This window comes from Leptidea sinapis, chromosome 44 (genome assembly GCF_905404315.1).
Source record: "Leptidea sinapis chromosome 44, ilLepSina1.1, whole genome shotgun sequence".
NCBI classification, from domain to species: domain Eukaryota; kingdom Metazoa; phylum Arthropoda; class Insecta; order Lepidoptera; family Pieridae; genus Leptidea; species Leptidea sinapis.
Window position 1 is genome coordinate 982,063 of NC_066308.1, and position 288,358 is coordinate 1,270,420.

Genomic DNA, 288,358 nt, shown 5'->3' on the forward strand with positions numbered 1-288,358 from the left:
AAAATTGCTAAATATAATAAAAATTGTGTTCGTGTTTATAATAAGTGACCGAGTAGCATTAAAAATTTAAATTCTAGATTACTTGAGAATAAGCTATATAGTTGGCTAAATGTTAAGGAATGCATGGATAAGATATTACGTTCTAATTATTATACATATATAGATTCTGATCGAATAATATTAAGTTAAATATTTGCATGCTAGGAATAGTGCTAGCAAAACATATAAGTTCATTATTATAATATTTCAATACCATTGTATACTATTAATTATTGCAAATAAATATATTATTACTAGGTGACCGGGCAAACGTTGTTTTGCCATATAATTTATTTTTAGTGTTCGACGGTTTTTTCTCCGACGTATTTTACAAAGATAACAACTATGAAAAAGTATTTTTAGTAAAAATATAGTATATATATGACACTCACAAAAATTTGAATATCTATTGATAACAGAAAGTTTTCAAAATTGGTTTAGTAGATTCAGCGATAAACTCGGGCAATGCTCTTGTGATTCCTCCGGTGTTGCAAGAGAATATGTGTGGCGGTGATCACTTAATACCAGGTTGCCCGTACGCTCTTTAGTCCTCCTTTTTCGTAAAAAAAGATTATCCTCTTAAAAAATGGTGATAATGATTTTAAATGAAAGAAAGTATTATCTTGCTTGGTAAATTTTTCAATGATTTGTATTATTATTCTACCATTCGGGATGGAGGAAAATCCAACAAATTAAAAAACATGAAAATCAGTCCAGCCGTTCTGCAGATAAAAATGTTCGGAAAACTATATTGTGTAGTGTATGTTAATTTCTACTAAGAATTTTTATGATGATTTTACCGATATATATAATAAACGCTATAGTTTGTAAGGATAAATAGGTCGGATATATGTTTATGTTGATTGATAATAATTCATAAGGTATAGGTAGTTACTGAAATATATTCCTATGTCCTCCTAAATTATGTTAAACGATTTATTTCAGTCAGCACGAACATGCAGATTTTGCGATTGGCCTTAGGAAAAACATGGCTTGTCCAAATTTATGCCTGCTTCTTTTAGGGTTTGACCCTGCGATTTGTTGATAGTCATTGAAAATGCAAATTAATAGGATCTGCAGGGATTTAAAATTAATAACCCCTCCATCCGCAGCCCTCCGGTTGTCCGCAAGCCCGTCCATACATTCTTACAAACTTTCGTATTTATAATATTAGTGGATACTTCTTTCAAAAGCCAGAAGATAAGGCTGAGATTTTCACAGGTCCATACATCCAGGGATCCATACATTCTCACAAACTTTCGTATTTATAATATTAGTAGATAGTTCTTTAGAAAGCCAGAAAGAAGGTAGGGCTGAGATTTTCACAGGGTTGTAAGATTAAGTTAAGTATGTATCGATGTACCTATATATTATATTGACCGGCAACATAAAGTATCAAATGCCAAATTTGATTAAATAATGTGTATAACTTGTTATGTACTACACTATAAAAGTAAGTAGAGGTTTTTGACTGTCCCACGGGAACTCTTTAAATATCCAGGATGAAAAGTATGTATGGTTTTGACCGGTAATATAAGGTATCAACATGCCAAATTACCAGTATTAAATTATGTGCCTAAGTTGTTGTGTACTACGCTATATAAGTAAGTAGAGGTTTTAAGTGTCCCACGGGTACTCTTTAATTTTCCGGGATTAAAAGTGTCTTAGATGTTGACCGGAAATATATAAGGTATGAACATGCCAAATTTTATTAAAAAATGTGCATAAATTGTTGTGTACGACGCTTTTTAAGTAAGTAGAGTTTTTTAACTGTCCCACGGGAACTCTTTAATTTTCCGGGATGAAAGTATCTAAGATGTTGTCCGGGGATGTATAGCCTCATCATGCAAAATTTCAATTAAATCGGTCCAATAGTTTCAGAGATTAGCCCGTACAAACTGGCAAATAGACAGAGAAATTAGAAATTAAAAAAAAAATCGGGAATTATTTCTCTTTTTACATCTCCCTGACTCGGTTTTGATCATTTTTTTTCTTTTTACAGAAATTTGATCTCTACAGATTTATTTTAAGTAAAGATATCGATTATTAGTGTACCAGACAAGAGATGGACGCAATACTTTATATAAGACCTGCACTTAGTTTAGATCTAGCATGTGGGGCTTGATGTTTTATTATTGCCAATCAATATTATATTACTGGCAATCAATCGAGACATCAACACCTAATACTAGGTGAGTCATTAGGGAGAGTATTTTCGAAGATACTAATTCTACGAATATATGTATATATAATATGGAGAGACCGTAACATCACGCGAAAATCTAAAACCAAATTGTGACTACATTAGTTTTCTCTTTATTCAGTTATGGAGCGGATATCTGGATACTGAAAAAGGCCGACAAAGACCGAATTGACGCCTTTGAAATGTGATGCTACAGAAAAATGCTACACATTCCATCGACCACATTTCGCACCAACTATTCTGAGAGGGCTTAGTGTCAAAACAAAAATATTGCTCGTAAAGAGGGTCACAATCTTGAACAGCAGATGGTGACAGGCAAAGTGGATGGCAAACGTCCCAGAGGATGCAGTCCCACGAAATGATCGAACCTAATACGATCTTCTCTGAACATCAACTTTCACAATGCCCTTCATGAAGCTAATGATCGCAGCAGATGGAGGGAACCGTACGGGAGAAACAGTAATGAGGAAAACGACGCGATCCTATGCTATATCCTCCTCACGAAGAATGGTTTATTTTAGTGATTAGAGCAAACCTGAATCTTCCGGTGGTAAATTGAACAGGGCTCAGTTTACTCTATTCCTATACATTATCAAGGTCTCGTCGTGTGTTTGTTACAAATCAATAATGTGCTCTTTTTAATTCTCCAAATGCATTCGATTATTTTACCGTTATCTATTGACCTTGCTTGCAAGTTACACTATAATCAGTTCCAGGTATTTTTACATTGTAATACCAGTAGGAGGTTCCATAGCACAGGATACCCGCTATTATCGGTACCACATTGGCGCCTATTTATGCCGTGAAGCAGTAATGTTTATGCAGTATTGTGTTTCAGTCTGAAGGGTACCGTAGCTAGTGAAATTACTGGGCAAATGAGACTTAACATCTTACGTCTTAAGGTGACGAGCACCATTATTGTAGTGATGCTCAGAAGTTTTGGGTTTTTCTGAGCAGCACTCTATTGTGTCAGGCAGGGCGTATCAATTACCATCAGCTGAAGGTCCTGTTCATCACGTCCCTTATTTTCATAAAAAATGTTATAATAATATTTGTAATCTATTTCCATTCAGACGATCAATAAATTAAAAATGAAATAATTACCTACAATTTTTTTATTAAACTCTATTTCACGAGTTAAAACCAACTATTCCCCGAAATAATTATCCCACTTCTGATTTTAGTAATAGTCGTTAGAAACGAAGAGTCTCGACCAACAAGTAATGGGGCTCTAGATCACATAAAAGTGCTTATTCAAATGCTAATTCTGTGAGTTGGTCACAAAATCACTTTTACTTGTGTCTTAAATTGAGATAATTATTATTATTTTGTATAATTTTATTGTTATATAACATCAACTGTTTGACTCATATTTTTTGTTTAAAGAACAGAATGTTTGTTACTATTTTCCACGCAATTTATATTTTATTAGAACGTTCCATGTACCTTAAGAAACAGTTGTCGAGTTCTGTGCTTAGCAACATTTTATTTTTATTTGCAAAACAATGAACACCGATTGGTGCATTAGCGATAATATACGTGTTTAATTAGAACATTAACGATCTGGAGAAATATTTACTAAACAACTCATTGCCCTCGGTAGTAGAAAAATTCATGATGATGGTTCGACTGGGTGTACGTATTATATTTCCGGTCGATTTTTGTCATTTTACTGAAATAACAATCAAGCCCATTGAAAAGGTCTTCCCAAACGTCGCTCAAAATTACAAAGCTAATTATTATAACGTTAGACCAGGGTCGATAATTTTTTAAACCAAAAAAATATAATAGTTGGATTAAACCTCTTGGAAAGGCAGAGAATATAACAAAAATGAAAGTAAAAATAAATTACAATCGATCTGAGGTCGGGAAGTTGTTGTTTGAATTTGAAAGTGTGAAAACAAAAGCTGTAGATCTTTCTACTACCTACAGCTTTACTGTTTAACTTTTTTCCATAAAACTCGAAGTTTCGCCGGAAATCGAGGTGAACTGTTTAAAACCCTTAAAAACTCCCCTTTTTTGACTTCCCAACCCCAGTTAGCCTATAATTTAATTTTCTTTTAATTTTTGTTATATTCTGTTTCTTTTCCATTGGCTTTCATCTTACTATTATTATTGTTTTCACTTTTTATCATTTTCAAAGACTACAGCATTGGTCTACGTGCTATCGTCATCATCAGCATCAGCCGGAATATGTCCACTGCTGGACAAAGGCCTCCCCAAAAGATCTCCATGACGATTGCTGCGCTAGTAGCTGCGTAGTTGGCGACCACGTCACTGGTTGAAAACCTCTGTCTTCAGACATTGCAGTATTTGGGACGAGACGATCTTACGGAGCTTTCCTTCTACAGTAATTTCCAATGCAGCTTGCATCCATCTTTTAAGTATTTGCGGCGTTCATCTTGAACTCTCATGTATGTCTCATCATGGTTCTCTCATGAATGTTGCCTGCTCCCGCGTTGGGGAACCGTCAGCTTAATTTGTTAACGCGCAAAGTAATTAAACTAGAAATATTGTGCCATAAAAGATTGGAATGAGTATCATCAAGTATAAATTATTGAAGTCTACGAAATGGACACCTTATTTTTGTAAGTAATTGTTGTTTATTCTTAAAACATAAATAACGGGATCACTCGGAAATACGTTATATTAATTTAATTTTAACTATTAATTTTTGACAGAACTTTTATCAGTCGGAGGCTCCTTTGCACCGGATGCCGGCTAGATTATGGGTACCACAACGGCGCCTAGTAAGGGCGCCGTAGCTACTGAAATTACTGGGGAAATGAGACTTAACATCATATGAGACATAAAGTGACGAGCGCAATTGTAGTGACGCTCAGAATTTTAAGTTTTTTCAATAATCCTGAGCGGCACTGCATTGTAATGGCAAGGCGTATCAATTTCAATCAGCTGAATGTCCTGCTCGACTCGTCCCTTAATTTCGTAATAAAAACATGACGTCTGTCCGGGCAGCTAGACCACAAATAATTATTAACTCAACATCGTTTTAATGCTATATATTTGAAAACGCACACAGTGATAACAACATGACAAATATTGTGACTGTTACATCTATAAACTTTAGCATAACACCTTAATCTACTTAACACAAAACAAAATATCAAAACAAATACCAATACTTTCAAGTATTACATTTCAATTAAAGTTATTTATTTTTATATAGTTATACGTGTTTACATGAAAAAATCTGTATAATATTAAAATAAACAATTTCATTTATGTTAGATGACATAGTCGTAGGTATATTTTTCAAGTAGGCCGCTGATTAACACTACTGTTCTATTACATATATTGTGTCTGTGGTATCTTCTAAGGTATAATATTAAATTAATGCTAAAAACAATTTGTAACCAAAATTTATGAACGATGCGGGATTCGACGAGGGATTGGATGAGCCAACCGTTCGAGTCCCGTATGGTTCATAAATCTTGATATGCCTTGTTAAACTCTCAGGTTGTCGCTCCATGTACAGGATCTTATTTACAGTTGCTAACCTGCTCAAGCCAAATAACTCAAGCTTATTAGGAAATTGACTTGAGATGTCACTCTTTTAGAAGTGAGTTAGAAGAGCGCTCGGACGGAACCCGAGAGATCGCGGATTCGAGTCCCACTGTGATTATAATTTTGGTAACAAATTTAATTTAATGAATCCCAGAAGTGAGGGGTATCATTTTAAGAATAAAAAATTGTTTAAATAATATAATTATGCTATAAATATCCATTTGCATCAACAACAAATTTTACAAGATTCATCATTCTGCTTTTTAAAAAAAAGCTGTAAAAATCCGAATTCAATACAAATGAGTAATTTGAATCATCACAATTAAATAAGTAACCAAGATATTCATTATTGTTACTGGCAACATTAAGTCTATAGAAAGTATTGAGAACATTTTGAACTTGAACGGACGAGCGTCGATGTATGCGATGAATCTCTTGATTTTCTCTTTTTCCTTTTCATCTGAAAGAAGAAAACAGAATAAATCACAGAAGACGATGGCCATCATTTTTCATAAATAAAATAACATGTTAAGGTAAATTAAGAAAAGAATAATTTAGCATTGTATACTTAAAATATTTAATTTAACAATAACACGTCTGCTGATTATTGTTTGATTTGGTATAAAAAACATTTTCAATAATTGCAATTAAAAATGTATTAAATTTGTTACGAAATTCGATTGTACATATTATAAAGATATATTAAAATGGGAAGACCTAATATAGTGTTAATACTGTCTCGGTTCTCAAATATTATAGTTTGAAACTTAGTATACAGTTATATATTTTGCAATTGATTGTTTTATAAAAGAACTTAGCATTGAATTTTCATATAATATATTTATACTTAAAAACTACGATAGACGTGACATATTAAATCCATGTATAAAATTACCAGTAGTACTCAAAAGCAGGTTATAAAGCATCTTTTTCATTTTATTTGTTTCATTTAGAAGCATTGTTCCAAATATTGCTGGTATCATATAGTTATGTATTGCTTCCAGAATAATAGTAAAAAAATCAAGACCGTGATCCCCAAAACTAAAACTCTGAAAAGAAACGGAATATGACGTTTTACTATAAATTATGACTATATTACTTTAGTTGTATAACAACTAACACATTATATACTACCTGGTAATAATATCTCTGGGTCTGACGTCGATGACGTCACATCGTCGCTTGTTACGGTGTGCAAAACAAGCATCACTGCGATATTATTATTAATAAATAAACAATGATTTATTTTTTCTATATTATTGATCGATGTAAAGGTCTTGTGTTGTGATGCTGATTAATAAAATTATAATGATGAAAAATCAATGAAAGAATCTGGGTCTTAACCTCTGGGCTAAGAAAAAAAAAGTATTTATTTTTGAATTATATACATTAGAACTAGTACAGCGACAAAGAACAATAGAATCTACAGAAGTATTAACTGTAAAAATCAAAACGTTACAATGAAAACTTCAAAAAAAAAACAGTGATGGCATGAAAATACACTACATACAAGGTCTCAAAACGTCGGGTCAACTAAAATAAAAAATGTAACTTTTACGCAAAAATCTAATGTAAAGACATGGAAATGGGCCGGACACATGCTGAGTGATAAAAATAGAACGAATGAATAAAAAGAAACGGATAAGAAATAATATTTGAAGTGGTAAGGGATGGCAAACGAAATAAAGGGCGACCAATGTGATGTTGGGTGGATGATCTCAAAAGATTTGCCGGTCCAGTATGGACTAACTTGCAAGAGACAGAGATAGGTAAAGTCATTGGAACAGGTATTTGTCGAAGGAGAAGCTGTTGTTGCAAAACCGATTGTCAGTAACAATTGTACATAAAATTGTCAATTATTGTAAAACAGCAATAAAGGCTTATTTTTTAAATTATTTTATATGGACAAAAGATACTAGCTTCTTAGACAAAATTATTTAAGATTTTTTGTTGTTATTTACATATATATCTTTATAAGTTACGTGTCACTAGTTTTTATTTTACTAAAATTCTGTAATTTAAAACCTTCTATCAGAATGTCCGAGGCTTGCGTATAAAAACACATAGCTATGACAGTCAAATTTATTAAAAAAATTATGTATTGTAATATTGGTTGAATCATGGCTCAATGACAGTATTTTATCACATGAGTTATTTGACGACAGGTAGACGATGTACAGAACAGATCGAGTAAGCTGTAATTTTTACGATAGAAAAGAAGGAGGGTTTTAATGGATGTACAAATTAAATATATCGAAACGCCTGCGTTTTTGGGAAAGTAACTGTGAGCATATATGCGTCTCCCTCGATTTTTTCTTGATCTAAATCTCGAAACCGATTGAATCAGTGTGCCGTATACTTACTTACCACCAACAATTAATCAGAATATGCTGGATCACTGTTTATATAAATGGAATTCTGTATTACTATTTACTTTAACAATAATTCTTAACTTTGTCATAGTGGGTGACTCTAATTTGAGTTGTGTAAATTGGTCATTAATCTGACAAAAAAAATCTATACAGTTCCGAATTTGGGTCAGCATTTGGTTGACTTTACTTATTTATATAAACTTAATCTATTGATGTTATCAATGAAACAGTTAGAATCTTAGACGTAGTGTTAACATTTTAATTGTGAAATTTCTAAATCATTTAACCAACTAAGTAGTGTTGATCTTTACCATCCCTCGATAAAAATTGTATTATCCTTAATCAAAGAAAGGAAGCTTGACTTTATGTGAAATATTCTTAAGCCTAATATTGTAGTAGTAGTCGTAGTCTCATCAAGTCTCTTAAAGAGAAATATACGATAAGGTGGCGCTACATACTATATAGTAATCTTATGGATACAATAGCTATAAAAATTTGCAGTGATCGTGTTAGTTATCTTGCAAGGATTAATTATAATTTCTATACTTATAATATCGAACAAGGTGTTATAAGAAATAGTAAGTTATTTTTGACATTTGCTAAACAAAAAAGGAGTGATTAGAGCTTGTACCCGACTAATATGACTGACGGAGTTACAGAAAGGTCCGAAGGCATCTTGATTTGCAACTTATTTACAAAACAATTTTTCCTTGCAGTCAATAACAATCAAACTATTACCTCTGTGATTGAATCTTCCTCATATAGCCAAATGGTTAGTGACTCTGACTACTAAGCTGGAGGTCCCGGGTTCGAATCCCGGTAGCAATCATTTATTTGATGAATATGAATATTTGTTTCCGAGTCATGGATGTTTAAATATGTATTTATGTATGTTTAAGTAAGTATATCATATATATATACATATACACATATATATATATATATATATATATATATATATATATATATATATATATAGTAACAGTATTTCTGTTACAGTTCCTACAATGACTAGTGAGGAAGTACAAAAACTTTAACAATAAAGGTACTGATCCCAATAAGGGTGCAGGTCCAGGTGGCATATCTCCATAATTTATTGTATCTTGTGCTTCAGCTCTGGCTGTACCATTATGTTCTATTATTAATGAATCACTGGTCTCTGGCACTTTTCCGGATTAATGGAGATCAGCTATGGTGGAACATATACTACATACAATACTGTATATAAATCAGATAGTTCTAATCTGACATTTAACTATAGATCCATCTCAATTTTGTCTACAGTCGCTATGGTTTTTGAATACGTTGTTTATCCTTTGATTCGGAACCATATTAACAATCATCTCTCCTCATATCAACATGGAATTTCCAGTTCCTGATCTACATGCACAAATATGGTATCTTTTACTGAAACTATAATCAATGCAACAGACAAAAATAAGAAAATAGATGTAATATACTATACAGATTTTAGTAAGGAGTTTGATATTGTCCCACATGATATTCTTTTATGTAAATGATGAGCATATAGATTTACTGTATCTCTTATTGCCTGGCTGAATATATATCATAATATATTTACAGGCTCGCTCGTTCTGTTTTGCTGTTAATGGTTTTCAATCCAATGTTTGTAAGATTACATCTGGCATACCTCAGGGCTCACATTTAGGTCCCATATTGTTTAATATTTTTATTAGTGATATATTCAATTGTTTTTTGATATTTTCTGTGTTTATATACGCAGAAGATTTCCAAAGACTTCTGATACCCCTAGTGATTCTTTTCTCTTTAAGATTACCTAGAAAGACTTATGCAATGGTGTGAAATTTATTATTTATAAATTCCTTCTTAAAAAAAAGCCCTTCCTCTAAATGACTACATTGGATGAACGTCGGGAACTTCTGGATCTTCTGTTTGCTTATAAAATACTGAACGGCTTTATTAACTGCCCCAAATCGCTAAATTAATTTAGCCTGAGAGTTCCAGTAAAAATTCCACGAATTTCCACGTAAGCCAATTACTCCACTTTGTCCTCCACTTCGTTGAACGATACTTGGTACCAATGCCCTATTCCCACGTTTATGTAAAACTTTGTTGATTCCTTAGACAAATTCCGCAAGACCATTTGCACAAAAATTGATAATCTTTAATAATGTTATAATTGCTAAATTAATGCAAATGTGTACCTACTCATTTCTTTATTGTAAAAAACTGTTTACTTCTTAATTTATTCAGTATAACACTTGAAAATTAATTATTGCTGTGCATGCTGTGTCACTACATTTAGATCGTAGGTCTTAGTTCTATTTTTTCTATTTGTGTGTATTAATGTAAGTTACTGTAAATTAAGCTAATAAATAAATAAATTATGTTTGATAGGTTCAAGTTGATACTGAGGTCTAGTATAACTGAGTAAATACAGTACCTACTAAGCGTCACAGAGCAAGAGTATCTGAATGTTACTTAAGTTCAGCGTCGCCCTATTTTTGAAAATTCCTTCTATATTTATATTTATGATTATTTGGGAAACTTACGGCCAGCTTACCATCATAACTTAGGAAATAATTGAAATTAATGGTGTCTACTTAAAAGTTTCCACATATATGTAAAACTGTTGTTATAATTTAATATTACGCTTTAAAACTTATCTTAACTAGAATTATTTAAGGAAACTGGAGAGAAGAACTTATTAGATAAGGTTATTTTTTGATTTGGTGCTAGATGTAGAAAATATCTCTAGATCTACTTCATAATTGAAGTCGTTGTAACTTCAGCAGGATCTAGTAATGTAGCTATTTGCACGATAGTAACACCTCGCCATGGGAGTATGAAAAAGGATAGGATTACCTAATGGAAAGGCATGAGCCACTAGTCCAAGCATTTCAAGGCATTCGAAGTCTGTTTTATTAACAATAAGGCAGATGTCTAAGGCCTAGCCTTAAGTGAGTAGCAGACATCTGCTACTTGAAGAGACACTAAGCCACAAAATATGTGTCTTCTCAGTGTAACATCCAACTAAAATTAATATAACAAGTAATTAATATACATAATAAAACTCACCAAATTAATCTTGATTTCCACCAAAATAGCGTAAACTATTGCAATTGTAATAGGTATGTTAAATATTAGTTTTATGAACAACTGAAAACAGTTAAAGCTAGTTAATAATATTCCAATAGATCAGAGGGCTATGAAGCTGGAAAGTGCTGCGAAGGGGTAATCTTCTCATTACTGGCTTAACTTAATTATCATATGAGGGGCTTTTTCTCTGACTTCTGAAGCAAAGTATTTTTGAGATCTCAACGATATTTGTGCATGGTATTAATATTAGGTGATAGATTTGTGTTTTTAATCATATAATACAATATTACCATAAAATCTGCGATAATCTTGCAATGCTCTACAACATCAATCAATTCCTTATACAACAAGTTAACTGTGTCAATATTGTGAGTATCCTTAAAAAACAATCTTATATTCCGAAGCACAATATACGCCGCAAAGTAATATATTATTACAACAGTGCTAGAGGCATGGACTGTAATACAATTACAATACTTATAAATTATTAGAAAAATCGTTTTAGGGGTATTTAAATCATGTGGAAGGAAAATTATTATTATGTAAAAGAGATTGAATAACAATAATCCATTTATTTTTGAAAAAATGCCATTGGCTCCTGTTTTCTGTTCAATAATATTTAATGTTTTAAAATAATAAGCCAGTGTCGTGTCTTTCATCGTAATAGACAGAATTTTTAGAACAATTATTATTGTGACGATTTCCGCTTGTGTAATAAGAAGAAAGCTTAAATCCAGAAGGAAAATATTCAGACAAATATAAATCAATGGACAAGCATAGCGTAATGACACTTGAAATATTTTCTGTAAAAAAGATTTATGCTCAAAGACTCCAAAGTCCACCGAAAATATTATCTCAAACACCAATAATATGAATTTGATATATTTAGGTATTGGCTTAACAATAATTTTATTGTTTATTTCTGGCTGCCTAAAGCAATTCATTGTATTACTTTCGTTCACACTGGCCACTAGACTAACCTAGAAGGACACTTATATAAATTAATACCACAGAAATGTAATCAGTTGAATCACCATAATGGCAGCTTATAAAATTTCCTCACACAACTCATAAGCGAAGTATTGAGCTAGTGCTGTACTCTCGATATGTTAAAAAAGCAGTTATTTCGAAACTGAAATTGATTTTTCTTATTTATGTCACAAGCTAATATGAGTACATTTACATGAAGTCGAATAATTTGTGAAATAAATAAAATATATTTCAATTATAATTATTATGTTTGACTTAATAAATATTAACATTAAAAACTATCTTATCTGGACGTCCCGTGAATGTCTTTGTGGATCTATGTGGCAGGGAAATTGGTCGAAAAAATTATCATATCTAATTTTTTACACTTTCTTTAGATAAAATGAGCAACTCAATTAATATGAGCATTAAATTTACTGTCATGTAATTATTATTTATAAAAACCTAAGATACGACTGGACATCGATTACGCTCGTGTTGAATGTGTTGGTAATTTAAATGCACTTCAAATTGAAATATCTGTATTTTACAGTTTCCACTAATTATAATTTGGGAAGCGTTACCCTTTAGAATTCACAATAAGTAATTTCCCCTGGAACTGAGCACTCTGGCTTATATAGGGCACGACCGTCTACCGTAATGATGCTACCAACTGTTAGTTGGCACTACAGTAGTGCCAAGTAACTTACACGAATCAAGTTATCTAAAGATCTGAATATAATATGCTATTATAGTTATTTGTATGTATGTATGTATGTCTGTATGCGAAAAGACTTTTCCCCAACTCATTATTTACTTCATAACACTATGTGGTTCACAATCTGAATATCAAAAAGAACCCCTGACTTCTTGTACCAGAAAACTAAGGTCATCGCCGTGACCGCGGTCCAATGGCGTATAGCTAGCATCAGCTGTGCGGCGGCTCAAAAGAATAAGGCGGGGCCTCTCGCACCTTTGTATGCCGCTGTTCTTTGGCTGATGCCGGCAATCGCGGAAATTAAATCAATACATGAATGAATTGGGTGTGTAAGCGGGGAAAAATGAAATGGCTGCAGGCCTAAGTGTTAAATTTTTTATAATTGGGTATGTTAATAATCTTTTTTTTTTCAAGATATAGTACAGGATTTTATAACAGCCTGTTTATAGGTAGAGAGGCAGCTGTCACACGCTACCTACCTTGTGTCTCGCTTTCACTCACGTCAGTGTACGAAGCTGGCGTGGCTCTCTATTTCCTTCTCTACTCTAAGCATCCACGCTGACATCTGCAAAATACATTATTCCATAAAAAAACCCTGTCCAGTCCAGTAGAAGTAGAACGCAGGAAACAAAATTATCAGTAGGGGATTGTTGTACGTGATTGTTAAATTTCTATTATTTACTAATAATTTTTGGAGGACGAATTTCAATTCATTCTTGGTGTAAATATATACAATAACTTAACAACAACTTAGATGCGTATATAATATAATTAAATACGAATAGCCAAAACAATAGCATTTACTTCTTTTATACCTGAATTACTTTAAAATACAACTACTAAATGATAGTTGTAGTGAAAACTTGTTACAGTGGAATAGTTAAACTAAATGATAGACTGAAAACAAAATATATCCAATATAAAAACTAAAGATACTCAAATTATATTAAAATTAGAAATGTAACCAATTTTGTAGTTGGGCCAGCTTGCTATTATTGTACTTCTTACTAGTTCCAAAGAGTCATTCTGAGTCATACTTAGGGCTCTACACAATTTTGTAATATAATAAAACTTTTATAATGCTGTCTGTGGTGACATCAATTAAATAAACAGTCATTACAGCCATTCTACTGATTATGTATCTGTGGTTTTAATTTACGTAAGTGTTTTTCTAGATAACCATTACCATTATTAGGTACCATTTGGCTCTAAAACAGCTGGTGTATTAAGAGCGGCAAATGCCCTGCGGATGATTTCATTAATGCTGGCGTGACGACTGATACGGCCTGCCGATTTTATGCAAGATAGCCCGTGACGCCCAAGAGCATCTACCTGTGCTTTTGATTTTTGATTTTTTTTTTGATATTTTTTTACATTACATGTCTCTAGCACTGATGTAATTGTGTATTACTTTACGTTGTGCTTCAGAATATAAGATTGCTTGTTAAAGATATCTCGTAATATATTAACAGTTGACTTCTTGTATAAGGATAGATTGGTGTCGTAGAGCATTGCAAGATCGTCGCAAACTATATGGTAATATTGTTTTCTATTATCAACAATAATAGATTAACTTTTCAAGTTTTTAATGTATGATCAACAAATGTACCACTTACCTATTCGCAAGTGAAATACCACACCTCGTAGACATTTACAATTCTGTAGACGCCACAATTACTTTACTTCAGTGCAACCTAAGTCATAGCAAAAAGTCTCTTAAATGATAAAAAATAATCAATTAGTTAACACAGAGATAGGGAAGTATACGCACTAGTATATTAATAGTATTTTTAATTTATATGATACGCCTCCTGACAGCCGGCAAATAACAAACAAGAAAATAAAACACACACATAAAAATACCAAAAAAATTTACTAAATCGCTAATAACTTGGGCATTCGATGTAACAAAAGACACATTCTTCCTTCATTTCTTTAGTAGCGGGGCGTTCAATCAATCAGTCAGTTATTTATGTTTTAAATAAGGTACGTAGGTACACATAGCCCCGACCTAGTACCATGTGATTTCTGTATTTTCCGCAAAATCAAAGATTTGATGAGAGGTTTCACTTTTACCAAATCCGAAGAGGCAGTGATAGCGTTCAATCAGGACGTAGAATACATGCCTTGAGATCTGTGGTCCACCTGTTTTAAAAAATGGTTTGATCGCATGAAAAATTGCTTAAAATGTAAAGGAGAGTATTTTATAAAGCAAAAAACATAATATTTTGGTTATAACATGTTGTTTTTTTTTTAAGTTACGCAAAACTTTTAATGTGACCTACGTATGTGCTTAGTTTTGTTTCCGAAAAAATGTCTGCCCATTACGTTGACACTTTTGTAATCGAATCAGAACTCATCACAATAACACTAACATCAGTAAAGGTTAAATTAATGTAATACGACCTGCACCATATCACTGAAGACTTATATTGTTATAGATTGTGTGTCGTTTATGTGTCCACGGGTAACTAAAGCGGAACATGACAACACAACCACTATTTTAATACTGCCCGGACAGTGTCCTCTTTTTTTTGTCAGTAAAATCATCTATCCAGCATCAGCAAATACCACCTTCGAGAGCAACAAATAAGCAAGGTCTTATTATAATGAAAATATTTCTGTAGTTTAGTTTGTAAACAACAAATAAATATCGTTTGAAAACAAATTAACGCAACCATTTGCCACCTATCAAATGTTACGAGTAGTATTTATAGCTCGTTTTTATTTCCTTGTCTAGTTAGACAGCTAGCTAATTTACTATAACATTTCACATCCATTTTTTAATTTAACAATCATGAATACTTATAATTTAATAGTTGAATTGGTTTTCACGCAAAGTAATTATATTATTTACTATATTTTAGTAATAATACAAATTATTGAAATGTAATTTTAAGATTAATGTAAAATAAATGGTAATGCAGTAATTATACCAAAATATTACTATCCCCGAAGTATTACCTTGCATCTTTACATGAGATTTTCTTTTCATATCAAAATTACGACTAAAACTAACTAGAAATAAACTATTCATTAATTAATAACAATAAACACCTGTGTCCTCTTCTTTTTCTGAGTAAAAACATCTGCCATCTCCGAGAGTAACAAATAGTGCGAAACTTTACATTGACAACTACGACTAATACTATCTTGACTCCTGTCAACCGCAGTTCCCCTGGAAACGTGCTCTGCAAAGTTCATGCAACTTCGGGTTAGGTAAACTAATAATAAAAATGTTACGTTTACCCAAAATCCTAATCTAAAAACACAGTTACTTAACGTGTCATAATCATTCAAAAAGGATTACATTTAAATACTTTTTTCAGGATTATGACACGACAAACATTCAAGTTTTGCTTTAATAAATAAAATTTATAAAATACTATATGAAACCTATGTTATTAAATATATCACTTGTATTATACTCGAGCACAACCTATACTGTAATCCACTGGCCGTAAAAATCCGCTTCCGTGAAGCATCAAGTACTCTTGTATAGAAGAGGGTGTCCTAATGCAATAAGTCTAAAGATTGTGCTCCTTAAAATATTCATGAGTTGAGAATATTATACAGAGGTTGAATTAGAAATATGTTAGAGATTACTTATGATAACAGAGCCTAGCGTTATATGCATATATTAAGATTAATAGGCACTAGTTTCAAAATTTTCTGTAACAACTATTCCAAAGTCATTCAAACTGATCTACTAAATAGTATTTAAGCATGATAATGTACATTTTGTCCTATTATATTAAGCGCTGAAGTTTCCGTCCATATTTCAACACAAATAGTAGAACAACAGAAACTATTTTTATCTACAACTTGCAAATTTAAATAATATCGGTGAAAGATTTTGTTTTACCTTCAAAGTCTAATATATAATAAGACTAGAAATGGTCATAACTATAAATTAGTATGAACTACTTACATAATATCTGGATACTTGAATCTGTAAAAAGTGAACATACTTAATCATCGCGATGAATCACTGACAATAAGCTAAATGCCAATTTTTTAATTCAACAATCACAGGATGCAGTAATTTTACCAAATTATTACTTTCCCCGAAGTTTTACCTTGCATCTTTACATGAGATTTTCATTTCATATCAAAATAAGACTAAAACTAACTAGAAATAAAGTATTAATTAATTAATAATAATAAACAGAATTTATTGTTGTTCTTGAACTCACTCTGCGATTATAATCTTAATAATCAACATCATTATTATCATCAACCGGATAATCAGTCCTGCGCTGCCCTCATTCAACGTATGCCGGTAATTTTAACCAGATCGTCAGTCCATCTTGTGAGGCGCCTACCAACACTGTATCTCCCGGTACGTGGTCGTTATCGAGGATTTTACTGCCACACCATCTGTCCGTCGAACTATGTGCGCTGCCCACTGCCACTTGAGATTCGCAATCATGATGAACATTTTGTGTATTTAAAAGTAAAGAACGTTATATACAGGATGGCCCACCCAAACCGGTCAGTAAGGGGATTTCAAAATATATAAGATATAGAAGAATACCTTCTAAGGAACCACGATACCGATTTTAGAGAAAACAAAAACGGCATTCATAGATTTTCAAAAAAAATCATACACGACTTGGGAATCAAACCTGGTCATTTTGAAAAAAAAAAAGACATTTTTGTTTTATTGCCATATTGATAGTGTAGGTTGTAAGAAGTGATTGTTGCTCTGAAACCTTGTGTCTAAAATCAAAAGAAGTTGCTTTTTTAAATATTATTTTAATTATTTTAGTAAATGTTCAAAGTGGCTGAAGGGTGTAGGCCGTGAAAAGAAAAGATTGTAAAAGGATCAAACTTGATTTATTTAAGTATTTTGGGAGCACACAGAAAAACGCAGCGAGTCGATGGTCAGTCGCTGGCAGAGAGCATAGACGTTTGACAGGAGTAAAGATAATACAACACCATAGACAAACCACCTACTCCGTAATGCTTCGTTTACACTTCCAACACTGGCCCTTAAACGAAGCATTCACAATAACTTACAGTTATATTTACTTTATTACATTGTGTACATGATATTATGTTATGGTCATTAAACATTAATACAATATTCAACATAAATACATAATCACCAAACAATATTTCACCTAATACATAAGCAAAATCTTAAGTTAAACACATAATTCAACCATAGAACATACTCTAATAATTACTTATGAAAACTTAAACTAAGTTATTCTTAGACAAGCCCAACTGATTTACATTTTTTTTCAGTTTTATACTGAGTTAAGGGCTTAGTTAATATATCAGCCATCATGCTATCCGTCGACATATAACACAAATTAACTATACCTTTATTTATAATTTCCCGAATAAAATGATGCCTTACATGAATATGCTTTGTTCTTGAATGATACATGGGATTAGTACTAAGTTTTTGTGCAGACTGACTATCATTATATATGGAAATCTTACAATTTATACCTAAACATTCAAACAAAAAAGATCGTATAAATAAAGCCTCTTTACATGCATCCGATAACGCCATATATTCAGCCTCAGTACTAGACAAAGCAACCGTTTTTTGCTTCCTACTTTCCCATGATATTGTTGAATTACCAAGTTTAAATACAAAACCTGAAAATGATTTTCTATCTAGTTCATTAGAAGCCCAATCCGCACTAAGTTCCATACCACTTTTAACATAAGTAAGACAATGATTAATTGTACCTTTTAAATAACGCAGCACGCGTTTTGCGGCTTTCCAGTGAAGTTCACTATAATAATCATTAAATTGACTTAAAATACTAACAGCATTAGCTATATCAGGCCTAGTACACACTACAATATACATCAAACAACCTATCAATTCTCTATATGGTAAATTTAGACCATGATTACTATTACATTTCTCAAATTTGCTGGTTTACAATCTGTCATGTTAAAACGGTCTAACACCCTACGAATGTATTCTGACTGATCTAAAGAAAACATACCATTCTTTCGACATAGTCGCATACCAAGGATGTGATGGGCTGGCCCTAAATCTTTCATCTCGAACTGAGTCATTATCTGCTGTTTAATAAAAAAATTCTCTTTATGGTTATTAGTAAACAAAATAATATCATCAACATAAAGAGCCAAGATTGTCATGGTGTCATCATCATGATTCTTAATGAATACACGTGGCTCTGAGGAAAGTTTTCTAAAACTCATTTTGTTTATCAAAACAGTATTAATCTTTTCATACCAACTTTTAGAAGCCTGTGTGAGACCATAAATTGCTTTATTCAAGCGATTAACCATATGGGGCTTTTTTTTATCTATAAAACCTTCTGGTTGTTCCATGTAGATGGTTTCCTTAAGATCACCATTAAGAAAAGCTGTTTTTACATCTAAATGATCTATCTCCATATTTTTCTCTGCAGCTAAAGCAAGTAAAATTCTCAAAGTTGAATACCTTACAACTGGCGAATAAGTTTCAAAGTAATTAACACCATGTTTCTGTGTTTATCCTTAAGCAACTAATCTAGCCTAGCCTAGCCTATATCTCAAAATTTCTCCAGTTAATCCTCTCTTCCTTTTGAATACCACTTTACATTTGACAGGTCTTTGACCCTTAGGCAGTTCCGTCAATATCCAGCAGTTGTTATCAGCAAAAGATCTATACTCATCTGACATAGCGGCTCTCCATCTCTCAGAATCTCCACCCTGCAAGGCCTTTGTCACCGTCTCTGGTTCACCACAACACCAGCTCGCACTGGCTGAGTATGCAGACAGCTCGGCCAGAGATGATTCATAGTAAGATTCAGCAGAGTCGGAAGAGTCTATTGTCGTTTCACCTGGAATGTAAGTTTCATCGAGCGGATCATCTGATTCAATACTGCTCACAGATATTGGGCCTATTTGTGTAGGCTGCCTGCGACTGACCACCGGCCTTTCCCGTTGTGACCTTATAGTAATATTTCCATCAGATCCCGCTTTACTGGGGCTCCCCCTGTCATCACATGGAAATACAGGTCTACTAGGTGGATCAGATGGGTCAGACTGACATGGGTCTGAGGATTTTTGTGTAGTGACACTTCTACTGTGTCCGTAGGTTCTGGTGTGACTGATTTGTAAAATTCATTTTCCAAAAATGTTACATTCCTAGCTTTTATGCACACCTTAGGATTAGTTGGATTTAGTAATCTGTATCCTTTGGTCTAATCACAATATCCTACAAAAACACATTTATCACACTTTGCATCAAATTTCTTTTTCTTCTCAGCTAATGCATATGCTAAACAGCCAAAAGTTCTAAGGTGAGTCATATTTACCTTTTTATTTGACCATTTCTGCTCAGGGGCAGTGTCCCTCACCGCTTTGGTAGGCGATCTGTTCTTCAGGTACACAGCCGTATTCACAGCCTCCGCCGAAAACCGCTGGTCGAGACCGGCATCGAGAAGTATGCATCGTGCTTTCTCTACGATGGTGCGGTTGGCTCGCTCTGCAACACCATTCTGCTGCGGCGAGTGAGGCACTGTGGTCTGGTGGCGAATTCCATACTTCTTTAGAAACTCCTGAATGTTATTATTAATATAATCTCCACCATTATCGCTGCGAAGAACCTTGACCATCTTCCCTGTCTGATTTTCAACTAGGGCTTTATATTCTCTAAATTTATCAAAAGCCTCATCCTTTGATTTAAGAAAATATACATAGGTCTTTCTACTGTAGTCATCAATGAATGTGAGGAAATATTTACTTCCACTAAAAGATGCTTGAGGCATCGGACCACATAGGTCTGTATGAACTAACCCAACTAAACTGTTACCTAGCCCTACTAAGCGACTTCTTGGGAAACGGCAGCCTGGTTTGCTTTCCCTGTACACAAGAGATACATGATTTGAAAGTTGAGTTATCAAAATCAATACCAAGAGCCATACCTTTTAGTAAATCCATACTACGCCTGTTCAGATGTCCCAGCCTCCTGTGTCACACCACCTGCAACCCCCGGGACTGAGGTGCCGACACTACCTGCTCAGAGTTTGGACCTGTGGACGAGCTATAACATTCCTGCCTAAGTTGAGGCTAATCTAAAATGTAAACACCATTTGTTTGTGTAGCTTGAGCGACAACCTCATCCCCATCTAAAATCCTACACAAATTGCCCTTAAATGATACAGTAAGACCCTTTTTGGTCATCACACTAACAGATAATAAATTCACTGATAGATGAGGAACATACAGTACATCACTTATGGTCCTTAGTAGGGGAATTTCTACCTTTCCTCTACCCGATGACATCAATGTTTCACCATTTGCAACTTTGACAGCAATAGGAGATTCACTCACATAATCAGTTAATGAATTGAGGTTATTACACATATGATTTGTCGCTCCGGAGTCCACATACCAAATATCACTGCCTAAATTCACTGACATCGCACAAAACAAACTTTTATTCTTCTTCTCTTCCTTCTTTGCTCCCTCAACACAGTCCTTGAATCTGTGCCCGGGCTTTTTGCACCGAAAACAGCGGATAATCTTATTCCTCGGTTTACTCACAGCTAAAGCCGAATTAGTGTCATCTTTCTCAAGCCTCCGTTGATACTCCTGTGTTAACCGGGATCTTACTGACTCTGTGGTGAGCTTCTCTGAAGAGTTTTCCAAGGTCATTATGAGCGGGTCGTAGTTGGATGACAGCCCACTCAGCATAATGACAGCCAGAAAGTCATCCTCCAATCCAGCACCGATGTCTTGTAGCTGCTGTCAGACGTCGCTTATTTTATTTAAATAAGTCTGCATGTCCGTGAATCCTTCTAGTTTTAATGCGAACAATGTGCGCAACAGCCCTAGGTGCCTCGTTAGACCTTTACCTTCGTACACATTTTCGAGTTTTTTCCACGCCTCGTTTGCAGTTTTTGCGTTTCTAATATGTGTCAACACGGGGGGCTGCACGAGCAAACAAATACGCGCCACCGCCTTGAGTTGCTTTTTGTCGTCCACACCTTCCGTTTTTTCAACGGCGTCCCACATATCCTCGTGGATTAGTAACATCCGAACAAGGAATTTCCATGTGGAGTAGTCTTCCATACCTTTAAGTTTGTCAATTGTGACTCGCGATATCGACTCCGCCATTGTTGCGTAGTTGTAGATTTCACCGCCGATATGTTGAGGTTATAACTTACTTGTTATTTAACAAAATATGGATAACTACTATTGCCTGACGGGCTGGGCCCATAACCTGAAGGGTGTAGGCCGTGAAAAGAAAAGATTGTAAAAGGATCAAACTTGATTTATTTAAGTATTTTGGGAGCACACAGAAAAACGCAGCGAGTCGATGGTCATTCGCAGGCAGAGAGCATAGACGTTTGACAGGAGTAAAGATAATACAACACCATAGACAAACCACCTACTCCGTAATGCTTAGCTTAAACTTCCAACAATGGCAACCATTTTTGCGGTAATAGTCAACTCGTTTAGGTAACGATTTTGTTATGGTATTTTGTACTTTGAACTTGTGAATTTGGGTTAAAATAGTCTCTATGGCTATTTTTAGATCTTCAGTGGTGTCGTAGCTAGTTTTGTAGATTTCGTCTTCAACGTAACCCCACAAGAAATTAACTAGTGGGGTTAAATCGGGTAACCACGTGGGCCACATGATAGGTCCGGTTGTTCCAATCCATTTTTGTTGGAAATGATTATTTAAAAAATCGATGGCGATCCGACTATTGTGTGCTGGTGCTCCATTCTGTTGGAAATACACTCGTTCTCTTTCTTCTATCGACATATCTCTCATGACATCTAAAACATCTTCTTATATTTCGATGAATTTGAATCTGTCCAAACGTCCATCATAGATTTTAAAGAACATAACTTTATTGTGAAGAAATCCAACCCAGCAGTTAAATGAAAATCTAACTTGACGTCGTCCTTCATGCACTCGTAAGGGGTTTTGACGAGGCCAATAGTCATGATTTTTGCGGTTGTACATCCCGTTATAGGAAAATAATGTGTCATCAGAAAATATTAGGTACTTTAAAATAATTCTGTCTAAATTTATCTGCTCTTTTAACCAGTGACAAAATTCAAGTCGCCATCATCACCAGGCCTGATCCAAACATCCATTTCGATAGCACCTGAATTTGTGTTTTTTAGGATTCGTTGAATAGTGGTACGTCAAACGTCAGGGATATCACGTTCTGCATCACGAGTGGAGGCATCTGGTGAAGCTTCGAAATACGTTAAAACATTTATTTCCATGTCAGTGTCATAACTTAGTGGACTTCTCTGTTTTTGTTTCTTAAAGCTTCCATAATTATTTAAATCGATAACTATTTTCGGAAATATCTTGCGAGTTGGTAAAATCCGTGAGGGATATTTCATACGATACCAATCTAGTGCACGGGTGCAATTTCTGTTATTTTTAAAGTAAGCTTCTAATAAATCTAAATTCTCACAATTGAAATTTGGTAATCCAGAAGTTCACGTTCCATTTTCAAATAACAGCAAAAAACATATTTTTACTGGTACGAAGACATGAAGCATTCATTTTTTAAAATTGAAATTCGGCAATCTTAGAAGTTCACATTCCATTTTCAAATAACAGCAAAATAAAATCTTTTTACTGGTATACACAGACAACATGACGATTGGTTATTGCCTACATTTTTATAACGAGTAAAAACCGACAACGTACATGAAACAATGTCAAATAAAGCAATTTCTTTTAATTTTAGACACAAGGTTTCATAGCAACAATCACTTCTTACAACCTACACTATCAATATGGCAATAAAACAAAAATGTCTTTTTTTTTTTTCAAAATGACCGGGTTGGATTCCCGAGTCTTGTATGATTTTTTTGAAAATCTATGAATGCAGTTTTTGTTTTCTCTAAAATCGATATCGTGGTTCCTTAGAAGACATTCTTCTCTTATATATTCTGAAATCCCCTTACTGACCGGTTTGGGTGGGCCACCCTGTATATTAACTGAGTAAAGGACCGGTATATGTAAAGAGTTGCTAGGTGTCTTACTTACATAATATTTTAAATATGTTGAGACAAAACTGTAAAATATGGTAATAAAACTTCATTTGAAGAAAGAGTGATACCACGATGAACGTAAAAACTTTGTAAAATGAATTTTCCCCGCAATTATTAAAGGTAAATCTACGTGTGAAAGCCTAGTCATTTTATATTTTTATTATTGCTATCTTTATTCATAGAAACCCTAAGTCCTTTAAGACTTTTCTTTAAGTCGTTAGTCGAAGAACGGAAACGCAGGCATCTGTGATTTTGTATTCCATTTTAGACTATTTTGTCTATTGATCAGGATTATAATACAATATATTTCACGTAGATAGTAAAGCAACACTAACTTTCAATTGCTTTATTACAGTGATGTAGTTCAATATTGTTATTATTATCAGCGATAATATAGTCAAATCAACACAGATTCAATGTCGTTAATAAATGGTTTTGGCTTAACTTACTTACACTTATGCAGATAAGACAAATATATGAAATTTTCGATGCGCAATCTATCATCAACGCAAACTAATCCAATAATGTATGCCCAATTATTTGGAGCACTCCCACTGATAAACAATGCACGTGGTCCTCTATTAATATTGTAAGAAAAATTAAATGTCTGGGTATCGTATACGATGAAACTCTTAATTTACGCCTTGCCTTACCGCCTGACGATACAGTAATTTCAATAGCAAAGGCGCCCTAAAACCGAATGATTGCTTGGCTACAGAAATATTCACAGCTATCTAGCCCTATCCAGACGGTATTCCTAAATTATATTTCAAGAAGATATTGTACTAAATTTAATATATATGAAATATTAAGTACCATAACACTTTACCGAATGTAATCTACTAAAAGAGTAGATTGCTTGAGTACTTAAAATAAGTTTGTTGTAAATTCTTGGTAAAGTTCTGTCTGTACAAGAGAGGACGGCTAACTTTGCTACACCGTTCTTTCTCAACAACTCTGTTTTAAAAGCTTCACCAGTTGCGGTACGATTTCATAGAATTCATTGCGAAACTAGATTAATGAAACTTGTAAACGAGTCTGGAAATCTTTTTCACTTATAGAACACGGTATTGAACAAGTTAATTCAATGTGAAATACTTTTCATGTTTTCTCATTTAAATACGATGCTAATTGTTTCAATTTAAATTCCATTGTTTTTATTTGAATCGAATATCATATATTTTACTATCATTTTTTAAATTTAATCTGATTGTTCCATATTATTTTTTTTAACATCCACAACTGTCAAAATAATAATATAAAACATAATCTTCTAAACAAATAATTTTAATTCTCTAAGCAATGGTATTTTATATCAAACTGGTTTTTATTATTGCTTTTTGAAATTGCGGTGAATAATTTCTCTTTAGGTTCATTTTAATTTCATTCTCATTAAAATTTTCTCATTATTTTAAGTTACCTACAGCGAAACATTGTCTATTTAAAGTTTTAGTAATTATGTTAGATTCAGTTTATGTATAATTATGTTTCAGTATGAATTTCAAAGCTGACAATGAAAGAGCTAATACAAACCAGATAACCAAGGAAGAAGATGAGCAGTTGCAGTGTAATGATTTAAATATAAGCGCTTTTTTAAGTCTCGGTATTAGAGTTAATTCGGAGTAACATGGAATAGAGTGGCCTAAGATAGGCAGGAATGGAAAATGTTGGAGGAGGCCTTTGCAGATCAGCAAACAGATCTACAAAATATAATTAAGTAATAGAATAAAATATATTAAGTTTAATTTAGCTACAAAATATTTTTGTATATCTATATTCAAAGTATTTAGTTCTTAATACTTTGCAAAATAGATACTAAGTTGGTCTAAATAAAGGGCATTATTAGTATTATAATATCAGAGTTAGTTCAGGAATGTTCAAAACAAAAGTATAACGTTATTCAAAAGAATTGTTAAAAAGCGTTTGTGAGGTAAAAGTAACTATAACATAAATGACTTTCTTAAGTATACCACAGATCGGAAATGGAGCTACCGCCCTCAGGCTACTAAATTACTTAAATTGTACAAATATTACTTTGTAAACATATTTTTTCGATGAGAAAAAAAGCCCGCTTAGTTCTTTGCGCCCATTCTTCTCAGGTCTTAGGCATTCGTTTTGGATAAGTGATGTCACATCATATTTTGAATAAAAATATCTGAATTTTAATAGTTTGTGACTTATTCAAGACTCCTAATGAACGAACTCATTACAAGTGTAGAAACTCGATTCTTAAATTGATTGGTACAAAACTAAGAGTATAAGACAATTTAATTTCGTGAAATGTCAGAAGCACAAAACTTTGTTGACGATGTGTTTTTTAAATTTTTCTTCTTAAGTCAATGATTCCAATACCGGGTCACAGTTCTGTATGATTCACCATACAGAACTGTGACCCGGTATTGGAATCATTAAGTTATGATTTATCCAAAAAAAAAAAAAAATAATTAACCACTTGATAGCTGAAGGATCAAAGAAATCGTTACATTTTGTGAGAACTGGGAATTACTGCAACTGTTAAAGCACCGTATTTTGAAGTGTTTTTGTTGCCTCACTTGATTATACTTTTTGGGTTGCTACATTTCATATAAGATGTGTCCACGTATAACTAATTCTGCTTAAGAAAACTATGGAACAAACGAGAAAGAGTACGTGTAAGAGCAAAAGAAAGGGATCTCCCCTTCCCCTACTGTATAAGGCCTGATGCGACCGTTGTCGCGGACAGAAGGTAATCAGCAATAAAGAAGAATGATAGTGAAGCTCATAAAGTGTGGCTCACTCGTTGACTTTTATGTTCGTAACAAACATTAAGTTAATTATTCTTGTGTTCACACACTGTGCGGTGAATATGGTTTGTTTTATTTATAATAAGAAGATAGCTTCGTTTTATTCAATTTAATACATTAACTATTATGATGATATAGGTTTTTTAATTAAAGTCATAGGATTTGACGTGTTCCTTTTGTGTGCCTTACCTTACGACCTTTAAGAGGTTGTCTCTTAGAGGTACAGATAGATATCAAGCGAAATACATAAATGTATGTTTCTTTTTGCTTAGCTGAAGTTATACATTATATTTTATAGCATAATATATATTGCTGCCTTTGAAGTACATAGGAATCTTGAGGGTTTCAAGGAAGGTATATCCCTAAATAATAAGAATCAGAATTCTAAGAAAATTTTCTTTATGAAGCATTAGACTCACACTCGATCAAAATCAAGCTGTGGAATGAGCTTCCTTGTGCGATGTTTCTAGGACGAGACGTCAGGGGTACCTTCATAAAAAGCGCGTACACCCTTCTAAAAGGCCGGTAACACTCCTGTGATTCCACCTGCTCAACCCCAATATTTGCATATTAGGAAATTGGCTTGAGATGTCACTCTTGTAAATCTAAACAATATGTTATGTTTTAAAGTGATAACTCACTTCTAGGATAAATACACAAATAAAATTTGAAAAACAAAATTTTCCTGTAGACGAAGCCACAACCTGAGAGTTGAACAAAGCAAACAGAATTTTATAACGAGGCGGTACTCGAACGGTTATTTCAGTTGGTTAGAGCACCGGCACGGAACGCCGGAGGTCGTGGGTTCGAATCCCGCATCGTTCATAAAATTTTGTTTTTCAAATTTTATTTAACTGTCTGCTTCACAAACGCTTAAAGAACATTTTTATCGATTCAATATGACCTAATTCTGAAGTATGTACAAGGTGAGAAGATAATTCTAGCTATGCTACGTATATTCCAGTCTAAGTAATATGGACATATTATTTTTAGACTTTTTGACTGTCTTATTACCCTATTTGAAAATAATTTATAGTTAATTAATTTAAAGAAAATTAATTATTATCTGCTCACGGCGACTGTTCCGATAAATACGTTCGGGAGCGCTTCTTCCAAAAATAAACATTTAAAACTAACTGAGAGAACCGATATAATTTAATTAGCGTATTAAAACATACAAAAACAATTTTAACAAAAAAACAACAGACCTCAAAAAAACTATTCCAAAACAATAAATATAAAATGCACTAAAAAGAAAATAAAAACCATGCCACTGCCAGATCTGGACTAAAGTGCAATGGGACCACACGGAAAGCACCAGATTTCAAATAAAAAAAGAATTATCAAAATCGGTCGAGACTCATTAGAAAGTTCTGAGGTATTAAACATAAAAAAAATATACCGACGAATTGAGAACCTCCTGCATTTTTGAAGTCGGTTAAATAAGGCATATTAATTTTTATAATATTATACTCATTATATAATCCATTATACTCAATTATAATATTTAATAATTTAATCACTTTCATATTTTGATCCGAATGAAATGGAAGTTTGCGGGAATTTGTGTCCAACTTTACTTGTAATAAGCCCCTGAAAACATTTGTGCTCCTTCGCGATATATGACCTGATTTAAAGTTTTTCTCATTTCTAATTTTTGTTTTAAGGCGTTATGAGCTCTGTTCATGAGATATTATATAGCTTAGAAAGAGTTTTATCTCTGAATGATCGCTCAATTTAGTTCGCTACTTTTGTATCTATGGAAAATGTGTAAAGAAGAATAAGATTTCATCTAATTATGTTTCCCCTTATTGTAATAAGCTGTAGTGTGTTCTTGAATTATACTATATATTAACTCAAATATGTAATAAGAATTTTGCAAGGATGGTGTTTGACCAAATTCGATCATTAGTTAATTAATAATCTAATTAGCACCAGCAAGTTGTACGAATTTCAAGAAACCGCAATGTAGCTTTATAGACAATGCTAGCATAAAGAAATACAAGCAATGGGAAAAGAGTATGGGCGGTGCTGAAATTATTTGCAATTTTTAATATTTTTTTCATGATTTATTGCAGTATTTACAAAAATAATAAAAGAGAATCTTTTCAGCATATAATACAATACAAGAATACAAGACCAATATCTACAATAAAATTTGTTTAACACTGCTGAACATTCAAGAAGTGAAATGAGTGATAATAAATGAACTGCTAGCGACGGCAAAGGCAAAAAATTAACATGCAAAGAAATGTCTGCGCTGTAGAAAATCGTCAGATGGTAAAAATCTCTCTCTTAAAAGTTTTTCTTGCCCATTTTAACGACCAATGTAAGGAGGGAAAGAAAATGAAACCTTACTTTTCTCTCCAGAATACTCACTCCATTTATTCAAAAGTGATTTAGAATTTTTGTGTTAATTTTCGAACGCCTAAAATATGAGTCAATAAACTTTCGTTCGTTTCAGCTTCAGCAGGAAATTTCAATTAAGATATCACCATATATCAGAACTCATATAGAAATCAGGGTAACATGAGAACTCGTGTAGGATAATTATATTTTATAGAAAAGAGCTACAAGAGCTTTGCAAAGCTTTCACGCACGTCCATTTATATCATAAAGCTTCATCATACGATGATAAAAGACAAGTATATTATAAAGCGTTTTATACTTTATAGTGCGATGAATAGTTTAAATTTATAATCAAGTTTACTTTAAATTTTTACAAAAAAAAAGAGCGCATAGTAATTTAAGAATCGAATACCGGTATGGGCCAATGTTTTTATGACGAATATAAGAATCATAATGCTTATAATATGTTTATTGTTTTAATGATATAAAAAGCTGGTACCCATAGAAAATTATATGTCGTGTATGGAGTGAGATAATTTGTCAGTTAGTGCATCAATAATTTTTATTATATTATATAGTTATCTCAATTTACATTATACTGAAATGTCGTTGTAAAAAAGAAGACATAGTATTTATTCATTGAAATGTATATGAAACATTTTGGCTTTACTAAGGGAAGTGTAACTATGTATGCAAATGTTGAGCTCAGTCTCGATCAAGAATATTTTTGACGCCTGGTAGGAAACACGGAATGCACTTGGTTATCTTCTGTGATTTATCTAAGGCTAAGGCACGCGGTCTTCTGATTTCACATTTAAACAAAATAATTCAGAATGTCAACGTGAATGGCAAGACATCTTCTTTGGCTCCTCTCAGTATGGGGGTACCCCAAGGGTCTATTATTGGACCGCCCCTCTTTATTATCTATATAAATGACCTAACTTTATAAGAAAAAAATAAGATAGTATTGTTTGTGGATGACACTTTACACACATCAAAAGTAGAAAGAAATGAAGTCAAGTATGATGAAGGAAATGATGTCCTATCTGATATCGTGTAGGTCTGGTTTAGTGCTAATTACCTAATATTAAATAGCAAGAAAACGAAAAATATTAAATTTATGTGATAAAACCGGTGGAATCTCCTATATTTTTTTTTGCCCTACTTTAGATACCAAATTGCAGTGGGACCCCCATATAAGGATTGCTAAAAGACTTCTATGTGGTAAAGGTTACTAGAACATAAATTACTTTCTTCATGATACCTCAGATCGGGAATGGAGCGATTGCCGTCAAGCTATATACTATAAATTTGATTCTCAGGTCTGAGGCATTTGGTTCCGAATGGGTGGTTGTTATTGACTTTGAATATATGATTTCATTTCCTATTTTGAATAAAAGTATTTATGATTAAAATACACATCTACAACATACTAATGTCCAATCAGCAAACATTCAAAATTATTTTATTATTATTTTTAACACAAATCACACCAATGCTATGAATATTTCAGAGTGCGTATTTCAGTAACCCATTCCAAGTATTAAGTCTTAATTCAGCAAACAGTATTAATGATTCCTGAAATAATTCATTATGAAAATAGAAGGAAAATCAATAAACCAGATCACTATCAATTCATTTGGCCATAATTTATTTACACAGATTTTGTTAATGCAACTGTCACTGTAGACGAGCCCTAATTTATCACTATGTAGGAACTTGTTAGTTTTGATTTATTTTAGGCACGTACTGATAGGAGGACACTTTGTATTGTCAATCATAACAATCTTGATCTATGTTTAATTATATTATATTTAATACGTCAACGAATATTTTACCAGTGGGAGGCTCCTTTGCACAGGATGCCGGCTAGATTTTGGGTGCCACAACGGTCACTTATTCTGCCCTGAAGCAGCAATGTATAAACATTATTTTGTTTCGGTCTGAAGGGCGCCATAGCTAGCGAAATTACCGCAATTAAGGTGCCGCTCAGAATTTTTGAGGTTTCTCAAGAATCCTGAGCAGAACTGCATTGTAATTGGCAGGGCGTATCAATTACCATCAGTTGAACGTCCTGCTCGTCTCGTCCCTTATTTTCATGAAAAAAAAATCAAGTATCTATACTCTGTGCTCAGATCCGTTTTAGGGGTCCGTACTATAAAAATTAATTATAGATTACGTTTAGTTTGAGTCTTTTAGTCCACTCAAAACGCTGTAAATAATACTCATCATTTGAATGTATAGAAATACTTGCTTTTAAATTTTATGCAGCGGGAGATCTATAGAGACTAACGCTTTTTACTGAATACTCGTAAATCTATAACGTGCCTTAAAGATATTCGTTTAAAACCAATAATAGCACCAATTATGATGAAATTGATGTCTTTATAAATAATTAACTTACTTGCCTCTTTTATAGTAGCAACATTGAGAAGACCTTTTAGAAAAATCTGTTCATATTCGAACAACACGGAGTTTCAAAAATAACTTAAACGAGTCAACGAGTAAACTTTTGATGGTTGTAGAATAGCGACCGCAGCCCTTGACTGAAATATATTTTAAATATCTGTAGAAGGATCGCGAGCACTGGTTTTATGGAATAGGAGGAAAGATAAAACACTTTTCGATTTGTGTTCGTTACAGTATGTAATAAAGCTATAAGAAAAAAAACCTTTTTTAAAAACAAGCTTTTATGTAATTAATTAATATAATTACTTTCTGTTAATTAATAAAAAAAAATGAAAAAAGCGTTCATTCTATTATTTTTAATAGAAAGACCTAAAAATTTAAAAAAAAAATACTATATTCGTCTACGTCACAATAATCCCATCTCGTAAGTGTTAGACATTTTTATTGAAATCTAAAACTTTACACCTTGTATCAAATGTTTCCGTTTTAAGTACATACCCACCCTATTTTTTATTAATTCATAAATGCGTGCTACATTGTGATGGAACATTAAAGAACACTTATAATAATAACACATTCATTATTTTTCTTTTGCAATGTCATTGAAGCACGCATTTATTTATAAAAACTGCATATGTGATGAAAACAAAAAAAAAATAACAGGTTGCAGAAGTGAAAACTGGAACATTAACGGTGTAAATTTTGCTTTATTTATCAGCATAAAAATACTAGCATAAATGTGGTTAAATACAATATTCATTTATTGCGCTATCGTACATTAAAATAACAATTTATATTAGATAAAAAATTTAACTATTATAGTGTTTTTACTTACGTCTTACAAATTTTCGATCAGGTCATTTTATACCCATCCCAAGAAAAGTGCTCAACGCCGCTAAGAATGTTTTCACTTCAATAAGCTACTAAAACCAGACTAATAGTACAGAGCTCCGTATCTGCATGTTTATAGTCAATGTTGATATTAATATATCAACACAACTTACGGTTTGTTGACAATCTAATTTGAATCCTATAACCTGTCATTAAAAGTTCATTTTCCATGATTTCAATGACTGTCTTACAAATTTTCTATGAGGGTCACGTGTCCTGACGCGAGTTTAACATTTTATATCCATCCCAAGAAAAGTGCTCAACGCCGCTAAAGAAGTTTTCACTTCTAAAATGCATTTAAACAATACTATGTCAGGCCGACAGCTGTTCTAAATGACCCATCATTTATAAAAATATTCTCAATGGATTGAGACAACCCATTTCGAATAAATTTATTTCTATCCTTGGGATGATCCTATTGCATGCAGTTTATCGTATTCATAACCATTTAAAAGATATTAATAAATCTCGATGGAGTTTATAGATTCTTTTTTATATTTCTGGCATGCTTAAAAACTTTAAATAATAAATACATGGTATTCTGACGTAACTGCTAAGGCCATCTCATACGTAACTATCTAGGAATATGTTCATTCGACAGTTCATCACGTTGCTGGTGTTCGTATAGTAAAGTAAGTGACCGTAGGTAAACCATATTCATGTGGTTCCTATCAGAGGGTTACGTTTCTGTCGATATAAATCGATATATCTATAATAGTGCGCATGCAAAGAGAAATGAAGGAAAATGAGTATGGATAATAAGTATTAGTTAATTGGCGCGAACAGTAGTAATTTATATGATATTATATGACATCTGTTGCACATAAACAGAATAATATAAATAGAGTTAAAATATTTTCTTTAAATCTATTTTTAATTTAAACATTTTATTCGTTTTATAATTTATATTATTCTTAACTACAATAGGAGGGGTTATTTCTAAAATATTCTCATTTATCGTCATTAAAGTGTACGGGTCCGCACGAAGCGTGCTATAAGATATAATTAACTTCTTGCTCGGGTCAAACCTCTGGAAAATACTGCAGACTGAAATAGAAGTTGTGGTACTTTTAGGGATTTAAATGTTTGGCTTTAAACATTATTTAAATTAAGTTAAACATAACCTTGAATTAAATATAATCTTCTTATAGTCTAAATTCAATAAATCACACTTTAACAAGGGTGAGGTTTGATTTGAGGGTGTATACTGTATATTATTATGTATATCAATTTTAACTGTAGAACAGGCCAATAAAGAAATAGAATTTTTAACTTTTTATACAATAATAAAAATTTGAAAATAATTAATTTCAATTTTTTTTTTATTATTGATTCAAATTAAGGGCAGTCTTATATATGTCGCAGTGAAATGATAATAACAGAGATTTGATCAAATCACGGAGTATGTTTAAAGAACACCACGAGTTTATCATTTCTCTTAACAAATCTAGTGATTTGATCAAATGCCAGAGTTGATTCCCTGAAATGACAATGAGTGACGCGACTAGAAGAACATAGGATGTAAAAGCGAGCGAAGTGAGCATCAGGCTGGAGTCATACCCCGACCTGGACAGGGTAGATTAGACCATTTCATTTTTAGATTTCACCATTTCATTTTATTCCATTTGTGTTTTTTTTTTTAATAATGTAGGGCCTGACTGTTTTGATGTTAGGTTACATTAATTTGATTTTCAAGAGACTGGTGCGTTACCTTTTCATAGGAATGGGGTAGTGAGCCAGGGGATAGAGGACATCACCTTCCCTCCCCCTTCCCTTCTCACCCCCTTTTACCCGCGTCATGAAACTAAATTCTTACCAAATTATGTCTAAGTCATACCAAATACACCTAAAATAAACACCAAAGAAAATACTTTTTGTCATTTCACGGAACCAACTCTGGCATTTGGTCAAATCACTAGATTTGTTTCGAGAAATGATAAAACCATGTTGTTATTTTAACATCCTCCGAGACTTGATCATATCACTGTTTTTATCATAACTCTGCGATATATACATCCTTTGCGCCCTGCGCTGCAACCCAGGTTCTATACTGCTTATATCTGTAGATGTATATTGTTATCATCGTAAGGCCGGCAACGCTCTGTCATTCCTCTGGTCTTGCAAAAGAGTTATGGACGGCAGTGCTAATAGTATTTATTAACCCATACTATACTTTGTCCTTCAAATCCTTAGTAAAAATAATCATTATTGATCGTAGACCTCTTTTTTTCCAATGGTCGGCGATCTTGTGCCTGTTTCATGAAGTTCTGAACGAGTTGTAATTATGTTGCCTCATATGTTGTGGAAGATTCTGTGGATTTAATAATATAAAAATACACTCACCAAAAATTAAAAAGGACTCGTTTGAATTTCACGCCCACAATATGTAAATATGGACCTGTGTTGTTTTCGTAATATTCCATAAACGTTTCATACATTTTTATTGAGTTCGTTTATTGGCGATCGTTCCACGTTATGTGGGTCAGGGCTTGTATATTACTTTTTAATTAATGTTTCCTTTAACTACAAATGTAAAACTATATAAGACTAACAAACAGATTACGCAACCATATTTTATCACGTGTCCTGTTTTTGATTACTTCATTTACTTGTTAATCGTAGTGTTTTTAATATTTATTATTTACAAAAAATAATACAAAATCTATGTTTTTTATTGGACTGTCGAAAAATCTTTGAGTGATATAATATTTCTCAAATAAAAAATCATAGACATAGACATAAGTATGGCTGACTAAAAATTTTATTTAAATTGCATATACTTATAATAAATATACTATGAGCTAATGGGAAAATATTATTTTGGGAAGGGGACCAATCTTGGATTATCACAAAGTTAATATTAATAGAATATTATTAGTCAAACACATACTTTAACTAGTTTTGTTAACATTAAAAAAAACACCGCCTATTTAAAAAATATCATATCCATATTAATATTTTATTAAGATAAGTTATATATGTAGTAGTTAGTGTGAAGAAATGATAATAATGTATTTATAAGTATTTGTAACTTTGTATTTCTTATTTTAAACATGTTGCCACTTTATTATACTTCTCGATTCTTAGTTAAATCAACACGTGATTTCCAATTAAATATTCAATTGCTTAGATTAAAGATTGGTCTGAAGCGAGAAGACCAGTGCACTGTTATGTAAACGTTGTTTTCAACAAACTAACACCGATTTTGTAGTAACCAATAAAACATTGTCATTATTGTTACATCTGCATTTGTAACCATATTCACCATGCTCCCGCGTAATCCAAAATTGCAACACAATTATTATTGGAAACTAGTAGTATACATAGAAGTATTTGGTACAGTTTGTTTGTTTGTTTAAGCAACTCGCAAAACACAACATACTAACTGTGGAAAACAGGACTCCATTGCAAATTTACTTCGTATTCAAACTTATAGTTGTTGTGTATGTATGTCGCCGTATAACAATAATGCTTATGCTCTCATACTTGCATTGTCCTCTGTTATGTTTAAGATTGTAAAGGAATGTGTTCATATTTAGTTGCCTATTCACATTCAAGTAAACGTAAAGTTCAGATAAATAATCATACAAGTACTATTTGATTCTTTGATCAAATACTTATCATAATCAACAAAAAAATTGGATTTAAATCGATATTTATTTTTTGATGTTACATAACTGTCTTATTTTGAAAACAGCTTGTAGTGAATGTGATTTCAAGATAATGATAAACAAACGTTAGCTAAAAGCTAGTTGTTAAAGTTATAAAACTCATTGTAGTGTGAGTGAAAGAGAAAGAAGCATTATGTCATCTCTAGTGCACGTGCGATCGTGATACAGTCAGTCAAAGAGAATATAAATACAACGTAATAAGAGGTGGAACTGCCTAAGTAAAAATTGAAATTAAGTTTAATATGAAACGTGCAGAAATTAAACATAAGTTTGAAATAGTAGTAATTACAGTATTGCGATTGGCCATCGTAAATCAGTCACCCTTACTAGCTAACGGGAATACGTTGAAATACCAATAACCCTGTATTTTAGTATATCGATTGTAAACTGTGAAAACAAAATTGTCTGAAACTGGTAGAAAATTTCTAGAGAGCTGTGAATGAACCCACTCAACCAGATGTTGAGTGGTCGCTCCTCGAAGATGGAAGTTAGAAGCACCAATCGGTTTTCAATTCACCAAGAGTTGCGAATGACTTCTTATTTATGTTTAAAATTATTAGTAATCATAAAGTTAATTTTAATGTACCTCAAAAATCTCTTAGACATAGCCCTCCACTTGGTGTTCTTAGCAATTATAGGCAAAACTCATATATGGTGCGCGCGTGTAGAACAGTGAATGATGTTAGTAGATTAATAGATATTGACATATTTGCTACAAGCATTTCCAGGCAATGCAGTGTATAAACCTCAACTTTTCTGATTAAGTATAGTTTTTTGTTATTTAATCTTTTTAAAGTATCTTTATTGTCATGAATTTGAGCCGAAATAGTATTAATGTACCAATACCATATTTTATATTACTTCTATTAGTGAAAACCTGTAATTGGTAAACCTGTAACCTGTTAATGTAAGTATCTGTCTACTTAAGTATCTATAGAAATTGTATTAGCTGTTGGTTTTCTTTCAATAAAATAATTAAAAATAAATAAATTAATTAACAAACCAATACTTAGTTATATTGTGAAAACAATTAAAAGCAAAGGCAGCCCGAGTTTATTTTTCTTGTTGGACTAAACGAACTGCAAATAACGATCATTTAATCATGGTATCAAAATTTCAAAGCATAAGTATTTATTTAAATGAAATGTCATTATTATAAAATTTTATTATTTTATTTGTATAATTAAATTTTTTTACATCTTTGGCGACTAGGTCCCGGGTTCGATTCCCGGCGGAGCAAAAATTTACATGATGAATATTGATGTTTGTTCTCAAGTCATGAATGTTTGTATATTATATTAAATAGTGCGCAAAAAAAGAATGCTGGGAGAGTTTCTTGCACCGCTTCTACTCTCTCTCTGTTAGAAATGACATCAAAAAGAGGTAAACCAATTTTGAGGGAATAAATGATTTTCATATGTATTTATGTATGTTTAAGTAAGTATATTGTATTCAATATATAGTTATCTTGTGCCTCTAGTACAGGCTATGCCTAGCTTGGCTTTAGCAAGATAATTTGTATTAAAGTTTGTCGATGTTATTTATTATTTATATATTATTACATAACTAGCTGATGCCCGCGATTTCATCCGATAAGATAAAGGGTTTTTAAAGGTAGGCCACCTTTTTTTTTTTACTTATTTTATTGGCCAAGTTTTATTTACATAATATGAATGGTAAGCCTTGGTTTGCGTATATTTTAGCACGATTACCAATTGGCTGGATCTGTTACTGCTGGGACTGATCTATCAGGGTTTGGCTTTTAAATATTGATATCTCACCTGTAAAGTGTAAGAAGTCTGAAATTCAGTATGTTTGAGATAAGTGTGGGAAATTGTTACATAAACGATAGCCCAGAAACCCGATAAAAGAGAAACATGTCAATAAGAATATTTTGGTTTCAAACTGTAACAAATCGTTTTTTTTTCTTTTGAAACACTTTTCTGAATTGTTACTCTTTGGAACTGAGGTATCGATAGGACTCTTCTTCCTCTTCTGGACCATCCAACAATGTAATCTTAAGAAAACCTTAATAATATAGCCCAGCAAAGTTCCTTACCGATTTTCTTCCGGTGCTGCAATGGCAAAAAAACAAACACACATATCGCATTTACAATAGGAAATAAAAATAGTGTATACATTATTGATTACATAGAGTAGGATTTGTAGGTCATCCCATGGGAAGTCTAAATTTTTTCCTCTGTTCTTAATATTATTAGGATTTCTTGCGAACGATCAGAAAACCTCATTTAAGTTATATTGAAATCGGTCCATCCGTTTCAGCGTGAATAAGGAACAAAAAAAGAAAAACACACAAACTTTCACATTTCTAATATGAGTAAGATATGATAAAGAGACTTCACTTATTAAACCTTTTTATGCTAGAGATGGAAATTCGTGATATTTCTCCGAACATTGGAAGAGTCTTGAGGCAGGTTAGTAATTTTATCGCAGCCCTTCTCCGAGTTTCGACTTCTTTAATATTTTCCCTTTTACCTATGACAAGGAATCGCGGCAGTTTTATGTTGCTATTTTTATTCGCCAGGTTATTATCGTAATAAAATATGTATTATGGTTGATATAGATAATATGGTAATGATGTGATCATATATGATATAAATTTAGCTGACCCAGACGTTGTTATGTACCTACATAATAAATAAAATATTTTTTTTATAAATTTGTCACATATATTTCATACCATCCAGAATTATTTCGTAAAATATGCTTCCTGCTGTTATAATAAAATTGTTTCACAGCAGGACTGTGAAACCGTGCATCAATAAATTCGCTCATAGAATATATGTCCATACAAAACATGTATTGGAAATAAAAAAAAATAGAATTATAATAAAGATAATAACATAATAAAATAAAGATATATCTTATCTCTCAAGTAGCACTTAACTGTACTCCATGAAGTAATCCTGGACGAGGGAGTGCTACTGCAACCAACATAAAAATATATTATAAAGGTTAAAGTTATTTTATTTTTTGTAATCGGTAGTTAAATGCACGCATAATAAATATCTTTATTTATTTACGGTGTGTACAGCTTACAGTTTGATACAGCCACTGTACTTAATAGTTTGTTGCGCCCGTTCTACTCAGCCCTGAGGCATTCATTTTGGAAAGGGTGGTAGTTTTTTTGACTTTCAATAAGTGATGTCACATCCTATTTTGGATAAAAATATTTGAATTTAAATTTTGAATTTGAATTTAAATAACCAAACTAAATACGAAAGAGCTACTAAATTCCACCATGACTTATACCTAAAATAATACTGTGGTACCATCAAACTCCGCAATATAATGATTTATATGAGTATGTTATGGAACGAGAATTTTCTCCTTAACATGATATGAAGTGGACCAAATTCTCCACTTAGTGTTAAATATCAACATCTGGCAAAAAATCTACAGCAGCGTTTTGTGGAATGGCCCTTAATAAATTGCTCAATGTTCGGGCACTCAGTGGCTTTAAATATGCTTTGGTTAACGGATACTCGTGTGAAAAGGATATTATGATTAAATACCTCACGTGCTTGTAATACATCGACATACAAACTTTAAACCGAAACTAAATTACCCCTCAATTACTAACCGAAGCAAACATATCTAATTACGTTTTCGAGATTTTGATAAAGTTGTTCCATTAAGGAGATAATAACATTACTCTTACTTTTAATGCATCTGAACATTTTGACATAAAATATAATATTATCTTAGTACACATCTGTACTATTTATTACCTAGAAGGCAATTTAAACAAAACAAATCTTAAAACTATATTTACAATACTATGATTACATTAAATTAAAACTATCATTACAGTGGAGTGTACTAAGAAAAAGCAGCATTTCCACGTTGGATAGCTAGGCTGATTCGTTGAACGAAGTAGCTGCCAGCATCGCTTGAGTTTCCAGTCCTTATTGAGGCGCGAAGATAGTATAGGTAATAGAACTTTGTACATTCTCCACGCCTCTGGGCCAAATGGCACATATATGTAAGACTCACTGAGGCCGACACATTTCCGACGCTTGCTGTCTTTGGCAGTCGCAGCAGGAGCCCTACCACAAACTTATCTTTTTTACCTACGAAAATATACTGTGCAATACTTAATTCTACATCAGTAAATACAAATACGGTTTATGCCCAACAATACATTAATAATATGATAGTTTTCAATTAATCTTTAAGTTGACTTAACCCACTACTAATTGATATTGTCTCAAAGTTTGTATTGTCAGTAGGCTTATAATTTCGCAGTAGATAATGAAAAGACAATAAGCCAACTTCGTGCAATCGAAATTGATTATCCATTCTCTAACTTATCTAAAACTATATTTAAATAAAGATTAACTATCGCAAATATAATACTAATGTTTAAAACAAACCTGTAATTTATATAGGGTAAAGAAATTTATTATTTTATTTAAATGTTTTTATTTTAAAATCGAATATCTGTATATTTAATTAACCAGCTTACCCGACAGATGCTGTTAGGCCAATAAGAAATGATAAGCATTAATATCGCATTTGTGCAAACGGCTTTTACATTACCGTTCAATAATTGCCAATTTCGAAAATATAAGAATGGATATAGTATGTTATCTTTTAAAGATACACGCAGACTTTTCTGGAGACCAATTCCGTGATACATTATTTTGTTATATCTCAAAGGGTTTAGACAGCATTTTTTATTCAAAGCTTCTAGACTGCTTATTACTGACATCTCCAACAAATTTCGTAAATATACAAAAATGTATACAAAAACTTAACAAATTATATACTTAAACCATCCTCGAGAAACACGCTATCCATTGGTGAAAACAGCGTGAAGATAGGTGCAGACGTTTTAGTTTATCGCGAACAGACAGACAGACAGTCGCTGCGGAGGACTTTGTTTTTAATATGTAATGATAAATGTTAATAAGATAATTTACTCAACATATCGACGCAGATATACAGATATTATACTATAGTATAGCGGGATCAGTAATAATTTTATAATTACTCTATAAATTGTCTTTTGTTCAATTCTGTATGTGTAATGGCCAGATTTATTTATTGGTATTGGTATTGGTAAAGGGCTCCTGTTTCCGCAATTCGACCGCTTAATTGGGTCCATTTTGCGTGCAGTGTTGGCCAGTCATTCCAACCAGCCCAGCTCCTTCCAGAAGTTCAGAACACTCCTGGGGTGTTCGCAGACTTCCTGGAGCGACCTTGTATTTACTAAGGTTTGTGCCCGTTGGTTGGCCACCCCAGCACATTCCAGGATTACATGAGTGACCGTTTCATCTTCGGTTAGACAGCCCCTGTACTTAGGACTGTCCGTAACGCCGATTGTAAATAGGTGTTTGTTCAGTGATGTGTGACCCGTTAGGGTGCCGACCATAATTCGGATGTCGTGTCTGTTTAGGCTAATAAGTCGACGTGTCAGTTTGGGCGATAGTGCAGGAATCGCCTCTTTCGACTGTCTACAGCCTGAGACATTTGTCCATCGGGTTCTGTGTAGGTTGTTGGTGAGAGAGCGTATCCATGACCGCATTTGGCTGAAGGGTAGCGGCAGGACTGGCCCTCGGCCAGCCACTTGCGTTTCCGACCCCCGCCTTGCAAGTTCATCCGCTGCATCGTTCCCCAACGAACCGCTGTGGCCTTTGATCCATTGCAGAGTTACCCAGTTGTTAGAGGCAGCTCGTTCTAAGGATCGGTGACACTCGTCTATCAGCGCTGAGTTATAGGTGTTGCTCCCCAGCGCAGTCAGTACCGCCATACTATCGGATAGAATACGGATATAATATCCGTGTATTTTCCTTCTTAGTATCGCGTCAGATTTATTTAATGAGGTAATTCGATTCGATGGATCAAATAGCTCTTGGGCTTGGCACGTCTGCATGCTAAGAGAAACATTTTCTCACAAAATATATAATACGATCATAAAATCCTACTTGTTTTGTATTCCGGAAAGATATTTGCGCTTGAATATTCGCAGATCCTTTGTTCGGTCAAGCATGAATGTTTCCATTGTGAGATTCACTATTGCACGCACTGGTGACCAAGTATTGGATATTGTTCTCAGCGATGTATTTTTTTATGGAAAAGGAGGACAAACGAGCGTACGGGTAACCTGGTGTTAAGTGATCACCGCCGCCCACATTCTCTTGCAACACCAGAGGAACGACAGGAGCGTTGCCGGCCGTTAATGTAGATGTACGCTATTTTTTTTTAAAGGTACCCATGTTGTTTCGTCCCGGAAACACCGCACAAGGAAGCTCATTCCACAGCCTAGTAGTACGTGGAAGAAAGCACGTTGAAAATCGCACTGTGGAGGACCACCACACATCCAGATGGTGGGGATGATATCCTAATTTAAAGCATGTCGTGCGAAGATGGAATTCGGCGGCAGGAAACTGGTGAAACAGCTCTTCAGAACACTCCCCGTGATAAATGATGGTAGAAGACACACAATGAAGCGACTTCTCTACGCAACGCCAAGTGATCCAGAAATTCACACAGCACTGGGTCCCCGACAGTTCAAGTATATCAACGGAGCTTCTATAAAATTCCTAGGCAATATATTAAAACCTAAATGGCCTTACAAATAAACTTTGCATAAAAGTTATACCTGCCTGAAAACAAAGATTATGCAAAATGCTTACGAAAAGACTTTTTAAATATGATTGGTTTATTCGGACGTGTCACGTTTCCCGCGTTTATTTGCAAGGCTGCTGGACATTTGGAAAACTTCAGAATTATCATTATATTGATAGAGTTGTCAGCGGTATATACAATATTTAGTATATTATTGGTTTATTTTCAGGTATAACTTCATACAAAACTCAAACGTAAAGCCGATTAGTTTAGATATATATGATATATCTGATAAGATATATGATATATCTGATAAGATATATGATATATCTGATAAGATATCTGATGCGATATATCTATCTAATATACAATAAAATAAAGTTACTTATGTCATCTAACTTTAAATTTGTTAATGCCGACACAGACGATGCAAATCTATCGACGAAATGTTCCAGCTGTGTTGCATTAGCAGTGGCGTGCGGTTTGTAATCAAAAATAGTGTCTAAATACGCGGTCGCCAAAACCCTCTTAACCTATCCACTAGAGACTAGAGCTTGAAAAATAATGTAATAATTATAAGGTGACGGAATTATATCTGAATACACTGACATCGCTTTGCCAGTTAACTTACCAATCAAATAATATAATTTATCTTTGAAAGTGAGGGGTTATCGAATAAAATGCAACGATTAAATTTCTCTGAATTACGCTAGAAATTTTATTTTAGCTTGGTAATATGGTTAAGTGCAGTGATCGCCACAAGGCCACAAAAATAAAACACACCGCTGTATTTCTCGCATATCTTCTTTTCTAATGTTGTTTTGTTATTCTTAATAAGAAATGTTTAAGTAATACAAATATTGTAAGGAACTTGACTTTTTTATGACAATAAGGAACAAGACGAGCAGGACGTTCAACTGATGGTAATTGATACACTTTGCACATTACAATACAGTGCCGCTCAGGATTCTTGAAAAATCCAAAAATTCTGAGTGTCACTTCAATTGCGCTCGACTCTTTGAGACATAAGATATTAAGTCTCGTCAAGTAATTTCTCTAGCTATGGCGCCCTACTAACCGAAACATAACAATTTTTGCACATTACTGCTTCACGGCAGAAAAAGCCGCCGTTGTGGTACCCATATTCTAGCCGGCATCCTGTATAAAGGAGCCTCCCACCGGTAACTTTATCGTATTAATATCGTAGTTATTTACGGATTATATTATTACGGTTATTTACGGAAAGCATGTGGCTTCTCAGTTAAAAAAACTCTCTGGGGAACAATGTATAATAGCACAGGAAGAAATTCAGAGAATAATATCGAAGTGTAGACTAGCACATCTAGAAAAGAGAAGAAGAAACGTCAATATCTACCCAAATACCCACTTTTCTATGAGGGCGGAGTCCAGCTTCTACGACAAACAGCGGCAACAGTAGCTCCTTAGGTTTTTATCCCACCCAGTCTACACAGACAGCTGTCCCCAGTAGCAGCTCTATGGGAATTTACTTTTCATCGCCAACTGAAGGTCCAAGATATGTAGATCCCAGTCAGGTGATCATCAGTGCCGCCCGTACTCCTAATAACGTTGAGTGGGAAATAACTTAATAACAACTTATGTTATTGATTATGCTTTTGATACAGCTTAAGTACCTACTTTTGACTAGATTATAATGATTTATGTGTGATTGTTTATTTTTTGATATTTTAGTACTTTTTCAATAAATAACTTACCTTAATCTGTGTTTTCAATGACTCATATATTGCCCAGCACACTTCCGGTATTAAATTAGAAATAGATGGTATCGAGACACGATAAAAGTGAATGAGATTTCGAAACGACATGTCAGAAGCCAAAAATGTCAGCGTGATTTCTAGTTTCACTTTGACTGGCAAGGCGTCTCTCATAAATGTGTCTTGACGCTGAATGGAGCTTGATAACAACATAAGCAATTCGTCGAAGTTGTTTGACGTCATTCTCAAAGCCAGTTTATATTCCCGAGGATCTTCAATCCTCAACTGGTTTAGCAACATAGCAGAACCTCAATTTTTATCTCTATCATCTATCCATTTTCTCACCCAAACTCTTTTCTGTTTGGATAATTCTTTTTCTAACATACCAGTTACTTCTTGTATCATGACAAACGTAAATTTTCTAAACAAATTACTAAGTTTTATTTCTTGCTGTTTTCGATAATTTATTTTTCCGCACTGACTTCACAAACGTGAGTAAACCGAAAGAAATATCCTCGACTACCGACGAAATACTGACTGCGTCTGAATAGCACGAGTCAGTTTTCGGCGCCAGCACTGACGACAGTTACTGACCCTGTCTAAACTTGCCTGTACTCTTGCGCAACCGTTTTTATAAAATATTACGCGGTCCTTCCGGGGTGGGGTCGTTGACCCGCATAGCTCGGCTAGTGTCTCAGCCATGCCTGTGTCGAACGTATATGTACCGCTATAGATAAATACGTTCGAGTGAGTTTTGCCTAAAGTGTTGGGAAAACCTCGTCTTAATGTCAATTTACAAGTCATCAAAACTCGTCAGCAACACATTTAAATGGTTGGGTTTTGGCACAACTTTAATTTATTCACATTTAAAATATAAATAATCAGGTAGTATACCTATAATATGAATAGTTTACATTTGATTCCTGTGGTATTCTTGCTAGACTGCGCCTAACTTTGGACTAGTAGGGCTAATTTTAAACACAAGCTTACAAAATATTAGCTTGAAGACGATCTGTTATTAATAAGTTTTATTTTACCTATCTTTTTAAGTAAATAACTGAATATATATACCACACCACACGTGTACGAAAACTCACAAATACGAAACAGTTGCAATTAATCTTCTTTTAAAAGCTCATTGTGCTGTGGAAAATCTATTATCGCGATCATCCTTTGTAATTGAATTCTTTGTTCACTGTCAATTGATGTAAGATGCATTGCTTGTGTTTCATTTGGTATGGTATGACTCACGGACTAGTAAAAAAATAAGGACTCCGGGTCACCTTACATAACAGTGCAGCACTAAAACAAGCCGATTTACGTGTAAATACAAAGCCCCACGCACACAATTACACTACTACAGGCCGATAGGCGGCTTATGAGAATTGTCATCGTCTGTGACAGATCAGTTTGCGTCTCAATAAAATATTTCATAAAAAGTGTAAAAACGATACTTTATAAGTATTTGTGGCCATATATCATTATTTAAGGGAGAAAAAATTAGCATAACGGTGCGTTACTTGCTAATATCACGGCGCGGAGACCTTCTTTTTTTACTCGTTCGTGAAAAAATTAGTTTGCTTTTAAAATTAAATTATAATATTCAATATTATTTCAATATTCTCTACGACGACGATTGATCGATCTTTGGGGGAGAGCTTTGTCCAGCAGTGGATGTAGTAGTAGTGGAGTGTCATATTTTTATAAATCAATTGCAAAATCGAAGTATCAGGTAAAGACAACAGTTACTGTTGGTGTATGCTACAACAACAACCAATAGTAAAACAAAAGCAGTACCGACCTAATGAAACAGGCTTTTCGAAACTGAAAACATCTCGGAAGGAGTACCTACTCCTAAAAAACTGCCAGTCTTTTTGTAATATATGCATAATTTGAATAACATTATAACACACTTATATAACATGGTATTTATAATAGAATACAATTTGTTCTCTGTATGATCCTCGAAAGTCATTAATTATTAAAAATATGTTGCTGTGCTTTCAACAGATTATGAATGGGTCTTTTAAATTATGATACCGTAAAAGGCGATCCTAAGTATTTTTATAAAGAACTATAAATAAATTATTACGCGTTACAGAGTTATAGTTTTAGTATAATTTTTTGTATAAAATCTATTTGAAATACAAATTTAATAATCATAATAATATTAGGACACGAATTGATTTGCAGTTATATGAATAATACATGAAGAAGTATTGTAAGCTATCTCGAGACAAACATAATATGCAATAATTAGCAAACGCATTTAGGCCAAGCATTGATTTTTGAATTAAGAATTATTTGAATTATAAAAAGACATATAAACTAAATATGTTTATTACCCCGAGTCCAATAGACGCAATCTGTAATTTAAAATACCAAAGTGATATTTAAATTTAATAAGTTTATGGTTTTAGAAATTGGTTGTGGTGTACAAAATTACTGTGTCGTGTATTTAAACATTATATATTTGAAGATATCATATCGACCATGTTATTTACAACAACCATAATACTTAATTCTGTACTATGAAATATATAGAGGAAATTGTACAATAAAACTACAACCATGTCTCGTGATAAATAAAAGGGAAAATAGGAAGTCGAAATTCTTAGAATGCGCTGTGAGTAAATTATAGCCAGCTTTAGGACTCTTTCAATTTTTTGTGAAATATCACAAGCTTCCAACCCTTGTTTAAAGAAGGTTTTTTAAGTACATTCTCAATATGTTTATGTTTATGATAATTAAAATCTCAACTAGAGACCCGTAATAATACTACGCACAATAAGTTTTCGACAAGGTAAACAGTAGTTCATTATGAAATTAGAGGAAAAGAACAAAAAAGAAGTATTGTAAAGTATCTGCCATAAGGTAACTTACATCTGACAGTGTAATTTAAAACACTATTTTAAGGCGTACAATTAAAACGTCGTCTTCAATTGTTACTTAACTTACAATTACTTCTCATATTACTTCACTTAATAAACGAAAATGGTATTAGAAGGCAACTATACTGGGGAACTGTTGAAGATCAACTGGCTTGCTGATCGTTTATGTTAAACACGTAAGTAATCGATTGACAACTTACTGAACAAGGAGGAGGTTAAGTTGTCAGGAGGCAGATTAGAGACAACCAACATTGTCTATGGAATTAAAGTAAATTAGACTTATGGGTTTAATATTTGTAACACTATTGACCCCTGTCAGGAATGTCAATTGATTTGATGTTAGATTTAACATGAAATCACTTACATGACAATTTTACATAAATATAAAATATATAATAATTTTAGGTTACTATTACTAAGCATGCAAAACAAAGTGAACTATTTCAAAAATGAAGGTACATAAAAATTGCTCAACAACATCAATATATTTTATATTTATACGGAATAAGAACGACAGGATGTGGCTAAAGACTTATATATATAACAGTTGAAGTAAACTAAAATAATACTTACGGTTTGAACAATAGCAATAGTGATGTTAGTCGAAGCAAATGCCAGACAGAGCATTGTTGAATTGCTTCATATTTTCTTGCTAATTATTAGTGAAGTTTTCATTTCTATCTTTAAGATTTTAAAGTTCTTTACAAACTTCTTGGTACCTGAGTACAAGGTAGCTGAGTCACCGTGGGCTGCCCTGAAAATAAGCTTGCACAGCATTTTTATCTAGTTTTGTGAGGCTAACTGTCTTCTTCTTGTACTAATAACTTCATGAGAACGAAGTTAATAATTTAATCACCCAATGCTTTTATCCGGCGTTCTAAGTTTCTCTTGTGTTGAATATTTCTTGTTGTCATTGACGCAAGTCTTCATTATCTATGTAACTGAAGGCGGCATTGTCTTTGTTCGTCACTCGCTTTTTATCATTCTGAAATGCATTCTAATAGTTCGGATCTTCTTTTGTAATGTCAGCAATATCAAAACAGTGAATAAAGAGCTAATTTTAGGGATCGTATAGTATCCGATACCTAATTCGAATAACCTAACCTAAACGAACCTAATTCAAGTTAGAATATTTTTATTTAAAACAAGATTTTAAATCACTTATTTACATATTAATAATAATAATTTCTTTTTTATTTGCGAAAACTGCCACCAATTTTTTTACAAGTACAATAGATATGAACAATTAACATTATATATAGAAAAGAAAAAATAACAATAAAAATGTTAAAAAATAATAAAGAAAGAGATATTAATGCTTTAAAACATGGAAGGATTATTTCATAACTAGAATCATAACAAACGAAGCAGCAGCGCAATTCGCAAAAAGGAAAGTTCTCAGCAAACGTTAGGACGTATTTTCCTAGCACTGATATTATGAACTTCCTAGATTTTTTTCCGTGCAAGCTATTTTGGCAGTAGTGTGTGAAAAAATAATTATAATATTTAAATATTTATCGTATCCTATATCCAAAAAACAAAGCTCAGAAATTAATAAACTTATAAATCTGAAAAGAAAATATATATTAAGTAGTGATGTGGATATTCTAACATTTAGATTTAGACGAATATATAGCTTGTTCCTGGTATTTATTTATCAATATCATATTGATAAAATTTTGTGTGATTATTTCCATAAATTATTCTACTAATGATTTTTTTATGATCTAGGTTATAAATTTCACGAATAGCCTTCTTCTGCAGCACAACTATGGTATTTATATCGGCTGCGTTGCCAAATAATGTCCTACAGGATATAAAAATATGAAAATATTTAATAATAAATTGTTGATAATATATAATAATAATTATAATTGCCTTATATTTTATAACACGTTTGCTGCAAAACTAAATAAACAGTCTTCACTATGGAAGTACCATTGTAGATTTGAATCAAGAATAATTCCTATAATTAAAGTAGGTTTTATTACCTCTCCGTTTATAAATACACTGGCATTGGCCTTTGGCATGGTAAATTTTATATTTAGTTTCCCTGCTATCTAACAAAAGGTAAAACAAATTAAACTTAATCAGTTAAACAAAGAGTAAAGATTGAACAATTTTTAAATTATTATATTATGTTACTTCGTTTCTTTTTCCTTTATATTTGAGTGAAGTGATATACGCAAACAATTCTACCTTTTATTTTTTTCTACAAGGTTAAGTATAGATCATTGATATAAGTAACTAAAGAAGAAAAACGGTCGAAAAATCGACCCTTGGCGTATTCCTACAGAGAGGAATCAGCCATTCACAATTATTTTGCTTATGAGTTTAAATGGTCATATTAGATACGTGCAAATTATCTAGGTAATCGGTAGCCCGTGATTCAATTAGAATCACGTAGAATATAATTATTATGTCCATACAAAGATAATACAACAACAACATACAAATACAACCATTAATATGTTGAAATAGGCGAGACTATCCCGATTACCTCAGTACAAGATTAAAGTAATAGCAAAATCTCAAATTCAATCAATTTAACAAACACATTAACAAAAAACCAAACTTTATTTTAACTTTAGATAGGGTCTTAAATATTGGTGCGCAATGGGTTTTTAATTATTATTTATGTTAATGGTATGTTTTTGCAATTAAATTGCCAAATATAATGCAGAGTGTGCTCTGCACATATTATGTGTAATATTGCGAAGTAAAACGAAAATTAACAGCATTTTTGAAGGATGTAATTATCATTTTTATTATTTTTGAAAACCTTTCTATATGCTGATACAGTACTTCGAACAATATCAAATACAATATGAAGCTACAAGAAAAGCTTACGAGACATGAATATTCTCCGAGTGAACAAGATGACGTGAGACGCATTTGAAATGGCAATGATTTTCTTCAAGAAAGCTGAACTCAATATCTGTCAACAAAAGTGCTCTACAATATTTATATTTGAACTGAAAAGGAATCAGTACTTCTCACTGTCTTTTTTTAATATAAGTTATATAACTCGTATAACTAAAATAAAATATTGCATGTAATAAAAAAAACACTGAAAAATTATGTGTTTCAAACATTAATTAATTGTTCATGTTTCTGGTTTATCCACAGAAAATCGGTGGCTAGCTTAGCACATATTCTTCAATACACAGTCAGTGGACTGAAGCACTAAGTAAATCTTTAGCTTCACTTATAAGCTAGTATCCCTAGATTACGACTTACTTTAACATTGCTTTATCCCGCATACATATATTTATATGAATTATTTAATGATGTAGTTTTACAAATGTAAGAAACGGTAGGTCTGTAATGTAGGTATGTTGCTCTTCAAAAGTTATGTTAATATCGTTTGCTTTAAATAAAATAATGATTGAAGTAGTTATTAAAAATTTAAGAAACTGTAGTTCAAAAGTGTGTAACTCCTGAAAAAGTACGTCTATAAATAAGTGTTTGTGTTATATAAAATAATTAATGATGTAGCTTTAAAAATGTAGGAAACTGTAGGCCATTAATGTAGGTATGTTACTCTTCAAAACTTATGTTAATATATATATATATGCTTTAAATAAAACTATGAAGTAGATTAAAAAAAAATAAGAAACTAGGTAAATAATTTAGATGGTATGCAACTCTTCAAAACTTATGTCTATAATTAAGAATTCGTGCTATATAAAATAATTTATGATGTAGCTTTAAAAATATAGGAAACTGTAGGTCCATATTTTTATAAGTGTTTCTCAGCTAATATAGTTATAAATGACTGTTTGTTTCTGAATAAAATAAATAAATAAACATATCCTCCTAAAGAAACAAACGTTCAACAAAAAAGATAAAACCGAAAGTAACTTGCTAAAATACAGCAGCTTCAAACATTTAAATGATCTTGATCACGCTATCATACATGGAATAGACGTTTGATAAAGTCCATCAAAGATTAGAAGCCTTCTGGAATGAATGAATCTGCATGGTTACTTTACTTGCTACACTGTACTTGCTCATTTTGACGAATATAACCTGATATTGTAGCTAACAACATGCTGTGTTGAATAAGTAGACTGATCTGTTGGCCGAAAGAGCAGCCAGTGCTTGGGTTTTCAGTGGCCCTATTGAGGCGCGAAGAGAGAACCTTGTACATTCTTCGCTCCTCTGAGCCCCATGTAATACGCGTCTCAACATATTTGCGACGTTTTCTGTCTTAGGCAGTAGAAGCAGCAGCACTAGGACCAACTGCTTGGACATGAGAAGGAGTCAGAGTGGAAGACAAGTCGCGTCCAAACCAGCGCCCTTTCCCGTAACCAAGCCACTAGGGTCATTCCATACAGATGCTTGCCACAGCATAATTTTTTGAAATTGTATTTAACTATAAAAATTTAAAAACAGGATGAAAACAAAAGTATATTTCATCATCACCAGCCGAAAGACGTCCGCTGCTGGACAAAGGCCTCCCCCAAAGATTTCCACGACGATCGGTCCTGCGCTGCCCACATCCAACGTATCCCGGTGATCTTGACAAGATCGTCGGTCCATCTTGTGAGAAATACAATAAATTCTTTCAATATAACAGTAATAATTAATATTAAGAGTTATTATATTGTATAAAACTTTAGTTGGATCCCAACTACCATACTAACCTTAACTTCCTCTGGTATAACTTTAAATCTTTGTTTTAAAATAAAATAAAATAAAATGTTTCTTTATAATAAAATTCAATTACTTTAAACTAACATAAAAATTACGTTAAGTTACATAAAAATCCATTATTGAATTTAACCTTCGCCTGCTACCGAAACATACTCTCATACTGATTTGAGTAACTACTTCTTTAATATTATATCAAAATTCAATACATAGTGCTGAGCTACTTTATACAATTTGGAGTGAAATTGTGTGGAATAATAATGGAATATCCACGCTCCTAAATCAATAAATTGCGGAGAAAATTTGTTTTTGTGTATTGGATATGCTTCAAATTCAATCGACACGACGCATACGAATCGTAACTTTTTGATCAGGGCGAGAATACGGAATCAATTTGCCACGCGGGTCCAAAGGCTTATCTATAATATATACAAAGTTATAATAATTTACAAATGATTTTATTTAAGAATAATTAATGAAAACAAATGTGTTTCAGAAACGTATTCAATGCTTGTGTAAGGTTTCATATGAGAACACTAATCAAACATCAAGACGGCATCAAATAGGTATTTAAAGACTTACCATATTGGAAGAGTTACTTCTTTTAGATCGGTATTCGTCGCACTTAACACATAAATTAATATAATTCCCCTTTCCATTCCATTGAATTTTATAGTATATTTATAATAGTATTATTATAGTATATTCAAACAAACTTGGGCTCGTGAGATAAACACCAGGAAGCAATCTCTCTCTGTGACTTCCATTTTTGGTCAAAATATGTGAAAAAGATTATTTTTATGCCTAACGAACACATATTCTTATAGATTTTGTAATGTTTGTCTGTTAAAAGTGCTTAAACCTTAAGAACAGCTTGACGGATCTTAGTTTTAAAAACTATCGACTAGGTTTCTTTTTCATGAAAATAAAAAAGTGATGAGACGAGCAGGACGTTCAGCTGATGGTCATTGATACGTCATGCCCATTACAATGCAGTGCCGCTCAGGACTTTTGAAAAACCCAAAAACGCTGAAGGGCACCACAGTTGCGCTCGTTACCTTGAGACAAATGATGTTAAGTTTCGTTTGCCTAGTAATTTCACTAGCTACGGCGTCCTTCAGACCGAACCACAGTAATGTTTACACATTACTGCTTCACGGCAAAAATAGGCGCCGTTTTGGTACCCATAATCTAGCCGGCATGCTTTGCAAAGGAGCCTCCCACTGGTCAAAGTTAGGTGAACCCATTTTGATGATTCTTTTTTTATTTGAAAGCTGGTGCTTCCCGTTTGGTACTTTTTTCCAATATTGGCCAGTTCTGACAGTGGCATCCATGAGAAAACCATATAAGTTATAACCTTGTATGTGCGCGGCTAATGGACGAATAACTCAATATCACGCCAACCGATTTCGATTATTCTGTTTTTATTGAAAAGAACTTCAAGGGTAGTTTGATGAGAGTTTAGTTAGGTTCAGATTATGGGCTCCATGACAAAGTAACGGAACACTTCAATTCATAGGAGGAAAATACGATCCGTATGTGTCACCTAGCGTAACCTCGTTATGTTCAAGTAATTGTCGTAGTCGAATATGATGATCAATGGAACTCCTTAAAAGCTTAGGCATTTCTCCCTGACTACATTTGTTTCATTTGAATGGCGCTGTCTCATATGAGCAGCACGTTTAATAGCTCTACACATATTCAGACAAATCAGTTAGTGTTTTTCAGATTCACTAAAAATTGTATTCGGTGTCCTCCTTCCGCGGCCCTGTTCTCTCATCTCGCCTCGTCACAGCAAGCGTGCGACACAAGCACATCTCACCTATTGCTATATATACAGTTACAAACCTGTATGTTGTAAGGTATACCAGAACACCATTTAAAAAAAGTTATTGAAAACTCTTAACACCGTGATTCCGTTTCACACAATGATATAGCTGAAGTTTTGAAAGCGTATAAAAAACCACAAGTGATTAAATTTTCGTAAAAAACTTTCGTGAGAAATTGTAAGCTTAATTAGTAAAATGACTTTACTCTCGATTTATCTGTGTGATTACCGTGGAGACCATTCGGACGTCCTTCATCAGGGTGAGTGTAGAGGGTTCGCGATAACATCCCGTCTCTTAGTGCGGACTTGTGCTCGTAGTGCGCCGCTGAACAGGCGGTGCGCGGCGGGCGCGGAGTTGCCGGTGGCGATGAATAGCACGGTATCACTGACACTATGTCACTAGTGTCCACGGGTGCAAAAAATGCACTAACAATGTCCAGTACGTGATCATCGGGAGACGGCTACACTCACCCTGACTGAAGGACCTCCGATTGGTCCGAAACCGGTAAACGGTACCCACACCGATAAATCGTGAGTAAAGCCGTATTATTAAATAAACCACAAGTGGTATTGAATCAAAAGTACAAAACAATATCACAAGCATTTTGCTGCAACTGTATCTAGTTAACGCGACATCGAAGTTGACAAAATGTAGCTCCGGGCTATTACACAATGTCTTGACCCACTTGTGTTGGCGGTGTAAAACAATACAAGAAATATATTTCGTGGAATAAAATTTACCATCTTTTTGAAAATGTTTCAGTTTAAAAACATTGTGTCAGTTTAAGGGATGTTTTACACTTTTAATGAATGATTAAGGAAAGTATAATGTATTACGGGATAAACTAAAAATTATTTATTAGATTTTGTAGTGTATTATTTGATAGGCTCTAACAGTCTACTTAGACGTAACTAAGTAAGTATACAGGTAAGTTATGTAATTGCATCGTAACACAAGTGGTAAAGTCCTTAAAGCTAACGTCAAAATAACCCGAAGCAGCTGTACGCCGAGGAGCGGTAAAATTCAAGACCATAATCTCACTTCCTACAGCTTTAGTAACGAGTTATTTATTATCACAATCTTCTTGAACCAAAGAGCGGTTGTTTTAACGTGATACAAATTATTATTAAACGAGATCTCGTCTACACAGTCATCCATAATGGGCATTTATTTTCGTAGTATTAAAGACACCATTGAAGTAAAAGTAAAGTAAAGTTAGCATTTATTCATGAAGTAACATATGTTAATAGTAAGATAACAAAATATAAATATGATATCATGAAAGGGACACCAACTCAGCATTTTTGGAATTGAAATTAGAATCACCCCGATTCCAACACTGATTTTCAGTAGGTCGACCCGTTGACAGCAGCCGTAAATAACACGGTTCCTTTTGATAAACTACGTTTTAAAAGTCTTAAGAATAGTAGAAGAAAATAAAAAAGATTTTTGAAGTTTAACTGGAGTTTTAAAATATTTTTTTTTTATTTAAGTGAAAACTTCTTTAGCGGTTTTGAACACCGGCTTTCTTGGGATGGGTATAAAATGTTGAACTCGCGTCAGGACACGTGACCTGATCGAAAATTTGTGAGACAGTCGTTCCTTTTTATGCCTTTAAACCCTTTTGTTTTTCTAGTAGATAAGATTTCAGTTTGTATTTAAAAGAGAAAAAACTTTCTTGATCTCTAATGGGTGGCAGCAAATTTTTCCAGCATATAGAGGCGCTGTATTTAAAGCTACCCATAATTGGTGCGTTACCATGTAGGGGCACTTGCAGGAAAATAGGGCCGTGATGCGTCAGAAAACTCTCATCTGAGCCGGACATCTACTTAAGCCTTTATAAAGGTAAAATTCTATTCTATATTTAACCAACCTCGTTATTTAAAAAGTAACGAGGCAAAATGTAATTGTCTACGAAACTCCTCCGTCGTTATGTTGTTGGTGTTCATAGTATCATTACAAAATCTTGTGCAAGCATTTTGTACCCTTCGTATAAAGGATTGATATGGCGAGTTGTGTGATTTAATTTGACTTTTTAAATATAATTAAGTAACGTTAGTGACGTAACTTACATAATCTTTCTAATGACAACCCTTAATCCGAACTAGCGAATCTAGCCTGAAACCACATCCCTTAAATAAGAGATTTGCATCTTTGCATTGATTCATCACTATAATATCCTAATTTAAGTACCTGAATGTTAAAAATTTTGTCATGAACTTCTTCATCGTAAAATTTATATGATCTTATGATGTTGTACCGCTAGGACTTAATGTACACTGGCTTTTGTACATTTTATTTATATTGTTATGATAGTAAAGATATTTTAAAATTGAAATTTATTGATATCTCTAGAACCATTAGGCGTTCAGACTTGAATGTAGAAATATTCCTTTTGCCGAGTAGAGGTCGGATAAGAGCGGATACATCAAAGTTTCACCCGCAAGGGCGTTTGCGGGGGGTTAATAAACATTTTCATTTTAGTTCATTTTTACACTTAAGCACAGAAGTGCCGTAGATTAATACGTATTACCGGCATAGTATTTTTGGTGCTTATAGCACCCACGTCAGAGCAGCAGCTAGTTTATAATATAGTGTAAACATAAATATATACAATAAACAGGAACCCTGAAAATGTATTAAACATGATGATGACAACATGACTTTCTTAACACCCCAGATTGGGAATGGAGCTACCGTACTCAGGTTTTTAATACTAAATTTAATTGTATTTAATTGAATTGACATAATTTTATTAAAAATTAATGAGAAACCCGCATATAAAACATACATAGTTTAATTTTTCGTCTGCTACAGATCTCATTCACATGAATTGTATGGATGGTTTTATATTTATTTAATTCATGAATAGTTTAAATCTAAGTTGTAAACATTTGCTCCAAGTATGAAGGTTAATAAAATACAAAATACTTACTGACGATATTTGATCCCAGTGTCTTTCTTACTTCTTGTAATATTATTTTTACAAAGTTTTACTACTCAACCCGGCATTTAAGTTTCAATTAATGCGTAATAATTATTAATTAATTAGTAATTAAAAGCAAAGCGTAACAGAACACGTCAACGTCACACATTGTTCGAGACTGGTTCGAGTACACCCACTTGGGCGTAGTATTAGTTGCCACACTTTACGACTACGTCTACGTCTACGCAGTATCTAGTTAGAGTGCAGTGAAGACCAATTCTAATCTCAGATCTATATCTAATTTAATGCAAGATTTAAAAAGAATTTGTATTTTATAATTGTCAAATTATTATTTCTGTTCAATACAGCGTGCTAAAATTTTACCAGCGAGTAATTGACAACCGGCTATGATAGAGCGCGCCTATTACAATTTTGACAGGCTCTTAAAAACGAAATGGAATCTCGTTTGTTATCACAGTTGAAACGATAGTCCTAACGAGTTATTGATGTTACTTAAAAGATATATGAATGAATGAATGAAAACTTTATTAATAACAAACACAAACCACAATGAATAATAATAATTTAAAAGTATTGTATAGCAGTTATTGCTATCAAAAGGAGTTGACTCAGCGTCATGCTACGTTGGTATAATACCAACACAGCGCTCATTTTCAGCAGCCCCCTGGTGACCCATTGAGTAACTACTATGTTAAATGATAATTTTATTTTAATAAGGTTCGTATATTTTTCTTTTAAAGATGATAATTTGAAATTTGGTACCACTGATCAGAATATAGGTACATAAATATTAAAATAATAGCAATTTCAGAAATATTGTCAACAGAAACAAACAAAAAATTCAATCCCATCATAAAATTATATCACTAAAATTACACTTAAAATTACAATTAAAACTGGCGAAAATAATTTAAAAGAAATATAAATAAAAAGTAAATAATTGTATTGCATTTTTTGTTTTTTTTTTTTTTTTTAAACCAAAGTAATATTTCGTTTAATATTGTATCATGGTGGAAGGTTTATCGTCAGTCGGAAAGTTATATATACAATACGCCTAGGGACCATCAAAATAGACTATAAAGTATACTCCCAACTTAAAGGCCGGCAACGCATCTCTGGATCTTTTTTTTATGAAAATAAGGGACGTGGCGAACAGGACGTTCAGCTGATGGTAATGCCCATTGCAATACAGTGCCGCTCAGGATTATTGAAAAACTCAAATTTTGAGCGGCACTACAACTGCGCTCGTCACCTTGAGGCATAAGTTGTCAAGTCTCATTTGCCCAGTAATTTCACTGGGCACTTTAGACCGAAGCACAATATGCTTACACATTACTTCTTCATGACTGAAAAAGACGCCGTTGTGGTACCCATAGTCTAGCCGGCATCCAGTGCAAATGAGCCTCCTAATGGCGCCTGTTGTTCTGGGTGTCCACGGGCGGTTGCCTCAACACTCTCCATCTCGTGAGCATCTTGCCCGTTTGACCCTCTTATATAAAAAAATCGTCGCTAATATCCTGACTCAAGTGTAAAAGTAAAAATGTTTTAGTGTAATTTCATCAATTCGCAAATAAAACCAGCCACAAACATTCGTCTATCGTTTTGATTTTCATATCCGGGGTTTTCATGAATGCATTTGATACAAGAAATTCTACATGAAAATATCTGCATACGTTGCTATATTTTGTATCCGTTCGGCTACAAATCCTGACGTTTTGATTGTCGAAGCTTGCGTTTGGATTTTCAATTCAGAAAAAATCCTAATCCAACACTCTGGACATAATAGTTTCACATATCTAGACTCGGCATACTCACTCACACACTAACTTTAATTTCTTTTGTTTGACTCTCGCACTCATAACCAACACATACTCTGTTGAAGACAATAAAAGCGACGTTTCATGTCTTCATAAAGCCTCTTTCTGTTGGGCAAAAACAGGCCAGGTTTATTACTTTAGTGTGCGAGACAGCAAGCCTACACTCGCAATACATTAGACACTTTAAGTGTGTGAGCGTTTGCTGAAAGTAGACTCATGACGATAAATATGTTCTGTCTGCAAAATATATTTTTTGTTCCCAGGGTATAGGAAAGTGAGGTCTCTATTTATTGTAACTACTCCGAATCTATTTCTACACCCTTTACCAAAGCTAAGTGTGTAGAATGATAGTATATTCCGGTAAGCAATTTGTTTCTGATCTTTTATATCAATAGTCATCGTAGTAATTTTTCGGGTCTCCGGTTTCACTTTCTGTTTTAAGGTGCAGAAAATTCTCATTTAGCTCTAAGTCCGTAGCTTAACAACAATTCTTAGTGGCGGTGCTTGCGGCTGAACAGTTTCATGATATCTTTAAAGTTACTTGATATTTTATAAATAATACTCCAAAATTTCACTATGTTATTATTATTATAATATTATAATTTAAAATTTCCTAAGACAGAATGTTTCATGTGAAATCTCTCTTCAATTCTTTAAACCGATACAATAGTATCAGAGCTATGTTTTTTACAGCAGCAAGAGGTTTGGTGACACCATAGTCAAACATTGCAAATATAATTAATAGAGCTAATAAAAAAATACAAATTCCTCCAAATATTTCACACGTAACAATACAAACAGGATAATAAGGCTCATCAGGTATGAAGTGCTGATAAATCATAATTGTGACACCGAGACGACTGTAAGTGGTTCATGCTGTAAGCTTGACTTAGTGAGGGACTTTATATAACTGATAATATAATATATTTCTACATCATAAAGCAATGTCTTTTTTTATGACGATAAGGGACAAGACGAGTAGGATGTTCAGTTGATGGAAATTAATACGCCTGACCATTACAATGCAGTGCCGCTTTCTTGAAAAACCCCAAAATTCTTAGCGGCACTACAATTGCGCTCGTCTTCTAGATACATATGATGTTAAGTATCATTTGCCCAGTAATTTCACTAGCTACAGTGCCCTTCTGACCGAAACAATAGTGCTTAAACATTACTGCTTACACTATTCTGTTATTTCAATAGACTAGAGCTTTTGGAATTATACTTCATTTGGCGCCTGAGGGTCAACTAGAAAATTTGTAGCATACTTAAGCTATATAAACCATAACGTATAATAACGTATAATAATAATAAGCCATAAAGTATATACATAACTCATATGTCCACTCAACCACAACCAATGGACGAGAGTAAATTAAGTTTCAATAAGTTTAATCTGGAAAATAAAAATAAAATTTTGATTTTTATTTAATTGTATAGATAAGTATATTGATATTTACATAAACGTTATTTAACTTAGTTATGCGGAATAATAATATTTTTATTAATTGAATTTAATACCTTATTACAATATTGTTCTTTCTACATACGTAGCAAAGAAGGTAGCATTTTTATGCTACCTTCTTTGCTACGTAGCACATAAAGTTGAACGACACGTAGGATACACCGTAGCACAACGCGTGGAACAAAATGAAGCACAATTGTAGCGAAAACAGCACGAAAAATTTATTTGAGGATTTTTCTTTTGCAAAGAAATATAACAACTTGCGTGACAACATTAGTACACAATATATACTTAATTTCATGTATTTTTGTAGAAGTTGAATGAAATAGTAAATATGTTTAAAACTTTTTGTAAATATTCCACTTGGTTAAAATGCACTGTATAATTATAAATGGCGAGTGACGGTCTGCGCATGCCCATTGCGCCGCTCGGTCGCGTAATTCACATATAAATAAGAAAGACACTGGGATCGCATATCATTAGTAAGTTTTTTGTATTTTGTTAATTTCAATGTAAAGTAACACGAAGCGTATGTTAGAAAATTTTGAAAGATGCCTTTGAGTGTCAAGATGCCAAGCACACAAGCATCTAATAGTTGCCGCAATTAAAAATCTATTGTTCTTAGGTAGTGCGTTATCTAGTTGTAGATCAGCGGAGATAAATCCGTAATCTGAGGTTAAGACATTAAAAAGAAAAAAAATTAAGTAAAAATTGTATGGGTTTTATTTGAAGGATATTATAATAAGATCCATTCAAATTCAAATTCAAATATTTTTATACAAAATAGGATTTATAATCACTTATTGAACGTCAAAATCTACCACCCATTCAAAAGAGACTGCCTCAGACCTGAGAAGAATGGGCGCAAGAAACTCAGCGGGCTTTTTTTTTATATAAAATATGGATTACAATGTAATATCGTACAATAAACATTAATAATTAAAGAGCCTGAGGGTGTTCGCTTTAATCCCAGTAACCTTTCCCACACAAACGTTTTTTAACAATTCTTTTAAATTTCGTAACACATTTGTTTTGTACATTTTCTGGGATCATATTGTAGAAGCATATACATCGCCCAACAAAAGACTTACTAACTCGACCCAACCGAGTAGTAGGCATAACAAGTTTATGTTTGTTCCTCGTGTTAACATTATGAATGTCACAGTTTCTAGAAAATTCTTCAATGTGCTTATGAACATACAAAACATTATTAAAAATGTATTGAGAAGCAACAGTCAAAATGTTTATTTCTTAAAATTTTTCTCTTAATGATTCTTTAGGACCTAGGTTATAAATCGCGCGAATAGCCCTCTTCTGCAGCACAAAGATAGTATTAATATCGGCCGCACTGCCCCATAACAATATACCATAGGAAATTATACTATGAAAATAACTAAAGTATACTAATCTCGCCGTATCTATGTCAGTTAACCGTCTGATTTTTTTAACCGCATATGCTGCAGAACTAAGCCTATTTGCCAATCCTTCAATATGGGGGCCCCACTGCAATTTGGAATCAAGAGTAATGCCAAGAAATATAGCAGACTCCACTGGTTTTACCACCTCTCCATTTAATAAAATATTCGCATCTACATTTTTGACATTTGGCGCGGTGAATTTAATATATTTGGTTTTATGATTATTTAACAATAAGTTATTGGCGCATTGAAGACATTAAATCTTTGGAAAACCACTCAATCCCCACACCCAGAGGTTCTAAATGAGGTGATTGAAAAGGAGCCTCTGCTGTTGGCAGTAAGTGATAGATCTCCAAAGGAATACATATTCGATAAGAGATACAAAATACAGCTGCATGAAGAACTGAAAGAGGACCTCAGTACAAAAAACCTCAGGATTTTCACAGATGGCTCAAAGACAAGGTCGGGCACGGGATACGGAGTGTTCTCGGATGACCTAAATATAAGAATAGCTGCATCACTAGGAGCTCATAACACTGTCTTCCAAGCAGAATGTATGGGTATCATAGAAGCAGTCACTGCTACTTTGACTCGAAAGGTAAAAGACTACTCCATCCGCATCCTTTCAGATAGCAAATCAGTACTACAAGCCCTACAAAGCCACACTATCACCTCTAAGCTAATATACAACTGTCACCAATGTCTGAGGGAGTTATGCGAAAATAACAACCAAGTAACTCTTCAATGGATAAAGGGACACAGTAACTCACGAGGGAATGATGCCGCTGATGAATTGGCCAGGAGAGGCTCAGCGATGACAGCAAAAGGACCAGAACCAACTATCCCTCTCCCGCCTAGCTGGCCTACGAAGGTAATACGCCAACACACCAAGGAATTACATAATAAGTACTGGATGAACGTAAGTGGGTGTAGACAAGCAAAAGAAGCTCTACCACAAATAGACCCCAAGCTCTCTCGCAAGCTAGTAAAACTTCCACGACCTAGGTTACGGAAAATAACTCATGTACTAACGGGTCACGGCCCTTTTAACAAGCATCTGTTCAATATAGGTGTCACCGACAGCCCACTGTGCAGAGCCTGCACGGAGGCGGACGAAACGGCCGCACACGTCATTTTGGAGTGTAGGAGTGTGGCCTCATACCGGGCCAAACACCTGGGGTCACCGAGGACTCTCCCCGAGGTCATGGGTGACATCAGAGGTTTGATACATTACCTTGAGGAACTAGGGTGGCAGGATTAGCCGCCCTCCTCACCACGCAAAATAGGCGCGCTGTAGTCGTCGAGTTGCGGATAATAGCCCGTGATAACCTATAACCTATAACCTATATATAAGTTATTGGCGCTAAACCAGTACACGATGTCAGATAGAGCATTGTTTACTTCGTCATATAAAAGTTGGCTTCGTTTCACTTTGAATATAAGTGAAGTGTTATCCGCAAAAAATACCTATAAATTGTGTTTTTTTTCTACAAGGTTAGGTAGATCATTTATATAAATTAGGAAGAGGAAGGGTCCAAGAATAGACCCTTGTGGTACCCCCATACCGAGAGGAGTCCCAGGAGATCTCCTGCCATTCACCTCGACCCTCTGAATCCTATTATTTAAATATGAGATCAGAAGATCGAGTGCAGATCCTCTTATACCATAGTGGCATAGCTTCCTGACCAGCGTTGAATGTTGAACACAATCAAAAGCCTTAGATAAATCACAGAAGATACCAAGTGCATTCTGTGATTCCTCCCAGGCCTCAAAAATATTCCTGATGAGTTCAACACCTGCATCCGTAGTCGAGCGTCCCCTAGTAAAGCCAAATTGTTTTATATGAAGTAACTTATAAGTGTTAAAGTGAGTAAGCATTTGGCTTAAAATAATTTTTTCAAAAATTTTACTAAGGCTCGGCAACACCGAAACAGGGCGATAGTTATTCGGGTCAGAAGTGAGTCCCGATTTAAATATTGGTGTAATTTTACTATACTTCAGAAGGTCAGAAAACACGCCATGTTCAATACAGCTATTAAAAACTAGTGCTAGATATGGTGCTATGACGTCAATAACAGAACTTATTATTTTTACAGATATGCCCCAAGTATCAGCAGTTTTTTTCATTTCTAAGGATCTGAAAGTTTTAATTATTTCTGCGGGGCTAACAACACTGAATTTGAAATTTTGTTTATATTCCTTAACATTTTCCAAAAGAAGTGACTCGGCAACACTGGTGGAGGAGACAAGGGTGCTTGAGATAGAAACTGGAATTTCAGAAAAAAATTTCTCAAAAGCAGAAGCTACTTCCTGCTCAGAGTGGATTTTTGTATTGTTTATTATTAGATTATATTCAAACTTGCAGTCTTTCGCTCTTCCAGATTCCCAGTTAATAACTTTCCAAGTCATTTTTATTTTATTTGAAGCATTTTTAATTATTCCTCTAATATGCATTGATTTAGCAATAGTACATACTTTCTTAAATAATTTTGAATAATTTTTCACATATACAAGGAAAGATGCATCATGATTGATGATCTCTCACTATATAATTCATATAACCGTTGTCTGCTCCTATGAATACCAGCTGTTGCCCAGTTGTTAAATGACAAGAGACCACCCGAGTTGACTGTCTTTGAAGTAAATATAGAAGCAAACTCTATTTTAAATAACTTACCATACATCTCATTTGGAGTACTGTTATAATTCAAATACAAGTTTGAAAGTTTTTCTGAAACATTGCCTCTATATTTCTCCATTCGCCTATTGTTTACCAGAACAAACATAAACTTTTTAGTTGAAGTACATTTGTTCCCTTCAATATTAAAAGAGGCTAATTGACCAAAGTGGTCTGAGCTCAGTTTACTAATTATTGATTGAGAAATAGGTTTATAATTAGTAAAAATATTATCAATACAGCTTTTAGAGGTGCTGGTTACTCTAGTAGGTTCTAAGAAAATATTTGATAAATTATATGATTTAAACAAAGATTTGAATCTAATATTTTGTGGTGGATTTTTCTAATAAGTTAATATTCAAGTCACCACAAATCATAATATATTTCTTAGATTCTGATAATTTTGATAGAACCTCCTCCAATACACTCTCAAATAACTCATATAATGCATCGGGGGGTCTGTATATACTTACATCAATGGCACACTCAAGCTCTGCACAGGCTATTTCAATGGTACGTTCAACAGAGAGGCCCACAATATCTTTACGGTCTTTGAATTTAAATGATTTACTTATAATTATAAGAGAGCCGCCACGTGTTGCCTTTTCTGTGCTAAACACACTTGCCACCCGATGAACACTGGAGTTAAAAATGAGCTCATATTTTCTAAGCCAGTGTTCAGTAAGACATAAGATATCAATATTTTCATGGTTCATTAGTAACTCCAGTTCCAGTTCTTTACCTTACAATTCTTGCATATTTTGGTGCATCAGGTTTATAACTTTACAATTATTATGTTTACTATTACTTGTACATTGTGTATTTATATTGCTAGAGGAGTCCCCTATTGTCTTATTGACTAATTTAAATAATTTGGAACATATTCCAAACCAGAAACTAAACTATAAGACTGCTCAATAGAAGCAGTGTTAATCAAATAATTACTTTGCTCAATAGGAGCAGAGTCCAACAAGCTATTACACTGCTCATTAGAAGCAGTGCTAATCGACTTAATAACCTGCTCAATAGAAGCAGGGGACCGGGTTGCCAAATTATTGGCTGAGTTATAAAATAAATAAAAGGATAGCGATTTAGCTATCTGTCTTTTATAAAAATTAGATAGGTGTAACCTATCAAATGTCAACGGTTTACATTTATGATTAATTATATTATTAATATCAATTATGTGTATGTTACTACATAATAAATTACCATGATATGTCACATAATTTGAATGAGACAATAGGGTTAACATATTATTCAAATTGTCTCTTGCTTTGTTTTCCTGTGGCAAATCCTGTATGAATGGCGGTGTGAATATTATAAGATTTTCTATTTTTAAACTATTTAACTCATTGATAATTTAAATTAAATTCAGTAAATGTAAATTCAGCATGAAAGTTGTTTTGGAGCTAAAAATACACGTATCACCCAGGGCGACGCTTAATTGTTCATAACGCAGAAAATTCAATCAGAGGTAGATTATTATTATAGGAATATACGAACGTCAAAAGCCATTTATTAATACATTGTTCATAAACAATAGCTTTGATGTCGAGCTCAGGTTTACTTAACTTTTTGCCCTTGCTTCAGACTTGATGAGTTTCTCAAAGTAATTGTAATTAGAATATAATTTTGTGAACACCCTGTTCTTAACTATGAACGCCCGCTTTAAAGTCAGGAGATTCAAACTGCTATCAATTGTGTTTACTTCTGTAGTTTGTGGAAATTAATGAAGTAAAGTAATGATAAGGGGACGCCTGGCACGAACCTCCACATGTGGGTGCAGGTGTTGGTCTATAAAGTAATGACAGCTACACATACCTGAATGGAGAACCTTCCTCCTTGGTTAATCCTGGTAGCATTGGCTTAAAAGGTATAAAATTCATTTATTTTCTCAAAATTGATTCCTTAAAAATTCTTTTTGATGTCATTTCTAATACTACTACCGCTTCGAAAACTAACAACTAGTTCAAATTGAATAAAATTTGAAATATTATACTGTGTTTATACAATTTCTGCTTGCTTTGATAAAAAAAGAAGCACAATGAGTTTGAGAGTTTTCATACCTTTTGGAATGGGTTTTTGACTCTCAATAAGTGATTTAACATCATATTTTGAATAAAAATATTTGAATTTGAATTGCTGACTGAAAATTCAGGCTTCTAATTTTATGCACAACCACGTTATAGGAGATCTAAAATGGCTTGAACTGCTTCGAGAAATGGATGGTACTGTTGATGTTTTTGCTCGACTTGGCGGGGGTACTACCGTGCCCCCAAATGAAAAAATCATAGGTTTACGGGTGTCTTACAGATTAATTGTTAGCTAAACTACCGACAAAAAATATTAATCATAGATTTATTTGACGATGCGCTTTTGACAAGCCTACACACGACTCGTGCTAAGCCTGCGTGAAGCAACTCTAGTAAAGAAGATGTTCTACGTACTAAGCGCCGCCCGCTCCAAGTTTTTGTCTCGAGTAACAGATCGAGGTAACAGATAGAGAGCCGATCTATTCTTGTTATTATTCCAATATTGCCTACATTTTTGTAACATACATTATACTTATCACATAACACATTGTTTTTTAAAACTTTATTTTTCCTCACCTTTTGGCAATTTTATATTATCTTACATAATTATATTTTATCGTCAATATAAAATATAATATATAACAACCAAATTGTTAGTTTAAATTCAAAATAATATTGCTTTTAAGACAAAGTTGAACAGAAATTGGAGGTCATATGAGATCAGTAAACAATATCGGAAACAATTGATTGGTTGTGTTTGTGCTGCGCCCCGCGGCACAAGTCCGGTGCAGCTCTTTGTGGACTATAATGAAGTTTCAGCGGTTCTTCGGTGTTCTTTATGAACTAAATTAAAATAGAGCTAAAGAATTACTTCTTTAAAATATAACGGATACTTTTTATTATACCACATTATATTTATTTATTTTTAAGTCTATTAACGATAAGCCTGAAGCAAGTATTCTGTTATGTTCTTTCTCAATCCAACCTAAAATATGAAGTTTTACGAATAATTTATTCTGACGTTTGAAAATCTTTAAAAAATAGAATCAGAATAAACTATTATTTTATTATAATTCAAATACATATTATATTATAATGCGATTTATATGTTGTTAAGCTTCAAAGTATAGTCATACTTTGCAAAGTCTTGAATCCAAAAATATTTGGCCATTTTATCAGAATTTTGGTCTCAATAGACCACCGCCGCCCAAGAATCCCCTCGTATAATAGAACCTTTCCAGTCTGACTTAACTTAGCCATAGCACCATTTCATTTAATATGTGGTGATAAAATATTTAAGTGACTATAACTAACCACATTACCGCGGAATGCAAGTAATACCATCAACTTGATCTGGTGATGAAGCTAGAAGATGTATCTGATGTTGATGATGTGATATGAATCTGATATTTACCATGTTTAGTTAACAATGTACAATATAACAACAACCGAACACTGCAGGAAAACTACGATTAAAAAAACCGACTTGAAAACTCAAAAGTATAAAATAACTTAATAAAGATTTAACTTAATACACCTCTAATGCAAGTCTTATACCATTAATTTTAATAAAATACTATGTTTTGTATGTGTACCTATTTATAGGGTTTTATTCGGTCGTTTTTTTTAAACGTAGTGATTTTTTGCTTTTTAGTGTCATTTATTAGGTAACTTAGCTATTAGATTTCGTTGCTTTTTATTGACATGTATTAAAAAGTTTTTTTTAAGTAGCTATGGGTTCGACCTACGAAAGATTCTGCGTGCCTTAAACAATATAGATCCCTTATTTCACGTTCTTAACACTGAAATATCCTGAAGCACGTTCGTTAGCTATGAATGACAGGTAGCCTAAGACCCACTTTTCGGAAAACGGGTTAATAATATTAATATATAATCAATTTAAATTAAAACTCCTAAAAAAGTAGTACACAAATTATAATAACATCATCCACGTAAACTAAACTATTCATAAAAAATGTTCATAAAATGAAAACTACTAGGTCTAACTATGTCAATTTATATATCAATTTATCAAACAAAAGAATCATAAGTTTCAGAATAATCGTACAGCAATACATACATAAAAAAATACCAACCGAATTGAGAAATTCCTCGTTTTCGAAGTCGGTTAAAAATAATTAAAAGGACTCTTCGTACTTTAAAAGCACAAATTCAATTTAAAATTAAAATTTCTACTCGTAATTTGTCAGTATAAAAATACTCAGAAGTGATAATATTTTGAAAATCTAATCAGTACCTTTTAACAGTTACAATTTATACAAATTAATGAACCTTTGATCAATCTGTAAACAAACAACTCGAAATAAATATTAATTAAAGCGGAAAAGCCAATTGTGTTCAATCGAAACGAATGTTAATTAACGATTCAATTAACTAATATGTTTTAAAATGATCAAAGCACTTTGATCGTAACTATTTATCGAAAAATTATTTAGTTCTGTTGGTTTTATTTGATTAAAACTGAAAACATTTACTTGCTGCAAACGTATTGTAAATAAATTTTACTAAGGCACAGTCTATAATATAAATGTATAATAATCCCGTACCATGTTCAAAGTCGATAGAAACTCGAACCGCGCGTTAGATTAAAATGAAATTTCGTAACAATTTATACAATCAGTACAACTTTGAGATATAATACTTTATATTCTGATTCGTAAGGTACCAATTACTACCTATAAAAATAATCTCACTGCTTCGACCAGTATCTGTTCTAGCCATAAAAATAGCCAACCCGATATGGACAACTATTTTTGTAGAACATGAAAAATTCAAGTGAACAGTTACGAACAACATCATAATTTCTCGTCACACAATTGATGGTCACAATCTGACCGGATTGCTTTTGCAATGACGTACCGACGCGTTCTCTTGATCCGCAACAAATTGAGATTAGCCTTTTTCCACAATAGACCATTCGTGGCGATCGTAGCTTCCTGATTATATTGTAGATAAAATAAAAATTATTGCATTGGTTACATTAATAAAAATCGCAAGAGTACTAGTATTATTTATATTTTTATTATACCAATAAACAATTACAGTCATTAATAGAAATATCTGCAAAATACAACACACGACACATAATATAAATAATTTATTATGAAAGTGATTTACTCTTGCTGGAGAATATTTGCAATCTTTTAGATTTTTACTTAGTGAGGGTTCTTCATCCAATATGAACTTCATAATATAGAGATAGATAGTATTATTGATAACCTTAAATCTGAATCAGCCACTGGATACGACAATATCCCTACAAAATTTTTGAAATCAGCTAAATCCGTTTTGATCCCAATTATTACACACCTAAGCAAGATCTCTTTACAACAAGGAGTATTTCCATGCGAATTGAAAAAATCAATAATACATCCAGTGGACAAAAGTGGGCCTAAAGACGATGTAAACAATTACCGCCCAATTTTTGTTCTTTCAACTATATCTAAAATACTAGAGAAAATTATTAACAAACGTTTACTAAAATATTTAGAGACGTATAACATACTCTCACCATCTCAGTATGGCTTCCGTAAAGGTGTAGGCACTGAAGACGCTATACAAGACTTAACTCAGAATATTACAAATCAACTTGATAATAGAAACAAAGCTCTTTGTATTTTCCTCGATTTAAAAAAGGCATTTGACACCATCTCAGTTTTTCAAGAGGATGGGTCTCTTGAAAAAACTTGAAAATATAGGTATAAGGGGAACTTTTTTAAGTTTAATAACGGATTATCTACAAAATCGCATACAAAGAACGAAAATTAGTGATGATATAATTAGCTCTGATGCACCTATACTACAATTCGGAATACCGCAGGGAAGTGTATTAGGACCAACTTTATTTTTAATATACATAAATGACTTATCTAACTTTAAATTAAAAAATGAAAGGGTATTTTCCTACGCTGACGACACCGCGTTACTCTTTCATGGAAGCAGTTGTGCAGAAGTATTTTCCACAGCTGAGTTGGGATTAAACTCAATGCTTAAATGGTTACAATTAAATCTCTTATCTCTTAATTTAACTAAAACAAATTATATTACTTTTGCCATTCGTAATTCTACATAGCCTAATAAGAGCATGAGATTAGCTGCTCCCTGTTGCAACTTATTAAGTCCTATTAATTGTAAACGTTCTCAAATAGAAAGAGTAAATACCACAAAGTACTTGGGTGTGATTATTGATCAAAATTTGTCATGGTATCCCCAGTTAGAACTTGTTGCTAACAGAGCTCGGAAAATGATATGGATATTTGAACGCCTGCGAAATGTATGTAATAGAGCGCTGCTAACTTATATTTATAAAACTCTAGTGGAATCCGTTCTCCTATACTGTATAAGTGTATGGGGTGGAACCTTTAAAACAAAATTTCTACATATTGAACGTGCACAACGAATAATAATAAAAATCATATATTCCAAAAGTAAATTCTATAATACTAGCAAACTTTACCATGAAACATCATTACCACTTTAATATATATATATTGTTAATATTGTTAAGATGTTATATTTATGTAAGTTCTTATGTTTACGTGCATATATATATGTGTGTTTGTGTGTGTGTGTAACATAATATGTTTCAAAATCAGTAATAATAAGTAACTACAATGTTTGATATATTTTACATTTTTACTATAACCTTTATTAATATCAAAAAAAAAATGTACATGATCCTAACTCCCATATTTATGTAGTCGTCCGGCTGCGTACCTGCGGCTAGCATGATGCTAATATAACCTGATCCACATTGAAATCAATGACTTATTTCGCGTGCGATCGCACGGGCCGCCGGGCCGTCTAGATAACTGGTTTTGTTTGTTTAAAAACCAATTCGCTTGAGTCAACAACTTCCTTACTTTTAGTTTTTAATATTGTTTTGTATAACTTGCAATGAGCGATTCTCTCCTAACACAGATAAAGAAATTTTGAATTTGAATTTGAATTGAATAAATGGTTAAAATGAGAAAAAAAAAATTAAAATCCATGAATATATTAACCATCAAACAAATTTCTGTAATAAAAAAATATGTACAGAATGCACATATAAAAAATCTATGTCATTGAAAAGTAGATATCTTCTAGAACAAAAGTAAAGGTTTATTTTGCTTAGCAGCGGTGGACAAAAGTTATCGAGTTTTAAAGAAGTTGTGTAACTAAGGCAAAAATCTTTGTTAAGTATATGTATAGATAACTGGATATAAACTAATTTTGTATTGTGTACTCGTGAACGGGTGCTGCTTGTGGTGCCTTTGTATTTGTTGGATGCAATTACTAATTGTGACAGTAATCACGACCATCATGTTCACGAAGTATCCTTACACAAACAATGAATTCGAGCACTAAAGTTTGATTCATCCAATATACCATAATTTATATGAATACAATTAATTCAAAGGCCATATTGTATTCACAGACACTATAAAATATAAACGTATACCTAATAATATTATATTATAACACAATATAACGAATGTATACCTATTTTAATATTTAGTATTTGTCATTTTGACAGTCGAAGGTTGAGTGCTGCCAACATAAAAATTAAATAGTCTATATATATAACTATGTTTAGATTATCTTATTTTATTTAAATCGATTTGTTGATAAGATATGATTGGGTATGTATCTTTATCAACAAAAAAAAATAATTAATTATATAAAAATTGGGCGATAAACAGGCCCGTCTGCGTTTCAGAAATATGTATCGGATATTAGTTGACTTTTTTTATATAAGAGGGGGTACACGGGTAAGAGGCTCACGAAATGGGGAGTGGTGAGGCAACCACCAATGGACATCATGCGTTGACAGCCTTTAAGTTGGGAGTGCGCTGTTCTTGAAAGAAATAAAGTTGCATTGATTCCAGAAAACAGCAGCAATTAGTGATTCCTCAAAATGGCTGTACGAGGCAAGACTTGCAAAACGCACGGTTGTGGAATGCCATACGTCAACGGCATTCTTTCCCAAGTGACAACAAAACTGAACGTCGCTCGATATATCGACGCCAAGTATGCCGTTTTCAACGGTAGGTTTGACTCCAAGGAATATATATTGTATTATATTAAATGCCGTAAATTAAACACAACTTGTTCAAGTAAGTTAACATTTAACCTTTCGTTGAAAGAATCGCCGTTTATGAACCAATAAAAAATGACAAAATACATTTAAGTATAACGATCCTCTTAAAATTGCATTATTTCTCTCAACCTATATTATTTACTAGAGGTTTGTCCGGAGCAAGAAATTAATTAACGCTCCCTGATGTGGATAGCCACATGCCGTCCTTATTAGATCTTCTGCTGACTACACACCCCGATAGTTACCAGGTATTTGTCGACGCCCCTCTCAGAACGTCCGACCATTGCCTGGTCAGGAGTGTAGTGCCTATCCGACGCCCACGTCGTAGACCACCAGCGACCCGCTGCGTTTGGCACTAAAAGTCAGCAGATTGGGATAGGATGCGTTCCTTTTTTGCATCCTACCCTTGGGGCAGGGTTTGTTTCCCTTCGGATGATCCTAGTACCTGCGCCGTTGCAGTAGCCGATGTGATACTACAGGGCATGGATATATTATTATTTTATACCAAGCTCTGTAGTACCAATCGGTGGCAGATCACAACCTTGGTTCGATGCGTCAGTTAAAGCAGCATCTGACTACAAAAAACAGGCGAATCAAACTTGGGTTGCGGCGCTGGGCACAAAGGATCCGAACTGCACAGTTCTTAAGAGGAAATACAACCGCGCCTCCAGATTTTTTAAGCAGCAAATCGCCCGTGCAATATCAAATCACGTCGTCAAAATCGGCGAGCAGCTTTCTAGTTACCCGACCGGAACACGCAAGTTCTGGTCGTTGTCGAAAGATGCTCTGGGTAACTTCAGCCAGCCGTCCATGCCATCGTTGCACATGGGGAATAATACCCTGGCCCATACAGCAAAAGAGAAAGCCGAGCTTCTGTGCGCTCTTTTTGCCACCAACTCGACTCTTGACGACAACGGAAAAACACCGCCGACCATCCCGCGGTGTCAGAGCTCTATGCCTGAAGTACAGTTCAGACAGAAAACTGTTAGGCGAGCTCTATTTTCGTTGGACGTCAGGAAGTCGAGCGGGCCGGATGGCATTTCTCCAATCGTGCTTAGAACTTGTGCCCCTGAGTTGACGCCGGTGCTAACGCGTTTATTCCGGCACTCTTATTCCAAAGACGTAGTCCCTGACACGTGGAAGTCAGTCCTTGTCCAGCCGATCCAAAAAAAGGAGACAGGCAAACTACAGGCCTATTGCTATTACCTCCCTGTTCTCCAAAATCATGGAGAGCATAATTAGCCGTCAGCTCTCGGTATACCTAGAGGGTCATCAGTTGATCAACGACCGACAATACGGCTTTCGCCATGGTCGGTCAGCAGGTGATCTACTGGTATACCTAACACATAGATGGGCTGCGGCTATTGAAAGCAAGGGGGAAGGCCTGCCAGTTAGCTTGGATATAGCGAAGGCCTTTGATCGTGTATGGCACAAGGCGCTCCTCTCATAACTTCTATCATTTGGGCTTCCCGAGCTTGTGCAAGTGGACCTCCAGCTTCCTCACTGGACGCAGAATACAGGTCGTTGTCGACGGACATTGCTCGAACCCGAAGCCCGTGAATGCTGGAGTGCCCCGAGGCTGTGTGCTATCTCCTACGCTGTTTCTTTTACATATCAATGATATGTTGGACACCTCCAACATTCATTGCTATGAAGACGACAGCACCGGTGAATCCGTATACACGGGCCATGCAGGTCTCTCTCGGGAAATTGTCGACCAGTGCCGGAAGAAACTTGTGTCTTCTATAGAGTCCTCTCTTGAGAAGGTCACGAATCAAATCAAATCAAATCAAATCAAGTCATTTAATTGCATAGATTGAGTGGGTACATTGGTGTTACATTATAATCATAGGTGCTAACAATCTGCCGGGTAGGCATGCAAAAATAATATTTTACAATTCTTACTCTAAGTTTACCGTGAAAAACATACAACATAAAAACCAAATTATTCATAAAAGTCTATCCACCATAATATTATAAAAATGTGAAAAATAAAAATTTGCTTACTAAAAATGTTAATTTGAAATATCTGAATTAACTTATTCTAATGACTATACATTCATGTCTGTTAAATATTCTTTAACTGAATAATATTTCTTCGTCATTAAAAATTCCTTAATTTTATTTTTAAAAGAGTTAATATTTAAGTTTTGGTCCGCTAATGATGCTGGTAGTTTATTATATAGCTGAGGAGCCATATTAAATATACTCTTACCAAAAAGTGAACGGAATGGGGTACATTTAACCGTGTCCAATTTAACTCCCAGAAGACTCAAGTTTTAAGCGCGTTTACCACTAAAAAAACCCATTTGTCGTATCAACGCTCTTCGACAACACCTCCCTAAAAGCCTTGCCGTCATTAATAGAGCACGGCAATACTTCAAGCCGGCCCACATTCTAGCGCTGTACAAAGCGCAGGTCCGGCCACACATGAAGAATTGCTGTCATCTCTGGTCTGGCGCAGTATCAGCTCTATCCATTTGACCGCGTGCAACGCAGAGCTGTTTAACCTGATTCCTGCCGCCGAATTCCACCTTTGCACGACACGCAACAAGTTAGGATATCATCCCCGCCATCTGGATGTGTGGCGGTCCTCCACAGTGCGGTTTACAAGGAGCTTTCTTCCACAAAGCTGTGGAATGAACTTCCTTGTGTGGTGTTTCCGGGACGATACAACATAGGTACCTTCAAAAAAAGCGCGTACACCTTCCTTAAAGGCCGGCAACGCTCCTGTGATTCCTCTGGTGTTGCAAGAGATTGTGGGCGGCGGTGATCACTTAATAACAGGTGACCCGTACGCTCGTTTGTCTTCCTATTCCATAAAAAAAAAAACTTAAAGCACGCTCCGTACACTTAGCTAATTTACTACAAGCGAGAATGTTTTAGAAAATATTTATTTTAATTTATGCGCACAACAGATTTACAACTCACACATAATAAACAAAGAAATTAACAGCTTAATATACAATCTTTCACTCTAGACTAATGAAATATAATGAAATTTCATCCCCCCATTCCCTTTGAATTTGTGATAAGTTTCTAAACCCAATAATAGATTCCCACCCCACCCAAACCCAATAAAACTTTGTTCATTTTGGTAATTATGAGCTTTTTTAAGGAAATTTATACATCAAGAGACTAGTCGAACGAATAACCATTAACCTCCTCTCGAACCACCTTAATTACCCAATGAATAATATCACATTTTTACATTACCACAAGTTAGGCCTGAACAATATGATCCACTGGAAACAGATTTTATATTTGTGATGGGCGATGCATTTCATCAACATACTAATTAATTCTTTAAGCCGGAATATATTGAAATACTTGTAACATGAATTATCAAATATTGCTACATAACAAGGCTATTATTATTGACAATAAAATGTGCTCAGTAATAATTTAATTACACACAGTCAATGGTAAGCCACAAAATATAAATAATGATAATGATATTTAGGGTTTACCACATTGTTAATTAAAATTTTAATAATTTGAGAATACTTTCATAATTTGTTATTACTAATATATAATTTGGACTAGGTCGTAATACCATTTATCTACCTACACACATGCTTTAAATCCTCTATTAAAGATTCTAAAACAGTTAGCTTATTTCCAACATTAAAACACCTAATGTTCTAATAACCATTACATCATCCAAACGAGTGTTGTAATGAAATTCAGTATATATATCCTCCGTTTTAGGACTGGCTTTTTTAATGTTAGTAGTAAGCTAACTGTTTCAGAATCTTTTATAGAGGATTCATATTATGACTGTAGATAAAGTCTTGTATGCAACTGTTGATATTGGTTATTTAAACACTCATGTGATACTATTTATGTGCTTCGCCTCGTGTGATAATAGTATTATATTCATGTTTTAATACTGCTTCTTACACAACAATTGCATAAATAACTATTTTGTGTATTAATTGTAATTAACGTATTCTTGAACTAACTTTATTTTGTTAATTTTTAGTTTTTTAATAATTTAAAATGTAAGTTTCATCTGAATTACAAAATAGGTGTTATAGCGATTATAAGCTTATTTGTTTTTATTTTGTATAAAAAAATGCTGTGAAAATATTAAATATTTGTAGAAATAGTAAACCATTTTCATACTTTCTGAAGTCAATTATTAAAAGTATTGTAAATATAGTTATAAGATTTCTTTAGTTTGAATAAAAATGTATAGATATGTCAATAAATTGACTGCGATTAACAGATTTAAAGCTGAAGAAGCTATTTCAATATTCAATAGGTACCTGAGGTAGCTACCTAAAAGTTACTGATATTATAATATTGAATATTGTGAAAAATCCTCATCTTAACGAAATTCTTATTAATAACTATTTAAAACAAGTATGTCAACAATATCCAAATTGTAAATATTTGAATTCAAATGTAAATTATACTGGATATTATAATGCTAAAAATAATTATATTAATAAAGTTTGCAACAACATCAGCAACGAATTAGAAAGTCAGCATTATAAACAGGAAGTTTTGGTATGCAAGGATTGGTTAAACTAAAATACAAAAATAGAAGCGTTAGAAACCAAAAAGAAATGTCTACACAAGTTGATAAAACGATATTGTCAGTTAAAAACTATTGTAATAAAGCGACTCAAACAATTAATCTAGAAAATAATACACGAGCTAATTTTTTTCGACCATAAACCATGTAAGGAAATGTATCTCTTGCACCAAAACATTGCTGGTGTTTTAAATAAGCAAGAATGGATTGAGCTAGCGTTGTCTGAAATAGAAGTAGATATAAGTATCATTTGTCTTACTGAAACTTTTATAAAAAGGGGAGAAGAATCTAATCTCATACTGCAAAATTATGATGTCGTTTCGACGTTTTGTAGATTGAATGAAAGACGAGGAGGTAGTTGTATTTTATTGGAGAAATCTCTAGATTACAAGATTTTCGATCAGTGTACTGAATACTCAACCGAAAAAATATTTGAATGTTGTGCTGTTGAAGTAAGAGCGATAAATTGCTACATTGTTTGTATATACAGGACACCAAACTCAAATATTACTTTATTTTTTGAAAAATTAGAACTACTTCTCCATAACCATCAATAATAATAAAAAGATTATATTAGCCGGAGACCTTAACATTGATATATTAAAAGAAAATCAGATATCAAAATTATTTCAAAATCTATTAAGTAATTTCAATATTAATATAAATATAACGGAACCAACTCGACAACAAGCATGTCTAGATATAATAGCGACAAATATTCCTACAGCAGAAGGCAAAGTAATTAAACTTTTTCTATCGGATCATGAATCATGCCAACTAGTAAGTTTACCGAAAATATTTATAAATAAACCGAAAAATTGGTCTATAAAAATTAGGGATTATTGTCAAGAGAATATACATAAATTTAATATGTACTTACAATCTCTAAATTGGATCGATGTATTAAATGACCCACTCTAAATAATTCCCAGAGAAAACTGGCAATTCTATCTTAGGCAGTTTGACTTGAAGATGTTGTGTACCTGAACCCATTGGTTGCTTAACTGAAGTGTTTGTTTTTTTATTCATTTTTCTTAATAGTTCCCTAAGATCAGATTTATAATCTATGTACAATTCATTTACGGTTTTGTATACATTTTTAGAAGAATAATCAGTTTTTTCTAAATCTTTAGGTGTTAAGGGTGAAACAATTTTCATATGATTATCAGAGAAGTTTGACCATTCAGCTTCTAAATTTTCTAGTCTAGTTTCTACATAGGAAATATTTAATCTATCTTTAGGTGATTTCTTAAAGTTTACTTTAGCCTTATTGATAGTGCAATGTAAATTAAGCTGAACGTTACATAAGCTTCCATGTTTATATTAATAAATTTTTCGGAAAAAATTACAAGTTGAAGTTAAAACCGAAAAATTTTACAAGTGTTTGAACATCTTCTTGTACCGATAGAAAATCGGGCATAGGTTCCCCGTCACACAACTTTTTGCAGAATTATTCTAATTCCTAAGCACATGCACATTTAAATTTACTAAGTCTAAATCTTTAGTGAATTTTTCTGAAGTTGAAATTTTGCAAGTTAATATTAATTTGACTTCTTAGTTAATCTTCCTTTAATCATTAATGTAAATAACAGAATGTACTCACTTATAATAGTCCACAACTCCACACACTAAATTATATGCCAATACCTCTTGCTGACGTCACTGACAGATGCACGTTACCAAGGGGGGGTGAAGTAGATGATTCCTCCCGAACCGCTACTGCCGCTTCGTCACTCGCCGCTGCACGTCACTTCCGCCGGGCGCCGGTCTCTGCTTGTCCGCACCACAAACACAGCTCACTGGTTTCCCGTAGATTTTCCGTCACCGGTGAAACGTCACCAGTTCCTCGTTCTTCACTTGCTGGAAGATCTCACAGGTGGACTAGTTTACACTAGTCCGTATCCGCTCTCAAGGACCATGTACAAGTCTCAAAAAGGTCTCCTATGTTGGTGTATGAATACTATGAAATCAAACACGCTATAAGGATCTGAATCTCAGTCTGATGTTCGAGTCTGAGTTTTTTTTTTTTTTGAGAGGAGGAAATACTGTTACGTAGTTACGCCCCGGAACGGGGCGTAATATGTCGGACTCGAGTGTCCGCGTAAACGGACACCCCATACCGACTAAAACCTCCTCTGTGCTGTTAGCAGCTCTGGCTTTCACAGCGAAGTAGGACGTGGGCCGTGGAGGCCGCAAAGACTACGCAACAACAGTCGCGGGGCGTCTCCTAAGGAGACTCGAACCTCAGACCGGCTGTGTGCTTGTGGGAAGGAGAGAGAATGAAAATGAAGATGATAAGAACACACTCGCCGGCGAGTGTGGTGATGTTTTGTGTAATGTATGTAAGTGTGTATGTATGTGTTTATGATTGTATGTATGTGTGTTTGTGTGTATGTACGTAGTGTAAATGTTTGTGTGCATGTATGTTTGTGTTTGTGTCTGTTTGTGGAGTGTGTTTGTGATTGTGTAAGTCGTGTATGTCAGTCCGTCAGTCAGTCCGTGTCCGAGTCTGAGTCTAAGTCATTACAGACCTAACTAAATATAATAAAATAGTGTTAGCGCGTTTTATAATATCAAGCCTCATAGTGAGCGCCATCTCTTGAGAGTTTTATGAACTAAACTCTAAACAGCACTATTTGTTAGAATGCATACAAAAAAATATATAAATCTTTTAAAATTTGTGTCCATTTATATTTGGAGAAATCCTTTTTTGTTTTGTTTGTCGTAACCACTTAAAAGATATCAATAAGAAAAAAATATTTTTATTAGATTGTGTCGTGAAAATTATCACCAAACATCTTTTACTTTTTACCTCTCTCCTACAACAAATTAGGGTACTTCATTGTCCTTCTTGCACATTCTATCTACTACCTGTAATTGACCCCGACAGCCAGCACTACGAATGTAATAATAGTACTACATAGTAATTTTATCTTAACCGCTATTTCGTGGTAAAGAAGAACCATCAACAATTTTGAATTTTTCAATGTGAGACAGCACACTTTTAAATTTTCTCAATATAATATAGGACTTCGGTCTCTAAATATTAATTATCTCGATTTCTGCATTCTTATGTATATGAACAATTATTCTGTCCACAATAATTGAGAAAGTATATATTCTGTTGTCGTCAGTTTCCAAGTACTTAATACCATGTTGGTTAATATTATTTTGTAATATTTACTAGATATCTAATGAAATTGAAATTATTATAATGTATTTGTGCACAATAAATGAATAAATTCTGTATAAATTTTGTTAAGACACAAAAACAAGGCCGGATATCAAATCTATCATTTCGATATAAAATCATCCCAAGCTCCGTTATATCTTAACGGCGATCTCATAATCGCTTGAGAGGAAAATAAAAATGAGAGAAATTTAAAAAGCTGTAAACCGCGTAGTGACAAATGTTCTCGAGGGTCCATTCCAAGTTATGTTGGACACAAATCCTGACTGTCACAAACTTCCGTCCATTCGTATTTCATTTAGCTTCGCCTTAAATGACAGTGATAAGCGTTATTAAATGTTATTTAATGTAGAACACACTGTGACAACCGAAAGTTTCTCCTTAAATGGGGGGCGCTGGTTCTGGTGTGTTTTTTTCTTTAATCTTCTTACAATAAGACTATAAGGGTAACATATGTTTAAGAAATATCATTGATATCTACACTTTCATTATATACCTATTTAAAGCCCCAGTGCCAGCCACTGTTCATGCATTATCTCTAAAAAAATTAAAATGTTTTATTAAAAAATGGCTCTGTCGTAAATCCTATTACTCCACAGATGAATATCTAACTGATCGGACAGCCTGGGACTAGATTATGATTATTTTATAGCAAGAGCAATAACAGTACAATATTGTATATTTTTATTAAAAAAAGCGCAAAAAAAGAATGCTGGGAGAGTTTCTTGCGCCGCTTCTTCTCTCTTAGAGTGCCATTTATTCTGAGGCGGAAGTAGTATCTAGTATATTAGAAATCACATCAAAAAGAATTCAAAAGGGATCAATTTTGAGAAAATAAATGCCTTTCATGCCTTTTAAATATATAAATTCGAATTTATAATATAATCACTACTTCGTTTTAATATAGACACTAACTTGAATTAATTGTATTTGTAGGTTTGTAAATTTGTTTAGATAACAAGTGTTACTTATAGAAAATAATTTTATGTTATGTTTAAAGTCAACCAAGGAACGACATGTACTCGTATGTTGTCAACGACTGCCTTATTGAAATAATGGATCATAGCTTAGTAGCTTAGATTTCTTCGGTTGGCCTTAAACGAATGTAAATTTCCTCATATACCACTCTTAAACTACTATTATCTTTTTTTTGTCATATAATAATTCATTGCCACAATTGGCAATAATAAGACCTCAATATTGGCATAACGTGTGACATGAAAATATTTATACAAAGTAAATATTAATAAAATCATACTATTTTAAGTGTCATTGTATAAATATTAATATAATTCATATAATCAAATGCTTCATATTAATAATACTTATTATAGATTTTGACAGTTATTAAAACTTCGAAATAAAATAGCGTGAACTGCAGTTACCCTCAGCCATTTTCAGCAATCGCACGGACACTTTAACAAAGTGACTGGCATATCGCGAGTTCGTAGCTGTCATGCACACTATAGTAATAACCCTGCCCTGTTGTTATGCCTTGCCTAACAGAAAGAGGCTCTATCTAGACGTATAAATTATCTTATAATCTAAGTAAAATATTATCAAAAAAAAATATAAAGTCCCTTATTAATTTTAAAAGTAATTGTCTAATAAAATATCAATAATTGATCTGTTATTTTTTTAAACAATCTGGTAAGTTAGGCGATTGATATTCTGCAGTTTCATTCTTATATTTTAAAGCAACACCACAACTATTTTACTGCAAAACATATATCTGCTCAAAGCCACAAAACGTTGCTCCGAGCTATTACACAATATCTTGACCCACTTGAGGTAACTTCAAACAAGTGACAAGAAATTCGTAGTTCACGTGAAATCGAATTTGCTATCTTTCCGAATGGAAAAATATTTATAATGGGACTTTACTGTTGCATTTCCTGTTTATGAATGTAGATAGTCATAGGCCGCTCTGTTTTTCGATAAAATAAAATACCATAACTAAGTTGTTTTCTTAGCCAATAAAATGGCCACACATGGAGTATTGCTGTCATCAGTATCAGCTCGATCCATTCGACCGCCTGCAACGCAGAGCAGCTCAAATTATCGGGGTCCAGTGCTCTGTGAACGGCTGGAACTGGCCGAATTCCACCATCGCACGACATACCACAAATTAGGAACACCACACATCATCCCCTCCATCGGAAAGTGTGGCGGGCCTCATGTGTGCGGTATTCAAGGAGCTTTCGTCCACGCACTACAAAGCTGTGGAATGAGCTTGCTTGTGCGGTGTTTCCAGGACGAAACGAACTAGGTTCCTTCATAAAAAGCTTGTGCACCTTATTCATAGGCCGGCAAAGCTTCTGTGAATCCTCTAGTGTTGTAAAAGAATATGGGCGGCGGTGATTACTAAATACCAGGTACCACCCGTACGCTCGTTTGTCCTCCTTTTCAGTAAAATAAAACGCATTGATTGTAAAAGGGCCTTAACAGATTTATACAAAATCAGACAATGTAATCTCTTTCAATTCTTTCGGCCGAATAAAAAAACAAAGGTTTAAAAAGGTTCATCATATACAAGAGTAATAAGCTCAATGTTTGTTACGGATATAAGGGTCAACAAGTAGCCATAATTTATGAGCTTCTGTAACATTTTGTTTCATTGTTTATTTAACAGTCGATTTGTGGTAGCAAGTAACATTTATATATCTTTTTATTTATTTATTTAAAAAACCTAAAAAATAGAAACATAATTTATAGACCAAATCATTAGACTAAATCTTAAGGCTGATGATTGCTATTTTCAGTCCATTTATCCGTAGCCTACGCTAGGGCTGTCCAAATATCCTCGGACAAATAATAAAAAAATAGATAAAAGTTTTGATAAAAAATTTAAATTTTATGTATTATGACATCACTAAGATTTTGCATGTAATTATAATATAATATTACAATTACTAAAAATATACTAAATATATTAACTTATACAATATAATATTAGCAGGTTACAAATTATTCTATTAATATTATCATAACTGAATGTTGGTACTAATTGGAATGTCGAATAACCACAACGCTAAATTTATTTATTATTAGCTTTCTTTGGATTATCATAATATACATAAACGAAAAAATATATGAAAAAATAAATAAAGTAAAAATATGTAATTGTTCTAGACAAGGCGAATAGAACTCTCAACATGTGAAAGGATTATCTATACCATAGACTTTAATTATACTATCGTATAGACTACGCGACAGCCCAATAATGTGTGACTAATTTTGATTTGTCAGTGTGTGCGTTAGCTAGTGTTTATTATTCAAAATACTTAATAGCTAATGCCAAGCGTTGGTGACTTTTAAAACTAGTCAATCAAGAGTGGTTGTAGTAATAAGGTAAAGCAAACAACTCCAACTTACAGAGAAGGTACATAATAATAATAATAAGCCTTTTATTTCATGCAAAAAAGTAGCATACATACATACATAGTTTACAAAAGAAAGTTTATACCACTTTGGTACTACCTATTTTTAACAACTCGTCTGCCCATCTCGTGTGGGGTCTGCCTCTGCGACGTTTGCCGATTGGACCTTTCCACGTCATTACCCTGTTGGTCCATCTCTCGTCCTTTCTCTTCTTCTCGGCCTAACTACGTGCCCAGCCCGCTTCCATTTAAGTTTTTTAGCGTAAGTTAGAGCAACCATCACTTTGGTGGTTTCTCTAATTTTTTTGTGACGAATTTTTTGCGTCTTTTTAATGTTGAGCATACTTTGTTCTATACCCCGTTTTCAGGTAGAGAGAAGGTACATAAAGAAAAAAAAAATAAGAGCAATAAAATTTTAGTCAGATACGCTATCCATATTTTACTATATAAAACTTTGAGGTATACAATGCGTAGTACATAGAAAAAGTGTTTATAGATTACTTATTGAAATTACAGAAAACAAAACTTAACTATATATTTCGAACACATACCTACCTGAATTGAAGGAACAAGTTTTTTTTTTTTGAGAGGAGGAAATACTGTTACGTATTTCCGCCCCGGAACGGGGCGTAATATGTCGGACTCGAGTGTCCGCGTAAGCGGACGCCCCATACCGACTAAAACCTCCTCTGTGCTGTTAGCAGCCCTGGCTTTCACAGCGAAGTAGGACGTGGGCCGTGGAGGCCGCAAAGACTACGCAACAACAGTCGCGGGGCGTCTCCTAAGGAGACTCGAACCTCAGACCGGCTGTGTGCTTGTGGGAAGGAGAGAGAATGAAAATGAAAATAAAGATGAGAAGAACACACTCGCCGGCGAGTGTGCTGATGTTTAGTGTAATGTATGTAAGTGTGTGTGTATGTGTTTATGATTGTATGTATGTATGTTTGTATGTGTGTAAGTAGTGTAAATGTTAGTGTGCATGTATGTTTGTGTTTGTGTCTGTTTGTGGAGTGTGTTTGTGGTTGTGTAAGTGGTGTATGTCAGTCCGTCAGTCAGTCCGTGTGTTAGTGAGTGAAGTGAAACGATTACAGGACGAGGACTAACGTCTCGTCGGGTATCAAAACAATGTGTGGTGTATCTAGGGTGCGGGCCGCTGGCCATCGTCAGAGTGACGAGTGCCAGTGGTTTGCGGTGGTTGATCGCGCCTACGCCTACGAAGGCGGTGTGTGCGTGTGTGTGTCGGTGTTTGTGTGGGTGTCGCGTTCGCGATGGTGATGTCGTCATCCGGGTCTTCCGTTACGTGTCTGGGACGTCTTATTCGGTATAGACTATGGTGAAGGGGGGTGTACCCGCATGCCTTCCTAACCAAGATGTTGGGATGGTTAGGCGCCTTGTCAAAGAAGCGTCGCAAGATCTCTTTAAAGTGTTGAGCTATCGTCGGAAGCTCTAGGTCGCGGTGAAGGTCAACGTTTCGGATGAACCACGGGGCTCCGGTTGCCATGCGCGTGAATTTATTTTGAACTACTTGCAAACGACGTAAGTAGCTCGGTCGGGTGTGCGCGGAAACGACGCTTGCGTATGACAGTATGGGCCGTACGATGGTTTTGTACAGCATCACTTTGTGTTTGAGCGGAAGTTTGCTTCGCCCACACACAAGTGGATAAAGGCGACTGAGGACAAATCGGGCTCTATTGCATACCGTATCAATATGTTTTTTGAAGTTCATATTGCTGTTGAACGTGACTCCTAAGTATTTGTAATCCTTCACCCACGGTTTGAGTGTTTCATACAATTTAATGACGTCGGTCGGTCGTTTTTTAGCGCGGATGCTATTCGCGTTACCGAAGAGTACCGCTGCACTCTTGGTGGGGTTAACTTCAATCCCGCCATTTTCTGAACCAGTTGCCTAGTTCATCGACGGCGGCTTGAAGCACTTTAATGTTCCTGCTCAAGGTTGAGCGGTTCAATAGAGCGGAGCCAAAGTAGAGTGCCATATCGTCAGCGTACTGAGCGAGCTGGACACTCGGAAACTTGGGAATGTCGCTCGTGAAGAGCGAGAAAAGAGTGGGAGAGAGGACTGAACCCTGTGGCACGCCAGACCTGATGGGTCTGGGTGAGGATAGGGTGCCCTCTACTCGATATCGGAAGGAGCGATCAGTAAGATAGGCTCGTATGATGCGCACGAGCCTGTCTGGCACTCCCAGTTGATACAGCTTGAATACTAAGCCGTTGTGCCATACCTTGTCGAATGCCTTCGCGACATCGAAAAACACGGCTGCCGTGGTAGCGTGAAGTTGACGCCGTACGAGAATGTACTCGGTGAGTCAGTGAGCCTGCTGAGGACACGAGTGAGCGGTTCTGAATCCGAACTGTATGTCGGGTATCAGGTTTAGCTCCGCGATGTAATGATTAAGACGCGCGAGAATTAATCTTTCGTAAAGTTTCCCGATCGAGTAAATTAAGCTAATAGGCCTATAGGTACTCGGATTAGCTTTAGGTTTATTGGGTTTTGGGATACCGATAACAATGGAATCTTTCCATTGTTCGGGGAACGCGCTATTAGACAATAGAATATTAAAAATGGTAACCAATAAAGTGATAAGAGTCTAGGGTAGGATTTTAAGAACCCTACTGTTTATAGTGTCGGGCCCCGGGGCCTTCTTGGAGTGAAGCTCCTTAATGATTAGCTTCACCTCTTCGTAAGAGGTGGGTTTTATTACATCGCCTGAAGGGCTCAGAGCGGAGCGACGTTCAACTTCACGATCAACTTCGTCAACGTGTGTCGGGTCGGCTGCTGCATTTGGAGAGCACTGACTCTCGAGACTATCGGCGAGGCATTCAGCCTTCTCATCGTCATCGAGCGCCGGCTGCAGTCCCGGTCTGTCCAAAGGAGGCATGACAGTGGGCGGCTCCTGTTTGAACGCGCGAGGCAGCTTCCAGAAAGCCACATGTGATGGCTTAAGGTTGCCGAGCAAGCGGTCCCAACGTTCACCGCGGAGTTCTGCGATACGTTCCCGTACCACCCGCTGTAGGTAGCGGAGGTGGCGCCTATTCTCGACCGACGGATACCTGTCGTAAAGTCTAGTGGCTCTGTGCTTCTGTGTGAGTAAGTTCCTGACCTGTGGAGGCAGGTTTAGACGATGCGGTTGCATCGTCGAAACCTGCCTGGAGCAGGCCTTGATCCTATTCTGTATATGTGACGTCACATGAGAGATAGCACTGTGAGCCGTGTCGACCGAGTCGATGACGTCCGGTATAAGGTCAAGGTCGTCGGACTTGATAGACTCGAGATCCTTTTCCAGCCGTTGCCAATCGATCACTGTTTTTGTCGGTAGTTGAAAGTTGACCGGTGGGCCTAGATTTAGGACGACGGGCCGGTGGTCTGACTCTTATTCGTGAAAAACCTCGATTGAATTTACATTGAGCGTTACGTTCTTAAGTAACGCAACGTCTAGAAAGTCGGGTCGGTGCGCGACGTTATCCGGATAATGTGTTGGTTCGTCGGGTGCTATTACTGAAAAGTTCAGCGTGTCTATCAGCGAATCTAATAAGATTCCGTTTCTATTTGTGGCTCTACTGTTCCAGCTGGAGTGTTTGGCATTAAGATCGCCACTCACTATGACTGCAGCCCCGTGGCCGAGGAATGCTTCTACATCTGTGTATAACACTTTTTTGTTGGGCGGAAGATAAGCTGAAATAACAGTGATCGGCTGGTGATTCGCCATACTGACCCGGATGGCAGAGGCCACGATGTTAGTGAGGACCGGAGGATCTATAGGTATACAGTGTAGAGACTTTTGAAAATAAATGAGGTGCCGCCCATACGGGTGGTGCGATCATTCCTGACTAAGTTATAATTAGCGATACGCGGATCGCGTATACGTGGTTTTAGAAATGTCTCTTGCACTAAGAATAGGTCTAACTGATGTTCGTGAGCGAGCTCCTTCACCAAGTCTAGTTGAGGCTTAAGGCCTTGGGCGTTAAAATACGCTATACGGAGCGTATGTGGTTTAACCCGTCCGCTTACGTAATTAGGCATCGCGAATGTTTTTATACTTTCGCCCTATATCGGTGAGGGCACGGAATATTTTGCCGTTGTCTGCCATAACTTGCAGGAGCGACGGTGGGTCGTCCCGGACAGCATCGAGCCTGCTGGCCAGGGCTGTGATTTCATCAATGTCGAACAGCTCTGACAGTTCGAACATGAAGGCAAAGGTGCTGCCGCCTTTGTTACCTGTTGCCGCGGACGCGGGCGCCGGTGGCCTAGGTCGCGGGACCGACGCCGCCGGGCGGGACGCTAGCGGTGGCCGGAGGGGCGCGGGGCCCGCGAGAGTGGCCTCTGTGGCAGCGTTGGCAGCCGGAGGAGACCTCGCCCAGGCGTTTACCTTCGGAGGCGGCGCAGGTTTGAAGGTCGGAGTGAACTCTGCTCTGCCTTGCGGCTGGCGGCGCCCTGGGTGACACTTGTGTTTGGGTGCCTTGGGACACCCGCGATAGCTCGCGGGGTGCCCCTTCTCCCCGCACAAGACGCAGGCCGGGGGCTCCGCGCATTGCGCTGGTTGAGGGCACTCCGGCGTTCCGTGTTTTCCGAGGCACTTCACACACCTCGGGGTGTGTTCGCAGTTGCGTGCCGAGGGAGTGGAGCCAGTCGTGGCCGCGGCTTTCTTGGCGGGTGTCATCAAGAGAAGGCCATTCGCGACCGCGCTACTTCTTGCGACTGACGGTGATGAAGCCGTCAGCATCCGACAGAGTAGAGCGGTTTCCGGCTGGGCCGGTGAAGCACTGGAAGCCTGAGGGGCTTCCGTGCGGTCAGGACTGACCGCGGGGACCTTAGGGGTCGCCTGCGCGTCAAAGTACGCCTGAAGGACAGGCGGGCGGGCTGATCGGGTGATCACCTTTCTTGGTTTGACCGAGGCCACGGAGCTTGCGTCGGAGTCATTTCCTAATTCCATTTCGGATTCCCCGTCGGAACACGAAACGTCGGATGACGAGTTATATTTGTTGGATTTCGCTTTTTTGATTTCAGAATATTTATTATCTCAAAAAGAATACAAATTCACTTACTGAGATACTTAAACTAACATGATACATATATTGAGCGGCAAATCGTTATATACTATACACAATTTAAGACGTTATATTTAAAGTTACAATAATTACACAGAGTTACAATAAATACTAATTAGGTAGATACATTAATAACGAAATAGGTGGGCAAAGTAGTTTAGTTGTACACTTGCACATTAATAAATTACTATTAATAATAATAAAGTATGCAAAATTAAAAGAAATTAATAATAATAATTAAGCCTAAGACTTAGCTTTGGTGGATGTCGAGTGGCTGGGCCGGAACCCCGATACACGCTGTGCAGGCCCCCACGGAGAAGACACACACGGCACGATCTGCAACACTCACAACACACACGATTAGCGTGCAAAATCGCGAAACACAGCACAGGTGCTAACTAACACGATCGTAAAACCGGGTAATTAACACAGATAATAACTAAGCTACGTTCCGCGAAGGAACGTAACAGTTGTGAGAATCAAAGAGTCCCGAACAATAGCGCGCGATAACAATAGCTAGCCCAGGTGGCCTGAGCAGATAGTGCGATAACGCAGGTAATAAAAATATTCGAAGGAGGACAGATATCGCGGCACGTGTGCTCGCGTTGCCTGCCTGAATCGAACTGAAGGAACAAGTAATGCATTTTATTAATTTTAGACATCATGATAGTACGTACATGTAGTACGTAGTATTTACATCCTCATTCTCGAGTACTAGTTTTTTTAAATTAAATTTATTTTTATGGATTTTTATTGAGTATAAATTCCGCTTAGTTAGAAAAAAAGTAACATGGATATATTATACTTTTTTAAATGTTCGTTAAAAAACACACTTTTCTTATAATATTAGTTGATTTCATAACACGAAAAAATAAATTAAATCCCTATCTCGATCACAGTAATGCTTGATTTAACAATCTTCATCTCTTGAAATTTACTTAAATATGAAGCTCAAAGAAAAGTAAGTTGACTTTATTTATTTGCAGACTCTATTATTTAAATTATATATATAATTATTTATACTTATACACCTACGGCCTAACAAATAATCTTGGTATAAAGTTATAACTGATGATAAACTAAGAAAATGCAAAATGTTTAAAATATCGTTGACGACACTGTCAATACAATGATAATTCTGAAGTTTTCCGAATGACAAGCTGCCTTGCAAATAAACGCAGGAAACGTTATACGTCCGAACAAACCATTCGTAAGCAAAATGTCTATTGTATACATTTTACATAGTCTTGGTTTATGCTTAGTTATAACTTTATGCCAATTTTATTTGTAAGGCCGTTATACTTTAACACATAAAAAAGTTACATGGATGTTTTGTTTTGGGCACTTATTATTTTTATTAATTTAATATATTCTACAAGACTAGTTTTTCCACAACTTGAATATTCTCTTAAAGAAAACCATCTAATTCGAAATTGTGCGTTGTTCTAAAACTCTATAACTCGAATTTTTCGGCGTCTCCCTTGAATTTTTACATACAGACGTACTATTTTATTCTTGCTGTTTTGTATATCATTATATTTTGATGAAACAAACGCCAACAAACAAACTATAATGCGTTGCCTTTGAAGGTTTCGTATTCCTCAAAGTATTTGAGAGTATCTGTATTTGCAGCGAGTTCGTTCATTAGCTTGAATAAATCGTAAACTTTCCAAAGTTAATTACTAACCCGAGTCTTAAATTAACGTTTATACCCAAAACATTACTCTGTTTGCTCATCAAGTTTTCTTGCTGACTGGTTTATATTAGATCTTTGACTATAAGCCATCTCTAAAACTACCAGAAGTGAGTAATGTAATCACTAAAAGATAGAGAAAGTTTTTCTCAGTAAATAACCAGATTAAATATGCATGATTATGCACCATAACATATTTAAAACAGATTTTATAATGAGTATAAAGGAGTATAAAGTATATATTATTGTGTTTATTTCAGTAGGAAATGCATAATTAAGAACTTATTTGCAACACTTACTCTAACATCCCAATTTTTTTTAAAAAACGGGTGTAGTCTTGAAGACAACTTGAGTCTTCTGGGGGTTAAATTGGACAAGGTTTATTTAAGTGTCGAAACTTGAAACATTGCAAAGCTGCAATGCAGACTGCATATGCGGTTTTGTATTGTCAAACCTTTCCATATCTTATAATATAACGCACTTATAACATTAAAAATGTGAAATGCTCCAATGATACTTATTACTCATTCATTTAAGAATATTTACATGTAATCTTTGATAAGTAATAATGCTACGACACGGCAAGACAGCCGTCACAAAACTGCCAATATCTACTTGAGCCAACAAGCAATAAACGGGGTGCGTGTCGACATCCTTGCTACAAAACAATGTGTACATTTAATAGATATTAAGACGCTACAAACATAAGGACATGACGTTACCTGTTACCGTTATATAGAGTACCTACATGATGCTATTTTAACTGAATCACAATTTACGGGAAAATACCTCAGGTTATACTGTAGATTATTTATTCAGAATCTGATAAAATAAATACTAGGTATTCAGCGAATGAGAAAAGTTACTAAGGATTTTTTTTTGGAAGAAGTAAATGACCGAGCGTACGGGTCACTTTTATGGGATTACCGCCGCTCATATTCTACTGGAACACCAGACGAATTACAGGAATATGCTTCCTATAAGTATACGCGTTCCTGTTGTCATCTACAATTTTTTTTTTTGTGTGTTAATAATATTAAGAACTTTAAATAGGATGATACTAAAGTAGTGCCATGAGAACAAATAGAAACGTATACTCTTTATAAATAGTGTGGCCATACCGTGAGATGAGTGTTGTTATTGGAGGGTACCAGTCAAATACTTTTATTGCGACATCTGGTGTTCCGCAGGGTTCCAATCTGGGCCCCACGTTGTTTGGTATTTTCATTAATGACATAGTCAAATGTTTTAAGTTTTGTCAATTCCATCTTTATGCAGATGGCCTCAAGATGTATAGTGAAATAAATAATATTGAAGACTCGATTAATATGCAACAGGATTTAGATAGACTTTCTAAGATGATATTAAAAGAAATTAATAATACCAACGATCTTTTAAAACTATATAACTATGCAATCGTAGAAACCAATAGATCTCTGTTTTTTGCATGAAATTGTAAATGGAGCTATTGCCCGAACTTATTAAACAGAATAAGGTTAGCAGTTCCAAGACAAAATGCACGGTCACATATTAAAAATAAAATTACTTTTATGCCAATAATTACAAAGAGTAACCTAGGTAGGACCGCTCCTATTAACAGAATTGTAATGTCCTATAACAATATATTTAAAATAGCAGAGTTGGACATATTTTGGAACTCTGCATCGATTTTCAAGCGCAAAATTAAAAATCATTTAATTAAATAATATCATTAGTTTTTTTTTTCGTATTTAATAATAGTTGCAGTTGTAGTTGTTTATTAAGAAATTTAGATAAGTAGTAAGTAAACGAAGAAATTGTCATATTATGTTAATAATGATTTTAAGCACTTGTAATTTAATTAAGTAATTAATTGCATGTCGAGTTAGCCCGTAAATGGGGTATAGGATGTTAAATAATATAAGTAATTAATGTGTAAATATACCATAAGGTAATTAATACATTGTATACAACGTGGGCTTCCTATTAAATAAATAAAAAAAAAATAATAAATAAAAATAAAGTTCTGTTTTAATGGAATAATGAAACTTTAACAAAACTTGCAATTTATTTGCAAGAATAAATAAAAATTATTTATATTTTGAACTGGCCTCTTCGTAACCACGATTCACTAATATGGGATTATGCACTATTGCCACTTGCAAAGCCCTTATATTTGAGTGCAACTATCGTGAATAACTTAATTGATATTGATTATGGTTAATAAAACTTAATTTCTTGCCTTAGCAATCTTAATTTGACTGTCTTAATACTCGTATAATATGAAATAGGTTAATAATGGATTTAATATTTATTTCATTTTAAATACAGAACGTCATTGAACGACGGACATAAAAAGTGGGTAAAATCGGTTTTTCACCTTGAAAATCCCCATGAAGTAAATATCATCAAACTATTGGAGAGGTTTCCAAGATTCTTATTCTTGGAAATCTGTTACAATACATGGATATTAAACTGTTTGACACAATACCAAAAGCTTTTGTCCTTCGTCCTACGATCAAACACTTCAATATCTCGCTCGCCGTGGTTGTGATTTTGTAGCTCACGTGGCCACCTCTTCGATTTTGGCTTCTTTTGTTCATTGAGGCCCATCGTGGGATGGCTATAGGGATGACCGCTTCCCTGACGACAATGACATCCGGATGTGGATGCGGCGGTGTGGTGGCAGCGACGCGGACGGTACCGTGCTACCGAGCTTCTCCGCTCATGACCCGCCTCTTCTCTAAATACCCGGTAAGATGTATTACTCGCCATGTGGGGGCCCTCATAGGTAATGAAACTGGCAGGATCTGTCAGCAGCCGAGGGCACTAACTTAGCTGGCAATCCCCGCTCTCACTTCTGCTAACGGCTAAGCCTTTTAAAGCAATTTCATCATATTAAAACGGATGGGGATGAATAATGGTGTAAGTATTTACAAAGAAATCTATTCAGTAAAACTTACTCGTGGTATCAAATGTCTTTATCACTTAATTATATTAAAGCCAAAAAACGTTTCGATATAAGAGATGTTCACAAGATGCTGACGTAAAACCACAAATAAATTTAGAAACTGGCCGGATGCCACAACGCAACGCGCCTCGCCTAGGATCATATTGATATTATTGAATTTTACTTGCTCTTAAACATAACAAAACCCTTTCAACCAAACACAATATAGATATAATAAGAATCAGGAAAACCTTGGACATCATTTTTTTATTGAAAATAAGGGACGAGACGAGCAGGACGTTCAGCTGATGGTTATTGTTACGCCCTCCCCATTACAATGCAGTGCCGCTCAGGATTATTGAAAAACCCAAAAATTCTGAGCGGCACTACAACTGCGCGCGTCAGACTTCAGACACTTCACGGCAGAGATAGGCTTCGATATGGTACCCATAATCTAGCCGGCATCCGGTGCAAAGGAGCCTCCCACTCCTCCTCATTCCCCTCCTGTTACCTGTACGGCAGCAAATTATACTGCTCTAGACACCGTCCGAGCCTGTGACCCCATATAAAGTTTGTAGCATAATAAAAATATGTTAAATTTAAAATTAATTAAGTATAAATATTGAATATTGATGTGTGATAAAATTTTAAAGCAATATTAAGCTGGGTCAAGCTTTTGTTTAAATTGAAAAGGCAATATTCCAGTGACCCTCAATTAATAAATTTGGTTTAATAAAAATTAATTTATATATATTTTGACTTGCCATGGTCCTGTTGAGTAACACAGGGTTGTTGTCAATTAATTACGATTTGGTTTCGAATAAACGTAATTAATACGTTGGATGAGGGCAGCGCAGGAGCGATCGTCGTGGAAATATTTGGGTGAGGCCTTTGTCCAGCAGTGGACGTCTTCCAGCTGATGATGATGAAACGTGATTAAATACGATCATTAGAACGTGTGTTTCGATCCTTTTTAACTTCTAGTAGACTTGGTTTTACCAAAGCTTTGTGCGTTTAATTTTCCGAATTGAATGAGCCATCGCTGATATTTTATGAGCATTATCAATAATTAACTCGTTTTTTTTAGCTTCGTATATTCTTTGATTAACGAGATTGTTACACATTTTTATAAAACACTTTTTAAAAGATTAAGTGCGTGTTATTGTAACTGTGTATTTACATTAGTTTTTACGTACAAATTACATTTTTATTATTATTATAACTAACCAGATGCTTCGTGACAAGTGTGCTACATCGTTATTATTGTTGCTTAAGAAATCAAATTTCATAATTCACTAAGTTTTTCTTGTTTCCCTACGTGCAATGTTGTTATATTTATTTGTCTCTAATGTCTCCAATATATAACGATGTACATCACAGTGGATAATAATAAATAAATAACGGCGACCTATTTAGCCAAGTGGTTAGCGACCCTACCTACTAAGGTAGAGGTCCTGGGTTCATATCCCCGGTAGGTGCAAATATTTGTATGATCAATATGGATGTTTGTTTCCGAGTCATACATGTTTATACGTATTTATGTATGCTTAAGTATATTGTATTAAATATATCGTTGTGTTGGAACCTATAGCACAGGCTATGCCTAATTTGGGGCAAGACAATTTGTTTGAAAGTGTGTCAATATTATTATTATTATTACAATATGGACGTCTACTGATTTATTTTTACCAAAAAAGGCAAAGGCGACTACACTATCAAATATTTATTGAAACGAACGACGGTTGATGTATTGACAATCTAAGTGTGACAGATGGCAGTTGTTTTACGTTATATAAAAACTGAAAACAACTACATAGCTAAACGTGGTTTCGCTTCACTGTGACTCGTAGATAAAGCAACAATATGCAAATAATTTTGCTATAAAATGTTCGTAAAATTAGAATGATAATTAATGGCAGACGACCATACGGCCTAGTGGTTAGTGAAGCTGCCTATTGAGCTAGAGATCCCGGATTCTGATGTTCTGATGTTTTTTTGCGAGTCATGTTTAAATGTATATATGTATGGTTAAGTATGTATATTATATTAAATATATCGTTGTCTTGTACCCATAGTACAGGGCACAGGCTATGCCTAGTTTAGGGCAAGATAATTTGTGTAAAAGTATGTCAATATTATTATTATTATTAGGTATAATAGTTAGCTAGATAGTAAAAATATAAACATGTGTTACATAGTTCATAACATTTTAAAAATATATTACTATTGACTATTTTATTCATCAATTGCAGAGATATTAACAACACATCTCTTGAACCCTGGTGTGGTGGATGTCCATGGATGGTTGCCCCACCACTTCCCATCATACGAACCTGTTGCCTGTTTGCATCCACTTATTTAAAAATACCTCTTTATTCTTCTAATACCGAATTTAATCGTCTGCCATTTATCTGAAATATTAACTCATGTTTAACATTGCTTAAAAAACCGTTAACAAATATATATTTCCTTATTTTATTTATTAATATGTTATTCATTAAAGCTTTCTCTACTTCTTCTTCATTTATACATTAATTAAGACGGAACTCGACGACATTTTTACAAACGGATTCAAAGTTCTCACATTAGATATATTTAAAAATATTGTTTTATGACACAGGGACTACATGTATATGCAACTGTAATACGTAACAATTTTATATAATTTATACGTTTAGATAGACTGTAACAGCTGTGACCACATCAAAAAAATTGCGTTACTACTACTTAACTGTTAGTTTCTATTTTCAGCAAACGCACGCATACAAAGTGACTGACTTATTGCGAGTGTAAGATGTAGGTGTCATGCACACCAAAGTAATAAAACTGGACTGTTGTCATGCGTTGCCTAACAGCAAAAACCTATCTAAAGTCAAATTTAAAAATAAACTAAGTTAACTTTCTACGCGCCAATTGTTTTATATAAAGTGACATAATATAATTAAAGCACTACTTAGTCACCCGGAAAGATATCTTGAATGAAGCTGAAATGAAAATATTTATTAATTAAAATCAAGACAATACTTCCAAATCAACCCAATTCATCCCATATTCTTCAAATGATATTAACTGCAGCCCAACTGTTGAGACATCCCCAGTTGTTATTTCACAAATATTTTGTAAAATATCAACCATCTCGTTAAATCTAGTCGAGTCACGTACATAAACGCTATTAAGTTAAAGGATATTGGAAATTGATTTTGGAGCAAATATTTTCCTGTAATCTGTGTACCTTTGATGAGAAAATTATACCCAAAGAGTTGCTTTACCTATTTAGTCAGTAATTGGCTTGTATGTAACTTCACAGGAATTAGCTGATAATCTTTAATGTGCAAAAAAATTGCAAAAAACTTTCTATAGTTATACTAGCTGACCCGACAGACATTGTTCTGTACATAATAAATAAAATACTTCTTTTTCGGAATTTGTGAAAAATATTTCATAATATCAAGAATTATTTCGTAAAATATGCTCCCTGTTTGTATAATGAAACTAGCGGCCCGCTCCGGCTTCGCACGGGTATAAAATAAACAGCCCATGTCATTCACTAAAACAAATAGGGAGAATTGCGGCCTCCGACACGCTATTTATGGGCACGCTCCCGCCGCTCGACATCACATTAGAAACCTACAAAATAAAAATATTTCTCCACTATTTAATGGATGTTATTATATATATAAACCTTCCTCTTCAATCACTCTATCTATTTAAAATAAACCTCATCAAAATCTGTTGCGTAGTCTTAAAGATTTAAGCATACATAGGCGTATAGGGACCGAGAAAGCGACTTTGTTTTATACTATCTAATGATTGTTTCACAGCAGAACTGTCAAACTATGCGTCAATAAATTCTCTCATAAAAAATATGTCCAGACAAAGCAAATATTGGAAATAAAAATAATTACGGGTCCGTAATCGAAATAAAAACTATCCTTTCTCACAAGTTGGACTAAACTGCACTCCATGAAGTAATCCCGATTAAAAAATGGTCGCTAGTTTAGTAGTTCACTGGAAACAAACATTAGGACGCTGGATTTATATATATTAAAATTATATGAGAGCTATGAGCAGGCGTTTGCCATAACCAATTGAAATAAAATAAATCTTTATTGAATTGAAACATTGGTAAGCCATTAATTAGATAACGCATTGTGAAATAGCCAATTTAATTTTTTTTTTTTACAAAATGTTTTCTTTTTGTACATTTTTTTATTTAGATTTTTCAATTTGGATCAAAGTTTCAGGCTTGATTATAAAAGTAAACGCAAGTATATTATGTGTGGCTCTATCACGAATAAATTTACACAGATTTATTTTATCCCAAAAAAATATTTAATAGCCTATTAAACCAAATTTCCCCTGGTCAAAGTCGCAGACATTTAGTGAATGCTATTTTTAGCAATAATTACTTTTAATTTCATAGGAGCCTAACTGTAAATACATAATATTATTATAATCACAAAATATAATCACATAATACACTAAGGGGCAGTAACTATTTGACTATTAGACGTTTAATCTATAGTTTTCATATTGAACTAGAAAATGATAAATTAGGAACGAGTTTATTATATTAGAAACATTGAAAATTTCCCGCCATTGCACATATATTTTTCGAGGTTACTATTAAATCACAAAAGTGGAGTGTTTTTTAATTAGCATTTTAATTAGCATTGTAAAATACTGATTGTTTATCCCACGATGGCTTACAGCAAATATTCCGGCATGTATCTCTTGATAATTGTACACTAAATTATGTACATTAAAATCAATGTTTTCCCTTTGTTCACATGGCGACAAATAAGAATATTAATAAGTCAGATTTATCTAAATATATAATTTAAATACAAATGAATGTATATTCTTATTAAATTGTAATAAAAGTTTAGAATACATCAATTTTTGAAGTGTTAACTTCTTTAGCGGCGTTGAGCACTTTTCTTGTGATGGGTCGAACACGTACGCCTGAACACGGACACGTGGCCTGATCGAACATTCGTAAGACAGTCGTTGATATTATGAACGAAAGATTTATACTTCTAACTTATTATAGTTCGGCTATTTAAACTTTATGATCATACGGTCATTGGACCAGTGATTGACTAATTGTGATTGCGAAGCCGAATTACTTTTACAGTTTATTATGAATCAAAGTTAATTTTATTGAGAGATCAAATTTGTAATGTATAATAATTGTAATAGTTCTAAAATGTTAAATTTTTTATGTAATTTAAACAGTTATTTTTGTGAACGATAGCGCAATAAATGAATATTGTATTTAACTACATAATTGATAGTACTTTTATACCGATCAATAAAGCAATTCATGCGAAATTATAAGCATCCCAAAATATTCACAAATACACAAAAATGTTCAAGCTCTCACTTCACTCCCGGAGTGCAACCTGCAATTTCATGGAATAGGTTTCTATGGTTATCATGATATAGTTCGATGGATTTCATAATAACTGGTGCACATACCACAAGCACCTTGCACAAATTCTCTTTCCTCTTTTAACATCGAGCTCTAGTTCAACCAAACTGATAGTAACATGAGTTGAAGCTTTTTGTTTTCTTTCACTTTGATCCACACGGTGAAACGGGCCGTATTAAGATATTATTCTATTATGATGAATTAGTAATTTATTTCTAGAATATTTTTTTATAGAATAGCAGGACAAACGAGCGTACGGGTCACCTAGTGTTAAGTGATCACCGCCGCCCACATTCTCTTGCAACACCAGAGGAATCATTGTAGTGTTGCCGGCCTTTGAGGAAGGTGTACGCGCTTTTTTTGAAGGTACCCATGTCGTATCATCCCGGAAACACCGCACAAGGAAGCTCATTCCACAGCTTTGTAGTACGTGGAAGAAAGCTCCTTGAAAACCGCACTGTGGAGGACCGCCACACATCCAGATGGTGGGGATGATATCCTAACTTGTGGCGTGTCGTGCGAAGGTGGAATTCGGCAGCAAGAATCAGGTTAAGCAGCTCTTCGGAACACTCCCCGTGATAAATGCGGTAAAAGACACAATGAAGCGACGTCTCTACGCAACGCCAAGTGATCCAGCCGTTCACAAACCACTGGGTCCCCGACAATTCGAGCTGCTCTACGTTGTACGCGGTCAATTGGATCGAGCTGATACTGAGCTGAATGTGATAGCTTTATTGCGAACATGAGAGGAGAAATCAAAATATGAAGAGAATATTTATTTCATTTAGATCACTTCTCTTCAAACAATTGTCTTGAACTCAAATGAAACTATAATATAATTTTATTTAATAATACGTAATTTTTTGGCCAAATGTTGAAAGAAGAGTAACGCATTATTAAAAACTTATTTCTTCTAAGTAACTTCGCAATTGTATATAATGTATATAAGGTTGTTTAGTTTTATTACATTTATACTAAACATGTAAACAAGTCATTGTAACAAATTCCCAACCCCTAAACGCAAATGTCCAAATATAACCATTCTGTTTTCCTATTTAGCGCCAATCAACACAACCTGTTAATACGAAGTTATTAATCTGCTCAATGTTCATAACTGCAAGCTACCATTATTGCTTGCCCGATGACGCTTAATTAGTTCATGTATACATACGAAAATAACCCGCGGCTCCGTTTGTTTAGATTTCATTTACATTAATTTTTACACTGAGGTTTAATTTAATCCCTACTAATATTATAAATGTGCATGTAAATTTGTTTTTTAAGCTTTTACGCTTATACCACTGAAACGATTTTGATAAAATTTAGTACAAAGATAGACAAGAGCTTGGGAAAGGACATAAGCTTGGCTGGTTTGAAACAGGTCTTGGGGATTTGTATGAAAGTTCGTCATTATCGAAGATAACACCATGAAACTTAGTACTTAGGCATTCGAAAAGAAATATATAGATGATTCTAGCGTTTTTAATATTTACACCTGTGTAGGGATGACAAAAGGGGATGAAAGTTCTACAGTTGGTAGCTTTTAAAAATGTATTAACCACAGCAGTTTTAGTGTGTTATTTGCAAAGTGAGTATATCAAAAAATATAACATGCTGCCCAAAGTACCTTTTACTTTTTACCTAATTCGCTGGTGAACGCTAGTTTCTTATAAAAGTAGTAGGTAAAACAAATAGCTGGAAACATACTATTATTACTCATCTGTTTCTTTTTTTGAAATTTAAGCTATTTAATGTCATCGAAATAAGCCAGATTAGTACTAGACTATTTATAGTACAGCAAAAGAGGTTTAATAATATGTTCACACAATAGTACTTCATGCGAAAAGACTTTTCCTCTATGTATTTTATAAATAAAAACGTTTAATAAATTATTTTATAAAGATCCAATAAATGTTCTATTTCACTGAAATGAAGTGGTATTATTCAAGAGGGAAACGTTTTATTGATACTAAGTAAGACACGGGAAATGCATCTTTGCATTGCCCATTAACAAAGGAATTCATTTGCAACTAATGATAGCGATAATAGATTATTCTACAACACAATGAGCTTTTAAAGAAGATTAATTGCAACGGTATCGTATTTACTAGTTTTTATTACGTGTCGGCCACAAGTTCCTAGAATGGGGAATCTACTTTAAAGAAGCATGGCTCCTCACCAATGGAAGTTACGATTTGTAGGCGCAGAGTGAAAACTTGCGGCGCAACATATAGAAGTGGTATCTTCACTTACTTGGACTCGTTGAATATGGCGCTGCGCAGAATGGCATCATGGCGTAGTTGGTCCATTTACATTTTGCCCTGAAGGGCATGGAGTGATCATTTATCCTTCCTTTTTTTCCTTTCCTTCTCTCAGCCCTCATTGGGTGGGGGTGTGGGATCGCCTCATAGATAGTATTAAAACTTCGCTGAAGGTGATCTTGAATGAGCGCGCAACGCGACAAGAGACTTTGCTTACTTTAATAGCGGATGTGGAGAATCTAGTAATTAATAGTCGTCCCTTATCTGACGTTCCGGTCGAGCGTGACAGTTTTGAGTAGATATTGGGTTATCACTTAGAGCAGACAATGTCTTAAACTTACATTAGTGTGCACTTGAATCTGGGCTAGACGACGGTCAGTCTTCAGCTGTTATAAAGTGCGGAACTTTGACTTTAAGCCAAACATTGGTAGTTCACGCCTTTTTTTAAATGACAATAAGGGACGAGACGAGCAGGACGTTACAATGCAGTGCCGCTCAGGATTCTTGAAAACTCAAGTTATGCGCGTAGACTTTGTCATTTTGTTCCTTTGGAGTTATGAGCGTAGACTTTGTCATTTTGTTCCTTTGGAGTTATGAGCGTAGACTTTGTCATTTTGTTCCTTTGGAGTTATGAGCGTAGACTTTGTCATTTTGTTCCTTTGGAGTTATGAGCGTAGACTTTGTCATTTTGTTCCTTTGGAGTTATGAGCGTATACTTTGTCATTTTGTTCCTTTGGAGTTATGAGCGTAGACTTTGTCATTTTGTTCCTTTAGAGTTATGAGCGTAGACTTTGTCATTTTGTTCCTTTGGAGTTATGAGCGTATACTTTGTCATTTTGTTCCTTTGGAGTTATGAGCGTAGACTTTGTCATTTTGTTCCTTTGGAGTTATGAGCGTATACTGTGGCAGTGGGCAGGGTACATAGTTCAACGGACATAGACGGGTATCAAAGTCCGTTGTAGTGAGCAATACTAGCTTTATGAAGCTGAAATAAGTATGATTCATCAGTTTATTGCTTAATGTATATATTTCATCATAAATATCTGTATTTTACATGCTCGTAAAATTAAAATAGCCTAACAAGTACAGTCATAAAATCTGAATAAGCTCAATGCCATAATTTTAACGTTCGCTTTTCAAAATCACATTCAGTAATAGTATAATAATCATATAAAACCTATTACTGAATAAGATAAGTTATATAGCAACAAAAGAAAGCTAATAGCCATCTAGCTGAATGGATAGTGACCCTGACTACTAAGCTAGAGGTCCCGGGTTCGAATCCCGGTAGGTTTATATGATGAATATGGATGTTTGTTTCCGAGTCATGGATGTTTATATGTATTTATGTTTGTTTAAATAAGTATATTGTATTAAATATATCGTTGTCTTGTATCCATAGTACAGGCTATGCCTAGTTAATTTGTGTAAAAATTGTCAATATTATATTATATTATACTAGCTGATAACCCCATGACGTCGTTCGCGTACGTATTTTTACACTTTGGGTTACATTACTAGACCTTTAGTAGGGATCGCTAATTTTTTGAAAATGTTATATATAACACTCGGGGATAATGTAGCTTCCCAACAGTGAAAGAATTATTCAAATTCAAAGCCTATTCAATGCAAACAAACAAACAATCAAATCTTTCCTCTTTATAATATTAGTATAGATGACATATCTTAGGACTATTCTTGTTACTTAATATATTTATATTTAGAAAAAAAACCATTAGTAATTTTGTGGAATAATAAGTACCAAAACAACTATGACTACTATACTATATATATATATATATATATATATATATATATATATATATATGTATATATATATATAATAGACTATTACGAACTATACACCTAGCCCTCCTGAATATATCAGTCAAATTATTATCCACCTGTCTATATAAACAACATAAGTAACACACAAATCGCTTTTTAACAAATCCCCCGTACAGAGGCATTTCACAACTGAATAGGCTCGTTAGTCGTAAAGATAGTAATTCTAGTCATTATGACGTATTTATAATACGAATAGTGTTTTAATAAATAAATGTAGATAGATGTTTGGTCATTTAAAGGAGTTCCTTCAAATGAATTTTATAATAACATAGGCTAATGTAGATAAAAATTGTTTTGATCGTATGAACCCCACAAAGATGTGTTACGAGCAACAAGAACTGTTTCCACTGTGATATAAGCCATCGTAAATGTTAATAATATTAGGTCCGTATTGAAGATGGCGTTTCATTTTCATTACGTGATCCATTATTAAGTATATTGTTGTCACTTTTAAGCAGTTATGAAGACAGTGACTACAATGCACTTGATAAAATGTATAAGTCATCTGGAAGACTGCCGTCGTGCGCTTGTTAGTACTAGACGTGTATCTGTAATTCTGGAAGAAAAATATCGATAAATGGTGAAATATCTTCAAAAAAAACAAAAAGAGTTATATCAGTGTGTTCAGTAGATAAAAAGCTAACGAAGTGTTGTTAAATAGTAATTAAATAGTGAGTGAATAAGTGCTAAAACTTAAAAACAGTTTCGAAATATTCCGTTTCTGACGTATAAATTGACCTCAGTGAACAAAGGATTGGACTTTGGACTCATTAGTAGGTAATCATTTCATTAAAAAGAAATCTTAATAAGTTGATACAAATAGACAATTTTAAACCCAACTAGTAAATTCTGAGTGGTCTAGTGGCTTAGGCACAGGTTATTGGATGATCCGTTGACACCGATTTGTGAGGACGCTCGCGAGGATCGAATCTCTGCTTAATATTTTTTTTTTTACTCTCTTTTATTTTTTCTCTTTAATATAATATATTATATAGTTTTTCTAATTTTATTGTTATTTTAACGAAAGTCAAGGAACGTGGAATAGACATTGCTCGTTTGGTTTTGCACTCGTCTCAGTTCTGAAATACTTCTATGCGATGGCTTCACAGAAGACTTGTGCTGGGTGTCAAAATACTCTGCCTAAGAGGGAATATATAATTTGTGTCACATGTAAGCTGGGATATGATCTGCTTTGCGCAAACTTGACATCTAAGCACTTCCATCAAATGGATGCAGAAAGTAGGACTAAATGGATTTGCCAACAATGTCGCAGTAAACTACCAAAAACAGGCAATTTGAATACTCCTGTACGTACAAGTAATCATCCTATTGCTTCTAAGAAAGATTACATCCCGAATCCAGGTGAGGAGAGTAATGTCACCATGAGAATAAAAAATAAAAATACTAATAAATAAAAATAAAAAAATAAAAAAGAAAAATAAAAATAATTATAAAACAGGAAATAACTGACAGCATTAAATCTCTAGTATCCGAACACCTAGCGAACCTAAACTTTCAAGTGTCTGGGTTCCAAGAATCCCTGTCATTTATCAGCAACCAGTACGATACACTTATGCAGACTGGTAAAGAGAAATCAGAAACAATCAATAAACTGGTGTCAAAGAATGAAAATTTAACATCACAGGTAAAAAACCTGACTGACAGGCTAGGACAGATAGAGCAAAACATGCGCGTTTGTAATGTTGAGATTACGGGCATTCCCGAACACAAGTCGGAGAACCTCCTAAACACTGTGGGACAACTCGGTAGAATTGTTGAGAACCATATTGCTGAATCTGACATACTACATGTTACAAGAGTTGCCAAATTAAACAAGGAGAGCAATCGTCCCCGTGCTGTCATCGTAAAGCTTCGTAGTCAGCGACACCGCAATGAATTGTTGGCTGCGGTGACACGATTCAACAAGAAGAACAAAGATTGTAAGCTCAACACCGAGCATCTTGGACTCGGAGGACGTCGAGAGCCCGTATTCGTATCTGAACACCTAACGCCTACAAATAAACATCTACATGCCGCAGCCCGAAAGAAAGCCAAGGAGGCTGGGTTCATGTTTGTGTGGATACGGGATGGAAGAATACTTGCAAGGAAAAACGAGCAAAGTCATGCTATTCATATTAAAGACAACGAAAGCTTGAAACTATTGATTTAGTTTAGCTAAATTGTTTATAGTAGTTAATAGAAAATCTTAACAAAATGGCTCTAAATATTTATTATCAGAATGTGCGGGGTTTAAGAACCAAAACAGAGGATGTTTTTACAAATATTCTGATTAACAACTACAACGTAATTGTATTTACTGAAACGTGGCTCAATAGTCATGTTACGAGTTCGGAATTTATTGATAAGCGTTATACCGTTTATAGGAGAGATCGATTGTGCTCAGAAAGTACTAAAAAAGACGGAGGGGGAGTGTTGATCGCTGTTTCTAATCATATTCCTTCTTCTAGTCATTCAAACTGGGGGAGCGATGCAGAGGACCTATGGGTCTCAATTGATATAAAAACAAATAACGTTGTCACCAAAATACTAATTTGTGTAGTATACCTTCCCCCACCAGTGAAGCTGGAAAGCCTTACTCGATTTTTAGAGCACACTAACGATATTTTAGACAAAACAGATCAAGTTATAATATTGGGTGACTTCAACTTGGGCTTTGTTGGTTGGTCTCGCAATTCAGATGGTGGTTCATGCAGTGCATCTAATTATAGTTCACCACAGGGTATAGCACTCACTGACTTCATGGCACTAAATAATATTATGCAAATGAACCCCGTCTCAAACGAAGATGGCAGAGTTCTGGATCTTGTTCTAACCAACTGTGTTACCTTAAAAGTTTCTAACTCCTTAAATATTATAAGTAAAATTGACCGAAAGCATCCTCCCTTATTTATTACTGTACCGAAACTAATACCACACTTTCTTAAACCAGCACAAAATCCACGACACAACTTTTTTAAGGCAAACTATGATCTAATCTTAGCTCACCTGAAGGAAATTAATTGGTCACAACAGTTCGATAAGTGCCAAAACGTTAACGAGATGACAACTGTATTTTACCGTATTTTAAATAATACCGTGGAAACATACGTCCCTGTTTCGAAGCCAAAAAAAAGCAGGTTCCCTCCATGGTTTAGTAAGTCTCTGATAAGAATAATCTTGGAAAAAGAAAGTAAGAGAAAAAAGTATATGAAATACAAAAACCCACGCGATAGGTTGGAGTATGAATTACTCCGTGAGCGTAGTAAAAAAATAATAGACGCATGCCTACAAAATTATAAAAAACGAATCGAGGGTAATATTATCAGGAATCCTAAATATTTCTGGAACTATATTAAGGATAGACGAGGTGGTCAAACTACTATACCTGCCGAAATGACCCTTGATGAGGTAACTGCTAACACTGGTACAAAAATTGCAGAATTATTTGCTAAAAATTTTTCATCAGTATTTAGTAACGTAGTATTACCTGACAGTCTAGAGTCCGCAGCGCATGGTCTGCCATTTTTGAATGTAATAAAATTCAGTGAACGTGAAATTAAACGTGCCATTAAAAATCTAGACGGTTTCAAAGGTGCCGGCCCAGATGAGATCCCTCCCGTATTTGTAAAGCGCTGCGGCCCTACTCTTGCTCTGCCACTGTCCCTCCTTTTCAACAAGTCTTTACATGACGGGGTATTTCCTGAATTGTGGAAAAAAGCTAAGATCGTTCCAGTGTACAAAAAAGGTGACAATAAAGACGTCAAAAACTACCGTCCTATATCCATACTTTCCTGTATACCTAAACTGTTTGAATCCCTTGTTTGCCCAATTGTCACGCGCCACTTGGAAAGCCTGATATCAGATTGTCAACATGGGTTTCGAAAAGGACGTTCTGTCACAACGAACTTGGTGTCGTTTATGTCCCATCTCAGTAATGAAATAGATAGTCGTCAGCAAGTAGACTGTGTGTACATGGATTTTTCGAACGCTTTCGATAAGGTGTGTCACTCGCTTCTTGTAGATAAATTGAGAAGGTCTGGTGTGGGCGGTACCTTGCTAGAATGGTTTAAGTCATACCTAGCAAAAAGACTTCAGTTTGTGGTGCTAAACGGTCATATATCACATGAGTATGTTGCGTGTTCAGGAGTACCACAAGGATCCCACCTGGGCCCTGTTCTCTTCTCGGTGTTTATAAATGATATTACCTCTTCTATACATCGCTGTAAATACTCACTTTTTGCCGATGACTTAAAAATATTTAAAACTGTTAGTTCGAATAATGATGTGGAGCTCATCCAAGCTGATCTTGATGCAATAAATATGTGGTGTAAATTAAATGGTATGGTTATTAACACAAAGAAATCTTATCACATAAAGTACACAAAGAAAAAAATACAATTTCCATCATCGTATAATTTACAGTCCGAAAAGTTACAAGAGGTAACTGAGATTCGAGATTTGGGCGTGACAATGGACTCACAATTGAAATTCAAAGTACACATGGATATGACAGTAAAACAAGCAGCCAGGATGTTAGGTTTCCTTAAAAGAAACACAAAAGGATTTGTTTCTCCTCAAACCAAAATAATTCTTTATAACTCACTGGTTCGCAGCAAATTAGAATTTGCATCAGTTGTGTGGAGTCCCCAATACGCAGCACCTTCTCAACGTTTAGAGAGACTACAAAGATCCTTTACTAGATACTTGGCATATCATAGTTCCGGCATCTTTCATAAGGCCACCTACGACCAGCGGCTGAAACACTTTAAAATGTTGTCACTCTACAATCGCCGCATAATACTGGATCTAACATTTCTCAAAAAGCTGTTATCAGGACAGACAGCGTGCAGTGAATTGTTGGATAAAATAAATTTCAAAATCCCGCACAGATATCCACGAAATCCGATTACTAACATACTTGTGGAACCAGTAAGTAGGACAAATGCCCTTAAACATTCTCCATTATCAAGAATGTGTTCTGAGTACAATCGATTTTTCGCGTCCATAAAAGATTTTGATATTTTTCATGATACAGTGACAATTCTGAAAAAAAAACTAACCACACATTTCTGTCTGTAAATAATAATAATATATTAGTTGATATTCATACAAACTATTTCTTCGTTATATTGTATCTATTATTGTTAGTAATCTGCTTAAAATCCATGTTAAATTTGTAGGTCGAACTGTATTTTGTATTTAAATTAATATCTTACAATGAGAGTGGTGTATGCACCAGTAACTGGCATTCATACCAGATTATAAACCTATAAGACCATAATTATTTTTAATGTTTTGTATGTAATGCTGTTGGTGTGTCAATAAATAAATAAATAAATAAATAAATAAGTTGCATTTGAACTGAGTTTAATACGCCCCACTCTATCGATTCCAGCTGAATTTACGTTGGTACATCTAATATTATATACTATTGACAGTGACAGGTGGACAGGATCAAGATGTCTATAAAGCGCGAAGTCTCCCTAGCGTCGACACAAATACGTAAATGTATTTTCTTCCTCTCCAAAAAGAAAAAAAGCGTCGACACACTTCCGCTGCAATCGTTGACGAGTTAGGTCATTACTCTACCCGATTACTGTACGAATATTAGTCATTGTGTCATTATTCGTACTTTATTCTTAGAAGCTTAGAGTTAATTTCTATGAAAGTTTTGTTTCGGTTTTCTATTTAATTTTACAGTAATTATTTAGGTGTTAACATATTTGTGAATTATTAGTATGTGGTATAAAACTTTGTTACAAAAAACCCCTTTTGATCTTATTTCTTAGAATAAAAGAAACACCACGAGGCAATATGGCAGACCCCAAAATATGGAATAAAATTTAACATTTAATAACATTATTTATCGTCTATAGTTGTTTAGTCATTGTTAGTCTGTCATATTAATGTACGACAAATTTTAAGGTTTAATAACATACATACCAGCTATAATGAAATAAATCAATCTTCAAACTCTATAACAAAGTTGAAACAGTAGCATAGTTAACTAAGAATCGAATGATTTATCACAGTTCCAAGTAAGTCTCCTCATGCAGGTGAGAGACATCATTTTAAATTGATATGTATATATCGTGTTTACGAATATTATTTAGAGAGTAATGGTTGATAATTGACGTTGATAGTCGTGTGTGTAAAATAGTAATGATCTCCTAATAGCAGGCACAGCGAACGAAATCAATTATTAAATTAATTTAGTCGAAAATTGTGCAACTGTGTTAGTGTTTACGGGAGCAAATACACATAATATATTAACAGTATTTAATAATAGAGCTGATATGATTTAATATGGGTTAGCAATAAAAAATCATCTTTTTTCAATGAATTCAGAACCACTGCCTGGAATTATTTTTAATTATCAATTGTAAAATGTCCATACATTTTAATACTGTACCCATATTAATACAGGCCTCTCTTGCTGTAGTTATTCACTGAAATTATATGAAGTTGCATCAACTGCTACGTCATAAAATAATAAAAGACTTGATTTAAGCGAGTGAAGCGACAATTTAACAGGAGCGTGTAAATTGAAGCTTGGCAATCTGTAGAGTAAAGGTAACAGGCAATTCAAATTGTCCCTATTGAAAAACGCTGTTACTTAAATTATTCTTGTTCCATATACATGTAAACATAATTCAATGTAATTATGATGCGTGTGAGATAATATTACATAGTTTAAATGATATTGGTATATCATCCACGTAGATACAAACTTGTTTCTATATTTTGATGACAAACATGGTTGCATGATCGTTAATTGCAGTCTGATTGTACCAATAATCCAAAATAAATTCGGTTGAATTTTATCTTACTTTAATTTGAACTTTTTTTATGCTATTACCTCATGATTAGCTTATTTTTTGACCAGATCGTCGGTCCATCTTACGTTGTCGGGGGCTAACCAACACTACCGTGTACGGTCCTTCCGGTACGTGGTCGCAATTCGAGAGCCTTACTGCCCCAACGGAAAAGGGTGGAGGAGGGCAGCAGTACTGATCGTCATGGTGTTCTTTGGGGGAGGCCTTTGTCTGTCAGTGGATGATGGATAGTGATACTGAGGCTTATTTTAACGTAGTTAGTGAAATTACTGAACAAACAGACTTAACATCTTAAGTCTCAAGGAGTCCTGTTATCCACAGTTAGTATGTTGTGCAACATTATCTTTCTATTGGATAACATTGCAAGTTTTGCAAGCTTAGATAATTAATACGTCTAGATAGAGTCTCTTGCTGCTGACAACCGATAAAAACAGGCCAGGAATATTAGTTTAGTGTGCGTGATAAGCTACGTCTGACACTCGCGATTTGTATGAAACTTTGTGCTAGTGTTCGTGAATTGCTCAAAATAGAGGTTAGTTCTAAACCAAATATTTTTCAAAGTTTTCATAGATATCGTAGTCTATGTAGACGTATAAATGATCTTTGTTTGCGAGTTTCTAAGAATAAACTAATTGTACTAAAATTTCTGTAACAATAGTCTGAAGAATAGTACTTGCTAATATATAGTTGTTACTTGTGAATAAACTGTATAAAAACTACATTTTAAAAAACCGACTTCAAAAACTGAAAAGTATCAAATAACTAAAACATTTAATTTAATTCACCTCTTATGCAAACCTTTGCCTTCAATATTAATGAAATACTATTATTTATATGTGCTACCTATTCAAGTCGTCATCAAGCCCTAACAAAATAAAACTTTATATTATAAGCAACTTACTTACTGTAAATATTTAGGTTGTCTGGCTACGCGAGTCTGTCTGGTGGGGTTGTTTTATTCTAGACGAAGCTTTACCGCTCAGTCACGCGTGGCGAGTGTAGGTACCTACTATTACATAAGACTTGGCACCGACTTCAATATGATATATTTAACAAATTTTTCATATTTCTTTACGACACATTATTTTTACCAAGAATATATTACTGTAGCAAATAATATTATAAAACTATTTCAATATTGTTCCAACATAAAATCCTTTTTTTTTTGTAATACAGGATGTATTTCAAAGAAAGTGGGAAGAAGCTTAAGGCAGGTAATATTTTTGTCACATACCTCCGCGTTTCCACGTCATTAATATTTTACCTTTTATTTGTTGCGGGGAATGTTATAAGTTTTCTTTCGCTATTTTTATTTTCGTTACATTTAATCGCATGTGAGCAATATGACAAAAATAGTTAATGATATACATTTACTTAGTCAAAAATTGTAATGAATTTTGAAAAGGATCTATTGCTAAAACTTTAAAATCAAAAATATATTGATATTTATAAATGATGACGCAATTATATTTGTGTAAAAGTATGTCAATATTATATTATTAATAGATTAGTAATGATTATATTTAAAATTATAACTCACCAACACTGTATTGAAGCTGTATTGGTACTAGTGAAACCATTTGAATTTAATCATAATACTCCCTTTTTTACAATTCAATTTGAAATAATTTATAAATCAATTTAGGTTTTAAGTTTTGGGCTTGTTCAATGACGTTCTATACATTTTAGACAATTCACGTCACACAAAAACAAAGCCGAAATATGGCACATGCCACAAATGACACCATAATAAGCAACAACTGCTATGGAGAGTTTCTTGCGCCGCTTCTTTTCTCTCAGAGCGCCATTTGTTTCCGAAGTGGTAGTAGTATCTAGTAGTTATTAGAAATGACATCAAAAAGAATTCTAAAGGAATCCATTTTGAGAAAATAAATGCCTTTTATGCCTTTTTAAATGTCTTTTATATCTATACAATTCTGCGTTTACTCCAGTTGCTAAAAATATTATTGGTCAATAGGCAGCAATGTAATGTAATAAGAGTATTTTTATATATATTAAAACACGGTTTTTATTTATCATAAAACATTGATACCTCTACAGGTTCCTGATGGAGACTAAAACAGACGGCCAGCTAAGAGTTTCTTTAACGTGTCCTCTTACTTTACGGAAACTCATAAATATCTGAATTTCAAATAAACTGTTAAAACACTTTTCATTAAATGTTTTTGTCATTTTAATGTTTTTATTTAATGTAATCATAGTATTGTAAATATAGTTTAAAGTTTTGTTTTGTTTAATAAATTTACTATGTTGTTATGTTCTTAAATAAATATGCATATTATATTATAATACATATTTTCTCCTATTTTAATTTGAAAATGTCTTTTTGAAAATAAATTACAGTATGATCTGCACACTAAAACACATTTTAAGGGCTTATTATCACTTTACTCACACCTACGGTACAATAGGAAGAAAATATTTTTTATGGATTCGATACGATTGAATCGTTATCATATCGTATATCGTTTTCGGTTTGAAGAAAATCAATTTGCCATTTGATGTGCTAGCCACTGGCTTATATTTGGAAAAATTATTCATAATGTGAATTTTCATACTACATTACTTCTACATTAAAATAGAGCAATGCTTTTTTTGGTTAATTTCTTTTTATTTGGTGCTGTAAAAGAGCATCAACAAGGTGATCACCATCAGGTACCGGTCACCTCAAAGTATCGTATGTTTGTCCTCTTGATTCATAAATAACTACTAAATAAATATAGGATTTAACTCAAAGCTAATATTATGAATATAAAATATTTCATTGTTTATTTATTTGATTGTATTGAATAAACTCGAAAACTTTTTCTTTCTCTCACCTTTAGTTACCTACATTACCAGCAAATGAAGAAAAGAAAGAAATATTTATGTTGACGATTCAGAAGCGCTTAGTTTAAGCCTATTTTAATAAAGTTTATTTGACTTTGACTTTGAATGATATAAAATGAATTTAGCTTTTTACCGGTGCTGCTTTACCACTGGGAGGCTCCTTTGCTCAGGATGCAGGCTCGATATGGATACCACGACGGCGCCTATTTCTGCCGTGAAGCAGTCATGTGTAAGCATTACTGTTTCGGTCTGAAGGGCATTGTAACTTGTGAAATTACTGAGCAGAGTAGACCTAACTTATGTCTGAAGGTGACGAGCGCCATTGTGGTGCCCTTCCGAATTTTTGGGTTTTTCACGGATCTTGGGCGGCACTGCATTGTAATGGGCGGGGTGTTTCAATTACCATCAGTTGAACGTCCTGATCATGTCATACCTTATTTTTATAAAAAAAACTTACAATAAAACTGGATATCTCTATATTATATTGCAATTATGATAACTAAGTAAGAACCTAAGTTATCAAAGATTTACATCTACAAATAGATCGTGATATCTATTTTATGGATAGTACATAACAAGTCTTATCCGTTGTCTTTTAATTCGACACCTATTTTGAATTTGTTAAGTAAAAATCTTGTGCATGAAAATTGGAAGGCGGCAATATTCTTGTATGAAAATATTTTGTATTCTAAGGGATAATACGCCATAAACTTTTACGAAACCGTGATAAAGGCTTCATACGTTTATCTAAAGAGTCCCAAATAGAAACAGTCTTAGTGGAAATTTGTTAAGGCTTCTCGTAAATAACCTTAGCCAGGCTTGGGTTTTAGATTAAATACTATGAAAATAAGAAAATATGTTAGGTACTAATTATTTCAATAAAATATTATAATAATTATTAAAATATTTTAAGTTTCCTTTAGTGTTAATTCTCTGGCCATGTCAACATGTCCTGAGGATGCCTTGTGTAGAGGTGAAACACGTGTCGAATTGCTTAAAGATAAATATTAGCGGAATTCACACTAAAGAAAACTAAAAATATTTGGATAGTTATGGATTTTAATTGCTTACTATACGACTCTGTGTATTGTTATATAAGTTTTTTCGTAAAAATTTGATGTAAAGATATTTTAATAGATATTCTCTGAGGACTACGAAATCTGACCTTTGGCCTCATTTTCTTAATATTCAGATTATAATCATAGTTTTTGATAGTTTTATTATTAGAGTTTATCTATCAACCATCAAGTGATACCTACCCGTACCTTAATAGTAGATATATTCGAATAACCAAGTATAGACATCACAAAATAAATTATTGCTTTTATATCGATTTTTTCTCACGGCAATAATTTATAGCAACTCAAAAACTGCTCGACAGTCCTCGATGAAAACAGTACAGCATTTTTTTAGTTATGTACATATATACCTATGATGATTATATAGATTCATGACGCAAGCAAGAACAGAAACAACACAACTTGAATTACTTATTAATTTTATTAACGTTTTATGTTTCTTTATTATTGACTTAAAAGATTGAATTACTTATTTTAATTGATTATTTTGTGCTATGGACATTATTTGATTTTATATAGCATGACTTTTTTTGTATTATTTTATCATTATTTTTATATCTTTAATTTAAAATCTAATTTTATTATTTTAATTGTATTTCTGGGACTACTAGGTTGTAAACGCTTTGGGTAAAACTGTAAGTTTACAAGTTTATATAATAATAAATAAATAAAACAACAACATATTGTCATATGTACTTGTGTAATCTGTTTGTTGGTCAAATATAACATTTATATATTTGTCGGTGAAGGACACATTAGTTTGAAAGTAGTATAGAAGCCCCCATAGCGTGGACCTATAGCCAAAAAGAACATCAAATAAAATTATATGAAACATTTGTGGAATATTACTAGAACAACACAGTCCCAAATATAACGGATGTACGATTGTTACACATAAAATAAACACGCTTATGTAGGTGAATATATTTGTGCGCATCGTGACCCATATTATGTACAAATCAAGATGATCAAAAAGCCTGAAATTGATAATTTTTTTATTGAGATTAGGACGAAAAACGAGCGTACCGGGTCTCCTAATGGCAAGTATACCAGTGGGAGGCTACTTTGCACAAGATGCCGGCTATATTATGAATAGTACAACGGTGCCTATTTCTGCCTTGAAACTGTAATGTGTAAGCATTTTTGGGTTTTTCAAGAAATCTGAGCGGTACTGCATTGGAATGAACAAATCGTAACAATTACTCTCAGCTCTTTCATAAAGTAATCACCGTATTGCATGCTCTTTTGCAAGACGGATGACAGGAGCGTTCTCTGCCGAAGGCAGATAGTGTATGTGTGTATAGTGACTCTAATAACTCGAAAAACCATTTAATTATAATGTTTAATATCTATGATATAAGTATTTGTTATTTTAGATACTTTAATAACCTTCTATTATAATATAATAATATCCTAATTCTTAAGCGGAGTCTTAATTTGAATAATTTTGCGAAAATATAATTGTCGGTAGGATAAATACAAACATATCTTATTAATTTTAGTATATCTACTAGTTTTATTGCAAAATCTTTTTATTTTACGAGCAAGTTAAAAAAGGAGCGGAGGTTATTAATGGATGAGATGAATCTGGCGTGTGATTTAATGAAAGTTGTAAAATAAATCAGAATTAATTACGCTTTCAAGAAATTTCAGGTTAAATTAACACAAAGGTTCGAGAGACACTTATAGCCGTAATAATTAGACCACCTATTTGTGGAGGGTTTTAATTGGCCTATATATAAACATGTAGATATATGTATTTGTATTGACGGCTGTAAGGCACCCTATGAAAATAAAATAAAATGAAAATAAAAATAACGCTAAGCAAAGTGAAAATGTTAGTTATTAGCATGGGTGTAATTTGTTGGCACATACGAGGCAAAATCGAATGCTCTAAAGAAAAAAAAATAATGTAATAAAAACCTTTCTTAGGTGTGGGGTTCGAATCCACGCTCCAATTACTAGGCAAATGAGACTTTACCTTTTATGTCTCAAGGTGACGAGCGCATTTGTTGTGCCGCTCAGAATTATTGGGTTTTTCACGGATCCTGGGCGGCACTGCATTGTTATGGGCGGGGCGTATTAATTACTATCAGCTGAACGTCCTGCTAACCTCGTCCCATATTTTCATAACGGCACTGCATTGATTACAATCCCATTACTGCCAGGCGTATCAATTACCATCAGCTGAACTTCATCCCTTTAACTGAATCCCTTACTGTCAAAAAAAAAACAATAAACACCATTTTACCCCTACTCCGCAGTCAGCTGTAATGCACAATGCGATAGAAGGATGAAGGAATTACAGGCGGTTTGTATTAAATATTTCACTTTAAAAACATTCGACAAGTACTTTAGATATCGATTTTCATATTCAGAAACATTCTGCTTAACTAAATTACCATTGAATGTTCGAAATAAATGGTAGGGTTTCAAATCAGAGCTTAGACACTGCGAGAGTAGCATAATATTGCTAGAATTATTTCATGATTGCTGTCGTTAATGATATTTGTTACCTAGTAACGTAATATTGTTGCAGATTATTACAGAGATAATATAAATAGTAACACGTTAATGAAATGACTAATAGCATTAATTAAGAGCAGAACAAAGCCAATTATTAGGGATCCAGTTTACACAATGGACTGATTACAGCTATTCACTCATGACACCGTGGACACAATCAGCGACTATAAATCATTAACGCTTTGAATTATAAGTTATCCTCATCACTTGTACAATTTAAGTTATTACACCTGAATATCTAATTCACCAGTGGAAGGCTCGTTTGCACAGGATGCCGGCTAGATTATGGGTACCACAACGGCACCTATTTCTGCTGTGAAGCAGTTACTTGTGAGCATTACTGTGTTTCAGTCTGAAGGGCGCCGTAGCTTGTGAAATTACTGGTAAAATGAGACTTAACATATTATGTCTCAAGGTGACGAGCGCAATTGTAGTGAAAGAAGTTATAGTCCCTTATTTTCATTAAAAAATTTTTTACAACATTTCTTAAAATCGTATAGTAGAAGATAAATTACTAAACAGAACATATCGACAAGCGGTTGGGATTGTTAGTATAAAACATAATATTGTGTTCACCATTAGTTTCTGGCACATTTATATTATAATGATTTGTATAGTAATAAATATTAAATATGTTGTGAAAATATTTTATAGATGTTACATCCAATCCAGTTGTATAAGTTGACTCACTAAAATTGTTCACGTAAATTTAATTGGATCTCGGTAACAATGTTTGCGTCCGCACTCTAAAGTCTGTTCCAACATTTATTTTATAGTTTTTATTTTGTTTCCGTGAATCTGATTTATATTTCTCTTTGTGTATTCCTAATAAGCTGAATATAACTTACTTTAGCCTAGGTCGAGTTAAAAAGAGATAACAAATCTTTAAATACATATTTATGTTTTAAATTATATTTAAATATAATTATAAATATAAATATGTAATATATATTTAACTTTATAATTGCTATGCATTATTATTAAATAATTACTGTACAGAGCCTCACCGATGCACTGAGCAACTGACAGCAGTGCATAGTATTGTTTCAATATTTTTGTTTTAACAAACACTAATGTAAATAAATAAAATATATACTTATACTCTATATCAGTATCGGTATTTACGAAAACATTCTTTTTTGAATTGATTTCTCTTTTAGTTGTGAATGTAATAATGATTTAATATTACAAAGAGACGGATCTATTAAGAGTAGAGCTTGTGGTGTACAGTAATTATACAATATTTGAAAGAATTATTTTACATTAATACGTTTGTTAAATTAATTCAAATTGGGTCAGAAATATTTTTATAAAATAAATTTTATTGAAGATTGAAGGAGGTTCGCCTTCTTAGCCATCTTTTCATTTTAGCAGCTGTCATGTGGAAAGCTGTTGCAAAATACAGTTAAATACATAAAATTAATTCAGAAGAATGAATGACTAAACACTTACATATTATTATTTAAATATCTATTTATTTTTAAGAATTATTGTTGTTAAAACTTTAAGGAACAATTAGTGTGGAATAGCACATTACGATACAAGTACGCAAAGTAGGTCGTTCCCGCACGAGCGAAGCGAGTGCAGGATACCCTACGAGCGCACATTCCCGCACGCTCAGCTATATTCCCGCACGCTCATGTCAAAGTGTGGGAAAGTGAAAAATCGAGATGAGCAAAATCGAACTTTGCGCACAATACTAGGAAAATGAATTTCATTTCCTTTCCTCGTGAATGGCGTAGCGTTGTAGTCTCGCTGACATCCTCGTACACTGAGTTAACAACGTCGATAGTTACGATGTGTTAGGTAAAACTATTACGTATTTTGTTATGACTAGTTTATTATAACATAATCGCTATATTTTCGGCACTATGTTATTTGGACTTATTATTAGTTGTTTATTCTGTTGTATTATTATTTTCGTTCCTCTCTGCATCCCATACGATACGATGAAATAGCCTAAGTACGGTACTAAAGTTTTGACGTGCACTATTTACATTTATTTAATTTATCAAGTATGCGTTCCTCTGTTAAATATGATGTTAATACGATTACTATTGATGCTTATTTATTAATAAGCATCAACAGTAATTGAAAATGTAATACCACGTATAAATCACTCCTAATTAATCCTTTATTATGAAGAACGTCCACACACTTCCAACCAATAATGCCTCACTTAATATGGCCGCTGCCCTCGCTCTGCCAAACATCCCCCCCCCCCCTTAATTACTCACATTACTGCTTTCTAATTGCCAATTTTTTAAAGTATTAAAATGGATATAGAATGAGAGGTAGACATATGCCCTCGCGGACTTTTCTGTTGGCCTATGTAAGATACACAGTTATATCTTAAAGGGTTTATAGACAGTGTTTTCGTTAAAAGCTCCCAAATGGCATATTATTTTCCAACATCTCCTACTAGTATCATTAATGCATACAAAAATGTAGAAAAAAATTTAACAAATCATTTTAAAACCTTCCTCGAGAAGCACATTATCTATTGGTGACAACATTATGAAAATCGGTGCAGTAGTTTCTGAGTTTATTGCGAACAGACAGACAGACGCAGCAGACTGAGTTTTATATTATGTAGTGATAGTGATATAAGTGTTTGCTTGTACTGATATCAGTATAATATGGTACTCCAAGATATTGCAGAATTGTTTGTATTTTATTATAATATTTGAATAACAAATATACTTACTAAATGGTTTGACAAATAGGTTTAATTGTAGTAAATTAAGCAAATGGGTAAGAGTATTGAGTAACTAATGAACAAGGTAGGAACGATATTTAATTCTTAATTTATATAAGTACATACAACATTTTTTCTTACGAAATCCTTTAGTTACTGAATAATATTTTAATGTCCTGGTACTTGTGACTCGCTTGTATTCGTTCTGTTGAAATGTTTACATGAACTACATCCCGCGTATATTACATTGGCGACGGTGCTTGCTTCCATTTCATTCCAATTTCACTGCTTTTAACTGAAAATCGACACGACATTGCCAACTCAATATTCAATAAGCTCAAAATTTTACTAGAGACAGTATTTCATATTCTTTAAACTTCAATATACGCTTACAATATTTAGAATCATCATGTGAGAAAGTCTCTAAACAAATCTATTTGGGGGCTGCAGCCGATTTGCTTACGAATAAATATTGTAAATGGCATAAAAGACATTTATTTTCTCAAAATTGATTCCTTTAGAATTCTTTTTGATATCATTTCTAATATACTCTCGTATCTATACTACTTCCGCTTCGGAAACAAATGGCGCTTTGATAGAGAAGAAGAGGCGTAAGAAACTCTCCCAGCATTCTTTAACATAATTATTAGACAATTAAATCATAAATCGAATAATACGTGTACGATATAAAACTAGCAACTGTAATCCCGTTTATAAATATTAAATACATTATAAACTTAGTTACTAATATTTATAAGTATTTCACATTTTCCTACAGACTCTGTTTCTACATAATTAACAGACTGCTTCAAGCTTGTTTTAATGTTTGGTTGCTGTCGCCACCACAATATGGCGTCGTGGGCACAAGGTTGCTTTAGATAAGGCGAAGGTAGTGTTTACTGGTCCATGCTTCTTCACTGGTCGTTTTTCTCATTGCTAGCTCTCCTTTTTATCGTACCTGTAGTACCGTTAACAGTAGAGTTTGCAGGTGGTGGTTTCTTGCCACTTCTTTTCATTACGCTCAACCTTTTGAGAGGTAGTGAATGGTAAAATTATTTTGGACATTCATACGAGTAATTTCTTTCTTTATGTCGATGTACTCTAAATGCTCGAAAAAGGTGTTGCCACACTCAATTTAAAAGTAATTGATTGACTTGTTTTATTAGAGTATTAGAGAATATAATAAAAAGTTTTTCTTAACCTTATAACGATAAAAAATGTATTGAAAATAAATATTTTCACCACAATTCAATGTGGTAAGCCGAATATTGTTATCCCGCAAAAATATCCCCTGCATTTTTTAAATAATATGTTGTCCCCCAGCGGTACGTATCCTCGTCAAAATCAAATCAAATCAAAATCACTCTATTCATGTAGGTCACGGAAATGAAAATTATGAATGTCAAAAAATTATTTTTCATTATTAAATTTACCGTCATTACGTAAAGTAAAGCTAATGAGAAGAAGTAGCAAGAAACCCATTGCCAATTACAATATATTAATATGTAAAGTGATGCAAAAAAAATACTCAAAACGTCAAATAGTCACCGCCTTACACGAGTAAGTCAAAAAATTAAATGTAAATTAAAACAAAACAAAAGTTATTGAGTACAGTAGCTGCATCAACCACTCACACGATGATATAAAATATATAATAACCTTTAAGAATCTGAAGTAGAGTTTCTGGTATCAGGATCATCTTGCCACGACAAGTAGCGCCCGTTCACAAACATGACCCATGCCTTACTTGAGTAACCCTGGCCTCAAGTGAATCCGTGGGCGGTTTTAAATACAACAAATTTTAATAATAGTATATTAACCTTCGATCAACAATAATTAACACACTTTTACATCTTATCTATTCTAGTAGTATCTAATTCTAGTAGGCTTCATAAGATACATAATAGCTTTAAGGGTAAATGTATACACTTCTACAATAAAGTCCCAGCCACTGTTCAGGCATTGTCTATAAATAAATTTAAATGTTTTATAAAAAAATGGCTCTGTCGTAAATCCTATTACTCCACTGATGAATATCTAAATGATCGGACAGCCTGGGACTAGATTGTGATTATTTTATAGCAACTGTACAATATTGTATACTTTTATTGAAAAGAGCGCAAAAAAAAGAATGCTGGAGAGTTTCTTGCGCCGCTTCTTCTCTCTCAGAGCGCCATTTGTTTCCGAAGCGGTAGTAGTATCTAGTAGTATAAGAAATGACATCAAAAAGAATTCTAAAGGAATCAATTTTGAGAAAATAAATGCCTTTTTATGCCTTTTTTATCTTACCCCAAACTAGTCTGTACTATGGGTTGCAAGACAACGGTATATTTAATACAATATACTTACTTAAGCATACTTAAATACAAATAAACATTTAACTAGATGTAACAATACGTTACAGAATGAACAAACAGCTTTATATTATTACTACTGACATTTCAGGTAGGCTGTTATAATGTAGATCTATTACAAACACTCCGTGATCAATAAAGGCATAAAAGGCATTTATTTTCTCATAATTGATTCCTTTAGAATTCTTTTTGATGTCATTTCTTATACTACTAGATACTACTACCGCTTCGGAACCAAATGGCGCTCTGAGAGAGAAGAAGCGGCGCAAGAAACTCTCCCAGCATTCTTTTTTTTGCGCTCTTTTCAATAAAAATAAACAATATTGTACAGTCATTTCTATCGCAATAAAATAATCACAATCTAGTCCCAGGCTGTCCGATCATTTAGATATTCAGTAGTGGAGTAATAGGATTTACGACAGAGCCATTTTTTTTATAAAACATTTAAATTTATTTATAGATAATGCCTGAACAGTAACTGGGACTTTATTGTAGAAGTGTATACATTTACCCTTAAAGCTATTATGTATCTTATATAAATTGAAGCTGACAAGTACCTACATCTTGATAAATTAGGACTCGTCCACAGTGACAGTCGTATTACCATAATTTGTGTAAATATATTGGCACATTAATTGATATTGATCCGGTCTATCGTACGTCGTTCTAATTTCATTATATTGTATTAATTCAGGTAACGTTAATGTTGTTTGATAAATTATGGCAAAATACATTTACTAATTGGGCGCTTCTGGGCCCCACGGGTCAAGTGTCTCGACACCAAACGGCACAAAGATGTAAGACTCACTGAGACCGACATATTTGCGACGCTTGCTATCTTCGGCAGTCGAAGCAGCAGCCCCAGCAGCAACTGACGTAACTTGGACATGAGACAGCCCGTGACGTCCTAGAGCATCTATCTCAACGCCACATCTACATTGTTATAGTTGCATGATTACGTAGTGGAAGTTATTAAAGTAATTAGTTGCAAGTGCCAAATAATAAATAACCAATAGCTCTATCCATTCCAGCCTTGTAATACCAAAATTTTTTGAATAGTAAACATCCGAGAAGTCCATGTCAGAACCAACTTAAATTACATTACCATCTTCGTTACCACCGAATATTAAAGCTATGGGATATAATGGATGTCATTGAAAGCTTTATAAAGCATCTATTAAGCTCTTGATAAGCTCTATATGTAATGTAATTATCCCACACGAGCCCTACACATTACGCTGATTTCTTTGAGCGGAAAATATGTTCTTGGAATATTTTAATATTAATAACAGAGTGTACGTATATAGAATGTGAACTTATAGTACGTTAGGTAGTTATTAAGAAAAATGTGTTTTAAATAATTATGTAATAGTTATATTATGCAACTTTTCATTCACCACGTTTAGAGGTTTTTTAATCAGTTAACAAATTGAACGGAACACAATGGAATTTTCTAGAAACTGTGAAGAAATTCATAAGAATTGTTAAAAGACGTTTATGTGGTGAGGGTTACAATAACATTTATGACTTTCTTCGTACAGTTTAGGAATGGAGCGACCGTGCTCAGGCTACACATAAAATAAATTTTACTATCTCGAAATATCATTTAAAAAAGTGTGTAAAAAATGTTTATATATAAATGATGTTACGTTTAAAAAGAAGGCTTACTATATTATAGTAGATTATATAAATGAATGGTTCTTGTCTGGTTCTCCGCAGGCCATCTGTTATTGTATACCTAATACATATTATATTATATAGGCTAAGTTGTTACGTGACTTAAAAGATGAGCTGGGAGTTCCTTATCAGTTCTTCTCTCCATCTCTAAGCCTCTTTACGAACTGATGTAGCTTCATCCCGTATACCAAGTGTTGTTGCAATATGTTATGTTATTGTCACTCTCAATGGTAAATAAATATATTAACTATTCTATTCTTTACTATATCCACTGCAGTTACAATTTCTTAGATCAGCGTAAAATAAACTTTTGTTCGTAAAGTGTAAAAACACATATTAGAATGTATCATAAAATTGATTCTTTATTGTTTTCGTTTGACGGTTACTGTAAATTTCTCCAGGTATAAATTTTTGCTAGTACCAGGGGTACATAATATTAAAGAGTACTATGAACTCCGACGTTATATTTATTATCCAAGGCACTAACGATTTAACATACAGAAATCATGCTGACACACTCCATACTTATAAGATTATTCTTATACCAGGTAAGCTTGAATTATCTTCTCACCTTGTCCCTACTTCAGAATTGGGTCACAATGAATCGATAGAACTGCTCCTTAAGTATCTTTGAAGAAAATCAGCGCTACGATATCAATCTGATCTTTATATAATCTGTTGTTTTATCTATTGTTTTTATAATAAAACTAGCTGTTCCCGCCCGCTTCACTGGTCGAATCCTAAAAGGAAATTAAATAATTAAAGAACATTGGGATTCGAAAAATAAGCCGTCCGTAAAGTCCGTAAGTAGCCATAAACCATATAGGATATATTTCGTATCGAACGGTGGTAGTTTCATGTCGATACGATCAGTGGTTTAGGCCTGAAAGAGCCTCAAACAAAGACCATTTTCATTACATATATAGATTATATTTTCAGTATGTTTTACCCCTAGAGCATCGCTAACTCTGATGGCAATCATCGTCCATGGACATCTGCAATAGTACAGGTCAAGGAATGTTGCCAACCAATCTCTAACTTATACTATGATGACTTGAATCAACAGAGGACACAGGTTTGCCGATATAATTTTGCAATATAAAGGAAGTTTATGGTGTTGCCTCCTTGACTATAATTAATATATAATATAATAATAATGGCTTTACTTTATTTACGGTATGTGTGGATTGATACATCTACTGTATTGTACTTTAAGTATGTACTCAATAACTATAATTATGTTTTTACTTATTAATTTACATTTTTTGACTTACTCTTGTAAGGTATTTAGTAATTGACGTTTGTGTATTTTGTTGCTTCAGTTTGCATATATTGTAATTGAAATGATTTCTTAAATTTAATTGAAACTAAGAATCTACAATACCATTCTGTTTTGAAAAGAGCAACCTTAGAGTTTCTGACTCGTTCTTCTCTGAGGAAATCTGCCTTCAATTATGCAATGCAATTTACCTACGAAATAAAAAATAGTTGTGTTTGTTTGTTTCTTAAGTGATCACCGCCGCCCACATTCTATTGCAGTTGAGTTGCACAAAAAACTCTTTTCTTATTCGATCAAAACTATTCAATACACAGTTCCTACAACAATACACATTCCTAAAATAATAAATTACAAAATAATAAGTTAACGGTTCTAGAATAATGTTTTAAAGGGAACAAGTATCAATGAAAAAGTTTGATAGAGAATTAAAACTAGCGCGGTCAAGTCTCTTTTTTGTCAATAATTGTTTTCATAAATTCAATGGACTATCTACAATAAAACAGAATGATAGTAAAGCTCATAAAGTGTGGCTCACTCGTTGACTTTTATGTTCGTAACAAACATTTAGTTAATTATTCGTGTGTGCGGTATGTATGGGTCTGTTTTATTTATAATACATACATTCCTTTGTTATATCATTTCCTTGAATCTCCTTCAGTCAACTTTACTTCAGTGTCATTATAAAAACTTAAATAAGTTAAATAAAACACTTTTTTAAATATATCTACCGAGGCTTCCCAGTACGTAGTCAAGGGTAGAGATGGCAAAAAATTGTGGTGCATTCACTGACCTGTGTAAATACCACTGGATAGGTTGTTCCATATGTTTCACAGCAAAATTTTTTTGCCTATTTGAAGCGCCACTCGCGAGCGTCCACAGAACTAATTTTGACGTATAATGCAAATGGCGAAGGCACGTCTCTCTGAAGTTTTTTTGCATTTTGAATAAATTTTGTTCGTTTTCCGTGTTATTTATACTTCAAGAATCAACGTAATAAATTATACATTTTTTTTTATTTTTTTTTCATTGTTGTATTTTATTAACTTTTTAAGATAACGAGTAATATTGATACATATTATTATAATGTTTACATTGGACCGTTTTATACGTTACATGTAGGAAATAACGTAACGTAAAAGTAGTTTTTTTTTATTAAATAGGAAGCCAACGTTGCTCACAATAATAATCATTATTCTAAAGCGCATTCTTAAATATAATTATAGAAATTGTATACTTCACTTACAGGCTAACTCAACATACATAGCTTAGATAACTACAAAAAAAAACACAAAAATATTAAAAAATAAATAAAACAAATAATGCAATACAATATTAAAACTATAATGTATAATAGTCAATATATTAAAAATAATGAAAAAAATAACATAAATTTTTATTACAAAAATACTTTCATTACCATAAATAAACAATAAAAATTATCCCAAGTAATTGAAGTTGCACAAATTTTAAGGATGGCTTCAATTTATAATTTCATTATCAATGGCCTGAGCTCTTCTCGTACTGAACAGAACTATTGAAACTCACACAAGAGCTTTTATAATATTTTTATCGAATAATGACTCCATTTCAGTTTCAAGGGTCATTAAATATATTTTTTATAATAGACTTTGGCTTTCAGTAACAATAAGTACTGCACAGTACAATGTGGAACTGTTTTGATTGCCTTGCTTTAATTTGATATCTATATTACTTTTAATGTAATTAAGTGTCTTAATCACTGAAATACACACATCAAAAAAGTCTAAGCAACATGCATGATATTACAGAATTACCATAAATATTAATTAATTTCTAAGTCTTTATTCACTCAATAATAAAATAGGTATGTAAACTTTTTTGTTATTGATGACATACTGGCTGGTTGTAAAAAACGTTTTTTTTTTTCATAAAATTAAATGAAAGGTAATTTGCTTGAATTAAAGTGCGTATTCATTGCTACGTAGTCTTGATTTTATAATTTTACCTACCATTTAAATAAAGTTAGCGACAAAATTGAATTGGTAGATATCTAAGAATATTCTTTACGTCATGGAGCGACGTCATTTGACGGCAAATGAATTGCAAAGAGCTCTAGGGATGTTCGAAGCGGGAAGTAATCAATCTCAGGTATCTCGGCATTTTGGCACTCATAGAAGTGTTATTTGTCGTCTTTGGCAGCGCTATAATAATACAAGGGAACCCGCTGAACAGCATTCAGGCCGTAAAAGGAGTTCAACCACTCGGCAAGACCGGTTCATACAACTGACTGCAAGACGCCAGCCGATGTTAATCCCTCGAAGAGATAAGTTTGAGGCTATAAAATTCAAGTGGTGTTGATGTAAGTCCCCAAACTGTGCGAAATCGACTGCATGAGTACGGCCTACGAGCTCGACGCCCAATTAGGTGCCCACCGATACGTAACGGGAATCGAGCTAGTCGTAATGAATGGTGTAGAGAACGCAGAACATGGAACCAGGAACAATGGGATAAAATTATGTTTTCCGATTAGATCCGATACAAGAAAGCTCAACAGTTATGATATGGGCGGTTATTATAAAGAACAGGCGAACTGAGCTCATTTTTGTAAATGGAAACATGAACACTGAAAATTACGATGAGGATATTCTCAGACCTTATGTCCATCCATTTGCACAAACCTTTGGCTCCGATTTTACTTTAATGCATGACAATGCGCGTTCACATACAGCTCGGCGAACCAGTCAATACTTGGCAATGGAGAACGTTCGGGTATTTCCCTGGCCTGCACAATCTCCAGACCTCAACCACCCCGAGCACGCATGGGACATGCTCCAGAGACGTTTTCTATTCCATTGGGAGCGAATACCGCAAGATGACATAAACAGTCTCATTAATTCAATGAATAATCGTTGCCGACAAGTTCTGAATAGCAGGGGAGGCCATACTTTGTATTAAATTATCCTATTCTTTCACAATAAATTCATTTTCTTTAGAAATTTCATTTTATTAAAAACATGTTTAGTTGCTTATGAACCTTAGTTTCTACAGTATATTCTAATATTGTTAATTTCTGTTATTAAAAGAACTTATAAAGACAACAGCTGTTATTTTTACATCATAGGACCCTTAATAATATTATTTTGTGAAAAACCATCCTAAAATTTAAATAAGTACATGTTGCTTAGACTTTTATGATGTGTGTAGTCGTAACGGGGACGTAATTCCTGAAAAACGTTCCAAGACACAAACATCACATTTTAAGGAATTCGTGTTTAAAGTTTAATAAATAATATTAGTTTTTTCCATACATATGGGTTGGGCTACTAAGTCATGATGTCATTTAAAGAGTGACAGTAGGACTGCCATATTTGTCAGTCCGTTAATATGAATCACGTGACCAGTTTTGTGTTCTTAACTCAATATCGACATGATTGTGGTTTGGAACGTTTTTCTAGAATTACGTCCAGTTATGTACCAACATAATATATATATATATATATAAAGTATTATGATAATACAAGCTACATAGAATCATGAAATAATCTGAAGATGCCTGTGAAACATGTTATTTACTTAAGTGGCCGTTTTTTATGCAAAAGAGTATGTTATATTATTTGTATATTGAATATTAGAGTATATTTTTGAAGTAAAACTTCTTTAGGCGCGACTTGGGGGTAATACAGAATTTTTTCTGACAGAAGTAACGCTCAGTACAAAAGTTAATTGAAAGAATTTTTTAAGTCTTTATAATTGAATGGTTAATATTTCAAATTGCTCAATATTTTTTAAAAATCTCTAAGTGTTTTTATTATTTATTTATTACTACTATTGCAATAAATAATATATACGTTGGCAGAAATTTTCTGACATTCGTTAATTTGTTTTTGGTTTTTGTTTTTCGTTTCCATTTTTAATTCAGTCTATCATAAGCACCGAACATCGAATAAAGATCCGATTTTGAAGTCACACAGTGAAGTAAATAAATAGTAGTTAAAAAATCTAAAAAACATGCTCTTTATAGAATAATTTTTAGTTTGGTTTATAATATATTATAAAAGCGTGTTTTTTTAAACTTGCACTTTATTTGCATTGTTGAAGTAAAAATTCTCTTTGGTAATTGAAAATTTCGTAATACTAGATAAATCGGTTAAAGGTAAAGGTTGAAATTTGAAATTAACTTCAATTCCTGTCATATAGACGATAGACGAAAATTATTTGAATCAACAAAATCTTAGGAAAATGGAATAATTTTATCAAATTAATGTATTGTCTTCAGTCCTCGATAAATCTAGGAAGTTTGAACCAAATCTGGCCGTTTAAAGTGGCTTAAATCGCACCTAAATGAGTCGGTTACCAACAAACATACATACAAGTAAAGCTAATAAAAAGCGTGAAAAAATAACACTTTTGCCATTTAATTTTATATTGGCAACCTACGATTCGTACAATATAGCTTATAAGAGAAGAATCGGCTAGTAACACAACAATTACACTTATATTAATTGAGCACCCATTATTGTCATCTGCAGCAAAAGGGCCTTAAAGTACTTAATATTATGAACTATATTGATATATAATAATTTAATACAGAATTAACTTAATAATTCAAACTTGTTTTTACAAAAAATCATTCATGATAGTTTTATTTAAAGAAGATACGAAAATTAAATTACTCGTCAGAACGCCACAAGTGCCTCCATTTAAAAGCCAAGTTACACTTGACTCGGCATAGCTGGTCGCTTGATTAAAGCCGGTACAAACCGCTAGATCAAGGTACATTAACGCATGTAATAAGACCGCGATGATAAAAGATTTTAGCCGAATGAATGTTGTACTATTAAACGAAAAATTATTAATTTATTATAAGTTTTAATTGACTTGACAATCGCATACCTTTACCAGTGGGAGGGTCCTTTGCACAGGATACCGGTAAGATTATGGGTACCACAACGGCGCCTATTTCTGCCGTGAAACAGTAATGTGTGTTTAGATCTGAAGGGCGCCGTAGCTAGTGGAATTACTAGCAAATGAGACATAAAATCTTATGTCTCAAGGCGACGAGCGACAGCACGTATCAATTTCCATCATCTGAACGTCCTGTTCGTCTCGTCCCTTAGTGTCATAAAAAAACCTGAACTTGTTTGAAAAGCAATTGAGTGCTTCAGAAAAGGTCCAACTATTATAATCTTGTTATAAGACCGTTTCTTCTGTGTAAATAACCAACGTATATCTTTCAAGCTGTTTTGTTAATTGTAGTGCAGTATTCTTCAGGCACTTAAAGTAATACCTAGATCATTATACAAGTAACCTATATATATTTCTGCATCCTTAAAGCAGCATTAAAGTGCTTAAAGCTAACGCGAAATTAACCAAAACTGCTTGTATACGAGACGTGGCGGGGAAATCTCGCGAAGTACGCAAGATTAATTCCCTCTTCCTATACATTATGTCCGGCGTTCTTCTACAGTGAGGCTTTTAAAAAAGTCTCTTCCACGAAAAGCGTCGTTGTCGCAATAGGTAGAACCGTTGACTCTCACTCCCGGTTCCATCTTGCCCGTCACTTACCAATGCGTGCACTTATTTTCATAAAAAAAATGCACACAAACTATATATATGTTGCTATACATTGGTTGCCATTAAACGTCCTCTAAAAACTTTACTTCCGCGAAATGAAAGTTTTGTTTACTACTGAGATTTGAAAAAATGCCTTCTAATAGTTTTTCTCCACGAACCGGGCCTCGTGAAAAATGACATTCTTTGCGCAATTGCATCGAAATGTATTATTATTTACCAGTGAACTCCCGCTGCATTCGAAAAAAGTTGCGAAATTTTCAGACTATCATTAAAAATAACAGATTTCATTATAATAAACTAGCGGACCGACAGACGATGTTCTATTAAAAAAAAAACTCTCGCCGATGGAAGTTCGTAAAATGTTCATAAATTTCTTGTGCGTCGAAAATTATCTAGTTGTTGATCTCTGAGGTTTACTGGCTGCCTCGCTTTACTCTTGTGATTTTCTGAATCACAAGAGAGTCGTCACACAACGTCGAGACCATACTAACGTGGTGTATTTTACCTGCAATTTCTTGTTCTTCGTCAGTCCAATTCGCAATGTTTCGGATCCTAGTTGCATTACGTCTATGTCGGGAAAGATAGCACAATAAGCTAATAGAAAGTCGAAACAAACACACCCATCCAATGACATTCTATACATAAGAACGTCATTGCACCCACCAGTTAACTTGAATAACATGACGTGCACTGTCAGTTATATTTTATTACTCATGTAGCGTGAAACTAAAAAACAACTTCATTGAATTCTTTCTATTCTCGAGATGTCATGAAAATGTCAATCCATACAAATTGTATGAGAAAATAAATGTTTTTATAATAATATTTTTCTGTGATTTTTTTGATATTTTATTACTTATTATCCTATTTCAGACTAAGAGAAACCCAAAAAATCAAACAACAGAAAAAATGGTCTAGCCGTTCTTGAGTTATAAATGGTGTAACTGACACGACTTTTGTTTTTTTTTTGTTTTATATATATATATATATATTTAATCGATTTATTTTTTGTATCATCCCTAGCCCTACATTTTATATCTTAGTATTAATCAATATATATTGTTTTCATAACTTGTTGTTATAACTCAAGGCACGGCAGTCGGCACTATCCATAATTAATAAAAAAATATTTTCTTTGTACGAAATATCTCATCATTGGATAGTTCTTGTTTCAAATTTGATCTGACAATAATAATTATCAGATGAATAGTTTAATGTGAACGTAGTGTTTAAATTGTCTTTGGTTTAATGTGTTAAAAAAAATTCACATTCACCATTAAATCACATAAAATTACATTCACAAAATACATAATTGAAAATGGTAGTTGCCGTGTGTATAAAGTTTACTTTGTGTAGATTCAAGTACAGAGAGCGTTAAAAGACACTTTTTCAGGACACGGAAAGTGCATTTGCTGTTCCATCATAAACGTTTCTTTGTGGTTACTATGTCGACTCAGTGATGAACCTTTATTCGATTTATTCGTTTTCATTCCACTTTTATTGTTATATTGGATATAGAATTAAACTAAAACATGCCTCAATGTGACCTCATGCAAATGGATAAGAACTTTATTATGATAAACGATATATGTAAGTCAGACATATATATATGTATTATATATATTACCTCTACGTGTGTAACGATGCTCCTACCTCGGCCCTCACACCGCAACTCATTTCTAAAGAAGCTCGCACAGGATCTTTTTGGTTCTGTACCACAAATAATATTTTTTAAATTTCTTATTTAGAGCTCTAGCGTATTAGTACTTATGCTTCCTTATGGGAGCAATTGCAGACAGCATAGGAAAAAAAAGGCAGAATAAATGACGTAGAAATGTGATATTTGCAAAAGAGCATGCAACCTAGTGAATAGCATTCAGGTCTGTGGGACGAGGAGGTCCGTAATCTTTGCGAGACATAACTTGTATGTTTGTAAGTAACTCATGTATAAAAATGTAATAGTTATTTAGACATAACTAGATGAGAAGATATTGTTGTGTCTTGTTTAAGAAAAAAGGCTGTGCCAATAATTAATCTGGTACATCCTAATTTCGAATCGTGGCAACACTCAATTTAATTTTCATTAATAAGCAAAGCATTAGTATTAAATGGAAAAGTAGGCTGTGACTTGATGCGTTTCATTAATTTTCCGGGAAGTCCACATAAGGTCTATATTGAAATCCCTTTCTCCTATATTGAACCTATTTGACTCATCTCATCCCATGTTACGGTAATTAGAATGGGTCGATCATATTGTTCAGGAGCCCTTCACGTTTTGAGTAAGTCACCTAATGTCATTTTAATGTACTCGATATGAAGTTAAAAGTTATTTCCTCTCAAGTAAGTAATGCAAATAGTTCGTCGGCCAACTACTTCAATTGGACATTTATACTATCTCAAGTTGGTTGAGTTGCAAATTCTTCATAGAAAGTTCTTTAACTAATTTAAAGCTTCTGTGCTGATAGTTATTTAATAACAATCTTCCTAACTATGACCATTATCTTTCCTGAGACTTTGTTCTATATTTATAATTAAAATGGATGATACATAAAGTAGGTTTGTATCTAATAAAGTTGCAAATTATTAGGTCAAAAAAATGGCTGCGACACTTTTCTACGTCCGATTTATTTGAAAATTTGCACTCGAATCTAGGACCGAGGACAAGATCATTATTTTGGCTTTTTATCCTGACCGGAATCACCAGGATATTAAAATGTCAGTATATTATATAACAAATGGAATCATTGAATATGATTTTCATTTGATGACGTTTTGCTTCATGACTAGACTAACTAGAGACTTAATTAAATAATGTGTCGTGGGAGTTTCAACGCCGCGCCGCGGACAATATAGTTAATCAAAAGGCAATGTATATTTTCATACCAATCTCTTTTGTATCACAACAATCCCGGCCTTAAGGGTATGATAATTCAAAAAGGAATCCCATCCTAGTTGGTGGTATTCTGTACCATTGGCATGTAAAAGTCACTACTCTAAACACGGTTAATCATTTAAAAATTCGGAACTTGTGTTTCTGAGTGTGAGAACATAACTGTGTAACTATCATTTTCGCTAGAATTTCCATATAATTATTGATTTCATGACAGATACATTTGGATGGGAATACAGCATCATACGATATCACGGAATTAAAACTCAAAGTGAGGCAACCTGTTGAACCTTGGCACTATGTGTAGCTAGGCTATAGGCTCGTTCCAAAAATTACCGCCATATTTAATTCTACTGTCTAATGTATTCTGTACGTCACTACTCAATGTGAATGTAGTCGCTTACCGCCATTAAGCCGGTGTTTGGTGTTATCGACGTTAAAAAGTTTTGATTTTGTTCAGAATTTGTTAGTTATTTTTTGTTAAATAATATGTAATAATTAATAATTAAACGGATAAAACGGTTTTGGTGACGAATAGTAAGTGTAATTATATAATGTGTCCTAGGTACATCATAGTACTGGCCTAGGTACATAGGGTATGCTGTGTCTTGACCACAAATCTCTTATTTCGTTTTTATTATTAAAACACATGTAAGTATTAAATATACATTTTTAATATTTGGGTGATGAATAGCCAAATAATTGACCAATCAAAATATGTAAAAATGGTTTGAGTACAGTTCAAAAAATGAGAGTGTGCCGTATGACATAAATGGATGTCGTACACAATTTATGCATAATATGAACTGCGGGTACCAAATGGAAAACAATCAACCGCATACGGGGCCAGAGGGCATGCAGTGGCCATCTCCTAAACTAACATAAAGAAAACGTAAACTATAATTATGTTTTAAATATGTTCAGTTCTAATATTAGAATTTTATTTTAATTTTCTTACGGAAATGCTTTTGCCGCAAGACCTATTCACTATTTCTGTTGTATAGAATAAGAAATACATTACGAGTCACCTCAAACTAATACGTACCCAAGTAAAATAATAATCTGTCCCATATATTGAAGTACATGAATAATTTTCATTCAGTCTAGCTTACGTTTCAGGTCACAGGTTTTCAACAAGCTATGGTCATCATTTATGAAGCTCTGAGGACCTCTTGCTACAATCCTCAAGAGGTCATTACTGACTCACCAAGATACTTAATGGAGTAAAGGAAAATTATTATTCACATACTTAAAGATATGATCGTACTTGATAAAATTCAATCCTAAAAGAAAATTTTCCACGTAAAAGTTGATGCACAAAATATTTTATCGCGCTTTTATTTATTATCTCCAGGTAACTTTATCTTTTGAAAAAAGTCGGTTAGAAGACTAACATAAACAAATAAAAAAAAAAAAACGAGATAAAATCATCACAAAGAGCAGTGGAACGAAGCATCCTAAATCTAAAGAAAATACAAAACATTTAAAAACGAAATTGTAAGAAAAATAACCTAATACAGATGCTCTTGAATATGCTTTAAAACAAAAATGGCAGCCGGCAGGAAATATCTGCAGAGTAAAAGACAAAAAATGGACGCTGAAGGTAACGAAATGGAAGGGGCCGATAGGAAAAAGACAAGTCGAAAGAACCAAGAGACGGTGTTCAATGACATAAAAGCGATAGGGGGAAAGGAATTGATAAAAACAGGACAAGATAGAGAACGATGGAAAAATATGTGGGAGACTAAGGCCCAGATAGGGGTGAGTATAAAATCAATAATTAGTATTAACTGTACTAACTTTGTGTACTTTAGAATTAACAAAAACATTTTGTAAAAAGTAATTCGGACTTAATAAAGCTTTATAGTGTAATCACAGACACTGTATAGAATAATAGACCTAAACATATAACACATGAAATGAAGTCTGTTAATATAGGTTGTGAAAAAGGTACCTAAAAGCTACCATACATTCATTTAGTAATACGTGTATACAGTATACGCTTGACTAGACGAGTTTATTTAATAGACTGAGTAAGAATACTTTAATCTGAAATCTGCCAAATATATTGTCTTCATTTTTTACAAAACACTAGCCGTAGTTATGTTGAATAAGACATAACTAAGGCTATCAGATATTTATGAGTAACGAGCCTATCCACGTGTGAAACGCCTTAAATAGAGATTTATGGTACGGAAAACTTTTGTAACATACGATGGATATAAAATATGATTTGTAACTTTGTACAATATTCGTATAATTTTGGCTATATATTACAAACTGTAATTTTCATAATGCTAAAAAACAGCAAAATATTATCAGAAAGCAAATCGCAAGACTGAAATTTTGTTCCAAATTGGGCTCGCTAATAAAAATTATTCTAATTGTTAATCCAGCTAGGCTGCAAGTAATTTATTTATTTATTCATGTATAGGAAACAAACAGTATTATGCTACTTAAATATTAACAAATCTTAAAACTTACACTTTCACCAGTGAAGTTTCCAACAATTTATACGACACTTTTAGTTAAAAGGTAAGCAACGGTAATATAAAAACCACAAAACAAAAGTAATACAAATTAACAACTAATTACAAGCTATATAAGTTACACAATATAAATTTTAATTTTAATTTAATAAGTATTAAGAAAAAAATGTAAGAATGGGGTTAAAAAAATCAGTAATTATTAAAATTATCACAAACCAATGATCTGAAAACATTTAACTTTTCATGAAATATGTCAATATGACTGTATGCTCTATTATAACAGCTACATGCCCGAATTATAAACCTGTTCTTTCCATGTACTGTTCTCGCATAGGCAACATCTAATACATCTTTACATCGGGATGTAGGCCTTCTGCAGTGTAATCCTATTTTACTTAATAGAAATGGATAATATATTACTAATTCCAGCTTTTTTATATAACAGGAGATGATGTTTTTTTAACAAGCCAAAACATATAATATTATAACATACATTCAATAAACATACTCTGACCTTACAAAAACCTAGTTTTTATTTAAATTCCTAGACTTAAACCTTTATTTTGTCATCATGTTTATAAAAATAATGTACCTGGTGTGCGCCATTCAAACAAAATCCATTCAGCGTCTGCTAGTTTAAGTAGCAGGCAACACTACATTCTAAATTACAAACCTCCAAATTAATACTGTTACAAAAATTTCCTTATTCTGCATCTTATTGCTTAATCGAAATTTATTAAAGATACAAAGTGAATAGTTTACATTAATATTAATAATTATAAAGAACACCTGCTCGCTCAGGAGCTATAGACAATCTATCTCAGGAGATAAATGGTAGAGGCTCTGGTGTGCACGATCTCGTAGATAGTAGACATATTACGAATTAAGCTGTGGATGTACGGTCAAAATAATTATGTACAAGTGAAACCAGTTCAACTATTCCATCTGACAATAATGATACTGTCAGATGAATAACATAACAATAAGTATCACAATACTAAAACATAATCACCGTTTATTTTTCCATCACACTATTAATACGTTGAATGAGACATAACGATGAGAGTTATGATATTTATGACTAACGAGCCTATTCACATGTGAAATGATTCTAAATGGAGATTTATGAAACGGAAAACGGCTACATATGCTAGCTATAAAATGTAATTTGTAGACAAGGAATATAGCAAAAATCGATTACGGAATAATACATCATCAGATAATATTTTTATGGGATAAGATAAATATGCGTATAGATAACCTGATTTTTGAAGTGAAAACTTCTTTAGCAAAGTTGTGATTTGAAAGTCGATGAAACGAAATAGCGAGACATAAATTCATTAGGTTTAACAGATGATCATAGCTGAAGAAGAGATTATCTTATGTATGATGACGCGAGTAAAACTTATTAATTATTAAATTCTGACGTCACGCACCCTTCGTATTACTAAATAGACACCAGTAAAACATAAATATGGTGATAGGATGTCTTTCATAGCTGTCGAAATCATGTGTCATCCTAGCAAAATGTACCAGGACTTCATATGCAGTTTATAGGTTTATGCACAATGCAGGTTTCACTTCTGACATGTGTACTTTTAACGTACGAATTTTTTTTATACTAGAGGAGACAAACGGGCAACATGCTCACGTGATGAGAAATGGTGAGGCAACCGCCCATGGTGGCTCGAATTTGAGCCTTACATAGGTTCAACTCTCTAGAGTGACGCTACAGGATCGTATTTTACAAATGAAACCTACTCGGCCCTAATCATCTCTCTTTCAAATATAAATAATTTGCTATCTTAAGTGATCCACCTCACTTCTGAAATTAAATATACATGCCGCATCATCAATCAATTAGTAAAAATTAAATTTGCGCAAGAGGCGTTCGGAACGCGGCGGCGACTTGCTGGAGACACGGTGCGGAAGCAATAGTAATCGCATCCGAGTGCGAACATGAAAGGGGATTCGTGTTTGGTGTATATAATATTATATTGTTTTTGTGGTTTCTGTCTGACCGTCCATCTGTAACACTTCAACATTATTATTGTGTGTGTGCGTGTATTTATAGATGTGTAGAATTGAGCGAGTTTAGAATGAGGACTATCTGGTCGTTTGGGCGCAGTGTTCTTGATTTTGTCTCGTTCGTCCAGGTTGACTGGTAGAACGAAAAGGGACATCAAACTTGATGGTTTAGGTCAAGGAGAGTTTGCCCTCTATCGGTTTGAAAGGTGGGCTCACACAGTGCGCACGAGCGTGTCTGATAGGCCTAGTTTGTACAGCTTATATATTGAGCCAATGTACTATACCTTGTTCAAAACATTCACGACACATAGAACATTTTCCTCGAGTTTATAAGTGTTACTTGGCTTGACTAGATTTGAGAGTCTTGGTAACCAACTTCACATGGATTGTTTTAGGGAGATTATTGTGAACGAAAATGTGGTGAATTTTCTCTTGCAGTGCGATCTTTCCGATACATCATTCAACCATTAATGAAACAAAGATATCCGTAAAAAGTTGGCTAACTTTTGTGATAAAATGTCGGAACTCCTAACATCTGTCGGGAATCGTAACATAAATTTCTGTTATAGCATATGCGTTGCGACCACGAAGAAGAAAGATGTAAAAACGCCAAGTTTACTGTTTTACGCAAACGACCTCCGTCAAGTACTAATTTATTGTTAATAAATAATACTTAAAATAAGTAAAGATAAAATACTACAGAAACGAGGTAAACAATAAATTCTTTTGTTTATTTTGCGAGCATATTGTCAAGTGGTGTATCTGTCTTTCGAGCAACAGTTTGCGGGTCCAAACCTCGCTTAGATACTTTTCTGTATATATCTATATACATCATCTGATCGTGGTGGGTATGATTAGAGTAACATTATTATTAAACCATAAAAAAATATGGTTTGATTTATATATTATATATAAATTAAACCATAATATTAAACATAGCATCATAATCTTGAACTCAAGAAATGGCTTTTTTTCCCTCCCGTGTTGCGTTTACGATATTTTACCAAAAAGAAAGTTTGCTTTTTTACACTGTTTTCCGGAATAAACATGGCACTTTTCGGCCCTTTGAATTTGTTGACGCACGTAGTTGTTAAATTCTCTTTGGTTGACGCATTATAACGTTTTGTTACAAAACTTAATTTTACTTTTTCCGTGGAATTGTAATAAAATAGTGTTGTATATAATACGACGACGTGATAATTATGTTCATAATTTCGTTATATACATACATACATATCTAACATACACGGCTGTCTCACAGAAGTGTAGCCAGATATGACACAAATCTGATGGAGGTCGGCTTATTGCGGTCTTAATCTTAGCTCTCTTACGTAAGCTGGTGCTCCTTGTCAATACATTTCCGATGTGCATAAATCAGATCGGGGAATGCCAACCACGGTGGGTCTTATCCAACATTTCTTTAACGTTTGCGACATTAATTTAAACAGTCAATATATTAAATGAAATTCCTTTATTCATTTAGTTTTAATTTGTACGCTTGATACCAAGTATCAAAATTGACTTTCATACATCACAAGACCTCCCGGTAGTCTCTTGAGAGACCGAGACTACTAGTCTTGTTCTGAGAAGAACCTGTAAGAAACTCAGCAAGTTTTATCCTCCCTTTACAGTTTACTTTTCAGTTTTAGGTTCAGTTTTTTTTTTTTTCTTTTCAGTTTCAATACATTTTTATCGACTTTAGATTCCTGAACTTTATAATACGAATTCTTCATTAAAATTTCCTGAATATGAAGCTTAAATTTATATAACGGAAGTTCATTGAGGCTGGATATTATGTTCGACCGACGGTGACCGCTGATGTCGGTCAATTGAAGCGGGTACCCGTACGCGCTGACCATGCTTTGTTCAGTCCCCAGCTGACAGTAAACTTGATTGCGGAAAGGTACACCCTTTGCGATGAAAAATTAATGCATTTGTAACCTCTTTAATAATATGTGCGTACTATTCACACAAACGATTACGGAATAAACGACGACAAAGATATAGTGTTTACCCAATTATTATAGAGCTCCTAATTGAGAGTGAAATTTATAAAATGTCATGAGTGTGTGAAATCTCATGCAAATTGCCAGTGGCATCGTGAATCGGTTATACTTTATCAAGCCACTAATTCTAAGACAAAGGTTAGAGTTAACCAACTGCGCACTGCTTTGACCAACACAAATTTTATTGTGGCATTGCATATTATTGCTACTTACTCGGCAAAGCTTGAGCCTGTCTGCAACCAACTTCAACAAGTGGATTTAGACATTAATTCAGTGAATGACCACATTTGCAAAATCATTAAAATAATAGAGAGGGTCACAGACAAACCGCATCACAGGATTTTTTTTTGTAAATGCGAATTGTGTAATTACTGCCTACTAATTATTGTGAATAAAAAAATGATTTCCAACAGACGGCTTTTTATTTCAATAATTCCTCGAGATTCCCAAGGGGTGTGCATCCCCTGGCACCATCCTGCCGGTGCCCATGGGAGCAGCAAGTCTATTTCCACTTCTGGTGATTACATTGTGATAATCACTATTCTTCATATACTCGTATACTTGTTTCCTTCCACTCTACATAACCAAAGTTCAAAATTCTCCTCTCTCGTTTTAATGTAAGTAATTTGTTAAAGTATCAGAGACATGTAAATCACTACAAAATAAGACAGAACTTTTAATCTAAAATATCATAAGCACAAAATCGTCAAAACTTTCGATAAACCTTAAATTTTCGATATATTCCATTCGAAGTTAGAGGCAAATGTATTTTTCATGTTCTGGAGGCACGTTCGTTCAAAGTTTAAGTCTTACTTACACTTATTGTATTGATACAGATCTCCAAACATAACCCTACTTTGTTTTTAGAACTTTATTTTACTGTTTATGTGATGAAGAGTAACTCATAATAACTCGAGCAGTAAAAGACATTAGTTATACCAAACAAATTACCTATACAAATAAACAATCAACTGACTGTAAGACGGAAAAAACTCAATTCATTTACATATTTTATGTTTGTTTCCTCAAGTCTGTCTTTATGAACCAGTCTGATTCCATAAAAAATCAGTTATTAAGTATATATATTATGTCTACATGTAAGTCATAAATTCTTTTAATTTTAAATTCCAATTCCAATTCAAATTCATAAATTGTTATTCAAAATTTAAGGATTTTAAATTACTTATTGAACGTCAAGCCCGATTTCAGAAATGATGATATTTTATTAACGAAGATGGAAAGTTTTTTCTATAAAAATTCATGTTTTCATTCATGCTAAAACATTATGATACTTTTGAGGAATGTGACTCATCTCATTGAAGTCCATAGCTCCGACTATTTCTGTTACTAGTCGCTACTCGCTGGTGGCTCCCTAGAAAAAACCTCTCTGTTGTGTGTTACAACTAGCGCTGGTAATTCGATATAAATATTTATTGATATGGACTATATTCGATTATATTATAAACGAGGAATTAATGTGAGACCTCTTAGATCCCTACCTCAATGTACAAAATTGGGCCAAAGATAAAATAGTGACCAAATTTCCTCACCTCTTCCTGCCTCGGATCCAACACCTTAACTTCCAGCTTGATGGATGGCACTCGTAGCTCAGTTGAAGTGCGTCACGGACGTTAAAAGGAGACTTATGAGTCGAAACCGTTACGTAAGAGGCAACAATAGAACAAGGGGGTTTTCAGAGTGTAAAGTGACAGCACCTCTTCTTCACATGTGGTCGGACGCAGACTTTCGACTCCTGTGTGATTGTTCGCACAAGACGGTGGGCGTTGACAGCAAAAAATATAACTTTACAGTCGCTTCTATCCACCACCGTCATTTGCACATTGATCGAACAATCTCTGTCATACTATTTCTAGAATCTTCAGCGTTCAATTGCAGCGTTTTAGCGAGAAGAAATTCGATTACAATTCTTTTTAACACGATGGTAAATTGTGGTAAATTTTTGATAAAATATTTGAATATAAAAAACAGCTTCGACCTCCGAACATTAATATACAGTAATAGTTCACTAACTAACGCTCCCGCTATAAATCACAGACCGAAAAGTTTTTCCAATAGACAGCTGTTTACTGAATGCAAAGGTTTTTCTCGTATATTATATGTATCTGCAAATGGAAAGTCGAATAGTAAAGTTTTTGTTTTCGCTTGACATTACCTTCTTAGTATTTTGAATATGAAATTTTAACCGACTTCAAAAAAGGAGGAGGTTCTCAAAACTTTCGACTGGGTGAACCGATTTTGATAATTCTTTATTTGAAAGCTGGTGCTGCCCGTGTGGTCCCATTGTATTTTGGTCCAGATCTGACAATGGCATCCATGAGAAAACCATAAAAGTCTTAAATTTTCTATACATACGTATAACAAAGTAAATGATAAATTTACGAATAACTCAATATCACGACAACCGGTTTCGATGATTCTTTTTTTATTGGAAAGGATATACTTCAATGATAGTTTGTTTAGGTTCTGACTACGCAATCCATGACAAAGTAACGGAACTCTTCAATTCTTTAAGAGCAAATTAACGATACTCGGCCGAATCTTTATTATGCTATCCGGATATTCAAGTCATCTACCATAACATAGTTATGGTCAAGTAATTGTCGTAGTCGAATATGATGATCAATGGGACTCCTTAACGACTTACAGTAAGGGTGCGATCTGTGGCAGAATTTCTGTCTGTAATTGCAAAGCACTTACGTTCATTGCTGCACTGAAAAATTTAGTATATCGACACACATTTAGATAAATTGTTAGTTAGTGTACTTCAAATACACTAAAAATCATAAAACAAATTTTTTTACAAAAAAACAATCAAATTCAAAAACACTATCCCAAATCAATAGATATTATATGCACTAAAAAGTATAAACATAATTGCGTATTTTTATACAATCTAATTAATTAATCTAATTCTAGTTACGATTATTTTAATTTTTGGAGTCGGTGTCATCCAAGATAGGTTTGTTACTACATACATAGTTATAGGTGAGATGTGCTTGAGGCGAGAGCGGGAAGGACACCAATTCTAAACATAACAATATTTGTAACTAGAATAAGATTAATTAATTAGGTTGTATAAAAATACACAATTATTTTATACTTTTTAGTGTACATAATAATTAATGTATTGGAATAGTGTTAATGAAGTCGGTTGTTTTTGTTAAAAAAAATTTTGGAGTTTATTGCGCCGCTTTTTCTCTCTCAGAGGGCCATTTGTTTCCGAAGCGGAAGTAGTATCTAGTATATTAGAAATGACATCAAACAGAATTGGTCATGCATTTTCGGGCCGTCTGTTTGTATATACGCTAATATATTCTAAGACTATGATAGTGTTGATAAGGACTATTATTTTATGAGTACGTTACCCAATTTCTGTAACATGCAATTGAAACAAACTTTCTTTTCAACACATGCGTATTATAAAACAAATATTTTTCTTTATCTTTCGATGTCAAATTCTAGTCTTCTCGATAATAAATTAAAATATTATCTATAAAATATTAAAGGTCAATAAGCTTATGGCATGAAACTACATTACTTACGAGTATCGAAAAATATAGCCCTGACGTTGCTCCCTCAGATTTCCACCTGTTTCGTTATTTGTTATTAATTAACGGTAGTTGTTACCTTTATTATCTAAGTGTGTTCTGTGATCGGTGACATGTATAAAAAACCGATATCGGCTAGTAATACACTCGAAAGATTATAGATAGATTTGGAAATACTAGATATTTTATGAAAGTGACACTAGACACAATACACTAATAAAACAGCTATGCAATTCTCTAACGTAACCATTCGTGGCTGTACTCGACGGCGAGCTCGACGTCGAGCTCGCTTTCAATTCGACGTCTACCGTACCGATGTGGAAATTCATATTCACAAACGCATGACAGCTCGACGTCGAACTGGAGGTTGTTGTTGTACCGTTCATCACTGTTCCCTACAGCCGTTTTCAATAACCTATCTATCCATAGTTTTACTTACTAGAGGTAGAGAAATCTATCCTTTTGCGCTTACTTACATTTCGATAACCTATTTACAGATAACATTGAACTATTACTATACTGGACATAATTATGGATAGATAAGATCTTGTCATTAAACGGTGACAGCAATGTATCCGTAAGTTAAACTAAAGATAGATAGGTTAGAGTAAACTTCTAATCGGTAAAAATCCAGTTTTTTTTTCTAAGGTCATTAAATTAAAACTGCTTTGTTAATCAATTTTTTTCCTAGTAAATAATACTTGTAGTTTTAGGTATAGGAAACAGTCTATATTATAATTTTCTTTAATAATTTTTGATTAATGTTGCAGAATGTCACCGTACCCTTGCTTCTAATCTCAAAAATATTAAGGTATCACGGAGGAGGACGTCTAACCTTTACATCTAACCGTTAGATGCTGTCTTGATGTAGAACAAGATTTTTTTTTGCCCATAAACCTAACGGGGGGTCTTCTTGTTATATTCTAGATACTGAAAAAAAAGTTTAAATATTATTCTTTTACTGTATTTTGGTTTGAGCTGACGGTCTTGTTACCAATGTCTAAATAAATAATCTAAAACCAAACGCATGCAGTTGTTGCACGCAAGAACCTGTGAATACTAAATAATAATTATGATGACATACATTCACTGATCCCTTAGTCTCATATGTCTGACATTGGAAAAAGTCACATTCCTATATAGTTTGGGTTAATTTCCGTTTATTCACAACATTATTCCTACCAAATCGTGTCGACTCCATAAAGGCCCACATTATCAAAAGCCCGTAAGGCCGACAGTATCTACCTTTTACTTAATTTCTCTGTGTGGTTGCTATTATATTTTACAGCCTTTAATTAGATTCCTTTATTGTGAACAGAGGTTGTAGTAATAAATTTACAAATTTGAATTTTGTAAGGCATTACAATATTGTGTAGGTATTATTAGTATAGAAGTCTTCGTCGGATACAAAAGTAATAGACGTTATTTGTCAGTCTTTGTACGTGTAAAAAAATGTGTAAGGAAGGCTGTAAATTCGATGAATAATCTGACAAAGTCCTAGCTACCATACTCTACAACAAAAGAAATAGTTAAATACCTACTTACTTCGTCTATTTAGGAACCATGATAATATTTACGTATTCATAACCTTACCTGGTTTATCTAATTTATTATCAATAGCCAAATTTCTTTACTTTTAGTTTTCTCTATTTAGGAAATAATTCGTCGTATCCTAGAACAGAACTTTTTCTGTTCAGTGGTCGTATCTATGTCAGTTAATTTTCTAATCTTTTTAGCCGCGTATACTGCAGAACTTAGTCTATTAGCCAATCCTAAATATTATGGGAGCCGCATAACTTTGAATCAAGACCCAAAAATATAGCAGATTCCACCGGTATTATCACACACTTAATTAATAAAACACTCACATTTTTGACATTTGGTTGGATAAATTTTATATGTTTAGTTTTCTTGCTGTTTAATAATAGATAATTAGTGTTAAACCAGCACAGGATGTCAGATAGAACGTCGTTTGCATCATCATATATAACTTAGTTTTTTTTTCACTTTAAGTTTAAATATGAGTGAAGTGTCATCCGCAAATAATACTACCTTGTGTTTTTTTCTATAAGGTTACGAAGATCATTTATATAGATAAGGAAGAAGAACGGCCGATGAATAGACCCTTGTGGTACCCCAATACAGACAGAGGAGTCCCAAGAGATCTCCCGCTATCATAACACCTTCTGAATACTATTATATAGTAACATAGCTCCCTGACCAGCGTAGAATATTGATCACAATCTAAAACCTTAGAAAAATCACAGAAGATATCAAGTGCATTCTGTGATTCCCCCCAGGCATCAAATATATTCTTGATTAACTCAACACCTCTCCTGAAATTCTTTTTTTCCGGTATATGAATTTTCTTTTTTTATCTACAGTAATAGATTGGGAAAAATAATTTAAAACTAATTATATACAAGAAAGGATACTCAGAGTTAAACAAATTTTCGATAAATTTCACACCGTAAAGGCACCTTGAAGCTAATGCGAAATTAAGCCAAAACAGTTGGTATACGCGTTACGACGGCGAAATTTTGCAAAGTTTACAATTTCACTTCCAACACGTCTACGTAATGAGAATTTTACTATCACGATCTTCTTGAATCTAAATGCAGTTGTTTTACTGTGATTCTAATTAATAATTATTTATTCTAATTAGCTAAGCACTTAGTCCTGCAGATAAATAACTATCTTGTATCTAGTGTTGTTATAAATACACCGTTATATTACACTATTCAATATTTTCACTAGACTACCACTTAAAACTTTCGCTATCAAACGAGTAGCTATTCCAATAGAAATATATTTTTTTACTAGATCCATTCGGAAAGTCCATTCGTATTGATGTTATAAGTAGGCCGAAACTGCGTCATTAAATTCATACAAATACGAGGCTAGCGTAGAAAAGTTTTATGCATTAGCAAAAAATATGTATCATACTCTACCTGCGATTCATATTTAGCTTTTGTATGTTTGGCTAGTTGAATTATAACTCTCAAAGTTTATCAAGAATATAAAATGGGGCCTAAGCTTTATTACAAAATTTATTCTTAATAAAAACCTCAGTGGGTTTTTTCCGTTTTCGTGTAATCGCATAGATTCAATTACGTTCATTTGAAATATTTTCGTTTGTAACTCTAAATATTTGAAATAATAATTATTGGCTGGTGAAGATAATGGTGGGATTTATTCACAAACTATGTGACAGCCATTTAAATAGTATGTAGGAATCGCTATAGACGTGAACAGATCTCCCCCCATGGTCGGTGGTACGTGAACCCAGAATTAAAATAGCCAAGAATCATGATCTCTATCTACGGTGGGGATTTGTTCCATACGGAATCTGTAGTCTTTTGGATGTGCTCAAGGAGCCGTTCAGTCTCTGCGTTACCGCTATGGGACCTATACTGATATTTGTATATTCGCAGATGGTCATCACAGTCTCAGCGAAACTAGAGAACACAAAGATCCTTCAAGGATACTCAGACGTCCAGAACAGACATCCCCCTTGACTTAAACACACACACCAGCCCGTGGTGTTAAGGATTTTTCCAGTTTATAAACCGGGCAGGAGGTAGAGGTAAGATGATTAGCCAGAGAGGATATCTATATCTCGGTCAAAAAAAGCAAGGTGTCTCTAGATGGAAGTGGACAGCATTTAAATTAGATCGAAGCTATTAGACGTAGCTTCAATTTCTTGCTCTAAGTGCCCCGAGTCAGCACAGATTTGCCCCCTCCAGAGAATGCGGGGCAGCCCCGGCATCCGCCATTAGGTACAAGTCTAATCGTGGACGTCCAGGGACGAATGATCCAGGACTGCTTAGGCTGCTGCTGTAATGTGCTCTGGGGGACAAGCCCCCGGACATCCCACAGATCGAAAGAAGGACAGCGGCAATGCTGTTGTTTCACCTAAAACCTGATAACATGAAAACACAATAGGATTAAATTTTCTTGATGCTAAAATTCATAAAGCTTTTATTTTGTGGTATCAGGATATACATTATCATTTGTTAAACACAAAACAAATCTGTGCTCAAAATGTATCTCTCAGTAATTGGCAGGCAGTTATGATAGAGCGCACCCATTATAATTTTGACAGGCTATTAAAAAACAAAATGGATTCTCCTTTGTTGTTTCAGGAAAATCGATAATCAAACAATGTTATTGTTGTTAGGAAAATATTGTAAAACAACAAAGTATGCAATAATGCCACGTAATTGTATCAAAAAATTAAAACTAATAATATCCTTAGAAGTAAAATAAAAGACCAAGTTAAGTTCTGTTAGTGTGTAGTTTTTTTATTCAACAAGATTTAAGAAATTTTATTTTATATACCACCACGAATACCACCTATAACAATAATTACATACAGGTAAAAAAATAATAATATATCTATAAATTGAATCTTGTACCAGATCTTCTCATGGCCAGAATTAAATATTTAAAGTGATAAAAAAGTATTAATAAAGTGTCGTACAACAATTACTTCGATTAATTCCAGTGTCGCTTTACCAGCCTACCTATCTTCTGTCCATAGATCAGCAAATCTCATAAGTAAAATTTAAGGGAATCCCCTTCAAAGTTTGAGATTGCTGGCATGGAAGAAGCTAGAAACACTTTCTTAATTGCATGCCCAGGTCAAAATTTTCCTGTTTCCAAATTCACACAGGTGCTGGGACGACATAAACTGCTAATTGACTTTTGACAATCTTTTGAGCTGTTGTACAGGTTAGGTCAGCGCGTGCTAGGCATTTGGCCGTGGGTATGAGGGCGGCTAACGGCTTCCCGCGTACCCTTCGTCAATAAGAAACATTTCTAAATGAGACTTTACATCTTATGTCTCAAGGTGACGAGCAAAATTGTAGTGCAGAATCTTTTCTCAGAATTTTTGAGTATTTCAAGAATGGGTAGAGCGTATCAATTACCATCAGCTGAACGTCCTGCTCGTCTCGTACCTTATTTTCATAACAAAATACACGCAATAGAGAGAGCAACAACAGTAAATATATTTTAACAAATTTGCTACGCATACTGGTTCTGAACTGTTCAAGTTTTCAAGCTGGGAAGTACAAAAGCATGTAAAAATACCATACCGGGTAAAAAGCAAGCCAAGTGAATAACGACTAGGTTAGCTTTTGTTCCATTCGCGTGACTCTTGTGTTTGTACCAAAAGCTTTACCAATTTTTCGGTAATTACCTATATTGACTTTTGCTAAATTATTTCACCATGAAAGTTTATTTGGCGTAACTACAACATTAGCTTATTAATTGCCAATTTATAATGTTAATCGGATATGATATGAGGCATAAACATTTAGGACTATCGTTTTGTTTAATATCACCTATGTCTGGTGACAAAGTTTAGTCTAAAATATTTTATTTTATTACATAAAAAATATTTGGTTTATTTTATTGGTTCAATGGAAAACAAAACGTATACATAATCCACCTGATATTCTACTGAGGTGTGGAAAATACGATTATTGAAACATAATATTATCCAATTTTATGCATATATAATTCTTTTAAATTTCGTATAGCACAATGTATTTATTAATATCGGATATCCATTTTAGAGGAATAAGATTTACCTGTTTTATTATTTACCACCTCTGGGGTACCGGTCTGTCAACAATTTGCTCTACTTGTCCTGGGTGCTTCGCATCATATGATCTGTCCATCTCCACTTGAGCTAGTCTTTTTCTTGATAGCACATCAGTTTATTTTTAAATTAATTTCATTGTGCTTTTTTACTACAAGAAAGACTTCAAAAAATCTTAACTGACCATCAGTATATAATAGGCGTACATATTTTGATACAATGATCTTCAATGATATATATAATGAAAATGGTCTTTGTTTGAGGCTCAATCACGCCTAAACCACTGATCTTATCGACATGAAACTACCACCATTCGATGCGAAATTTATCCTTGATAGTTTATAACTATTTATTTTTATTGTATTTCTAATAAAATTAATAAATATAATTTATTTCCTTTTAAAATTCGCCCAGCGAAGCGGGCTAGAACGCCTAGTTCTGTATAAAATAATTGACGATCATATTGATTCAGACATACTCTTAGAAAAAGTGAATCTTCATGCTCGATCTCGACTTGCCTTACCCTGTGATAAAACAAAAATTTTTCATGCTTCTTCTACAAATAATAATATAATGTAACATTATACGTGGGTTACACTGAAAATGTTTAGAACTGGCCAGTTAGAAACATTGCTAATGAAAACTTTTTTTGAATTTCATTTTTAGAATTCTTTGGTAACCTAATCTAATATATTGCATTAATTTGTCATTTGTTTTCGTGAATTGGCGGCAAATCTAAAACTCTTGTTACATGTGAAAATGAACCTAACTCGAAAAAATTTTCGGTCAATGATTTATTATGACTTTCGTTGTGGGCTTACTCAACAACAAAGCTATGATAGGCTACGATAAGCATTCCTTAATGAAGCCCCATCTTGTGCCACTATTTACAATTGGTTGAACGAGTTTAAGCGTAGACGTAGCAATCTCAATGATGATCCGCGTGAGGGACGTCCTTTAACAGCGACTACTAAAGATAACATCAGTGCTGTGCGAAGCATGATAGAGGAAGATAAGAGAGTGACCTATCAGCAGATACGGGCAAGCCTACGCATTTTTATGAGTCAAGTTCAAAAAACATTACACGAACACTTAGGCGTCAGTAACCTTTGTACCAGATGGATTCCCCGTAATTTAACCGTCGACCAAAAACACCTTCGCATGTACTAGTGTCGCCAAATGTTAGATAAGTTCAACGGCGGTGACTCAAATGCTGTATTTGATATCGTCACAGTTGATGAAAGCTGGATATATTGCTACGAATCCGAAACCAAAAGATAATCAGCTCAGTCGGTGTTTTCTTTCGAGGATCGGCCAACTAAGGTAAATAATGGAAGAAGTCAATGAAAAAAGATGCATGCCTCATTCTTCGGTCGGAAAGGTCATTTCGCGACAGTTGTGCTAGAAGATGGAAGGACAGTTACTGCAGACTGGTATGTCAATCGCTGTTTGCCTGTTGTCTTGGAAAAAATTCGACAGCAGCGCCCTCGAAGCAGAATCCTCCTTCACCACGACAATGCTTCAGCGCACTCCGCAAAACGGACTGTTGAATATTTGACTATGGCACGTGTCGAGATACTGAGTGATCCGCCATAGAGTCCTGGCCTGACACCCTGCGACTTTTATTTATTCCCAAGAATTAAAGATAAATTCGACGTATTCGCTTAAGAAGCCCTAGAGATAAGGTGAAAGCGTTCGTAAATGCCATAGAAGAGACCCCTAAGGAAGAATGGGCCCATTGCTTTTCTCAGTTGTTCCATCGAATGCGACGATGTGTAGAAAGGAACGGAGATTACTTCGAAAAACAATAAACGTATTGTCAACTTTCCACATTATGCCGTTTTTCATTTTCTAAAAATTTTCAGTGTTGCTTTTAAACCTAGTTGCTCATAACCTTAGATATAATTTGAAATGAAAATAATCTAAAATTAAATCATTTAAAATGTTACAGCAATACCTTCAGCAGAAAATTAAATATTAAAAATAAAATTACTTTTAGACCAAGAATTACAAAGAGTTACCTAGTTAGGCCCGCTCCTATTAACAGAATTGTAATGTCCCATAACAATATATTTTTTTAATAGCAGAATTGTACATATTTTAGAAGTCTACGTCGATTTTCAAGCGCAAAATTAAAAATAATTTAATTAAATAATATCATTAGTTATTCGTATTAGTTAATAGTTGCTGTATTTTAAATTTAGTTTATATAAAGTTTAGTTTTTTGTTTATAAGTTTTTTTATACTTTTGTTTAGGTTACTACTTTATAAAGTAATTTGGATAGTAAGTAAACAAGGAAATTGTCTTATTTTATTAAGTACTTGTAATTGAATTAATTAATTACATGTCGAGTTAGCCCGTAAATGGGTATGCGATGTTAAATAATATAAGTAATTCATGAGTAAATACCCCATAAGTTGTACACAACGTGGGCTTCCTATTAAATAAATAAATAAAACCTTTCATGAAACCCTATAAAGGAGTCTGTACATAAAACGGTTCAAAGACTGGTTCGCATTTTACGTAATTTATGACAGTGATTGATTTTACTCTGTATGAACTTTAACGAAACTAATACAAAAGTTAATATTTGTCAAAACTTACTCAATTTCTTCTTTCACAGAGCAATTTGCTCAGAACAACGAATAAAAATTAAACCCACATTGAGCTTTAGCAGCCGCCGCATTTCCCGAAGTAGGAAATTACTTTATTCAAACTTACTATGTTACTGTTAAAACACAAGCATATTATAACAACAAGTATTAAATACAATGTTAATATTATCATTTGGACTCAAATTGAATTTTAATACACACAGGCTCATGAACATTTTGTAGCAGGTTACCTTAGTTTTAAAGACCACTTGTATTTTCAACAATATTCTCGCTTGTCGTAATTTAGCGAGCGTGCGGCGCTTGCTAAATTAATTGCCACACGATCTAATTAATTTCTCAGTTCAAACCTCTCGTTTACACTGAACATACTGACATACAAATAAATAAAACCTCCCGCAATAAAATTAGAACTCCATATTGAGTGCATACCTCGAGTCCGTATGTCTATATTGTCTATAAAAAATATAATTATTTTCCAGACAAAATTGGAAACGTAGACAACGAAAATGAATTTAACAAAATATTAAAAAACTAATTATATAATAAAAGTGCTTCTTTGCTATAAATGATTTTCTTAACGACTTAAATAAAAATAAATAAAATTCAAATTCAAATTCAAATATTTTCATTCAAAGTAGGATGTGAAATCACTTATTGAAAGACAAAAAAACTACCACCCATTCCAAAGTGAATGCCTCAGGCCTGAGAAGAATGGGCGCAACAAACTCAGCGGGCTTTTTTTTTTTCATCAAAAATATGGGTCTCCCTACTACGGTCTGCTGTTCAGACCAAATTGCGATACTTAATACTACCTACCTTGTAAAATTATATTGTTTTTACTACAAATGTTATATTTAAGGACTGTATTTATGAAATTGCAATAAATTTAAATTGAAAGTTCTAAGAAATAAAAACTAGATATGGCTTTTCTGGAAACACCCCATTCCTTTCTTACCAACGCGACCGTCGCTTTCGCATGGGTATCGTATACCTATGTTCTTTAGAGATCTTTTAGACGGCCATTACAAAGCAAATACTGCACCATCAGGGTTCTTTGATGTTTGGAATAGAATGAGTCGCAAGGTGCCAGATTGAGACTGGGTGACTCAACGCCCGGCACAGTCCAATATTAGACTGTCCGTGTGGCATGACAACTGGCAAACAAGTTTTAAATTACCAGTCTGCAGATTTCTTCCTTTTGTATTCCGGGACAACTTTCACGATTAGTCCGTCCGTAGAACCCGACCGTCAGGCATTTGCATCAAATCGACAAAGTAAAAGATTTAACTGATCCACAGAGGCTCGCGAGGAAGTTTGTCGGACATAAACCGGTCTAGCAATAAACAAATTTTGGGAGTAACTGTGACGTGTCATCAAAAGTGGATTCTCTAGAATAATCTCAAGCGAACGTTGCAATGGCTGACTTGAGGTTACAAACTCCGCAGGAATCCCAAATGCTAAGCTTATCTATCTATCTTTAAGCTTATCTTTAGAAAAATTATGGTGCCTGTTTAGACGTCCTCCTCCAGTCCAGTGTCCTGTATTTCGAAAAATGACAGCAAATCTTGCTAAAAAGTGCCAGTAAAAGTTACGTAACGATACGCATAAGATTATAAGTTTAAGACATAATATTTTATGACTCATAAGCACCGTAATTTCACTAGCTACGACGAAATTCAAACTGAAACAAAATAATGCTTGCACACTACTGCTTAACGAGAGAAAAAGCTGCCACTGTGGTGTCAGCCCTTCGGTGTCCTGTGCTAAGAAGACTCCCACTAGTAAAACAGACAGACAGTACGGAGCAAAATATTAATATGATGGGATAATATGATCGGACAAGGTCGCGGACAAAAGTTAGTCATTCACAAAAGCCATTTATTTTTCTTGAGTTTAATTCTGTTGTCGAAGAAATCAGTACAACCACTTGAGAAACAACTGGCGCTCTGATAGAGAGAAGACGGCGCAAGAAACTGTCCTACTATTATTTTTTGTGTTCATAATTCCGATTTCACACCATGTATTATATATATTTTACCAAAAACTAACAATAATAAACTAAACCAGCGTCTCTGGAGATCCCTTTAAGAAGACACAATATATTTATCATTTAAAATTTCCAAAATAAATACTTATTTTAAAAACAACAACAAAAACATATAGATATACATTTATATATATATACAGACGTATCAAAACAACTACTCCATAATTTCAAATTTTATAAGCATTGGTGCTTCAATTAGAAACAAGCAGTGTGGTTCGCTGAAATCTACGCTAAAACCACTCCTGTGGGAAGCCTCCTCCTAAAGCCGAGTCTCGAGTTGCCAAAGTATTAGCGAGCACTATGCTATCTCCTCAGCGCACTTGTGCATTTGAGATTGAGGTAAGCTCTATTGAATGAATGTAGATATTCGCATATCAAACGAATACCGTATGGACTGTGGGTCGAGTTCAATTGCAATTTGAATTCAATATAGTGAATATTAGGCAAGATGGCGGATCACCAATTCTACGTTTCAACTTACCTAAGATGAAGTGATATATGGGATACCTACTACCTACGTATTAGATATCGGCCCACTGTCAGGTTTCGTACTATAACGGTTAGTTAACCAATTGTTTGTATGAATTAAGATGCTACAACATTATTTATGTCCGCTGCAAATAAACAACGTGCCCAAGTCATGACCGGACTGGGAGCGATTTCTTAGAAGATTTTATTTTAATACACAGCACAGATCAACGCAACAAATTAATTATCAAATCTGTATGCAGACAAAAAGTTTATTTTCTTATCGTTTCGTTATCATTTATCTCTTATTACCACAGATTAGAAGACGGCCGCGAATACGGTAACTGGTAGGTATGACACAATGTCCCCCCCATATGTCCATGTCACCCCCACGGACAGATGGCCGTTGGGTCAGCAAGGTCCTCGAATGGCGAATATGTACCGGAAGACGAAGTGTTGGAGTGCCCCTCACACGATGGAGTGATGATCTGGTCAAGATCGACGGTTGGATAAGGACAGCGCAGGACCGATCGTCATGGCGTTACTGGGCGAAGGCCAGCAGTGGACGTGTTCCGGCTGAAATGAGGTTCACACATTAGGTCACAGAAGTATTCTCTGTACCTCTTGGAATAAATACGCATTTATATTATATATAAGCACATACATGTTACGTTTAATTCTAACGTTTTGGAGTTACAACTCTTCTTTACTACAATCAAAACATCTTATTCGAAGTTACGATTTATCTTACGGTTCGGCACTTACTTTGATAAATATCTGCTCATTCTAGCGAAAAACTTTTATTAGATCTGTAATATTTACATATCTGCCATAGGTGACAAAATATCAACAAATGAGAATCTAAACAATTTCCAATTCTATGAGCTGAACTATTCATCATTAACATTAATGTATCCTATCTCTGATCTATCGTATTTTCTTGTTGCTAATGAGTTATGTAAATTGTATTCGTTGAAATCACCAAGGATAATTGTTAGGTATTCCTTTACGGCCGTTTTCAATTACGTATCTCTAGTTGAGGGTATATGCTATCATCGTTTAATGAGAAGATCTTATCTATCCATAGTTATGTCATGTTATATAGTTATGTTATATTATAGTTATGTCGATAGGTTATTGAAATGTAAGTAAGCTTAAAAGGAGAGATTTGTCTACCTCTAGTAAGTTAAACTGAGGATAGAGAGGTTATTGAAAACGGCCGTTAATTATGTTGATGTTCGTTGCTAAAATTACATGGAGATACCTTTTTTATGGATGAGGAGAACAAACGAATGCCCGGGTCACCTGATGGTTAGTGATGATGATTACCGCCATCCACGCTCCCCTAGTATGGCGTCTTTAGTGATGAAACGGTAAAAAAGGATAAGTATTGCTTTTATTTTCACCAAAGTAACTTTATTTACCTTGTTTCAGCTTTTGTAATATGGCGGGGTCACAAAATACACACATCAAAAAAGTCTAAGCAAAATGCATGATATTACAAATTTTCCATGTATATTAATTAATTTCTAAGTCTTTATTCACTCAAAGTGCATAGGTATGTAAACTTTTTTGTTATTGATGACATACTGGCTGGTTGTAAAATAAATTTCGATTATGTATTGTTTTTTTTTCACAAAAATAGATGAAAGGGAATTTGTTTGAATTTAAGTGTGTTTTTATTGCTACGTTTAGTCTTGATTTTATCATTTTACCAACCATTTCAATAAAGTTAGCGACAAAATTGAATTAATAGATATTCTTGCCCTGTACTTTTCCCAGGACGTAAAAAGAATAGGGGAGTCCCAGGTCCATGGGTGTCGTAAGAGGCGACTAAGGGCTTTTTAGAAGTGGGAGAGTCACGCTGCCGTCTTTTGACGTCAGCACAATCGGGCCAGGCTCGTCCGGGTTACCACACTCGCACAGAATACCGGCGTGAAGTAGCGGCCTAGTGCCGCTATGTTTCGCATAGGTTAGTGCCGAGGACCGCTGGCCATACCCCCCCCCCCTCCACCCGAATATGACAGCGGAACTTAAAAAGATTTTACCCCAGGAGGGTATCGGCTCTACCAGAGTCGGAGAATCCCTCCCCGAGCACTCTAGCTCAGGCTACCCTTCGTATTCTGGGGAGAGCACAGAAACGCGCATGACCAAGGACAAACGAGGCAGTAACACCACGGCACCCCGCTCCACACTCAACGTGAACTTTTGCAATATCACTCCAATTTAAACGCCATCCACTACCACCTTGAGACGGCGCAGCCGGCCTTGTGTTTCCTTACGGAGACGCAGATATCTCGACCTAGCGATACGTCATACCGGGTACAAAATTGAGCACAATTTTTTGCCTCATGCCGGGGTATGTTCCGCGTAGATTTAAAGGACCGCGTCCACATCTATGCGTGTGTCTACAGGTCCCATAGTGGTAACGCAGAAACCAATCATCCCATGGGCTGCGTTCAAGCGGCAATTGACAACGTGCTTGCACAGATCCCCTCCGCTGAAATCGTAATCTTGGGTGATTTCAACGGGCACAATGCCGAATGGCTTGGATCACGTACCACAGACTACGCAGGGCGATCTGTGCATAATTTTGCATTGGCGTATGGTCTGTCCCTATTGGTCGAGTCGCCAACGCGGCTCCCGGATGTGGATAGCCACATGCCATCCTAATTGGATCTTCTGCTGACTACACATCCCGATGGTTACCAGGTCTTTGTCGACGCCCCTCTCGGAACGTCCGACCATTGCCTGGTCAGGAGTGTAGTGCCTATCCGATGCCAACGTCACAGACCACCAGCGACCCGCCGCGTTTGGCACTACAATTCAGCAGATTGGGATAGGATGCGTTCCTTTTTTGCATCCTACCCTTGGGCCAGGGTTTGTTTCCCTTCGGTTGATCCTAGCCTGCGCCGTTGCAGTAGCCGATGTGATACTACAGGGTATGGATATTTTTATTCCAAACTCTGTAGTACCCATCGGTGGCAGATCACAGCCCTGGTTCGATGCGTCAGTTAAAGCAGCATCTGACTGCAAAAAACAAGCGTATCGAGCTTGGGTTGCGGCGCTGGGCACAAAGGGTCCGAACTGCACAGTTCTTAAGAGGAAATACAACCGTGCCTCCAGATTATTAATCGGCAAATCGCCCGTGCAAAGTCAAAACACGTCGTCAAAATCGGCGAGCAGCTTGCCAGTTACCCTTTCGACAACGACCAGAACTTGCGTGTTCCGGTCATTGTCGAAAGCTGCTCTTGGTAACTTCAGCCAGCCGTCCATGCCGCCATTGCACATGAGGAATGAGACCCTGGCCCATACGGCAAAAGAGAAAGCCGATCTCTTGTGCACTATTTTCGCCTCCAACTCGACTCTTGACGACAACGGAAAAACACCGCCGACCATCCCGCGGTGTCAGAGCTCTATGCATGAAGTGCAGTCCAGACAGAAAACTGTTAGGCGAGCTCTGTTTTCGTTGGACGTCAGGAAGTCGAGCGGGCCGGATGGCATTTCTCCAACCGTGCTTAGAACGTGTGCCCCTGAGTTGCTGTGTGCTGTCTCCCACGCTGTTTCTTCTGCATATCAATGATGTGTTGGACACCTCCAACATTCATTGCTATGCAGACGACAGCATTGGTGATGCCGTATACACTGGCCATGCAGGTCTCTCTCGGGAAATCGTCAACAAGTGCCGGGAGAAACTTGTGTCTTCTATCGAGTCCTCTCTTGAGAAGGTCGCAGAATGGGGAAAACTGAACCTTGTCCAATTTAACCCCCAGAAGACTCAAGTTTGCGCGTTTACCACTAAAAAAACCCCATTTGTCGTATCACCGCTCTTCGACAACACTTCCCTCAAAGCCTCGCCTAGTATCGGAATACTGGGTCTCGAAATCTCGAGCGATTGCCAATTTCGTGGTCATCTGGAAGGCAAAGCCAAATTGGCTTCAAAGAAACTGGGCGTCATTAATAGAGCACGGCAATACTTCAAGCCGGCCCACATACTAGCACTCTACAAAGCGCAGGTTCGGCCACGCATGGAGTATTGCTGTCATCTCTGGTCTGGCGCACCCCACGTATCTGCTCGATCCATTTGACCACGTGCAACACAGAGCAGCTCGAATTGTCGGGTCACAGTGCTCTGTGAACGGCTGGATCACTTGGTGTTGCGTAGAGACGTCGCTTCATTGTGTGTCTTCTACCGCATTTATCACGGGGAGTGTTCCGATGAGCTGTTTAACCTGATTCCTACCGCCGAATTCCACCTTCGCACGATATTCCACAAATTAGGATATCATCCCTACCATCTGGATAGTGCGGTTTTCAAGGAGCTTTCTTCCACGTACTACAAAGCTGTGGAATGAGCTTCCTTGTGCGGTGTTTCCGGGACGATACGACATGGGTACCTTAAAAAAAAGCGCGTACACCTTCCTTAAAGGCCGGCAACGCTCCTGTGATTCCTCTGGTGTTGCAAGAGATTGTGGGCGGCGGTGATCACTTAACAACAGGTGACTCGTACGCTTGTTTGTCCTCCTATTCCATAAAAAAAAATTCTTTACGTCATGGAGCGACGTCATTCGACGGCAATTGAAATGCAAAGAGCTGTAGGGATTTTGCAAGCATTTTGGCATTCATAGAAGTGTTATTTGTTGTCTTTGGCAGCGCTACAATAATACAAGGGAACCCGATGAACAACATTCAGGCTGTAAAAGGAGTACAACCACTCGGCAAGGTCGGTACATACACCTGACTGCAAGTCGCCAGCCGATGTTTACCGCTCGAGAGATGAGTTTGAGGCTACAAAATTCAAGTTGTGTTGATGTAAGTCCCCAAACTGTGCGAAATCGACTGGTGTAGAGAATGCAGAATTTGGACCCAGGAACAATGGGATAAAATTATGTTTTCCGATGAGTCGCGATTCGGGTTTAGGCCTGATACAAGAAGGGTGCGAATGTACCGTCGGCCCGGAAATACTGAAAGGCTTAGGTGCATTTAGGAAGTTCATCCATACAGCGGCTCAACAGTTTTGGTATGGGCGGGTATTGTGAAGAACAGGCGAACTGAGTTTTGAAGGACTTGGACGGAGTGACAATAACGCAACAGCTAAAGGATTTGCAACAATTCCATTGGGAGCGAATACCGCAAGATGACATAAACAGTCTCATTAATTCAATGAATAATCGTTGCCGACAAGTTCTGAATAGCTGAGGAGGCCATACTTTGTATTTAATTAACCTATTCTTTCACAATAAATTAATTTTCTTTAGAAATTTCGTTTTGTTAAAAAAAAGTTTAGTTGCTTATGTACCTTAGTTTCTACAGTATATTCTAATATTGTTAATTTCTGTTATTAAAAGAACTTATAAAGACAACAGCTTTTATTTTTACATCATAGGACCCTAAAAAAAATATTTTAATAATAAAATACGTTATAATGTGAAAAACCATCCTAAAATTTAAATAAGTATATGTTGCTTAGACTTTTTTGATGTGTGTATAAGAAATACAGAAAAATACATGGCAACTATTTTTTATGGAAAAGGATGACACACGAGAGTACGGGTCACCTGGTGCTAAGAGATCACCTACCTATGTATTTAAAATTTATAAGTACCAACAATTCATCGCAAAATATAACACCAACTATCAATTCAACAATGTACACCAAATTGGCGATATCATAAGGAATATTTCCTACATTGACATATGGCAACTCCGTATCGATTATAAAGTAACTCAATCATAAAGTAACACAGCAAGTATATAAGTAATATAATAAGTATATATTCATGTTTTAATGTTCATATTTTTATACAAAACATATCATATAATATGTAAGTTCACTAACGGCAGAATATTAGAGACACCTAACGAAGGTATGTTTTGTAGCCACAAGTAAAAGCCAAGGGCTATTTTATTTTCTCCTCAGTGATAATAAATCATTAATAAATCGTCCTCCTCCAACTACTACTACCACAAGCTTATGTCAAATCACTGCACCTTTCATACTAAACTTAATTTCAATTTTTAACCAGGCATTCCCACCTCTTATTTACATCCTCTTTGAAATAGACTGAATGACATATATTGACAGATGTAACTTAAATTTACTCATTGTTTTATGTAACATTCGTTATTTATACAACCCGGATATTATAAGACCCTGGCTTTTACTAAGTTACAAGTGGATTTATTTACTTCCTTCCTTACGAGCAAAAACTACGCAGTGTTTTAACAGAGAGAAAAGAAAGCTTCTTCCATTTGACCGCATACAACGAAGAGCGGCTCGAATCATCGACGATCAAGTCATCTCCGATCGGTTTGATTCTCTAGCATTGCGTAGAGATGTGGGTTCTCTCTGCATCTTCTACAGCATTTATCACGGGGAGTGCTCAGAGGAGCTGTCCGGGTTGATTCCAGCGGCCGAATTCCACCATCGGACATTACGTGCAAAGTACTATCCGCATGACGTAGACGTCTGGCATTCCACAACTGCGCGTTTTGTTCGAAATTTCGCCAATTTGCCATTTTGTGGAATCAACTACCGGCAGCGGTCTTCCCGAACAGATACGACTTAGGGACCTTCAAGAAAAAAGAATACTCCCACCTTAAAGGCCGGCAACGCATTTCTTGACACACCTGTTGTTGCGGATGTCCATGGGCGGTTGCCTCACCTCTCCCCATCCCGTGAGCCTCTTGCCCGTTTGCCCCCTCTCATATAAAAAAGAAAAGGAACGTTGTCGAACTAGTGTTGAGCGTATAAGGAAGGTGTACGCGCTTTTTTGTAAAGGTACACATGTCGTATCGTCCCAAAAACACCGCACGAGGAAGCTCATTCCACAGCTTTGTAGTACGTGGAAGAAAACTCTTTGAAAACCGCACTATCCAGATGGTAGGGATGATATCCTAATTTGTGGAATATCGTGCGAAGGTAGAATTGGTCGGCAGCTGAAACAGCTCTTCGGTACACTCTCTGTGATAAATGCAGTAGGAGACACAATGAGGCGACGTCTCTCCGCAACGCCAAGAGATCCAGCCGTTCAGGGAACTCTGGTTCCCTGACAATTCGAGCTGCTCTGCATTGCACGCGGTCAAATGGATCGAGCTGATACTGGGGTGCACCAGACCAGAGATGACAGTATTAGTTGCCGCACTTTGCGACTACGCTTGCGTTATCTAGTTGCAACGCAGCGGAGACCAATCCTTAATCTAAGGTTTAACTATTAAAAATCTTAAAATTGGGGTATATCAAGATTGTCTTTATTATTGTAAAATGAGATTCATGAATTTCAAACTGATTTTTAAATATATTGCCTTAATAACTTTTCTCATCAACTGAATACTTGTGAAAAGACGAAATTTTTGTTTCGTCTTTCGATGTTCATTTTCTCTCATAATTATTACATTATGTAGGTACATTACTGGTAATTTAATTAAATACATAAAAATTGTAAAATTTATCAAATAGGTAAACAGAAAATAATCTATTCAATTGTACTATAAAAGTATTTAATTGAATTTAACTTTTGTTTTATATAAATACTCGTATTAAAACCTGATATTTTTTAAAGTTAGTTTGTTTGGCTCGAGGAATAATGTCTGGGACTGTATTAAGGTTTCCTATAGGATCGCTGGATTTTGGCTCGTTTTTTTTAATTTTAATTTAAAATTAAACTTTTTATAAATTTTATCTATTATTACCAGATATATTTATCGTTGTCAATCATTATCAGACCGCAAATTTCAATAGATAAAAAATATTTTAATATATTGGTAAGGCTGAAATTCCTACAGAATGCATTATAGATTTTTACAAACCCAAAATTATTTTCCATACAAAAATTCTATTGTTAAACCTACAGGCAGACTGGTTTAAAAATTGCTTGGTCTAGAAATGATCGCCAATTAAATATCTGAGTCAGACCTAAACCATTGAATTAATTTGTAGCCTTATACGGTTTCACAATAATAATTTATTGTTGCACAAAATTTATAAAATAATTATTAATGTTAAGTATACTTATGAATCTTATAAGACAAAAAATATCTCTGTTGTATATTAAAATTTGATTTTTCAATCAATTATTATATAATAATTATATAATGTGATATCACAAAGAAATGGAAGCATCGATAACCATCATCATTATCATCATCACTGCTCATTTTCATAGTTACAATCTGTTAAAATATTATGAAGGCAAATAAATTTAATAGGAATTTTTCTGATGGTAGTAATTGCTCTCCAACGAACCATACGAAATCATATTTGTGATAAACAGCGATGGATAGGGATATGGATAATATCAGAGAATTATCAAATAAGGTAAAATAAGCATAAATGATAAAAGCGTTGTGCCATAAATATCTTAAATTTAATATTTTAAATATTTTAAATAGCGCACCATTGATGTCCTCAACATCATCAGTTTTCTCTTTAAACTTACTCAGAGCAGAAATATAATCTGTACCTTTTTTATGGCAATAAGAGACGAGACGAGCAGGACGTTCATCTGATGATGATTGATACGCCCTGCCCATTACGATGCAGTACCGCTCAGGATTCTAGAAAATCCCAAATATTCTGAGTGGCACTACAATTGCGGTCGTCAGTTTGAAACATAAGATGTAAAGTCTCATTTGCCAGGTTATTTCACTAGCTACGGCGCCCTTTAGACCGAAACACAATAATGCATACACATTACTGCTTTACGGCACAAAAAGGCACCGTTGCAAGGCATCCTATGCAAAGGAGCCTTCCACTGGTAAAGTTAATAATAATACTAATAATGGTAATATCTACAAGCTTTAGTGATAATCATAATATCACTTACAAACATTAATAAATTTAGCTTATCGTTAAAACATCTCAAGATGAAAACAAAGCGCCTTAATTTTTCTCATTAACTTAATAACAATGTATTTCTTCTTGTTGAATGAATAATTCCTACTTAAAGACTAACTTCCTGTTATTGATATAATAATATTTGCTCTGTTTTGTGAAAAGAATAAAAATATTTAGATATTGATATAGAAATGATTGCTGACCACGTTAAAATTTGAAACTGATAAAGAGCCATAGCCAAGATATTTTAAGCAGTCTAAATAAATCACTATCTACAATTTTTTTATAATAATTATAATGACATGAAATCAGCCTATTCAACAAGAACTTTTTTAAAGAAGTACAAATGAGCGATGATGTGAAGATCATATCACCTGATGATATGTGATCACCGTCGTCCACATTCTCTTGAAACACCGGAGGAATCACCGGGGCGTGACCTCCCGATAGTCTGTCGCCTATTTCCCGAGAGAGACCTGCATGGCCCGTGTATACGGCATCACCAGTACTGTCTTTTTTTTTTTGAGAGGAGGACATACTGTTACGTATTTACGCACCGGAACAGGGCGTAATACGTCGGACTCGAGTGTCCGCGTAAGCGGACACCCCATACCGACTAAAACCTCCCCTGTGCTGTTAGCAGCCCTGGCTTTCACAGCGAAGTAGGACGTGCGCCGTGGAGGCCGCAAAGACTACGCAACAACAGTCGCGGGGCGTCTCCTAAGGAGACTCGGGCGCCTTGTCAAAGAAGCGTCGCGAGATCTCTTTAAAGTGTTGAGCTATCGTCGGAAGCTCTAGATCGCGGTGAAGATGTACGTTTCGCATGAACCACGGGGCTCCGATTGCCATGCGCGTGAATTTATTTTGAACTACTTGCAAACGACGTAAGTAGCTCGGTCGGGTGTGCGCGAACACGACGCTTAACGACAGTATGGGCCGTACGATGGTTTTGTACAGCGTCACTTTGTGTTTGAGCGGAAGTAGCAGTGCTGTCATCCAACATACCATTGATATGCAGAAGAAACAGTGTAGAAGATAGCATACGGCCTTGAGGCACTCCAGCGTTCACCGGTTCGGGCAATTACCGTCCACAACTTCCTGTATGCCCAGTGAGAAAGCTGGTGGTCCACTTGTTTGAACTTCTTTTGGCCTTAATAGAATAATTTTAGCCGAATATGGAAATGATAATACAGTTGAAATTTGTAACAAAATTAAAAATAAACGTTGAAAGTAAATCAAACATCACAGCTTACAACTATGTAGTTCAAAATTTACTCGCTGTCTCACAATAAAATATGTAATTTTAAACCAAATTTTAAAACGCTGGCTTTATTAACAGTCTTGAATTTCGCTCAATCGTAACCAAATTGTATCTAATTTAAAAACAAAGCTGTGAAAACCGAGTTAGTAGGTACAATTATTGCAAAGCAAATTAATTTATAAATGTGCTTAACTTAACCCAGCCCTTTAAAATGTCCAAACTCTTTTTTATATTATGTAATATATAAAATATTTAGATTTCAACTCATATTAATATAAGCTTACCCTATACCACAGCGGTGTCGAGAAGCAGCTTAGCTTGCCGAAGAAAACCAAGGATTTCTTGTTTCTTTATTATGTTTTTTTAGGTATATTATAAATATCCGACAGGTTTTGTTATCTTTAAAAGTAAATAAAGTACAATAATGACACTGTTATCGTTATGGCATCCAGCCAGTTCTTGGAACGATATCTCCACCGAATATTCGTATGCTAAGTTTCTTAAATTTCTTTGTGGTTTTATATAATCATCTTGTGAACATCGTTTACAGCCAATTGTTTTTTGGCTTTATACTAAATGTAAAATATAATGAAGTAAATGATAAATTCGTGGAAATATAAATATATATTTCTTACATTAGCTCGAATTGGTCTCTATAAAACTGATAAAATTTACAACAGTCATAATTTGGGAGTTAAGAACCGAGCTGGCTATATGAGCAGTGCATTTTTCCGAGGTGTTTTTGTGAGTGCCTTTTGTCAGGAAATACAATACTCATAGTAGATACAGCATTTATTCTTCTTAACAAAACCAATCCTTACCCTAATAATAAATAACAGCTTTTTAAACAAATTTGTACTTTCAAGAGGTTGTTTCACTTCGAGTGCGCGAAAAGATCTCTCTATATGTTAAGAAATTAGCCGGAAATTACTGAATATCAACGCATTCCTTTTTTTCGGTACTCATGCACGTCAAATGATACACTTATTTAATTTAATGAAAATTATATTCTCATACTTATTATCATTAAATATTAATGTTAAAAGTATTTTATTTAATTATGACACTAGGAATTTCTAGAGTTGCGAAGAGTGCATAGATCAGAATAGATTAGATAGTTCCTTTATTTCAATTATACAAAACTAATGGCCAGACGTATTATAATATATTCATATATCTGTTCTCAAGGCACTTTATTTTGAACCTGTTGAAAGCTTTTTAATATCAAATCACAAAAACATTCACATATTACAAGATTTCGTTCGCTCTTTATTGAAATTGATTCGAAAATAAGTAGTTATTACAAATATTATATATATTTTTCATGTAGGTACTAATTCTGTCAGATTCCACATGAGTTTCTTAAAATATAGCCTGAACACTTTTCTCGTTCATTGTGATTGTATTAAAATATAATCATCTACTCTCTTTTTGGTTAAATGGCCCTTATGTTTGTAGTCTCGGTATCTGTTAAATGTGGTCATACATTTCTTAGCAAGGATGTCGACACGCACATAACCGTTTATTGCTTGTTGGCTCAGTCTGCACTGTATCTATTGGCAATACAAAACCGTAAATGGGGAAAGGAAATGGGTGTTTATTACAGCAGTGGCTTATAGTCTACACTTCTACAGTTACAGCACGCTCCGTGATATATAATAATTCAGAATATTAATTCTTAAGGATGAAATAAAAATATTAATTAGTGGAAGTAATATGAATAATAAGTATGATCGGAGCATGCTGTGTGATAAAACTCGAACAGTTGTAAGTGAACACAATTTAAATATCAATTACAAATAGATTTACTAAATATAAAAGTTTAATTTACACTAACAATATAAGACGTGGTATTTGTAATTAATATGTAAATTTTATACTAAATTTTGCGTTGAAAATAACTCAAAATTTTTGTTTGTATTAATTCATAATCGTTAATCCATAAAATTCAAGCCAGACAGAGCTGGGGGATGCCAGCTAAATTGATATTGAGGTTTAAATTTGTTTAGTTTTGTGTTCGTAAAATAAACGACAAAAAGGCACATGAATCAATTCATTTGATACCCTCATCAAGGTTATACATAAGAAAATATTGTCCACCATCTAAGATCTGCTGCAGTGTTCAATTTATATATAAAATCATTTTATTTATCGTATTATCAGTGGGTGGCTCCTTTACACCGGCTGCCGGCTAGATTATGGGTACTACAACGGCGCCTATTTCTGCCGTGAAGCAGTAATGTGAAAGCATTACTGTGACTTCAGTCTGAAGGGCATGAAAATACTGGGCAAATGAGACTTGACATCTTACGTCTCAAGGTGACGAGCACAGTTGTAGTGCCGCTCAGAATTTTTGGGTTTTGCTTGATCTTGAGCGGCACTGCATTGTAATGGGTAGGACGTATGAATTACCATCAGCTGAACGTCCTGCTCGTCTCGTCCCTAATTAAAAAAAAAAAACTTTCAGTAAATGCCTAGCATGATTGAAGATGAATGATGATGAATTAAAGTAGATTTAGAATGATGATGTAACTATGTTCGAATTCGTTCATCATTGGAACAGTGAACTAAGTTTTTTCTATGAAAGTTAAAGCTTGTTGCAAAATATAACGTCGTTTGCATTGAAATAGAGAAATAGTAGAGTTGTAATATAATTGTACTTATCTATTTATGTAGAAGCTTTAAAATTAATATTGAAGTGATCTTTATGGCGATTGCTCGATAATTATATTAATTAGTAAATTATTTTACATTGTTTGTGCAATGCAACTCAAAATTAGGATACACAGTGCCTATTTATTTGTAGAAATATGTGAGTAACAAGCACAGCAATTCTGATCATATAAAATACATGATAGGGTAAGGTATACACGAGAAAATCTGCTCCAACCACAAACTTAGTATAAACAAACACTCTCCTCAATATCTCGAGACTAGTTTTAAAATGTTCATGTGTTTTAGTTTTACAGATATGTTAGTGAAGTAAAGTGTTTTGCTTTTGGCCAATCCCTACGAGAAATATTGATAAACGGCGTCTAACACATATTTTTTAAATTTAATATAATCTTTAGAAAATAGAGTGTTTACTGAGTATTTACAGGTAATTTAAAATACGCAGATATTGTATAATTACTTTAGTAAATATTATGTTCTACGAATATATATATATATAAAGATATAATATAAATACTTTAGTGAATATATTCTACGAAAATAAATATCACGAAAGTAGTATTTAACTACACAACTTTACAATCAAAGATCTAATATAAACCAATCAGAAAATTAACTTGATGAGCAAGCAGAGTTGTATTTTGGGTATATACATTAATTTAAGACCCAGGGCACTAATTACCTTTGGAAAGTTTAGGATTTATTCAGGACTGCTAATGAACAAACTTGCTGAAATTCAGAAACCCGATTCTCAAATGCTCTGAGGAATACGAAACCTTCAAAGGCAACGGACCAAAATGTGTTGGTTAAATTTTTTTCATTACAATATAACATAAATAAATTAATTATAGCAAAATACATCAGCAATCAGTAATACAGTATCATTTATGTAAAACCTTAAAGTTAGGACGTCAGAAAAATAGCATTAAAGAGTTTTAAAATTCTTGGGGTATAAAATAGATGACGACCGATTCTCAGATCTACCAAATATATCGCACATAAAATTTATCGTACTACAATAATAATTACTATTGCGTATCTGTCTATGGAATATCATAATATTAAAATTGCTGAATATAAAATAAAACTAAAAAAATATGTCAAAAATATATTTCGGGGTTAACCCTTATCATTTAGGGGTATGAAAAATATATGTTGGCCAATTTTCAGACCTACCCGATATACACACAAATTTCCAAATTAATTAGCTTAGCCGTTTCGGAGGAGTTTGGTTACAAACACCGGGACACGATAATTTTATATATACGAGATTAAATCAATATATTATATCTTTGAGGTAGGTCTTAACAAGAAACATTTAAATTTGAAGCGATGAATATTTTTCGTTTAATTTTATGTAAATTCAAAACGTAAGAATTGGAAATTTCTCATTCATGAAATTAATTATACCTATTTCTAATTATAGACTTTCACTAAACACTTTAATTACCTTCTGTGTTATCTCAGCTCATCGACAAAAAATCTAAAGCTTTTAGAATCGTTCCCGGAAATGCAAAATTCACGTGAGACGTGTTAAAATTTACAAACAGTCTCAGTTTCTTGTAGCACTGCTTTTACGACATTAGTATAATGAGTTTTATTTTTTTTTTAAGAAAAAGTGACGAGATGAACAAATCTTTTACCTGATGGAAAGTAATACAACCAGCCCATTATAATGCAGTGCCGCTTGGGATTCTCAAAAAATTCTGAGTGGAGGCGCAACTGCGCTCGTGACTTTGACACATAAGACTTTAAGCCTTAACCATTAATTAAAAATTAAAAGTAGCCAATAATTTTACTTGTTATAATGCCCTTCAAACCAAAACACATCAATGCACACAAACACAGACAGATTGACATTTGACAGCTGATTTTTTTTGTGCATTTTTATATTATTCACTGGATTCATTCAAATGATAGTATATATTTACGGAAAAATAGTCTCGATAATTTGTCTAAAAGCCCATCATTTTGTTAATTTGATTTTTATTAAAATCGTATTAAATGCAGCTTATGTTGATATTTAAAACCAAAGGGTCATAAGAACATAGAGCATTAACAGCTTTGTAGTTTATCTATAGCAATACAATAAACTGATATCTTCGTGAGCATTCACAGAGAAAAGCTCAACTAATTTTAGTTATTTCTGTAAATTCCTGACGCAGTTTTGGTCATTACCGCTCAAGTGTTACTGCTTCTGGTAGATGCGTAGGGTGGTTTGTTTCCTTCTATAAAATATGATGAGGAAGGCGATGTTTGATGCACGTGAACGGGAGATGCCCAAGGGGTAACTGGTCCATTTTGTCACCACGAACGTTTCTCATGCTCATAAAGTATGGCTAACTCATTTACTCTTGTATCCTTGACAAACATTGGTTTACCTAATTATGTTATGTTCTACGCAATGCGGTGTGGACTTTTGCCCATACAATTACAAAATGAATTGCAGATTTTGATCACTTCTTCGATAGTTTTAAAATTATTAGCTGCCATTGTTCTTTCTGGAAGGATTTTTTTTTTATTTAAATAAATTGTTTAATTTTTTTTAATATGGAAAATATATTGTAACATAGAGTATTATTTGTAATTTAAATAACTTAAACGGTTAAGTCATACACACCGGCATGAAAGCCAAGAAGATTCCACAGATTAAATTAATGTTTTATTCCTGATTTGAAAATCTTTTAGCGGAGAGACTTAGTAAGATGTTCTACCGATTCACTGTGACCTAATTCTGAAGAAAGGCCAAGGTGAGCAATTAAATAAGGCGTTATTTTGTGGAAATCCATGATTATCTAAAATTTTATGAATAATAATATCTTGAGTGTTAATTCATAACATTTTACATTAACAAAAAGCAGCTTATTTGAGTATAAAATGATATATAATCATCTTAGGTAATTAATACCTACGTCTAGATAGAGTATTTGTATGACACTTTCTGTTAGTTGTGCGTGAATTGCTCTAAATAGAGGTTACTTCTAAATATAATATTTTTTCGACGTTTTCACAGCTGTCATAGTCCAGAACGTAAATGAAAGTGTTGGCAAATGTCAAATTAAGCAGGAATTCCACGATCACATCGACTGTAGGTACATGTACTGAAGGAGAATAATTTTTAACTTTTTTTTAGAGTTTCAACGGTTTATATGAGGGAACATAAAGTAAATGGTAAATGACTGTTTGAAATCGGTATTTTGTTAATTTTTTTTTCAGTAACCTATCCGAATAATTTAAACACATGCACACGATGCAATGATAGACGAATGTAGGTACTATCGAGACATTATTATATTTTATTAAAAAATGGCTCTTTCCTAAATCCTACTACTCCATAGCTGAATATTTAAGGGATCCGATAGCCTGGTACTAAATTACGATAGCAATGAGAGTAAAATTTTGTATATTTCATTAAAAAGAGCGCAAAAAAGAATGCTGGGAGACTTTCTTGCCACTTCCTCTCTCCGAGGGTTCCATTTGTGTCCGAAGCGATAGTAGTATCTAAAATTAGAAATAACATCAAAAAGAACTCGAAAGGAATCAATTTTGATAAAATAAATGCTTCTTATGCGTTTTATAGAGACATTTGTATCTGGGGCACCAATTGACTTTCAAAATTCTTATGCAACACTTACTGTGTATTGTGACAGCGGATATTCTCTGTGTGTGACCCAAACTTTGGACACATCCTAAGTCGAGCCACTTGTTCACGTTCGGTTAGCGCAATAGACGCTGTGCCAATATGAAGAGCATGCTTAATTAAGAGTTGTGGTAAATAGAGTTCCGTAATTTGTAACTACCATCTGGAAGACAGAAAAAATTGTATTATAAAATTTGAAAACAAAATTTTAGGAACATGAAGCTACAACCTGAGGAGAGTGGAACAAAGCATACAAGGTTCATCAACGATACGTCACTCGAACGTTTGGCTCAGTTGGAAGAGCGCTCGCACGGAACGCGAAATTTTGTTTTCAAATTTTATTTGTAGAGTACCAAATTGTATAGCTTCAAATAGATTAATATGTATTCTACGATAGATGTTCCGTAAAAATGGTAAATTGATTCACGCGTGAAATACGAGGATTTGTAGTCACTTGTTTGTGGACCGCCATCACAAGTGGGTCAAGACATTGTGTAATAGCCCGGAGCTACGTTTTGCCAACTTCGTTGTCGCGTTAACTAGATATACTTGCAGCAAAATAGTAGAAGTAGATGTTGGTTTCGAATACTAGAATAAAACCGCAGAATATAAATTGCCGCACTTACCAACTATTATTATGATTTGAAATTCCGTAGACGAAAATTTTCAAATTATAAGTACCGACATGATATTTATTCTTGTTATTGTAACTAACGTAAGAAAACGTATTATTAATGATAATTATACTTATGTATTTAATTTAATGAAATAATCAAATGCCCAAAAAATAAAGTAATTTATTAGTCCCCATGGGTTAATATGCTTAAATTATACCTACCAGTATTTTCTATTGATTTGTAACTTAATCTAGTAGGCTTCATACACTTTCATAATAAAGTCCTAGCCACTGTTCAGGTATTATCTATAAATAAATTTAAATGTTTCATTTAAAATCGCTCTGTCGTAAATCCTACTACACCACAATATTTAAGTGATCGGACAACCTGGGACTAGGTTATGATTTTTTAATAGCAATAACAATGACAGTACAATATTGTACATTTTATTAAAAAGAGCGAAAATAAGAATACTGGGCCTGGAGTTTCTTGCGCCGCTTCATCTATCTCAGAGCGCCAATTGTTTCCGAAGCCGTAGTAGTATTAGAAATTACATCAAAAATAATTAAATTAATGTCTTTTCGTTATTAAGACCCTCATTGTGAGAAGGTAATATGAAGATTATGGAATGCGCCAGAATGTCAATGTGTTCCATATTTAAATAACATTTAATAACGCTTATCATACTATATTATTATTATAATTGGTAAGCATTCACATTATGTACAAAATGTTAAACTAAGATGGCGACTGAAATATTTGCTATCAAGCTTATTTTTATGATTGTGGTTTTTGAGGATGTTTTAGGCTTAGTTTCAATACTGTTACATATGTCTTCTGTGGTATGGTTATACTTGGAATAAATTGAAAATAGAACAAGAATGTTGTTGACAATTAAACCGAATATTGCCTTCACTCTTCTGTTAAATCAAAATACGGTCAAAGTAATTTTATTGTAAAAACTTTTTATGAAGATAATGGAAAAGGTCCGAATGTCAGTATCGCCCTCTTATTAAGAAATAACTTTCGTTTGACACAGTGTGTTCTACATTAAATAACATTTAATAATGCTTATCACTGTCATTTAAGGCGAAGCTAAATGAAATACGAATGGACGGATGTTTGTGACAGTCAGGATTTGTGTCCAACTTAACTTGAAGTGGATTTGTCACTCCGCGGTTTACGGCTTTTTTAATTTTTCTCATTTTTATTTTCCTCACAAGTCATTATGAGCTCGGACTTGAGACATTATGTAGCTTGGGTTGCTCTTATCTTTGAATGGTGGATTTTTTATTTTAAAGGGCTTGCTTTGTGTCTCCACAAAATTATAACAGTAAAAAATTCTATGCACTAATATAATATTATAGAAAACTCATTATTTAGAGGTCTCGAAATAAGCCTGCTTACATTAGAGTTACAAACACGGTGTTATGTACATATTTATTAAGTATCGGTATATAAGTTGTCATAAATGGTATAATTTATTAAAAAGAGCGCAAAAAAAATCTTGGGAGAGTTTATTGCGCCGCATCTTTTCTCTCAGAGCGGCCTTTGTTTCCGGAGCGGTGGAAACGTTAGAAATGACATCAAAAAGAATTCTAAATTAATCAATTTTATAAAATAAAATGTCTTGGAAGAAAATACATATAAAACTTAAGCCATTGTAATTTCTTCTGTCGCTGATAAGCTATACGTCCTCCCATTGACAGACAGCGTGTACGGATACGGTGAATTACCGTCGATAAGTTTATTGGGACAGAAAAGTCAACGATAGTTACGATTTTTATCTCAAGAAGGCCACAACCGGAGATCGACTGAATATTGGAAACGGCCGTTAGTTGACACTTACTGGATTTTATAAAAATATATACTTATTAATATCTGAAATAATCAATATTAAATAAAGTATAAAGATAAATTTATTGTTTACATAGTTTTTGCTTAAGATTCATTAATTTATATTTATATTAAATAGATGTCTTTGAATGAATATCCCATTAAATTCATAATATATAATATGCTTAATAAAGTAACAATCAAACACTTTATTTATTTAAGAAAGATCATCTTTATGAGTTAATGGGCTTCTGTTGATTGATTTCCTTCAAGTACAATCAGATTTATTAAATCCATTTTGACAAACAATTAATTGGAATGTACATTTTGAAGGCGTTATTAAGGAACTTTCTATTCTCGCTTTTCATTCTGATTAGATATTGATTTTAGTAAAGTCCTTATATTTATTGAAATTATTTATTATAAGTTATGCTAAGGGAATAAGTAGTATACCGTCAACAGGTGACAAGTTATAATACAATATATAGTGGGAGCATTTAGCTATGACGTATCTTTGTTAAGGGTTTTACAACAGCTTTGCACTACTTGATTTTCGTTATGAAGGGTGCCGGAGCTAGAGCAATTAGTGAACAATAGTAACATAACGTGGGATTAAATATACAAATTACATTTATGTGCCAAAATTTATGAATGATGCGGGGTTTGAAACCCACCTTTAGGAATACGGTTAAGCGTCCTTAGATAAACGTCCGAATGAATTATCCATAAATATTGGTATGTTTCTTCAACTCTCCGTAAATTTTGGTTACTGTATTTAATTTATATTATATTATCTTTCACTTCTACGTCATAAAGCACAATATGGAACGTTAAATTCGTACTTCAGTAATCTTCATTTAAGCCTTGAGGAATCGAGCGGAGCTAGGTTAACTCTCTCGCACAAGATCGACATTGTATTAATTCAGAATTAGAAGCATTTTTAATTAAAAACACAATAGAATTTAGTTTACAAAACTATGTGATGCCTAACAGTATTGGTGTGCAATTAATACATTTTCGTACTATTTTTTATCTAGATTGAAAAATTAGCACGGCTCCATTTATACAAGTTGGGGGTATTTTGATGATTTGTTTTCGCACAGTCTCTAATAAATAGAAATGTAAAGAAGAAAATATATTTTCTTCTCATATTCTGTACATTAATAATTATTTTTTGTAAAAATATAAGCTTTATATAAACTGTTAATAAATGGTTACAATTACGTGCAATTTTGGCGATTTCTTGTGATAGCGGCCTTGTACAACCTCTAAACATTTAGTGCATTCTAGTAAATAATATGTTAGATCTGACTATATTGAACACTTTTTTGTCACTTGGAAAAAAAATTGTTTTTCTTGATGAACAGTGGTAAGAAAATGTCGTTTTCTGTACACCTCACACCCGTGTGTACAAATATCCATAATGTTCGGAAGGGTAGGCGAGACAGCATAAAAAAACTAACGAATTAACTCACACTCCATAACACTAGTAGTTTTCGTAACAAACTTCAAAACTAGATAAAATAAAACTAGATAGTAGATTTATGGAAAAGCATTTGTAATACGCATCATATCATAAATATGTATCTTTCTACCAGCTTCTACAAAATCTCGTTGGTCAATTATTTAATAGACGCTAATTGTAGCCAATAGTTGAACGCCTACGAACGTACTCATAAGTAAATTCATAACATCACAATATGGTCGTATAGTAATCAAGCGTGGGTAGTGGGTACCTGGTATTCGTGAGGTATCAGCGAGTTACGTTTAGTAAGCACGCGATGAATGACGATCATTTGTTTCAGTTTGGTTCCATTAACTAATGCTAAGAAATGGTTCGGATCAAACCTTAACCCTAACAGATGTAAAACTGAGCGAATCCGACTCAAAGCTTGTTTTATTGAGGTCAAAGGGATACATTTACATATCCGTGTTGAGAAATATCTTACAAAGGAATCGATGCTTTTAGAACTTGCCTAGATATAACATATTAATAAGGATTGGCGATGCGAAAAAATTTTTACAAAAGTGTTTAGCTAGATAATTATTTACTGGAACTAGGCTGTTTATTTAAATATCTATATTTCATTTGGCTGACTTAAAAAGGGGAGGGGCTTGATGTGTGCCTTTTATTAAATCTCGTTTTCCCAAAACTCATTAAAATGGTCAAATCAAAAGTCAAATGAAGTATGTTCCAAATCAAAAAGCATAAGAAATGTATCATTAATTATAATAGAGCTAATGAAAACAACCGCAATTCCTTTGAACCTCTCAATGATATGTAGTTTACGGATATCTTCACAAGATAATTCAGCAACAAATATTTAGTTAATAATAGAATTTAGAGGTCCTGTTGAAAACCATTTTCCATTGAACTGATGAATTGAATTGAATTGAACGCGGTCGATAATGTTAAGCACAACATTTCCAAGAGAAATTGTGTTAATTGGGAATATATTGAGATGTACTCTATCGTTAAGCATAATATAGAAATGTGAAGTCATGTTAGTATGACTACTACCACTAAAGTAAGTTCTACTAGTGTTTTACCTTTTAGTTACCTTAATCTTTACATTTAAATATTTTTACTAAAGCATAATTTTAAGTCTTTCTTTACATCAAATACAGATCTCAGAATATTACATAGACAAATAAACGCTTAATAAACCAGAAACAAAAACTTTATCATGGTGAGGTTAATCATACGAAATATAGCTATGATCAACGAGCGAATATCCCTCAGCCGACTGAGTTGAGCTTGCCTGTGTTAATGTAGTTTAAAGAAAAATATATCTTTCTGGCTTTATTGTATTGTAGCTTTGTCGAACATACTAATTACGATTTACGCTATTAGATTGAAAGGAGTATCCCACGACCCACACTTCATATACTGTATACAGTACAAGATGGCCACCAACTGACAAAGACTACATAGAGTGATGTACCATAGAGTGGAGTGAAGTTGCTCCTACAACAACCTGTATCAGTGTTACAGTGTCGACAGCTCAATCTCATTAAATACCCACAAAATAATGTGCTTAGCACGACTAAACAGCTTTTCACTTCAATTATCGAATTTGAACTTTTGATATAAAGTTGAATGACAGATCAAATTAATACAAACTTATTTAGATACAAAAAAGTTTTAATTTTATATCATAGTATAATAAAGTACTCTCATTATTCAATCATTAAATGATTTTTTCAATAATTAGATAAGGATTGGTCTTCGCTGCTCTCAAACTGGACACTGCAGGTGTATTCAGAAAGTGCGGCAACTAATACTACGCCCTCAATTAGGCGAAGTCAAGCCAGTCTCGAACAATGTGTGACGTTGACGTGCCACATGTTCTGTTAAACTTTGCGAATAATTGAAACTACAATGCCAGATTGCGTAGTAAAACGTTGTAAAAATAAAACTATAAGAAATAAGAAAGATACTGATTTTGTTGCCGTAATAAAAAAAGCTTTTTTCTTTGTAGTGCGGTATCTAGTTGGAGCGCAGCGGAGACCAATCCCTAATCTAAATTTCAATTTGCAAGTCGTTTATTTAACTTTTGTCGCACCAACGTACACAAGTTAGTTCGAGTCTAATATAATATGTTTCCGGCAGAGAATAATATGTTTTTCATCTATATATTTTAGATTATAAAAGTGAAGTAGAGCGAAAAAATCAAGATACGAACTTGTATAGTATTCCCGTATTGGTAAAAAATTATCTAAATGAAGAGCAATAACTTGCAAGTGAAGTAATGGTATCCTAAATAGTAAGCTTTAAGAAATTAATTGTTTCATAGCTCAATATACGTAAACCACGACTTAAACCACGGCTGTATGAGTTAGATTAAAAATCTCAAAATAAAACATAAGGAGCTCGTCATTCATATATTATATTTATTGCTGTACGTTGAAACGGAATGAATTTTTCATGTCCCCGGGGAAAGATTGTACAAAGTGAAAGTCTTGCACTTGCTGCATTGATACTGAGATTTTTAATATAACATTGATATTTCTTTACTTTTGTATCTAGGAGCCTGTATTCGGATAAATATTATTAAATCCAAGCTTTCTTTTAAACATTGGAGATTATCATACTTTTCTATTGTTAGTTAATACGAGTCCACTTAGTCTAATATAAATAATCTTATGTCTCAAGGTGACGAGCGCAATAATTGTAGTGCCGCTCAAAAGTTTTGTGTTTCAAGAATCCTGAGAGGCACTGCATTTCAATGGGTAGGGCGTATCAATGACCATCAGCTAAAACGTCCTGCTCGTCCCTTAATATCATAAAAAAACATTTCACAATAATTTTGGTTTACATTTTTTTATGACAATAAGGAATGAGACGAGCAGGACTTTCATCTGATGGTTATTAATACGCTCTGCCTATTACAATGTAGTGCCGCTCAGAATTATTGAAAATTCCTAAAATTCTAATCAGCACCACAATTGCACTCCTTAGACATAAGATGTTAAGTGTCGTTTGCTTCTCGTTCATTAGTTACGGCGCCCTTCAGACCGAAACACTATAAATGGGTGCCGTTGTGGTACCCATGATCTAGCCGGCAATCTGTGCAAAGGAGCCTCTCCCTGGTATAATTTACTAACTTATTGTGGGTGAATTGAGACTTCAACAGATACTTTTTTGAAATAAGTTTTAGATATTGACTTATTTTGAAAAAAAAAAAAAAAAAAACTTGGTGGATCAAATCTGGTTCACTTCTAAATTGCGCATATGGGGGTTAAAATTATCGCAAATAGTCACTCCTGTCGCCTCCTAATGTAGGACGGAGGAGAATGTAATATATATATTATTCGTCGGATTATCAATAACCCTATACATATCTTAATTCATCTGTTTGATGGTCATGAACTTATATTAAATTAATAAATTTTACCATATATTTATCCATCCAGTTTATTTATTTATCACAAATGGAAAACATACACTACGTCAAACTATTCTGAAATTAGGCTTAAAATAAAATAAAATTTCAACTAAGCGATTTGTGTTTAACTTCTAAACAATATAATTAGTTCTGAAATAATCAATATTAAAAAAAGTTTAAAGATAAATATATTGTTTGCATAGTTTTTGCTTAAGACTCAGTAATTTTTATTTATTTTAAATGAATTTCCCATTAAATTCAAAAAATATAATATGCTTAATAAAGTAACAATAAAACACTTTATTCATTTAAGTAAGATCATCTTTATGAGTTAATGGGCTTCTGTTGATTGATTTCCTTCAAGTACAATCAGATATATTAAATCCATTTTGACAAACAATTAATTGGAATGTACATTTTGGAGGCGTTATTAAGAAACTTTCTATTCTCGCTTTTCATTCTGATTGATATTAATTTTAGTAAAGTCCTTATATTTATTGAAATTATTTATTCTAAGTTATGCTATGGGAATAAGTAGGATACCGTGAACAGGTGACAAGTTATAATACAATATATATTGGGAGCATTTAACTGTGACGCATCTTTGTTAAGGGTTTTACAACAGCTGTGCACTACTTGATTTTCGTTATGAAGGGTGCCGGAGCTAGAGCAATTAGTGAACAATAGTACCATAACGTGGGATTAAATATAGAACTTACATTTATGTACATGTATGTATGAATGATGCGGGGTTTGAAACCCACCTTTAGGAATTAAGCGTCCTTAGATAAACGTCCGAATGAGTCAGTATCCATAAATCTTGGTATGTTTCTTCAACTCTCCGTAAATTTTGGTTACTATGTTTAATTTATATAATATTAGCTTTTATTTGTACGTCATAGAACACAATATGGGATGTTAAATTCGCACTTTAGTAATGAGTAATGATAGTTCCGCTCGATTCCTCAAGGCATTTAAGCCTTAAAGGTTACCTCTCTAGCACAAGATCGACATAGTTTTAATTCAGAATTAGAAGAATTTTTTATTTATTACAAACATAATAGAATTTTCTTCACAAAACTAACAAAACTATCTGATGTGAAACAGTATAAGTGTACACTTAATAAATTTTAGTACAATTTTATCTAGATTGAAAAATTAGCACGACTCCATTTGTACAAGTTGGGGGTATTTTGATGTTTTGTTTTCGCACTGTCTCTAATAAATAGAAATGTAAAGAAGAAAATATATTTTGTACTCACATTCTGTAGATTGATAATTATTTTTTGTAAAAATATAAGCTTTATGTAAACTGTTAAGAAATGGTTACAATTATGCGCAATTTTGGCGATTTCATGGGATAGCGGCCTTAATGGTTGAAATCATATTTACAGGCTCGCTCGTTCTTTGTCGTTGTTAATGGTTTTCAATCTAATGTATGTCAAATTACAACTGGCGTCCCTCAGGGCTCACATTTAGGTCCCATATTGTTTAATATTTTTATTAACGATATATTCAATTGTTTTTTGACATCTTCCGTCTACATATATGCTGATGACTTAAAATTCGCAGACTATAGATTCCCTGATTGATTGTAGGCTTCTTCAGGAGGACTTGGAAAGACTTATGCAATGGTGTGAAATAAACGGTGTAAATTTAAATAAGGAAAAATGTTACCAAGTAAAATTTACTCGAAAATCGAGCAATATTATATACAAATACCATATAAAAGAACATTCTTTAGAGACTTTGGAAGTTATTAAGGTTGTTGGTGTAACTTTCGATAAAAAAATGACTTTTCTTCCCCATTTAAAAAACATAGTAAAACGTGCTTCTAAAATGCTTGGGTTTGTTATACGTAACACAATAATTTTTAAAAGCTTAAAAATAAGAAAGCTCCTTTATTTCAGTCTGGTTAGGAGTATCTTGGAATATTGTTCAGTTGTCTGGCGTCCTCACTATGCTACGCATATCCTAAGACTGGAGCGTATTCAGAAGCGATTTCTGTGGCATGTGGCATTTAGGGCCGGTAAAGCCAAGAAAATTTCTTCTTACAAAGAAAGGCTGGCCATCTTTAAAATGACCACTTTGGATGAGCGTAGAAAACTTCTGGATCTTCTGTTTACTTATAAATTATTGAACGGCTTTATCGACTATCCCGAATTGCTAAGTAAATTTGGTCTAAGAGTACCAGTAAGAATTCCACGTAAGCCTATTACTCCACTTTGTCCTCCACTTCGTCGAACGATCCTAGGTACCAATTCCCCAGTCCCTCGATTATGCAAAATTTTAAATTCTTATAGCAAAGCGGATATTGATATATTTGCTGATTCCTTAGCCAAATTCCGCAAGACCATTTGCAGCATCATTGGTAATTTTTAATAATGTCATAATTGGAAAATTGATGTAACTGTGTATAACTCATTTATTAATTTAAAAAAAAAATAATTTGTAACTTATTGTATATAATACCTAAAATTAATTACTTCTGTGCATGCTGTGTTTATTTGTAAGTAATCACTACATTTAGTTCCTAGTTTTTAGTTCTTCTTTTTATATTTGAGTGTATTATTGTAAGTGATTGTAAATAAAACTAATAAATAAATAAATGGTACAACCTCTAAACATGTAGTGCATTCTAGTAAATAATAAGTTAGATCTGATGATATTGAACACTTTTTTGTCACTTGGAAAAAAATGTTTTTCTTGATGAAAAGGGGTAAGAAAATGTCGTTTTCAGTACACCTCTCACCCGTGTGTACAAATATCCATAATGTTTGGAAGGGTAGGCGAGACAGCATAAAAAAACTAACAAATTAACTCAAACTTCATAACACTAGTAGTTTTCGTAGCAAACTTCTTGCTTTTGCTTATTAAGATCAAAGGGATACATTTACATATCCGTGTTGAGAAATATCTTACAAAGGAATCGATGCTTTTAGAACTTGCCTAGATATAACATATTAATAAGGATTGGCGATGCGAAAAAATGTTTTACAAAAGTGTTTAGCTAGATAATTATTTAGTCGAACTAGGCTATTTATTTAAATATCTATATTTCATTTGGCTGACTTAAAAAGGGGAGGGGCTTAAGATGTGTGCCTTTTATTAAATCCCGTTTTCCCAAAACTCATTAAAATGGTCAAATCAAAAGTCAAATGAAGTATGTTCCAAATCAAAAAGCATAAGAAATGTATCATTAATTATAATAGAGCTAATGAAAAGGACCGCAATTCCTTTGAACCTCTCAATGATATGTAGTTTACGGATATCTTCACAAGATAATTCAGCAAAAAATATTTAGTTAATAATAGAATTTAAAGGTCCTGTTGGAAACAATTTTCCTTTGAACTGATGAATTGAATTGAATTGAACGCGGTCGGTAATGTAAAGGACAACATTTCCATGTATTCTATCTTATAGCATACCACATAAATGTGAAGTCACGTTAGTATGACTACTACCACTAAAGTAAGTTCTACTAGTGTTTTACCGTTTAGTTACCTTAATCTTTACTTTTGAATATTTTTACTTAAGCTTAATTTTTAGTATTTCTTTACATCAAATACAGATCTCAGAATATTACATAGACAAATAAACGCTTAATAAACCAGAAGTAAAAACTTTATCATGGTGAGGTTAATCATACGAAATATAGCTATGATCAACGAGCGAATATCCCTCAGCCGACTTGAGTTGAGCTTGCCTGTGTTAATGTAGTTTAAAGAAAAATATATCTTTCTGGCTTTATTGTATTGTAGCTTTGTCGAACATACTAATTACGATTTACGCTATTAGATTGAAAGGAGTATCCCACGACCCACACTTCATATACTGTATACAGTACAAGATGGCCACCAACTGACAAAGACTACATAGAGTGATGTACCATAGAGTGGAGTGAAGTTGCTCCTACAACAACCTGTATCAGTGTTACAGTGTCGACAGCTCAATCTCATTAAATACCCACAAAATAATGTGCTTAGCAAGACTAAACAGCTTTTCACTTCAATTATCAAATTTGAACTTTTGATATAAAGTTGAATGACGTTGCTAAGTACTCTCATTGTTCAATCATTAAATGATTTTTTCAATAATTAGATAAGGATTGGTCTTCTCTGCGCTCAAACAAGACACTGTAGGCGTATTCAGAAAGTGCGGCAACTAATACTACGCCCAATTAGGCGTACTCAAGCCAGTCTCGAACAATGTGTGACGTTGACGTGCCACATGTTCTATTAAACTTTGCTAATAATTGAAACTACAATGCCAGATTGCGTAGTAAAACGCTGTAAAAATAAAACTACAAGAAATAAGAAAGATACTGATTTTGTTGCCGTAATAAAAAAAGCTTTTTTCTTTGTAGTGCGGTATCTAGTTGGAGAGCAGCGGAGACCAATCCCTAATCTAAATTTCAATTTTCAAGTCGTTTATTTAACTTTTGTTGCACCAACGTACACAAGTTAGTTCGAGTCTAATATAATATTTTTCCGGCAGACAATAATATGTTTTTTATCTTTATATTTTAGATTATTAAAGTGAAGTAGAGCGAAAAATATCAAGATACGAATAAATATCATAATCATGAAATAAATTATCATCAGCTAAAACGTCCTGCTCGTCCCTTATTATCATAAAAAAAAAATTTCACAATAAGTTTGGTTTACATTTTTTTATGACAATAAGGAATGAGACTTGCAGGACGTTCATCTGATGGTTATTAATACGCTCTGCCTATTACAATGTAGTGCCGCTCAGAATTATTGAAAATCCCAAAAATTCTAATCAGCACCACAATTGTGCTCCTTAGACATATGTTAAGTGTCGTTTGCTTCTCGTTCATTAGTTACGGCGCCCTTTAGACCGAAACACTATAAATGGGCACCGTTGTGGTACCCATGATCTAGCCGGCATTCTGTGCAAAGGAAAATGGTAAAATTTACTAACTTTCTTGCTTTTTTTGCGTTGTTAATTTAAATTAAAACTGAATTCAATAATATTGAAGATTTTAACTTAATATTAATACTTAACTAAGAATTTTACGCCTTAACTTAATAAAGGACTTTTCTAACGTATAGATAAATAGTTAGCTAGACTCATTGAGTAGAGTAATTCACTTAGCAATTATCAAAAATGGTTTATTATTTTAAAAAACCAGTAAGCTTACAATCGCTTTTAAACCAATTTATATTTTAGAATTAAACTTAATTTTGTATTGTTTGTTTTATTTTATAACTTCTGAAGTTAGTAATAATATAAAAAATCAAACCTAGAATAACGAATTAAATATTTAAAAAGAAGTAAGTAGAAGGTATTATTAGCCTAGTCCTTATTACATTTAAAAAAAAAAGATGTAAGATTCATTGAGACCGACATATTCGCGATGCTTTCTATTTTCGGCAGTCGGAGCAACAATCCCAGCACCAACTGACGTAACTTGGACATGAGAAGGAGTGCCGACGCAAATCGCGTCCCAGACTCTGCTTCCCCGTGCCCAAGCCAACAAAGTCATTCCGTCAGGATGCTTGCCATCGCGGTGGGTAAACCATTTGGCTCTAAAACAGCTTAATTCCTTTTAATACGATTTAAACTGGTGCAGCATATTTTTAATTTAATTTATAAAGTAGACGGGTATTTTCTAACACGTTCTCGTTTGTAGCAATTTAGCGAAGTGTTTTGACCCGCACGGAGCGTGCTATAAGATCTAATTAAATTTCTTGCTCCGGTCAAACCGCAGGTAAGTTACAGGTAAGAGAATATATGTTATTTTAAGTGGTTTGTAATATATATATATAAATTTGATGTTTCATACAATGATGTTCAATAATTAATAATTTGTTTGCAAATCGGCAGTGCCCCAGGGCACTAGATATTCAGATACACCAAAACAGAGAGTGCCGTACGGCACACTATTCCGTCACCAAGTTGTGACACTTATTTTGTACATAAGATGGTTTGTTTTGCACGGTCTTATAGCTTGTTGCAAAAGCTTTCAGATACATTCACTCAAATCATCCCAATTATAAGCAATCACGCCGATGGATGTCATACCGTGCGATCAATGTTTCCCGGAACGGAAAGGTTATCAAAAATACTTAAGAACAGTTTGTTACTTTCAAGTAATATCCCTCACTTCTGGGATTAAATGTACAAAATTAATTTGTACCAAAATTAATGTGCGCTGCATCTCTCGATTCCGCCTGAAGCCCTTACCAACTGAGCCAACTGCACGAGTAACGCATCGATCATAAATCTTATTAAATAAATTCTTTATTGCAATTTATTTACTTTTACTTTATTATATTTGCATTGGATATTTTGGAAGCAGTACTCCTTTTCACAGATAAATATCGGATAATAGTTCGAACACTCCCTCTATAAATCACAAACCAAAAACTTATTCGAATAGACATCTGTTTACGAAGCGGAAAGGTTTACGTCTTTTATATGAAAATTATATTCTGAACTTACTTATTCTCATAGAGAAATAACAATTCAACGATTTGAGTTCCATGTGGCACAACAATTTTCACCACAGTCATCTTAGATTTCAAAAATGATCCCAAATTCGTTCTCTGTACCCTCGAGAACCTCGGATACGATATCCATATTGTTGAAATCATAATTTTGCACGGCGGCCATCTTGGATTCCAAAAATGATCTTAAATTCGTTCTCTGCAAACTCGAGAACCTGGGATACGATATACATATTGTTGTAATCATGATTTTGCACGGCGGCCATCTTGGATTTCAAAAATGATCTCAAATTCGTTCTCTGTACCCTCAAGAACCTTGGATTCGATATCAATATTGGAATCAAAAATTTGCGCGGCGGCCATCTTGGATAATAAAAATACAAAATGGCGCGTAACCGAAAATCGTGATGATTTGCTATAAAATTTCTCTCATACGTCGATAAAGAAGCTTCACTTCAAAAACATACCGACGTATTGAGAACCTCCTCCTTTTTTGATCTCGGTTAAAAAGAGTGGTCGTTTATGTTCTCACGAGCTCAACTTTTTCCAAACATATGGTAGATTCAGTAATTTAAAATAAATATTTATAGTGACTATTCAAAGCGCTTAGTTTAAGCCTAATTGAATTAAGATAATTTGATTTTGACTTTGAATACTTACAGCATCATGTGGTGTCGTACATTATCGCCTCCTTTCAATATCCACCAAAAAACACAAAAAGCGAACCCAGCGGAGGAACTAGGGGTATATAGTACTTTCATAGCTGGCAACATATTTTTTTAATGGCGTCTTTTTTTTTTACAAAATATTTTGCTGTATTGACGAATGTATTAACTTAAATTAATAGTTGTGAAATAGTATTTATGTGTGAAATGTGGTTTTCTTATCATATTTTTTATTAAAAGACGCTTTGTGACACCCTTTCACTGCACAGTTAGTAATATTTCCATTAAATTTCGCGCACTGATTGTTCTGGAAGTTAACAGAATGACACTGATGCAACGGGAAGCGTATGTGGTCATAAACGTCCACATTGAAACTGCTTCATTTCGCTTGGGCCAGAGCAATATAAAAGCAGATTGCATCTTATAATCATTCATTTGTATATATTAATCTCGTTATTAAGTACCTACTGTACAAATTATTGTTAATCAACACATACTCGGTAGCTGGTATATGAACACAGCAACTGTGAAAAACGAAGTTCATCCTAGTTCGATTCAACAAGTGACCACTTTCGCGATATCAGACCTGCCTAACTGGATTGTTTTGTCTTGATTTTCCAACGCAGCGGTGAACAGCTTGGGCGTTATGATATTGTCTTGTCGGAGTCCCCGCTGCAGTCAGATAGGCTTCGAGATCTGATCCTGGAGACGGACTGACATGGTGGCATTTCCATACAATTCATCGCTTCGATATATTCGTAAGCAATGTGACACCTCTGGAGAGACCATCGCCCAGGTCTCGATCGACTGAAAGGCTTTCTCATAGTCCACGAATGCCAAGTATAGAGGCTGCACTATACAATGTTCTAAACTATTTGACCAGCCAGTAAGTAGTAATACTAAGTTCAGATTTGAAGTATAAAGTGTATCTTTTTATTGTTTAGTCAATAGTATCTAACAACGAATTTACCGATATGCAATACAGATTTGAAATAATCTTCCCTGTAAATAAGCGTTCTTAATTAAAGAAGGATTTAACTGAAACGAAGCTCTAAATTGAAATTATTTTGTCATACACACATTTATGAATATACATATTAAATGAAAAATAATCAATGGAAATATTTTATTAAATTTTTCTTGATTTAATTTTCGCTTTGTGTATGATTTTTAAGCCAATCCCTCAAACCATCATCAGCTAAGTTGGTAAAAACCGCAGGCATATATTCTTCACAATCTTGTAGAAAAGACGTCAATCCAGCGACTTTCTTGGTTGCCGTGTCAAAGAGGGGACCCCCGGAATCACCCTGTATAGAAATAAAAATATATTTAAATACCTAACAGAAAATCTAATGTAATTACAGTCACCGTGTAATTTTCAAAAGTCCTAAATCTCCAGATAAGATTATTGTATAAGATTCAGCAGTACTAAGTATATTTGACAGTGACATTTAATTTGGCTGTTATAACAATAAATTGCTCTTATTTTATTGTATTATATGCCCTGTTTCACAATGAACAAGAAAAATTACGAATAGGCTACTTGCAACTCATCTATCGAATAAAGATATCATTTGTGTCTCACAATGTATCAAAAGTGTTATCTAGCAGATAAGCGCCGTTTAAGTTATAGGATGGATCTAGAATTATCATAGCTATTTGCCGGGTTCTGGATAACCTGACAGAGTGACTTGCATTTGACAAAATAATGTCAATTTACATAATAGTAGGGGAGCCCTAGAGGCTAAATAGGGCTTTACTTGAGCGTCGTGATTACATATTGCACTGAGAAGGATTTGTGTACATGTTAAAAAGAAAAAAAAAATATTTGATTTCTACGTGATTGATACGTGTTTTTGATAACAGAAAAATATTTATCTTAATTTTCTATTTAAAAGACTGACGATTACGATATGGCCAAAAGCTATGACAGATTTTACAGAATACAAAAAATTATGCAAGTGGTTTATCTTAATGACCTTGTCATCCTGACCCATAATTTGACATTTATATATATGTAGGGATTCCCTCAATCTGACGGTTTGAAAGATTTGGTTTGAAACTTTCCCATTTCCTTATGTCACGCTCAAATTGTCAAATTATTGAAATGCACATTTTTCTGCATAATATAATTAACTTATCTTAAAGTACTTAACTATCGTGGGAGTACTTCACAAGATGATAGTTTGCCACACTTATGTTATTCTGACGTGGTCAAATAAATCACAAAATCCCCGCCTCCTCTACTATAATGTTGGTACATGGTTTGTTTATGTTATGACTTACGGACAATATTATGAAAGGCTCATGACAACTACATAGTTGACATTCTTAAATTTCGTTACACGAAAATGCAAGACAATTATGTCATAATTGATTTTATTGTGAAAAAAATAAGAGAAGTGCGATTTAGAGATATTTTACAAATAGAAAACTGTAAAATATGAAAAAAAAAATGCATTAAAACTCCTTAAGAATGACTTGTAACGTTACCTTGTAATGTATAATTCGCGACGAGCACCGCGTGCTTCACTCGACTGTCGGTTTTTTAGCGAATCCCTTTGAATGTTACATTACAAGTCAGTCATTGCACCGTACACGTCGACAGATCAAGTCGCAAGCGCAATTCATTTGGTTTTACACTCACGATTTTCAATGAGTATAATGCAGTGGGACAACGAAAACACACTTTTATTTATTAACAATTACAAAAAGAAAACAATTTTATGGGATCCCGGGAACTCAACTTTTTTTTTGTTTCTTGGAATATTCATTAAATTCGTACCACCATTTTCGTTTCTTTTTTGGTGCAAATTAGATATCCAATAAAGGTTTGTTATTTTCTTCTTTTTCAAATAACAATACCGTAGTAAAATTCATGAAGCACACACAACCTCTACATCTGACATGACTGTATATAGTAGTGAAGTTGTGTGATACACAATCTGTGTTATTTGGAACATTTATTTAGTAATGAATTTATCTAGCCTATGACAATTGCTACCTTACTTCTACGTTGAGAAATAGCCTCTAATGGCCGTCTTCAATAACATTTCTCTAGTTACGGATATATTACTGTCACCTTTTAATGACAAGATCTTATCTATCCATAGTTTTGTTCCATATAGGTAAGACGTTAGACGAAAGGTTATAGAAAAGTATGTTATCGTAAAAGGATAGATTTGTCTACCTCTAGTAAGTTAAACTAAGGATAGATAGGATATGTACGTACGTGTACGTACCACCATTTTGGTTTCTTTTTTTGGTACATATTGGATATCCAACATAGTTTTATTATTTTCTTCTTTTTTAAAATATCTTAGTAAAAATCATGAAGCACGCACAACCTCTACGTCTGACATGGCTGTATATAAACATAGTGAAGTTGTGTGATATACAACATGTGTTATTCGGAATGAATTTATCTAGTCTATGACAATACTTTTCTTGGACATTGTGAAAAAGCCTCTAAGTCAAATGCCATATGTTGATAAGCTCATGGGTCATAGAATGGTGATTTTTTTTTTATGGAATAGGAGGATAAACGAGCGTACGGGTCACCTGGTGTTAAGTGATCACCGCCGCCCACACTCAATGTAACACCAGAGGAATCACAAGAGCGTTGCCGGCCTTTAAGGAAGGTGTACGCGCTTTTCTTGATTTATGTTTATATTCCAGCAAACGTTACTCGACTCTACCACAACAATATGTGAACTTTTCGCAATAACAGTTCTGTCTGTGATAGATCCCATTAGCATCCCGAAAACTTTATTTTTAGAAAATTAGCGAATGTCCTGTAAAAAAACGTTTTAATAAATATAAATATATGTTTACCCGACACACATTAGAAAATTCAGCCCAACGATCTGAAGGAGGAGCAGCACAGACCATTCTCGGTGTTAGATATTTTTCGTAGTCTTTTGAACATTCCTTATAATTTACTTTCTCAAGAAAGGCTGACTTTAAATACGCAGAGGGTGCCCCGCCTTCCTGAAAACCATATGCGCTTATAAAAAAATACTTATTGAGAACCTAAATCTTAATATATTTGTGTTAGTACCAGAGCTATGTTAGGAGTCAGGACACTTAACGAGCCCAAGTGATAAAAATATATAACGAATAATAAGTATTTCTTACAGTTGTAGAGCCCCATCCAGACACTGTGCAGTTTGTACCATCAGCAAGCTCCTTTCCCCGTTCGACGAAGGTGGCTTTGGCTATTTTAACACCATCAAGCTTCAACTTTTTTAATAATTTAATGAGTGCTATGTCATAATCAAAATTAGTATTCTTTCCAGGATTGTTATATTTTTCATGCACGGTATAGGTTCCATTCATGTATGGATATTTCTGTAATAATATATAATATATCAATCTATTGAAACTGAAAGCAAAAACAATATAATGTTCCTAATGAATTATTATTATAACCTTCTTTTTATGTTTGTCAATGTAAAGGAAGAGCTTAGTTTTGTTGAGCTTTGAAAAGTATTTTTGATATTTTTACTTACTTCTTCCGAATCATACCAACTGTTAAATCCCACTCTTATTTGAACTCTTTTGATACTAAAACATAAGAAAAACAATGAATTTCATTAAAGGTAAATACTATACTATATATATTTTTGGCTAGAACATGAACTGCAGTCTACAAAATGGGCAAAATAGAACAGAAATATTATAAAAGCCACAAAGATCAGGCCAATCCTAGCGCTTATCTCACCCAAATTTTTTATATTGCTGAAACGTGGACATTGCAAGAGGTTGAAGAAGCTTTACATGAAAATGTGGTGCTGGAGAAGGATACTTCATGGATCGAATTTCGTGCCAAAGTTTTGATACGCTAGGAACTAAAATCAAACAGCGTTTATCTTCCATAGTACACTCTTGTATACTCGCCATCTTTGGACCACATCGAGAGGAGGCAGCTAGTACATAGAACCTTCTTCACAATCAAGATCGCTCTGTCACGAGCGTATCTGTCATAGCGATGAAGATATTATGTACGCATTAGACATTTTCATTTCGTGGTATTGACATATCAATATGAGATAGGCAGGGGGCACGTAGCAGAGTTAATACAGAGGTGAATTGACTGAATTGAGTCTTGAAAAATGTTAAGTTTAATAGTTTGGAAAAAACGCATTAGAACTACGCGGAATGACGATCTTTTGGTTTTTTCATCTTACTTTATCTGCTTAACCAAAGATGTTTATTAAGAATAGCTGATACGTATGCTTAAAAAACTAATAAAGGACAAGTTATTAAAAAAATACAAAAAATGGAACATCAGAGGAATTCTTCTAAAAGAAAACAGTTAGAAAGCACTTTATCGGTACAGCAAAAATACGGGAGTGCTGGCAGAAGTGCAAACATGAACTAGCATTTATGTGGTTTAATTCATTTATTGCGCTATCGTACACTAAAATTACAATTTATATTACATAAAAAAGTTAACACATGAGAACTATTACAATAATTTTACTTTTTAGACTTTCTCGTGTAAGGCATTGACTATTTGACGTTTGAGTATGTTTGTTGCATCACTTTATATAGCATTAAGTTGAAATAGCCGAACTATAATTACTTAGAAGTATAAATCTTTCATCCATAATTTCAACGACTATCTTACGGATCTTTGATCATGCCACGTGTCCTGACGCGAGTTTAACATTTTATAGCCATTTAAAGAAAAGTGTTCAACGTCGCTAAAGAAGTTTTCACTTCAAAAACTAAAATAACATAATACCGTTGGGCAAAATCAAACTAATGTTGGGTCTGTCGGTTATTTTTTATATCGATTATATTTCATGACGGTTACAAGGCTCACAGATTATTCAGTGGCTCTTGATTGATGATGATTCTTGCAAAAAATATTTTATATCACTTAATTATAGTTTCCCCATCCCAGACCATATTAGTCTGGCCGGAGGGCCTATCGTGCCACTCAGATAAAACGTTCTCGATCACATTTTGTGCAATCCTAGTTAAGACTAACTCGACGACAACAGTGATGACAAAATTGAGAACTAAAATGGATAATTAAAATAAAAACACATACTTTTGAAGACAATGTGCGGCAGTCACAATATATTCTTCATTATATATGACCCCTCCACAAGTATTCTTATCTGTTAACACAAAAGCTTGAAAAGGAACTTCTTCAATTCCGATGTATTCCCCACCCACGATTTTATTAGCTGTGGTATCACCGCCTGAGTGGCCGAACACATCTGAAATAAATAAAATTGGTACATTTTGGTATATACAAACAACTCAAGATTAGCTTGAATTGGGGAAGAAAATTTTGGTAACCTTGAACGAAAACAACTTGGCATAGTAACACAAGTAATAATAATTGTCTCCCCCTCATAGTTTAACAAATTAAACGCTGGATGCTCTTCAAGTTAACAATGTAAAGTATGACAAATAAAATATACCATCAGATCTATTTATACCATATATTTACTTTAATTAAAGGTGTAGTCTTGCATAATTTAACAAAGTAATTTCCCTTCCACTAATTACTTTTAGAATTAATTAAACATTTCGGCACAGTTGACATATGAAACAGTATGGAAACCAATTCATGTTTATAAAAAACTTTCTTACACGTGCGTACAATCCATTAAAGCAATAGCGTTGTCAGGTTATTTTTTCTAACCGACCTTAAAAAAGGAGGAGGTTCTCAATTCGACTGCATTTTTGGAACGAAGTTCCTTATGGGGCGTTGCGGAGCGTAAAAAAGTAAAATGCGTAAGATTTTTATGTATAGTGTATGTATGATGGCTATACGGTGTCTAATGCAATATTATAGACTACATGATGACTTTTATGTAACATTTTAAACAACATTTACTTGAATGTTTTTCTTAAAAAATTTTTTTTTTATTTTTTTTTAATATTTCGTTGAAATATTTTATTTGAAATATTGACGGGAAACTTTGAAATATGTGTTTATAATCTGTGTCCGTTGAAATTAAACTTCAGACACTTCACTCACTTCACACAGTCTTACGAAAATCTACCCTGCAGTCATCCTACGAATATGTCGAGGGGGGCAATTATTGTTTTCGTGAGTGTCAATTATTAAGAACAATTAACATCTCTTTCGAGATACAAGATGGTGGATATGATTTTTTTTATTAAATCACTATAGGTATCATTTTTGAGGTTTTCGGGAGTGTCAACACCGAATATGACATCTATTTTGAGATCCAAGACAGCGAATGTGACTTTTACAATATATTCAAAATGAGTATCATTTGCGAGATTTTCGGGAGTGTCAAACCTAAACATGACACCCATTCCAAGATCCAAGATGGCAGATGTGACATTTTCAATGAAATCAATATTTCATATAATAATTTTCGAGATTTTCGGGAGTGTCGGTGAACACACAATTTTATTTCAAAAGCCCTGCATTATCGGTACCCTCAAGAATCATGAAAACAACCCCCATGATAAAAAAGGTTGATAAAATCGAATTTCATGTAGCTCCAACTTGGATTTATATTTTGACACCACTATCAGTTTTAACATCCTTAAAAACTATGAAAACAAACGAAAAAGTTGATAATTTTTTGCATCTACCATCTTGAATTTTCATTTAGACAGCACTAGCTGGTTTTGGTTTCAACACCCATGAAACACAATATGTAGGTAACTATTTTTGGATAAAATAAATAAATATAAAAAACATCCTCGAAAACTAAACCACACTCATAAAAATAATTGATAATAAATATTGCAGTCACCATCTTTGTTTAACATTGTGAATTATGTTCACGAATTTACTATAATCGATCTCACTGACTTATAAATTCGCATACCTATTAATTATTATAATAATATAACAATAAATCATTCTTATATATTCCAATATTTAGAGTTTAAAAAACGAAATCAGGAGTTTTGATGGAGCCGAGTTCAAATGGCCGTATACCATGCAATACGGTGGCATTTTTAAAAAAATCGTGGAAACAAATAACAACGTGACACTCGTCTTGAAGCTGACACCCGCTACTGCAAGACCGTGAAAACCACAGAACAGAAAAAACTAGTGAAAGGTGCATCATGCCATTTTACTATGGATACCGATGTCGCCAAACTCACATTTTTATCTATTAAATATGTAAAACACACACTTAATTCCAGCTTTATGATAGGCCTAAATTCACAATCACGAAAAGACAAATTTATTTACATCAATTACGCTAATCTCATATTCATAAAGTAATTATGACAACCTCAGAACTTTTTATTAAATTGCGAAAAATAACATAAAACATAAAACTTGAAGTAAAAGAAACACTGTGACCATAGATTTGACTTCTGTCAAAATACCTAGTGTCGTACGAAAATGAATAAACATATCGATAAATTATTGGATAAGTTAGTGAAAACTAGAAATGAAGTAATCAGGGTTGATTACTTTATACATACATTTATGCAGGTAATATACTTTATATTACCGATAAACTACGTCGTAAGCTAAAATAATAATAGGCCAATATTTTATCTTAGGTATAGTTTTATTTGGATGGACCGAGTCTCTCATCATCCTACTGTATAAGAAAGGTGATAAATATGACATAGGAAATTATCGCCCTATAAGTCTTATGTCCAATGTATATAAGATTTTTGCTAAGATCATCTTAAAACGGATTGAAAGAACCCTAGACGAAAACCAACCTATACAAGCAGGATTCCACAAAGACTACTCAGTGATCGACCACATTCACGTAGTGCGTCAAATTCTGGAGAAATACAGCGACTACCAACTCACATACTACATCGCATTCATTGATTATAGGCAAAATGGGAGGCGTTACTAGAACAAGGAATTGAGCACAATTACATTAGATTAATAAGAAATATATATTGCTGCAGCAGAATCCAAGTAGAAAAGGAAAGTACTCCTTTCAGAGTAGAAAAAGGCGTAAGGCAGGGAGACCCTCTATCTCCGAAATCATTCCCCGCAGTACTAGAATCAATCTTCCGAAGACTCAATTAATATCGACGCTCAACTGCTATCGCACTTAAGTTTTGCTGATGACATAGTGTTATTGGCAAAAACAGCATAAGACTTAACCAGAATGATAAAAGAACTTGCGAGAAAGTGAGAGAGTAGGGTTGGCAATGAATCCAGAAAAAACTAGGAAGATGACAAACGGGTACAAATATACTTTATATCTAGGAAACACTGAAATCAAGTATACAGACGAGTACGTATATCTAGGGCAGCTCATAAGTCAAAAAGACCCTTTGCAGAAGGAAGTGGACAGAAGAATTACAAATGGCTGGAAGACATACTGGAGGCTAAGAGAGGCTATGAAAGATAAAGAGCTCCATATAAACCTAAAAAGCAAACTTTTTAACACCTGCATACTACCTGTCCTTACGTACGGGTGTCAGTCATGGTCCTTAAATCAGGTCACCTCAAACAAACTAGCAACTTGCCAGTGTGCAATGGAAAGGAGTATGCTAAACATTAAAAAGTCCGACAGAGTAAAAAAAATCGTCATTAGAATCAAAACAAGAACTACTGATGTAATAAGCAAAATCAAAAGACTCAAATGGCGATGGGCTGGTCACCTGGTAAGAGGACACGACAAATGGAGCAAAAGGGTGACATGGTGGTACCCAAGGGAAGGCAAAAGGAAAAGAGGCTGACCACAGAAAAGGTGGGACGTTGACGTTAGACAAGTGGCAGTAGTCACATGGAACAGAGTTGCTCAAGAAAGAAAGGAATGGAAAAGGTTGGAGGAGGCCTTTGCCGACTGGCAAACAGATCTAGGAAAGATAACCAAGCAACAAATATTAGTTTAAATTTATTCATATCTATTAAGTTTAAGATTTTAATGCTAGTCCTTTATATAAGTTTAAAAATTCATTGTACTAAGAGATCTTAATTAAAGGCTATATTATTATTATTATTTATATAGTTTTGTTTGCACAATGATGGATGCACAATGTTTAGCTCAATTCAAATAAAATCAAGACAGCGTACACGAATAGTCTTGGAAAGTAACAATATCAGTATTATATTTACTATTTATTTTTATAAGTGTTCATCGTTATTCTCTATCAGCCCAGGGGCCAGTAAGACATGAGATTACATAAGTTGTACAGCTTCAATACGATATGCACGTGCGGAAAGAAAATTTCCAAAACAAGCATAAGTAATGGTTAATAAAAAGAGAAGCTATAAGTACTAATGAAGAATTAATAATCTTATTAGTCTTATGATATTTTATATTACGATGTCCATATGCTACAATGATGTCAAACATTCTCAGAATTCATGGTTTCGATTTTTACAAAATTCTATGACGTATTTCCTCTACTCAATCTTACTCGTATCGATGGAACCTCAACATATGCCAAATATTAAAATTTAATTAAAAAATAGTTTGTCTATATTTTTAAAATTAACGCTTATTGAGTTTAAGTGGAATCTTTCACACATATTTTGTTACATAATAATTACCTGTACCTTGAATTTATCGTAGTCTCTCTTGTACATAATGACCACAAACATATTATAACATTCTGCTTACTTACACCCTTATCGCGTGATGCATAGAAAAGAGTAATACTTAAATACAATTTATAAAGATAACATTTATTTCGATAAAATTATATTGATATGTACATATATGCACTTGTTGAATAGCAATATTTTGTTATTGTTTACATTAATTATTCTAACAAAAAATGCATCTATTAAAGGTAAATGAACCATACGTCGTAATATTATGGTTCATTTTGAATTGTATATTTTGCACAACACATAAAAAAATTAATTGTATTTAAATCGCAAAATTATGATTACCGATGATAATCCCTTCGTTGGACATATTTTTATTGCGGCTATGGTTTCTACAGTTCAAAATGGCACAATAAGGGATATTTGTATTTTTTTAAAAGATAATAATGCTTCACTTCTTAGCTTCACTTGACATTAAATGACTGGTCTCACTTGAGTCTCGAGTAGGTACATTTGTACACAATAGTGGCGACAAAATAACGCCCACATGCCACTTCAACTAGTTTTTTCTGTTCCGTGGTGAAAACCGCTTAGGGGCCTCGTCGATGCGCATGTGTGTGTGTGTCATTCGTTTGCAGGTAGTTTCCGTACTGGTACATAATAATATGTCTTCTGTGATTTTGGTGTTCACATAATTTGTATATTAGTTCTGTAATCAAATACAAAAAGAAACTTAATTAAACTCTTTCGTAATCATAAATAAGTGACGTACTTACCAATGGAAACTTTTCTTTATTGTCGCAAGAGTCAGTAAATTACTTTTAAATAGAATAGAATTTATTTTCAACTCAATCAAATACAGAAATAATACTCATATTATTATGTGTATGAGTTTGTGTGTGGGTCAACAGAAACCTCAAATGAACACAGTGAGCTATGAAATATCTATCTACGTAGTGTAGGCTTGTCGTCCACTCTACAGTTGTCTAGTTCGGTAAGCAAGAAAGTTTAAAAATGCTAACAAGGACCATAAGCTAAACACATAACATATGGGGTTATCTCGATAATAGAAGCCAGTTTATATTGAGCACAAAAAAGTGTCAAAAAATCTTCTTTTCGCTAACTATACAAGCTACCAGTAAAAGTTAATACTTAAGTAGTAATTATCTACTTTGTAAATTACGCTACTCTTCATTAGACAGTTTTTTTAATGAAAAGTATATGAATAGATACGTCAATGTTCATTACAACATTAATATTTACAAAAAAAGATAATCATTCCATCCCTGCAATGGAATGAGACTGAAACGGAAGTAATATTACGCGTTTTTTCATTGAATTTTTTTTTATTGAATTATAAAAATAAGTACTCTTTATGCCTTTGTTCTGTTTGAAAAATATAAAGTGCAATCTGGTCAGAAGCATTAAATAACTATTCTCTCTTGTTAATTTTTTCTTACGGCGGAACTATGAGTTGTTACGGGAAAATTACTTATCTAATTAATGAAAGCATATTATTTTTGAAATCATATAGTTCTTATAATAAAAAAACAAACAATGCTGTTTTTTTATTTGACAACATAAACCTATCAACTATTTTAAAAACCCCAATGAGATAAAATCTCATTATTAACGGTATATTTGGTCTGAAATGAACTCACAGAATTCAAAAATATTTATTAGCTGAATGAACTGCTGACATGGAATAAAAATAATAATAATATTAAGATATATTAATAATTATATATAACACATTATATATCGTTGATTAAGTATACTACGTTTAACAATTATGTGTTCTGGTCTCCCGCCGCTATTTTTATGCACGAAAGCAAAATTGAAAAGACCTGGATTGAATTTGATTTATTTCATGATTTTTTGTATGACAAAAATACGTAAACAAGCAATCATAATAGCGATATCGTAAGATAAGTGCTATAATTACCTTGTTATTCAAACTGATTCGACAAAAACCTGCTTTCAATGGAAATACGCTTTAATTAAAATATACTGTTATCTCAATTTCATTACGGCCTCTACGATATTAAAACAAATGGAATGTACCCTTATTATTTGAAATGAGAATTAAATAATGTAATGTAAATAAGTTTAAAAGTTAGTTTGTTCATTTTAGATAATAAGTATACGCTTCAAGTGAGAGTTCCGAGTGAGACTAATTTTTATTGAGGTGCAGATTTTTTTTAATTCGAGAATAATCGAATGCAGGTAAGAAGTAGCACTTATTTATCAGTAACTAGATATTGGTATATCTTGACAGTTTTCTTATGCGTTACCCGTTTGCGATTTTCCAATTTTTATCAATTAAGCCACTAACAATTGGAGCTATACTACTGATAGGATATATATTTTTATAGAGTTGACCCAAAATAAATTAAGATTTTACGATTTTTTAGTATGTTGATGGCACTAGATAGGATTAGTAATGGTATTTATTTTCTCAAAACTGATTCCCTTAGAATTCTTTTTGAAGTCTTCTTTTCTAACACGACCACCGTTTCAGAAAGAAATGGCGCTGAGAGAGAAGAAGATCCCAGCGTTCTTTTTTTTACGCTCTTTTTAACAAAATATACAATATTGTAGTGTCATTACGATTGCAATAAAATAATCATAAACTAGTCTCTGGCTGATCACTCAGCTGCAACATAAAACATATTTACACATATTCTTTCGAGTGAGCACGTAAAAGAGTGCTTTTTTTTTTGTAGCTGTGGAGGTGATAAAAGATGATATCATAAGCTTGGTGCCTCATCGACAGCCATTAACAGTGCAGTTATAGACAGCATTGTATAATTTTAAATTAAATTATTTTCACTAAATGTGTGACGTATGAAATATAATTATATGTTTGCAATGCAAAATCAATAACTGCTAGCAACTATCGGCTGTGATCACAAAGGAGAATTCATTTCGCTTTTTAATAGCCTGTCAAAGTTATAATTGGTATGCTCTATCATAACTGCCTGTCAATTACACACGGGTAAATTTTGACACGTATTTATTCTGTATTCTGCAATCATAAGCCAAAACCAGTAATATTGTCAAAATAACAATTAAATAATACACTAACTACTACAATGATTATACATTCATAACAGAAGGTAAGATATACAATCAGTTTATTTATTACAAACATAAATTTATTTAAACAAAACTAATATTCTAGCTATATTTACAATACTATGATAACATTAATTAAAACTATCACTAAGGGGAAGCGTACCAAGAATACTGTCAGCATTTCCACGTTGAATAGCTAGGCTGATGTGTTGACCGAAATAGCTGGCAGCGCTTGGGTTGCCAGCAGACTTATTGAGGCAAGAAGATTTTACTTTGTACATTCTCCGCGCCTCTGGGCCCCACAGGCCAAGTGTCTCGACACTAAATGGCAAAAAGGTATAAGAATCACTGAGACCGACATATTTGCGACGTTTGCTGTCTTCGGCAGTCGAAGCAGCAGCCCCAGCACCAACTGATGTAACTTGGACATGAAGGAGCCAGAGTATCGACGCAAGTCGCGTCCTGTGCCCAAGATTATTGTTATATACTTTTTAATTATTAACTTTTGTTAAGGTGTTACATTAAGGCATGAATTATATTCATATTGGTTATAATTTCAAAATATTTATTGTGACGAATTCTCACAATCAAGCTTTTGGTGCAATGACGTTCGATACATATAGACAATGCAACTCATACAAAATCAATGCTGAAATATGGCACACGCCACAAATGACACCATAATAACCTTTGACAGCTATGTCTATACATTTCTGCGTTTACTCCAGTTGTTTAAAATATTAACGGTCAGTAGGCAGTAATGTAAACACTATTTCAGTTTCAGCTGCGTATTTTGAATTTAGAAGACAAGCGGATCTTGCCTGGGGAATTGTCAATAATACTGTACCATATTTAATTAAAATATATTCGTTTTATTAAATAACTTCCGCATTCAGCACATAAATCTTATATAAATAAAATAACCTTACCGATGATAATTCACACCACCTTTTTTTGAGTTGTTAATGTATTATTGAAGCATTTTTATTGCACACTTAGGCTTGTTAATTGACACACAGCTGACAAACGACTAAGGAGAAAAGTGTGCTTACATTGTCTTTGACCACACTTTAGCCGTTCCGTTATCAGAATGCGTATGATATGTCCATATGTATAGAACGTCATTGTTCTGGTGTGTAATAAAATTGCTTACTTCGTGACCACAATTATAATAATATGTTAATCTCTCTTGCTTATTCTTTAACAATTACTTACAATTGCACAACTTTATTTATATTCAACGTCTGTTTCCGACCAAACGCTCGATAAGAATGCCCCCACTTTTTAAAAATAATCGACTATATTACCTTTCGTTCTCCATAGACGAGTTCTATCGAGATCATTGATCATAAAAATAAACATGATTTAACTGACAAATTTGTAAAACAATAATAAATAATCATAAATTAATAACATTATTAAATTGAAAACTATATCTCAACAGTTACTGCTAACAAGATCGGTACCGTCCGACGAATCATTAAAATATAAATACGTACTTACAGATCACATATTCCTAGTACGACATCATTATATTTACAAATATAATTCTTAAAATACACGTCATAGATACGTTGAACAACTGAACCGAAATACTGTAATACAAAATGAGATTACAACAAAGTTTATCTGTATAATCATATTATTACATTAATTGATGTTATAATAATTTCGTTATCAAACAATGCAATAAATGTAAATGTTTTTCTTGCAGTCATTATAATTAAATAGTATTTTATTTCTACGAACACCAAACTGAATTATGGTCATGTATCTATATTATTAAGTCTAATTTTTTTTTAAGTTTATGTCGACTGTTTATCTAGGATCTCTTCATATTATTTTGTTGTCAATGAAATTTTGAGAGAAATAGAGAATATTTTTTAAAAATAGTTTTGTAGAAATATCTATTCAATGAAAATCGCATATCTTAATGTGTTTGTAATCCTATTAATAAAATGTTTTTTTTAAAGAATCAAGTATTACATTTACGCAAATACCTAACGCTTACAATACAGTTACAATTACACGCATTTTAATCCTTTGAAAAGTATTTTATTTCAATTGATAATACTAGCATTAATAAAATAAAATACTTTTAAAACTTATTACGATTTTGTTATGTTTTATTGGTATGTTAGTGTAATGAAGTTTAATGTACTTAATACAATAAGATTAAAATCACAAATAAATTTTATGTTATATAAAATAAGCCATAAGTTTATTTTGACATTATAAATTACTAGCCTAGATTTATATGAGGCTAGTAATATTATTTATATATCAGGTAGGACCTCGTCCAAATAAAATAAACAATTGATAACAATGTTAATTTGAGTTACCAGCTTATAGAAGCCTAGCCCACCATCTTAATTTATTGCTCAGCCTATATCAGTGACACAATCTTTTGTCATTCAAATAGTAAGGACAATGTAACATGAAACAGCAAATTTGAATGATTATTTATATGCCATTTAGTTATAGGTATTCACGGGCTACTTTCCGCAACTCGACGACTGCTGTGCGCCTATTTTGCGTCATAGGGTTGGGTTGCTAATCTTGCCTTCCCAACTCCTCAAGGAAGTTACTCAAACCTCTGATGTCACCCATGACCTCGGGGAGAGTCCTCGGTGACCCCAGGTGTTTGGCCCGGTATGTGGCCACACCGCAGAACTCCAGGATGAGGTGTGTGGCCGTTTCTTCCGTCTCCATGCAAGCCCTGCACAGGGGACTGTCAGTGACACCTATATTAAACAGATGTTTGTTAAAGGGGCCGTGACCCGTTATTACATGAGTTATCTTACGTAATCTTGATCGTGTGAGTTTCACCAGCTTACGAGAGAGCCTCTGATCTATGCATGGTAGAGCCTCTTTTACTTGTCTGCATCCACTCATCTCCGTCCAGTATTTATTATGTAGCTCCTTGGTGTGCTGCCTTATGACTGATGTGGGCCAACCAGAGGGGAGAGGGACTATTGGTTCCGGTCCAATGGCTATCTTTTCTGAGCCCATCCTTGCTGATTCGTCAGCGGCATCATTACCTCTGGAGCCACTGTGACCCTTGATCCACTGCAGAGTTACGCGATTGTTGTTATCACATACTTCCGTCAGGGAACAGTAACAGTTGTATATAAGCTTTGAGGTGATAATATTGCTTTGTAGGGCTTGTAGTACTGATTTGCTGTCCGTAAGGATCCAGATGGAGTAATCCTTTACCTTACGTGTCAGAGTCGCCGTAGCCGCTTCGATGATGCCCATGCATTCCGCTTGGAAGACAGAATTATGAGCACCAAGTGTTGCAGCTATGTTTATGTTTAGATCTTCAGAAAACACTCCGTAACCCGTTCCAGACCTTGTTTTCGAGCCGTCAGTGAAGATCCAGAGCTCCTTTCCATTACGACACTCTTTCGGTTCTTCATGCAGCTGTATTTTATATTTCTTGTCAAAAATAAATTGCTTTGGAGACCTGTCACTTACTGCCAGCAGCAGTGGTTCCTATATAATCACCTCATTTAGGACCTTTGAAGAAGCAGATTTATTGGTCTTCCAAAGATTTTGTGTTTTTAACCTTGCCGCAGCGGAGGCTGCCTCTTGTTTTATGAATAGGTGTAGCGCTGGAAGATTCAGCATGGCTTCTAAAGCTGCAGTAGGTGTAGTTCGCATACATCCTGTAATGGCCATACAGGCTAGTCTTTGGAAACGTTGTAGTTTGTTACATGTGGTTTTAAGTTTAGTGCGTGGCCACCAGACTACTGCGCCGTAACATAACATGGGACGTATTACCGTTGTGTAAAGCCATAGTACGATATATGGGGCGAGACCCCATGATTTTGCTACCATTCTACGGCATTGCCAGAAAGATAAAGTAGCCGTTTTTATTTTCGCCTCTATATGGGCACTCCAATTCAGCTTACTATCCAGTAATACTCCTAGATACTTTACCTCGTTTGTTAGTTGGAGTTCAGTATCAAACAGTTTTGGTAGTTTGTAGTTTCCCAGAACTCGTTTGTTAGTAAACATTATCAGTTCCGTTTTTGTTGGATTAACTGATAAGTCGTTGTTTTTACACCATTTTTCCACGATGTTCAATGCTGCATTTGTTACTTCGCATACTGTATTAGCAAACTTTCCGCATATTAAAATGGTTAGATCATCTGCGTAACCTACAGTATAGTATAGGTTTTGGTTGAGGGTGGTAATCAGATCGTTTACAACGAGGTTCCACAAAAGAGGCGAGATTACACCTCCTTGGGGGCAACCTTTAGCAACAATCGCTTTTTGTGACTCACCTTCAGCAAGTAATATGACTCTACTTTTCAGCATGTTATCAATCCATGTGTTAAGTGTTGTACATACTCCATGGCGTTGTAGGGCATCCTTTATTTTGGTGAATTTTGTCTTGTCGAAGGCACCTTCAATGTCTATGAAGGTTCCTAGGCAAAAGATCTTTTCTGAAAGTGCACCTTCTATTACATTTACTACAGCTTGCAGTGCAGATTCAGTGCTTTTCCCTTGACTATACGCATGTTGATTAGGGTGTAAGGGTATTCTTCGAAGGTAGTTTTCCCTCAGTTCTCTCTCGCATAGCCTTTCCAAAGTTTTCAAGATGAAGGAGGTAAGGCTAATGGGTCTGAATGATCTAACATTAGAGTAGTCACTTTTACCTGGTTTTGGTATGAAAATCACTTTCACCTCCCTCCATATTCGGGGTATGTATCCATGCGCTAGACACGCCCTGAATATGTCAATCAGCTGGTTTAGAAGGGTCTTTCCCCCCCATTGTAACAAAGCAGGAAATATTTCGTCCAGCCCCGCTGACTTAAAAGGGTGAAAGGTATTAATGGCCCATTTTGTTTTCTCAATGGTAACCACCTTGTGGGCTATCCGCCAGTCTTTTTCTTCAGGAGAAGAGTATTCATCCATCCGCTCTATTTTCTGCATGATTTTGCAGCCAGGGAAGTGTGTTTCTATAAGGATGCCATTTAGTTTTATAGGCAAACTTTTACGATAGGAATCTTTGTTTGGTGATAAAGGACTATGGAAACCTTAATACCATAGAGCGTAATTTGCATTATGAACGTTCATAGCACGTTACATGCATTCTGTAGCACAAAAATTTGTTTATTTATAATCTAGTAACTCTGAAAATGATCGGATTTCTATATTTGCTAAATATATTAAGTTCTCTAGCTTTGCCTAATTTGGAGCAAGGAAAATTGTGTGAAAGTGAATCATTTATAGGCATAAATGGTATATATTATATCAACCCATTGTTTGCTGAACCAAGAGATAGTTTGACCTGGAATAGTGTATATTTGTAAACATAAGTCCTCGAGTTTTAGCGAGACTAACGAATTGTATTATAAATCCGAAAGGGTTTTCGTTTTCGCTTAAAGCTCCCAGGCGGCTTATTTTTTTCCGACATCTTCAACAAATATCGTTAATGTATACGCATGTGTAGTGCACTTATAGAATTATAAACTCAAACCTTCCTCAAGAACCTGCTATCCATTGGTGAAAACTGCATGGAAATCGGTACAATATTTTTGAGTTTATCGCGAACAGACAGACAGACGCGGTGGAGGACTTTTTTGTATAATATGTAGTGATAGTACGTTATTGGATACGGTGTCAATCTAAATTCAGTGGTAATAATTTCGGATGAAGTGAATTCATTAGAATAATCACGTAAGTTGACATAATATTATTGTATATGAAAGTTTACAATCAAGTAAACTTTAATATATTTTAGATATCGTCTTTACTTAAAAACTTTAGGCCAAATAATAAAAAAAACACTACTAAAATCATTCTTAAATATCCAGAAGATTTTTTTAACACAAAATAATAATTAAACGACATAATATTACGGAACCATTGTATAACTTAGTTGCAGTAGAAACTTCTGTGAATTAAGTTGTAATGGTGCATTTAATACTACGGAAATTATGGATAGCTGTGAAGACGAGATCCCGTTACAGATTAATTCAAATCATATTAAAACATCTGCTCGTAGTTTCGAGAACATTGTGATACTAAAGGTGTTTGAAGTGAGATTAAGGATTTGAACTTTGCAAAATTTTACCTCTGAACGGCGTACGGTTGCTTCGGATTATATTCACGGTACCTTTAAGCACTACACTGCTTGTCTTTTAGGGTCACCGAAATATAAAACCTTACAAATAATAAACTTGTACATAAATATAGCCATTTATTTCGTTCTTTCCTAAATATTTTTATTTTTAATTATAACATCTTTATAAGAACATTATTATTCTCCTATATATATCGCCGCTTAGTTAACAGTGGGGGTTTTTTCAGTAATATGGAAGAACTATGTCTATATATCATAAGATGAAGAGCTCAATCGATTTGCTGATTATATTTGCTGGTTTCTTAAGAAATTTAAACATCGCTACGCAGCAATGAGCAGTTCGTATTACTTACTATTTGGTTATTTTCGTGCTCGTTTCCTTTATAAGTAAAACAAGGGTGTATTTTCATTAGTACATACCAGTCTGCCTAAGAGTACTTGAAAAATAAAATCAAGCATACTAAAGCTAAACATTGAAATAAAACACGTTGAATAAATTGTGTAACACTCATCTCTTTTTAAGCATAATATTTGAATTAAGGTTTTTAACGTTGTTGGTATTTTTTTATATATTTCAGAAAAAGTGAAAAAATGGTTTAAGATGCTACTTCTAATGTTTATTCTCACCTTGAATCATATGCATTCCGTTGTTTGTTAGTAGTAGGAGTTACAACTAGGTTAGAGTACAGGTCCTATCGTGTTTAATATCCGACTCAACATCCCATCAATTAATACAAATACTTATGTACTCAACCTCCTATTTATCGTTAAAAGTCTGCCCGGTAAATTATATTTCTTTAAAGTTTAAAAAAAATCTAATCTTTTGAAGTCAATTTTGGAGAATTCTTAAATATCCGTACTACAAGTGTTATGTCTTTTTATATAGGTCGGTAATCTCATAATGTTTTTGTAGATATCTCAAATAGCTTTATTAACTTATGTTAATTTATAATATGTATAATATATAATCCCAAATATGAACAAAATATTGAGTCGATATTTCCTACTACTACTGATCGGTTAAATTTTATGAATATCTACAGTTTTTTAAGTATGTGAATTACATGTTTCAAGTAATAAATAACAGATTAATTTTTATACCAATTCACTTTATTTCCCTTTTTCCTCTTTCTAAAATGGAAGAAACTATACAAGGCTTAGGATTTCAAATACAAAATTTAAGTAATAATTTTATGTGTTAGCTCTTTGTCTATAACTAAACACATATTTTTGTAAATAATAAATACAAGCCGACTACAAAGAGCTAGTTATATATCCTATCCCATAGTGCAACACAGCCTTAAGCTCTCACGCTGCGGTAGAGCCTAACGCAGCACTTCTCTTATCGGTCGGCCCTTCCGGGCGACTTGTTATTGTAACAGTAGTTGGTAAGATAGTTTTAAGTTACATTCTGCATTTATATTTTAAGATCAGTCTTGCATCAAACTCTGTAAGCTCGGGTCGTAAATAATAAACTCTTATTTCGATTCTAAAATATTAATTTTAATTTCTATTTTTAAAAGAGAGTTTCTTGCGCCGCTTCTTCTCTCTCAGAGCGCCATTTGTTTCCGAAGCGGTAGTAGTATCTAGTAGTATAAGAAATGACATCAAAAAGAATTCTAAAGGAATCAATTTTGAGAAAATAAATGCATTTTATGCCTTTTAAAAATCCAATCGCTCGCTCCCGAAATCTAACTAGCTACATATTGTTTGTATTATGAAAAAGGTTGAATGTCGCTATTGTGTTTTATAGTAACACAAGATAATATTATATCAGATATAGAAAATACCTTTGCCTATCTTAAAATAAATCTTACATAATATTCCTGATCCGTTTGTTATTCAGACATATTTTATCAATAACTGATAAAAAAGTTGAAAAGTGTCATATAGGCTACCGTGCTTGTTGAGTAAAAAAAAATCCTTTGAAATAATGATACACTTTGCTTGGATAGCAATATTTTCTTAATCGATTTGGGTTGTCTTATTGCAACTTATTTACTACAAACCTTTTCGATTTATAATGCGTATTAAGATATTGATTAAGAGGTCTATGCTCGGAGTTTTCCTGCGAGATTAGATAGATTAGATTAGTAGGAAAATGAAAGTTACTGACATATCCTAGATGGTTGCTTAACTGAAGTGGCAGTGGCTAGATGACATAGTCATCGAATTGCGACCACGTGCCGGAAGACTCAGAGATGGATCAACGATTTGATTAAGATCACGGGAGGATTATGCATGATCATTAAGATATTGGAATTAATTTAAAATTTCATGTTATTTTCAAATATATTTATTTCTCCATGAGTTTATGAGATTATATGGACAGATGGATAAATATATATATTTGGTTTATAAAATGAGCGACCTCTTAATTTTTTTTTAAGCTGTCCTTTGGAGAGAGCTCTTAAAACATCAAAAACTAAAATATTTTCACTCGAGACTCAAAAAAAAAAAATAGTCAGTTTTTTCGCCGTGCGAGCGCTCTATCCAACTCAGCCACGAATTGAACGCGAGAGGTCACGGGTTCGAGTCTCGCATCGTTCATAAAATTTTGTTTTCAGTTTTATTTGTGTAGTAGCAATATTATTATTAAGATCCATTTATACAAATACACAGCAATGTTCAAGAGAAACAAGAAATACGGTCACTCTCGCTCTTCTCATGTGCACTGATCCTAACACCATTTATAATTCAAAATCGAACTAGAACTGTAAATTAAGTTACCTCGCCGGATTGCGTGTCAATTTAAATGCCACGGCTGATTTTTCGCTTCACTCATTTAACATGTCCTCGATTCGTTTATCGAATATATGAGTTTCAATATCATTTAAAATAACGATTTTTGATACTTGGTAGATACCTCCAAGTAATTACATAGTAATGAAGACAATATATTATGCTAAAATTAGCTTATAGACAAACAACACCTCTAACGGAGATACATCAAGATTTTTCTATCTTTGGAATGCGAATATATTGTTCCTCTTACCGTTTTTTTATTAACAAGTCATAAGCAATCAGCCGCGCTTGGCATTAACTCCTTATAGTCCAGGAGGAAGCGGCGCATGAATGTACCAAAAACTATTCCACCTAAATTTTTTTATGCAATCCTCTTCAAAGCGCTACTGATGATACGCATTTTGTTTTATTTTAATAAAGAATATAAAAAAAAAATTGCTCGATTGAAAATAAAAGTTCCTTGCAATTGCTTAAACAATTTCGGTTCAAACAATATCGCGCAGGGTTTTAAAAAATATTATTTATATTTTTTAGATATATTTTTGATGGGTCAAAAATGCTCAAATTTAAAAACTTATATCTCTAAAAAGATTGATTTTATCGTGAAAAGTCATGGGACCTTTTTTATTTCTATTTTAATAAAGAATGTTAGTAAAATATTCGGTTGAAAAATAACCAACTTGCAGTGCACGGGCGGCGATGTCTCCTGAAATAAAACTATTTTGAATATTAAACTACTAGCTAACACATACATCATAGTAACACAGACACACACACATTATCATTGAAACTTATGTCGTATTAAATATAACACAACATAATACAAAAAATATTAACAGTTGGATTCACTAGATTACATTAATTCAACATTCGTACCAGCCAAGAAGATTTTACAATAAGTAAAAGTAATTATGTTATTATTTTATACATTATTCGTATTTATAAGTATTTTGTTTTTCATAATCTTATTTGTATTTACTTTGGGTCAAGGTGACTTAGGATAATAAAAAACAAATTCAAATATTTTAATTCAAAATAGTATGTGAAATTACTTATTGTAAGTCGAAAACTACCACCCATTCTAAAAAGTATGCCTCAGACCTAAGCTTCTTTTTTTTCACAAAAAATACGGTTGTAAATAATATCGTACCATCAAACTTATTATCTAATAGCCTGAGAGCAGTCGCTCCATTCCCAATGCGTGGTATCATTTTAAAAATCATATTTTATGTAATAGTAACCTCACATGCATTTTTTACAATTCTATTGAATTTTGTAATACATACAATAGTGGGAAAATAGCAATAGTTGTAAATCTATAATGGTTACATCAAAAGCTTGAACTTCAATAATTTGTCAGTGATTTATGGCTACAAACGATCGCAATAAAAGCGACGTCACAGTGGAATTCAGTCTCACCTTAGTTCTAGAGACTGTCCGGAACTGTGATAAATCACTGATTTGAGACAAGTATGCTTTATGTAACTTTGTCAAAAAACATTAAGGATTTATTAGGATTTTGGATATTTTGGACGAGCCATATTATAGCGCAGTGGTTAGTCAAAATAAATATTGACGATCGCCATTCATTATTGAGAACCTATGTTTTTTTTATGATAGTAAGGATGAGACGAGCAGGACGTTCAACTGATGGTAATTTATACGCCCTGCCCATTACAAAGCAGTGCCACTCAGGATTTTTGAAAATCCCCAAAAATTTTGAGCGGCACTAAAATTGCACTGAGACATAAGATGTCTCATTTGCCCAGTAATTTCACATGCTACGGCGCCCTTCAGAATGTTAGTAGTGGTCCGTTGCATTCGCAACTAAAGGTATTATCTCAATAAAATGTTTTAGTAGGGATAACAGAGAGAGTCGTCATACTGAAATATCCAGAGCAAGCCTGTCATTAATCTGGCATAGCGAGATCCCGGTTTTTCACTATTTTGGTTTATCACAGTTTTGCCAAATTAAACAGTTAAAGTAATATCTGACAGTTCATTATTCATTCATTTTTGCCTTTCTTTCGGCACTTTTCATTCAAAATGAAACGTCTGAACACAAAATGAATCAAAAGTGCCGAATGAATTTATTTCTTAACCGATCCAACAATGTTGAATATAGGCATTGGGCGTCATTCACTTTCACTTCGAATGGACAAAAAAAGAACAGTCTGAAGCCAAAAGAGAACATTCATTCGCATTCAGCCATTTTGTTTAGAGTCCTGTAGTGGACCAGCCTAGTGAAATTCTATTAGAAAAAAACGACTCACTCGATTGTATGAAACGTGCAATACAGATAACGGCTATAATCTTGAAGAAAACGGAGATAGCCAAAATCCACTAAGTTTTAAGCAACTGTTCGTCTTCAAACTTAGCTGGATTATACTTCGTCGCCAATCGGAATACTGTAATTACTACTATATCAAACTTATGTAACATGACAATACGATACGTCAGGAGTACCTTCAAAAAAAGCGCGTATACCTTCCTTTACGGCGACACTAAATGCCAGCGACCTTGAGCGATATGAGTTCAGGTCTGCCGGCCCGCTATCTATGTAACAAAGCCAATATTTTCAAAATTCTTGGGTGGAAAACAGTTTATATGCTTACAATCCTCGTTATTCACTACTAATCTGAATAAATGCACCTGATTTCTGAGATTTTCTGAGAGAAGTACCAAAAAAATGCGTCACGCCATGCCAAATATCTTGTTTAACTTCAAAGAAAAGTGGTAGTTCAAAAAGGCTCGGCAGTGTTAACTATAACCAATAGCAAGCATTAGCAACCTACAAATAAGACTTAAGGATATGTGTAACAGTATTAAGTAGTGTTCATAGCTCGAAATGCTATACTTTACCCCAAAACTTGTCTAAAAACACCATTTTTGCGTGTTTTCTGCTTACTCTTCGCCTTAAGGCTGGCAACGCTCCTTTGATTCCTCTGGTGTTGCAAGAAAAGGTTGGCGACGGTGATCACTTATAACCAGGTGACACGCACGCTCGTTTGTCTACCTTTTCCATAAAAAAATACTGCACGTTTCTTACTTAACTAAATTTCAACTTATACTAAGGCAGTCCCGCCACATATTACGTAGTATTTACATCCTCTTTGTAGCAGACAAACGTCAGCGTTTAGTCAGTTTTAGTCGACGACACATTGAAATAAAATAGCTGATGAATGTACTTATCTCTATCATTTTTTAAATGCCGTGTGCACATGGAATGAAAAAAAATATTCGCTTGAGTGAATAATCCTTCGAGTGAATCGTCTGATTTCACCTTTACTTAAGAAGTATTATAATAGTTAAGAGAATACCATATTAAAAAATAATGTCTTATTTTATTTATTACAATAATACGAACTCCAGATATAGTTATTATGATATACGAAAGGGTAAGAAATTTAAAAAAAAATATTACGATTTAGTTTGAATTTTTGTTGGTTTTCTTTTTTGTTCATTTTTGATGAATTTGTTCCTGTTAATAGAAATCAAATTACGATCATAGATCATAGATTATTATTTTGCATTAGAAAACGTTTGCCACCACCTGCCGGTGAACACCGGTTACCGAAATTATACATATAGATTACTATACAGTGATTTTCATCATAGTATGGTATGGTATACTTTATATTTTTGTATTACCAGTGGAAGGCTCATCTGCATAGGATGCTTGCTACATTATCACCAAGGGTACCACAAGGGCACCTATTTCTGCTGTGACGACGTAATGTGTAAGCTTTTTTGTGTTTCTGTCTGAAGGGCGTCGTAGCTAGTGAAATTACAGGGCAAATGAGACTTAATAACTTATGTCTCAAAGATTCGAGCGCAATAATTGTAGTGCCGATCAGAATTTTTGAATTTTTCTAGAATCATGAGCGGCACTGCATTGTAATGGGCAGGGCGTATCAATTACTATCAGCGGAACGTACTGGTCGTCCCTTATTATCATAAAAAATAACATTATTACAAAAGCTCATAAATTTAGTATTATTCCCCGCATACGTTACCATATTCAGTTTCATAAATCTCCATTTAGAATCATTTCACACGTGAATAGGCTCGTTAGTTATAAATATCCTAACTCTGGTCGTTATGTCTCATTCAACGTATGAATATTGTGAGGAAAAAATAAAAGCAATTAATATTCAGGTTTTGTTATAATATTTGTCATATATTTTTTAAAGCAAAGAAAATCACTTTCCTCAATCAAGTCATTGGATTGACACTTCAAAATGTAAAACGTTATATGTCTTTCTTGTCTACCAACCCTGAGGAAAATCTTCAGCTATAATAGCAAGAACAGGCAAGAAACTCATTGCCCCCTCTTATAAATAAAATTGGAAATGTTGATTACAGCTTCATAATCTACAATTTTTTTTTTTACAATCCCCTTTAAAGGGGTGCAACAAAAATACTTAAATACTAAAATGTATCAATTGATTCATAAGAAAATGCAAATATCTTAAAGGATTTGTACAAAGGCGGTACTCAGGTAGCTTATCACTTGTATTAAAGCCAACGATATTTTAATCACGTCTTTGACCCAATTCTGAAGGTAATGTAGATAAGGTCAGAGGCGGATATTAGCATCCAAATAATAAGAAGTATTTTGTTTCTCCATCCGTTGATATTATAAACTAAAGAATTATATACATCAATAGATCAAATATTATATATTATTACATTAAAAGTTAACCCTAACTTATTCGTAGCGTTAAAGTGCTACGCTAGTGTAGCTACGTATATTTACTGTTCTACCTATAGTAATACTAGCTGACCCGACAGATGTTTATGTTTTATGAATTTGCCAATAATATTTCAAAACATCAAGAATTATTTCGTAAAAAATGCTCCCTGTTGTTATAATGAAATTGTTTCACAGCGGAACTGTCAAAACAGTGCGTCACTAAATTCTCTCATAGAAAATATGTCTATACAAAACAAATATTGAAAATTTATACCAGCGACCGAATTCCACCATTAAACATAATGTTGAAATACTAAATACCATTAGCATCACGTTATCGTCTAGCATACAACCGCGCGATTTTCGAAAAATTTCTCGCCTTGCACAGCCAGTTTGTGGAATACATTGCGGGCTGCTGTTCTCCCAAACTAATACGACTTAGAGACCTTCATGAAAAGCGCATCTTTTTACTCTCTATTAGAAGAGCTAATTGGCCTCTTTCTCCCCTTATTATCGCTATAGAAGGAATATTCCATTAAAACTCTAATTTTGAGCGTTTGTAACTTAGTGCTATTATTAATCCCTTAAAAAGTATTTATCATAAATATTTCTTTAAAATTAAAAAACTTGATAACTTAAGAAAGTTAAAAAAAAATCATTCATCCTTTTAACCTAACATCTGGTAAATAAGGCATAAAGTGTTGCCAACAGTAATATTTTACGTCAAGATCCTTTTAAATCGTAAACATCGCTATTTTGTTGCCAACTGTAAGAAAAACCAAGTTGCGGTGAGACTAAGTAATGAAGTTTTGAGATTTATGTTTGTAGGGAGTGCCTCTTTCAATTACAAGACGTTCTAGATATTTCTCGTTTTAGGCCTTACTAGAATGAATTGTTCGCCTTTGAGTTGAAAATACAGAGTTGTCTTAATAAATATAATATATATTTATATTTATATATAAATGAATTGCTGTTCATTAGTCTCGCTAAAACTCGAGAACGGCTGGACCGATATGGCTAATTTTCGTCTTGAATTATTTCTGGAAATCCAGGGAAGATTTAAAAGGTGAATAAATATGAAAATGCTCAGAATGAAATAGAAACAACCAACCGTCCATGCCGCCGTTGCACATGAGGAATGACACCTTGGCCCATACGGCAAAAGAGAAAGCCGAGCTCCTGTGTGCTCTTTTCGCCTCCAACTCGACTCTTGACGACAACGGAAAAACACCGCCGACCATCCCGCGGTGTCAGAGCTCTATGCCTGAAGTACAGTTTTGACAAAAAACTGTTAGGCGAGCTCTGTTTTCGTTGGACGTCAGGAAGTCGAGCGGGCCGGATGGCATTTCTCCAATCATGCTTAGAACGTGTACCTCTGAGTTGACGCCGGTGCTAACGCGCTTATTCCGGCACTCTTATTCCAAAGGCGTAGACCCTGCCTCATGGAAGCCAGCCCTTGTCCATCCAATCCAAAAAAAATGGAGACAGTTCGGATCCGGCGAACTACAGGCCTATTGCTATCACCCTCCTGCTCGCTCATGGAGAGCATAGTTAGCCGCCAGCTTTTGGTATACCTAGAGGGTCACCAGTTGATCAACGACCGATAGTACGGCTTTCGCCATGGACGGTTGGCAGGTGATCTTCTGGTATACCTAACACATAGATGGGCGGCGGCTATTGAAAGCATGGGGGAAGGCCTGGCAGTTAGCCTGGATATAGCGAAGGCCTTTGATCGTGTATGGCACAAGGCACTCCTCTCAAAATTTCCATCATTTGGGCTTCCCGGGAGCTTGTGAAAGTAGAGCTTCCTCACTGGGCGTAGCATACAGGTCGTTGTCGACGGATATTGCTCGAACCCGAAGCCCGTGAATGCTGGAGTGCCCCAAGGCTGTGTGCTATCCCTACGCTGTTTCTTGTGCATATCAATAATATGTTGGACACCTCCAACATGCATATGCATGCTATGCAGATGACAGCACTGGTGATGCCGTATACACGGGCCATGCAGGTCTCTCTCGGGAAAACGTCGACCAGTGCCGGGTGAATCTTGTGTCTTCTATCGAGTCCTCTCTCGAGAAGGTCGCGGAATGGGGTAAGTTGAACCTTGTCCAATTTAACCCCCAGAAGACTCAAGTTTGCGCGTTTACCACTAAAAAAACCCCATTTGTCGTATCACCGCTCTTCGAGAACACTTCTCTTAAAGCCGCGCCTAGTATTGGAATACTGGGTCTCAAAATCTCGAGCGATTGCGAATTCTGTGGCCATCTGGAGGGCAAAGCCAAATTGGCTTCGAAGAAGCTGGGCGTCACCAATAGAGCATGGCAATACTTCAAGCCGGCCCACATTCTAGCGCTCTACAAAATGCTGGTCCGGCCACACATGGAGTAATGGAGTATTGCTGTCATCTCTGGTCTGGTGCACCTCAGTATCTGCTCGATCCATTTGACCGCGTGCAACGTAGAGCAGCTCGAATTGTCGGGGACTCAGTGCTCTGTGAACGGCTGGATCTCTTGGCGTTGCGTAGAGACGTCGCTTCATTGTGTGTCTTCTACCGCATTTATCACGGGGAGTGTTCCGAAGAGCTGTTTAACCTGATTCCTGCCGCCGAATTTCACCTTCGCACGACACGCCACAAGATAGGATATCATCCCCACCATCTAGATGTGTGGCGGTCCTCCACAGTGCGGTTTTCAAGAAGCTTTCTCCCTCGTACTACAAAGCTGTGGAATGAGCTTCCTTGTGCGGTGTTTCCGGGACGATAGAACATGAGTACCTTCAAAAAAAGCGCGTACACCTTCCTTAAAGGCCGGCAACGCTCTTGTGACTCCTCTGGTGTTGCAAGAGAATGTGGGCACGATGATCACTTAACACCAGGTGACCCGTACGCTCGTTTGTCCTCCTATTCCATAAAAAAAAAAAAAATTACTGTCCTATTTACTTTAGATGATTAGGAGTTGCCAGTATATCGTTATTCAAACATATATTTTCTCAGATATCAAGTTATTGAAGCTTATAGTAGGAGGCTTCTTTCCACCGGATGCCGGCAGATTATAGGTACCACAACGGCATCTATTTCTGCCGTGAAGCAGTAACGTAGCTAGTGAAACTACTGTGCAAATTAGACTTGACATCTTATGTCTCAAGGTGACTCAAAATTTTTGGGTGTTCTTATAATCTTGAGCAGAATTGTATTGTAATGAGCAGGGCGTATCAATTACCAGCAGCTGAACGTCCTGTTCGTCTGGTCCCTTATTTTCATAATAAAAAAAGATTTTTAGTTTTTAAAAAAAAAAGATTTTTTGTTTTAAAAGCAAAGGAAATATTCTTTTCAATAGTTTATAACAGAATTTAGTTATTGGTCATGCATTTGAATCTAATAATTAATTATTAATTTTAATACGTGTACTATCCTACTATTTTAAAGATTTCTGCACTTCTTCTCATTATAAACTTACACTATCCCAAAACATACTCAAAAAGGGATTTGAGGTTTCGCATCACTGATACGAGCATTATAAATATGACGTCAGCCTTCTTCGGTTGGTTCGAGTCCCGCATCATTCGTAAATTTTGTTTTCAAATTTAATTTGTGTAATTAATCCCAGAAGCGAGGGCTATCACTTTAAAACAATAACAAATTGTTTAGATTAGAAAGAGCGATAAGTCAATTTCGTAATATGTAAATATTAGGGTTGAGCAGGTTAACAACTATAAAGTAGATCCTGTAGATGAAGCCACAACCTGAGAGTTGAACAAAGACAAGATTTATGAACGTGATGTAACTCAATGGAATTGCGCTCGCACGGAACACGAGAGGTCGCGGGTTCGAGGCATCGTTCATCAATTACTATTAAACATTTATAATCTTAGCAGTAAGTAATTTTTTTTTAACAAAGTATTAAAATATACCAAGTATCACTTTAACTCTCAACTCAATATGTGTAACCTATTATAAAATATTTAAATTAGACCATAATATAGAATTTTTTTCAAATTTTAACTTTAATAAAAAAGTAGGTGTTCTTGTCATTAAAATGCTTAAATACAGATTAGTAAATAATTAATTTGTAGTAAATTCATTAATATTATTTTTCTAATTTGTTTTTAGCTTTCGTTTTTTTGTTAAGTAAAATTGTGGATATCTTTCATTTAGATATGTAAACTATTTATTAAGTAACACTTATTAATGTTTATCTTATTCGTATATGTTAAATTATATATCTAGTTGGAAACCCTTAATAAATTAAAGTTTTGTACTCGCACCGTCACAAAAATCCTCAAACATATTTTCTTTCATCAATCGTCTTTGCAAGTCTATTATGAAGTGCAGTTGAAAGGAATCGCAAGAGATGCTCAAAGCTCTATTAATGATGACTCCATACTTAGATGAAAATGATCCGTAGACATTTTATGGTGACCTATATCTGAAGCAAGTCTCATAATTATTCACGTACTTGTAATTACTTGATCTGATGAAATTTGTAACTTTAATTTTATGAGTTTGTACCAAAAATCACATTGGTGTATTAGAAGCTATCAGAAGATGACGAAAGATATATAAGCGAGTCAATCAGAAGGCTCGAGCATTCATCAGAAAAATACGACATGCTTAATACCACAGAACAGTTTTACCTATACTCAAGTGAGTACAGGATTTATGAACATCTTCAAAACAATCTAGTAAGCGAATATGCATAAACTGTAAAATAATCTCATTATATTTTGCTGCTAAAATAATAATTTCTCTGTATTTTAGTAAAGAAATTATGATGGCCCTATTATTTTTTAGTGGAATATTCCTACATAAAAAATATTTCTATATACAGAGACAATGCAAAAATAAAAAATAAATAGGATACTGGCTATTTTTATTAAAGTGATAACCGTCGCTTCAATTAATTACACAAATAAAATTGAGGACAAAATTTATGAACGAAGCGGCATTAAAACCGCGACCGTCCGAGTGCTCTTCCACTGAACCAACCGTTCGAGTGATAAGTAAGGTTCATAAATCATGATATATCTTGTGCATCTCGGAAGAGCTCTCGCACAGAACGCGAGAAGGCGCGGGTTCGAGTTACATTTGTGTAAATAGCATATTTTTAACATTTATTACAAGTTATTAGAAGAAAAATTTCCAAATTAGATCGACGCGCATCTGCTCGGTGATTAAAGAACAGAGGAAGTGAGTGAAGCGACAAATTAGCCGTAGCATGTAAAGTGAAACTCGGAAATCCTGGGAGTTAATTTAATTCCGAGTGTCACTCTGTAACTGTGCTTCATCTACATTTTATCACTGCGCTGTAAATGTTGATTTAATTTCAAAATATAATATAACATCGTATTTTGATTTTAATGGAATGGGAGAACAAACCTTAAATATTGTCAGGGAGGCGATGGCTGGCCCACGCGTCATGATCGTGAACGGGCGCTACTTATAGCGGCAGGATGATTACCGGAAACTGCTTCAGATTCTTAAAAGTTATTATATTATTATTATTTTTTAATTACAATGTTTATGGACCCGCCACGTTACTGTAGAACTTCCTTAATGTTTACACAGTACAGGGTTAATGATTTTTGTGCAGTAATAAGAAAAAAGATTTTTTCCATTAGAGACCGCTTAAGTAAAAGTTCCAATATTGTGTTTAAATGTAGTGAATAGCTTGGATAATATAATGAATAGATTGGCTTCAAAAATTAAAGTGTACAAATAAAAGTAATTAATGTGTTACTAACCCTAGATTAAGATTATATAAGTATATATATATAGATATACTAACGATATATTGGCCACATATAGCCTGAAATAAATGATATTATTATTATTATTTAATCTGTTATAAAGGTTCTATTAAAAGTACTGAATAAAGTATTATATATTTATATTTTTGAATTGAGTATCTCTTTCGTTTTTAAATGGATTGCATTTGTGTGTAGCTTTAAGTGTAAGAACAATTGTTTATGTGTTGCGGAATATATAGGTGGTCTATCCAGAGTAGAACAAAAGGAGTTTAAAAGCTAGATCAAAATATTTAAGAAGATTTATCTCCTATAATTTATACGATTTACCAAAAAAAAATTCACTATTTTAATCTTAGATTTTGTGACTAGAAGTGTCAAATAAACTTTCCTTGTAATTAGTTACATTTTACAACGCAGAAATAATTTCCGCACGAATAATTTAAAAAATTTACAATTTAAATTTAATCGATAAGAAGTTTACATAGAAAATTTTAAGTACAGATAGTATAAAGTTGTCTAAGCAAAAAACGTTATCCAGTTCAAATAATTATTTATATAATGAATTCTCAGCAGATACGCACCGTAAAGTTCCAAGTGACTTGCAAAATATTGTTGTCAAAACGGCAAAGTAAAATTTTGTAATTTCTGATATATATTTTTTAATATTTAATAGAAGACATGCTATTGAAGAACAAATTCAACAAAAGTGTTGAAAACGTGTTGTGACCGTCCCTATTACAAACTAGATGAGTGTTAACTTTAATATTACTATAAAATAACGAAATGACACATTTAAAAAGAAAGAGGGAAAAGAAGGCATAAAATGTTAATAACAGCAATATTTTACGCCAAGAACCTTTTAAATCGTAAAAATTAGCGCTATTTTGTTACGAACGGTAAGAAAAACCAACTTGCGGTAAGAGTAAGTAATGAAGTTTTTAGATTTATGCTTTTTGAAAGTGTTTCGTGCGAATTGTAACTGTTCCAGAACCTTCCCGAATTTTAGGCCTTGCTGAGTTATTTGCGGTCGTCTTTAACTCGAACAGTATCTGAGTAATGTCGGCAAATATTTTCATAAACTAAATTACAGTTTTTAGATGTTATTTGTAACAGAAACAGAGGTAAATCATAAATTGTATGAGATATATTTTCATTTATTTAAAATTATCAAAAAATGTATAGTGTAGTGGCCATATTACGAAATTTCCATCTTAAATTTTGGAAGCAGCATTATTAATTGTCGATAGAAGTGTATATGGATATTGCAATTCACGCGTCCAAATATAAGGCGATAAGAATGACTTATCGGGTATATTCGGACAGCTTCAGATTATTGACAGCTAATAACTGACAGTAGAAGGTAGTAATTTATCTCTTTCTGTAGATATATATATATATATATATTATATTGGGGATGGCCGTTAAATCTTGTTACCTACTGTTATCGCTTTTAACTGCTGGTATTGTAAATATACTTAAGTGGCTGGGTTTGTTACATTACACTTGCCTATTTGCTCCTTTTAAAACAATAAAATAGCAATATAATCAAAATGTTAAATCGCGAATTTCCAAAGTTTTAGTACCTCCATTAATTTATTTTGTAAAAGTATTATTTAAAGGAACAAAGTGTTACGTCTCATATGGATGTACTAAACCCTTCGTATGGGAGCACTATTCAAACTGGGACGCTTTATTTGACAAGAACACAATACATTACAAGTACCTACATAGCTTTCCTATCGTAACAGTGAAGGTTCAAAAGTATAATCATATGACACTCACACACTATAATTTTGGATCTGCTACTGGTCTGCTCCCATCATTTTCATTGTTAGTTATTATGTAATATATTTTAATTTTAGTATAGTTTCTTTTATTTTATAAAATACTAGCTGACCCGGCAAACGTTGTTTTGCCATATAAAGTATAATTCACGCGATAGTTTTATAAGTAATAAAATATTGCCTATATTATAGCCTGTACATCATTTTGTTCTATTGTCTATAGTTTTTGCAGCGCACGCAAAAATAGGTTTTCGATTTTACACCTTGTGTTACAAAATAGCAATTTTATTACGGATCCCTAATTTTGAAAAAAAAACATAGCCTATAGCCTTTCTCGATAAATGGACAACACTGAAAGAATCAGTCAAATCGGACCAGTAGTATCAGAGATTAGCGCGTTCAAACAAACAAACAAACACTGCAGCTTTATATATTAGTATAGATTTACCTAACACAAAATTTGAAAAACAAAATTTTATGACGATACGTCACTCATACGGTTAGCTCAGTTGGTTAGAGCACCGGCCCGGAAAGCCGGAGGTCGTGGGTTTGAGTCCCGCATGGTGCATAAAATTTTGTATTTCAAATTTTATTTGTCTATTTATCCTAGAAGTGAGGGTTGTAACTTTCAAACATAACAAATTGTTAATATTTACAAGAGCGACATCTCAAGTCAATTTCCTTATATGCAAATATTGGGGTTGAGCAGGTTATCAACTGTAAAGTAGATCCTGTAGATGAAGCCACCAACTGAGAGTTGAACAAAGCATACAAGATTTTATGACAATACGTCACTCGAACGGTTAGAGCACCGGCACGGAACACCGGAGGTTGTGGATTCGAGTCCCGCATCGTTCATACAATTTTGTTTTTCAAATTGTATTTGTGATATATTTACTTAGCTTAGATTAGATAGATAGCTTAGATTTAGATTTTTGTTCTATGTAATTGTAATTAAAACACTTATTATTTGTTTCCCTAACTATCCTTAAAACAATACTCAATTGGTACGTCTCAATTGATAAGTTATTGCACTCTTTTAAATTACTTTTGTGTATTGTTTTTTCTCTGTTTCTAGTTTTTAACTTACTTTTACATCTCTACGACGATCGGTCCTGCGCTGCCCTCATCCAACGTATTATTATTATTATTATTATTATATCATCCATCCCATTAGGTACCTTACTTACGTGCAATCACCCGCATCATATTGACGTCTGGCATTCAACAACCACGCGTTTCGCAAGATTTTTTGTGCCACGCAAACCCACTTTGTGGAATCAATTACCGGCTGCTGTCAATCAAAATAAGAGCATACTCCCAATTTAGAAAGATAGATAGATGGACACTTTTTTGCATACCATACAGGCTTAAAAGTAAAAATTTATATAAAAAAAAGATCCTAAGCTAACTACAGTCTTAGGTACGCAATGGGCGGTCTTATCGCTTGTAGCGATCTCTTCCAGGCAACGCAAAAAACAATACAGGATACAATCAGTTATTATAACACGTATCTTAAAAAAATACGTCTATAAATATTCCTTTACTTAATTAATTTAATTTAAAGGCCGGCAACACATATTCTCTAGAGAATCCGTTAAAACATCAATCGTTCAAATCGAATCGTTCAAACATCCGCAACGCCGGTCCAGACCGGCGTTTGGGGCTCCTACCGCCTAGAAAACAGAGTTCCGGTATAGTACAAATGGTACAGCTATGTCGAATAATGAAATTTCAGGTATTGGTCTGATGACAACCAACCTGCCTACTGGCTATCAGACCACTAATGGATACCAGATCTACTCGACTTTTACATTGTCAAAGGCGTAAGTCACTTGAACATTGGTGTAGGGTCTAGAAAAAATCTTATCATGATATGGATTAGGCCAGCTCGTACATTTGTCACCTGATTAAAACGACGGTCTGGCTGTGTTTGGCTAGGCTGCCGACCTGAGTCACGTAAATCTCTCACTACGCCAGTGGACATAGGATTAAAACTTGAGAAAAATCGTTCCCTCAGGACAAAGTGGCATTATTACTATCTCCCCGCCAACAAGGCGGGATTTAATCGCACTGAAAGAGAACTGAAAAAAATGCTCAAGAAGTCTTCTTATCCAAGACGTTACGTGACGACGTTAAAACTATTACCACCACTGGACTGAACAACAACTCTCTAAAGAAAGCCTCTAGAACAGTTGATAATTCATAAAACTATTGCCCAAATAGCAGAGAAATATCTGAATAGTTTGCTGCTAATCTAGTTTAAGTATTTTGAACTAGCGTTGCTAAAGCTGGATCAGATGAATGAGAACAGGGAAAAATATTAAATTTATATAAAAATGTGTATAAAATATTAAATTATTTAATAGACCAACGTGACTCAGACTAGTTATACGTCTGATTAACTCTTTGCACTCCTATAAGTGCCCAGTCTGCCTGATCTGATCATCCCTAGCGGCTCAAAGGTTTGTCAAACAGCAATTATATTCCTAGCCTGCCTGTTCAATGCAATCTTCACAACATATAGCTTCACCGCGCTGAACGCACATCGGGAAATAATATATCAAATTCGCTTCAAATCCCAAATGGGTGTTTGTACCTAACCATCATTCCATTGCATGGATTCGGAAAGGCACCATACCAAGATTGAACAAGTTCACCGAATGCAACAGTGTTTTTAACTTAACACTGACCGGTAGCCTTCTTGGCGGTACAGCAAGCTATGCCGTACCTACAGTTTGTATCGCGTCTGGCACAAGACTACCTACTCTACTTTATATAGTAAAACATATATTACCTCAGTCTAACTTCAACAACCTGGTATCATCCTATATCAGATTAGTTATTACGAAGCTAGATCAGGTCTTTATAACATCTAGGCAGAGTAACGCATGATTCAGTGATTGGCCGAAATGAATAATAAAATCTTTTATCAAATAGCCCAATTTCAGTCGCTTCAACCCCAATGTGCTCTCTTAAAATAACCTTTACCACATTTTCTTGTTCAGTTGTCAGGCTGTAAAAGCATATGGTATAGTGGCTTACTTATTTAGCCCAACAAAAGACTGACTAACTCGACTAAACCAAGTAGTTAGTAACAAGTTTATGTTTGTTCCTTGTGTTCGCTAATGTCCTGATATCAACTGAGTCAACTGAATGATAACACGAATACAAATAGGTTGGTAGGCTGAACCACACATTCCGTTGGATTATGAAGTGGTGAATTAAAGCAAATGCCCAAAAATATAATAACAAAACCAGCAGCATACGAAGAGCAATTTGTCCCGCAGTCCAACTACGCAATGATATCTCGCAACACTGTGAGTGTAACAAGTACTTACTCAATAACCTGGATCGTTGTCACACAATGTCTATAGTCACTATTGAATGGAATGAATAAAAGGATGGAACTCAATTATCTTTAATAAAAATAAATTTATTCTATTTAATGTAGTAACTAAACGTGTGGGCCTCCAAATATCCCTCATATTGCCAGCAACATACTATGTGTGCAATGAGCACAAACGCAACTTTGCAGAATATTGTTGCTTGTAAACAAATGCGTCCTAGTTAGTGAGAAGATGAATCGTTACTTTGTTACATCATAATTCCTTGGCTACTAATTAATAAGCCCTGAGAATTCCAAAAAAAAAGCAAACCTCGTTAATACAGGGGTTGGTTAAAACGATGGTCTCGAAAACCTAAATCCTGTAACTAACAAATGTGGAACTGATAATAGTCGCTATTGACTTAATGGCAGTTTTAATAAAATATTTTTTTTTTATATATTAACATACATATTTTATAAGAAAGAGCTCCGATATTTCATCTATATCCTTCAGACGAAGTCTGTAAGTATTCAAGGAATATTGTATAAAGGTTCTGTTCCTAAGCAAATAGAAATCAAATAAAAGAAATACATGGATCAGAGGAAATTTAATGATGCATACTAAGAAAGGCGTTCTTGATAAAATAATATATTTCTAAAATATATTAGTTATAAAAGGTTCTTTGTTCAGGCTAAGGTTGTGCATCAAAAGTTACTGACCCTTTGCTTCTTACTTTACCTTCTGGATTCTCATTTATAATGTTTCATGTATATCAAATATATTTATTGTTTTTTAAATTATATTCCTTCACTAAATAGTGTGTAAATACACACACTCTTACATTCTTTGAAAGCAGTTGAGGGACATCTTGTATGGCCTGTCGGAACATATTCACCGCCTGTTAGCTTATTACTGATAAATTTAGATAAATTTTCAGAAAAAAAAACTACAAGATGCAAAGTCCCGACTGTCATCAATTCTATATATAAGGTCATCAAAAATTCATTTGTTACCTCTAGAGAATGTTCAATTTGAGGAAATACAAATGACAAAAGACAATTTGAGGAAAGCCTTTTCCCAGCAGTAGAGTCTTTCGGCTAAAGTGAGTATGCTGATGAGAATTCGGAGGCTCTTTAAAGGGGTTACAGTACCGAATTTCGGACGGAATAAGGAGCGTATTTCTTATTATAACCTAATAATGTTATTCTCCATATAAAAGAAGCTACAGAAAGAATAGATGTTAGAGTTATTCATAATAACTTGCAGTTTGCTATTATGTCCTACGAAAAAAGTCCGCTGAAAGTGTTCCTTTTAAATATTCGGAAATATTTTAAAATTTTGACAAAAAATGTGTTTTACAAAAAAAGGTGAGCGGGAATCATAAAATTTAAAGACTATTAGGTTTTTTTGCAAAGAACTACATCTGTTTATTTCTTTTATAAATATATTATGGTTTAAAAAGAAACACTCTCTAAAGGTAGAAATTGCAAAAATAAAATAAAAGCCGATTACAAAGGGCTTTTTGTGATGTGGAAAGATGTTGAACGTCGCCATTGTGTGTTTATGTAAAGACATGATTTATCTTACAAATAAAGAAAATACCACAATAAACTAACATAAACAACGTTATCCGATTCTTGATCGAGAACTTTCCAAACATACATTGAAAAACTCTACTGTACTTTAATTCTATCAAATATTTTCAGAACTCATTAAAACTTTAATTTTAAGCTCAAGTTGTAACTTAATTGTATTTGTATGTTCACTTGTGATCCATAATACAGGCATACCTAAAGTGGAAAGCGCTGCTAATTTGTATTTTTATGTATCTATTTTGTCAATAAATACATTTTTCATTTCAAAAAATCAGACAAGTGCCTATTGTTTAAGATTGAGTATACAAATGAAATGTTGCATTAATGAAAGAAAAATTGTTTTTCTTTTTAATAGGAAAATTTGATAAATCCTCATCTAGCTAAAGTTTACTAGCCCTGTATAAACTACATCTTAAAATTAAATAAGAAATTGTTTTACTTAAATAACGGTCGACTGCTCGCTTACCTGATTTGGACTTGCGACATGTTTATGAATGACCTTCCTTGTTTAGACTGTACGACATACTACGACGTTTCAAATTCAATTTACATTCTCATAATATATTTGATACCATTTATTATATTTACCACCATTACCACCTCTACCACGTCTGAAAAATCACCATTTACATCTTCATCGTTTTCAATGACAATAATTATTATGACAGTGAATGCATCAATCCACATACACTGTAAATAAATGAAAGAGTTTGAAGATATATATATATATATATCTGATGGTAGTTGATTTGAAAAACCCAAAAACTCTGAGCGGCACTACAATTCGCACGACACGCCACAAGTTAGGATATAATCCTCACCATCTGGATGTGTGGCGGTCCTCCACAGTGCGGTTTACAAGGAGCTTTCTTCCACGTACTACAAAGCTGTGGAATGAACTTCCTTGTGCGGTGTCTCCGGGACGATACAACATGGGTACCTTCAAAAAAAGTGCGTACACCTTCCTTAAAGGCCAGCAACGCTCCTGTGATTCCTCTGGTGTTGCAAGTGATTGTGGGCGGCGGTGATCACTTAACAACAGGTGACCCGTACGCTCGTTTGTCCTCCTATTCCATAAAAAAAAATTGCGTTCGTCACCTTGAAACATTTGATGTTAAGTCTCATTTGCCCAGTAATTACACTAGCTACGACACCCTTCAGACCGAAACACAATAATCATTTGTAAACCATGGATAACGGGGCTGACAATACAAATACTTAACTATTTAAACAACTAGTTATAAGTATCACTTTTGTGGGATTGTTTATTGTCGTAAGTAAATAAAATAAAATACTCGTGTAATTCGTCTGGCTTTGCAAGAGAGAAAAGGTGGTAAGATTAATAGTAAGATGTGCGCATTTCAACTACTTTAGAAATATATAAAATCTAATCATTTATGATAGAGAACTTTGGTATTATATGAAATTAACACTGTCAAGCAGAATCATTTTTCAATAATTACTAGTTTGGCGAAGTCATATTAATTAATTAAATAGTTTCACTATACAAACAGCCACGCCATGTATCGAGAATGTTAATAATTAATATTAGCAAATATTCATTAAAGATCCTTACTGAGGTCTCTTCATTGTGGTAACAATCCTACTCATCAATGTGGAATATATAATTTTATGCTCTAATTAACAATAATCGTTTATCTTTGATACAGCTCAAAGCCCCAAATTATTAATCTAATTAATGAATGATAAATGGCTGGATAGATATATATATTATATGGTATGGTATGGTATTATATATATAATATATATATATATATATATATATATATATATATATATATATATATATGCAATGAAAATGGTCTTTGTTTGAGGTTCTTTCACGCCTAAACCACTAATGGTATCGACATGAAACTACCACCATTCGATGCGAAATTTATCGTAGATGATTTATGACTACTTTTACTTTACTTTTTTTCATTATATTTGTAATAAGATGAATAAAATTTAATTTATTTCCTTTTAAAATTAAAAAAAAACGAACGGCTGATTTGTACATAAGTATATGTCACCCTTTTGGCCTTTGCCCAGCAGTGATATGTTAAATAAAATATTATAAATTAATAAGTAATAGTTTTATATTGTAATAGGCTTTACTAAATAAATAAATATGTCACTCTACATAGGAACCTCAGTACGGATCTCGGATCGGCACAATTTAAACTTCATTGCACAAGAAAATTGGAAAATTGCGAATAGGCCTACACATAAAGTGTTTAATGTCGAACAAAGGGCGCCGATGTGTAGAGAAAGCGCCATAGTAATGTGACAAATAGATTTTTATTATTTGTTTCAATGGTGACAATAGACACACTATGTCTGAATTTCAGCAGTCTATCTATTGAGGTTTATGAGACAGATACCGCCCTCGGACAGACGGACAGACCCTGCGGCCATAGTAATGGAGTTCCCCTTGATTAGGCTTCGCTAAAAATGTATGACCAATAACTTTTTCACTGAGCCTAAATTTAGAACAAAAAACTACTTAAAATTTTTTCGACAAGCCGCTAACAATCATATATATATATATCTATATTGGTAATTACACTGATGAAGTTTGTTATAATATATGGATAATTCCTTCCGAGCGCTCTTCCACTGAGCCAACCGTTTGAGTATGAACGAGATGTGACTCGGTAGTTTGCGAGTTCGAGTCCCGTATCGCTCATTAATTTTATCATAATAATACAATAAGTATATCCCGGTAATAATGTTTTGAAACATAACGATAACGCCAACGTAGACCGCAGTCGAGTCTCCCGTGGTAGTAGTAGTTGGTGTTGAATGAACGAACTGTTTTTTTAGAAGCAAACTCTGTCCCAGCAGATTTGCCTCTGAGCAAATATGAGACGTGCAGCGCCGCAACCCGCAGTGCAGCGACGCTAAATGCGACATAGCAAGCGACGAGTCGCTTCAGTATGCATGCTGTTACTTGTAATATTTATAGAAATTTGTCCTTGACATTCTGACATAATTCGGAAGTCCATTCATTGTGTGTCTTCTATCGCATTTATCAAGGGAAGAATTTCGAAGAACTGTTTAGCCTGATTCTTGCCGCCCAATTCCACATTCGCACGACACGCCACATTTTAGAATATCATCCCCACCATATGGATGTGTGGCGTTCCTCCACAGTGCAGTTTTGAAGGAATTTTCTTCCACGTACAACCAAGCTGTGCAATGAGCTTCCTTCTTCGGCGTTTCTGGGATGATATGACCTTAAAAAAAAGCGCATATACCTTCCTTAAAGGCCCGTAACACTCCCTGAATCTTCTGGTGTTCCAAGACAAGTTGGGCGGCAAGCATCATTTAACATTTAATGAAAAATAATTTAGGCGCAAATATGGGAATTGGGTCGCAATTTTTTCGAATATATACCATCTTTAAAGCACTAAACACCTTATCACATGGGGAAAAAAGGTAAATCCATTACTCGACTGCATTATTAAGCATAGAGATGGTTTCGTGTGTATTAAAATTACATTTTTACTTTATGGTAGCTGGTAGGTAAGCTCTTCTGAGGGTTACCAGTCCGAAATGAAAACAGCTGGAAGGTTATTAGTAGGTGTGTGGCCCATATGCAAGCGTAACATTATTGATGAGTATCATAGATGGCGATAGCAGTTGCTTAAACCTTATGAAATGTTGATCGACATCGTTACGTACTCGTAGAGGTGTGTCATAGAAAGATTTTAAATTAAATTAATTTAACTGGTTTTTGTAAATGGTCAACATGTTGCAAAAACTGCGTATGTTTTAACTGTTATGTTTTAGATCCTCTATTAAAGAGGTCCCGATGTCCAAATAACCATAACACCATCCAAACGAGTGTTATAATGAATTTCAGTACAACATTACAACACTCGTTTAGATGATGTAATGGTTACTAGGACTGTTTTTTTAATGTTAGCGGTAAGCTAACTGTTTCAGAATCTTTTAAAGAGGATTCATATTATCGGTGTCGATAACAGTTATTTATGCAACTGATGTATTATGTATGAACTTATTATGTCTTAAGTATGAAAAATTGGTCCAGCTATTAGAGAGTTTACTAACATACACATGGGCATGAGTTTTATATATTATGGGCTTAATTGAGAATATAAACCATTCTCAAATTCACTGGAACACACAAAAAATCATCAAAATCGGTCCAGCCGTTTAGGAGGTAGTTCAATTGTGAATCTAAACCATTCTCGAAGAACTCAGAAAGACACACAGAAAGTTTCATTAAAATCCACCCGTTTATGAGGAATTCAGTTACAAACACATGAATAGAAAAATATAGATAAAGCTTTATTGCATCATTCTACTTGTTTACACATCTTTTGTATTATGAAGACTTGAGAGATAGAGAGTTGCATTCTTTTAAGCCAACATAGAAAACACATTAACCACTCATGACCCAACAGGTTAGTAATCAGTACTACATACACAACCACGACTTCTTCTGCGCTTGGTCATTATTTTTTTCTTTTAGTTTTTGGTAACAAAACTAAGTCATTACGTAGCTAAGGCGATAGGTTAGGGACACGATAGGGGGGACCTCAATCACGTTTGTCGTCAGAGAATTTGAAGTGTTGTTATTGTGATGCAGCATGATTCTCCGGAGTTTAGGTTTCTTTTTTATATAAGAGGGGGCAAACGGGTAGTAGGCTCACGGGATGAGGAGAGGTGATGCAACCGCCCATGGACATCCGCAACAATAGGTGTCAAGAGATGCGTTGCCAGCCCTTAAGGTAGAATGCTCTTTTCTTGAAAGTCCCTCAGTCGAATCGGTTCGGTAAAACCGCAGCCGGTTATTGTTTCCACAAAGTGGTCGTCAGATAGACGTCAACGTGATGTGGGTTTTTTTTATGGAAGAGGAGGTCAAAGAGCATACGCGTCACCTGATGATAAGTGATCACCACAAACCATACTGTTTTGTAAGAGAGGAGAGGAAGCGTCGAATAAACCTACATAATATTATGAATTTGAAAACCGAAAACATTGGTACGGTGGCGTGTGACTGGCGAGGGGGGCTCTGTGGTGAGAGTTGGCAGTTCAATATATGTTGGTCTTCTCTTCCGCACAGTTTGCAAGTCTTTTAGTTATGCCACTATACTATTACATCATTTCGCATTAACTGACCTAAATTTCTCCAGTACTGACACTGAGAAAACTTGATTGACCCATTCTGATTTTACTATCTGGATCATATCGATACATCCACATATTGCCAATGATATTATAGCACTTGTAAATATCACTGTATATTGCCATATTAAGAAATATAATGATGACGTGTAGTTGATAAAACGGATATTTTGTTCTCTCCATGATAGTATATATACTATATGAATTGATGTTAATTATCATTCAAATAACAATATTGATCTACCTACAGGACGTGTACTCCTTATATTTCATGATTTTCATTGATATTTAATATACAAGTAAACAAAATTAACCCAGCTAAATCTAAATCCATTTTAACTATAGTACAAATTCAAGCCAATAATTCGTACACCTAATTGGAATTTCGTCGTGTTTGTGAATGTCCTTTCGTTGAGTTGATTGTATGTCATAGCACGCTGGATTAATTGAATGTACATAACAAATATATGATATAACAACTTATAGTATTTGTGTTTTTAATTTATTTGTAGTACAGAAGAGCTTAATTTATTATTTAAAGTTATTTGTAACCACGGACGAGTAAAAAAATAAGGACTCCGTGTCACCTACATATCAGTGACGCATCAAATTAACGTGTAAACATATAGTTTCACGCACACACTTACACTACTATAAGCCATCGTCTGTGATGGACAGTGATATCCAGTGTGGCTGGTAAATAAACAGGGACTTTACCCGAAAAATTGGATTATCCATGTAATGGATACAAAAATTAACTTATACTATGCCAGCGATATTTATTTTTAATTTAGAAAACAATCTGACTAACAGAAATTAGAAAATCGGAGTTAAAAGTAATGTGGTTATATAGACTAGTACTATGACTAATAATGGGACATAATTTGTGTTATCTGGTATCCCTCGTAACTACACACGCACTAGTTTAAAGGTGCTTCACTTGTTAATATCACGGCGCGGATTCCTCTTTTTTTACTCGTCCGTGTTTGTAACCTACATATTGATTTTAATAAATACTTTTTATGAAAAATATTTTGCTTCATCTACATGTATTTTGGGTGATCCATCCATTCTATTTTAATTCAATGATAAAATGCATTATTATTCGTTACATAATATTGATATATTATACTTGCTATAATAATATTATTCAATATAGTAACATTAAAAATTTAATGGTCATCAATTTGTTCAACTCTTTGTGTGTCATGATTATCTTGTTTTAAAATACTGATAAATTTTACCTCCATTCAAAATATTATTGTTTTTCATATGATCCACCGACGAGTAAATTAAGACATATTTTGAACCTAAGTTGGCGTACCTTATTTAAAGAATCCTATCTTTAATGTACGGACTTGAATATTATCCTAGCTTAAATTTCCCACCCTTTTGTTCCTTACCTATTAATTACCTGCCTGTGGCGCCATCTGGTGAAGGGAGCTTCTACGTCTTGAAACTGTGATATCGGTCGAGCGCGTGCGTCCTCCCAATGAAACATAAAAATAACAATATAAGAGGGCCCAGCCGGATCTAAAACTAATAAAAAACTACTTCGAGAACAATATAAACTATATGTGAGTGTGGTGAAAGTTTTCAGGAGGGCCAAATCACCGAAAAACGTGACTGAACGACGGCTGTAGCAGGATCTGGTATGTATCTACTTCAATTTTCTTTTTTAATACACGTGTTTGCAAGTCAGGTGTTTTCACCCTTTCCTTTTAGGCTTGAATTAGTTTTCGCAAAGGCTTATTATCAACATTAAAACAAATTTATCCCAGCCAAAGGCGTGAATAGATAAATATTATATAAGTGTAGAGATAAAAATAACATATATTTATAAATTGTATAATGTATATGTTTACACGGTATTAATACTAGAAATACGTATTTATTTCATTTTTATGAAAACAAGGGACGAGACGAGCAGGACGTTCAGCTGATGGTAATTGATACGCACTGCCTATAACATTGCACTGCCGCTCAGGATTCTTGAAAAACCCCATAGAGCGGCACTACAACTGCGCTCGTCACCCATGAGACATAAGATGTTAAGTCTCATTTTCCCAGTAATTTTACTAGCTACGGCGCCCTTCAGACCGAAACACAGTAATACATAATCTAGCCGGCATCCTGTGCAAAGGAGCCCTGGTAGACTGGTAATATATAGTATATTCTTGCTGATTTACAAAACGGCTAAATTGATTTTGTACATTAATTTAATCTTTTATTTTGAATAAGAAAATTCATGTTCCACTAAAAAATTTAAACGAATAAGATTCCGATTTTGGCGTACTTTTCAATAAAATATAACTAAATTGATTAAAAAATAATTCGGACATAGGGTCAACACGTCTACTCGCGATCGAGGTCCGGGGGGAAGAGGAATCATTTTCATTCAATCATTTTCATTATGTTACTCCATAATATTATTTCCAAGCTACAAATCAAATGAATTTGGCCTCTGGTGAAGAAACAATTTCTTAACTAGTTGCGTATTATGATAACGTGTTAACATCTATTGTTCAAGCAATTGACATTGATTTTGTGTATCATCAATTATATAGCAGGACTAAACAGCAATAGAAAATATATGAATAACAATCAAATTCACGGTAACACTTTTTTTCAATAAGTTACTAACTATATATATACCCGTACTGTCATCTGAGGGAAATGGACGCCACTGATTTGTAATGCTGAAACAACGAAAACAACGAATGTGATCAATGAATCGAATCTTGTGACCTTTGTATGAATCTAGATAAGAAAAAGACATCTTCAAAGTCCAGACTTACCACTAATGCCATTTCCTTGATTGAAACTTTTTCGCCTGGAATCTGTAAGTGATGTACCTATACAAGAACAGGATGAAATACGCAGTTGCTATTTACATGTGTCCATTTAGAAAATAAATCTGCAACAAATTCGTAACATACTAGGCATAAGTACTAGGTTAACATGACGTCATTCATTTGGTGCCATGTTGTAGATCTAATTACACTTATATTAATAATAGAAACCATTAATTATTTTAATATATTATATTATTTAGTTTCATTGACATGACAACCTAGCCATCAGTAACACCTACCTAACTAATATGATTTATAAAACGTTACACGCATATTCTATGGATAGTAGGTATTTTATAATAAAAACTTAGTGTTGAGCGTGTGTTTTTATTACAACAATTTCAAGTTTAATAATTTTAATATATAATTAATTGATAGAAACTAAGTCCGTTCAAGTCCCAATATACTACGTGGACGGCCAGATCTTTTTCTGTCACAAACAGAGGAGGTCTCATTGTAGGTTAATAATAGCTTGGTACACAAACATTTTACTAATGCGTATGGAGAGCTTTAAAAATTGCAATTGGCTCCATACCTACTTTGTGTACAATCACAGCGATTCTGTTGTCTTTATTACCCCACTCCATTTTAATATCGCAAAATATTGTATTTATTGGCGCCAAAATGAGAAAACTCTATGAAGGATCATATAAAAAAGACAGATTCCAAATTAAAATGTATAGTTTATTTTTCATTGTCATAATATTTATGGCCAGATTAGTATTCTTAGTTTATATTTGAAATATCAAACATCGAAAGGTGAAGAAAAATGTGATATTAACGTACATTTTCATTATTTCAACCACGCTGATGAAAAATATGACTTATTAAGATTTTTTTTTTAATATTTGTCCTCAAACGAGCGTACGGTTCTCCTGATTTTAAATGATCACCAATATATTCTTGATAATGTAATGTTTATTCATAGGAACATAAGTGAATTTGATAGAAACTGTCATAACTAAAATGTTAATACCAGGAACAGACATAAGCTTATAATGCCTAATACTCGGCTAAGTCGAATTTGTAAGTATTTTGTGGGGTGATGTATATGCTTTTACAACAAGATCCAAGGAATTGTTAAAAAACTTTGTTTGGTAAAGGTTACTATAACATAAATGACTTTCTTAATGATACCACAGAGTGAGAAAATAAGTTTAATTGTACAATATTACCCATTCTTCTCAGGTCTGAGGCATTCGTTTTGCAATGGGTAGTTTTTGACTTTCAATAAGTGATGTCACATCCTATTTTGAATTTGAATAATAATATTTAAATTTGAATAACCGCTGATTACAGTCTCTTTGAACACTGCCATTCTTTTCGAAAGTTTCCGACTTTGGAAGTTACCCATGTTGTATAAAATTAGAAACATCGTGCAATGAAGTTCATTCTTACTTACTAATTGTTAACTTAAACTAATTAATACACATAAATTTGTTTCATAGAGTCAACCTTTCTCATAAAACATAAAGGTAACGTAACATTTTATATGTTCCTCAAAGCGAAGTTGTGAGTTGCATATTTTACTGTGACATTAAAATAAATACAAATTCAGACGACTTCGAGGCAATTCTTTTGAGGTGCAATGGTGTAAATGATTTTAATTTTCCTGTATATAATAAATTTGTAAAGTTCGATATATATGTTTTAGAAATAGGTTTGTGTTTTACAAATCGTGTATTTGAACTTTGGGCCGTTATGTTTTATTGAATTTAAACGGCTTAAAAAGGAGGTAGTTCTTATGCAACTGCATTATTTTTGTATGTTTACATTTTATATGTATATATTATATAATGCCAGATTGATTTCATTGTAAAAATATATATTTGATAATGCAATCTATGAGCAATTCGGGGAACTTCTATAATTTTATAGGTATACATAATATTGCACTTTTAGTTTTTTCAACAATAAATCAAGCATTTGTATACAATTGTACCATTTGGTGAAGTGGAACTGAGAAAAAGACCAATGAAACTTTATAAAGGTCAAGTGTTATTTCAGTGACAATCAACCAAATTTAATTGTAATCAAAATAGCATAGAATTGATTTGGTGATAAAACTGGAAGGTAAAACAGAATTACTTAATAGAACTTTTTTGTACTCTTTAGATTGTAATGGCATTTGTTCCCCGTTATAATTACTGGATTCTTGTTTGCGCTCGTTGGTAACTTGGTATACAAAACCAGATGTTAAATATACTCGTATTTATAGATAATAATATTAAGTAATTCCATGATAGCAATGTTGAGTACTACGACTAACTCCTGTTATAATTAGATACAAACAGTACCCGTCAAGGCAGAACTAGTAAGGTAGGAGGAATTTAATTGTACCGATCAATTAAAAGTTATTCAAAAATTGGACTTTTTAACAACATTAGGATCTGCGATATCTTCTAAGCATTTTTATAAAAAGAAACCCCGCTGAGTTTGTTGCCCCCTTTCTTCTCAGGTCTGAGGCATTCTTTTGGAATGGGCAGTAGTTTTTGACTTTCAATAGGTAATTTATATCCTATTTTAAATAAATTTGAATTTGAACTTCCTATGTTCCTGTATATTGATAGTTAGAAGATACACTACAAAACTACTTTCTACTTCATGTAGGGGTAGTACGTCCTGTGAAATAATATTATTTTACAACCCGAAGGTATATAATCTTCAACGGCCATTTATACAGAAAATGATGAATGCTTTTCCATTGTTTATATAAACAGTAGATAAGTCTTCTGGATCTTCAGAGTAACCAATTTTGTACTCTGGCTCCGCTGTACGGCACACAGCGCCTATTGAAATTGAACCATATTGAATCTATAAAAACAATTTTCTTTCTCGAATTGTAGAAATAGGAGCGAGGGTATTTCAATATTTTCGACACGATTTCATTCTGAATTGTATGAAAATAGGACGTGACTGTATAATCCATGTAATATATTATAGACGGCAACTGCCCACGATTTTGCTCGCGTAGATCTCGTATTTATAACATTATGGTGTATTTATGCTGGCTAGTATTAACAAAACATGTCAATAATAGTGGCTCAGTATAATAGACATCCTTAAGAGCTACCAGCAATATACATTACTGATGTCTAGTGTACGATATTTGTTAATTCTTGCTTCTCTTTTTTTGTTTTGATTTCACTGTAACTTTTCTATTTTAGGTTGCGTTACAGTACAGTTTTGAGTGGCCTTGCCTTGTGGAGGTGGAAGGTACGCTAAAGTTCTTGATGGGCTAAGCTGCTCTCTGTGGAGGATATGGTTATGGTGGCAACGAGGAGTTTAACCTAATTTTTTTCACTTGCAGATTTCTTTTACTTTAATAGTTAGTAAAATACGCTCTATTAAAAATCCAACCTAAGAAGTAGAAAATAATTTTCGATAAATTTAAATTATGAACAGCAACGCAAGATCAGATTTGCACCCCAGGACTAAAACTAATGGCTTTTATGTTTTTTTAACTATTATTTATTTTTAATTTTGTCTTATAATCGTTTCAAAAAGAACCAATATTAAATCTTAAATTGCTATGTTCTAGCATATTTTATTTGAAAAATAATCCAAGTTACGATCGCAAAGAAAATAGGTTTGATTTTGTGTTTCCTGGTTTCCTCGACTTCTCAAACAGCGCCAAAATATCGGGTTCTCGTCATGAGCTCAAATATCATACTGAAGTGACTTTATTAAGTGTAGATACAGAATAACTGTTACAACTTAAAACAGGATAAACAAATTCAAAGGTGGAATACCTTTATTTTGTAATTGAAAACGATAACAAACAAGCGTACGGGTCACCGCCGCCCACATTTTCTTGCAACACCTGAGAAACACAGGAGCGTTGCCGGCCTTTAAGGAAGGTGTACGTGCTTCTTTTCGTATCGTCCTGAAAACGCTGCACAAGGAATATTTTCACAACCCATTTTGATATAACAATGAACATAATATATTTTATCTACTTTAAATCCTCTATTAAAGATTCTAAAACAGTTAGCTTATTGCCAACATTAAAACACCCAATGTCCTAAAAACCATTACATCATCCAAACGAATGTTGTAATGAAATTCAATACAACATTACATCATCCGTTTTCATAATAACACTCCTTTGGATGATATTATGGTTACTAGGATTGGCTTATTTAATGTTAGTAGTAAGCTAACTGTTTCAGAATCTTTTATAGAGGATTTATATTATGGGTGTAGATAAAGTCTTGTATGCAACTGTAAATAATTAGGTATTAAAACACTCATATAATACTATTATTTATAAAAATAAACCCACATTCGTGTTTTAATACCGCTTAATCCACAACAGTTGCGTTGTGGTGTCTGCTAGGATCCCCATTATAGCATCTTTTGTTCGATACTTGAGAGATAAGTGCTTGAAAATGTTTGGGCCGAGAAAAATTTCAATTACTCAAGTAGACGGCTGCAGAGGCCTTGTTTTATTAACATAAGCTGAGCGAGCCTCTTTCAACGATCATAAAATTCAACCTATTGACTTTACGATCACCATTTGTTAGAGTTTCGGGAGGATATGTTCTGAATTATTAATGATGAGCTTTGTTTTGCGAAGTTTTCAACACGAAGACTTTTAAAGTACCAATTTGCTAGGATCGACCGATGCGAGTATTTTTCGGGATTTTGAAGTATCAGATTAAAAAAATTCTGACAATTTTATAACATGAAATTAGATTCAATGAAGGAGTAAATCTATAACTAATTCTAATTTAAGTTTTTCTAACTGAAAAAATATTTAACTTAAGAAAAATTCATTAGTAAAAGGATTTAATAATCATTTGGCAACAATATCAGAATGGTTGTGGATAGCCATCAAACGCTATATTTAATTTATCATTGTTTAAAGAAATGTCTTAAAATATCCTCAGAAAGGAATTGTGTCTATCAACAATTTAAGCTTATGATCACACTACTAACACAATCAAGCCAATTTCTTATCAGTTCTCTTCTGGTACTGCAATGGGATCAATGTTTTATAATAATTTTTTAAATAATGTAATATATTTTTCATTTAATTATTGATATTTACGGAAGAAGCTATTTCAACAAAAATCGAAAGAGTTAGGGCAGGTAATAATTTTGTTACAGCCCTATTTAATTAGTACTTAAATAAGCATTATTGTTGTATAAATATTATAGCTAGTATGACTAGGAAAGATCCTGTGTATTTTTTTTAAGATTACGTCATCATTCCGACGTCACAATTGTTAACTTGGTGCTGAACCCTCATAATTGGATCATCGAAAAAAAACTATAACAAATGTTTGATCACTTTCGTTTATTCCATGGCCAGCCTATCGACGTCCCAGACAGGTCCGTACCGTACGACATCTCGAGCACGAATACCTCGAGTGTTATAGGGCTCGGCGCACGTGCACGTGTTTTCGATAAATGTTTTTGAACAATAAATTCACATCACAATGATGATTAATTAGTAACTAATTTTACAGTGAAATTATTAAAATTAACTATTCTCGTTATTATAATAGCTGTATTGAAGTGTTTGCGCCGATAAGTATTATATTTAAAAAAAAATATTTAATATTTTACGTAAACGTCAATTTATAAAGTATAATATACGATTCGTTTATATTAATATGATTATTATATTTTACTTTAAAGCGCTTCGTTTAATTGATAAAAATATTTCCCACTGCTTATATTACTCTCACAATATTTCATAAGCGTTGAAAGTACAATATTCTACTTTTGATAATTTACCCCTCTTGAGGAATATTTACTTAAACGAGGTCTATTTAAAACGTAAATAAAATATTACTTAAAATTATATTTATACTAATATTTAAACTTGTTTTCATGTGGCAAATGCGCAACCTGTTCCTTACAGGCCGGAAATGTTTCGTTTTACCTCTGGTTATTGTAACAGATAATAGTCAGCAGTGATCATTGACCACCATAATATATGTATTCACTTGATTGTTTTAAATTTTGTATTAAATTTACAGCGTTTGATAATATTTTATCGAAGTTTTGAATTTTTAGTTTACGCAAGACATACAATAAGAAAAGTCTTAAGTTAAATTCAACTCACTGAAAACGTAGTAACATTATTAAATAGCAAATTATTTTATTGATACCAAGTTTTTTACAAGAGACGGAAGATATGAAGGTGATATTGAAAGGAGAATGACTGCGGGAAATTGTGTGAATGGAGCGCTGCATGCCTTTATAAACGGTAAGACTGTGCCAATTGAAGCGCGAAAGGCTGTACATAATGGAGTGCTTGTCGCCACGTTAATGTATGGAAGTGAGAGTTGGGTATGGCAGAAGAAGCATAAAAGCAGAATTAACGCAGTTGAGATGCAAACACTGCGTAGTATGTGTGGGGTAAGACTGACTGATAGAATTCCGAATGCGGTAATACAAGCGCGCTGTGGTTTGAAAGAGGATGTTGTGACAAGGACTGAAAAAGGAATGCTTAAATGGTTTGGACACGTGGAACGAATGAGTGAAGAAAGAATGACGCATCAAATATATAAGGCAAGTGTGTGTGGGCAAGCCGGTCGCGGGTGATCTCGTAGAACATTCGTCGATCAAATTGGGGACGTTTTGAGAAAAGGAGAGGGCCGAAGCACCCGCAACCGGCGAGCATGTATGAAAAGAGTAATGAATGTAGAGGAAGCGCGTGAGGTTTGTAAGGATAGAAGCAAATGGCATTCTATTGTCTCTGCCTACCCCGACGGGAACAAGGCGTGAGTATGTGTGTGTGTGTGTGTGTGATACCAAGTAAAAACACAAGAAATGCATCTTGCGTCTATTGACAATTTACAAAGAAATCAATTACAAAGAATGATCGTGATAATAGATTTTTCCACAGCACAATGAGCTTTTAAAGAAGATTAATTGCAGCTGTATCGTACGTGCGAGTTTTCGTATACATTTGCTTTGGTGTAGGAATTATTATTGACTTAGCAATTTTGTTGATACTATTTATCTAGGTATATATGTAGTATCAGGAAAATTGTATTGTAATAAGATAGATAATATGAAAATTTTTACACTTCGAAATACACGTTATAAACTTTCATTTGTGTGTTTTATTTACACTTCAAGTTTTTTTTAAACTTAAGGATATTATCAATGCCACAAGAGCCAATTCCAGTGCTAAAATAAAGGATTGATATTATATACTACCTGAATAAATATTTATGTAAGAAGACGTATATTGACTGCACCTTAACAAAATAATATGAAAAAACAATTTTTTTTGAATAAACTAAAATATGTTTTGCATTTGCAGACGATCAGGACGTTCCTACATACATACATATAATCACGCCTCTTTCCCGTAGGGGTAGGCAGAGACCACTTCTATCAGATCGCCGCTCAGGCATAAGATGTTAAGTCATTTGCCTATTAATTTCACTAGCTACGGCGCCCTTCAGACCAAAACACAATAATGCTTTGACATTACTGCTCCACGGCAGAAATGTTGTGCCGTTGTGGTACCCATAATCTAGCCGGCATCCTTATCTTTATCCTTTTAAATGTTTTGAATATGTTAAGGTTTGTTATTCTATATGCAGAATGGACCTTCCGACACCCCACACGGCCTAGAATAAGGGAATATGTGCGTCTTTCACCGCAGAATCCGCTCCCTCTGAACTCTCGACTGGTTAAGTTGGTTTCTTGAATCCCTGCTGATACAGATTCGTCATCTCTTTATGACATATTTGCTGATTCCTTAGCCAAGCCGCAAGACCATATGCACAAACATTGGAAATCTTTAATAATGTGATTCCTAGGTTTTAGTAAACTTACCAACTAAATAAATTAGACAACCTCTCAGAGAGAGAACTCTCTCGTTCAAGAGTTCGACAAGTCAGTCAGCTACTGGCTTCCGGAAAAAAAATAACTAATTCAATTAGTTTAAAAATCCACGATTAAAAGTTCTTTTCTTTTCTTAAAATTAAATAATTTACTCCTCTTAAACACTATTTAAACGAGTCTTATTGACAAACTCAAATAATGTATATTACACATAGAAATCCGCTTAAATTATATATTTTCTACTAAGCATTTCAACTAGTCCCCATTTTGCAAATGTCCAAATGTATCATGCGTAGAGCAAATCACTTCAATCTGTGACAACAAATTCGATGTTATACATCTTCTGAATGATCATAACTACAGAGTTCCCATTCTTATCTGTGCTATGATACTTAATTAGTTAGCGTGTATAAATGATACAAGGGACCACCTGCAACTCTGCTGCTTAGCTCAAACTTTTTCTATTAGAAACTACCAGTGTCCTTTGCACAGGATGCCGGCTATGTTACGTGTACCACAACGGCGACTATTCGTGCCGTGAAGCAGTAATGTGTAATCAATATTGTGTTTCGGTCTGAAGGGCGCCATAGCTAGTGAAATTACTGGGCAAATGAGTCTTAATCGCATCGCATCGCATGATGATCGCATGTCTAAAGGTCACGCGCGCAATTGTGGTGCCGCTCTGAATTTTTGGGTTTTTCAAGAATACTGAGTTGAATTAATTGTAGAGATTGTCATTGACTTACAATTAATATTTTATTAATCATATAATTGATAAAATTAATTAATTCTTCGCTTACATTCTGTAATCAAACGAACACAATATAAAAATCATTGAACTGGAGCCGAATTAACGGCTCGACAAACACTATAGAGTTACACGGAATTTCGGTCAATGCGCTTTGACAGTTAATATTTCACACAAATCTGTTTATTTACCAGAGAGGAATAATTCACAACATATAGCTGGTAACTACACAATAGAAAAACGTAAGCTAGTTTGTTTATAATTATGTATCTGATCTATGAGCTGTACAGCCGTAGCTTATACATGTAAATTATAAGTTAAAAGGATTATTAATTTATATAAATTATTTATAGATAAGACTATTTTTATATTTACGTTTTATGAAACAGAATTATACCATGCGAGGTAATATTATTATAGTATTAAATGCGAGGTTGCCAAACCGTCTAAAATTAATCTGGTAAATATACATACTGAAATTTTATTTTAATATTCATATATATTCATAGTCTACTCTGACAATTTGCTACTTTACTGATAAGTTATGAAAGAAGAAGAACTGAAGAGTTAGTGATCATCACTGCTCATATTATCTTGCAACACCGAAGTAATCACAGGAGTGTTGCCAGCCCTTTAGAAAAGAGTACGAGCTTTTTTTGATGGTACCCACATCGTATTGTAATAGAAACACCGCACAAGGAAGCTCACTCAACAGCTTTGTTGTACGTGGATGAATGTTCCTTGAAAACCACACTGTGGAGGAACGCAACACATCCAGGTGGTGGGGATAACATTCTTATTTGTGGCGTTTCGTGCGAAGGTGGGATTTGGCGGCAGGAATCAGGCCAAACAGTTCTTTGGAACACTTCCCATGATATATGCGGTTGAAGATATACAATGAAGGAAGACGTCAGGATCTAACCGTTTCAGAGCACTGTGTCGTCGACAATTCGGGCAGCTCTGCATTGCACGCGGTCAAATGGTTCGAGATGATACTGGGGTGCGCTGGACCAGACATGACAGAAATACTTCACATGTTGCCGGACCTGCGCTTTGTAGAGCGTTAGAATGTAGGCCGGCTTGAAATATTGCCGTGCTCTATTTATGACGCCCAGCTTCTTCGAGGCCAATTTGGCTTTGGCTTCGAAATTACTGCGGAATTAGCAAATGTTTGAGATTTCGAGACACAGTACTCCGATACTAGGCGTGGCTTAAAGGAAATGATGTCGGAGAGCGGATATTCGACAAATTGCTAGTTAAACTTAACCGTTTTATTTAAAGCTATTTTGTACTAAAACTTATTGTAACTAACTTCACAACATTTCTTTACTATCTGGATGGCAGTGTTGTCAAGTATAAATAAAATCTTAGTAAGTGGATTTGATTATTATAAGAAAGGTTTAAGAATCTTGTAATATATTTAAATACAATTATTATTATTTTGTAAAAACAAATCCTTCACAAAGTAGATTCTTTCATCAACATAATAACCGTATTCCGATTTTTTTTACAAATTATTACAATTGTTAAAATACCCCTGCACATGTTAGATTGACGAGTTGTTGATTTGTTAAGTTAATATTAGTTTATTAGTAGTATCGTTGGAATCGAATAGCAGACACAAATTTTTAAGGGGTTCGGGATAGGGCGGAGTCCCGCTCACATCTCACTCAATTAAGAAGTCGTCGGGACAGGAAATAGTATCTAAATGCAATGATTGACACCCGGTCCGAAATAAAGTAATATAAAACTATTGTTCATTTTTACTATCTGTATAGATCATTATACTTTATTAGGTAGATATAACAAAATCCACTCAGTTATACATTTTACTATAACTTTCTATTGTTTATTGTAACTTTATATTTGTTTTTCAATCTTAAACTATTAATAATATTGTCTTGGGATTTCAGATGCTTTGCTTATGGGCTTAAAATATTTAGGTACGCCAAGATTCCAATTATACCAGCAGAACCTTAATAATGAGAAGGATAATAATAAGAAGGACAAGAACGGACATTGTTGACATGGACCTTAGAAATAATACCACAAATGGCCACTGGAACAGTTAAAATATACTTTCCTTGCTTACAAATAAACTTGGTATAAAGTTATAATTGAGAATAATTCAAGAAAATGCAAAAATGTTTACAAATACCCATTTTGCTTATGATTCGGACGTATCATTATACGTCCGAATCATTCTTGCGAATAAACGCGAGAAAAATGTTTCTCTTCGCTGCTAGACATTCGGAAAACTTCAGAATTATCATTGTATTGACTGTGTTGTCAACGATATAGTCAGCATTTTGCATATTAAAGTGAAACTTTTATTACATAGTCTCAAACTTTTTCGTTTGTGTATTGCATGTCGGGCGGCGCCTAACGATAGGCAGCTGACCGTGTAGTGTATAGACTATTACTCATTTGTACCAGTGCTCCACGCTATTCTAAATAATTGTTAAGTATTATGTATGTCGTACTCTCCCTGATTAAAAATATTTATTGAAAAGTATTATGAATCAGTCACCCCATGTAAAATGTACATCTATATATACATGAAAAAGAAATGAAAGTATTCAAATTTCATCATTTTTAATCCTTTTCAATCAATATTTTTAACCAGGGCTAAGACACAGAGTTCAATAAAAATATTAGTTGGAGAGTTATTCTACTTTTATTATTTCCCATTATCATTCCAATTTTCCAAGCATAAAATTAACGTTGATAAAGCGATTTTGATACCCTTAATGGAATATTATTCCAAAAATGTTTAGTTAAATGTCTATAATGTGAAAAAAAGTTTCACTTTTACCGTGGTTTCATACAACCATATAATCCTTTTTTCTCTTCTTAATATTTCACGTGTGCTGTCAGGCTTCCAAAGTGACTACATTCAACTTATGTATAGAATACAAAAATAGTGCCATCAAACTGATCTAGTAATTTGGAATTCTAGTTAAATACAGCTCGTTGAAATTTATAAACATAATAGAATCGACAAATAAATTATATTTTGTTCCCCTGTTTTAACAAAAACATGATTTTTTGAATATAATTTAAAATCTACTATGGACAAGAGTGGCAATGAGTTTCTTGCTTATCTTCTCATTAGCTCAACCCTTTACGAAGTAGCGGTAGATAAGAAAAATATTCTTTTGACATTCATAAGTGTCAATTCCGTGACCTACATGAATAAAGTGATTTTGATTTGATTTGACACTAAAATATAATGTATTATATTATATTCAAATGATTTAAGTTTTCTTTAGTGTTAATATTATATAATCATATCTTAATTTAATGTACAACATTGATGTTGGAAATATATAAATATTATATAGTAAAACCATAACTCAAAGTCGAATTTTTTTTACGGATTCAAAGATTGCTTTATATCGTTTCGATTTAAATAAAATCAATTTGCCGTCTAGTGAGCTTGCTATTGGCTTCTTTATAATCATTGGTGAATTTTTGATAAAATGAATCCGTACAAAGTGTAAAAACTAATAAATAATACAATAAAATATTTTATAAAAATAATACACTAACATATACTAAAGTCAAGTACAAGTGCGGTCAAGGGTCATCTATAAATGTCAATGCTATCTTTAAACAACATAGTAATAAAACTATCCTTAGAGAAACCCTCTTTCATTAGATTAATTCAATAAAATAATAATTTTTAAAACGTAATCCTCTTACTGTATGCTTAAATTCAGATAGAAATAAACAGAAAGGATATCATCAAAATTTTTTGAGTCATTTTTTTACAAGAGAATTTGACGAAGCAACTACTCCTGTGGATGCCTCGTGTAGAGTTGAAACACATGTCGAGTTGATTGAAGACAAATACATGCGAAATTTACACTCAAAGTAACTCAAATTTTTTTTTGATAATTATGTATTTCCGCAAAATAGCGCCGATATTATGCAATTACTCATTAATTTATTTTTTTTATACAAAATTTTTCTATTGTAAAAATGTAACCTGCAATAAAATATTTTGATTTGATTTGAAAAGCATTCCAAAGTACGAGAACAGTTTGTTATGAATGCGAGCTGTCGCTGAAGACTTCATAAATACCAAAATAACAATAAAACAATCGGTATGATGATGTGTTGTTGATGCGGCCCTGTAGTATGTCCATTTAATCGTATCGAACTAATATCTTACACAGTCTTTAAGCCTCAAAAACAGCTAGGGATTATATTATTTAGTTGGAGATTTTCCATTTCAAAATATATTCGAGAGTTGGGTGATGCAACGGAAATGTCTCAAAATGGGAGTGTTTTCCCTTCAACCAGGTGCATTAAATCACACATGTGAGAGGCTTCTGTGCACAGGATGCCGGCTAGATTGTGGGTACCACAGTGGTAGCTAGTGAAATAACTGGGCAAATGAAACTTAACAATATATGTCTCAAGGTGACGAGTGCAGTTGTAGTGCAACTCAGAATTTTTGGGACTGTCTAGAATCCTGAGCGACACTGTATTGTAATGGTCAGGGCGTAACAATTACCATCAGTTGAACGTCCTGCTCGTCTAGTCTCTTATTGTTATAAAAAAAATTTTCTTTTATTGAAAAGTATAATTAAATTTGAATTAGGATGATAGATATGAAGCTGTAAAGCCAAACTTTATTATTGTCTACCACTAATAAAGGAAATTTAAATTAGTAATAATATTTTATATCTTATATATTTTGTAAACTTATTTGGAATATTATATAAAATAATAATCTCTTCACTGAGCGTTTTCAACTTCATAAATATTGAGGGTTGTTTCGAAGAACCATTTGATTCCTGCCACCAAATCACAGAAATGCACCACACACACAAATTATTTTCCCCATCTGGATATAAGGCATTCGTCAATATTGTAGTTGAATCAACCACGTTGAATCAAACATCGTTCAATTGGATATCTACAAAAAGCACAAACTTCCACCTAAAACGACGGTAACCTCCTATTATTCATTGGATGTTGCAAAATAGCAGTCATCATCATTAAACCTAAAATATTTTCTGTTTCATTACAAACTACTCAATAAGGATACTAAGTAACTCTGAACTGCAAATATTATAAAGATAGAAATTTGGATCGTTTATATGTTTATGTTTGCTATAGATAAACTTAAAACGTATTATTTTTTCTTTCACCTATAATATACCTTATATTATCAGCGAATCACATGAGGTGTATTTTTCTCAGCAAAATATTTTGCATTGTAAGAAATAATACGCCATAAACTTTTACGCAACCGTGGACTTTATACGTTTATCTAAAAAGTCCCAAATAAAACCGTCTTTATGGAAATTTCTTATTGCAGGTTGTAAATAGATTAAGAGTGACTTGTACTTAGATTGTGAATACCGAAACCATAAGAAATATTACCTAATAAATTGAAAATGATTCATTATTTAATCTTTACTAATGGGTCACTTAATGTTAAGTGATTACAGCCGCCCAAACTCTATTGCAACCCCAGAGGAATGACAGGATCGTTGCCGGCCTTTCGATTGTGATGATATCTAACGTAACAAAGGGAGAAACCACTATAATATGATAGCGTGATGATAAAATATCGAAAGGAAAAATGTTATTTTGAATGTTTCAATAATATTGTATTAAAAATTTGAATGGATTCTTACCTATACGTGATTGCCACGAATACAATTGTTGGCTGAATAAATAACCTAGATTATTGATTTACGTATATCTACGGTTGACGAGTCTCACTGTAAAAACCTTTTTATTTTACGAGCAAATAAAAGTAGGAACGGAAATCGTTAATCGAAGAGACGAATTTGGCGGGTGATATACTGACAATCGTAAAATAACACACAATTAATTACGCTTTCAAGTAATTTCAGGTAAAATTACTTAAATTATCTCAAAGGTTTTAGTGACATATTATATTTAAAAAATCAATGAAAAACAATTAATAAATAATGCATAGAATGATAAATTACCTTTTTCTTAGCGGGTATATAGTTAGCGGTACTACGATGGAGCAGTTTGTCTTCACAAGGCGCATTCGAGGTCTTCAAAAGCACCTAGAAGGGAATTGGATACACAAAGTGTTTAATTCCTTGTGGGGATATTGAAAACATTTATTATAGTAGTACCAACAAAAGCCACCATAGACCGGTGTGAAAGCCATTGAAAATGATAAAAGTAAGAAGAATATAACAAAAATATAGGCATTTTATAGAGAATTCATAAATGTTATTTTGTAGCGATAAAAATATGGATTACAATTAATCAAATCTTTTTATAAATAAGAAAAAAGATGATATAATACTGAACCATAATCATTTTTACTTAAATATATCACTTGAATATATTTTTACATAAATTTTGAGGCGATGTGAAAAAAGTGTAAAACAAAATTTTTAGATCTTATTACCTACAACATTGCTATTTAACATTAGTTTCGCCGGAAATTGAGATAAACTATTTTTTACCCTTAAACACTCCCTCTTTTCCACTTCCCGACCTCATATGTAATTTATTTTTCCTTACATTTTTGTTATATTCCCTTCCTTTTCCAATGGGTTCTTCATCCTACTACTTTTTTCGTATCAAAAATTATCAACCCCAGTCTACAATACAAATTAAAAATATGTAAATTGAAACTAGCCCATCGCATTCGTCTAAAAAAAAATAGGGGTAGCTTGAATGATTAGTGCTTGAATTATTTCATAATTGCTAATGTCAAAGATATTTGTTACTTAGTAACGTACTATTGCTACAGATTAATACAGAGATAATATAAACAGTAATACGTTAATGAAATGACTAATGGCATTAATTAAGAGCAGAACAAAGCCAATTATTAGGGATTCAGTTTACACAATGGACTAATTACAGCTATTCACACATGACACCGTGGACACAATCAGCCGCTATAAATCAAACAATATTAACGCTTTGAATCATAAGTTATCACTTGTACAACTTAATTAATTACACCTGAATATCTAATATATTTCACAACACCATTTAAAATTGTAAAGACGACCCATATGGCCGAATGGTTAGTGACCCTGACTACTAAGCTAGAGGTCCCGGGTTCGAATCCCGGCAAGTGCAATCATTTATATGATGAATATGGATGTTTGTTTCTGAGTCATGGATGTTTAAATAAGAATATTGTATTAAACATATCGTTTCTTGTACCCATAGTACAGGCAATGCCTAGTTTGGGGCAAGATAATTCGTATGAATATAAAAGTGAGTCAATATTATTATTATTATACTATCTTAATTACTACACAGAATAATAAATAGCCTCAAGTACGAGAGATAGATGCAAGAGAAGTCTTTGACGCTTCCATTTAAACTATGACAAATGTAGACTGTGTTCTGCAATGCACCATTGAAAATGTGTGAATGAAAGTTCATAATCGGTTGAGTTCCTGGTCGTATTGTGAAAGCGTAATAAACCAAATTACATTTACATTTTAAATGCAACTCCAGTTTTCTTTGGGTACTTTTAATATATTTTGGGACTTTAATACAGTGCAATATAACTAAACAATTAAATAATTATATGCATCCACTTATTCTTGTACTTTGTTGATGTCACTTAAAGTTTTCTTTAATAGAGATTTAAAAAATTATATTTAAAAGATATCATTGTGTCGCTGATAAGCAATATATTATGATAGTATTGAGACAGCTGGTTTTACATCTGTTAAGGTTTAGGACAGGTTCGAACCATATCTTAGTGTTAGTTAATGGAAGCAAACCGAAACTAATGGGAGCAATTCATCGCGTGCTTTCGTAAACGTAACCCTCTGATAGGAACCACATGAATATTGTTTACCTACGGCCACTTGCTTTACGATACGAATACCAGCGACGTTATGAACTGACGAATAACACATTCGTATATATGTATGTATGAGATGGCCTTAACAGTTACCTATAACTCAGTTAAATTAACAATGTTTGTAAGTGCTTTTCCAATACCACGTTTTTAAAGTTAAGCGCTTATTATAAGCGAGCTATAAATTTAAGTATTTATTTAAAAAATTTAAACATTAACACGTTTGTACTGTATTTCGACTACAAATTTGAAATTTTTCGGAAAAGTGCTAAGGAGGTACCTTATGGTTAGGTCGAAACTTGTACTTGAAGATCCCAACTGTAACAACAAGCGCTTAAGATAATACAAACTCAAAAGAATGAAGTAGGTATTATAATATTATTATTTTATTTTAATGAATATTATTTATATGAACTATGGTATTTTATTTTAAGAATTCTTTTTGCGAAACTTATTTCAACACAATATTGATACGGAAATATTATATACAAGGCGAATTTTCTTTTCTTGCCTCTTTTCGCTGACATACTCACATTGAGTGACCATCTTATCGACAGTTTTGCTGTGTAAGGTATAAGAGCACGTATTTTTTACTGGCTAGTTTCTTACGCCATAATCTCTATAATACTTTTGGAAGTACATATTATGTTATATGGGTACTGTACCTAATCGTAATAGTTGTTTGTTGTTTAGGTAAAGTCAACTCGATAATACTAATACTAAGAAAGAGTGATCCGTCAGATTAAAATCTTTCAGAACTTTGTTTAAACTATTTATCAATCATTCTAATTCAATTAGTTTTACTTGTTAATTCGTCAGCGTGGACTTAAATATTTCGTGATATATAATATTTATTAATAAATGAAGAGCCGGTTTTTCCTTCGATTATTCTGCGATATCTACTGAACTGATCGGAATCATATTACAGTATTAGAGGCAGCGTGTTTCAGAAAAGGTTTCAGAAATGATATGTTGGTGATTACTCATGCAGAACCAAATTTTTTCACGTAAAAATACCAATATACTCGCAATACAAAAAATTCAGTCAATGACATTTCATTACATATTATGACAACTCATATAATGCGCTCTGCGGGGTAATTGATTTGTATGGTGAAACAACGTTTGCCGGGTCAGCACTTGTATAAGATGAAAGGCAATATTTCTTTGTTTTACAGTTATGACAATTTACGCCATTGCTAAGTGGAGCTGCTGTACTTCATTTGGATTCAATACTAAAGTGCGATTATAAAGCCGCAACTTGCAGGAATATGCGCATATAACGTATTTATAAGAGCTCAAAAATGAAATCACATTCAAATATATGCTTGCAATGGAAATCGTTTTTCCATTTGATTTTGATTGTAATTGCATCATATTAGCACTAATTTCTTGGTACCTTATGATTTATTATGATCAAATGTTACATTAAAAACATTTGTTGCAAACAAAAAAATTGTTTTGGTTAGATGGCAGCCTGACACTTCCATTGCAACATCTGGTGTCTCTCAGGGCTCAAACCTAGGTCCTTTGTTTTATAATTCATATATTAATGATATTCCTAATACTATCCAGACCTGCAAAATATTTCTATTTACCCATGACTTAAAAATATGCCAAATCATAGTTAATAGTTAATGAAAATTATTGTCATTTACTACAGCATGACATTGATAACCTATGGAAATGATGTAAATATAATAAAATGTATCTTAATACTGAAAAATGCTATTGTATTACATTTTCAAGAAAAAATAAATATCAACAGACTTTCATTAGAAGCCCGTTCATATTTATTATTGCTATATTGATAAGATTTAGAATAAAACATTAACAACTACTGATGAAATCAAAGATTGAGGTATTACAATTGACAAAGAGTTACGGTTTGTCAGTCACATAGATAAAATTTTCAACTATGCACTTGTTAGATTAGTAAGCTTATTAAGATTTTATGTTACTATTTAATATTCATAAAGTACTTAATAACACTGAATAAAACATAATTTAATTAATTCAAAGTGAAAAGTGTAATGTCTTCGACATGATATAAACAACGTTCTAAAGTGGGGCATAGAAAATAAACTATATTTTAACACAAGTAAGTATTCAATATTATCATTTACCAGATCACATATTCCACATCATCATCCATATCATATGGGAGGAAACTTATTTGAAAGGGTCACTGAGGTCAGAGACTTAGGAGTGTGTTTTACAGCTGATTTGAACTTTAGGACCCATATTATTGATATTTGTAAGAAAGCATATCGTTACTTAGGTTTATTGTTATTGCTATTACTGTTATTGACCTGGTTCCCTATAAAACAGATATAACAAAAACTGAGTAGACGCACTTGACCTTTCTCTCCACAACAATCTCTCCCGTCTCCTATCATTCTTCCCATCCCTCCTCTCGGCCGATCTCAAGGCCAGCGGCTCCCCCAGTTTTTGTAGGTTGGGGCTGGGAGACTATCAACGACCTACATGCGTTTTTGGCCTACGCAGTCAATCACCGTAAGCTGGGACGAAGGAATCCTGAAGGATTGAGCTGTAGATGAGCAACACGCCCTCTTTGGTCTAGACTTCCATGCAAAACGGTAGCGCCCCGCCTAGCCAGCGTGGGGAAATAGTCTTCGGTAGCCTGCCTTCTGCAGATACCTGGCGAGGGGCGGCGGGACTGGTAGCGGTCATGCTGAGGGGGTAAGGATTGCGTGGACAAACTGGGGGTGTTTTGGGAACCTATGCTCCCAGCCACGCTCTTCCAAGCTCCTGATGTCGCACCTAAACCACCACCTCGCTGTACCGACATCCTTTGTGGTAGTCTTAGTGTACCGAATAGGCACTCCCTATTGCGGGCTCCGGGGAGGGTGGGAAACCACGAAGGATGAAACTTTTAAAACTTTAACATGGATAATTTACAGGTCTCAAATACAAAAAACACACCCGAGGGGCAACCCGAGGAAAAGCCTGAAGGGAAAGCCGCACTGGCCATCCCTTCAACATCTAAAGCAACAGCTGCTACTTCCGCTATGGAGGTGGCGCAAACAGGGTCTATGGAACCCTCCCAAAAACACAAAACAGGTAACTTCGAGCTCAAATGGGCCCAGGTGAACGCGCCAAAAAACAGGGCTGCTAAAACCACTCCCAAAGTGGCTCAGCGGCCTAGTGGCTTGGCGAGTGAACCCGGGCTCTCGCGGAAACACAAAAAGTTACTGAAAAAGAAGGAGAAGAGGCGAGCAAAACGTGAGTCCCAAACTCAATCACTCACCTCTCCCCCCAAAACACAAACCGACAGACGGACCGAAACACCAGGACCGTCCACAACAAAAGCAATTTTCCATAAGACTGTGCTGGAAACCAAGGCGACTGGCCAGTCTGAGAAGGAAATTGGACAAGACAAAGGCAAAACAAAGAGGGCTAGGCTCGACGAGACCCTGTCTCCTCTAGGCGTGCTCAAGAAGCCTAGACTGACTCCAGCCCAAGACACGAGATCGACGACTTATGCCAAGACAGCATCTGCAGACAAACCCAAGGCTGAGCTCGTCATCACATCGGCAACGGGCTATATTACTAAAGAGACGGCTGTCATAGTTGAAAAACACCTGGACGATGCGTTCATCGCGACAGCCAGAAGACAAATAATGACCGTTTAGGGCCCCATCTTCATGCGGAGGCCGACCTACTATGACGGCTCGCTTCGCCTCTACTGTGAAAATCAGGAGGCGGAGGAGTGGACCGTCGGGGTGTGTTCGGAGCTGGATCTGCCAGGGGTGGGCAAACTCACGGTCACAGATGCAAAAGATATACCGAAGATGGTACGCTGCGGCATCCGTCTACCACACGAACACGATGGGGACCAAGTGCTCATTGGTATGTGCCTTAGACTGGGTTTCCCATGGGCACAAGTGGAGCGATGGCGTGTCCACACCATTATACCACAGGATAAGGCTACATTTGTGGTGGTGAGTATCCCCAACGATATCGTGTGCAAACTGTACTGGAGAGGAAGCGCCGCCTCGGCTATCGGCTGGGTGCGGTGTACCTAAAATTCCAGGATGCCAAGGGGAGGTTCGTGGATACCCCTGTGGATTCTCCGAATGAGTCAGGGGGGATGCGGGTCGCGGCAGCTGCCGCAAAACCTGTAGTCCCACCGTCCCCAAGCAAGGAGACCTCACAGGCTAGGTCGAGTCGAGCCGTCGAAGTATCAAGCGACGACGAGCTCCTTGACCTGACCAAACTTGGGCTGGGGGAGGAAGAGGATCCCAATGGAGCCCCTTTCCCCCAATAAGCAAATACTGATTCTTCAAAGCAACCTCCATCATAGCATTACTGCTACGGCTCAACTTCGAAGATGGTTGGAGGTTGCATCTACTACACCACGCCATTGCACTGATCCAAGAGCCGTGGATTAGGTGCGGAAACGTATGCGGACTCTCCAATATTGGTAGTAAGCTCTTCCAAAACAATTTCGAAGAGGTGAGAGCCTGCATTTACGTTAAAGGAAATATAAATAAACATTTGTGGGTAGGCGGTGCAAAACAATAATTGACTTGACACTGGCAACCCCCAGAGCTGCTGATCTAATAGCGGGTTGGCATGTCTCATCAGAGGCATCATGCTCTGATCACATTTATTTCTGATACATATATTTCTGATTTAAAAATTACTAGTAACCCCGAGCAACTTACAAGGTACCCGAGGAAGACTGACAAGAGGCTCTATAGATCTCTAGTAGAACTAGAGCTGGGAAAACAGCTGCCTACCACTAGGTTAGACAGCATAGAAACAATTGATCAACAGGTAAGTAACTTAAACAGCACCTTAATAAACTGCTTCCATAAAGCCTGTCCTCTGGTAACACCGGTTACTGGGGTCATATCCAAGGGCTGGTGGGGCACAGAACTTAAAAAGCTGCGAAGAAAAGTAAGGAAAGCCTTCAATACAGCAATGAATACAGGCGCTGATGTAGACTGGGATGTCTACAAGGAGAACAAAAGCCTATATAAAAAACGCATTAGATTTTGGAAGTCTCACTCATGGAGAAAATTATGTGAAGACATTAATTACACTCCACAAGCAAACCGCATTAGGAAGGTACTGGCCAAACAGGGTCTTTGCGTTGTCGGAAATCTGAGGAAAGCCGATGGCACAATGACCCTGAGCCAGGAGGAGACTAACACGGTACTGCTAGAAACACACTTTCCAGACTGTAAAATAATACAAGAACCAATTTGGACGATACCTAACAGCTTGGTTACAGAAAACTGCTGGCAAACCGCCTATGAGTTTGTCACCCACAACAGGGTGAAATGGGCGGTGGACAGCTTCTAGCCTTTCAAGTCAGCGGGCACAGATGGCGTCTTTCCTGCACTGCTACAGTGGGGAGGAGGGAAGTTGATGTACATGCTGACTTAAATCTATCAGGCCTGTCTGCCCTTTAAATACACTCCCCTTGCCTGGCGGGAATTTAGGGTCATCTTCATACCCAAGCAAGGTAAGAGTAATTACACTAATCCTAAATCGTTTAGACCTATCAGTCTGTCGTCTTTTCTCCTCAAGACTTTAGAGAGAATATGCGACAGACACCTGAGAGATAATGCGTTACGCAACACACCAATACACAGGCATCAGCATGCCTACTGCCAAGGCAGATCAACGGAATCCGCTCTTCACCAGGTAGTAGGAAAAATTGAACATGCCTTACAAAATAAATTAGTCTGTCTAGGTTGCTTCATAGATATAGAGGGAGCCTTTGACAAGACCAACTTCACCAGTATCAACATAGCACTTCGCAGACACGGAGTACAAACCCTGCTTATTGACTGGATAGTTAATATGTTAAGCAATAGAATTATAAGGGTAACAGGGGAAGACACCAAAGGCGCCCTTGTAGCCTGCGGCTGTCCGCAGGGAGGTGTTCTCTCTCCGCTTCTGTGGAACTTAGTAGTGAACGACCTGATTTCCAAACTGAACAACCAATACTTTTACACAATAGGGTATGCCGATGACATCACCATTTTAAACACAGGCAATAATGCCAGCATGGTATGTGATAGGTTACAAGCAGCACTTCGACTTGTCGAGGAATGGTGTAAAGACCATGAGCTCTCTGTAAACCCACAGAAAACACAGGTAGTACGCTTCTCTAACAAAAGATTGGTAGGGAACCACAGATTGCCCATTATCTAGGTGTGATTCTAGACAGCAAACTGAACTGGAGCAGCCACCTTGAATACAAAATCAACTCCGCGAGTATCACCTTATGGCAATGCAGCAAGATGGGGTTTCCAACCAAAGCTCACCTTATGGCTTTACACAGCAGTGGTGAGACCAATGCTCACTTATGGCTGTGTAGTGTGGTGGACCAGGACCAGACTTACAACATGCATCGCCAAATTACAAAAATTTCAAAGGCAAGCATGCTGTGCGGTGACGGGATGCATGAGAACAACTCCTACCGCCGCCTTAGAAATAGCCCTGAGCATCCCTCCGCTACACTTATTCATATATCAAGAAGCGGCAATGGCTGCGCTAAGATTAAAACATCTGAAAACACAGAGACTTGACAATGTAACACATCTTAGCATACTTTCAGAAGCATGGTCAGCTATGCCACTTGTGGAAACAGCTAGTTTTAAAATAGAGCGGACTTTCATTTTTGACAAATAATACAGAATAGAGCTCGAGGAAAGGAACGACAGTGTCCTTACACATTATGAGCTCGACCTCTACACAGATTGTTCGAAGACGTATTCAGGCACAGGTACGGGAGTCTTCTCAGAAGATCTAAAGATCAGCATATCCGAGCTCTTGGGTAAGCTTAACACTGTATACCAGGCTGAATGCGTGGGGATTTTGCTAGCTGCCAACGCTATCTTGGCCAGAGAGGTTCAAGATCACTCCATTAGAATACTCTCTGATAGCAAATAAGTATAACAATCCCTTCAAGGTAAGATAATCAATTCCAGCCTATTACTCGAATGCCACTCAGCATTAAATAAGGTGGCTGGTAAAAACAACAACCTAACACTTCAGTGGATCAAAGGTCATAGTGGTGTCAGGGGCAACGAGGCGGCAGACCAACTAGCTAGAAGGGGTTCTGAGACCCAACCGTTGGACCAGAGCCTTTCCTGCCTCTGCCACATAGTTGGTTCAGGAACCACTTAAATCAAAAGATAAAAGCACTACATCAACAATACTGGGATAGCCTTGAGGAGTGCAGGCAAGCCAAAGCAGCTTTACCTTGCGCCAACTTGCGCTTTACCAGGGATATCTTACAACTTAATCGGTGTCGACTAAGATTAATATTATGTGCGGCCACAGGTCACGGCAATTTTAACAGGCATCTCTATAATTAAGGTGTCACGGACAGCCCTCTATGCAGAGGTTGCCTGGGGGCAGAGGAAACAGCCGCTCACGTTCTGCTGGAATGCAGTGAGGTGGAAAACTACAGGGCGAAGCACCTGGGGTCACCAGGCGCACTTCGGGAAGTCTTCCGCGACGTTAAGAGGTTGGGTGACTTCTTGGAGGAGCTTGGCTGGTTGGGGTAGCCTCTACCACCCTCGCACTGTTATACTCCAGTTATGTAGGTATTAATGCTGACTTAATTGCTATTCCATCTCAACCAGCATTATTGGATCAGTAATATAAGCCCTAGCTGCGCGCGGGCAGCCAGTTCGTGCTCGCTTCTCATAAGTTACGGTTCTGCCCAAGGGTCTCTAAAACTATTATTGTATAATCAAGTCTTCATATTCCTTATAATATATTATATCTCTTTGTGTTAAATAAATGTTTTTTTTAAAAAGCGAACTCAAAAGAGACCCATAACATTTTTGGTGGCAGCGGTGGGATACGGAAATCCCCAGTGACCTTAAACTATTCATAAACCAATAAAAATCATTACTCATAAAAGTGTGAATCTGTGATCGTGAAAAGTGTTATTCATCGTGTAATCAAAAATCTCCAGTGATCTTAAACCCAATAAATCAAAAATCACTATTCTTAAAACCGTGAACCTGTGATCGTGAAAGTTGTTATTCATTGTGTAATCAAAATCTCCAGTAATCTTAAATCATATACAATCCAATAAATCAAAAAGTCTCTATTCACAAAATCGTGAACCTGTGATCGTGCAAAGTGTCGTTCATCGTGCAACTTGCAACACAATCGTCGTGAAGGACTGAAGAGTCAGCATTTCGGGAATCACGTCTTATCGCATCAATGCTCGAGGCATTCGCCGTATTAGCCGCCTTATCGTAAGTCTTTTGTCATTGTTTTGTCTAGAGCTGTTTATTAGGGTCCCTCCAGACTATTTGTTAAAATTATTATAATCAATTAGTTTGTTAATTATTTTACAAGATCTTATATATTTTATGTCAAGCATCATTACACCTGCGACGTGTCGCGTGACGTAATATGCCCAAAGTCTCCAAGGTTGAAGATACTAAATTAAATATTAACATCCCTGAAGTGGACGAGGTCTCCACCGATCTAACTAAATCACCAATACATTCGCCAAGAATCACTAGAGCCACTCTCGCAGCAACAGTCATGGCTGAATTAGACCTAAATACCCTATTTAAATTTATTAAACCTTACGACGGCAGCCGAGAATCAGTCAATTCATTTATAATTAATTCTAATAACGCATATGAGCTAGCTTCCGACTCACAAAGACCAGTTCTTTTTAAATATATTCTTAGCCAGTTGCATGGAAAGGCAGAAATTGCTTGCTCTATAAAGGAATTCACATCCTGGGATCAACTCAGAGAATTTCTTAAAACCCAGTTTTGTGAACGCAAACATTATTCACACCTTCTTACGGACTTACAGGAAAGTAGGCAAAACCCACAGGAAAACGTTAGCCAGTATTCTCTTCGAGTGGAAACTTGCCTCTCACAATTATTAACCGAAATTTCCTTGTCTAACACTAAAGCTAAAGAGTTACCTGGTCGTACAGCCGCTATGGAGGATCTTGCCCTCCACCATTTCCTTATGGGCCTTCAACCACGGGTCTCGAACATTGTGAGATGCAGGTCGCCTAAGAATCTTAACGAGGCCATAAACCTCGCGATATCTGAAGAGAGAATTCAACAAAGTATTTTCAAGAGAAATCCTAATAATGAGCACAAACCAAAACTTTTGAATCAGTATCGGCAACCACAAAGGTCACCAAATCCAAACAACAATTCACAGCCTTCAACTTCTAATTTTCAGGGATCAACAATCCCATCATCAAGTATCATTTGCCGATACTGTAAAATACCGGGTCACGATATATCAGTGTGTCGGAAACGCGACTATAACAATCGTTTCCGTAACCAACAAAATACCTTTCAGAAACAAGGGCCTCTCAGACCACCCTCACGTGTCAATTTCCTTCAAAACACATCTAGTGAAGCCTATGGCCAAGACGAGGTTGATGATGCTCAACCCGGTCAAGGTCAGGATTTAAACTAAGGCCTGGCCCGCGCTTGTGCCGTCCGGGCCGGAGATCTTCCAAAATCGTCACAATACTCAAAAATCACAAATTCCTACCATGTACTAACCGACAGGGTAGCCAGCCCCAAACCGACAGATCTATTCACCTTAAATCCAACACTAACCGACAGGGTAACCAGCCCCAAACTGACAGTGTTACGACCATCTTACTATGTACTAACCGACAGGGTAGCCAGCCCCAAACTGACAGTACTACTCACCTTAAATCCAACACTAACCGACAGGGTAGCCAGCCCCAAACTGACAGTGTTACTACCATCTTACCATGTACTAACCGACAGGGTAGCCAGCCCCAAACTGACAGTACTACTCACCTTAAATCCAACACTAACCGACAGGGTAACCAGCCCCAAACTGACAGTGTTACTACTATCTTACCATGTACTAACCGACAGGGTAACCAGCCCCAAATTGACAGTACTATTCACCCTAAAACCAACATCAACCGACAGGGTAGCCAGCCCCAAACCGACGATGTCTCCAATTTCATGTCTAGCCCAAATCAAGGAAACACTCACAATCAAAATATTTACGAAGTAAATATAGACACAACTAAAAGGTTGTTACCACACGTTCTTTTAAACACGCAAGTTTCACATGTTCCCCTTACGCTCTTAGTTGACTCAGGATCAGCTATATCACTAATAAAACAGTCCAGTATACAGTATAAACAACATCTAAAACGGGAATCGATTAATATTAAAGGAATTGATCCAGGTGAGGAAACTACACCAACACTTGGCCATTTTGGACTAAAATTACAGCTGGCCGAAAAGAAAACGATTTGTCATAGGTTTCATGTCATATCGAATATAAATTTACCATATGATGGCATCATAGGTACCGACCTCCTTACATCATTCAGCTGTAACATCGACTATAACACAGACATTTTGAAAATAGGTAATTTTAAAATACCACTTCATTTTTATGATCCATACTATGTAATTCCACCTCGTACAGAGACTGTGATCGAGTGTTCAATTCAAAACACTGACCTTAAAGAAGGCCTAATCCTGGATCAACATCTTTCCCATAACCTACTTCTATCCAACTGCATAGTAAGAGTCAAAGATAACAAACGTGTTAACGTAACGGTCGCAAACATATCGGAATCCCCTATAACCATTAATCCAAACTTGAAACTTAATCTTGAACCCCTATATCCCTCAGCCTTGCAAATAAACAGTACCTTCACCGAGCTCGTTGACCGAACTACAGAAGTAATAAACTCTTTAAGGACTGGTCATTTAAATCATGAGGAATCCCAAGCTCTAATTGAACTCTGCTCACAGTACTCCGACATATTCCATCTACCCAATGATCAGCTCACTTATACTACTGCACTTAATCATCGAATCAAAACGAGCTCCGATGTTCCAGTTCACACAAAATCATATAGGTTCCCTGAATGTCATAAGAAGGAAGTCGAAACCCAAATTGATAAAATGCTTAACCAAAATATTATAAAACCATCATCATCACCCTGGAGCTCACCGATCTGGATCGTACCTAAAAAGGCCGATTCCCAGGGGCAACGCAAATGGAGAATTGTAATTGATTATAGGAAACTAAACGACGTCACAATTGGGGAAACATATCCAATTCCCCAAATTTCAGAAATCCTGGACCAGATAGGGAAGAGTAAGTACTTTACTACTCTCGACTTGGCTTCGGGCTTTCATCAGATCCTCATTTCCCCAGATGACGCACCCAAAACAGCCTTTTCAGTGCCTCAGGGCCATTTTCAATTTACTAGGATGCCATTCGGCCTTAAAAATGCGCCTTCAACTTTCCAAAAATTGATGAATAATTGTCTCTCTGGTCTCCAAGGTACTAGTTGCTTCGTATACCTGGATGATATAGTTATCTACTCTTATGATCTAGCTTCACATATAAAAAACCTCACATCTGTTTTTGATAGACTCCGAAATTTCAATTTAAAATTACAACCTGAAAAATGTGAGTTTCTCCGTAAAGAAGTTGCCTATTGTATTGCACATCATTAGTGAAGAAGGCGTTAAACCGAATCCCGAAAAGACTAGATCAGTCTCCGAATTCCCAACTCCAAAATCCCCCAAGGATATAAAATCCTTTCTTGGGTTAGTATCGTATTACCGAAGGTTCATTCCCGATTTCGCTAAATTGGCCAAACCACTAACTTCTCTCCTAAAAAAGGACACTTCTTTCAGCTGGAATAATGAACAGCAATTGGCTTTTGAGTCACTCAAAAACAAATTGATTACTGCACCGATACTAGCTTACCCGGATTTCACAGAGCCATTTCTTTTAACTTGCGAAGCCTCAAACTTTGCTATCTCTGCTATCCTATCCCAAGGTAACGTAGGACAGGACCGTCCAATTGCCTATGCATCTCGTACACTTAATAAAGCAGAGTGTAATTATAGTGTCACCGAGAAGGAGTGTCTAGCCATAATTTTTGGCACAAAAGTCTTTAGACCGTATCTGTATGGTCATCGTTTCAAAATTTTAACCGACCATAAACCACTACAATGGCTATTTAATTGTAAATATCCGGGATCTAGACTCATCCGTTGGCGACTAAAACTCGAAGAATTCGAGTACGATATTCAGTATAAAAAAGGCAGAACCAATTCCAATGCAGACGCTCTCTCTCGTTTTCCTGTAAATCCAATTCAATCGACAAACCCCACAACAACTAACCCGAACGCCGAACAAAGATCACAAAATCTCGATAGAGATTTAATGGACCTACTCATCTCTCCACCCTCATTTAATCCTGAGGAAGATTTATTAAATCCACCTTCCAATATTCCTGACACCTTAAGGGATGAAATTGAACACGAACTACTTGACTTACCTCTTCAAAACTTAACTGACTTACCTCAACAAGAATCAGCTGACTTACCCCAATTAAACTTAGACGATCTACCCGACTGTTTAATAGAACAAGGTACACCTGAAATCCAGGTACATGATCCTATACCATCCACTAGTACATCCCCGGATGTGCCAATTGACGATTACTCAACTTTCCTAAAATCAATATCAAATAAGGATAAGACCTTCGACACTTGTATCGAAGAACGCAATGAAAGTTTGTTGAAAAGCCCATCAAAAATAATCCTAATCCCCACTTCAATTGACTTGGATGAATCAAACCCGTACATCTCAGAAATCCTAGGCAACTCAGAAAATTCCGATACTATTACTAGCAGTGAAAAGGAATTATTCAAATTTATAAAAATAAATAACGGCAACAAAATTTATTACCTCTTATTCACCAGAGTTCATCACTTTGATAATGCTACATATCCTGAAATCTATGAAACATTTAAACATATTAGAAACGAATTACTAGTAATTGAAAATATCTCCGAAATTAGCATTTCTGATTTGAAAAACCCATTTGAAAAACATTTTTTTATTAAAATCTATAATATGTTGAGTTATTTATTCCATGAAACAAACATAAAAATAGTTATCTATCATAATAATATTATATATCCTTCCCCATCCGAAATAAAGAAAATTATGTATGAAAACCACGACATCCCCGCGGCAGGTCATTTGGGATCCGTCCGTATGCTCAATAGGATTAAAGAAACGTACTATTGGAAAGGTATGCGTAGTGACATCGAAACATATGTCAAGCAATGTAAATCATGTCAGGAAAATAAAGCTTTAAGAAAATAAATAGAGCCCCAATGCAGATCACAAGCACTTCAACTGCTCCATTCCAACGCATATCTCTCGATGTCGTAGGTCCACTGCCTGAGGCTGGCACTGCAAGGTTAAAGTATATCCTCACTGTCCAAGATGACCTCACGAAGTTCTCTTCTGCATATCCCATGCGGAGTACCACAGCCGAAGAAACAAGCGAATGCTTGTTACACTTCATATCTATATTTGGTATACCCAAGATGATTCTCACTGATCAGGGTACCAATTTCACGTCAGACCTATTCAAAAAGACATGTGAGTTCCTTAAAATAAAAAAATTATGGTCTTCACCTTACCACCCTCAGACTCAAGGTGCTCTTGAACGAAGTCACTCAACCTTAAAAGAATACCTAAAATCATACATAAATAACGAACAGACAAATTGGCCCCGATACGTTTATACAGCCATGCTCGCGTACAACACATCCGTACACTCCACGACGCATTATTCACCATTTGAGTTAATGTTTGGCTGTAAGCCATTCATCCCTAACTCAATTTATAATGACGCCCCAGGAGCTACATACCCAGACTATGTCCGCATGCTCCAAAATCGCCTCAAGCACTCACGTGATAAAGCGTTAGAGTTTATAAGGAGTTCAAAAGAGTCATCTAAAACCTACTACGACTCTCACACTCGTCCGGTCCAATATAAAAGTGGTCAATACGTCCACTTGAAAAATCACCTTAGACTCAGACGGGCACTCTCCCCGGTGTGGAAGGGCCCTTACAAAATAGTTAAAGTAAACGGAAATAACACTCTCACATTACTCATCAACCGGCGTCATGTTACACACCATGTAGATCAAGTGAAACCGGCAAATGTCGAACTTGACCCGTAGTGTAAGGATTACATAGTTGCATTATTTAAAATTAATCATATACTCACTATTATAATTTGTTTTTGTTTCTTTTTATTAGATACGATATTCACCTCTACCTAATCATACCGTTAGGAATAAGAAACACAAGTTAGCCTGTAGGTTTATTAGAATAATGTTTTATGTTTAAAATAATTACTAGTATACACCCATTACATTAAGTATATATATATATTATAATTTACAGAATACCATGTCAGGCTCGAAACCAACAAGACTATTACATACAACAGATAGATTCAAGCCCCGGACTTTATTTCGACTATCTTGGTTATCTGAAAATCAACAGCGGACAACTAAACGTCATAATGCCGTTTGACTTATCCCATTTCAACTCACATATTGAAAACATAAACTCAGCCCTGACCATCGCTCAAGATTTATGTAAAAAGACTGGATTGGCTCAAGTCGAAATAAGCTGTCATAATATGATAAGTCCTTTGGTTGCGCGATATTCAGATATGTATAAGGAATTTTCGTCCATTTCACATTTATTAGAGAAAAGATCAAAACGTGCTTTGATAGGTGGAGCAGGAACAATAATAAAACAAATATTCGGAAATTTAGATGAAACCGACGGTCTCCGGTTTAATGATGCCATTACTTCTCTACATGAAAATCAAATTAAATTGGCTTCACTGATGAAAAACAATATTTTATTAACTACATCAACAATCTCATCATATAATGATACAGTAAACAAAATAAGGGTCAATGAAATCAATTTAAATAAGGCTATCGACAAACTCTCAATAAAACTAGCAAACGTCACTAATGCAACAAATCAAATGTTGTTACATTTTAATATGTATCAAATTCTTAATAATTTAGAAACCTCAATCTTAACTTTGTCATTCCAACTGGAAGATTTAACAAATGCAGTTCTATTTGGCAACCAAAATATTCTGCATCCATCAGTAATTACCCCGCAACAATTATTTAAAGAGCTCGTCGATAACCATCAATATTTGCCTAGCGATCTGAAATTACCTGTAAAATTAGATATAAGTTCCATTAATGTTATCGTGAATGTATCTAGGCTAATTTATCACTATACTAACAATAAGATATTTTTTATATTACAGATACCTTTAGTCTCTATCCCTGAATATGTTTTATTTCACAGTGTTGCTCTACCAACGCCACATAATTTAGATAAGCCCAATACTTTTAGTCTCATATTACCCAGCTCTAAATACATAGCAATGACAAAAAACAAAACACATTATTGTACCTTAAATAATCTAGATATTTGTAAGAATATTGTCCCTGGAAACTTTATTTGTGATATAACAAACATTTACTCCTCAGGAATGAAACCCATTTGTGAAAGTGAATTTATGACGAAAGTGATAAGTGAAACACCCAAAAATTGTGAATACCAATTTATTTACGGTCATTTAGATATTTGGAAATCCATAGAGAACAACAAATGGTTATTCATACAATCAGCATCGAACAAAGTTTCCATAGATTGTCGAAACTCAAAAATTTTCGAATTTGACATTTTAGGTACCGGCATACTCACGCTACCCAGTAATTGTATTGGATATTGTAAAAGTACTACTTTAATTCCTAAGTATAATTCGTTAAATGTTTCTGTACCCATTGGCTATCCAAGTTTTAATTTGTTAAGTGATAACTGTTGTAACATAACTAAATTTAATCAACTCAGTTATAATGTATCCCCTGTTGAACTACAGAACATAGATTTAGATGATTTTAAATTAAATAAACACATTTTCTTAAACCAACTTCAGAACATAGACAAAATTATAGAAAGTCCACACATTATTAAATACGGGATACATTATTCTGTTCTAACTATATTCATTTGTGTAATAATATTATTTTATGTTTCGTATAAATTTTATAAATGTGTAAGACCTGGCAGCAGACCTAAAGTAACGATACCAAAAGTAATATTTAAAACAAAATCAGAAGATATAGAAAGTAATAATTCCGGACTAAACGAAATTCCATCACCTTCTATTAGAACGAAAATTTAAGATGATGTAACTTCGGATTCTCCCCGAAGTTCCTTCTAAGGGGGGAGGTGTTATACCCCAGTTATGTAGGTATTAATGCTGACTTAATTGCTATTCCATCTCAACCAGCATTATTGGATCAGTAATATAAGCCCTAGCTGCGCGCGGGCAGCCAGTTCGTGCTCGCTTCTCATAAGTTACGGTTCTGCCCAAGGGTCTCTAAAACTATTATTGTATAATCAAGTCTTCATATTCCTTATAATATATTATATCTCTTTGTGTTAAATAAATGTTTTTTTTAATAAGCGAACTCAAAAGAGACCCATAACAGCACGCAAAATAGGCGCATATGGACGTCGAGTTCCGGAAAGCGCCCGTATGAAGTATTACAATCCCTTCAAGGTAAGATAATCAATTCCAGCCTATTACTCGAATGCCACTCAGCATTAAATAAGGTGGCTGGTAAAAACAACAACCTAACACTTCAGTGGATCAAAGGTCATAGTGGTGTCAGGGGCAACGAGGCGGCAGACCAACTAGCTAGAAGGGGTTCTGAGACCCAACCGTTGGACCAGAGCCTTTCCTGCCTCTGCCACATAGTTGGTTCAGGAACCACTTAAATCAAAAGATAAAAGCACTACATCAACAATACTGGGATAGCCTTGAGGAGTGCAGGCAAGCCAAAGCAGCTTTACCTTGCGCCAACCAGGGAAATCTTACAACTTAATCGGTGTCGACTAAGATTAATATTATGTGCCACCACAGGTCACGGCAATTTTAACAGGCATCTCTATAATTTAGGTGTCACGGACAGCCCTCTATGCAGAGGTTGCCTGGGGGCAGAGGAAACAGCCGCTCACGTTCTGCTGGAATGCAGTGAGGTGGAAAACTACACGCACCTGGGGCGAAGCACCTGGGGTCACCAGGCGCACTTCGGGAAGTCTTCCGCGACGTTAAGAGGTTGGGTGACTTCTTGGAGGAGCTTGGCTGGTTGGAGTAGCCTCTACCACTCTCGCACGCAAAATAGGCGCATATGGACGTCGAGTTCCGGAAAGCGCCCGTATGAAGAAGAAGAACTTAGGTTTAATGTTACGGCTAGCAAATCAATTTACAAATATCGGGGCTTTGAGAGCATTGTCATAAGTGAATTTGCCAGAAACTGTCATAACCATAATGCTAACAAGGAACAGACATAAGCTTATAATGCCTACTACTCGACTAAGTCGAGTTAACAAGTCTTTAGTGGGGCGATGTATATGCTTTTACAACAGGATCCCAGAGAATGTTCAAAACAAAAGTATTACGTTATTCAAAAGAATTGTTAAAAAACGTGTGTGTGGTAAAGGTTACTATAACATAAATGACTTTCTTAATGATACCACAGATTGGGAATGGAGCGACCGCCCTCAGGCTATTAAATAATAAGTTTAATTGTACAATGTTACTTTGTTACTTTATAAATGTTACTTTAAAAACATATTTTTGATGAAAAAAAAGCCCGCTGAGTTTGTTGCGCCCATTCTTCTCAGGCCTGAGGCTTTCATTTTGGAATGGGTGGTAGTTTTTTTGAGTTTCAATAAGTGATTTCACATCCTATTTTGAATAAAAAATATTTGAATTTGAATTGTACGATGCACTTGTTATTATTATTTGGAATGTAATTCTGCAATCTGGTCTCCCCATGAGGTTAAATATAAATTTATGCTTGAACATATACAGAATAAGTTCCTTAGATTCATGTATCTCAAGCAGTTTGGGGTATACCCGGGCTACACATTATTGTATCCTACTTTGTTTCTGTTAGGCATGGTGGGTTAAAACAAAATTGAGGTTAGAAGAGAAGTCGCTTTAGCTGTGAATTAACTAAAAGTAATTAGAGGTAAGATACACAGTCCTAGGCTCCTGGAGTCAGTACTGCTGTGTGTCCCTGACGAATACGTAGGACGGCGGCTGCCACCACTGCCGCTGGTTGTGCCTCGTGCACGCACCAACCTTCTGCAGCGCGCACCGCACGCACGTGCGGTGCGACAACGCGATGTCCGAAAGCTTAGACCTGTTCTCGTGTTCGATGAGTGAACTCACTGCGTTTTGTTTAGTTTGTATTCAATTATAATAATATTATGTAGTTAATTAAGTTTTTCTTTTACGAAACATGTTTTTCAATTATAGTATTGTGTAATTTTATTTGTTCATTACTCTATCGCATTAGTTTAAACCTGTAATGATGGATGAAGTGTGGTTAAATTAATAAAAAAAAAAAAAAGTTTTGACATCTTAAAACTAAAATGTAGCTCATTTATATTTTAAAGTCAATACAGCCAATAGGAGCTTGTTACTTGATTGGCTGTTCGAGCTAGGATCGCCAACCGAAGTCTACTAAGGTTTCGTTGGTGCAACGCAGTGGTGCTTAGTCACATTTGGCTCGTAAAAAGGACACATCAGAGTTAAGTATTTATAATTATTATTCATTATTTTCTGTTCTGATATTAATATCCTTTCAAATATCTATTAATAATCTAATAGCGTCACCCCTTGTGAATGTTAAATGAGGCTAGCAAGTGTTATTTTAGTATTTTAACATAAGTACAATTTATTAAAGGTAACTTGTTGGATGTATGTTGTGAAATGGTTTTTATCTAACTATTACGCATTTGTTTATTAGAATATATTATTATTTAAAATTTATGAATATTTATTCACATGGTTAAGGATGGTAGCTATCCTTAATATAATATATACAACTTTTCTCGTACAAAATCCTTTACTTAGTGAATAATATTTTAGAGTCCGCCTGGTACTTGTGACTCGCTTGTATTCGTTCTGTTGAAATGTTTACATGAACTACATCCCGCGTATATTGCATTGGCGACGGTGCTTGCTTCCATTTCATTTCAATTTCACTGCTTTTAGCTGAAAATTGACACGACATTGCCAACTCAATATTCTATAAACTCAAAATTTGGCTACAGACAGTATTTCACATTTCTTTGTACTTCAATATACGCTTACAATATTTCGAATCACGAAGAGAGTAATGCTGTTAGTGTGCGGGTTGCAGCTGATCTGTTTACGTGAAAATATTGTTAAATAAATATATTATGATTTGATTTGATCATAAATAATTGATAAACTCAAACTCATAGTCTTAAAATATGTACTGGTGTTTTCACTCTTTACGTTTATAAAAACATATAATTAAGTTTTTGAATTGATACTATTCATTTTTGTGTTTGGTTGTCATACTCCTGGTAGTCAAGCTCGTGAATGAACATTGTGTCTGTCATCACAAACGCTACATTAGAGTTATATTATTCTTTATCATAATACCTTCACTTCTTTACAAAAAGACTCATATATAACTGTATCCCTAAATGTTTTTTTAAAAAGAATAAATTGGAACTATGTAAGGCTGTGGCTGCTAAGTAAATACGCATTAAAAGATATTGTGTATGAACTTTTCCGTGACAAATATTCTTTAAGGATCGAATTTGTTTCTGATATTACATTATTTGAGATATTCATCTTAGATCATATCTTTCGAGTATGAGAATAATTTTCCTTTACCCATTATCTTTGTGAGTCAGTAATGACCTCTTGAAGATTGTAACAAGAGATCCTCAGAGATAAATGATGACTTCAAAGTCTGTTCAAAACCATCAGTTGGCGATTTTATAGTGACCTGAAACGTAAGCTAGAATGAATGAAATTTATTCATGAACTTCAATATATGGAACAGATTATTATTTTACTCACAACATACAGTAAGTCTATTCTAATTTTTATTACATTGAAACTGAAGCAACTTAAGTTGCTTTTACCGTTTAAAGATTCTTTATCGCATAAGAGATTTTATTTTACCGGTAGTGCGCATCAAGCTATGCGAAGCCCTGGTCTTATCCAAGTTTAATTATGCTGATACAGTAGTAGGGCCACGCTTACTTGCACATACTAAGAATTTAATACAACGTGTGCAAAACGCATGTGCACGCTACTGCTTCGACATTCCACGGCGTGCTCACGTAACACCTTATTTAAATAAAAATAAAATTTTAAAAATGGATTATCGTATGCTTTTACACTTTGTTTCGCTTCTTTTCAGTATAATAAAGTATAAAGTACCGCTATATCTTTATAGTAAATTACATTGGTTGAAAGATAATACTAGTGAATACGTCACAAGAGCATCTAAGTATAGATTACAAATGCCGTTACACAGGAGTGCAGCTTTCCGGGGTAGTTTCAAGTTTACAGCCACTAAATGTTGGAATGACTTGCCACCTCCTCTCTGTGACCTGAAAACAACTTCGAGTTTCAAATTAAAATATAAGACTCTTTTATTTCAGAAACAATTAAGCAATCAATAGCCCATAAGTATTAGAAAATCAGTAACTTCAATTTATAATACATAATGTAGCATTACTTGAAACACCCTGGATCTTTACAAATTGAAATTATAATATTTTTTCCCATGCAAACATATTGTACAAACCGACTATTATTATTTAAAATTATTCTGAAAATATTGGAAAATAAATTAATATTACCTTTTTGTTATGGCCAAATAACGTGTCTATTGCCAATTTATTTTTTTATTTTTTTCTTTCTTCTTATTCTCTTTATATCCTGTGTCCGCGAAGTTTACATTTTTCAACAATAAACTATGACTGTAGTTGTGTTATAAAAATTTATTATTTATTTTGCTAATATAGTTATAAAATTTTGCTTTTAGTGTAGAAATATGTATTTAAATTGTAATTTAAGATGTAGGAAGTATTTGTATACCGCAGTCGCTGTCCGTGCTGCGTAACACGGTGCCTACTGAAAATCAGTGTCGAGTCTCTGAAGGCTCGACGTATACTGAGTGGGCCTCCGATTGGCAATACTAAAGTGATTGCACTGCTCCTCAATCTAATTGTTTTATTTATTTTAATTTTACTAGGTCTGTTTTAATTATTTTTTTAGTGGTTTTTATAGTTTAAGTTCATAATTTTGTTAACTTATAATTTTAACCTAATATTTTACGTTAAAATTACTTGTTTGTTAAAGTTATTATATTATAAACTATGACCTATTTTAGCAGTGTAAATATGTTGCCAATAAAGTTTATTATTATTATTATTATTATTAAGCGCAGTGCTCATTCAGTCAGTGCAGTATATGATACTATACTATTTATAATTATTTGCAGAGTGTGGCTATATGGCTAGTCATGATTGTGTCCTAGTAGCACTTCGTCCAGAATTAAACAAAAAGCCGCAGTATCTTCTTGACGCAAATATTACAAACAGCGCATCGTCGTCTGGTTGATTAAACTGGTCCGTTCATTCAACGTCCATCGCCAATTAGTCTTCTCTCAGTCCTCATCCTCAACGAATCCTCAACTTACATCCGTAACTTACAGTCCACAAAACCCGCAAGCGCGGCTGGTGATCATTGAACCAGAGCAGTCAATCATGACAGGTTCGTCTGTTATTGGATGAAGAAAACATTCAAAGATTCCGTTATATTCCTCGATGCATAGATACATCAGCACGAACGCATTATATTAGTTACAGAACTTTCCTTAAACAATTTGCAACTTAACCAACCTGAGATACTATAAATCTCCAATTGAAGTAGTTGGCTGACAAACTATTTGCATTAGTTAAAACTCTTTACTTCACTATGAGTCCTATAAAATGACATTACTTAGTCATAACGTGATGACCGACCTATTCTAATTGACGTTACATGGGATGAAATTAATCAGATTGAATTGAACAATTGAACCTTTGAATATACAGGAGAAAGATATTTCAATTTGTGAACTAATGATCTGGATAATTAATGAAACTCGCCATATCACAGCTTTATTTATTAGCTATCCAACTAATTGAAAAGGTTTGCTTTTTAATTATAATGAAATTTAGCAATGCCACGACTAGGAAACGGATAAGTTTTTGTCTGACTTTCCTGAAATAAATATAAAATAAAATATTTTCTGTTCCATAACACTTATTTAGATGGGACCCTAGTTATGTTTGTATTAATAGATAGATATATTTTTTAATCGACGCTCCAACTTACAAATTACAATATTTCAGTACCCTCATTAATGTAAAGTCAGGTGGAATGAAACTGACTGGTGGTGACTGGTTTCTTTTACAACTTATTTCTTAAAACGTCTGCTCTCTACCAGATCACCCCACTGTAGTCTAGTCGACAAGTTGAAAATGGTACAAAATAGAGATACTGCTCTTAAAATTATGTGCGATAGCTCATTGGATCCGGAATGACGCCTAGAAAAATGTGCCAAAAGCGTTTGCACATAAAAAATTATAAAAGTTATACACAATTAAAGATGAAAAAAAAAAATGGCATTTCGTTTTTTGCCAATATTTCATAAACTATTTATATTTAAGAAATTAAAAAAAAAAATCTAAAAGAGGAGGAAATATCTAATATCTTATATATATTATATAATCTTCCGGAACTTTATCTCCATTATTTATAATTTTCATTTAACACTGAAAATAGGTCTCCGCGCGACATTTAAAGGTTGCGCGCGTGGCGTCAAAAGCGAGTACGGCACGTTAATTAATTTATTTAAGGTTTTGATTATTTTTTTTTATATTTGAAAAAATTATGCTGTATTTTGAACACTATAAAAAAATATTTCCGTTTGAAATTTTACTTAAAATTAATTTTTCAACAAGTTAAACAATTGTTAACTAACAAAATTTTCTAGAACTACCGTCTTAATTTTAAGTGAAAAAAAAATTAAATAATGGTCGTAAAAAATTTTGGCTTCGTAGAGCCTTTTTTACATACATACTTAACAAGATCGCGCCATAAAAGTTAAAGAAATATTTATATTTTGTTTATAATATTTTTTTTGCTTGAACAAAAACTGAAAAATCCAAGTAATGTTGTTGAGAAAATTTTGATAGTTAACAATTGTTTTACTTGTTGAAAAATAACTTTAAGTTAAATTTCCAACGGGAATAAATTATTTATAGTGTTTAGAACATACCACTTTTAATAAATTAATTAATGTCCTGTACTCGCTTTTGCAACCTAAAAATGTCACGCGCAGACCTGTTTTCAGCGCTAAATTTAAATTATAAATAATGGAGGTAGAGTTCCGGGAGATCAGAGTTTTTGAAATTTCTTAAATATTAATAGTTTATGATATTTGGCAAAAAACGAAATGCCTTTTCTTTATCTTTAATTGTATATAACTTTTGCATTTTTTTATGTGCTAATACACGCTTTTGGCACATTTTTTTAGAGGTCATTCCGGATCCAATGAGCTATCACACATAATTTTAAGAGCAGTATCTCTATTTTGTACCATTTTCAACTTGTCGACTAGACTACTGTGTCTCAAGCGCATGTCGTTGACAAATTAAGCCAAGACTAAGGCCTGTAAAAGATATGTAACGAAGCATACATAATTTAGTTAAGATAAAATATGGAAATTTTGTACTTAAAACTAAAGTACACATATCATATTAAAATAATCATAATAATAATGTTGCAGACTTATATGACAATCTCACTTAGTCTGTTGTTTTTCTTACATCCATTTTTTTAATGTTGAGCTTATTTTTAAAATTAGGAGTCAGACTTTAGCATCATATTATAGAAGGGACCAAAATATTTTCGAAAATATAACTTATTGTTGGAAATATGCATTGTTGGAACCCTCGTGGATTCGTCATGTCTATCTGTCTATCCGTCCGCATATCACGGCCACTCTTTTCCGAAACTATAAGAACTATACTGTTGAAATTTGGTAATTAGATGTATTCTAACTAAGATTTTTACTTAAAAATAGAAAACAAAACAACAAGCACAATTTACCTCTGATTCAATCAACTCAAATATAAAAAAAAAATCCTAATTTACTTGCTGCTACCGACTCAAGTCCGACTCACACTTCGCCGTTTTTTTTAGTCCTCAACCTCAAAATAATGATACAGCTATTTATTATATTATATTCTGTTATTTAATTATATTCTGATCATAAAATATAACAGACTTACGTGTCACGTTATAAGCCCAATGTAAATACAAATGATCAATTTATAACACACGCGGGCCATAAGCAATTAGTTGCACGCGGCTCATAAATGTGGACCAATTATAAACATTTATGACAAACCTCATATTAGTTACGGTTACATTGACTACAAACATATACACTTTAGTTATCATATCATCATCATTTGCTGCTTGAATAACCGGGATACATTAAACTGTGAAGACTCAAAATATAGTTGTTTCTGCGGTGTTGTCAGGTCACTTATACCTTTTTTTTATGAAAATATAAGACGAGCACGACGTTCAGCTAATAGTAATTAATACGCTATGCCCGTTACGATGCAGTGCCGCTCAAGATTCTTGGAAAACCCAAAAATTCTGAGCGGCATAACAATTGCGCTCGTCACTTCAAGAGTCATCACCGTCACCTCATTTGCCTAGTAATTTCACTAGCTACGGCGCCCTTCAGACCAAAGGTTTACACATTACTGCTTCACGGCAGAAATAGGTGCCGTGGTGGTACCCATAATCTAGCCGGCTTCCCGTGCTAAGGAGCCTTCCGCTGGTAAACCTACCTAACTACCTACCGTCCACATCCACCGATGTATATGGACACTTTCTTGATTCTATATATTATCATATTGGCTCTAATTCTTATAGATTTGCTCATTTTGGTCCGAAGAGAAAAAATAATGTCAGTGAGACTGTAAACTTTTTTAGTAAGTTTAAACTTATTACTAATAAATTAATAATAATTGACGCACGATGACACATATTACTAGATACTACCCTACAATTACTGGCATAACAAACAGTTGAATAATTTTAATAATTTAAGAGAAAGTAGACAAAGACAGTAGAAAGTTTACAAAATAAAAAGCGATAATTTTGGACGAAACATATTATAGAAATAATAAAAAATCTTTAACTAAGACTATATTTATAATATCACATCCCTTTGGCTTTAACCCTTACATATCTAAAACTGACGGAAACCAAGTCAAAGTTTATTTTATTATTAAACCAAGTCAAATACATGTAGATACAAATATCATTGACGTGAGGAATCACTTTATTATGTTTTTTTACTCGTACATTGAAGTAATTTTAAGAATAAAAGCTGAATATTCACACAAACTGATGATTAAAAAGCCAAGCCAAAAAGGTAAAAATAAAGCTCAGAAGGCTGACGATATTACTCCGACATGACGACGTAAGCTATGTCGCTAAAATAAAATGTCAGAACGCTCTAGAACTAAAAGATGGAATTAATATTTTGTAAGTCGTTGGCACTGTGTCTGAACTTTTGTATTTTATTGAGATGTCTGCACCTTTCCTGTTCCCTTTACGTACAACCTTGTAAGTTCTCTCAACTATACTATTCAATTTAAAATTGCACATTAATGAAATACTATAAGTAATCTCGTTAATCAAAGTAAAATAAAATAAAATTGCATTCAATTTATTAGTTCATTATTAAACGTTATTTATTAACTGTAATATCCTCTGCGTAGGCCTCACTTGCTCTGTGTTTGGTTTGGTCATCATTGAATGAATATATTTCTCTACTTTTGCCTTCAGCGACACGGTAACCGTCCTACTATTCCATAAATAAAAAAAATATAACTGTCTAGCTAAAAAGATTTTACGTTACTCTTGAATTTGCTTAGATAATGTTTTTATAATGCTAATGATATATAAATGGAAGAGTTGCTCCATTTAACGTCATATTTGGCATCCTGTCTCTTAAAAAGCTCATATTAATAATATCTTTTGATGTTAAATATAAGCAAAGATTGGCAACCACTTCCAAAGCTATTTGCACCAACAAATCTACAATAATAACCTACTATATAACTCGGACCTTTCAATGGTCTGAGAAAGACCCATTTTATGTCAGTTTGTCATGTAATAAACTAAATTAACATTTTGTAAAACATTTTCTATGAATTTCTATACTCGAATTTCGTCTGATTAACGTGAAGAACGTCACACGCTTGTGCGAGCAATATCCATTTAAGTGTTAAAGGTAAGGTTTCATTTTAATGGAAGCTAAATAAATATAATTGGATTTAATAAGTGAATAATAAATTAACGAGATTCAATCTATAATATATAATATATCTACTAATAGTCTGTTTGATTTAATTTTCCCAAATGTATCCAAAATTGCTTTGTGTTTTACGCAAATGCTTTTTCTCAAAAATAACTTATTTATGGTTAATAATATCTTCATATAGATATTATTATAACTCTTACATATATTATATCTATTGGTACATTTGGAATAGAAATGCCACAAGCTTTGTATTTTTTTTTTGTTTAACGCGCGTGTTACACATATAAATAAAACACTTTTTAAAGGATTAAAAGGCGGGCATTTGCTGTATCAAGCTGCCAAATGTCTACACGAAATACCACCTCCGAGGCAATAAATTTCATAACGACAACTATGACTAATACTATCTTGACTCATTTCATGTGCAGTTCCCCTGAAAACGAGATAGGAAAGGTCTGGAAACGTCGGATTAACTATAATAATAACAAACATATAACTTTTACGCAAAAAAATAATTTAAAAACACAGTTACTCGCGTTTTAATTCTTTAAAAAGTGTTTTTTTTTTAAATGTCACAAACCTGAGAAAAGCCCCATTACACTTAGCGTGACTATTCAAATGGTAATCTTCTTGATCGTATCTGTCATGACCCATGATCATGGTTGATGGTTGTACGAACACCTATTCATCGCGTTCCTTAACATACCATACAACTTTTGCAAAGTATTGGCTAATTGGTATGCCTTGCTGTCCATATTGTTTTCAGTATACGTCTCTAGCAACAAGTCGCTGTATCTCTCTGATTTGATGGTTCATGATTCAAATCCATAAGTAGAATATTAAAAAATAAGGCGTCACATCAATAGTACCTTGGAATTTAGAGAGTAAAAGTTGTAGAAGTAACAAATATATATTTCATCAAACAGTCCGCTGGTGACCGGTTCATTCGATGTTTGTTGTGAACTTAACTCACAGACTAAAATATTGAATTGCGATTGAATAACTTGAGTATTCTAGATACTTTACAACAAGCTTACTCAGTCGTGTCTCCCGGCGTGAGCTGGATCAATATTCATCTGCCAGAATCGCTCATGTCTACGCTGATCAAATTCAAATTAAAATATTTTTATTCGAAATAAGTTATGACAACACTTATTGAAAGTCAAAAACTACCACGCATTCCAAAACGAATGCCTCAGATCTGGGAAGAATGGAACGAACTCAGCTGGGTTTTTTTTTCATAAAAAAATATGTTTACAAAGTAATATTGTACAATTAAACTTATTATTTAATAGCCTGAGGGCGGTCGCTCCATTCCCAATCTGTGGTATCATTAAGAAAGTAATTTATGTTATAGTAACCATTACCACACAAATATTTTTTAACCGACTTCACAAAAGGAGGAGGTTCTCAACTCGTCGGTATTTTTATTTTTTTATTTTTATGTTTGTTACCTCAAAACTTTCGACTGGGTGAACCGATTTTGATAATTCTTTTTTATTTGAAAACTGGTGCTTCCCGTGTAGTCCTTTTGTAATTCGGTCCAGATCTGACAGTGGCATCCATGAGAAAACCATAAAAGATTGTTTGGTGAAAGTTTGGTTAGGTTCTGATTCGTGTATTACCATGGATTCATCCCCATTTGGCATTCCATTTCCCCAATCCCCATGGATGGATTGTGTAATGTACGGAATCCATGGCAAAGTAACGGAACTCTTCAAGAGAACGAAGAGTTCTTTTGAATAACGTAATACTTTGGTTTTGAACATTTTCTTGGATCTTGTTGTAAAAGCATATACATCGCCCCACAAAATACTTACTTACTCGACTTCTTAGCCGAGTAGTAGGCATTAGTCGTATTAGTCAATGTCAGTTCCCGGTGTTAACATTATGGCTATGACAGTTTCTAGCAAATTCACTTAAATGCCTTTGAACGCCCATTTAATAATAGATAGGAGACAATTTGTAGTTTCTATTTAGTAATACTCATCTTAATGCCTCGCTTAGTAACTGGATCAATATTCATCTGTCAGAATCCAGTGAAACTGAGCACACGAATACTAAATCAGGACTGTCTCGATATATCCAGCATTTGCATATTCCGCGATCTTCTGGAAAGTAAACCAATTTGGATTTGAATAAACTTGGTCTAGCCCAGATTCTAGCGCTCTTTATGTTGAATGAGATGTCAAGTGTTTCAAGTTTAACACGAAAAACGTATGTTGAAAAAGAAATATGATTTTGAAAATACCACTTTGATTGTATTAACCAACCTAAGATCGTGTATTGCAAGAGTATGTTGGTCGTTGATAACTTAGCTTCATTCTTGACTCGTACGCTTGTTTGTGAACCTCGTTGATACAAAAATTAAATTAAGATTTTTTTTATCAAAGATTATTATTTTAAGTATTGTGTTTATAATTTTATGATAGGTTTCGCAGCAATCACAGATGGTAACCTATGTTGCTCTAGATTGTTATGTTTTATTGTATAAGGGCAGCATGTTTTATGGCATAAATGCCTGGAATTTATGTATTAGCCTTCTGAAATTGGCAAGTGTCCCACCCCGCGCCGCGGTATGCCTTAGATCGGCGTGGTTTTGGCGCGTACGTAGCGGTCTGTCAATGCGTATTATTTTACATGTAAGAGTACGCTACGTGACGAGGCGAGAGGGGGAGGACACCGATTCCAAAAATAACAACAATCGTTACTAGAATTAGATTGTATAAAAATACTCAATAATTTTCATACTTTTTAGTGCATATTATGTCTACAGTTTTGGAATAGTGTTTTTGAAGTCGGTTGATTTTTTGTAATTTTATTTTTATATTTTTAGTGCATCTGAACTACACTTACTAATAATTTGTCAACTTTTGTGTAGATCTACTAAATTTTGCAATGCAGCAATGAACGTAAGCGCATTGCAATTTTATAACAGACAATTAGAAATTCAGCCACAGACCCTTACTGTAAGTTGTTAAGGAGTTCCATTGATCATCATATTTGACTACGACAATTACTTGACTATACCGACTTTATGGTACGTGACTCAAATATCCAGATAGCATAATAAAGATTCGGCCGAGTATCGTTAATTTGCTCCTAAGAATTGAAGAGTTCCGTTGCTTTGTCATGGATCTCTTATTCAGAATCTCACAAAACTACATTTGAAGTATATCTTTTCCAATTAAAAAAAGAATTAACGAAATTAGTTGGCGCAATATTGAGTTATTCGTAAATTTGTCACGACCATACTTATAGCAAAATAAAGCCTTGTATGGTTTGTAATGGGACCACACGGGAAGCACTAGCTTTCAAATAAAAAAAAGAATGATCAAAATCGGTTCACCCAATCCAAAGTTTTGATGAAACAAACATAAAAAAAACATACCGACGACTTGAGAACCACCTCCTTTTTTGAAGTCGGTTAATAAGAGTCAGTACTTGGTCAGGGCGTAGTGTGCCGTACGGCTCTTTCGATTTTGGTGTATCTGAAAATACTAGTTCAAATTCAAATTCAAATATTTTTATTCAAAATAGGATGTGACATCACTTATTGAAAGTCAAAAAACTACCACCCATTCCAAAATGAATGACTCAGACCTGAAAAGAATGGGCGCAACAAACTCAGCGGGCTTTTTTTTTCATCGAATAAATATGTTTACAAAGTAATATTGTACAATTAAACTTATTATTTAATAGCCTGAGGGCGGTCACTCCATTCCCAATCTGTGGTATCATTAAGAAAGTCATTTATATTATTGTAACCATTACCACACAAACGTTTTTTAACATTTTTTTTAAAGAACGTAATACTTTTGTTTTGAACATTTTCTGGGATCTTGTTGTAAAAGCATATACATCGTCCCACAAAAGACTTACTAACTCGACTTAGCCGAGTAGTAGGCATCATCAATTTATGTCTGTTCCTGGTGTTAACATTTTGGTTATGACAGTTTCTGGCAAATTCACTTATGTGCCTATGGATACTTGCCGATTTCAAATAAATATTTGTCGTTAATTATATTCCGTGTTTAATCTATATAACGTTACCTTAACTTTAATAGTGGACTTGAAATTGCAACGAAGGATTGTGGTAACACCATAAATAGGTTGTTAAAGAAATAAGAGAGTGCGCTATAAAAAAATATAATTTTGGAATTCGCCAACTTGCTTTTTATTATTTTACACACTCTGGCAAAATTTCAGCTGTCTTATTATTCCAGCTTATGAGACATTTATATAACCCACTTGCGACGAACGTAGCGGTACGGGATATAGATAGACTGTGGAACGTGTTAGCGTAACTTTAGGTAAGGAACCCTTCTAAAAACATATACTTTCAACATGCTCAAATTGTTGACTAAAATATCAATATTGTTATATAATTGTTACATAAATTACTCATTTTATCGGATTTTCTTAACCTTTTATATTAAAAGATAAAAGACAGAGTTTTGAGGTAATTATTATAAAATATAAACAAATGAATTGAATCTCCAGTTTTTTTGGTAAAAAAAAGAACATACCAAAGAAACATAAACGAATTGAGAACCTCCTCCTTTTTTGAAGTCGGTTAAAAATATGAGACGAGCAATATGCTCAACTGCAGGTAAGGAATATACCCTGCTGGTCACAATGCAGTGCCGTTCAGGATTCTTGATGTAACTCAATATTCTGAGCAGCATCACCATTTACAGCGCGCGTCACTTTGCCACATAAGACATTCAGGCCCGGTATCCACCAAAGTGAAGAGGAGAGGAGAGATGTATTTTGATAACCAATCAGATTGCGTTATTTCCACATCTCGTCTCCGCTTAGCTTCGGTGGAAATGGACCAAGTGCAGAGGAGAGGAGATGTCTCATTAATCTATAGAATTTTGTGCCGCGTCGAGCGATCAAGCGGTGCGGGACTAGAGGGGAGATGAGTTTAGGCGAGCGACCGCGCCACTCTTTCCCCGCTGCCTTCTCCCCGCGCCCCGCACATCCGAAAGCGTTGCTATAAACACAGCTCACATCTCCTCTCCGCTGGAAATAGCCTGACAGCTTCGCGGCTTATCTCCTCTCCTCTCCGTTTTAGTGGATACTGGGCCTTAGTCTCGTTGATCTACTAATTTCACGAATGCCGTGGCGCTTTTCAAGCCGAAACCTTAAAATGCTTGCGCTTATACTAATTCACGGTAAAATGTAGCTGGAATGTTAATCTCCTAGCGTCGTGTGCAATGAGGCCTACTACTGATAAAAAAAGTTTTAAAGTCAAATGAGTACTTTGAATAATTATTAATAATTTATTTATTACAATGAAATTAAACAATTTTACCAAAAAAAAATTAATCAGTTCAGTTCTCCAGGCTCCTTTGCACAGGATGCCGGCTAGATTATTGGTACCACAACAGCGCCTATTTCTGCCATGAAGCAGTAATGTGTAGCATTATTCAGAATAGCGCCATAGCTAATGAAATTACAGGACAAATGAGACTTAACATCTTATGCCGCAATTGAAGTGCCGCTCAGAATCTTTGGGTTTTTCAAATATCCTAAGCGGCACTACATTATAATGGGAAGGACGTAACAATTTCCATCAGCTGAACGTCCTGCTCGTCTCATGACTTATTATCATAAAAAAATGACAATGAAGTAGGTGGTGAAATAACAGGTTAGTGGTTAATGAATAACGAACAGGCTCACCCGTACTACAAAGCAAACAGTCTTCTACTGCTTGAATATAATAACTCTTATCCATAGGACAAATAATAAAATAAGTTTTAAAAACAAACCGAGATTATATTTGAAGAACTGTATCAATACAGCAAGTGTAAGTCTTGAACTTTGGACGAACGTGCCTCTTGAACATGAAAAATGCATTTGACTCCAACGTTCGAAAGGAATATATCGGAAATTTAAGATATACCGAGAGCTTTTACGATTTTGTCTGTTTTTTCTGATATTTGAGATAAAAGGCTCTGTCTCATGTGTGTTCTTACTTTTAAATAATATACTGATTGGATATACTGACTATCATTCGCCATCCATCATCCTTCATCAGGCACCACTACACGGCGTAAGGAATATTTGATAATAAATTTAGCAACAAAATGATAAATATTTTTTTTTCAAATTAGGGACTAGTGCCTAAGCTAATTAAGAACGTAAGGAAATAAGTAATACATTTTTTAAAGATAATTTTATTATCTACAATTTTTGTCTGGGTTAATTTCAAGATAAAACTCACCGTGTTGCTGAAAACTGTTGCTGTTCTGTTTATAAAATGTTTAAATAATTTTACTGATTTTCAGCTTGTTGTGATTTTATGCTTTTATATTTTATATTTATCTTCGAATGTCTAGATTGACCGGACTAATAAGTGAATATTCTAACGCTTATTATTCTATTACGCTAAACAGCGCGCTGAGATTCTCTAAACTATAAACGATTTTCTCATCAAATATCACTAGTGGAATCTGTACAGATACAATATCATCATTCATCACCATTGCATATTAAGCAAGCTATTGCAAAGCATTTAATTTGACACATGCAACATGTGTCATATTACAGCTTCTAAACTTACTGTGATCTTGAAGCTCTAAAATCAATTTAGGGAATGCCATATGATAATGGAAGTGTGTAGTCATCGGTCCTTTTTAAGTTCCCGCAAAGAAAATTTTCGAAAATTCGAGAAGTTATTGATTTTACCCCGTTTTTCGAAAATCGAGTTTTCATCAGATCTCGACTTTTAAAGGTCCTAGGAAGCCTGACAATTCCCGCAATGTTGTACATACGTCTGTATGTGTGTATGTGTATGGCTTTATGTAAACCTCTTATAACTTTTGAACGGCTCGAACGACTTCATCGTAGTTAGCGCTATTCAAAAGCGCTTCATCAAACTTAGATTTTGAATACAATTCGGACCGATTACGACCGATAGATTTCTCGAAATTCAAAGAAAATAATTTCAAGAAATCTCATAAAAACCACGAAAAATTTTTTTTCTTATGTGGTTGTTTTGGATAACTTTTAAATTAAATAAACACCAACAAAAATAAACAACAACACATTTGTGTTGTTGTGTTCTACGTTTTAAAGAGTTCTTTGAGCTCGAAGAGCTCTAAACAACATAAATTATATTTTTGAGCTCGAATAGCTCAAAATCGTCATAAGTACAATTTGAAGCGTTTGGGTATGGAATTAGCGGGAAGTTGCAGGGATGGCCTGTAGGGTAAACCATTTTCCTATTTTTTTATTACAAATCATTTTTGGCTTATAGAAAAAGGTCCTCTCAAACACTTCACAGCGATCCTATACTTCTGCAACTTCTTTCTCAGGCCGATCCCATATAAGCGAATAATTTCCGTAGGAGAGGATGCTTTAGAATCTCTGTTAACGACCATCTAGATCACCAACAACTTTTAGAGTTGAGCGCACAATATTCGCTCAGGATGTGGCAAGGTGCTCAGCATAAAATTGAATCAGGTGTTATTTTAAGGAAATCCATACTGGTGCATTCCGAATGTAGAATCATCATCATTAATCATTTCGGCCGGAAGACGTCTATTACCAGGATTATAATTAATTTCTATTGAGTATAGATGTTAGTATTGTCTGCAATCACTAGTGAACACTCGCTCAATACTCTCAAGTAGTTTCGATTTACTCAGTATTTTTTCCAAATTCGTGATCATTTAAATGAACTAGTCATTATTAAGAAAATAAATAATAATAAAATATATATCATAATATTAGACTGATGTTTAATAACATTCATATTTGATCGGGGTATTCTTATAATTAATAACTTTTTTCGACGTTTTCACAGTTGTCACAGTCGATATAAGTCTTTGGGTATAACTTTCTCATCAGAGCTATTTAGATTACAGGAAAGTATTTACTCCAAAATCAATTTCCAATATCCTTTAACTTGATAGCGTTTATGTACGTGACTCGACTTGATTTAACGAGATGGTTGATATTTTACAAAATATTTGTGAAATAACAACTGGAGATGTCCCAACAGTTGGCTACAATTAATTTCTTTTGAAGATTATGGGATGAATTGGCTTCATTTGGGAGTATTGTCTTGATTTTAATTAATGAATGTTTGCTTCATTCAAGATATCCTCCCGAGTGACTTAGCAGTGCTTTAATTATATTATGTCACTTTATAAAAAAACAATGGGTGCGTAGAAAATTAACTTAGTATATTCTGACCTTAGCTAACGTCTAGATAGAGATTCTTGCTGTAAGGCAACGTATGACAACAGGCCAGGCCTATTACTTTAGTATGTATGTTTAGTATAGTATGCACCACACTTACTCGCGATATATCAGTCACTTTTTTTTAGTATGCCTGCGTTTGCTGAAAATAGAAGCTTACAGTTCGCCGCTAGTTTTTCGACGTATTCACAGCTGTTACAGTCTAGATACGTGTAGACCTATAAATGATCTAAGGCATGAGTCATAAACTTGACCGATACCGCTGTACAGGACCTTATAGATGCGTGGCGAGGCCAGTGGGAGGCTCTTTTGCACAGTTAGCTGGTAAGATTGGCTGCCGTAAAAGCATTTTGTGCATTGGTTTGAAAGGGCCATAGCTATTTAAAATTAGCTTATGAGACTTAACGCCTTAACTCTCGAAGTGAGCGTGTTAGATTATTAAACTTTCATATTATTATTCAATAATCTTAAGGAAGTAAATAACACTGAATAAAACCTAATGTAAATAAATAATTCTAAGTTAAAAAAGTTATGTTTCGACATCTTAAAACTAAAAAGTAGCTCATTTGTATTCAGGAAATAGGAGCTTGCTCCCGATTGGCTGTTTGAGTTGGTATTGCCAGCCTAAGCCTACTAAGGTTTCATGGCATGGCTAACGATACTCTAGATTAGACACATGCAGGTAGTAGCTGCTGCACCGAACAGACACTTCAGAAGTTAAGTATGTAACTATTATAATAATTTATTATTATTTATTTTCTACTATTGTCTGTTCAGATGTCATTATCCCTTCAAGTATCTATTAATAATCTTATAGCGCCATCCCTTGTGAATATTAAATGACGCTAGTAGGTGTTATTTTAGTATTTTAACATAAGTATAATTTACTAAAGATTCCTCAACTTGTTGGATGTATGTTACAGAAAATGAGTTCCGTGAGTGATATAATTATTGAATATGTTGTTATATTGTTTAAGACGTGTTGGTTTCTCCCCATGTCTAAAGCCCCTTTACGAACTGATGTAGCTTCATGTCGTTATAAATATACTTCTAAAATTATGGTGGTTTACTTAAATATGAGGGTTATATCATTCGATTATTTTCATATTCGCTTTACTTGCAATTTCGATTCCCTATTCTGTATTTCTGATACCTATTCTAACAAGCGCACCGGGTTTGAGTTCAATTTTGGAATCAATCAAGAACCCTAGGCGGCACTGCATAGTAATAAGCAGTCACCTACCATCAACTGAACCTCTCGCTTGTCTCGTAGCTTTTTCGGATAACAAAGATGATGCCTTAGATTTTAGTTTAAGGCATATTGAAGTTAAGTTTAGTTTATTAAGTGAAGTTTTATGGTCATGTGCTAGAGTCGTTTTTGATATGTTTATGTACCTGCAATACAAAAATATTAATACTATGTGTATGAAGATAAAATTAGTTATATATTTTAAGGTCTTTGGAGCAAGCTATATGCAGCTTTCTTTTATTATATTGCCTTTAGAAATTAAAATGAAATCGCTAATATTACTTAAACTGAATCAAAACATTCTTGTCACTTGAATTAAATAAAGGAGCAATTTCATATAAAATATCATAATATCTTACTCACGTAAGTTATTTAATTCTAAATCCGTCAATGAACATACGATTTGCGCCTAAATATACGTTGATAAAGTGATAGTTTTCAATTAATCTTTAAGTTGACTTAACCTACAACAAATTAATATAGTCTCCAAGTTTGTATTGTCAGTAGGCTTATAATCTCACAGTAGATAATGGAAAGACAACAAGCCAACTTTGTGCAATTAAAATTAATTATCAATTCCTTAACTAATCTGAAACTACGAGTATATTTAACTTTCTCAAATATAGTAATTACATTTAGAACAAGTCTTTGTATAAGATAAAGATATTAATTATAATTGGGTATTTACAACAACTTTATTACACGTTATGATTTGTACCTGACATTTAAACATCGGTATATATTAGATAGATTGATGTTCTTTTAAAATAATCAAGTTAAAATATTATAACAAAGAAACATGTATGAAATTCACACGTGGTAGAAGTTGTTCTTCTGGTGTCGTTGTTTATTACAATAATAGTTATAGTCGTCGTACGCATAACGTCAGAATATTTCAAGCTATACTCGCGTCATATAGTAGAATTTAGTGTATACTACCCAATTTCTAGAAGTGTACGGGGTAAATTACAAAGTTTTTACTTGAATACCATGGAGTGCGAGTTCGATATTATAGTTATCACTGAAACTTGGCTAAACAGTAGTGTGCTAGATGCTGAAATAATAAATGACAATTATAATATTTTTCGGAGGGAAAGATGCAGCACTAGTTCGAAGGATGAGGGTGAGGGGATATTGATCGCTGAGATATATTTCAAAGAAATATATCTCTTCTCGTAACACATGTTGGGAAAGTGACAACGAGGACCTCTGGGTCACGGTTACAGGTTATACAGGAAAATCTTCTCAAATATTACACATTTGCGCCATTTATCTACCTCCACCCACAACTTTTTATTAAGCTTGATAAGCAACTATCGTCAATAAGTGAAGCCTTATTAAATACTGACAACGAAAGTGATGTCATTCTTCTCGGAGATTTCAATCTCAGCTTCATACATTGGGCAGCAGCAAAGTCGAACTTAGACGTAACTCTTACCTAGTCGACTAACACTAACTGCAGTTTAGGTTATCTTCTTAGAGATTTTATGTCCCTTCAAAACTTTAAACAATATAATAAATAAAATATCTAATAAAGGCAACAAAATTTTAGATTTCGTTTTTTGCAGTCGGTCACTGCAAGCTAAAGTACTGCCTTCGGATATCTCGTTAAGTAAAATTGATCCGTATCACCCACCATTACTTTCTGTTTGTACAACGTCACTAGAAAATCGTCGCTGGGTGAATGATCAATTAATGTTTCTATTCAAAATTTAAATCACTATATAGACTGTCCCAATATCCTAGCCAAAATTAAATTTTCAGTGCCACGCGAAAGTGCACGTTTCACAAATTTCAAACCTTTTATTGGAAATTTATATAGAACTGAACTCGGTGCTAATAGTGTTTTAGAAAGGATCTGCCGGGAGCACAATAATCTTTTCAAAACAACTCGTGTTGACATCCACTCCTCCTCCCCTCAGGATTACAAAAAAATATTGCATCAATTTATCAGTGCAGAAACCACAAAACTTATGCTTGTTTTAATTTTTATTTTTAGTTAATTTAATTTTTAGTTTTTTTCACTTGCTCACTTTTACATTATATTAGTACAATACGTAATTTTTTCATTGTAAACTTGCAACACCGCGCTTGTGCAACTCAAAAATGCATGCCGGTTTGCCTGTAATTGGATTTACACCATAATTGAATGGTGCCGATAGTTGTTGATCCGATTCAAATGGGCCAATCAGAAGGCAGCAAGTCCTCAAACTGGACATACCTAAGGTATTACAATACCAACTAATCATTAACTTTTCTTTATTTATGAAGTTTTTATGTTTATATATATATATATATATTCATATATATATTCATATATATATATATATATATATATATATATATATATGGTAAGGAAATTTGTTGACGACACGAGCTTGTCGCTTACCCCATGTTAAGCTTCGTGCCCAGCTGCATGCATGCCAGCAGCTCAATGTCATACAGAGTATGTGACATTGTATCGCACTCAGTACCCTGAGATATAAGATCTAGAGTCTTGAAGCACCGTTATATGACTCCGCAAACAATGCCAATGCACTAATACACTACCAATATAACGATCTGCTCATTATAACGATCATTTTGCTAAGAATTAATTTGGGACATTGTAGCAATATGACGTCTCATTCCGGTGGATGTAATCATTTCGGGGCGTTTCAAATTACACTGTTTTTTCTAAACACTTACCGCCCTCAAAAGGTACCAGGTCTTTAAATAAATATTGGCTGGAGCTTGGAATTTTTAAATCTTCATGGCAAGCTATTATTAAATCTATGTTTTCTCTCATTATTTTTGTTAGCAAAATAGGCACACCCCTTGTTCTTTTACCGGGAATCTGAAATACGTCTAATTCTTTAATACACTTCCTCTGCTCTACTGTTAAACTTTCCAAAACCTTTTCGGGCACTTCTTCATTCTTTCTATTGATGTAAAACGTAAGTTCAGCTTTAGCTACGTCACCTGATCGTTTTCGGTCCAACATTATAATATGAGCAAATGTTACCACAATAATTCACAATTTAAAATACATCTATCTTTTCTCAATCTGTTCGCATATTTAATTTCTAATTTATGATTTTTTTGCATAACGGTATTAATGTCACTGTCCAGCGGCATGACTTTTTCTTTGGTTAAGTGATTTCGTTTTCTACTTTTCTCAGCGTTCGACGTAATCTCCCACCCAATTGATTTCAATTAAATATTTAAAGTCATCTAGTTTTTTATATATGCTTCCTTATAAGCTATGGATTCATTTTGCATAATAGACTGTGTGTATAGTATTTCAACACATCCCAAGACAGCGGGACGCATACGTGCGGGTATGCTTATAATTTTGGCCATGCCTGTTTGTTCATTAAAGCCACACATTTCTTTTATGGCACTTACAAATGTTTCATATTTTTCAGGATCAATCACGTCAGTGAGATTTTCAATAATTGTGTCTTTTTTCCGCAATAAAATTAAAACCGCGCGGGCGTCGACGGGTTCAAGGTCAAATGCCCTCGGATCAACGTTAGTAAGTAAGATTGCGCATGAGCATGAATATAAAACGGATGCACATTTGACTCGTCGGTATAATTTTTGCGACCGTTACGGATCAACAAAAACATTTTGTTAATGTATTTTTTGATTGTAAGTATGTTGCAAAGCGACCGATGTAGATCCCCAAACAACCCTTCCATTTTAAATTCGGATCAAAGTATATCAGTTATATTTGTAAAGAAACAATTATACACTGCAAAAAGGTGGATCAACATTTCTTTTAATATCTTACTGGATCAACCTTTACATAGAACGGTTAATTATATATATTGAACTTCGGAAATGGATTGTCTTGATTCATACCACAAACTTTCAAGGATTGGCCTTAAGATTTGAATGGTCAGGGCGAATGCGAGACGGATCGGAAATGAAAGATTTGCGGGCTAACTCGTCATGCAAAATGTTCATTAAGTAGTTGCTGCAGATCTGAAGAATTGCTATTATCATTGCTGCATTGATCTCTTGACATCGATCAAGTTATTTGTCCATGTTGCCCATGAAGTATAATTGTGAAAATTTAAGCTGTGCATCTTCGATAGGTTGCAGTGATCCAATACGATGGTGAATCTGTCCTTATATCTACAATATCAAAAGTAAAACACGTTTTACTGATTTATAAACACTTTTTTTAGAATTAGCATACACAATACATAGGAATAAGTATAGTACGTATGTTATTATTTTACTGTATTGTGTGTAAGTATGTAAATAAATAAATACCTTGAATGTCGGATTAAAACCTCGTTCTTAGATGTCTGCCCCAAATGAGGTCATTTGGAAACAAACATTGTATTTTTGAGTGTTTTCTAGAACATGGCAGCACAATTCTTGCGTTTCTCCGCAGAATACTCGCAAACAACGTCCATCGGCCCAATGCGAAAGCTAGTATGCAAGCAGTACTACAATACAGTATAAGTACTGCAATCGTATCGAAACGCTGCTCGATTCAAATCAGTACTTCATAAACTTCTTCTTGTGCGTCGAAAATTATCTATAAGTTGTTGAGGTTTTACTGGACGATTTCGTATTGCCAGCCTATCCGTTTTACGGGCTGCTACGCTTTGCTCTTGTGATTCATAGCACGAAGACGATCCATACTAACGCGGTTCTTTTACCTGCATTTTCTTGTTCTTCTTCAGTCCTTTCATTCGCAATATTTCGAATCCTATATGCATTACGTCTTTGACGGGAATAATTTGATCGTCTTGGTCGTGACATTGTTAATG

The 288,358-nt window shown here is 34.3% G+C and overlaps 1 long non-coding RNA gene across 1 annotated transcript; it reads right to left on the reverse strand.

Annotated features, from left to right (window-relative positions):
* Nucleotides 1–185,103: 185,103 nt before the first annotated feature.
* LOC126977212 (uncharacterized) lies at nucleotides 185,104–190,451 on the reverse strand. Its single transcript, XR_007732165.1, has 6 exons — nucleotides 190,310–190,451; nucleotides 190,056–190,227; nucleotides 188,506–188,560; nucleotides 188,132–188,344; nucleotides 187,829–187,984; nucleotides 185,104–185,301 (listed from the first exon to the last, which is right to left on the reverse strand). It is a non-coding gene; the product is annotated as an uncharacterized LOC126977212 (long non-coding RNA).
* Nucleotides 190,452–288,358: the final 97,907 nt, after the last annotated feature.